At 44.5% G+C, this 245,486-nt stretch overlaps 17 protein-coding genes across 29 annotated transcripts; 10 read left to right on the forward strand and 7 right to left on the reverse strand.

Annotated features, from left to right (window-relative positions):
* Positions 1-13,116: 13,116 nt before the first annotated feature.
* On the reverse strand, positions 13,117-18,212 carry lipg (lipase, endothelial). The gene is made up of 10 exons (XM_037483220.2): positions 17,691-18,212; positions 16,621-16,811; positions 16,229-16,408; positions 15,651-15,762; positions 15,339-15,557; positions 15,001-15,243; positions 14,732-14,852; positions 14,122-14,349; positions 13,931-14,035; positions 13,117-13,816 (listed from the first exon to the last, which is right to left on the reverse strand). The coding sequence occupies exons 1-10, from the start codon at positions 17,779-17,781 to the stop codon at positions 13,804-13,806; spliced, it is 1,503 nt and encodes a 500-aa protein (XP_037339117.1). The 5' UTR covers positions 17,782-18,212; the 3' UTR covers positions 13,117-13,803.
* A 1,498-nt stretch (positions 18,213-19,710) lies between these two features.
* LOC119225499 (E3 ubiquitin-protein ligase KCMF1-like) lies at positions 19,711-29,922 on the forward strand. Its single transcript, XM_037483390.2, has 7 exons — positions 19,711-19,878; positions 21,620-21,787; positions 23,322-23,461; positions 24,313-24,414; positions 26,270-26,450; positions 28,125-28,455; positions 28,531-29,922. The coding sequence occupies exons 1-7, from the start codon at positions 19,863-19,865 to the stop codon at positions 28,856-28,858; spliced, it is 1,266 nt and encodes a 421-aa protein (XP_037339287.2). The 5' UTR covers positions 19,711-19,862; the 3' UTR covers positions 28,859-29,922.
* A 1,410-nt stretch (positions 29,923-31,332) lies between these two features.
* slc20a2 (solute carrier family 20 member 2) lies at positions 31,333-62,436 on the reverse strand. 9 transcript variants are annotated; one of them, XM_037483696.2, is made up of 12 exons: positions 62,106-62,433; positions 50,631-50,719; positions 45,775-46,324; positions 44,412-44,552; positions 44,058-44,143; positions 43,331-43,427; positions 43,105-43,224; positions 41,907-42,131; positions 40,622-41,255; positions 40,247-40,432; positions 37,867-37,951; positions 31,333-35,221 (listed from the first exon to the last, which is right to left on the reverse strand). In XM_037483696.2, the coding sequence occupies exons 3-12, from the start codon at positions 46,061-46,063 to the stop codon at positions 35,057-35,059; spliced, it is 2,028 nt and encodes a 675-aa protein (XP_037339593.2). In that variant the 5' UTR covers positions 46,064-46,324; positions 50,631-50,719; positions 62,106-62,433; the 3' UTR covers positions 31,333-35,056. The 9 variants fall into 9 exon arrangements, with proteins under 9 accessions (XP_037339593.2, XP_037339595.2, XP_037339594.2 ...); XM_037483698.2 differs by lacking the exon at positions 62,106-62,433 and adding an exon at positions 53,354-53,815; XM_037483697.2 differs by lacking the exon at positions 62,106-62,433 and adding an exon at positions 51,493-51,601.
* Positions 62,437-67,947: 5,511 nt separating this feature from the next.
* Positions 67,948-74,828, forward strand: mthfd2l (methylenetetrahydrofolate dehydrogenase (NADP+ dependent) 2 like). Its single transcript, XM_037483580.2, has 8 exons — positions 67,948-68,178; positions 68,740-68,924; positions 69,067-69,189; positions 69,947-70,099; positions 70,982-71,089; positions 73,082-73,174; positions 74,208-74,333; positions 74,684-74,828. Exons 1-8 carry the CDS (start codon positions 68,039-68,041, stop codon positions 74,797-74,799), a joined length of 1,044 nt encoding a protein of 347 aa, XP_037339477.1. The 5' UTR covers positions 67,948-68,038; the 3' UTR covers positions 74,800-74,828.
* A 132-nt stretch (positions 74,829-74,960) lies between these two features.
* epgn (epithelial mitogen homolog (mouse)) lies at positions 74,961-77,555 on the forward strand. The gene is made up of 5 exons (XM_037483581.2): positions 74,961-75,895; positions 76,089-76,205; positions 76,657-76,777; positions 76,951-77,103; positions 77,214-77,555. The coding sequence occupies exons 1-5, from the start codon at positions 75,874-75,876 to the stop codon at positions 77,254-77,256; spliced, it is 456 nt and encodes a 151-aa protein (XP_037339478.2). The 5' UTR covers positions 74,961-75,873; the 3' UTR covers positions 77,257-77,555.
* A 1,037-nt stretch (positions 77,556-78,592) lies between these two features.
* On the forward strand, positions 78,593-91,790 carry LOC119224403 (proepiregulin-like). The gene is made up of 5 exons (XM_037481313.2): positions 78,593-78,741; positions 87,692-87,772; positions 90,136-90,262; positions 90,366-90,512; positions 91,291-91,790. The coding sequence occupies exons 1-5, from the start codon at positions 78,705-78,707 to the stop codon at positions 91,346-91,348; spliced, it is 450 nt and encodes a 149-aa protein (XP_037337210.1). The 5' UTR covers positions 78,593-78,704; the 3' UTR covers positions 91,349-91,790.
* A 3,710-nt stretch (positions 91,791-95,500) lies between these two features.
* areg (amphiregulin) lies at positions 95,501-101,008 on the forward strand. The gene is made up of 6 exons (XM_037481429.2): positions 95,501-95,646; positions 96,542-96,718; positions 97,497-97,731; positions 97,866-98,036; positions 99,057-99,167; positions 100,750-101,008. The coding sequence occupies exons 1-5, from the start codon at positions 95,610-95,612 to the stop codon at positions 99,148-99,150; spliced, it is 714 nt and encodes a 237-aa protein (XP_037337326.2). The 5' UTR covers positions 95,501-95,609; the 3' UTR covers positions 99,151-99,167; positions 100,750-101,008.
* Positions 101,009-110,699: 9,691 nt separating this feature from the next.
* Positions 110,700-112,772, reverse strand: LOC119224448 (granzyme A-like). Its single transcript, XM_037481401.2, has 5 exons — positions 112,424-112,772; positions 112,153-112,288; positions 111,628-111,763; positions 111,220-111,492; positions 110,700-111,120 (listed from the first exon to the last, which is right to left on the reverse strand). Exons 1-5 carry the CDS (start codon positions 112,485-112,487, stop codon positions 110,962-110,964), a joined length of 768 nt encoding a protein of 255 aa, XP_037337298.2. The 5' UTR covers positions 112,488-112,772; the 3' UTR covers positions 110,700-110,961.
* Positions 112,773-113,024: 252 nt separating this feature from the next.
* LOC119225570 (cell division cycle protein 20 homolog B-like) lies at positions 113,025-124,676 on the reverse strand. The gene is made up of 11 exons (XM_062562376.1): positions 123,844-124,676; positions 118,634-118,841; positions 117,761-117,828; positions 117,490-117,526; positions 117,186-117,302; positions 115,943-116,160; positions 115,693-115,787; positions 115,263-115,491; positions 115,062-115,187; positions 114,848-114,974; positions 113,025-114,236 (listed from the first exon to the last, which is right to left on the reverse strand). Exons 1-11 carry the CDS (start codon positions 124,024-124,026, stop codon positions 114,139-114,141), a joined length of 1,506 nt encoding a protein of 501 aa, XP_062418360.1. The 5' UTR covers positions 124,027-124,676; the 3' UTR covers positions 113,025-114,138.
* Positions 119,546-123,589, forward strand: gpx8 (glutathione peroxidase 8 (putative)). 2 transcript variants are annotated; one of them, XM_037483527.2, is made up of 4 exons: positions 119,601-119,863; positions 120,012-120,273; positions 121,078-121,278; positions 122,495-123,589. In XM_037483527.2, the coding sequence occupies exons 1-3, from the start codon at positions 119,660-119,662 to the stop codon at positions 121,239-121,241; spliced, it is 630 nt and encodes a 209-aa protein (XP_037339424.1). In that variant the 5' UTR covers positions 119,601-119,659; the 3' UTR covers positions 121,242-121,278; positions 122,495-123,589. The 2 variants fall into 2 exon arrangements, with proteins under 2 accessions (XP_037339423.1, XP_037339424.1); XM_037483526.2 differs by lacking the exon at positions 122,495-123,589 and having other exon boundaries at positions 119,546-119,863; positions 121,078-121,780.
* Positions 124,677-126,969: 2,293 nt separating the features above from the next.
* On the reverse strand, positions 126,970-129,883 carry mcidas (multiciliate differentiation and DNA synthesis associated cell cycle protein). Its single transcript, XM_037483156.2, has 7 exons — positions 129,613-129,883; positions 129,466-129,535; positions 129,295-129,374; positions 128,761-128,821; positions 128,032-128,255; positions 127,481-127,591; positions 126,970-127,386 (listed from the first exon to the last, which is right to left on the reverse strand). Exons 1-7 carry the CDS (start codon positions 129,661-129,663, stop codon positions 126,970-126,972), a joined length of 1,014 nt encoding a protein of 337 aa, XP_037339053.2. The 5' UTR covers positions 129,664-129,883.
* Positions 129,428-146,802, forward strand: tut7 (terminal uridylyl transferase 7). Of its 2 annotated transcripts, none has more exons than XM_062562276.1 (29): positions 129,428-129,541; positions 134,339-134,748; positions 134,877-135,031; positions 135,693-135,809; positions 135,916-136,093; positions 136,284-136,372; positions 136,530-136,581; positions 136,689-136,758; positions 136,843-136,969; positions 137,064-137,183; positions 137,264-137,392; positions 137,822-137,999; positions 138,416-139,074; positions 139,215-139,365; positions 140,717-140,803; positions 140,950-141,050; positions 141,183-141,240; positions 141,477-141,580; positions 141,663-141,752; positions 141,841-141,954; positions 142,304-142,381; positions 142,473-142,650; positions 142,823-142,870; positions 142,956-143,047; positions 143,412-143,527; positions 144,095-144,285; positions 144,488-144,561; positions 145,188-145,251; positions 145,346-146,802. In XM_062562276.1, exons 2-29 carry the CDS (start codon positions 134,352-134,354, stop codon positions 145,402-145,404), a joined length of 3,876 nt encoding a protein of 1,291 aa, XP_062418260.1. In that variant the 5' UTR covers positions 129,428-129,541; positions 134,339-134,351; the 3' UTR covers positions 145,405-146,802. The 2 variants fall into 2 exon arrangements, with proteins under 2 accessions (XP_062418260.1, XP_037338575.2); XM_037482678.2 differs by lacking the exon at positions 129,428-129,541 and adding an exon at positions 133,167-133,265.
* Positions 130,535-132,622, reverse strand: LOC119225270 (cyclin-O protein B). Its single transcript, XM_037483011.2, has 3 exons — positions 132,059-132,622; positions 131,412-131,597; positions 130,535-131,315 (listed from the first exon to the last, which is right to left on the reverse strand). The coding sequence occupies exons 1-3, from the start codon at positions 132,410-132,412 to the stop codon at positions 130,758-130,760; spliced, it is 1,098 nt and encodes a 365-aa protein (XP_037338908.2). The 5' UTR covers positions 132,413-132,622; the 3' UTR covers positions 130,535-130,757.
* Positions 146,803-147,337: 535 nt separating the features above from the next.
* On the forward strand, positions 147,338-150,445 carry isca1 (iron-sulfur cluster assembly 1). The gene is made up of 4 exons (XM_037483552.2): positions 147,338-147,464; positions 149,233-149,286; positions 149,434-149,539; positions 149,623-150,445. Exons 1-4 carry the CDS (start codon positions 147,384-147,386, stop codon positions 149,769-149,771), a joined length of 390 nt encoding a protein of 129 aa, XP_037339449.1. The 5' UTR covers positions 147,338-147,383; the 3' UTR covers positions 149,772-150,445.
* A 6,824-nt stretch (positions 150,446-157,269) lies between these two features.
* On the forward strand, positions 157,270-168,917 carry psat1 (phosphoserine aminotransferase 1). Its single transcript, XM_062562301.1, has 9 exons — positions 157,270-157,476; positions 163,700-163,760; positions 164,044-164,113; positions 165,184-165,389; positions 166,568-166,740; positions 166,941-167,110; positions 167,639-167,767; positions 168,182-168,319; positions 168,523-168,917. The coding sequence occupies exons 1-9, from the start codon at positions 157,420-157,422 to the stop codon at positions 168,623-168,625; spliced, it is 1,107 nt and encodes a 368-aa protein (XP_062418285.1). The 5' UTR covers positions 157,270-157,419; the 3' UTR covers positions 168,626-168,917.
* A 2,385-nt stretch (positions 168,918-171,302) lies between these two features.
* On the reverse strand, positions 171,303-172,566 carry LOC134129017 (BICD family-like cargo adapter 1). Its single transcript, XM_062562166.1, has one exon. The coding sequence runs from the start codon at positions 172,564-172,566 to the stop codon at positions 171,361-171,363; it is 1,206 nt and encodes a 401-aa protein (XP_062418150.1). The 3' UTR covers positions 171,303-171,360.
* Positions 172,567-206,653: 34,087 nt separating this feature from the next.
* On the forward strand, positions 206,654-236,032 carry LOC119225170 (transducin-like enhancer protein 4). Of its 3 annotated transcripts, none has more exons than XM_037482861.2 (20): positions 206,654-207,324; positions 207,700-207,785; positions 209,246-209,309; positions 209,438-209,482; positions 218,589-218,651; positions 220,969-221,043; positions 223,269-223,473; positions 224,798-224,814; positions 228,792-228,914; positions 229,691-229,744; positions 229,849-230,001; positions 230,199-230,331; positions 230,412-230,599; positions 231,399-231,475; positions 231,567-231,816; positions 231,909-232,156; positions 232,467-232,614; positions 233,906-234,056; positions 234,850-234,926; positions 235,007-236,032. In XM_037482861.2, the coding sequence occupies exons 1-20, from the start codon at positions 207,280-207,282 to the stop codon at positions 235,112-235,114; spliced, it is 2,310 nt and encodes a 769-aa protein (XP_037338758.2). In that variant the 5' UTR covers positions 206,654-207,279; the 3' UTR covers positions 235,115-236,032. The 3 variants fall into 3 exon arrangements, with proteins under 3 accessions (XP_037338758.2, XP_037338759.2, XP_037338761.2); XM_037482862.2 differs by having other exon boundaries at positions 223,272-223,473; XM_037482864.2 differs by lacking the exon at positions 220,969-221,043.
* The last annotated feature ends 9,454 nt before the right edge of the window (positions 236,033-245,486 follow it).

Consider the following 245,486-nt stretch of genomic DNA (forward strand, 5'->3'; position numbering starts at 1 on the left):
CGCAGTGACACACATGAGCTGATAACATTTACACAACATTGCAGCCAAAAATAGAACCGGTTTTCTCTGATGATGACACCTGCTGCATCTCCCTTCCTCCATCTTATTAGTAGCTCCATCAGCTTCTCTTTTCGGCCTTCTATTTATTGGGGACTTTTTAGACTGTGGACGTCTCCACAATCCAACTGTTTTCACACAAGAAAATGCACAATTCCTGCACAAAACTGCACAGGTGATTTGAAATATTGGTCAGATTAGACAAATTGCATTCATAGCCATTATCATAGCTTTGGAAATGCAAGTAGGATGGTGAGTGAATGAAGCACTGCACCTGCAGACACACTTCCCATAGAAGAATAGACATACAAGAAGGCTCTTCATCTCACTATAAACAAGTGCAGCTGTGGCTTGATACAGCCATTAACTACATATCTGTTTGTATGGATATTGTCACAGCGCTGTCAGTCCTACCCCGTCATTTCCCTCTCACTCTACCTAATCAGTTCATACTGTACACCCCGTCAGCCCAATCACACTCCCCACTGTGTACCCCACTCACTCCCTTTAGTATTTAAACTCCAGTCTGCTCTCTGGAATGATTTCCCAGGGTGCCGGCCCTGCCCCGTCTCGGACTAACCCGGTAATCCACCCAGTCTTCTGTCCCGGACCACGTCGTTTCCCAGTGACTCCTTAAACTGTTTGTTGGCATTGAGGAGGATAAAGTACTCTGATTGGAGCTGCTCCTGCTGTCTGTCGTGTTGCATCTGGATCCCTACCTCACCCGTTACAGATATTGTCATGCCTCGACCACTGCTTATGTGATTCAATCATACAATTGGCTAATCTCCCATTTGAACACCAATGGACTCTAAAACATCGCAAAATGTGTGTATATATGTATAAAATAAAAAATAAAATCACTCGCTAAGCTGTGTGAAAATGTAAATGAGCCAAATACACCACAATGTCTTTTCAGTACCTTTATTCATACATTGCCTCAGGCCATGCTTTACCTTTGCAAAAGTATTTTAATCATATTTTGACTCCATATGTCCTGTTTATTTCATTCTAGCAGTTTAAAAAAACGAGAGGAATAAGAGAAAGACACTACAACGCAAACTATGGAACAAAATGTGACCTAAGGGTTTTTGACTGTCCCTCCAGAGCGTCAGCATTGTCTGCAGCCACCCGTCGGCCATGGTGACACTGTTGTCTGTGAATGTGGAGGCAGGCAGAGTCTGCGTGTTAGAGATGGAGACAATGGGAACGGAAAACAATTAGGTTGTCATGGCAGCAATTTGATCAAGTTTAACACAGGGTCAACTCCGATATTGTCTTTTGTGAAACAAAATTGAGATATTTCACAGGATATGGAATAAAAAACTACCTCTAGTCCTCAGCGTACAACAGCTCAAGTGTTGTCCTACATGTACTGTTATAGTACCCACTGCACAAAGAGATGGTAGTGGGCAGTAGGAAACTACAAAGGGGATGATGAATGACAACTAAAGCTCCGGTGCAAGTTCAGACAGGAAGATCATAATCTCACACACTCCGGCCTGTAGCTTATTTCTCCTAAATCTGCTCATCACTCGCCACGCACGCTCACTCATTGTTTCCTGGCTCTCGTTGTTTGGAGCGTGACATCAGCTGTTCTTTTCTACCCAATGAGCACACCGAAGCCGTGACACCGTGGGCCAATCATCTTCTGAACGTTCATGCTGCCGTTGTGTACCACCCCCCCCCCTTCCTCTTGCACCTGGCCTCTTTTTTTATTAGGAACATGAGAGTGAGAAGTGTCTGACGGTACGCCCATGTGGACGCACTAAACACCGGTCACACGAGACTCCCTGGCCCAATTAATGAGAAGTGGTGTGATGCGTATAAGATGTCAGCGATGGGAATCTGTACGAGTGTTTCCTGCGACAGACCAAGCAAGTGTGTGTGTGTGTGTGGGGGGGGGGGGGCGGGGGTTGTCCAAGGCCTTTGCATGGCAAATTATGTGTGTGACAGAATGAGTGGTGTGATATCTCACACACAAACCCCCCCACACACACACACACAAACCCACACATACACGTACTGTGATAAGCCCGGTCTGCTGGGAACTGTCGTCCGTGGCCAAACTTTTTGTCTCAGAGGACAAAGGTGTTAAGCATGCAGATGGTTTCCTCTGAACCATCTGATGCGATGAGCACATTCCTTTCCGCTGCTCATATCGCCGTCATTATGTAACCAAAGATAAAAGGCCAGGTCTTTTTGACGGTGGAAAGATGACTTGGGATGAGTTAGGAGAGAGAGATGGGCCCTAACATGCAACAGAGGTCTCAAACCAGAAAAACACAAAATAAATGACCAGGTAGAAACGAGACGCAGCCACACACCGAAGTGAAAAGCTACTTTGGATTTATTATCCATTTGTTTAAGGTTCCATGTTATCATCTTTCTACCAGTTTTGATCAATGGTTCACTGTCCAGTACGCTGCTACTGCGCCCGCCACTTGCTCTCGTTGTTGCATCATCACGTGGAAGCCTTCCATTCAGGTGTGGCCGTGTGTCCTGTGCTGTTAGGATGTGGTCATTTTCTGTCAGACCAAGCCGGTCCAATCCCACAGCAGTCAGGGGGTCAAGTCCTTCCGTCAGACAGACACCAGTTGTGTTCACCCTGTTATTATTGCTCATTAGAGCGTTGGAGCAAGCCCCCGGTCGCTCGACGTGCAACCATTAGCCTGAAGTAGGAACGTTCTTACTGTTGCCCTGGTTGCACATAACTGTGCATGAAGCAACAGGCAGGAATTCCACATCTCTTCTAGCTCCTCTGAGCCCTCTAATTACGTTGAAATGGGCTGATATACAGTTGCACTCGGATTTCTATGCAACTTGTGTCTTGTTAAAAAGCAAGTGAGAATGTTTTGAAGGGTTCACTTGTTGTTTGTCGATATAAACACGGGTTTAGAAATATTACATTCTTTGTCCACCCTACAGAACCTGTTGAAGCACTCACAGCGCAACTTACCTGCAGATAGTTTTTATTTGAATTATATCTTTCAACATCTTTATGTCAGTAACTTTTGTTTAATAAAAAAAAAACACATTTTCAATACAGTCAGTACTTGGTGTAATGACCGATGATGCATTAACTTCTCTGTGTGGGGGGTCAGAATGGCATCAGATTGTGTTTTGTTCTTGACCTGGATAGTTTTCCCAATGTTCAGATTAAATAAAAAATTCAGGAGAATTTGTGCTGTCAGTTTTCCCACAAATATAAGTGATACAAGCAAATGAAGGTATCAAACAATTTGAGGGGTTTTCTCCCCTTAATTTGGACGTTGACAGAGCTCCTTGTGTATTCCCGGAACCTATTTTTGACTAAATAAGACAAAACTACAAACACTACACTAACGGACAAGTATTTTAAATTTAAATACAGGCTCCGCTTTCTCCAAACCCTAAAAAGGCCACATCAGCCGGTTTGCATTCGACTTCACTTAGGCTGAATACACAGCTGCAGATGATCCGCTGAAGTTAGGAGGCAACAGAAAAAACACTCCAATCCCACCGCATCTTAGTATCTGAGTTTGGACATTTAACAGCAACGGATGAGATCATGACTGTGGGAGAGTAAACCGATCGTTTTTCTGTGATGGTTGGCAGAAAAAAAGACTCAAAGTGGCGTGAGAACTTGCAGCCAAAGGTGTACTTTCAGATTCTCACCAGTGGAGACTGTTCAATATGTGGGTTCCTATGAATGTTAATGGTGCTCCGGGTCTACTATTTGTATGAAAAGGCAACTGATTCAACCAACCCGTTTGGACCCAACAAGTTTATAACAACTGTAAGAGATGAAACATTCAATGATAATATATTATAATCGGAAATAATGACACTTGAAGTGATTTCTCTCAAAAAAATGCAAGCACGTCCATACATTTGGAATCAAACGTGGATTGGGCGGGATGCGACTCGTCACAGCAACTTTCCCACCAAGCACTCGACTTGGATCCGACACAAAGTCCCTTTGTTTGGCCAAGTGGCACACATTCAGTAGCTAACACTCAAAGCGAGCGCAGGGTCACGGTCCAGGGATTAGGGTCAGTTTAGGGGTTTGATGGAGGAAAGTGAGGAAGGGGTCAGGGTGAAGGTTAGAATTGGCGTTGCTCGACCACACAGAGGAGTAATGTGTATACATGACTACAAATGAATTTAGTCTGAATGCTGATTCCATGGTCCCTGTGTTTTCACCATTCAAAAGCCTCAACGAAGAACTTCTTTTTGTTCAATTTTGCTAATGTGATGCAACAAACTTCTATACATCAGTTTAAAATTTTAGTCTGGATCTTCTAAAAAATCTAGGGATTTTTGACAAAGAATAAAAGACATTTAAATATTATGAATTAAAAATCCTTTTCATTAAGTGAAAAAGAATGATCAGGAATTCACGGAGAGATGCTCGTGAAATGCTGCAATGCAATGCTTGGAAAGGCAAGTCCTTTATTGTGAATGCTTGGGGGGGAGGAAGCCTTCACCAACACACGCAACGTACGAATCTCAATGTCATTGAACTGAAGTAACCCTCTTTTAAGGTGAGGCCATACCTCTCGACCAATCACAATTGGTCTAGAATCAGGCACCCTTTCCTTAGCCAATCAACACGTTTTTTCTCCCCCACACGCTCTCACTCTCTCTCTCCCCCCCCCTCTCAGTTCCTGTGCACCCTTTCATCCTTCCAGAAATACTATTCCATGAGTAACAAGCAACTCCCCCCGGAGGCGGAAGTGGTTGGCGGGTGTCAGTTGGCTTTTTTTCCTTCCTGAAGCTCTTGCCCCTACATCTCTTGAGCTTGTCTGTCGTGCCATTGTGTGCCACTCATTCATTCACAAAATACACAATGCCAAGGGGGAAAACCCTTCCACCTCTGAGGCTGATTGCGTTCACCACTATGCGTGTATATGAACAGGAAGAGTGTGTACCCTTTCTGGAAGAGTCGTAGTCAGGGCTAAGAGCCGAGTGTATTTGTGCATGTGTGCAGAAGTCGCACTGAGAGTGTAATTCGAGGTGAGAACACTGTCATCTGCCTGGAGGCAAGTTTGCATGATCTGCGTCAAGCCAAGACACGGCTGTTTCCCACGGAATACCAAAACATACAGTGCAACCGTGGTGGTGAGTTTCTCATACATTGGGGAGGACGGGGAGGCTCTCGAAAAACAAGTCATTGTTGTTTCTAGAGGAAGGAAAGTAACACAAACTCGCCTTGGGAGGATTCGTGCGTTCTGAAAGATGACGATACAAGACAAGTCAAGTTCAGACATTCGCCCCAACACATAACACGTACGTAACACGCACAACACATAACATCCTCCACGCTGACGTTGATACCAGAAACAAAGGAGACAGCTGGTTCATGCTACAAACTGACTGACACTAAAGTGCTTTCCAATGATGCCGGGAAGCATCAATCAATCATTACTTTTTGTTTCACCCTTCTCTCTTGCGTCATGAAAATGGCATTTTGCAATCATATCTAAGCAGCAGCCTTTAAGAAATGTTAATGTTCCAAACTACAAAAGGAGGGTATTAACTAACACATTTGACCATATTGTAGAACCAAATCTTAAAATCTCTGTATCTAGTGTTAACCACAGTCCTTATTCCTAACCAAACTGTATTAGCAGCTGCCCTGACAAGACAATACTTACCTTTCATTAAGTATTAATTAGTTTAATGAAAGCAGTCCATATTTCTACAGGTCTGTCATTTCTAACTAGGATACATTAACATCCTAGACAAATATCCGTCCATTAGTCATTGCATCTTTGGTAATCGCAAAGGTGAGAATTCTACCTGGCTTGTGCACCACATAATGGCATTACTGACATTTTTATTAAATGATAAAATAAATATATTATCATAATTTGTATTCATCATTATTATCCTCATGACCAAAATGTTCTATCCCCCGACTGTTGCCTAGACCTCGCCCAACTTGGAACCTGTCTTGCTTTTGGTTTCAAAGGGCACACCTGTAACGTTTAGACACTGCATCTTCCACGTAAAATCTTGCCATAGACATGAATGCAAACAAAGCCACTCCTCTGTTAGTTCTTGCTGCAGTAGGTGTCTCCCTGTTTTGCCATGACGCATCACACCCAGGGGGAAGACAATACCAGCAATGCGGCCCTTGATGATAGTGACGGAGGCTAAAAAAAGTCATTTTTTTTGGTTTTCTGGTTTCAGACCCGCCTTGCACACACAGTTGACGTTGTTGCAAAGTACAAGTCATGAATATGTTGCGTGATGGTGTCGTTCCTGCCAGCCGAAAATGTGCCAGTATAGACTTAATTATTACCTAATTATTTGACTCAATATATCAACCCTCTAGTAGATGGTTGAGTTGTTTGGGGGGTTACGTTTTTATAGTGCAAAACTTTTGCTATTGGATCTATTACAAATATCTTTAAAATTATTCTGTCACGTTTTGGGACCAGGAATCTTTGCCTCCTAAACAAACTTTTTTTGCATTCTTTCCTTTAAATTTTTTTTTTTGTATGAATACAATTAATATTCTTTGTTCTTTCCAGGAAACTTGTAAGTAGCCCTGTGATGAGAGGATGCCCTGTCCGCACTTTTCAGATGCCTATTTAAGAAAAACCATGTGTCTGGTGTTGGTATTAAAAGATTAACAGTAAATCCTTGCTTCATATCAATGTAGCCCTGATGGAAAGTGAAGTTTCCTTTGAGGTGGGATCTGTCTGCTGCTGCAGAAAGTTTGATCTACCGTGCAACTGACTTACAATCTTCTTGAATCAAAACATGTGACTTCTAAGCCAAATACCTTCGAATGCACATTTGGCTCAGCAGCATTCTCCAACCTGGATCGCATAAAAGACCTTTGTGTCTTTGAAGGCTATTACTTGAACATTCCCATGTTGGTTTTTATAAACACCTGCCAAGATCCCGAACAATATTAAGTTGTTTTGGTCGCTGCTTTCACCATAAAGCTGCTCATAGCATTACAGAAGCAGATAGGTGCCGTAATCATGAGAGCTCAAAGCTGGTGGAGTACAAACCAGCTATTTAAAGTGACTGATCTTTAAATAACTGTAATATGTTTGCAAAGTCCCACTATCCGTAGCTTTGAATGTGAAAAACCAATAGATAGCAGGCTCATACTGCTGATATATATATGTTTCCATACAAAGCCATATCAGTTCGACACAGACTCAGTGAAACATTAAATTGTTCTTGGAAAAAGTGGAAAAACTGAAAATCCACAAAAGACATTCAAAACAAAAGAAAACACTTTAGCTGATTAGCTAAAATTAGACACAATGTAATTATTCTGTAATTTTGCCTTGAGCACATTGAACATCTTCCCAACTATTTGGTGACACCCTTTGTCACGTGGACTGTTGATGACAGTAAAGTTGGCTTCAATCATCAGAGAAATTAAGCCAAATCAACGTGCCTGCCCCATGAAATTCACACTAGACCCCAAACGTATCCTTTTGTAACATGTTCCAGTTACATAAATCCTATTCACAGCAGATTATAGATTTTTTTTATCCTCACTTTCTTTCAGCTAGAAAGGCATTTTGATGCATTCCTCACTTCTCACCCAGCTGGTTCCCATGAGAAAGTCTCAGCCTATGCTTCAGACACCATAAAACCGCCACAGAAGAAACAGCATGAACAGAAACAGAATCTCTGTTTGAGTGTGAGTGTGTGTGTGTGTTGACAAAGGATGAATGGGAAGGAGAATGTGTTTCTGTGAATGTGACTGTGTAATCCAGTACAGTGATGTCCTCTGTGATACTGTGGGAGCCCTTTGGTAAGTTTAATGCTGAGCAAGAAAAAGCAGGATTCATGTCAGAGATTATGTGCGTATGTGGTTTTGTAATGTTTCAATCAAAAACTTTTGTGATTAGAAGTTTTTTAGCTGTTTTACCGCTATTTTAAGGTTAAAGCTTGATTTTTTGCTTTGGTAGATTAATATAAGTGAAACTGTCATTGCCTTGTTTAGGGTACATCACATTAGCTTCTTAATCTGTATCTTTTTAGCATCTTTTCAGTCTCAATGTGATGAATGATACATTGGGGATAACGGTGACATCTTCGCAAACTCCTAAACGTTTCTCGTGGTGTTGCACTCTGCAGTAACAAAAGTATTTGTATGGAGAACTAGCAAGGCACTTAGTGGAGTAGGGCCCTAACCCAGTGAAAAGAGAGTGAAATGACCCGGAAGGAACGTAAGTGGCTGCCATAATAACAGCTGTTTGAATTGTTAAGGAAAAGCGCTTCAATGCTTTAGTTGAAGGTCCTTCGTTTCAACTCAGAAACAAGCTGCAACGTACCAGTGTCATCAATGTACCAAGGTTGTCATATAACACATTTCAGGGCAAAACAGCTATTAGCCAAACACAGCGTCCTAAACAAAAAAAGTCGCAGAGTGAGGCAAGCGGACACTGCAATTCGCTTACTCGCTGTTTTGTAAGCTGTTAACCGTGAGTCAACCACACCACCCGTAACAATAGTAGTGAGTCAAAGAACAGCGGCTAAGAGCTTTGCATCAATGTGTGTGTGTTGGTACTTTCATAAGATGTTAGCAGTTAGCCAATACATCACAAATAACAATTAAAGCGGGCAGTAGCGGGTGTACTGGTAGTAACGTAACCCAAAGTCTGGTGAACAGTGAGCCGTAGAGTAGTGGCCAAAAGGTACCTTGCAGTGTGTGCACGGGTCGTTCCGCCACAACTGGGCTCCCGAAAATTTGTACATAATGTGCTGCTGCGACAGGATGGAGGAACAGCTCACTCCCAGACTCACTAATGTAAGCACATGCGTGACGGAATGTATGATCCTCCTGGCAGTCGTGCTAATGTAAGACAAATAGGTTTTAATTCTGCCTTTTTAAGTCAGTCATTTGTTGACCCACAATTTGGCATTTATTCATTAATTCACAGAATTACTGGTAATGGCAAATGTTTGTGGACATCATATTAAAAACAGGCATGGTGCATAAGTTAGGAATTGTGTTAAAACTTAACTCATGAATCCAGCCTCTCTGACCAGAGGTCCTTAATGCCAAATAAATGGTTCAACTACAAAACTTAAAGACGTAATTCATTGTCATGGGGAAAACACATATTCCCTTCTCTTTTTTGAGTTTGATGACTAATTTTGCATAGATATTCTGTCTGTGCATTTAGCTGGAGCTTCAAATACTATTATAAGTTAGCTTAGCATAAAGAATGGGGCAAGGAGCTGGACTGACTGTCTTCCAAGTCCAACAGTACACAAACAAATTTAGCTAAATTTGGTAATTAATATGTGTCTCATTTGTTTAATCTGCACATGTTTTATGGGATTTGTGCTTTTAAGTCTTTTAAAAGAATAGACTGCTAATATCTTCTATTGATGTAGATGCAACAAATAGCTGACATATGACAAATCTCAGCAAAAAGCCATGGTAAGCACGTGACGTTCACCCTCAGGTAATAATTCTCTTTTAAGACAAAGTGCTGAGAACGGAAGCTGTCAGCTTATTGGGTCAACAGGGTTTACCAGCTCTTCCACCATTGGCTCACCAGCCTCTCCAGTTGTCCTGCTGTTGGCAGTGATACTGAAGGTTGGATATTGTATGATACAGTAACAGCCTGTCTGGGGGGGAACACAGGACAACAGGAAGTGGGCTGCTCAGCCAGGCAGTGTAGGAGAAGCACGTCTGGTCAGCGACCCGTGGCCTAACCCTGTCTCTCGCCTATTGTGTTTGAGAGAATACGTGTATTTTGTGCCAAGGAAATTCTGCTTCATTCAGAGTCAATGTTGGGATCTTTCAAAAATTGTCACATTTGTTGAAATCCTCAAAATATCCCGACAGGTTGAATCATTTTTAAAGTCAAGTATGTTGTAGTTAGTTTCTCTAAATTACCAATATTGACCAGCCTTAGCTTTAATGTTTCATGACAATTATTTTTGTCCCTCTTTTATCTTTATTTGCCTAAATAAAGAAATAAAAAAGCCTGCAATAGGGTTGTTTGTTTCCTTGTCAAATTATCACCAAAATATAGCTAAATATAGCTGAAAAAAACAAAAAACAAAATTTTTTCTATGCTTATGACAAGACTTTAGCCAAAATTAGATCTTAGATATTACTAAGACCTAATATTTCTAATGAATACAATTATTGTTTGTTTGTTACCAGTTGTTTGTTGACGTCTTCCATATTACCAAAGAGCAACCTATGATTATAAACACGACCTCTGGAACTTTCCCTTCGGACATCGTAAAAGATGACGTAACGACAGCTGAGACCCCGAGGGAACCCCTCAGCCAGCCACAACATCAAACAGAACACCACTGGTCCCGAGTTAACACAAAGGAAACAAATGTGACACAATAAAAGTGGTGTCAAGTTCTGACGTGTGCACCAATGGGAGCTTAGGGAACTCGTGGAAAATTGCCCAACCTCACATAAGTACGCAAGTGATCAGTGTAATTTTAGCCCCCTGTAAACAGACATGGGTTCTGATTGGATATCACTTTGGCAGGAGGTTTTATGATTGGCTCAACTTGAGTGTGCACCTTCCCCAATAGAAACAACAGGGTTGTTTTGCATGTGAACACAGTTCTGTCCTTTCTTTTGGACGTCATATCCCCCAAATATATAACAATGTGCATTGTAAAAGGGCACAACAATAAATAATACAGGTAGATATTTGTAAGCTAGGTACAACATGTAATTACAAACATAAAGCTTGCTGCAGCTTGTCAACGTCTTGAAGCTAATTTTGTATTTAAATGCAGATCGCTGTTAGTCAGATGGTTCTAGGTTGAGGTCACTTTGGTTCAAGTTTTAAATATCCTAAGTTCATGGTCCCTAGAGCAGTGTTTTTCAATCTTCCCGAGCTGCATTTTTTTTTACATTAAAAAGATCCCGTTGGCACACCAACAACCTAAAAAGTTTTAAAAAGACTTAATGCAGCATATGAAAGATATAAAAGGTTCCTGTTTCTCAGTTTGTGTATGCATGCAAACAAAAGAATCTGTGTTCTTGTTTGAATTAACTGTTTAGCTTGCTTGGAACGACCACCCTGTTGGATAGCTTCTCCTCACACACCAAGCATAACAAGTCGGTGAAAGTAAATCCAAACGAAAAAAAGATGTAGATGTTTCCAGGACCGTTGTAACCCTCCACAGGTCGGACCTTTGATTATTACAACACGTATTCAGCAAAAACATTGATTCTCAGATCAAATATCCTATGGATTATTTGTTCAAATGACCATAAGTAATAACAAAGACCAGGTCCTCCTCTCAAATACCTGGAAGATTAGTAGGATGTCTTACTTGGAAACACGCAGAGTCCATGTGACTGTAAAACTTACAACTCTGAAGACTCTGGCACGCCACAATCACTCAGCCGGAACCACATGAGCGCCGTACAGGGTTTTCCAGTGTGACCGCTGTGAGGTCATGAAACATTGGAAAAGCATCCTTTGAGTGTTTTTTCTCTCTAAATTGTGTTGTGTCCCCCCCGCCCCCAGCACTCTTTGCTGTGGGGTGGGAACGTTGAGCCAACATTCCAACTTGTGCCACCACCGGCCTTTAATCTGCAAGGCACGTGTCGCCGGGGGTAACCAGCATCACAGGGCTGCACTTGGCGCATTCAACCTGGAAGAAATGATGATGAAGCGGCATGGGGTACCTCGAAATACAAACGTTTAGATCTGCAAATTTATTCAAGCCAATTTTTCTTCTTGAAAAGGTTAACTTTCAATCTCTTTCGATCATGACATTCCAGCCCAGAGGCTTGTTGGTAGCAGGTAATGAAACTGACTGCCAGCTTTAAATGATGTTTTCAGTTCCCCCTGACTTTTGCAAGAGTTGAACAACGATATTTCCCAAAGGAGTTTGAGCCAGGTTATTTTGCAGGCAGTAAAAGACTATACATGTGTCTCATTAACAATCGGAACTGTTCAAGTAGCCAACATAGAGCAGTAAGCCTCTACGGGGTCATATGTTTGATACACCTACGGACAGTGTTATGCATGACAGTTTACCATTTACCCAAATGTCAACCTTGGCTAAAACTACTAAAGTTCATTTGTGAATTAAAAAGAACTTTGGACAAGAGACTGGAAACAGCAGAACACAAGCAAAGCATTGTACAAATACAGAACATTTGCATCAAAAGCCCAACCTTGATATGGGGTTAGATTCAGGAAGGTTCTGGAACAACCAGAGAACATAAAGAATGCATGAGAGAAAAAAATGAGACACAAAGCTGAAGGTGTGAGTAATTTTCGTCTCCAAGTGCCAATACTAACACTCAAACAAGCCCCTGAAGTTTAAACATTCCATCTCTCACTCATCTTGCAGGTATTTCAGTTTTACATGATGGGACAGGATGGCATGACAGGAAAGATCGGCACTTGATGACTCAAAATTCTTCAGGTAGGAAGTTCCGGAGCAATGTGAGGTTATCGCGTACAAACCAGAGATAACTGATGTTTGGTGGAATTCCTGATTCACCGTCCTGGAAGACAGGAAGGGGTTTTGCAACCAAAAGCGCTCCATTTTAGAGGAAGTAGAACATTTACTTCAGTTATACGGAGTTGATAAGGCCTTAGGACGCCGAATTTGATTTCCAAGTTGACTTGTTTATATATAAAAAAAATTTAAAAAAAAGTTGATGCAGGACATAAGCAACAAAAAAAAGCCATCATTGGTTTTAAGTTAGTTTACAGTGGATTATTTAAGGATGTAATCTTTATCAGAGTTGTGTGGAAAGGAAAAGCAAAGGAAGTTTGATTATTGGTCCAAAGGGGTTCTGACATGACTGGTTTACAAGTGTGCCGCTGGATTGGTTGAATCAAAATGGGAAGTAAAGGAAGGCAATGAACACAATATACAGCTCTTGAGAATGTTAACTTTGTTCAAATTGCTGTTTCCTCACGTTTAAGTTGTGCAATAGATTTTCTAAATATATATATATGCACAAGCCTTGCGATTCAGATCAAATACCAATTTTTGAATTTCATTGTTTATCACTGGGATGCATGATGACAACCTATAACCCTTAAATCCTTAATAGGGAAGAATATATTGCACCAGAAATTACTTACAAATCAGTTTATTTTTCAAAAACAAAGTTATTTACATTATGTACACCCCTCCCCATCCCCAAAAGACACAGCAATATTAACACTACGCAAAACTTCAGATAAGGTTGTGTGCAAGAGAGATCAAGTGTGTGTCTGTCAGTTATACAGTGCATCAGTAATCTCTTAGCAGGAAGGCACACTTCTTGGTCACAGACAAACACTCACAACACAGACACTCAATACACACAAAAATACTGCATCTAGGAGAAATGCATGCAACATATGCTTCATTACGAGATGTGCTTGGATAAATAACGTTGGTCTTGCAGTGCTTCCATTTTCCTCATAAATTAAAATTTTTTAAAAATGTACAGTGCCTACATTGCTGGTGTCCACCGACACACATCAGTATTCTACGTCAATAGTCCACACAAGGAACAAAGTCCTCAGGCCCCCTTGACAGATTTGGAGACAGCCCCTCACTTTGCATCCTACGCGTTGTATTTCCTTCCGGACGAGTCGTTGTCGTCCTTAGAAATTGTAAACCTTCCATGTGCCGTTGAGTCCAATCGAGCCCCTAACCCCTCCATCACCGTGTGCTGTTCGATCGTTCTCCTAAGAAAACAAAGTGCTCATAGAGAGGGCGATGCCTTGCCGCGATCCTTGTTGGGTCCCCGTGGGGATGGTGCATTGGAAGTTGTTACATTGGCAGCCTGTCGATCAAACAACATTTTAGACGATTGTGCGCTCCATTCTTTATCTTCCTTAACTTTGTCAAATAAAACTCAGGAGTACTCCGACAAGACATGCAGCATTACGTGTCGTACCGTTTTCTTGGCTTCACTTCCCAGCCATCGCGACACTTCACAAACGTTATGGAGTCCCCTGGGGAAATTTCAATCGTTGCCGGATCTTGGGCACAAAAAGTAAACCTGCGACGTCAGAAAAAAAAAAAGTTAGTGAAAAACAATAAATCCTGGAGGTGGGTGGACAGCTAGCGCCACTACCTCCTACTTACTTCTTCTGCGTTTCCCCAGCCTTCACGCGAATCCGCCGGACTGCCAGCACCGGTTTGGAGGGCTTGGTGTTCCAGGCCCACCAACCCTTCTTGAGGTTCTTCCACACGGAGTTCCAAGTTTCAGAATCTCCTTCCCAGCTCAGACGGATCTTTAGCAGGTCGCCAATGTCCTTCTCCGTGAACACCAAGAAGGTGTTTGTCAGGTTCAGGCCGATGGCATTATAAGGGCTGCGCAAAAAATAAAATAATATTTGGTCTGAGTTACATGCCAAGAAAAAGCAGTTCTAGCAGCAGTGTGAACTAGCAAACTATTTAAAAACATGGCAACAAGGGTCCAACAAGCTGAATAATCGGATGACGGGCTTTGTGCCACGTCATGCTTGTACAAACCAGGTTGAACCAAAGACTCGGCCAGCGAGAGAATCACATGACTGGCACTCTAAAAAGGTCAAGCCAAAAAAGATCCCAGTTCTCAATTTACACCACGGCACACTGTGCGCTTCTAAAGCCCCCAGGCAGTGCAGCTGCCAGTGCATTGGTGGTTTTATGGGTTAAACATGACGTGAGGGAAAAAAAGTTTTGAATGACAGATTTTAGATTTTGAACTTACACATCTACAGACATCTTTTCTGTATCGTTGTGGGCTCCGTACAACTGGACGTGGAAGGTTGGATCTGCGTTGTCAGCCTGTTTTCGGTTGAACACATGCATCTTCATCTGGTAGTGGTAGCCTTTATACAAAAGAAGAAAAAAGAAACCAATATTTGACTGATTATAGTCAGTAGTAATTTACAAGTGCTGCAGTTGTACGATTGTTATTGTAGACTCGACACACGAGGAAGTGAGCATAGTGATGAAAGAACAAACTCCAAGACCCACCTCCGAAGGGCATGTCTGCACGCGTCTTCAGATACATTTTCGTGTTGCGCCTCTTGCGCATCTTGCGGGTGTTGTAGCCAATGTTGTTGCAGCGGTTCTTGCGGCAGCTGAGGCAGATGCCCTTCTTGAAGCGCTCGGGGCCGGTGCACTGGTAGGCAAAGCTCATGTGGTCCTTGGTCATCAAAGAGTCTACGAATAGGTGCACGGCACGCTCATGCTCGCACTTCATCACCTCCATGAAATCTGGAGAAACGCAGAAGGCCGGTCAGATGGGATGAAGTCAACTGAACGCCGCTACATTTGTGTAGCATTTCATTGTGACTTGTCTAAGCACTTACTTCCAGCCACTGCGAGCACATCTCCCAGCGCGCAGCCTGGCTGCACGTCACCACCGTTGGGGTAGATGTCGATGTCCCCGATCGGCTGCTGGATGCCGATGCTCACGCCCAAAGCCTCGCGGGTGTACGTGTGCAGAACGTCCACAAAGTCGGCGTCATCGGGGGAGAGGCGCTTCCGTTCTTCTACACCCTCGAACATTGGTCCTGCTGGGTCTAGACCTATAGAAATAAAAAGGCGGGACAGAGGACAATGAGGCAGCGCAAACCTCTGGGTTTGCATTTGAGTTTATTTTTTTATTTTTTTTTATTTACCAGTGATTCTGCCGATGTTCCCTCGCACAAACATTCCGGCGTAGCCTGCGACGTGGGCACCTAAACTGTAGCCGATCAGGTGCACTTTGTCCAGAGGCAGCTGCTGCTCGTCCTGTGTGGAGGACAAAATAAAGTTAAATGGACACTGAAGAAATCCTGGCTTTGAGCCAGCGAGGAGCAGTTGTGCCTGCAGCAGAGCCCAGCTCAAGTTAAGCAGGAGAGAATCTACAGACAGTCGCTTGCATGCAACAATGCCTCCTCCACCACCTGGAGACGGTTTGTCTCCGAAATATTCCTTGTCCAGGTTTACAACCAAGTGGCAGGTTGCCTTAATTGTGGTTCAATTATGAGACAGCAAGACAGAAAGAGGGCAGATTTTATGACTATGCAGGGAGTCGGCTGCTCCTCCATCTCGTAGCAATTCAGACCAGCCTCAGATGACATTGCAATCAGTCACTTGGGATTGGAGATCCAAATAGGATCCCGCTCTGCATTCTAATAGACACCTCCGAATGAGGCGGTGCTAGTCTTTTTTCAGATTAGATCCAGAGCAAAAACACTAGTATGTCTGTACACACCTGAAGCCAGTTGAGCATGCCGGCGATGTCGAGGCCGACGTCGTGAGTGTGGTTGACTGCGTCTGGGTACAACTGTTGGGCCAACGCTATCCAATCGACAACCACCACGTTGGCGTCTCTTTCGCGCTGCATCAAGGCCGAGACCAGCTTGCTCATCCAGCTTTCGAACATCCCACTCATCTGAGGAATGGGGGGGAAAAAAGAAAAAAAGCTTGTGAACCCTCTCAGATCCTGTGCTTGAGTTAGCTCACATTAAAGTGCCAAATTCCAACAAGCAAAGCCCTGTGGTGTGCCTGAGCGCCCATCTAAGCAGCACACAAGATGCCAGTATCCCACTGTTGACCCCACAGAAGGAGAAGGATCCCAGCAGGATGATCTCCAGTAATACATACCGTCCAGCCGTGGATGATGAAGATGGTCTTGGCTGTGGCGTTGAAGCCACACTCCTCCAGACATTCCTTCTTGCCAGCCTGCAGGTAGCAGCCCTCCTGGTCCAGATCTAAACTCGTCCTCATGTTGTACTTGACGCTGCCAGGGAGAACCCGGCCTTCTGTTGGCAGTTCATCCAATCCACTGTCTGCACCTGAGGGGGAGATTAAGGTTGGATATTTATTTACTTCATTTCCCTTTGTGATGCATGCCATTTCTTTTCTTTAAGAAAAAAATGAAAAGAAATGGGGGCGAGCCCAATAAAAAGTCAGCCAATCAGCTTGCTCCCGCAGCGAACATGCGTTTACAATAATGTGTGAAAGCGAGCCGGACACGCAGGCGCACAATGGACCTTCTCCAATTGTATTCTAGAGCCGGCTCACACAGCTGCAGACAGATTTTGAGATTATTCCTGATTTAAACTCTCGGGCCCGGGGTTTAAGCGGCTCAAATGACGCAGGAGGCCCGTCGGGTGGATGCTGTCACACGATTTCCCACGTGACAAGAACGAAAATGTTGTAATTGAAGCCCAGATTAATTTAAATCAACTAAAGGGCCACAGGGGGGGGGGGGAGAGAAGGGCATCCACAGTTAAACTGGGGTCGTGTCGGCAGGGATCGGTCCGCGGCAAAACGCGGATTCGCTCCCCAAGGAGACGTGGCGCGCGCTAGTGTCCTCCGGAGTTTGCGTCAAGACTCCGACGGGTCCCTACAGAGGACACGTCGCAGTGTTGTAGGAGTCCATCCCGGGTTTTCTCGGGTACGCTTGGCCCCGCCACACTTGTTCGCGTTCCCGATGTCGCGTAACAGTCTTTTAAAAATATGTAGATGAATTGATCGGGAACGTTGGAGAAATGGGACCAAACGCGAGGTTTGGCTGATTTCAAGTATCGTTCCATTCATTGATTCCCCACAAGCGCGTCTCGCTTCTACTTTTTACATCAGGTGCTGGATTTTGGACACATCGATTTGGAGTGTGGCAAACAAATACATGGTACAAATGAATGAACAATGGAGGCAGAGCCGTGTCTCACCTTTAAGAACGGTGTTGTCCCCGGCGGCAGAGGTAAAGAGCGACGCGGCACACTGTAGGAAAATCCACAGCAAAAGGGCTTTGTGACTCATCTCGCAGTTACAGACGCGTGTGGAGGAATTAAAAGCGTCCGGGGGATATGAATGGCCTTTCAGTGGAGCCGGTATTAGCGCGTGTAAGGAAGGAGGACCCAAAATGAAAGAGCGCGTCGGAGCCGATGTGCGCGCCGGTGGAAGCGCAGTCACAGCAATGTAGAAACTTGCATCAAGTGTCTCATTAGAGTTTTAAATAGTTTCCCCCTTCCTAGTCATCTGATCATCGGCTGATCTTTCGTGGATCTCATTGGTCAAGCCCCCATTTGTTTACGTTTAAGGGCGTGGCAAAGCTGAATGAAGTCGTAGTAGGCTTCTCACGTTGCGCGTGCTGTGGGAGCCCTTGTGCGGGGCGTGACGCGAGCGGCCGTTAAACCGATCCTCCTGCTCGGTGTAGGACTGAAGGACGTGGCTCATGTTGCTCACTTGGATCCAAGCCCCGGAATGACCAATAATGATGTTTTCAGTGTTAATCAACAACACCCCTTCCGACAGATGGTAATATTTAAAAGGCTCCGACCCCCCCGTGTGTGTGTGTGTGTGTGTGTGTGTGTGCGCCTGTGTGTGTGTGCGCCTGTGTGTGTGTGTGCGCGCCTGGCGCGCTGGTGACCACCAGCTTATCTCCACGGACCGGCTCCAAGCGATGAGGACAAGAATGGGCGCACTCACGCAAGGGGTCTCTGCTATAATAACGCCCCTCTTTCCTGGGTGGGGACGCACGTCAGCTGCCACTGCAGTACAACAACACAGTGACGTCACACCAGACATGTGTGGTGTGCACATGCTGTACAACCTTGTCTTGTAATATCTAAACTCCAAACAATGGGGTCATTGGTGTTTGTGACAGTGTGAACCTATAATGTCGATTAGGTCAAATTAATCTAATCCCTCATTTGCGTCACCAGGACTGACCTGACTGAAAATCGTCATACGTTTTCAGAAAAACATGATCAAAGGGAAGAGCGTGAGAATGTGGTGTGATACAACAGCCTTGAAAATAACTTGAGCTATTTTCACCCATGTATTAATAGCCCTTCTTAATGTTGTTTCCTTTTTTCTTTTCAAACCAAGAAGAAGGTGCATCACCAAAGGGTACTGGGGTTCAAGTGCTGAGATGAAGTTTAGTAGATCCATCCTGCTGGCTGGCTGTTATAGAAGTGATTGGTTTCATGGAAGACCTCTGGAGGGCGGCAGTCATTGCAATCCCATGATTGTTGTGTGCATTCTGATATCTTAAGCTTAAGTTTCTTATCTTAACCCCGTGTCGAAAAAATAAAGAAAAGAGCAAAACTAAATGACATCCCCGGATTTTTCTATTGGACTGAAACTGATGTCAGACACCGGCAGTGATATTTATTCCAACGTTAATGTTGCTTCTCGTGCGGGTTATTCTTTCCATCCACACGCCTCAGCCAGCCGCCCAGTCAGTGAGACACAGTTTGAGTCTTCACTATGCGGACAGATTTTGTCCCACGACGTCAAGACCCAACAATGAGACACTGTGAGGGAGTGAAACGGATCACCTGCAGGCAGCTCGGTGGGGAGAGCAGAGAGAGCCTCATTTCAATCTTTGTTCTCAGTCATACCTGAAGATATTTCCCCAAAATCTCATGCCTTATGTGACGTGAGCAGTTTAAGCTATTTCAATGACTAAGAACATACATCATTTTTTTAGGTTAACAGACGGTGGGAACTAAGGACATGGCAATTATTGATTTATTCAGAGAACACAAATACCTGTACACAAGTTCAAACCTGTTCAGAGTGATGGGAACGTTAATAAATGATGCCTAAAAGCCTGCCTATACCTGCAAGCCTGTTTTCCACACACACGTACATGCCATAGAACCAGAACTGACCGAACAGCGCCACCGTGTGGTTAAGCGGGCAGTGCACCGCACAGTGACACAGCAGGAGGGGGGCGGAGGGGAGGGGGGCGGAGGCAGTGAGCCAGACCGGATCCTTCATGAGGGAAGAGGCCAGGGACAGCCAACCAACCCCGGCTTCTCTTCTCTTCACTAATATTATTCTGTATTGCAAGCCAAGGAGCCCGAAGAGGGGGCTGCGCTAGTGTTCATAGGATGTCCCGTCACGAAGGTGAGGATACACGTCGGCACGGTGTTGCGAGCCATTGGGGATGTCTGATAATAAGAAACGTTGACAGGGCACCGCTAGCTAACGTTAGCTAGCCTTCAGTTTCTTGTTTTAAAGCCCATCCTAGCTAACGTTCGCTAGTGTTAGCAGCAAGGTTGCGGTGGCGGCGCGTTATTGAGGACACACAACAAGGTGTCAAAACCACCGGACCTTGCCCGTGACATTTACTTTAAGTTTCAGGAAATGTAACGGTACAGCACGCTGACATTTAAGCCGAACAAGTTAGCTACCGGGAGCTAAGCGTGATAGCTAGCCTACAAGCCAGCTAGTAATTGGCTAGTGGGGTTAACGTCAACGAGCTGGGGAGCAAGGGGGAGTGCCGAGAATAGGAAACGCATGAGAGCAGCGAGACCCAGCTGGTGCTACCGGGTCCAGGAATGGTCTTTTCTTTTTGTCTTTGAGGTTCTCTCCTTCCAGCCTCCTTCCCACTGCAAGGTGGCCTTTTAGATTCCAGTTTTGCGAGATAACATTTAGCAACCCGACCACCAATTTCGCCCTTGCGGCCAACCTTGTTGGGCTCAAAGTTCGCTGGTGTCGGCTTAAAGTTAAACGTTAAGTTAGCAACGTTATCAACAAGGCTGAGAGCGTGAGCCCCTCCGCCCGTGAAACCTTCCGTTTGTTAACGTACGATGAAGTCTACCACACCTGTCTTCATCGTGAGCTCACCGTGTAGCTAACTGTAGCTGGCATAGTTGAGCTGAGTCGGGCCAAAGCGGCCTTCAGTTTCCGTGCGCGGGTTGTCAACTTCTCTGTCAGTTGTCATCGAGATATTAATGACTACGAGGAAAGGCGCTTGTGCTCGTACTTGTCATTAATGTTTGTGCGGAGTCAGGCGGGAACTGAGCTCAGACCTCCCGGTGTCATTCAATACACCGGCACCGCACGACTGTCCTAGTCAGTCAAGAACCACCAGAAAGGTCCCGGATGTTGGGACACACAAGGTTAATAAGCCTTTTGGAGAACGCAATCTAAGCATTCACAATGACCCCTTTATGAATGAGCGGGGACTTTTTTAGAGTATTATCATTATTGAAATGTGAAGGGGACAGTCAGTCGTTTAACACTCCTTAGCAAAAGGAACTGTGAATAGCAAAATATTTTTATAACGCATGATGCGATTCAATATCCACGCCATAAACACACACCGGATGTGGTGATTTTACTCCATAGTTATTTTTTTATGATGCTAAAGCTAAAGGGACTTCCTTTTGGATACAATTTTGAATAATATATTGGGTCACAATCAACCACAGAAACGGGAAATCCACCTCACCACACACAAAAAAACAGCAATACTTGAAATAAAATGTTGTGTTACCCACTACTCAACACCACGCTCACCAAAATACTACGAGTTCAGCTTCTCACAGCCTCAAATAAAACATAACATTACTGTACACAGAGGTATTATTTATTGCGGGACTATTTTATTAGATTATGTTTAATTCTAGCAGGTGTTCATGTTTTGATGGTCACATTCCTGATGCCCTTTGTGTGAAGCTTTTATTCATTGTCCGCCATTAATTTATCAGAAAATAAACTGTCCCAGTCTATTGTGATCCGACTGGCTGAAGGAAATCCCAGTTAAAACCTCTGATGTAATGGCTTTTGTATGAACAGGGACTACATGGTAAATAGTTTTTCAGTAACGCTCGCTTGTTGTTTCCTCTCTTGTGTCCTTTAGGCGTGAGCTGCGATGCATGTTTAAAAGGCAACTTCAGAGGACGACGATACAAATGTTTAATCTGCTACGACTACGATCTGTGCGCTTCGTGCTACGAGAGCGGTGCGACCACGACCAGACACACCACAGAGCATCCCATGCAGTGTATATTAACCCGAGTGGACTTTGGTAAGTGGAATTGATGTTCAAAATAGTCTGATTATGATCAGTCTATATATAGGCTGTTGAAAATATGGAGGGTGTGAATTTTAGCCACATAAGCTCGTCATTCAGTATTGTGATATGTGTTGTTGTGATTCTTGCGGACGCGATGGACAGATGTTCTGAGTCAACGTTATCGTAAGCCGATCAATGAGCTATTCACAATGAGCGTCTCTATAACTGCATCTAAAGAGGGAGTGTGTATATGCATGTTTTGTAAAGGGTGATGGACTATTTGCCAGACTGTCATGGCAGAGTCAAACAAAACAAAGAGAAAGCATTGCTTCAATTGCAAACAATCTGTTGTTTTTATACCAGGAATTATTACATTTGAGCATTGATGCACAGATAATCAACAACTGTCATTCCTTGGCTGGTGATTGTTAGGGTAAACTTCTGAGGCTGGCATGTTATGGAAAGTGGTTTTAAGAAATTAAACTGCCACTGTCTACGCCGCCTTCTGCTGCCACTAGCTTTTGTTTTCAGACAGGCTGCTCCCAGACGGCGTAGCCGTGATGGATGTGAAGCAAACAGCTTAAGGAGTTTTTGAGAGAGAGTTATTGGGCTGCTGTTCTGGGTTAACATAAATAAAAGCAGTTGTTGTAGCAATGGGGAAAATTATTCCAATCCAGAGTTAAGGCCAATTGAGTTCATCATGATTTGTCGTACTTGAAATTACACTAGATGTGTTAATGTCTTTTTAAAATGAAGGTTTAATAATTGCATGAACCATTTATTCTGCCATTGGAAGGCTTTGACTTCTAGTTCCTACATTGATGCTGTGAAATATGTTGATGTTCAGCTTTTGTGTTTTAACATAAAAAGGGGTTAGGGGTTTTCCTAAGAAGACAGTTGTATTATAAGCTGCTACTATGCTCTTGGTGTACACACACACACACACACACACACACAACGAAAAGTTCTTAACAAGCTGCTTTCTTTAAAGCCACAACAATCTGTTTTTATATTGTATAACGTGTAATGTGAAATCAGAGTTGAGTGGATTGGAAGGGTTTAGTAATAACTGTGGAGTGATCCTGTTCTGTGTTACCACCTTTCCACCGAATGACTGCCGCACACAGTTGGCAAATAGCTAGGGAACAAAATGGAGCAACAAAAGAATTTGATATTTTCCCTTAAAAATGTGTGGTGGTGGATACGGACTTGCATCTATCAAGTGGTCACCAACAGTACTTAAATGCGGTTTGAGCACAGTCTGCTGGACGCGCTGTTGGCGTTCACCATAACCACTGCAGTGTTTCCTCACTATTATATTAGGAAGACGCCCCCCCCGCCCCCCACCCCCCCCACACTAGAAAGTGTCTGCTCTCAGCTAAATTGAACTCTTATTAATTCCTCTCATCCTTAATCTCAAAGCTTCTGTTGCGTTCTAACCTGTGGTCCTATGTGGGAGAACGAGTGCAGCCACAGCAACTGAAAGGGACTATTTTACAGCTCAAATCATTGACACCACATGTCTGCCTTGATTTCCCCCCCCCAGACCTGTACTACGGTGGAGAAGCGTTCTCGGTGGAGCAGCCCCAGGCCTTCACTTGTCCATACTGTGGCAGGATGGGCTACACGGAAATCTCCCTGCAGGAGCACGTGGCTGCAGAGCACACGGAGACCTCCACAGAGGTGGTGAGTTGTTGCTGTCTTTTTACCCGCAGCCTTCCACCAAACCCTCACTGGATGTTTTAGAGAGATATTAGGACCTGAAAACATGCACACGCATCAGATTTTTTTTTTCTCAATAGAGATTTTCAACTAGCTCAGCTGGAATGAAGTCCGGAGACTTGTTATTAATTTGAACAATTAATGAAATGTTATCAACCAAGCTTTTAAGTAGTGGGTACAGTAAGCTCTTCGGGCCACACAACACTGTTGTGAAGGTCATTATTTATGAGGAGGAAGGCAGAGGAGCGGATGCATATGTTTGGCTCTAAATGCCAACAATCTTCTTTAGAATTGTAGAATCCACCCTTTTAAAATGTTTGTTACATTATTAACATTAAAAAGACTCAAAATATTGTTCTATCTTGTTTTTATAGTTCTTATATATAGTTTATAATTAAGTTATTGAAGCCTTTCTAGTATCAAAGTAAATGGTTCTACTTTTGGATTAACAAAAATTATATTGGGCAAATACTGCCGCTGCCGGTTTTGACTTGGTCAGTACCAGAAGTTAGCTTGGAAAATGTACACGTGAATCCTTTTAAATCCCATAACAAGAAACGAGTATGATGCTTTTCTGTGTTGTTGGTACAATGGAAGCACCGGCGAATGAATTGAAGTGTGTCAAATAGATCCTAGTTGGAACTTTAACAGACTTTAACACCAGGCTGTAGCTCTCCTAATATTGCTTCTTCTCATAATTAAATACTACAAGAGCACAGCAGTTATTTGCTGATCTGCGCATTTGTTCATGAGGACCCAGCACTAGCTGGCGATTGTGAAGTGTGTTGTTATTAACGTGCTTGCTCCCTCTCTAGATTTGCCCCATATGTGCAGCGCTGCCAGGTGGAGACCCCAATCTTGTGACTGATGACTTTGCTGCTCATCTCACACTTGAACATAGAGCACCAAGAGACTTGATATCCTTTTCAATAGCCATGCCCCTGATGCACAGACTCAAACCGGAAGCAGACTGCGGTATCGACTAGCCAAAGTTTAGTGTACAAGGGAGCGGTCTGTTTACTGGAGCTGCTATTTGTTGACGTTGTGCTGATGATGTCAGAGCCTCATTGGGCCGCTTTATAGAACCCCCGCGGTGGGTAAACGTAACTGAGCTATTAACTATTTCATGTCCTTGTTGAAACTAAATTGCCTCCGTGTGTTTGTATGCTTCCTTCAGGTTGGACGCTGTTTGCCTCTGGTTCAATAGCAAAGGCGATGAAAGTAGAGCTGCAACTAACGATTATTTTAATAATCGATTCATCTGTCGATTATTTGTTCGATTAATCGATGAATCGGATAAAAAATGTAAAAACATTAATTTCCAACCCTTTATTGAAAAATAGAACTGACTGTGCACTTTCTAAATATGTTTTGCACTAACAGATTGCTCCTTGAACATCCCTAAGTAAGCAAATAAAATGGACTAACACAAAAAACATACACACATCGCATGATGTATACTTTACAGCCGCCAAATTAAATATATTAGGCACAAAATCATGAATCATCGCCGTGGTGCTCCCGTGCCAGGCCATATCGCTTTTGCATATCTTACAATCAGACATGTCAACCCTCCCGAATTTCAAAGCCCCTCCCGAAAATATCCCGGACCGACCTTTCTCCTGATTTCCACCCGGACATCAATATTGCTGCACCACCCGTCACTGGGCGCGCTGTTTCAGACCGAACAATAATAAAGGTTACACCTTGAAGTCGAGCGCGGCGATTAGAACGTAAAACTACTGGCGCTGCAAAGAAAACCGCAGCACCCACCCCCCGTTGCCCGCTAGGACCCGCACCCCCCATTTCAGTGTGAAATATTTAGATCGCATTGGCTTCTCTTCCTCCGCATGTTTCAGAACAGTAGTACGGGTCTCTCCGATGATCAACTTTTTTTTCCTCAGCTCTGCGCGGCGCGCGCAACTTTCTTTTAATACTCAAAGATAATAGTCGCGCGACACAACGAATCGATAATGAAATTCGTTGCCAACGCTTTTAATAATCGATTCTAATCGATTTCATCGATTCGTTGTTGCAGCCCTAGATGAAAGTCCTCTATACTTCATGTGTTCCTTCAAACCTGCTTGTGTGACTTTGTTAGTTTTCTCCTCTTTAGAGTCTCTCCAAAAGAAGCTTTTTCCACCAGCCTGCACAAAGGGAAATCCAAAGGCGGTAACATTTGGGGGCACGACTTGTAATGGGATCTATTCTGTTATTTCATTACTGTGGCATCTTATTCTGACTTCCTAGACTCTGCTGTAGCTTTGTAGTCAATCATCCTGTATTTCAGAAAAGCATACACATCCCCTTAATTCTTTTTGAAGCTGTCTGACTTACTGCTTACACCGCACAAGTAGTTCAAGAGCGAATTTGTACTCATCAATTCCATGATGGCTTCAAAATGGCAGCATCTGTCAGGAAGCAGCTGAAACACTCCGTGTGACGGGTCTATTCATGCAGTGCTTTCAATGAGTACTGCTGAGGAAACCTAAGATGCAAAAATGTATTTAAATGAGTGTTGCACAGGCTGGTGGTGAGATTGGAGCACCAGGCCAATAGGTTATTTTGTATATATTGGCTTATTAACATAGAACTATAAACAATGACTTGTCGTTAGAAGTTATTTTATATGCAACATGCCGCCTAATGTGTTTTATATATTGTACACTTGGTTGTTGATGATCCACCTGTGGGGCATTTTTCACATTTTGTAATCTTAAAGTGCAATCAGAAGCTTGTCCCTGTGTTGATTTCCTTAACCACTAACCTCACGATGAGTCTAGCGGGGTGCGGCATGTGAGGAGGATGTTCCACCCTGGGCGTGGCCTGGGGGGTCCACGAGCTCGCCGGTCCAACATGCACTTCACCAGCAGCACCACAGGGGGGCTCTCCACCAGCCAGAGTGCCTCACAAAGCTCCAACTACAGCAGAGAGGCCATGGACCCCATAGCAGGTCAGTCACACACACACACACAGTTAGGGAGAAGTCATAGTGACACACAAGACCCTTGTGGACATGTGTCTGCAGGTCTGAGGAACAAAACTGCACAACTTGATGCAGGAATTCTGTTTCCTACCGCTCCAACAGCAGGACGTGTGACACACAGGGCGCTCGTGCTGTGCGCTAAATCAATAAGTCATAGCCTACATAGCGTGTCACGCATTCAGATCCGTTCCCTGCAGTAGCCCTAGTCGGGAGAACACAGTAACGCGTGGGCTGAGTTGTTGCTGTGTTTGAATCCGGTTCACTGCTTGGTATTCGCCGTGTCGACTCCAGCTGTGTCATAATGAGTCAGTGTTCAGTCCGCTTCACTAATGACCCACCGTACCTGGAGCGCCGACCCGCCTGGTGCTGCTCTATTCTGACATCTCCCCACGGAGGGTCTCATCGGGGCGAGCATCTGGCTCTTTAGAGTTCTATTGCTCCAGCTTTATGACCGTGGATCAGAGGCTTCACACTGGTTCCGTTTCTGACCGGACAGCTCAGTTTTTTAGGATGAACAATTTCACGTTCTAGTTACATCTAGTAATAAGAGGGAAAAGGTGCGGGTGTGATGGTCATTTTCATGTGGCATTCAGGGAGCTCCCTCACACAGTCCGCCCCCTGGTGGACCGTCTGCAGATAGCAGCTATTTAAAGTATAGTACCAGCCCTTCTTGTCTTGAGTTTGACATCTGACGCCATTCCACCTTCCGGGAACGAGGCTATTATCTGTTTAAGCCAAGAAGAAGGCAAGGACCGAATGTTTATGCAGCCCTTACAGCCCAATTTTTCCCAGGAGACGGAACTTTTTTTTAAAATTCCTGACCTAGTTAACTGCAATTAAACCGGTTTTGTCCAGGGACGTTAAACTCTAAAAATTATACTAAAAATTATATTAGATGCCTTGTACATTTCATAGAAAATATCTGGAAAACCAAATCAAACGCCCCGTTGATCAGTGTACATTACATGTCATTTAGCTGACGCTTTTATTCAAATCGACTTACAATAAGTGCATTTCCACATAGAGATACAGACTCGGAACAAGTAACAAGAAAGTTTAGATGCAGAAAGAGCTTTTGACCACGACAATTCAGTCAATTTACGCTAATGCTCTGTACTCTGCTGCGACCGCGAGAATCAAGATTTATGGACGTCTTACTAATGGCATAAAGTTGGAAAGATCTACATGTCTTCAATGCTTCATTTCCTCAACCCTTTTTGCATCTTACATGGAACCCCTGGCAAAAGTAATAAGAACGTAGTAATATAAAAGGAATTACGATGAGGAACAAAAACTACCAACTAACATGCTGATGATGTATTCATATTCATTCAAGACCCAGATTTAAACATAACAACAAAAATGAAGGAAGAGGGTGTATGTATTATTTACTTTTCATTTTTATTACCTCTAAAGGTCTGGCAATTTCTTTTTGTTGTTCTATTTGTTTTTTCTATAAAGTATTTTTTCCTTGATAAATCAGACCCTAATAATAATGTTGTAGTTTTAACAACAACAACAACAACAAGAGCTCGGGCTGCTTTTCTTCTTACTGATGGTGTTAATTATTAAATATACCTCTGGCTGCTTGTTCTAGTCTTCTGGCATCACGGCCCGATCTTCTCCGTCTTGTCCCCCCAGAGCTTCTGTCCCAGCTGTCGGGGGTGCGGCGCTCGGCGGGCGGTCAGCTCAGCTCGGGCCCCTCGGCGTCCCAGCTCCAGCAGCTTCAGATGCAACTCCAGCTGGAGCGCCAGCAGGCCCAGGCGGCACGGCAGCAATTGGAGATGGCGCGAAACGCCACCCGGGGCGGAGGCCGAGCCAACGCGATGCTCAACACCAACTCCGGGGGCGCCAACCCCAACCCCAACCCCAACGCCGGCGCTAACCACAATACCAACCCCAGTCCTAACCCAGGTCCCCCGGAGTCCAACACACAGCAAACGGCGCACAGCTCCCAGTTCCTACTCAGCAGGTGGGGCCTCTTTTCTGCACGTGCTCTAAACCGAGAAGTGCTTTGCTTCATCCCTGTTCAATCCCTCCCCCTCAGGCTGAGCGAACCGCGGCTGTCGGAGGCGGAGCGGCAGGCGTGCGAGGCCCAGTGGGCCGACAGGAGCCTGTTTGTGACGGAGCTGCTGCTGTCCACGCTGCTGCCCGACGAGGACGCCTCGGCCTCCTCGGAGGAGGACGAGGACGACTCTCACGGCCCGTTGCGGAACTTCGCCGACTTCGAGTCCATGGGTTGCGTTGAGGTCATGACCTTGGACGTGGCACTGGAGAACCTCAACCTCAAGGAGATGAGACCAGCCCCCAAGACGACTAAAATGACGACTAAAACGGCACCGCCGAAGAAAGAGCCTCCCCCGCCGCCCCTTTGATGACGTGGCCCCTCCCTCCCCTCAAACCACCGTCGGTCCAACTGCCAATGGATGACAAAAAAGACTGCAGTTCTTTTTGGCTTTGTTTTATTATTATTATTTTTTTCTCGGTGATTGTCATTTCAGCTCCGTTGTGCCCCACTCAGCCCCGTGTCTATTACTTTGTGTACAATGAATAAAAGTAGGGAGACGAGAGAATGTGAAAGCAAGTGTGGTGAGTGCGTGAGAGAAGGGGAGGGAAAAAATACTATAGGAAAATATATTATAGATCAAAAATCTTTATGAATGATAATCACATTACCCGTGTTTCCTCTCGCAAATGAGCAATGCAGAGATACACACACACACACACACACGCCTCTCCGGTAAAAACGCTGCTGTGTATTTATAGTTATTAAAGAAGTGCTTGGATGGTTTACTACAACAGAAGCATGAGCTTAAATCACCATGTGCCCAGTTGGAAGTGCACAGTCACCCAGAGGAGCTTTCTCTTTCTGTCCCGACACCAGTCGCGTCTCTCTCTCTCACACACACACACACACACACACAGAGTTGGGCATGTTGGGCTGCCTGTGTGACATCACCTTTTTGGGGTCCTGCGACCCGGCTTTCTATCGACGGCGGGCGCTTTGGTTTTCAAATGCATATCCGGTGTCCATGTGTACACTACAGATGCTCCACCTGAAGGCGTCATGCAGCTGTGCGCTGCATCTCCTCCGAGGGACCTTTTTCAGGCCTTTTTTTTTTTTAAAACACAGAAGAAACCTTGTCTTTGCATCGGTTGTTTCCTCCTCCCACTCCCGCCTCTTTCTCTTTAAAGGACGACCAGGCGCTACCTGCTCAGCTCATGAATGCACAGATTACTCATCATGTGACTTGAAGGAGAGACTCCCGTGTTGCTCTTCCCATTCATTTCTCTCGCTCAGACTAAGATCTCTTAATGCCTCCACTGCTACCTGAACAAATGCAATGTATGTCTTTGGCTCAGAACGAGCCAAACCACAGGGTAAACCTTTCAGTCTGGAGGACAATAAAATGTTTTGGATGGAAATTAACTAACCCAATCCTGCTCTCTGGTTTGTATTTTTTACTTCAGTTTTTTTTTTCTCAGTTGCTAACTTTTTGGTGAGCATGTACAGCATATTGTCTAAAATAAACACCTATCGTACGGGTCAAGTTCTATCTCTGATCAGTCATGTATGCGCTCGATGCGTGTCTTTCACATCAGATTAACAGGCAGGAACAAGTGCATGTACCAAAGGTCCAACAGAAAGTGTATTTTTCAAACTGGTTATTCTTAATGTTTATTAACTGGCCCTTTTGTGTGTAATTCATGTTTTCTAGCTTTGACCCAAAGATTCTTCCATTTTAAAGAGTGCAATTCTCTTGTGGAGAATATAAACTACGACCACCTTGGCCCATGTGGTTCCTCTGATGCTAAACCAAAGCTCCTGTGCATCAAGTCTGGCTTCTACATTGAGGGCAATAATTTACAAGAGAGATCTACGAAGGAGCCCTTTAGCATCCTGCACCCTGTGAAGTGGATGTCTGTCGCTTTGAAACAGAAGGGCTCGATCGCATTTGAAGGAGCCCCAGGTTCTCACGGCGGAAGAGGCCCTCTGTTGTTAATTAAGACCAGCACAAGAACCACAAATAAACAAACGAGTAAAAACAAATGGGCTCTACCTCTGACAAAGCATGAGCAACGCTCCTAAACTGAGGGGCCCCCGAGCCCGCAGCGAGCTAAAGGTTTCCATCGCTCGCCGGTTACTGACTCAACCGACATGACATGGAAACCATTATCCCACCGGGCGGAAATGGTGTCACGCGCTTTGTGCCAGCATCAAACCGGCATTTTTCAGCGTTACTGCAGAGACTTCTTCATTTAAAACGCAGCATGGGACAGCCACAGTGCTGGGAACCTAGAAGTGAAGTCTCTGCCAAGGCGCTGAATTATTTTCAGAGCTCCGAAACCCTAAATAACATCAGCCTGAAAAGATCTGACCCGTCCATTCAGGCTTTAAAGAGGTCGGTTGCTGTAGGGAACCAAATGCATGCAAAGCGTGTGTGTGTGTGTGTGTGTGTGTGTGTGTGTGTTTGGGGGGAAGGAGAGGGAGGGTGGGACAGACAAAACCACAACATCAAATGTTTAAGTGCACTATAAATACACATATAAAAATATACATATAAAAATATAGATGTTTACACATGTCTAAGTCTATCTGTGTGGTTATAAAGTGAGCATTAGTAAAAAAAAAAATAGCGAACAGTGTCTGTCACTAAATACAATACATTGTAAGCAAATAAGATTCATTTGGATCAACAATGTTTTGCGTACGACAATAGAAAGCTAGATTGTATCATCTTGCTGCATGTGTGTGTTTTAAAAGACATTAAAATGGTTAGTGAAAATAACACATATTACATATCACATGCAGAAATAATTATTTCTAATAAAACACACAACTCAGGTATTCAGGTATTCTTTGTAATTTTAATTCCCATAATTTAGTTTAAATGCAGACAGTCTTTTTTACTCACTAAAATCTTAAATAAAACATTTACAGTACAATATATGCAAATCAGAAGAGCTTTAAGATTTTGTAGAAGCAAGCTACAGTTTCTTTCGCTTTTTTATATTCATGTTTATTCATTTATTATTATTTTTTTTACTTTTGAAGGACCGGAGAGCTAAGACAGCAGTAAACAGTAAAAAGACAACACGAAGCTTGTAAAGCCTGCAGGCCAAGGAGCACATTCTATCACGAAACACCAGAGGCAGCACGTCACGTGGGGGTCTGAACTAATGCCCCGCCCACCTCCTCAGAGGCGCAAGCCGGTTCCCTTATGAACACGAGAGGGCGCTGTTACGTCACAGCAGAAGGGGGGCAGGTGAAACTACGCACTGTAGTTGCACCTTTACAAGAAGCTCCTTGTAAAGCACAATTCAGACAGAGATGGCGCCTTCTGTTTCCCTGTGACGAGGCCACGCTAGGGCGTAGCGTGGGAGCCGATGAGGGCGGGTCTCAAGCGGGGAGGGGAAAAGTGTTGGCGCGCGCCACCTATCGGCTGCGGCTGGTTGTACCGTACTGAATATTTTAGCACAAATCTGCAAAACCAATCCAATACGTTACAAATTGTATCTATAATTCATAAGATAATACGTTTTTGGTCTTGTAATTTTCCTTAAGCTTCTTGCTATGAACGATGGCATCCACCATTATATTACACAACGTTTCAGTCAGTAAATATATGGGTTTTGGCGCCCCCCGAACTGGTTTGAAGTGGTGGAAAAGGTCATGTAACATTTTTTGTGGACCAAGCATTTCAATCGGCGCGTGAATCAAACCAGAATAACTAACTTTAAAGACAACACCTACTGATCATATTATTATTTATTGCTATGAAGAAACACGTAATGTTGGAAAACCTGGTTTCCATGAGCTTTAATACACAAATAGGTAATCCTACTAGTTAGCTTTTCACGTAGCATTGGTTACTCCCCTTCAAATTTGACAAGTGACGATCAGATCCGTGAGACGTTGTCACCAGGAGAGATTTTTAACTGTTTCTCCCCCATCTTGAGCACTGCACCCCTTTTGGCCTATCGAGACTGAGAATGCGTGAAAATACACAAAAAAGAGAGAAAGACTACAACAGCGCGGGGGTCAACACAGACCAGCTCAACCCTGATCTGCGAGTCCAGACTTCACCATGCAAGCCGACGAGCAGAACCCTGGACCCCGACCCGCCTGCAGAGAGCCTTCAGCTGCAGGATGGAAGTGAAGAACGCTTTCTACTAGTACTGTTATTGAAAGCAACATATTCTACACACTCCAATACACTACCACTACTATATTTTGGACTAATGGGGTTTGCCGAGCATTTGACGAGTTGTTGTTGCTGTATAAATTTGGAGCCCCCCCCGTGTGCAACGCGTCCCGTGTGAAGAGTGAAAAAGGAATGAGCTTCAGTGGTTTCCTAAACAAGAAAAGAAATGTCCTCATAGTCCAGTTAGCAGTTAGTAAGATTTAAGTGTCTCGACCTCGGAGACCCAAAGCCGAACAGCGCTTGGGAAACAAAATTACAAAGGGTTTTTCTACCTAAAGAATTCCTAAAATAAAAATGGGGATTTAAAAAACCCGATCTATCGGCAACCGACAGGTTGATCCTAGTGTGAGACAAACGCAGTGGGCGCAGGGCCCTAGCGAGACGGAAGGCCTTTCTGCTCACGGAGGTCAAACAGAAACCCCCCCCCCCCCCCCCTTCTCCTGTCCCCTGCCGAGCCCGTGGCTTTCAGCTCCAGAGAGTTCTGGAAGCTCCCCCGGGTTAAAACTAAGATATGGTAGAAAAATATATCGTCCTGATGAGATTTCTCTAGTCATTTTCCATTTGTAGTGTGAACACATCGTAGTAGCAGCGCAGTGACTCATGATTAGAACTACTACTACAACAAAACAACTCTTCTCGCTATTAAGTTTTTACTTTTTACATTTTACAAAAATTCATGGTTAATTGTTCCGTCTTTCATTGGCATCATTAGGCAACGTTTTTTATTCATTCCAAATACTCTACAATATGGTTACGAAGTAAACACCACAGTACTTCATTATTTGACCGTATCTGCACAAAGTAAAACACAATGTTACAAGGCAAGTGGCTACTTAAGCATAGATTTGTTCATCAGAAAGACAAAAACAATTTGAAATTATGAAACACACATGGAAAAAAAAAAAAAAAAAACTTGCAACACCTGGCATTAAGTTATTTTCAACAAAAAAGAATGATTTTGTTCTTCTACAGGTCAGGGGACCTTGTTAAAAAGCTGGTGATGATCAGTACTAACCCTCATGATATATCGCTCACCTTTAGCACTTGGGTTGGACTCTTCTACTCGTCACAAACAACCAACAGCCCATTTTGAGGAGCTACACGCATGGGCCCGGAGTTTGAGCCCCCATCATGTCCACGCCTGCATTACCTGGCTGAGATGTACATCTATATATCACATGCACACATGATACAGCGTTTCATGGGGTGGCGGCACACTGGACCCAGCCGGGAGCTTTTTGTTTCAGGAACCTGACTGCGGTGGCTTCTTAAAAGAGATATGAAATAAAAGGCAAACAGATGAAAGATATGTGACCATTTGAAGGGACCTTGTCGGTGCGTTTTTCTGCATCTGCGGCGCTTTAACCTCGTCCTGCTTTTTCAACGTGGTCATTGGAGACGCACCATAACGTTCTCTTAGCCAAAGAACTCTACGCCTAGACGGGTTTGATTCACTGATCACACGGAAAGGAATATCTCTATTTTCCGGGTTGAGAACGGGTCCTTTGATTTACTTTTTAAATTGTATTAATACACTGGAAGCATGTGTGTGTGTGTGTGTGTGTGTGTGTGTGTGTGTGTGCTCTTCTTAGCATAAAACACAATGTATTTTAATGACATCATGAAGAGCCCCTTCCTTCCTTTCTTCCTACGTTAAAAACAACCCCCCACCCCACCAAATACTCTTCAGAGACAGTATTTACAGTACAAATTACAGTATATTACATTATTTAAAAATATGAGATCCGTCTCTAAAAACCAAGAGGAGCTCTTGACAAAGAAAATCGACTCTTTTAGCAAATCACGTTCCTGTGGTATCATGAACAAAAAGAAATAAAAAAAAATAGCATATAGTGGGAGGCGTCCTCTCCGTTTGGCCCTGGCTGTACCTGGCTAGCATGTTCAAAGTGACAGGGTTGGCTTTACACACAACGTTTCTTCTTCTATTTTGTTTTTTTTTGTTACTTTAAAGCAAGCCGCAATACAGAAAATCACACTGAATCCAATACGATATGTAAAGGGTTTTTTTCCTGGCATTTTGGAACAATAATGAGCACTTGACCGACTATGCTACTTGGGTTTGCTGTTAGAACGATTACAGGTTTACTGCACTTAAGTAGCGCAGTCTTTTTTATTTTTACTTTTTTTTTTTTTTATGATGACACGGAAAAGAGTTACAGAAACTCTCCCCGACATTTGGCACATCCGATTGAATGGTTTGCAGAAACACACACCGAAAGAAGAGAATGAACATCAAGCAATCGGAGACAAAAGAGACGCCTGGACGAGTGAGCCGGTAGCAAAGAACCAACCCCTCCCCTCATCCACGGTACCGAGCACCCAGAGTCTCCCCCAGCCGAGCGCCCCTCAGACGTAGGGCAGGATGCCGTAGACGAACAGGGCCATGACGGCGGCGCTGAACAGGCCGGCCACGGGCACCGTGACGAACCACGCCAGGAAGATGTTCCTGAAGAGGTGCCAGTCCACCGCTTTCTTGGAACGGATCCAACCCACGGCCACGACCGAGCCCACCTAGAGGTGCCGGGGGGGGGGGGGAGAAGACCATCAGCAGCAGCACGGAGCAGAGCGATTTCAAGAGGGCAAAGTCAGTGAAGAGCCGCAGGCCGCTTAACGTTTTTATTATTTCTTTCGAGGCTTTCTTGCTTCTGACTTGTTGTTTATTTCATGTTTAGCCTGTATTTGTGCATCCAGCCTCTGGCTCTGCCGTTTAATATTAAAAGGCACAGTTCTCCCCAAAAATGAAAACAACATACTCTTGCCTGTCCCTAGGATCTAGATACCTTCAGTGGGAGCGGTCTAGTTTTACCAGAACCGTCAAAAGCAACGTGATGGGCCTTGAGCTCTTCGTGACCAGCCCGGATCCAAAATGTCTACGTTAGTCAGAACAAGCCGATTGTGGATGTTACCCCGTCCAGAGTGAAACGTCCATGCGTGGACGTGTGCAATCAGCGGGCCTGCTGTTCCAATTTAAATCGGCGCCGCGCACGTCAGACGTCCACACATGAACTCCTCCCCCCTTTACTCGAGTCTCATGGGCACGTTTCAGTGCATTAGGGGGGGGGGGGGGGGGGGGGAACACGTGCAGTGACTGTGACGCTTCTACGGCCAGAGAAACACAACGTGGAAGGTCAAGAGGTGGGGTCCAGAGGTCGGGGGCACCTAGGCTCGACTTGACCACATTGAGAATACCTCTCCTCATTCAGAAACCCTGTGCGATTTGACACTTGTGGTCCACACATTTACTGGCGGGGCCTTCTCCTGAAACCACGCGTCACCACACGTGCTCCCACTGCGTCTCATCTGCTCATCAGCACAGAGGCCAAATGAAGCGAAGGGGAACGCTCAATCGCCACGGACACGTGAAACTAAGCGTCTCTCTGGGAGGTGTTTACAGGCGTTGTTTCTTACTTTGGGTCCCAGTGAGGAACCTCTGCAGGATTTCCTGTCATTTTGCAGAGGAATCCGGAGCGGTGGCACCGTGGACAACCGGTGGGAGTAACTACACAGACGCAGCTGATCTGCTCGCTGATGGTCTCGTTTATTGACACAGGCCAAATAGAACATTCCACATAAGGTTGTTTAGTTTGAAGTTCCTCACAGTAACGTGAATGAAGACAACGCCTGGCCACCTCCCGATCACCAGCACAACAACGTATACCTCTAGCCATCAGTAGATTTAGCAATTCGACATGGCAGTTGATTATTGAAGGTTTTAGGGGGGGGGGTGAGAATGGGGGGGGGGGCTGTGGAAATAAGGTATGGATGATGATTCTGACATTTAGACAAATTGATCATCATTAATTTAATACCAGTTTTGAATCTTGTGCAGTTTCCCTTTAGCAGGCACTCATTACAAATGTTATCTAAACCATGAGGTGATGCTTTCATGTTTTAATGCTTAAATATAAATAATAAACTGCAAGCATACTAATATTCCCTCTGGCCCATCGCAGCTACAACCTTTTGAACCACTGGCCGTATCAACTATTCTCTTATTTACTCTGTTATTTGAATATATAGCAAGTTAATTTAGCATAAAGATGTGAAACAAAAGGAAACCGATCGCCTGGCTCAGTGCCATGAGATTATATATATATATATATATATAGCATATATATATATATATATATATGCTCGGTTCATATATGTTTTTACATAGTTTTACCATTTCTTTGGTTTGCAAGCAGTAACTTCCACTGGTTGCCTGGCAACTACTCAGAGCCAATAAAGAGGCCGGCACAGAATGGTGTCTGCTCTGTCTAATATGACTAAAGAAAGAGAATGTGAGTAAGTAGTAGATGATGTCAGTGCTTTCAGAAAGAACAGTTTAACAGCTAAACTATACATATATAGTTTAGCTGTTAAACTGTAAGTTCATTACATCCTTGATAAACTTTAGGTGCCGAGGGGAAACTGCAGGAAAAGTCAAAACCGCAACTTCAGGAGTTGAGTGATTGGCGATTGTAAGCTACGGGTGAAGCGGCTTCACTGCCAATGACACCAATACCTTGCAGTGGGTGGAGCTTATTGGGATGCCCACATTGGACGCAACAAGCACTGTTAACGCACTCATTACTTCAATGCAAAATCCGCTGTGAAGACAGATGAGTGGAGAGACACAAAGAGGGGCGGAGGGGAGAGGGAGAGAGGTAAACAAAAAGGCTGGAGAACAAGTACAGCTTGAGGGCAAGGGGAGGTGGGGGGGGGGGCAGTCTGGTTCTCCCGTAGCCGAGCACAGGAGGCGAGGACCCACACACCAAACCATGCGAGTGTTGAGAGGTCAATAAAAACATGGAAGAGAGCTAGTGGAAATGAAACCGACACCATGGAGGGGAGGAGGAGTGGGGGCGGGGGAGGAGGTGGGGTCCACCACGACGTTCGGCCTGGATCCGAGGTTTCCTGGAAATAAACCGGGAGAAGGGTTGCACACTGCTGCCGGGGGGGCGGCTCCGATCGTTTGTGTGCTGAATGCAGAGAAGAGAACCGGAACTTTGCCGTCTCTGATTAAACATGTCATCCTAATCGGGGGAGCTAGGAGAAGGAGACCCGGTGCCCCCGGGAGGCAGTGTGAGCCCCCCGTCCCCTGGAGAAGGAACTGTGTGTGGGTGAGGAGGGGAGTGTTGAGAGGCCGGTTGGAGGGGCCCGCTGGCTCATACCTTGCAGTGCGTGGTACTGACAGGGATTCCGATATTGGAAGCAAACACCACAGTGAGTGCAGAGGCCAGTTCAATAGTGAATCCACTGTGGAGTGAGGGAGGGAAAAGGAGGGAGGGGGGGGGGGGACAAAGAGACATCCTTCATTGTAATGACGAGTGTGTGCTCCTGAGGGAGCGGCCCACATTCATAGTGATACAGTTAGAGTACGGCTCTTTGAAAGCAGGATCAACACGCACACACACACACACACACGCACGCACGCACACACACAGACACACACACAGCCGGGTTGCATGTGGCTCCACAGACAGGGAGGCCTGTGGGAGTGCGTCTCTGCCTGAAGACGTGTCCTCTGTCCAGAACATTATTCACACTTTGACCCCAGACCGGTGGGCGGACTGAAAGAGAAAGGCATTTTAAAAATGTCCTCCCACTGCAATCCTAGCTATCACAGAAAAAAAACATTTAGGCCTTCTTTTGGGGTCAACGGAAAGCTACAGTCTATAAAAGTAAAATAAGAAAAGGCAAGAGAGAGGAAAAAGGAAAAGAAACCAGCTGGGTGAGAAAGCAACTCAGTCTTTGGTCGGGAAGAGAAAAAGGTCAATAACCTCGGGGGACGTATTCTAATGATTTGACCTGAATCTCAAACACCACCGGTAATCAGATGATTAGAACCTGTGTGTAATGTCCCGGTGAGCTGGGGGGGGGGGGGCAGGGTGACCGTGCCACCGAAACGTAGCCCGTTTGAACCCAGCCGGGAACGTCTGCTGCCCGTCATGTCTCCCTCTGTAACCCTTTCCTGTCAGCCCTCTTTAGCCGAGCCAAATCCTGAATGGAGTGTCGCTTGTCATCAGGAAGGTAAGAAAGCAGATGAATGGAATTCAGGCCCCACTTAAGATGTTCCTACTGTGTGGGTCAAAGTATTTCTGAAGACAGTCATGGATCACTCCACCTACAAACATTCCTGTAGCGGTTCTGCGTGTGACTCACAATACGAGGTCATCACAAAGGGCTGATGCACATTTCAGCTTCCGACTGCAGACACACAGTTAGCGACCCGCTCTTTCCCGCCCCAGGGAGAGCCCCTCCGTCAGATTGATTCTTGGAAACAGACAGTGGAGGAAGAGAGGGCATTTGGAACGACAGACCAGAGCAAATGCGTCTTAAAAGTCCTGGCGAAACACCCAGCCGGAGCCGGAAAGAGGGCGATTAGGAAAGAGAAAAGAGGCGCATAGTGAGAGAGGGGCCAGGGAGGAGGAGACAGGCGGAGAAATAATGAGAATGGGAACTCCAGGAAGGATTTAGAGGTGGCACAGCAATAAAAACAAGACATAAAGGTGCACCGCGGAGACGCAACTGGGATTTTAGGACGAAAAGGAAGAGTGGAAGATTTACACGAGTGTAGGAACTGGGGAAAAACAGGGAAAGGACAAGGACCGAGGGGGGGAGAAAACAGCGAGAGACTGAGTCAGACTGGCGTCCTTCCCCTGTGGTTAGAGAAGAGAGGATTCCAAATGTGCCCCTCCCTCACCCTTCCTGCCCTACTTCTCATCTAGAATACCAAGCAACTTCCTGTTACGGCCACACACACAAGAAACCTGGAAATTTAAAATGGACACATTTCATTCACTGCAAGCAGAGGGCCTCACGTTCTTGCACGCATCCACACGCAAGCACACACACACAAGCACTCCCCAGCTAAGGCATGGGAGGCCTAGTGGACAGCAGCAGAGGGACGGAGGCGTCGCAGTGAGGTCCGCTGCTTAGGTTTGTGGGAGGTTTGTGCCTCCTGGAAATAAAGGTTGTGCTCTGAAAGACTATGTATTTATTCAGAATGGTTATGTAGCAAAGTCAAAGGGCAGAAGACAAACAGTAACATTCCAACTTCATTCTTGTCGCTAAAGACTATGAGAGGGACATTTATTACAGCACATTTCTACAATAAACTGTTCTGTTCTTTCGCCAAACATTTTATAATGTTTTCTAAAGTAGAATCTGCTTTCACATTTGTACTGCCTATAATCCCAAAGAAACACAAACACAAAAAGAGAGGCCTTTTTAGGACTGTGCAGTAAAAGGGTGTTACACAGAGCGATGAGTCGTGGCAGGTAACGAGGTTACTGCAGCTTAATGTCATGCTGCCCCAGGTTTGTGCATTCTGCCGCCGGCGTGGTGTCAAATGTTGTTTTAAAGGCCTTATTGAAAGACATCAAATGTGTGTTTCCATGGAAATACTTACCAAGGACGTGGTCGCACCTGCTCATCACAGGGTTGCCGCTCTCGCTCTTATCCACTTGGTTCTTGTTCGCCCTCTTACAACTCTCCACAAACACAGACACCCACCAACCCGGGCGCTCTCCCACGCCGTGGTGTTCTCACCTTGAGGGGGTGATGGGAGTCAGGTCCTTTCCCATGGTCTGGATGACGCGGCGGCCCCACACCCACAGGCCGGCGCAGATGCCGATGCCGCCGTAAAACAGCAGCCAGATGGGGGTGGCGGCGTCCTGCATCACGCCGCCCTGGTCGTAGATCATCCACAGTGCCACCAGGGGCCCGATGGCGTTACTGCGGAGGTGGGGAAATCACGTATGACTTCGGGCGGCCCCGCTGAAATGAATGCTAGACTGAACATCATCAAGGACAAGGCGCTACTTGCACACGGCCCTTTCAGGCATAAAGCTCATGAGATGTGTGATCAGGTGGCAGCGGGAGAGGAAGAGGGGTACGGGATGGGGGCGGGGGCGGGGGCAGCACCTGACATCGTTGCCTCCGTGGGCGAAGGAGCCGAAGCAGGCAGTGAGGATCTGCAGGAAGTGGAATAGCAGGAAGACCTCGGGCGTGTCCTTCTCCTCGTGATCCTCCTCGGCCAAGTCGTTCAGAGGCACGGCAGTCACGCCCCCGTCCTCCCCTTCCAGCTCCGTGGCCAGTTTCATCTCCACCCCGCCCTCCTCCGCCTCGATCTCCGCCTCCGCCACTGCGTTGCAGTACGACGAGTAGCTGTCGTAGCGCACCCTCTTCTTGGAGTAGGACACGCTGTTGCTCCTCACGCCGCCGCCCTCCCCCACCAGCTTCTCGCTGTCGTCGCGGGACTCCGAGCGGACCAGCGGCTGCACGGGCATGCCGCAGATGGCGGCCGTGTAGCAGGTGTAGCTGTTGTTGCGGCGCAGCAGGCGGTAGTTGTTGTCCGGCTGGCCGGAGGTGGAGCCCGAGCGGTCGCTGTCGTCCATGCGGCCCAGGTGGATCTTGTGGAGCAGGTCCTTGTACAGGCCCGAGTCCTTGTGCACGGTGTGGTACACCTGGCCGTCGCTGCGCTGGTGGCCGTCGAAGCTGAAGCTGCCATTGGAGACTGGAGACTTGAGGCAGCCGTTGGTCATCGAGTGGGTTCGGGCTGTGAGAGGAGGAGACTATTATGAGGGCTTGCACAAAAGAGATGGGTCGGGAGCAAGTGGGGTAGAAAAAGCTGGTGAGTCTTTGGGAAATGTATCAGTCCACCTAGCTCAGTGCAGTGTTTCCCCTACCATTGAGCAAAGGGGGCGCCCTGACGCCCCAAGCGCCACCCCCATCTCCCCCAAAGAAAGTTTGGAATTTATGGGGGGGAAAAAACAAACCAAATGTTTTTGTTTTTTTCCTACAACCGTCCATTCCTCGCTGCGCACGGCAGTTCGGTCCCAACACGTACGCGCATACACGGACACACGTGCACCGGCGGACAGAGACCCCCCCACAAGGTTGTAAAGCTAAGGGAAGCACTGCAGTGGTTCCCAAACTGTAAATGTAAACATGTAAATACATCTCAGCTATTACAGTCTGAATTTCTCTGAAGCCACTAGACACATAGTAGTAAATAACCATAACCATAAACAAACCATCTTCTTAAGATTCGTCATGGAATTGCATGTCGATGTAGTTTTGGTTTCTCCTTGACCTCCCTGAATGTCCCATTAATGGAGCAGCATCCTCTCCAGAAGAGATACAATGATCTGCTGCCTCCTCTAGGAAGGGCTTCTTACTAAGGATGGTAACAGTACGCCTCTTTTACCGTACACCCTGCCATTGGGCAGGACGTGGCCTCCGTTAGTCTGGCCAGGGGGGTCCCCGCCGACCTCGCGTTCGCTGCTGCCCCCCGTGAGCGGCAGCACGGCCTCGTCGGTGCCCTTGGCCCCCGGGAGCTCCTTGAAGACCGGGCTCTCCTCCTCCTCTTCAGGGATCTTGTCCAGGCTCTCGTCGGAGATCCTGGAGAGAGCCTGCTCCTTCTTTATGCGACCTGGAGGATGCCAAGCGGACAAAGGGCTCCGTTCAACTCTAATATTTGTAAGAGAGATTTACAGAGTGACAGACAAACATGGAACAGGATCGGATTATTGTTTCAATATACCTTTCCCAAACGTGCTTCTGTTAAAGCCGTATTCTATACAGAAAAAAACTTACCGTAGCATTCCACAAACACAAATATAGCCATCAGCTGATCCAAACTAATCCCAGTGTGGACCAACCTAATGCCCCCCGCCCCCTCTTACCTCAAAACACACGTGTGTAAAAATAGATTAGGACCTGAATCCTAACAGGCATTTAGAGGTCACACACGGTACGGCCGAGCTGACCTGGTGCTCATGTGCTTGTCGCGTGGCGAAGGAAAGTTCCAGAAAACAGTGCTTCCAGCTTAAGCCCCAACGTCAATGTCAGCGCTGCAATAAAAGCTATTTTTCTAAACATGGTAGAAAGTAGCTTCAGATTATCCTCATTGCAGCTGAAACGTTGCTGGCAGCTCAAGAGGTTGCTGCTTTGTCTTTATTTATTGCTGCGATAAACACAAGTTGTTATTGATTATTATTATTTCTAATAGGTCCACTGCTTCCTCAGCTACAACTGTTTTACTCAATGGGTCATGTGGTGGAAAGCAAGCGGAGGTTCGCATGGAAGGAATAATTCCTAATTTCCGTCTGAGAGCTTTCTCCACCGCGGCCTGTGATCTTAACCACTGAGCATGTGGCCCAGTAGCTGTGGGCCTAAAACCACCCGAGTGTCTCAAAGGGAAGGGGAGCAGAGCACCACGCAGAGTTCAACGGGTTCCTTTGGTGGCTTCTTTAGCAGCTCTGGCACAGGCCATCGAGCAAACACATCAGCTGGCATCTTGGAGGCTGGGGCTTTGTTCTCAGGCCCGGGGTCAGAGTGCCAGGCTTTCAGACGGCGTGAGAAAGACTGGACACACAAACACACACACACACACAGATACCTACTTGCTATTTTTCTCCTCATCCAGGGACAGACCAAAAACCAGACCAGAGCTCCAATGATCAGTGACTCCACTAACGTGATGAGGAGGATGGCCCACACCGGTAGCATCTCCAACCCGAGCACTGCAAGGAATGAGAACACACGCAGGTAAATAGAAAAATGACCGCTACGATGGAGGGGATGGTTTGATGGCGCGTCGACGCCACACTAAATGAGCGGGACACCTACGTGGGGCTCCAGTGTACATGATGGAGAAGGTGTTGATCCCAATGGTGGAGGCGTAGAACACCGGCAGCGCTCGCAGGCCGTTGGGGACGGAGTCATCCTGCAAGGACAAAAACAGTTTTTCTCAATCTTTAATGAAGCAAAAAACTATGATGTGATTAACTGGTCACATTAATCAGAAACAACTTTTAATAGGAAATGCTCAACAAGGTCCAGCTCCTCAAAGGTGTATTTCCTGGAAAGCATCTGGAAATGTACCAAATGGTGTACAGATAATAGAACCATGACACAGTTCGATGTGAACAGCGTGCAGTGAGATGAGTTTGACCCAGCTGCGTATTTTCATAAATATGATTCATTCATACGTGATCCTGCAGCCACAAACACTTTTGTCTTCCTGGTCGGCCACAGACGGCCCGTTACGTAACCACAGGTCTGTGACTGTTGCCAGATCAGATGGAGGCTTGTTAAATCTGTGCCGACGTTCTCTGGACAGGTTTTTGTGAGCACACGTGGATGCTTCCGTCAAGATTCTGTTTACACCTGAGGGTCTCTACACCCCCCCCCACCCCCCTGTAAGTCAGTCTTTATGTACCCCAGTCAGTGTTCCAACTGAACTAAACACAATACATGTGTCATAATGTATCTAATGTATGTGCAGCACTAGTATTTCAAAATGGGTGAGATCCTAAGTGCTGTTATACTATAATAATTAATAATGTGAGCCCACCTTGCTGAGGATGAAGTGTCTGATGAGCAGGAAGAGGAGTCCAGACATGATTCCAGAGAGCAGAGGGGAGATGAACCACGAGGACACTAGGGAGAGAAGAACAGTAGACCACAAGCTGCTATTGGTACAGTATTGATCCAGAATCACCCCCCTCTCTGTGTAACAGGGCTCGAGGGAGTCCTCCTCGCTGAAAACCAGCCGGTGATTCCTGTCAATGCGCCGCAGAGCTACAGATAAAGCTTCACTGTACCACAGCAGTGTGGCGACGTTTACAGTATTTTATTCCATATATCTGTCATACGTGTGCACAGTCGGGACAAACAGTCAACCAGTCACCCCCCCACTGGCCATTACCGATCTTGACGAGCTCCATCCAGTGCACGCCCCTGGTGCCAATGGCCACCATGGAGAACCCAATGGTGGCGCCGACGATGCAGTGAGTCCCGGAGATGGGGAGCTTGAGGAAGGAGGCGATCAGCTGCCAGACGGCCGAGCCTGTGGTCCAAACAGACACACACACGCACACACACACACATCTCAGAGACACTTTAATACCCAATCATTGATGACATATAGCTCTGGAACAAGGAATTAAGCCCTATTGCGTAATTTTGCTCAGGAATGTAAAGTAGCTTTTTGCTTCACTGGATTGAGGACTTAAAATAAGAACTGGGTAATGACTGCACGTGACATTCTAAGTGCTGTTATGCTAAATGGTTGCTTTTGTTTTGTACTGTTTGGCTGAAGGAAACCAACACACATATTATCTCCCGCCCACGCGTGTTTACTGTAAACATCATCGTAAAAAGAGCTGGGATCTGAAATTGCTAAATGAGGTGGAGTAATCGCAGTGCTCTGGACACACGGTATTATACAGGGCACAGGGATAGTTTGAGGGACCGTGAAAGCGCCATGGTGGCAAAACAACTTGAACACAGAAAAGAAAGATGGACATTTATTGAGACAATTATGCCTTCTTTTGAACTCTTGTGCAGGTAAATTTATTCTGAACAGTCTATTATTGGATTAATTAAACGTCTATTATTGGATTAATGGGACCTCACGAGTCTCATTGGGGGGCTTTGACTTGGTTTTTCTAAAATCCCCCACCTGATATAATAGGGGATATGGTAGGGGAAACACTGGGATCAGCTTCTCCAACAATCACCCGGCAGCAGCGTGTCACACCAGTTTTAAGGAGGGGAGATGTCTGTGTCTGGGTGGGAGACCCCTGTTGTTTCCTGCTCTGCGTTATTTCTCTGCCGAGGCAATCTGACGTCCACGTGCACAGCCACCGTGCTTCACTGTTAATGTCTTCTAATGCGAGCACAACGGCTGCCAGCCCGACCACAACTTCACTTGACAGGTTGGTCTGGAAATAGATTATTAAGCTTTTGAGAACCTTCAAATGAACCTTATCCAACTAGAGTAAAAACAAACCTACTACAGTTCTGTCATTCAGTGGTTAAGCAAATACAACGTTTGGATGGACATCTTTTGCCATTTGTGGAAAACCTTGAAACTTCAGAGCTGTCCAGTGTACTCGTTATCTGGATACAGTAATGTCTTAATGCACTCTTGACACTCTCCCCATAACGTATTCAAATCATCTTATTTTGTACGACTGCGGCCCAAAGAAAAATCCCCAGGGAAGCCAAAATTGGACAATTAGTCCCTGTTTTGAACGATCGATGGATCAAACTCAACTTCGACTCACCGACCATGGCGCTGACCTCCCCCGCCATGAGCACGGGCACCGTCTCGTTGTACAGGTTGACGTCTATGATGCCCTTCCGGATGGTTTCCCCGACCTTGGCCCCCAGCAGCATGGAGCCCAGAGTCTCGAAGATGGACGCCAGGATGCACGCCTGCTTCAGCGTGACCACGCCGGAGCCCACCGCTGTGCCGAAAGAGTTGGCCACGTCGTTGGCGCCTACCGAGAAGGCGAGCACGAAGGCGATGATGAAGCCCAGGATGACCATCCACAGATACGGCTGCAGATCCATCTTGATGCAATTTTAAAAAAACAAATCCGAGCAGAGAAAAACTAAAACTGCTGAAATAATCAGAAAAATTAAGCTCTCAGCCAACTTAAGCCAAGACCACTCCTATTCTCTTCGTCCCCTGGGTGTAAGAAGTTCGAGGGGAGAAGCACAGTCGCTAACTCAGCGTTTGGAGCTCAGTCCTGAGGTTGGAGACTAGTGACGGCTGCTGCGGGGAGCATTCCATCGCTTAGTGTGAGACGGCCTGTCCGCGAGATCCTTCACCTGCCGGGGAGGAAGACACACAGAGACAGATTAGTGTCATGCGCCATGACGGCTCTTTATCAACAGTGGCCTCCATCTGACAACACCCCCCTTCACACAACCTGCAACAAAGAAGGGGAGGGGCCAAGAGAGAGGGGAGAGAGAAAGAGAGAGAGAGGGGGGGGGGGAATGAAAGATGATGATGCAGAACTGGTTTTGATAAAACCAGAGTAGAGCAGGGGGGAGGATCTGGGGAGGGGAGATTTGAGCACATCTCAGACAGCGACTCCGGCAGCAGAGCGAGCCGCTAAGTGCTTTATCACACAATGCAACAGAGAGTGAGACGTCGCATCTAAAACCTGCTCCTATTTTACAGGTTTTCTTCCCCTTTGCCACACATTCGGGACAGGAACAGAACTTACGATCCGACACAGTGATACCAACAGCTGATAATTACCAATTGGATGAAATGTTTCCATGACGATACCTGGGGAGCCTGATCTGACTACAAAATAAATGTGAAACTCTGTCAAGGCCGACTGCGTTACTCTGTCTAAAATGTGGTATTTTCAAGCCTCGGCAGAAGAGCGCTTTGTATCAAGCTTTGGAATGCAAGTTCAAACAAGAACGAAAGCTTTGCTGCAGCACAAACATAAATGCGTGCATGGATTTGAGACTGCAATGCAGTGAGGACATCAGCAGTAATGTTTGACTGCTGCGAGAGGCGGGAGCTGTTTGGGAAATAAACCGGTGATTGAGAAAGTGCGTCTTTGTCTCAGGCCCAAATCACCACTAAATATAACCTAAAAAATGAAAGATGGATTGCAGATGTTATTTTCGGTAAATTACAGCTATTCGGTCCACATGTAATCAAACAATAAGTGGGATTCTCCTGTGACAAAGGGCGCTGCCCTCGCAGAACGGGCGGCGAGCTCCTCCAATAGAAGTTGGGATCACCAGCAGCTTCCCACGTCCCGGTAAAGTTCCACGCGGTGGTGACGAGCTCTCAGAGGAGATGATGAGGCCACCAACACTGAAGCCCCTGGTGGTCCCTTACAAACCTCCACCACCACAAATGACTCATCCCGGCTTTTCGTTCCTCTTTTGTCACGACCGCATAATCCAAGTTGATCACAGTGGTTGAAGGCGTGTCCATTTTTGGTTAAACCAATCATTAATGGGGCAGCATTAAATGTAAACAGCTTGCAGCGCATTCCTGTAGGCACCAAGCGAGTGCGTGCTCCCCATCGCGGGGAGGCGGGAGGCTCCTTTCTAAACAGCCCTCGGCAGGTCGTGGCTCCGAGAGCTCCATCTGGAGCAGTCGAGGTCACGCACTGTCATGCTTTATCCGTGTTGAACCACAGCATAGAAATATGGGAATAACGCGAGATGAGCATCTTGGAGCTAAAGTGACAGTGAAAAATATTTGTTTAAAATCGTAAATCTTTTTCCCTTACTGCCTATCTTCTTTTTTTAATATTTTTATTTAGCTCCCCAAAAAGAGTAAAAAAGTGTTACTACAGACTTGGTCTGCAGACTGAAAGTTAATAAACTATACATTAAATGCTGTCGTTGGCCCTTACAAGTAGTTTTTTTCAGAACCACCACAATACAATACCATAGATATTATATATATATATATATATATATTTGAATTGAAGTACCACACCATAAGATACTGTATTGTATCTCCTTACCAATAAGATACCATACCATAGATACTATAAAATCCTATTCCCCAAGATACTATACCCACCCAGTAATACTGAAACCAGTCAAATAGAATAGTATAAGAATAAGAGTAAGATAAATATAGGAAAATAGAAAAAGTAAATTACAACACGAGTAAAACTATTAAGTGCGTGAGATGTAATTCCAGTGCCTAATAGAAACAGATAGATACAGAACACCTCACCGCATAGTATGTTCATTTGAATTGTCTTTTTATACCATTTTCTATTGTATAGTCAGTAGAACCACTCAGGCAAGCAGTGCCCTCTACCAAACAAACCCAGAGAATCCCCAGAGGACCAAACACCACACAGCGCCGCCTTGACCGGGTCCATTCCATTGGGTCACCGATCATCTAATTGTGGAGCGTCAGCCAGAAGAGCTCACGCCGCTCACAGTAATTCCTTTGAGACTACATAGTTTAGTGGGAACCTGCAGGGTCCTTTTATTGACTGCTAAGCAACGGAGGGGACTCAGAAGGTCGCCCAGTCCTCGAAGAAGGTAAAAATACGCCAACTACTCAATGGGGGAACGTTTTGGTACCGGACTGAAGCGTCTCCACCTTCACAAGGACGCGACAGAGACAACAGGCTGCTGGACACGGGAGGACAGAACGCTATCAAGACACCTGCCGCAGTAAAATGAGGTTTCTAAAAGGCACTTGGTCCATAGGGACCGTCAACACTAAATAAAGGTTCCTTTTAGTGGCTTCAACTCCATGCCTGCTGCTAAAACAGGCACGACAAGTGGTGTCCATCTTCTGTTCGTCTCGGGCCCTGCTCCCCCATGGCACTACACGTGGGAACGTCCACAGCGTTGTCTCAGCGTGAAGCACAACGCTTTGACCTTGAGCAGTGAATCAACAGCTGCTTCCATCGACCCTCACATTCAGAGAGCGGTACGCCAGGCATCGGTTTCATATTCATGCGTGTGATGCGGGCCGAGCACAGAACACGCACACGTGGATTTCTCAGATCGGCCAAATGATCTTGGGTTCAAATGGGGGCTGCGAAAAAACTGCTCCCATGGATGAATCAGCGCGACCTTGGAAGAGTCTCTTGAAAAGGTCTACATAAAGAAAAGAACTGCGTAAGATGTTATGCAACCATCGTGAAGGTTGCCTTTTCATCTGGGCGAGGATGCACTTGGTGATTATGCTGCTGTTCCTCTGGTGAGGAATGAAATGCAGAATCATACGGCAGAGGGAAAGAATGAATTGCCTGCTCAGAAACATAATTCCAAGTATGTTTTTAATAGTAAAGAGAAAGTTATAATTGACATGCACATTTTTCATGCCAGCTGAAGGGATTTTTATGTTTGCTTTCATTCCTAATAAAAAACATTTTTTAATACGAGGACACCCTGTTGGAATTGAAAACCCTGATGACACATCCAGGTGACGTTTGAGCAACAACGGCCCCGTTGAGTTTGGGTGACACAATGAGAATCACTGCCGCTGTCCAGGGTGCTGAAGTCGAGGCCACCAGGGTAGCGGGGGCTGTCCGAGGGCCACTGCTGTTCTTCCCACTTGATGACACCAGGGGATGTCTGGGACTTTAATTCATTTGTAGCTCCAATTACACCACCTGGTGTGGTCATTTATTAGTTTGCGTTGTGATTATTGTGAATATCCAATCAATCATTCTCACAATTTCTTACTGCAATCTGCTATGAGAGTTTTGCTAATATTTTGCTAATTCCTGGGACTGTTTGTTTTATATGAACTTGTCTTTCTGTGGTTGGCTGTAGCTCAGGACCAAGTAGTGTAGTAATCATTGCTGCTTCAATGCCCCGCTCTGTGTGTCCACATGTCAAAGTGTACTTGGGCAACTCAACACTGACCTCAAAGTGGCTCCCATGGCAGCGGCGAGTGCGTGCGTGTGTGCGAGAGGTAAATCTGCAAATTGATTTTTTTCTGCTCGGGTGGAAAAGCTGTAGCACGTACTGTAAGTGCAGTCTCTTCAGTATGTACCTCACTCTCTGCTGGAAGTAAACCGCCCTTTGAAAAGGCCACTCAAAATGAAAACACCTTCGGAAGGGACAGATTCTCAGAGGCAACCAGCTCGTTCACGTGTTTGGTAGCAAAATATAATGAGAGCACTGACACATAAAAATCCAGAGGACATTCCAAGATTTTAACAAGGTGACTTGTGCAGAGCATGTGGAGAATACCCACATGTTTGTGGACAATTATGTGAAGGGAAACTGTGCAGCTGCATCACCACCTGAGCTGAGCATCATTACCGGGTCACGGCATTGACCTCTGGAAAGCTCGGCCGTGCCGTGCGCTCACTCCACCAATGGTTTGACCGTCGCCGTGCGCTTATTAATCTGCCTTTGGTACCACTGCACCACAGCCGGTGCAAACAACCAGAGTCACGAGCTGCAGTCTGCACTGACTCGCAGCGGACTACTTGGGTGCAGGACCCCCCCCCCCCCTCTCATCAGCTGAGCACAGAGCTAGAACACGCATGCAGCGTCTGACTCAAGGCGCCGACTAATTGTTACACCTGAAGCGTACGCAACTGCAGTGAGTGGCTCCAAGGACACAGGACAGAAAGTTAGTGCAAAAGCCCGAAAAATCAACTCCACTCACCTTCACGTCTCCTCACAGCAGTGCGGGGGGAGAGAGTGGTGGCAGATGAGCGAATGTCAGAGACGAGACAACAAGAAGAAACGAGGGGGCTGAAAGGGAGAGAAAGAAGAAATGGACCGGGGGAAAAAAACAAGAGGGGAGTATGTGACGTAACACAGGGGGTTGGGGAGGGGGGTTCTGAGTGTAAGAGCACAGCTGATGACAGGAGGAGAAAAAGGGAGACGCTTGGTCAGGAAATCCGCAGGTTGTGGCGCTGTTGCGAGAGAGTGAGAGATGAGAGGCGAGAGAAAAGAGTCTGCCTCTTAAAAAGGGAAGTATCCTCATTCTCAGCACGCGCCAACCAATGGGCGAGCGGCAGAGAGAGAGACCGGGTCGCAGCCGACTGGCTCTCCGCCCGGCACAGGGGACGGATGGACGGCAAGGAAGCAGCCAATGGCTGCACGGCTGCGTCGCGCGGCCCGGAGGACAGCGGAACCAGGCATGCCGATGGACCAAGGGCATCGGCCTCGTGGGACGATATCTAATATGAAGACGCACGTCCGGAAAGAGCGCGGGTTACACAAGCGTCTACGGTGCTGCATGTGACGAGATGAGCGCAGACAACTTTTATTTCATTCTCTCGCTCTTTTTTGGTGACACAGAAGGCCCTTTCTCTCTTTCTCACACACAGACACACAAACACAAACACACACAGACACACACACACACACACACACACACTCACACTCACACTCACACTCACACTCACACTCACTCAGGAGCATAAAATTAAATGGTTTCAAAATGTGCCACCAAGAAACCTGCGTGACACGACTTGCTTGAGTTGTTCTTCTTTAGAAAGCATAAACTTGAAATCACTCACGTACACCACTGGAGCTCCGGCAGCTCAGGTCAGTTTCCCCTCCGATCTCGGGCACAGTACAAGGACTTCCAACACTTCATTTGTCCAGTAGTGTCTCTGATTTCTGATCCTCGCACTCATTCTCCCCCCCCCCCCCCCCCCCTACTACCCCAACCCCCACCAGCTGGCCCCTGCCTGCTAAAAAGCCAATCTGCGTCAGCTGCACCTGCTGCCTCTGACTGCCTCGCGGCAGGGAGGCGATGTCTCCTCAGAACCAAAAACACACACACACCACGGTGTCCGGGTTCAGTCAGGCCTCTGAGGGGGGTCGGCAAAGAATGACAACAAAGCCCGTCGCTCTCCTCACGCGTCTTCCAAAGGCTCCTCTCTGTCCGTGCAGCTCTGCATTGCAGCACTGAGTGAGGCCGTCACGCGAGTACTAATGCGAGATATCACTGGTTCCCAGCTTCTCCGCAGAGAGGGTTATCGCCGTCCCGTGGTTTCCTCGCCTGTTTGAAACTAAATTGACCCTAAACGTCACACATTTTCCATCTGTAGCTCACCGAGGGGTTTGACATAACAACTGACAGCAGCTGTGGGTGCTGGACGTGTGCTTACACATGTATGTTTGTTAAATGGACGCCCTGATAACGGCCTCAACATCTGCATCGGGTACTGATGTAGTCAATAATTGTATACTATTTAATAGGATTATACTATTTCAACTTTTTTATGTTTTGATTGTTGTAACGGTATGCACTAAAATGAGAAATTGCTTTTACTAAGTTGCTGCTGTTCAATTTATGATTTTGATGATGAACACCAAAGCAGAACATTTATCATTATTCATGTATGAATTCATGGTACATTTTGTTTTACAGAATGATTACAGTCTGTTCCACACAGCAAGACCACCTGTCAAACCCAAATTGGTCAATATGAGATGTGCACTTGCAGGGCAACACATTAACATTATATTCATTATTGTGAAATGAGACTAAATAGCATCTTAAATTGTGGAAATCATGATACGCAAATGTTACTGTTTTTAAAGGCTGGATTACAGAAGATTGACTTTACCAGATTGCTACCCACTTAGTCATTATTTACATATTACCGATGATTACCAGAAATTGGGTAAATATTTGGTGGGAGCACCCAGGTATTTTGTCACAAATATCCTCTTTTTAGCTTTTCTCCTGCTGCTCAGCCAACAGAGGCCACCGAGTGCATCAACGTGCTGCTGATGGATCGGTTTCGATAGAACTGTCCACATGCATTCATGTCCTGCCAACAGCTTGCGGATTAATGGACCGGTTGCCTCCTCCAATGCAAATTCAAGGTATGACAAAAATCAGAGACAAGTCAGCCTTGCAATGAGTGACCCGAGCCTTTAGCAGCACTAGAGCGGGCCGCGTTACGACAGCAAACAATAGTGTTAAGTAAGCCACGTGTTTAAACACTCTTTTAAGGTCACCGCTCTCTGGTTTCAGCTGGGACAGAGTTGGACTCCGTCGTCCCCAAAAATGGCAAACGGACTTGTTTACGTGTTTCAAAAAGCACACAGCGATACAAAAAGAGCAGAAACAAGAAAACATGAAACAACACACGTTAATGCCAGAACATTTAAAGAGATATTCTTAGGTAAAGTTACCACACACACAACATTAAACATCCTGTGGCTGATATAGCAACAACACAAAGGACACCGTGCCCAAATTAAAGCCTTTAGGTCGGCAGAAACTATGAGTCACCCCTGAGAATAAACCGCACTCACAACTTGGATTTCTAATTGACCAATGGAACTGCGCCTTTAAAGATGGACACACAGCCAACAGTTTGGCCGGCCATGCCATCAGAGGAAGGGCCGCTCGGTACGTACCAACAGTGGCGCCTGTGGTCCGCCTTTCTTCTCTTCCTGCCATCTGCCTCCATGTCCCCGAGAGTAGGAGTCATCTTACCCGTGACCCTCTCCCTATTTTCCTCACCCCTCCTCACTCTCTCCCTCCCTCACTTCAGCCAGACAGTTCCAGTTCTCTTCCACGATTCAGAGCCGGGGCCCGATGGAGAAGCCTGGCCCCCTTTTGGCCCATGTGCTCGCTCCTCTGCTGGGCCCCCCTTTCCCGGTCTCTCCTCATCTCAGTGGAAGCGGTGAAATGTTGACCTGGCTCTGCGCTCCGCCTAACCCCACCTCATTCTAGCTGGGGCCGGTAATCTGCCGTTTGGCAAGCTGCGTGGCATTAGAATGTGTTCCTGGACCAAAGTGGGTGCCTGTATTTGCTAGAGCACAAGACAAGGGACTCTGTGAGAAAGCAGCAGTAGGAACATGAGCAACGAGGGTTCAGACTACATCTGACAGGGATAAGAGCGTCCTGGCCTTTTCCAAAGGGCGGAAAAAGGAACGCCTAAAAGAACGCTGACCCATGACATGGACATGCCTTTGAGTCACCCGATCCGTTTAAAAATGCAGCCATGCTTTTTTTGGTCCTGTCATCTATTGAAAGATATGGCTTTACAGTTGTACTTTTAATAGGAGAAGGGAGCATGAGGGCTCCCTTGCAGCAAAGTGGCCTCCTACCATTCTACACAAGTGGTCCACACACAAGAAATTGAGTGTCCCTGGTCAAATCAATTGACGGAACAAAACTACGGATACACACAAAGGCGCGCACACACACACACACACACACACACTTTTGTACATTGGGTCCATTAAGCCGCTGCTAGGTGGGCAGACATATTGGAGAGTTCAATTTGTGGGGGGGGTTTTCGCAAAAATTGTGTGACGTGTCTTATGCGACCATTTTGAGCCGATTGCCTGCATAAATCTCCGCTTGTTTTGGAGTTTGAATAAAGCGTGTATTACGACGTGTCACAGCCCATTAGCGTCTAGACGTTGGGTTAGCCGATTGTGGCTTGCATTTTTCATAGTAAGAGCATTATGCGAACTTTCTCCACGGTGCTAACACGCTACGTTTTCATAGAGCATGGCGGCCATTTGTGACCTTGGACGGCAGATGTGAGGTTAAAAGATGAGGAAGCGAAGAGAGAGGGAGAGAAAGAGAAAGAGACCCCCTCTAAGCTGGCTCTAGTGCCCTGTGCTCTCCTGCTCTTAATCCTGGCTTCCAGCACATGACCCAGCTAATAGCATTATGGAGTGCTTTGATTAGACCTGCTGCTGTGCGCATGCAGTGGGAGACGTGGCGGCGAGCATTGGGCCCTTCGCTCTGCTGCCACTTTGCAGGAATGCCAGGCCTCTGACACACACACACACACACACACACACACCGTATTGACCACAAGTTCTCATTTAACTTCAGCAGCGGACAGGAGAGGCCGGCCGCATTAGGCCTGCAAGTCACTGAGTCAGTGCAGCGATTCTACGAAAAGTACGAGTAATGCTGAAAAGTAAGTGGTACTTGGAGCGGTCACAACAGCGGGGGGGGGGGGGGGGGGGTCGGGGGTCGGGGGGTTCACGTGGCATGGCCTTAATCACATCAAGGGGTAACTCGGGAGAATCGTTTTAAATGTATGAACGAGCAATTTATTAACCCCCCCAGCGGTGGGTGGTGCATGGCATCGGGGCATGCCAACATTTAAAGCTTGTTTTGAAGATTTTATACTAACTGTAGTTTTGTCCTCACTAAAGTACAGGCAGTAACAGGCAGATGATTGAAAAACACACACACACACGCACACGCATGCACACGCACACACACACACAGTGTTTCCCAGGTCCAAACAAAATCACAACTGTGCAGTGAAAATATTGATATTGATTGATTGAATAAAATGACACAGTACACGCACTGTGTGACCCGTGTTATCTATCACGTGTTGTCTGTTCATGTAATACTTGATAACACCACAACTGAGGCCTTCAAAAGCCAAGCTACATTGAACTCACCAGGAGACCACTCCGAGTTCGCTGGTCGTAGACAGCAGACATGGTCTAGGGATGGTCGTGAGACCGTCCTGCGGCCTGTTGGTTGCGGAGAGCAGCGGCTACTCAGGTGAGATGATCCTTTTTAGCACAACACCCTTTCATTTATTAAATACTTTGGATTTTTAACTGTTCACCCCAAGATGTCTCCCGTCCGTCTGATGTTTCTTCATTATTTGTACACAACATAACGCAAATCAGGTTGCAACAACATGTTTAAATCGTCGTACTCAAAAGATTAACTGGAGAGATGTAGATTAATAAATTCTCTCCACTGACCAAATGTTTTCTTGTTGCTCTCGTTCTCTCGGTCAGACAAATGCTCATCTGCAAAACGCCAGATATGAATGACAATACTTTGGAGCTCCACGCTGAGGAAAACCTGTGGTGACAGGTGGTCTACTACCGGGCCGCCTCTAATCCCGTTGGCATACAAACCACCCATCGCCTCAAATCAGAACATGGTCTTTCCCCTCTCAGGAGGGGGCACGGTGACGCCCCAATCTTGCACGGAAGGATTTTTTTCTATAAACGCGGTTTAGAGTCTGCTGCCTCTTAAAGTCCTGATATGCATGAAAAGTTTAATTTCAGACATGCCAGCTGTCAGTCATTGCAACAGTCTCTGTGGATATGTTTAGCTTTTAAACTGCATTAAAACTATTCCACTACGATCCAAGTGACCCGGAGCAGAGTACGGCAGTAGTCCGAGCTACATTGACGTGTAGCCTGAGACACTGCAGAGTATTTTAGTGACTTTTCCTCCAAACTAAATGCTCTAAGTGAGTTTGACTTTGCTCGGGGAAACACTGGCCATGTCTAGGGCTTTTATTGTGAAAGGTATACAAACCTGTATACCCTGGCTCAGCTTGTGGTGATAGTTTTTTTAGGCTTTGAGTGAGATCTTTCCATGCTAACAGAAGTGTGTGTGTAAAGGTTACGCTGACAGAGTGTGTGTGTGGAGGAGGGGGTGGGGGGGGGTGGGGGTCACTCTCTGTGAAGCCTCAGCAGGGCTGGAATGTGTGAAACGTTATAAAGATGTCATCACCTGTTCTGGGAACATGTTCACTGGGGGGGGGTCAGCGATACTGCCATAGTTTATAAGGCTTACGAAAGAACCTGTTTGACCTCATTTCTCTGCTTGGACTGTCATGGATCTATGTGGGATGTGATCACTGTCAAATGAAATGCCTCTTCATGGGTGACAATGAACAACATCATTTGCTGTAATATCCTGCCGAACATTTAGCGTTTTAACTTTCACACTAGACAGTTAGTGTTCTCATTGGTAAAACGTCCTAGACCAGTTTGGTTAGCAACCGACTAACGGGTCTCAACGGGTCAACTGATCAACAGGTCTTAGATTCGCCCGTTAAGTATTTAAACATTTACTCCACGCGGGGTAAACTTGTGTGCTTACAGGTCAATGGTTCAATGTGACGTCTGATTGGTTCACTGCCACAGCAGTTACCAGCCATGCACCCAAACTAGGGATACACCAGCGCTGATACCCACTCAGAGAGCTAGAGCGGGCATCTGGGACAATTTATATATAAACTGGATTTTAATTCCTGTTCATGCTCAGAAAGGTTTACATTTATATTGTATTTTCTGTGATTTGAAACATTCACTTTTCAGTTGTTAGTCTGTGATAAGTGATGAGTGGTAAATGTATATAATGTATGTGGTTACATTTTTTTTGAGAAAATTTGAAAATCATTGTTTGAATGAAGCCTTTTTTTACACATTAAAGAAGGCTCCAAATCTCTTCCATTCTGGTATCGGACCAATACTCAGTACCTGCTGCCACCAAAAAATGAAATCAGTGCATCCCCAATCACAGTTCCCATAGTAACCCATGGAAAGGTATCAAATTGACAGTAAATTGGATTTGAAAATGACTTGTAAAGTACCTCACTATGGAGCCAAGGCTGTCACGTGCCTTGCCTTCACTTCCATAGAACAGAATAATTTGCATGCCACTGCTCCACCTTGCTTCACCCCCCCCCCCCCCCCCTCACCCCGCAGCTCTCTGAGGTGTCACATATCCACCGCTCGCTGTTGTTGCTAAAGGCGAGCGGGAAGGAGGGATGATTTGGCTTGAAATAGCAGCGTCACATGATCGCACTGAGCAGTCGGCCAGCTGCTCGTCCTTACATGGAGACCTTCCCCATCTGCACCACCCAACGCTAAACAGCCACGGACGTCAGCAACACGGCGGTGTGCCGACAGGTCCGGGTGGTGTCCGTCCCCAGGACCCGTCTGCACCCTTTAGCGCGTCCGGGAGAGCAGAGTGCAGACGCAGACACGTGAGCTCACACCTGCTCAAACATCACAATTTATATAAACCTGTGTTCACAGGGAGAAAAGACCACAAAAACAATGCTCTCTGGATTTTTAGAGGTGAAAGGGCCATGTATTTTGTATCTCCCGGGGACAAAAACACCAATCTATGTCGATGACTGGACGGATCCTCCCGAATGCGTCTAGAAGCTTTTCCCCATGCGCCTGTCAATATTTCCTACGGTGTTTTGCCATCAAAAGGTTTCCAAAGTCTCAAACTGACCCCGGTGCTCTTGAGCAAATGTACTTGAGCGACAAGAACAGGGAAATAATGTCCATCCTACCTCCCGTAAATAAAAAGCACAAAAGCCCCATAGTTGAGCAGTGAGCCCGCCATTAGCATAGTTAACACCGGGCCAGCACCCAAAACAAGAGGCGCTCTGTGTGACGGCGCTTTGATACGGACCCCGCCGCGCACAGAAGGCCAGCCACAAACGCTGCCTCTCGAGGCCAGAGTGGAGGGGACCAACGCAGCCAAAATCGCACAACAGGTCCGAGGGGAGACGGAGCAAAGAACATGCAGCGAGCATAAGCAGTCACACGCTAGCTGGGGGTGATAAACGGCCAATTGTGTTCACGCAAAGCACACTTTTTATGGAGGGAATTTAGAAGGTCTATTTGGGAGGCCTTACTTAAAGCCCCCCCAATTTAAGCGAGGGGTCTCTTGCTTCAAAGCAACCATGGCGGCGGGGGCGTGGGATACCGGGAAGCATATGGCTGGCAGCGTGACTCAACAACGGAGTCAACGGTAAACGCCGATATTTGTCAGAGAGACAGCAGAAACCTCCTAGAACACCGCAGTCGCCCTGTGAGGCCTGTCGGTAAAGAATCGGAGCGAAACGAGCTATTAAGGCTCGCTTTGGTGGGGGGGGTAGAATGCGGGCCGCCCGCCACTACACAGGAGTCCCCTGTAACCAGCAGCATTCCCACACATGTGCGAATACCACAAAAATCTAAATGTTTAAATGCGGAATGAGGCCGGGCGTCTTCGATCCGGTGAAACACTGGGACTGCGGTTGTATAAGTAGTCTGATTAAGAGCCCCGTCCCTGAGGCTGACGCTGGAACCAAGTCGTCAGGAGAAAAACTGCTGTTGTGACGTTTGTTTTCCACGCCGTTCTCCATCATCTTTGAAGAAGACACCTTCTCCTTTAACAAACAACAAGCCTTTCAAGCCAGCCTTCCCTGCTCGTTCTGTCCAGCGTCCCCGTTGGGACCTTTCTGAATTATATATTAAGATTTTAAAAAAAGCTCTTCTTTGAGCTTCATTGATAATAACTTATTGGATTGAGTTTACAAGCAGACACACAGAGACAAACACACAGCATGAAGCATCCCACTCTTCCTGCGCTATCATGTGACGTTGTCATGGAGGATTGCTCAGACATAACAGTGCGATTGTGCCGCTGAGGGCGAGGTGGGCCGTGATCAGAGACAGACTGTTCTCTGACTGTGACATTGTCAGCTCCGCTGCCAACTGCCTCTAACCCTAGAGGACATGCCCACTGGCAGAAGGTAGGGGCCCGCTGTGCAGGTTGGGCCCCTTACCGCCATGGAAACCAAAAAGTGACTTTCCATACAATGCCTTTTCCCACATCTCATGTGCTGTCGAGCGAACAAGGTCACGTCCTCTTAGAACATGTGGGTGTGCTTCTTAACCATGAGAGTGGATATTGATTATGAAAGGTGTTCGATGCTGAAGCATGCTCAAAAAATGCATCCATCGGTTGTGCTACAATTCGCCGTGGGGCAGCAACCATCATTTTTTTTAATTACAGATTAGTAACCCACTGGTTGGGTCTAAATAAGAGGTCTACAGGCCTGCAGCTGGGTCCTTTGAGCTAAATGCTAACGCATCTTAATTTAGCATGCCAACATTCCCCTTTTTACGGGGCCTTAAAACTTTCATTTTTAATGGCCATTTACATTCAGTACATACATCCAATTTGACCTCTGCACCCTAATAAAGTGGCCGGTGAGTGTATATACTGTAGATATAGATATATACACTAACAAATATTTTTTTATTTAGCTTTGGACCTGCATTCATGAATGTGACACTGTGTGTCGTCAGGGAGCGAGGGGCCGACAGGGAATTTCAACACTGATTTGGAACTAAAAAGTTCTCGGAAAGCAAACCCACGGTGCACCGCGAGTACACAGAAAGCACACCTCGGTGAAAACTGGTCCGACTCCACTCTCTGGGTGTCTGGGTGTTGAACATGAAAACACTCGTTACACAACGTGCACATACCTCCCATGACTTCCAGAAACACGAGATTAAGCCGCCAGACGGGAGTGCTGTTTGAAATATGCACCGACTCGCCGTGTCTGTTGGGAAGCGTTTGGGATTCAGCAATAAAAGAAACGGTGTTGACGGTCGGAGCTGCGGCTGCACCCTGTCGCCACGGAACTGACAATTTAGTGTGAATCACTCTGCCTCCGGAGCTTTTTTCCCCCCAGAGGGATTAGACTTTCAAAAGGACAGGTCAAAGTACAGTCAAAATAGGAATGGAATCGTGTCTTTCTGTGAACCTACAACATGTTAGTCACTTTGAAACGGGTATTTTTGTCTCTTTTACAAGTTTAACTGATTGTGTTCTTAGCGAGCGAATGCAAATCAGTAGATTAGACTTAGTAGGAGCAAGAACATCAAATTTGTGTAAATCCTGTTTCAGGAGTTCTGCAAATGCTGCGTTGGAGGCGAGCGAAGGACGTTGAGGTTGCTGCAAATAAGTCCAAATGATTCACACACAACTCAGAACGATTCCAAGCGGTGGACAGGGAGAGGCCCGGCAGCATGGTCCCTGTCACAGGAGGCGGTGGACAAAAAGCCACGCTCAGCTGGAGCCCGAAAATACGGGATGTCATTAATCGGCCTATCTTATCACAATGCGATTTCCTATCCCACGTACAACCTTTATGGCTGGACAAGATACGGCAATCAGTGGATGCGGTTCTTCTCAACTTTACGAGCCCTCGGGCTTTGTTTATGGAAAAAAAGCTTTCATGCGAGAAAAAATACGAGAGGTCGTGGCATACCCACAGCATTCTTCTTGTTGTTTCTTATCGTAATAAGCAGATTAATCATTACCTCGAGTGCAATGTGGCTCAACTGCCTTTGTAGGCTACAGGATAAGACACGTTTAACGATAGGAGGGGGGGTATGAGAAATATGAAAAGAAAAGAGGGAATGGGACCTGCAATCCATGGCAGCAATTAAGAATAAATACTGTATGAACACTGCAGTAAAATAGGGCCGGGTTCCAGCAGTGCTGTACTAAGTACAACCCTGATGTATGGTGCTTTAAATAACCAGTATTCCCACGTCATGCTACTTTAAACTTTTACTGTTATGTTTAGGGGTTACGTTTTTTTTTTACCTCACAGTAGGTTTGGGGCAGTGGTAAATGAGCTACACAGACACATAACAATAACACATGTAAGAGCACTTTCTGGCCTTTTTTAGCAATCGATTGTAACGTCGATACACATTTTGCAGGGTGTGTTCCCCCGCGCTCTCTTATCGGCTCGTATTTCTCTACCGCGGTTGGACAACAAAGGAAGAGAGCCACTGCGGTCTGGCTTCGTACGCCACAGGTAGCGAGCTGCAGGTGCCCTGGCCGTGCTGCGTGAGAATGTGCTATTTTCCCACTGAAGACAAAGAACAACGTGGGAGACAGCGGGATAGATAATGGGCCAAGGACCGCTCGGGACATGCGAGGGGGGGGGGGGGGGCGGGGGTAGGCTAGTCCCAACTTCTTCTTTACTTTTGGGCAAAGGGGCGGTAGTGGCAGCGCGCAGTGCGCATGCGCAGTGTCTTTGACCCGCCTCGTCAAATCTGCTCATCGCGCGGAGAGCTCCAGAGGGGAATAAACTCGCGTGATTAACAGCGAAGTGATTTTAATGCTCGTGCCGGTCGCACCCCCCCCCCCCTTCCCCTCTCCCTATTTCGTCCCTCAGACCCGTGGACGCGTCGCCGTGTCCCTCTATCGTGCTGCTGTACTGGCTGCGGAGTCACGCGAACACGTGTAGCAGGGCTCCAGTCACTCGTGTTAGTTTCACCAGTGGCAACAATGTATCAAGCACGCGAACGCGACAACGCAGCCGCCTGTGGCGACATAACAACATTCACAGCCGTGGTTTAAAACGTGCGGCTCCACACACACACACACACACACACACACACACACACACACACGGTGTTTGCGTGAGAGCGCGGTGCTCACGCTCACCAGGCCCCGCTCCTCACACGCAGACGCGCTCACCACAAAGAAATGCGCGAGCAAAGTAGCTAAACAAGGGAGGGGGGCAGCGGTTGTGTCTTATTTTGCTAGACAAAATCTACTTACCAGCGAAATTGGACACCGCAAACGGGGGAACGTGCCGTCCCTCCACGCCTCTATCGCCGCCTGTGTGTTTTCCCAAATCCGCTCTCCGTGGGTCGCGTCGAGAATGTCACAGATTCCAGCAGTGGCTGCCGCCCCCCCCCCCTCCCAACCCAACCCAACCCCCCCTGTGCGACCTCCAACACGACCAGGCCACTACCACCCGGAATGGAAAGGCTGTCCTCGACTCACGCGACCATGTTGCCCCTGAACGTCGCCTGCTGCTCTCATCCGGGCGCTTAGGGCTCGAGCCGCCGTCTCGGCGCTGCTCGGGATGACAGCTAAAGGGATGAAGGAGGAGGGGAGGGGAGGGGGGTGTAGCGTGAGACGGGGAAGGCGAGAGAGCGAGGGGAGGGCTAGTGGTCAATCTGTTGAGGACACGGTGACACCAATATAGCGAAGAAGAGGGGGTTAAGACGCTCAACGCCATTTGGGTTAATGTTAGGAGATGTCCCTCATTGAACAGATCCAAACGCATTCAGCTCAAATCCGTATTATTTGGCTTGATCGGAGTCTCCATACGTTGCCGCCGTGTTCTTTAACAGCGGGATTAATGGTCACTTTGAATGGCATGATACTCTCTGTTGTCTGAGCACGCCGTGTATGGACCGCGACGTTATTCGTCACTCCTCGGTGCTTAATGCTGTGTCCGTGTAAACGCCGCGATCACCGAAAGAAATGTTTGTAATGTATCTATCATGAATATCGCCAGCTATTACTGCTGGGGCCACGTGGGTAAATCATACACGTGTTACGTAACCGGGCCAGCCAGTCCACACCGGAAAGAGGGAGGGAAGGGGGGGGTGGGGGTCGTTTGGAAAGGGGAATCAAACCAGACTCGAGATGTGATCTAAAGGTAAAACATCATTAGAAAGGCTTTAGATTTCTTTTGAATTCACTACAAGTCAGATAATGCCTCATTAGAATATTTCATAAAAAAATATAACACAACAATAATTGCGGTGTTTTTAATCATATGTAAGTGTTTTTTAAGAGATGTGTTATTGTTTTTTCTATACCTTTAAAGTCAATTTTTGATTCAGAAATCTCCTTTTTAAGTAACACTTATATCCACTAATTGTTCTGGTTTCATTCAGAAGGTTTTCCCACACTATATTTTTTTTCATAAATCATTTATAGCCAATTTGTACAATAACACATTTTTCATTTGGCAGTGATACAAAGAGCTATCCAACATTGTCTCAGTAAAACCCCTTTGACTCTAAACCGCAACAAAATATTTCAAGCAATTGGAAACAGGCTTCTACACAGAAATAACCAGGTAAAAAAAATAACATTCATAACAACATTATACAATACCTTAAATCGAATAATTAACCAGCACACGTGCGCTCCAATCCTCACTGTAAAAGAGACAACTTTGAGAGAAAGGATGAATCCCTCACCGCATGTCAGGAAATAATCTGACGCATTATTTCCCTTTGGACTTGTGTAAATGCTTGTTGGGACATGACTGCTGCCTTCACCCGGTGTTCGGGTGGAGCAACTGACTTTTACTGACTCTCCGGACAGATTTCCACCCACGCCTATCCGGGCCTAGCTCATTTCTATTGTTGTTATTCCATGTCAGACTTTGTGGTCCTACAAGAGCCCACAGCCGCCACGTTTTACAAGACAACACGAAAAAATATTCAACCTGTCACTCTTGCGATCATACCGCCATTTATATGTTCAAATGTAATTACTGTTTATTTAACCCGCTATGACACATGTGTCAAACTCAAGGCCGGCGGGCCAGATGTGGCCCACCACGTCATTTTATGTGGCCCGTGACTGCTTAATTCACATATGTCAAACTTGCTTCCGGTGTGTCCCCCCCGTCAGTGGAACCGGTGGCCCGCGTTCGGTCGAACTGGGCAGTATCTGGCCGAACCTGAAATGCGTTTTGACACCCCTGCTCTATGGTATGATGTTGCCTCTAGGTAACATACCCATGGCGTTCTACATTAACACAATACATCCCCAGTCATGATGCAATACTTTAAAAAAGAGCCAGGACCATAAGGAACCAATAGCAGTGTTTGAATTTGTCACATGACTCTCTGAAGGCCCCTTGGAAAACCTTTTTTGCTGACTGCCCCACAAGGATCAGCTCAACCATTTCTCTCCACAAAAATGAGCTGAAAAGTAAACTTGTTAAAATGCACATGTTGCCTTGAGGCAAACACCGTAGCATTATGGATTCACCATGACATCGTGGTATATATGGATGGCATGCCAGATATTGGGGCAAGTGTCAACATCATTCTGCGAGCATCATTCCAGGCAACCAATCCTACAAGCTGTTCTTTGATAACCGGTTCACCAGTGTGGATCTCCAGACAATTCCAAAACGATCCATTGTGTTGGATCAGTGCAGCAAAATCAACTGGCAGGGTGCAGCTTCTCTGAGGAAAAAACCATAAAGAAGAAAGTCAGGGGAGCATTTGAAGAGAAAGCCACAAGTCATGTTGGAGCCCAACTCAGGGCAGTGAAATAGCACGACAATCGTGCTGTCCATCTCCTGTCAACCTTTGCCTCAGCCAACTCAACGATCTCTGTGCAAAGATGGGATAAGAAAAAAAAAGTGCAGTGCAGGTTACCTGCCCAAGTGCTGTGCAGACATACAATAAGAGTATGGAAGGTGTGGATCTTCTAGACCAGTGGTTCTCAACTGGTCTGGCTACGGGACCAACCATCACCCCTTAATGACAAAGACCCAAATTGAAGAACAAAATCAAGTTCATAAGCTGAATTTTATATTCAGGATGTTTAATTATCCTAAAAACCCAATGTCTCCCCCATATCAGAATGGTTTGAGCCAACCTGGCACACGCTGCTAAAAAAATGAACGGAAGAGCCAGCAAAAAAAACGACACTCCGCTGCATTAAAAAAGTCCCTTCAAAATAAAATCACAGGATGATTTTTTTTTTTTTTTTTAATTCTAATTTTTATTTTCCCAGGTCAAGAAAGTGGTGTCACAAGTTTGTCATCAGTGCCATGAACACCTGTGCATCGGGACAACACTGACCATTGGCCTGTGTGGGTGGAGAAAAAGGGCCGGTGCAAATACCCTGGCTGTGAGGGTATAGTGAAAGTCCAGTGGTCAAAGTGTGTCACCTTACTTATGCTTCACTGCTGAGAAGACATGTATTCTTTTGAAAAGTTATTTTTTAACATTTTAACATTCTAAGTGGCATGCATTTTAACCTGTTCAGGTTATTGAATATTTTCCATGTGTTTTTATATACATTTTGTTCAAATTTGAAACAATAACTCTTTTTTCATTATTTACCATTATTGCCTCAAGGCAAAGCACCCCAAAAAGTACCCCCAAAAAAATATTTCTTGAATTTTTTTTAAATTATGTTTATTTGGTCTATTCTATGATAACAAAAACACTGCAAACATTTTTTTCTCTAATTGACATCATAATGCGTACCATCTCTGAGAGTCATGACACCATAATAATCTTGACATAGAATTTAGATCAGCTGTCGCCGGGACTGGCTGAAAGATTCAGATCTTTTACCTCATTAAGTAAGTCCTGCATTCAAGTTCCACAAGTATCAGCGACAAAGTTACACCTACAAAATGTCTGATAATTTTTGTTTGTCTGAAACAATTTTTTTAACCTATAAGAACCCCCAAAACTAGTCTATTAGAGAGCTGCATCCTCCCCATGAGACATGCAAAGTTAACCTTGATGTATTTGTAACTTAATATCATTGACTGCACTTCAATTGTTATACCCAAACAAGGTTTTCCTTGTTACGCATATTGACGGGCTACCCGATCCGTGTCGTGTAGATGTAATTGACAGTATGTGAATATATTGTTTTTTTCCATCAGTAGCACTCAACCAAACACTGAAAGGCTTTCCATCTTGCTCCGTCAAGCACAACAATTATCAGAGTTTCCTCCGTTCACAGGAAGTGGATCTTTTTGTTTTGAGTCTCCTCATGTTGTGGTGATTCCTGGGTGGCAACAGGACTATTTACTGTACAGTCTGTGTCATCATAACAAACAATTGGATCTAAAAAAGCTCAAATATTGTTTTGCGGCAGGTTGCAGGCAAGAAAAACCATGTTCTCACTGACCGTAAATGTACCTTTTTTTGTTGGAGTTACGCAATGAGCCTATGGATTGGCAAACAGTATGTAAAAGCCATTAATTAGGTAAACTGCAGCTTAGCTTTTGTCCCACAAGAGAACAAGTACATTCTGTGCTAGTCTCGTGTTCGGGCTAGCCTGGTTGGGCGCGGCGTTTACAACGTTGTCTGAATGCACTGCTCAAACAAAACGTTTATTCTCAACTTGTCATGTTGATTAAATCATAAACTTGCTTTTACGTCAATATTGGGAAAGATGTTGACATGGGCGTGTTTTCACAGGTGTATCCCAAGCTTCACACACGCATCCCACGTATTCTTCATTGAAGTGGACTTTCAGCAATATGCATGACCATGTCCTCCGGAAACATAGCTGGTTTGTGTTTGCAAGCCCACACACCCGCCAACAAACATACTTCACAGCTTGTGTTTGGTTAACATGCACCATGCAGGCCTGTAGATGTAGAATAAATGTGGGTTATCATGTGTAAAACAGCATCTGTGATGATTAAAATATTGTGTAGACAAGTGTGGTTTTATGTAAATCTTTTTTCCCCCATGTGAGAAAACCACATCCTACTGCAGGTGAGCTCACTGTTGAACACCATACAATGGGAATATGTTGTGTGATTTTTCATTTTTATCCTTGCTGCAAACCCTCCTGTCTTCTGCCCACCTTCACCAGTTACATTTAGATGGCAAAATACTGTAGTCTTTATTATTATGAGAAAAAGTCGATTCTAGCCATTGAGGTGTGCTCCTTGCACCCAACCCGAAATCCAACAAGCACCTATTTCTAAATGGTGTGTAATCTGAAGGAGACTGACCTGAGTGACTGTTTACCCTGCCCCTATCCTTCCTGATCTTTCCGCTACTTCAGCCTGCTTTGGGCCATAATTCCGCGCCCTTTCCCCTCTATTTCCCACAGCCAACCCACAGTCAGATATTTAATTTACATTAGTGCATTATATCCATCTAATGCTCATTCTTCCATTATGGGATTATAAAGCCTGTCAAATGAAATTTACACAATCTAGTTAATATATTCACCAAATATTTGCTGCCATCTTGTGGAAAACACACAATGTTGCTGTGACACTGACTGCTTTTCATTTGTGCTCATCCAGCATAATGTTTAAATGACCAAACCTGCATTTGCTCTTAAATCAACGGCTACAAAATAGAAACACAAGTGAGGATCCAGTCTAAGCGTCACTTGTAACACACCGTAATTAATATAATATATAATCATTTATACTAATCCTCCATTATAAACCAAGGGATTTGATCATAGCAGACGGAATATTTAAGTTTGTTATTCCTCCAAAAACATACTTAATTATCATTCTCTGTCACCATTTCTTGAATACAATAAAAATCACATGTCATGGTGTTACAGATGTTTGATTTGGGACTATATCGTGGCCTCATAACTGAGCTCTAGGTAACTTTTTGACCACAAACTACTCTTCTTTGACCGTTTTAAGGCCGACATTAACCTGGGTCCATTCATCGCCATCTGCTTTGCATCTCCGGCACAAAATGGTTCGTTCATCTCCTGAGTAAATCAACCTCACTTTATTAATATTTCGAGTGAAATTTAAAACATGTACCTAAATAATTTCCCCGATATTGTATCACATTATTATATAAATGTGCCACATGGTGGCTTGAACCTCTCCCATGAATCGTGGTTCACGTGATTAGCATCTAAAATACTCAGCAGCTCGAGCCGTCATTCATCAGCTCACACGCACGCGCACGCGCTCGCGCGCACGCACAAACATGGCGGCCTCTGTTTCACCGCTACGCTCCTCCTTCAGGATGTGCAGCCCGTTCCCGTTCCCCCATCACTGCAGCCGGGCCGGGCCGCGGACGCGCAGGAAGGAGAGTCAGCGGAGACACGTCCACCAGTCCGCCGCGAGGTGAGTCTCCTGCTTCCGGTCGGGAGTCGGTGTCTCCTGGGGGGGGGGGAGGCTTCTCCGACGGACGGGGCGGCTTTGTTACGTAACTCGCCGCGGTTTCTATGGCAGGACGGAGAGCTTCAGCCAAGCCGCTACATGTGAATTCCCGGTGCTAATAATAACAACCGTGGGCATAACAATGACTGAAGTGAATGAAGTCGTATCACTTAACGTCACTGCTCCAGCTACTATCACCATGAGCTCCTTTTGTTCTTCTATTCCTCCTCCCCTCACCTCCTTCTCATCCTTCCTTCCACATCTCCTTCTTCCCCATCGTTTTACTTCTTCATGCTCTCATTTTTCTGCAGCTTTCTTCTTCTTCTTCTCAGTCTTAAACTAAACTGTAACAGACTGTATATATGAGAGGGTGATTAGAATTGCTGCCAATTCCACACAAACTTACTTCATATAAATAAGAAGCTAACCGTAATACTTCATTTGTATCCTACACTTAAACACATATTCAATTCTACTCATTCAACTGGTGAGTGAAAATAGTTTTACAATGATCTCCCTCTCCAGGCATGCCGCCGTGGTGATCTCAGGGACCGAGTTGGCTCGGCAGCTCCACAGAGAAATCCAGCGTGATGTGGAGGAGCTGGTAGCTCAGGGCAACATGAGACCCCACCTGGGAGTGGTCTTGGTGGGGGACGACCCAGCCAGTCGCACCTACGTGAAGAACAAGACGCGGGCCGCCAGCATCCTGGGTCAGATATGAGCACCGCGGGCTACATTGCGCATTCACGAAACACCTCACATAGGCACACATGGATGAACATATGTTCCTCAGCAAAGGCACGCAAGTGCACGTGGCCTCATTGTGAGCGTGCGTTGGTGCACTCTCTCCAGGTATTTCCAGTGACACGGTGGTGCGGCCGAGATCGGTGTCCCAGAAGGAGCTGCTGGAGCTGATCGACAAGATGAACCGCGACTGGCGGGTCAGCGGCCTGCTGGTGCAGCTGCCGCTTCCCGGTAAACACGGGCAGGTGGGGGGGGGGGGGGGGGGGGAGGGCGGCGTCCTCACGGGCATCAGCACTTAGCAAAGCGAGCCGACCTGTCCGCTTTGCTCGGCCGTGATGCTTTTTTATTGTTGCCTTTCACAACATGAACAATTGCTCCAGGCCAAGGGTCAGTGGGCCTGAAATCAAAGCAGCTATGTGCGTTTTTTTACTGAGACATGTCAAAAGCGGCGACAAGACACTTTTCCTTGTATTTAGTGGGATACCTGCTTTAATGTGCATCTTTTTCTGGAGTACTTCCATGCATGTTGATATAAGTAGTGGAACGCACATTTGTTGTTTTTGAACAGCTGCTTTCGGCCCGGGGCCCCCTGGTGGGCCACAGAGGGAACTGCAGTGAGCAGCCGAGCTACTGAGCAAAAGCTAAAGGATATTTTAAAATGATTACTGTTTTAGTAATATGTAAAGCTAGTTTTGTATTTCTAAATATGTTTGAAACATATAGTTTGAAAGAGCAGTTCACACAAACTTGTTTTAGCCTCAGTTAGCCAGCTAACGTGCATGTGAAGAGATGTTGGACACAACGCATTTCCGTACCTGAATACGTTACATTTGCATCCGTAATGGCAGGCAGTGTATGTAAACAGAATATATGTTGTGCTTATCACAGCCGACAGTTACACAACTCATAGAATTGGGCCTTTTGTTTGAACGTGGTGGGACGTTGCAGTCGGCCATTGACTGTCATGTTCTATCGTGGTCCTCTTCAGAGCACATCAACGAGCGCGCGGTGTGTAATGCCATCGCGCCGGAGAAGGACGTGGACGGCTTCCACATTGTGAACATCGGTAAGCTGTGTCTGGACCAGAGATCCATGGTGCCCGCCACACCCGCAGCTGTCTGGGAGATCATCAAAAGAGCAGGTAAGACACCACACAGACATCTGCAGCTCCGTGACTCATGACCACTTTCTACACTGTGTTTAGGATTTTACAAATGTGTTTTGTTGCAAACTAAAGGGGGCATTGAAGTTCAATATCAAAGTTTATTGTAGTAGTCTGTTATTCTTTTTTTTCATTTTGACTTTTGACAGTCTTTGAGAGAAGCAAATGAGTAGATTACTTAAGTGGTGTCTGTTCAGTAAATTATGAAATACAAGCAAACACTAGCATGTTGTTTAAACTAGAATATTATTAAAGAGTTTCCTGCCTTTTCATGTGTTGCCCACTAGGGGACGCCTTACAATCATTTTTCCTCTACTTGAATCAAGTGTCATAGAAATGCATTCAAGATATTATACATACTGTGTAGATATTGTATTCCAGAGTGTACGCAAAGGGAGTAGCAGTTAAAACTCATCAGAATTGAAAAACGGGGGGGCGTCAGCGTTTATACTCAAGTGGAGGTAACTTTTTAATCAAAACTAATTTAGGCTGCTCAGTTCGGCCATCAAGTGGAAAAAGGCAATGCACAAATGTGTCAGCAAAAGAGTTCCAGAAAGTGGGGCCGATGGGTGCCGTGAGGTAAGGGCCCTCGACCATGGAGGAGCTTTCTATGTGGTTGTGTTTATAATACCGATGAGTGCCCTCAACTCTGTGTAAGAGCGAGAGACCCTGAGCACTTTTTCTTTTGAACTTCCCATAACAGGCAGCTTTGGATGCTTGGGATGCTCTCCGCTTTCCCCTTTAGGAGGATGTATTATGGGGGGTGAGGGGGGGTCTCTCTCTCTCTCTCTCTCTCTCTCTCTTTACACACACTACTTCAATCAGAATTTTTCTTCCCGTCTGAAAAATGTGTTTGTGCAGGCATTGAGACGGTGGGGAAGAATGTAGTGGTCGCCGGCCGCTCCAAAAATGTTGGAATGCCCATCGCAATGCTGCTGCACACCGACCGCAAGCATGAACGCCCCGGGGGTAAGTGTGTGTGTGCGTGTGCGCGCAGGTGTGTCAGAATTGAGTTATGATTTGTGTGCTGTTATTGGTATGCATGTGATATTGCACCATTTTGACTTGACTTGGACCGATGGCTTTAACGACTCCTCACCTTTCTTGAATCAAACAAATGGGAATCGATCCAGGCCAAGAAGGAAGAGCGCAAACAGGGCGAGACTTAAGTGCAGGCGGATGTACTGTCCTTATATGGGTGCAGGAAGAAGCAGAGAGGGTTTGGCTTGCCAAAGTGTAGCCGTACTAGAGGTCAGTGCCAACGAAATGTGCAATATCGGATGTCATAGGTGTCGTTCTAAGCTTTCTGGGAAGCACGTCGGGTAGATGTCGTAACAGGGACGAGACATTTCTCTAATTCTTATTCTGTTTGTTAAATTTAAGAGTCCTATCAGCAGTCCATGTCCATCCCTGAGAGAAGTGTCTCTCCGCAAATGCTGCGTCACTTTGCGTCATTGTGTCCGGTCGCCTTGCAAGTGAAGCAAACTTTCTTGGGGGTGTAAAGCGTCTAACCAGCACAGCACTTTTTAAAGTTACCGTGCATTTGGGGCAGAGCTGGAAAAGGATGAGGTGAACATTAGAGTGCAACACTGATCGGTTTTAATGTTTAAACTCAGGCAGCGACCCCTTTTGAAAAGTGAAGATCGTTAACTTGCTTCCCCTCTCCTGGCCAGCAGGGCTGACTGCTGTGGTTCTAAGATTCATGGGTCATTTCCCCATGGAGGTTTAGGTGGGATTAATTTATTACCTCAGTAAACATTCAACAAACTCATCTCTCTAGTTTCAAGTCTGCTTCAGTACAGTATGATGTTAGTTTAGTACATGATGGTCCACTTACCACAATACAGGGAATGCCTTAGGGCAGGGCTTCCTTGTGATTGACATGTTGCTATCCTATCAGATCTGTTAGTGGTCTCTCGACCACAGCCTCACGCCTCCACACACCAAATATGTTAACTTCTAACCACTGGTTGTTCATCTTTAAACTTTTGGAACATTGCTCTGATCATTTTTAGTGTTCTGTCTGTATTAAAGTAGAGAGGCACAGAGGACATGGAAGCATAACACAGCACCAGTCTCTGATGGAGTTGAACTGGGCAAGATGTCTTATTTTTTAATCTGAACTAAACACCAATATACAGTACAGAAAGTAGAGTTTTGAGGAGATCATTTTATGTCCATTCTCTTTGTCTTCTCCCTCCCTCACAAACACGTCATAAGGAATGCATCCTCGCCAGAGGATACGCTTCGACTTGCCTCTCCTTTGTGTTACTTCCTCTTATCATTGCGGATGACTCTCTCATCTGTGCTGCAAATTCCAGGTCTCAGATCAGTTCAGATTGTGTGGAATGTGGCCACACATTGTCAGATAGAGATTAGGTTCCTTGTCCCTGCCGGTCTGTGAAGTGCCAGATTTATTTGTACACACCTTATCTCTAACCTCTGTTATAGCCTTTCACCCGAGATGTGCAGTTGGTTTGAGTTTCGGGGCCTGGGGGTTCTGAGAAATCCTTCGCTGAAACTCAACACAATGGAGGTGGATGGTCCACTGAAATTACACACCCCAAAAAAGCTGTTTAGTTTTGTGTGGTTTTTACTGGCAGCTTTGATCAATCAGTGTGACGTCATGAGCTGATTCACAAAACTAAACCAATGACTGTTTTTTTATTACTTTCCCTTTCTTACGCAGGTAATAAATGACAAGGCTCTGTAGGTTTAATGTTGTCTACATTTGATATTCATTAACAATAAATATGTGGAAAAAAGCACCAGCTTCCATATTTATAAAAAACCATGTCATGTCTATTGAAATATTCCTTCCCTTTGTCACCTGTATTCCTGCGCCTTTGCACACAGTGTTCGGTCCTTGTTGCTCAGGAGAAGCGTAAGTTGTCCCAATGAGATCTGTCGAGTTTATGAAGCACCGGATGTGACGATGCAAAAACACTCGTGTCCCATCAGGTGACGCCACGGTGACCATCGCCCACAGATGCACGCCCAAGGGACAGCTGAAGGAGCTGACCAGCTTGGCCGACATCATCATTGCAGCTGCAGGTAGTGCCACCATTGTGACACGCGATGGGAACCGATCACGCAGCTGATGCACAGAAAGGACTTTCTTAATTAATTCACCACCAACTGGAGTTGCATGACGTTGGTGCATGATTTCCCTGTAAAGCAGGGGTGTTGAAACCCGTTTGGGGGGGGGGGGGACTTTACAACGGCTGATGAGGGTGGCGTGGACGTTACGGAATCTGTTTCGTAATGCTGCCTGGTAACCCAACCCGCTTGGTTGGGAGAGCGCTCACTTTGTCAAAATGGCATTAATCAACCCTTGAAAGTGTCAGGATGTTCAGGCTCATTCAGCTTCAGCTCTTCTGCAGAAGAAACTCAGGGCGGGAGCCTCTGACACTCACTTAGTAACCACGAAACCCCGAGAAGTCCTTTTTTTTAATCAATAGGACGTTTTCTTGGAAGGGCACCTCCAACTGTTACTTTGTGATGTTTCTCAATATAGGAATCTTACTTCCACGAAGGGGCTTCCACGTTGCGTAGGAATCTCTGTGCGCCTGGGGTCAATGTTTAAACCCAAGTGTCATGAGATTTGGAAAGTTGCCAATAACTGGTGTTTGACACCCACTTAATCCCATTGTTGACGAGCTCCAATTGCCGTCTGTTTCAAATTGACAGCTCTCTGGCAGCCGGCCTCCAGGCGGAGAGGTACACAACGCTTTCACTATTGGGTTAGCCCAGCTGTCGTCTCACTTTTGGTCTGCCGGCTTTTAAGTCTGAGGCGAGGCAAACCTGTGATTAAAAACCAGTGACGGACAGAATGGGAAAGACCATCCGGTCTCTCTGTTTGGTACTTTGATTAACTGCGGCTTTGGGAACGTGCAGCAAAGCGTAACACCAGCAGACACAAGAAGGGCCGAGGGGGGGGCAGGCAGGCAATCTTTATTGTTTCAAATTGTGTTTTGCTTACAAGGTGCATAATAAATAAATTTGTGTTGAATCATATCCTGACTTGACATCCATGACCGAGGACGATCCTTTTTGGAATGAGGATCTTTTGTGCTCCTGTGACCAGGGGTTCCCGGGCTCATCACAGCAGACATGGTGAAAGAGGGCGCCGCCGTCATCGACGTTGGCATAAACCGAATCCAGGACCCGAACACGGGGAAACTGCGGCTCATCGGCGACGTGGACTTCGATGGTGAATAATCCCATTCCTGTTCAGAATATGGTGCAGATTGGAAAAACCACCTTACGGTTGTTCGCCTACACCAATCAGTCAAGATTTAGTTTGTATGTGCAAAATGTCTCATCATTTGATCCTCTTAGAAATAGTTATATTTCTTATAAAGTTTCTTATAAATAATATGTTTTATGTGGTCACCCTGACCTTTGACCACAATACTATTATAAACCATGAGAAGACATTCCCTCAAGCTCTCCCTGAGATACTGTATAACATTTTTTTTTTTCAACCAAAATAAAATGGAGAATGGCATGAATGAAGAAGAAAATAATTAGTTTGATGTCAATTTGTTGGGCTCGTTGCAGGAGTGAAGGAGAAGGCCGCTTTCATCACGCCTGTTCCTGGAGGCGTGGGTCCCATGACCGTCGCCATGCTGATGAAGAACACCGTGACCGCGGCCAGAAACGCACTGATGCATTAAACAAAAAAACACACACACACACACACACAGTCCTTTTGTTGACTGATGAGTACAAAGAGTGCACACACACACACACATTTATCAGTTTGTTAAGTTTTACACACATTTTAGCAGACATACATTCCTTTTTTTTAAAACACAAGTTCAACACTTCATACCTGCTGGGAAACTTACTTGATACGTACTTTGTTTAAACCTCGAATGTTATTATTTATGGATTTAATTTATTGCTCTCACTTTTTAAGAATTTAGATTAATATTTTTTCTACTGTTGTTTTGGTTGAACACTCCAGATTCTCTGGAAAAGGAATATTAAATGAAAAATAATGCTGTGCCAGTACTACATCTGTCTTTTGCCTCCTGATTTATGGATTTATTAGAAAGTTGACGCTTAGTGGCATTAAGTTGTTCATCTTGAATAATTTATTCAGAATCTCCAATGTTACTACACAGTTTTAGTCACGTTTTGATATGAATGCTGTGTGACTGATCCATAAAACAGAAGTACCAACAACTGAATGACCATTAACGAAGCTCCTGATCAGAGCTCATGAACAGTTTATGGAAAGTGATGCTGAGATTTGAAAGAGACTCTATGCCCTAAACTGACTTCCGTTTAGTAAAGAATGCTTTTGTCTTCTCTATGCATCCTCTTCACCTGTTAGAAAAAAAACTTGATTCTGAAGAAACTGGAGCTTTCACAACACCTGCAACCTGCGATGTAGCAACCTCTACTGCCAAATCTGCACATTTTTAGGGAAGCTATCGGTGCCAAATTGTTGCGTAGGTTCAAATTTAACTCATAAAAAATCAAAGCACTCAAAGACCCTCTGGGCAATCCTGCACCCGACCCCCATCATTAGACTGGTCGAGACTCTGTCTCTGCATGCAGAGGAAAAGAAGGAAAACGTTTCCTAATTCAAGGAATGAAGAAGTAGAAAAAAATCCCCTTCTCTTCTGTGACGGGCATTTTGAGTGGTTGGCAGCTCGGTATATAAATCCAGTACAAGTTGTTGGTTTCACAGAGAGAGTTGTGCACAGAACGTTGAGACACCACACCGGAAAGAAGACACTATGTCGGCACGGACGCACAACGGTAAGCTTCTAGTTTCTCCTGCGCTTGGTTGAAATAGCTGAACGGACCTGGCTCATAGAAAGACTATTAAATTGTGGTGTTTTGGTGATGTAGCTCTTTCAAAAAGCCTTTAGGGGAATAATGCCAATTAATTGACAATAAAGAATAGTTCTATGTTCTATATAATGTATTTGTAAAATACTCTGCGTTGCAGCCCTCCTCTCAGCAATGGCTGCACTGCTGCTCCTGACCACAACGGGACAATCTGCCATGCAGACCACAGGAAGTCCCGACCCTCTGACCTCACGCCTGACCACACAGCTCACCAACAGTGAGTCGACCTGGACGTTTTTTTTTTATTTTTAACAGGTTTCAACAGTAATTTGGTCTACGATTACAGAGCTTTTATTTGTATTATTTATATTATTTTACATTTTGGATTAAACATTTGTCCGTGCGTGAATCACTCATTGTAAATGAGGGGCAACGTTGGTTGGTGCAGAGCCTCCTCTTGGGCGAATGTGTTTTTTATTTCCGGGTTCTCCGGCTCCATCCTGATGTCGCATGAATAGGTTACTTGCTAGTTGGCTTATTCTGCTTGCACGAGAGAAAGAAAAAATGTTTATTATTTATAACAATTCATTTTTATGTTGAAAGCTTGTGGTATTCTGTTAATTTATTCATTGTTGTTCAATTGATGGCACAAATGGGCCCCATACATTGTGTTAGGAAGTGATCATCAATAATGGGGCCACTCTCTCTCTCTTGCTCTCCCTCTGCAGGCAGCACAGAGGAACCTCGGGTTCTGCTCTCTTACAGGCCCTGCAGAACTGAACACTTAGACTTCTGCAAAAACGGTGGCAAGTGCATGTACCACCAGGACATCGAGAAGCCCCTTTGCAAGTAAGTGTTTTCTCTCACACACACGTTCAGGCCAGGCTATAGGCTCACGGTGTTCCCTGAAGTAGTTTTTAGGTATGACGAGTGCAAAGACACACAGCCGCACGTCCACCTGCGCATGTTGGGTCGTGTTCACCTTTGGAATGTGCTCACTTGTTTGTCTGTGTAATCCGCAGCTGCCCGTCGTCCTACAGCGGGGAGCGCTGCATGTTCATAGAGGGCCGCACTTACACCGCGCCTGAGTGGGAGCAACTGATCGGGATCGGTTTTGGGGTAGCCGTGCTCATCCTGGTCCTGGCCTTCATCATTTACTGCCTCGCTTCTAAGAGGTGAATAGCAGCTGGATGATCCGCAGTAGCATATGTCATCATAAGTATGATCATATTGTTTTGTTACCAAGAATACGTTCTTATTCTCATGATTGTGTTTTCTTCTACAGGTGTATAAAATTTGCACCGTTCAAGCAAACCAGCCCCGTTTGAGTCGTCGTTGTGCCCCCTGTTCATCATCCTCACCGTCATGAAATCACTTCATTGTCCTTCAAAGAATGATGAACAAATATGACTATTTATTGTATTACAGAAATTAACTTATTAAATTTATTTTATCTTTTGTAATTTATGAAAAATGAATGCATCATTGAATGTTTTGTAGGTTTGAATTGATACCCACACACACTTATTAAATTGTTACTTAAAAAGATTGATATTTTGTCTAAGCATATTCTTTGTTATAGCACTGTTTTGAATTATATAAAATGTAAAACAAAATAAAAATGAAGTATATGGCTGTTAAAAGGGAATTTATTACTGGAATCCTGAGAAAATATATACCCTTCATTTAATCCTAAAAGCTAAAAATGATCTAATTTAGATTAAAACATGTAAAATAGCTGTATTCTAGATCCCAAACAGTAAAGACAGGAAATGGATGTTCAGAGGCAGAATTGTCTATTTTGATTGGCTAATACAACTTGTTAATGATACTTTAAATAAAAACAGAACATAAAACACAGACTTAGTTTTTAACATCCAACAGTTAAAAACCATGATAATAGGAATTGTTTTTATTTTTATTCTATTTAATGTTTTATGCTTTATGGACCTTGAGTCGTGAGATATAAAGCTTTAAAATAAAGAATGTGGGTAAGAAGGCATGGAAATAAATGGCAAAGAGGATATAAACTCACCAATATAACCAGCAGCAGTTTAAACCTGAAGCTCGTACACAAACTCTGGTTCATTTCAATTCTTTATATATATATATTTATTTGAGTATTCGATAAGAATTCCCTTGTGTTATGTACTAATACTAATATCTTTGAACGAAAGAGTTTTGAAGTTAGCCAATAGGTTGGCATTTTGGAAAGTATGCATTTATTGCATACTGCACTCGGATTACATTTTGAAATACTTTTACTGAGACATAACGACAACATCAACACAATCAGAAAAAAGAGCGAGTTTTACATGGCAAAGTGTTTTTTGCTGCTACATCAATGGCTCTAAATCTTGTAGATGGCACCTTTAAGTTGGAAGTTGAAATAGGGACCTTTACGTGTAATGGAACAATCGTTCCATTACACGTACACGATTAAACTGTGAATAAGTCTTCAACCAATACCTGTCTGTTAATGTACATGTGAATTTTAAATTGGAATGAATTTAAAGTAAAAAGGAGAACAAGGGGCAGCTGGTCCTCTATGGTGCCTTCAGGGCCTGTTCGTGCGAAAGAGTATCAATTACAAAAGTGTGCGTGTGTGTCACCACCCAGCAGCCGGCAGGATGGCGCCTATTGGTCCACAGTTCGTCCGCGTGCTCAGAGAGGAGTCGACCGTCCTCCTTATCATCCATTGCTATTATTATTATTGTTATCATTTTAAGAGCACCGTGCCCACCGAGCCTCCTCCAGTCCGTCGCCTCTGAACATCATGACCTGCAGCCCGTCCGCGCGCCTCTCGCTCCTCGGTGAGTTCCGTTTGCTTTCTACCGGTGCGCGTTCACGCGGTTGAGTTTAACGCTACTTCATACTTTAAGTGCACTTTCATGTCGATGTACCCGGCAGTCAAGGAAGTAACGTACGTACAGTAATGCAGCCGTTCGCATGATACGGTTACTTTTCACACGTTCATTTACTTAAATACTAATACTCGAGTACGGTGGCCCCGCTCCTTTTCTTCCAGTGTTGGGCGAAGTATTCAGATCCTTGAAGTATAAAGTAATAATACAGTCTGTATAACTATACTGTGTACCATGTAAAGGCTCCGCATTTATCAGTTTCATCACTACATTTTATTGAACCTGCTGTTACAAGACCGTCCGAACATCAGCTGATCACACGTGAAGCATTGCAAATAATAATATTCTTCTGAGGGTTTAAAGTGGGTATTATATTAAATCATAATAAATGATTGCGCTAATAAAAATCCATCTTCTGACATACGAGACTTTCTCTTTGTGTTGGAGTGTTTTTACTTCAATGATTCCTAACCTGCCAGGTTGAAATGCAGCTAATGTCAAAATAAAAAAGTGTCATCATTTCTTAAAAGCATGAATGTATTCAGCATCATTTATAGACCAATGTTCAAATTAAAACTCATCAAATAAACTCCAATTTAAGGTGCATTTAGTTGTTCTTGAGGAAGGTTCGAATGTGCTCTTCTATCACTTGAGACAACTCCAGGGTTGAGTGGAATCTTTTAGGGAAAAAAACATTCCTGTGATGACGTAGGCGCGGAGGTCAGAGCCCAGGGGGGTGATGCTGCCAATTACACCCAGAGGATTTATTCTTTAGATGCACACACACACGTTTTGATAAAATCCATCATCTGCTTGTTCCTCACCTTCCTTCTTCTCTATAAAGTCACGTAACATTCTGGCCTGTCACAGAGGCACAAGTGCTATTAGGAACTATTAGGGTTGTAATAATGATGCATCAATGCAGGTTGAGCTCATTTAAAATGGTTTACAGTTTGGCGGTTTATTCGCTGAGGGCGTTCCCACCCTAATGGTCGGGCTCTACCAAAGAGTCACAAAATAACACTCTGGTGTCGTAAGATGATTAATAATGAATGAATCTCTGCTGCATACATTTGGACTTTTTTCAATTTCATTTTCTAATGAGAGCAAGCTGGTCTCATGCAGCATTTGTAGCTACACCCACCAAAAAAACAGCACATATGGACCAAATCCACAACTTATGAGCAAGTATATAAGTATACGGATCACGAGGAGGGTGATAAGTACAACATAAACTTGTCACATGACTTGTGTAATGCAGTGGGTATTTCAACCAAGTTACATTACATGTCATTTAGCTGACACTTTTATCTAAAGCGACTTACATTGCATTATAACCCATGCGTTTCATTTGGCCTGGGGAGCAATTTGGGGTCGGGTGTCTTGCTCAGGGACACTTCAACACGGCACATGTAGCAGCCAGGATTCCAACCGACAACCTTGCGGCTCCCAGCGCATCACATTACTCTCCTTTAAGTTAACTTCCATCCTTCCCTCAACCTCACTCAGTATTTCACAATCTATGCTGAAGTTCTTTTGTTGCCTCAACCAAAATATATATATTTGAATATTCTCATTAACTTAAGTATTTTATTTTATGTCATTTAAGCCAACAAAGTACTTTTCAATCTGTTGCTATGACTAACTATGTATTTCACTCTTACTAAGTATTTAATGATATTGGATATATATCGTAGTATTTTGGTTGCCTAATCCTAACTAAATCGTTCACAACCTTTTCTCAACCCTTTCTAAGTATTCAATGATCTTTTTCCTAAACCTATCCAAGTACCGTATTGCCTAAACATGACTGAGTTCCAGTCGGAAGTCCATGTTTTCTCGTGCTTCTGTTCCTTATCTTATTTCTAATGTGCGTGCCCACATGAGTTCTATTTATTAACCAGCCATCCATCACGATAAGTGTGTACCTGCAATGATGACCTTTTCCTTCCTTTTCATGTGGGTCATAGAGGCCTCATCACCTTTCCCCTAGATGTATCGTATCAACCAGTCGGACGAGCGTCCTGTTTACTCCTTAGTGTGGGAATTGTTGGAAAAATACAGACGCAATTCCTGTCCAAATGACAGTGTGTAGATGAGGTGGGGTGAGTATCGGGAAACGTTGAGGGAGTGACTAATGAGCTGATTGGACAGGGATGTAATTAATGAGACAGAAGCGTCTTTGTTCGACACTTGTTTGACACCAGTCAGAGACACCCCCCCCGGCGTAGCCATGACAACAGACCGATGGCCGGGCTTTATAGCGAGTAGAACCAGCTTGGTGACCAGTGGGCGCAGACACGTTTCACATTGAGGTTCCTGTGTTTGTATTCGTCTCTCTCCACTGCAGGAATGTGGGCGTGTGCGACTGAAGCACATCTTAAAGTTGAGCAGGCTGTTACAGGCTCCTCGAGTCACAGGGCGCAGACTTTTCCTGACAAAGTATATTAAACAACTGTTTTCTTCAGTTGTGATTTCTGAATGTTTCCTAAGTGGTGCCTTATCCAAACACTGTCGAACAATCCCTTTTAAATATTCATTGTAATAGTGAAAATAGGTCAAAGTGCCTGTTTGAGGACACACTTTGACTTAGACATGGATTGAAGGTCATTCTCTTCTTGAATAAAAAGCAGGGTACGACTCTGGGTCTGAAAATCTGAGTCAAAGGGGAAACTACCATAATGTTATCTTGTTTAAAAAAAAGTCAGATTCCATAGAAGTCTAAAATGACTACTTGCACTAAATAATTTGCCATTTAGGACCCGGTCATACATACAAGTGCTTACAAATACAGGTGGAACTCGAAAAATTTGAATATTGTGCAAAAGTTCATTTATTTCAGTAATTCAACTTAAAAGGTGAAACTAATATATTGTAACGTCCGGGCGTGGTGGAATACTTAACACGCTGAGACGAATAGTTGCCGGGCAGAGATCCTTTTATTAGCGAAACACCACAGCGTCCGACACAGTAACTCCAGCTCACTCAGTCAACACTCCCAACAACACAACAACCGGAACTACGTCATGCTCCCCCGGACAGACCCTCCCATGTCCCGTCTGATTGGCCGGAGCGCCGAGAGTGACGCTACCTGACCGAGTCCCCAACAGGGTCGCTACATTACCCTCCCCTTACAAAGGTCCTTGCCCCCAAGGAACTGCTGAAAAATGGAACCATGCACCTACAATCGAACACAGGACAGAACAAAACAGAACACCGCTTTTTTTTTTTTTTTTTTTTTTTTTTTTTGCAGAAGAATACAGCCACCTCTAAGACCCAAGGTGTATGCTAGCCCTAATTTCCCCTCCCTAAATTCCGCTGTCTCCGAACCGGACCGGAGGCCTTCTCTGTCTTTGCGGCCTCGCCGCCGGGGGGGTCGTGCCCCCTGAACCCGTGGCGATGTCAGGCCCCACCTCACCCCCCAGGAGTCCGTGTCTATCTGTGGGTGGCGACAGGGCCAAGCCGGCTGGAAACTCGGGCCCAACCGCTTCTCCCGTTGCCCCCGAGGCACCTGGCGGGGGCTGCCCCAGGGGAACACCCCGTGAGGACGTCCCTCGGGCACTTGTTGGCAGCGGGGAGGCGACCCCTCTGTACGGGGCGAGCCGGTCCCTATGCAGCACTACTCTCCTGCCTTTGGGCGGTAGCTGCACCCGGTACACAACCTCACCCACCCGCTCCAACACTGTGCAGGGCCCCGCCCATTGACTGTCCAGCTTCGGGCACCGGCCCTTTTTTCGTTGGGGGTTGTAGACCCAGACCAGCTCTCCAGCGCGAAAATGCTTTCCTCTTGTTCTCATGTCATAGTTGCGTTTCTGTCTCACGCCAGCACTCTGCTGCTGCTTACGGGCAAAAACATGAGCTGAATCGAGCCGGTCTTGTAGCCTCCTGGCATATTCTGAGCCTGAGGGGGGCTCTGAGGATTCCGGGGGGCGCCCAAAAGCCATTTCTGCCGGTGTGCGGAGCTCTCTTCCCAGCATCAGCAGGGCGGGAGTACAGGAGGAGGTCTCTTGGACTGCAGAGCGACAAGCCATGAGCACCAGTGGCAAATGCCTGTCCCAGTCTCGCTGGTGTTGTGACGTGAGGATGGCTAGCTGTTGGCCCATAGTGCGATGGAACCTTTCCACAAGTCCATCACTCTGTGGCCGCAGGGGGGAGGTGCGTGTTTTGTGCATGCCCAGCCGTTCACACATGGTGGCAAACACCCGCGACTCGAAGTTCCTTCCCTGGTCGCTGTGTATGGTCTCCGGCACGCCAAACCGGCTGAACATGCCACCCACAAGGGCCTCAACAACCGTCTCTGCTTCTTGGTCTGGTAAAGCGTACGCCTCTGGCCACTTTGTGAAATAGTCTATTGCGGTGAGCACATACCGGTTTCCTCCGTCTGAGCGTGGCAGCGGACCAACCACATCCACAGCCACCCTCTCCATTGGGCCCCCCACGGGGAACTGCTGCAGCGGGGCGTGGGAGCGACTTGAGGGCCCCTTTCGTGCCGTACAGGGGTCACAGCGGCGACAGAAGTCTTCCACGTCCCTTCGGCACTGTCCCCAGTAGAATCCCTGCCGAAGACGCCGCAGTGTCTTTGAGACTCCAAAATGTCCCGCCCCTGCAGCTCCATGCATGGCTTCCAGCACCGAACCCCGCAGGACCTTGGGAACCACCATCTGCCACCTTTCCTCCCCCGTTGCTGGCTCCTTCCATGCCCGTTGGAGCACGCCCTGGCTCAGGCGTAGAGACTCAAACTGTGACCATAACCCTTTGGTTGCCCTGGAGAACACTGCCACCTCCTCCCAGGGGGGGCGCCGCTGTGCCTCCACCCACTGCACTGCCGGTTGTAGGTCCACGTCATGCCTCTGGTGTCGCCTCCATTCTGACAGTTCCACCGTCTGACGATCCTGGATCACAACCTCCTCCAACCGCCGCACGGACGGACCGACTCCCTCCTCCTCTTGCAGTTCCCGCTCGCGGGTCTCTCTCCGGTCGCAGTAGAGGCACCCTCCTGCGGCACAAGGCCGTCGTGAGAGTGCATCGGCATTAGTGTGACGTGTCCCAGCCCGGTGCACCACCTTGAAATTAAACGCTTGGAGCTCCTCCAACCACCTGGCCACCTGCCCCTCTGGCTCCTTGAATGACATGAGCCATTGTAGGGCAGAGTGGTCTGTCCTCACCGTAAAGTTCAGGCCACTTAGGTAGTACTTGAAATGCCGGATTGACAGCACCACCGCCAAGAGCTCCCTGCGGGTGACGCAGTATCTTCGCTCGGCTTTGTTGAACGCCCGGCTGAAGTAAGCCACCACTCGCTCGCCTTCGGGGAAAGGTTGAGAGAGTACTCCGCCGATGCCTGATCCGCTAGCATCCGTGTCCAGCGTGAAGGGCAAGCTGGGGTCGGCTGGGGCTAGCACCGGGGCCTCTACTAGGGCGTACCGCAGGTTGTTGAATGCCGCATGGCATTTCTCCGTCCAGGAAAACTCTTGGTCCTTTTGCAGCAGATGGAACAGGGGTGCAGCAGTGCCAGCAAACCCCCGCACAAACCTCCTGTAGTATGAGGCCAGGCCAAGAAAGCTCTTCAACTGTTTCTGGTTGGTGGGGGTGGGCCAATCTGCGACGGCCTGCACCTTCTCTCGCATGGTGCCAATGCCTTCGCCACCTACACGGTGCCCCAAAAAAGACACCTCCCTCTGCATGAAATGGCACTTCTCCGGATGCAGTTTCAGGCCTGCCGCTCTTATTTTTTCCAGCACCAACCGCAGCGACGCCAGGGCTTGTTCAAATGTTTTACCATGGACCAGAATGTCATCCAGGTAGACCAGGCACTGCTGCCGGGGGATCCCCGCCAGTACTTTGTCCATCAGTCTTACAAAAGTGGCAGGGGCATTACAAAGTCCAAAACTGAGAACCTTAAACTGCCACAGCCCCCGCCCAGTGCAGAAAGCAGTCTTGGGACGGGCCTCCGGGGCCAGTGGCACCTGGTAATATCCGCTGCGGAGGTCCAAGGACGAAAACCACGACGACCCGGAGACCAGGTCTAGGGACTCGTCAATGCGGGGCAGCGGATAAGAATCCTTCTTGGTCACCCCATTTACTGGCCTGTAGTCCGCACAGAGTCGCCATCCTTTTGTCTTCTTGGGGACCATGACCACTGCTGCTGCCCAGGGACTGTCGGACGGCTCGATGACACCTGCCTGGAGCATGTTGGTGACCGCGTCATCACAAGCCTGTTGACGAGCCATCGGCAGGCGGCGGGGGCGGCACTTGATGGGACGCGCGTCCCCTGTGTCAATCTCATGCTGCACTAGGTGAGTTTGCCCTACTTCATCCTCGCTCTTGGCGAAACTGCCTTGGAAGTCCAGGAGAAGGTGCCACAGCTGCTCCTGCTGCTGCGGCTGCAGGCCGACACAGTTCTTTCTCCACACCTCCTTTATCGCTGCTGGCGCCTCCACTGCACGGCTCATGGTGTGGACGTCCGGGAGAAAGACCCTAGATGACTCGCGTGGGCAGGCGGGGGGGATAGCGTTGCAGGGGACCGTCACCACCGTACTCGCCGCTGGTGTTGGAGGCCCGGGGGGTAGGGACGGGTTGGGGGTGGAGAGCAAGGTGACGGAAGGCCCTCCCTGGAGACTCACTGTGCCTTGCTGTAGATCTAGATGGCAGCCCGTGGCCCTCAAGAAGTCCAAACCCAGAATGCATGGGTCCTGAACTGCAGCTATCCACACCGGGTGGCACACCGTCACCCCTCCCACCGATAAAGACAGCAGACCTCTGCCCTTCATGGGTGCCAGCTCTCCGGTAACAGTGCGAAGTCGCACTGAGGTGGGGTCAAGATGAGTCCAGTCTGTGATCATGTCTGGTCTTACCAGAGTTACTGTCGAACCGGTGTCCACCAGTGCCAAGCAGGGCAGTCCTTCCACGGTAACCGGCACATAGAACGAGTCACCTTCCCCAGTGCGCCCCACCGCCACGACGGGCTCCATGCTGGCGTTGTCATCTTCTGTTGCCGAGGCTCGTGGCGCTGTGGTCGGGGTTACGGCCGGGGTCCGCGTATCCCCTTCTATGCGGACCCCGGGCCGTTTCCCTGGTACTTGTTTGGTTTGGGGCACTCTCTGGCCAAATGCCCTGGTTGCCCGCACCCCCAGCAGACTCTGGGTCGCGGCCGGTGTGATTGTTGTAGTGACACAGCCCTGATCAGTTCAGTCACTTCCGTAACCCACGATGGTTTCTCTGCCTCTGGAGGGACCGCCATCGCCGCCCTGGCCATAGGTGCTCCCTCACTATGGTAGCCTCCAGGCGCTGCACCCCACACATTCTCTCTCTCCGCAGCCAACTCGAAAGCCGCTTGCAATGACTGTGGGTGCTGCAGCTGGACCTGGACACGCAGCTCTGTGGGAACAATTGCCCTGATGAACTGGTCCCGCGCCAGCTCGCTCTGCACTTCAGGGGGCATGTGGGCATAAGCCCTCCGTGACAAACTTTCCACATCGTTTGCCAACGCCCGCAGCGGCTCTCCCGGTCTTCTGCAGCGATTGTTTAGTTCATTCCGCAGGAGTTCGGGTTGCAAACATTGTCCAAAACGCCTCTGGAGCGACCCTACCAGCGCTGGGTAACGACGTCTGTCTTCTGGGCTCAGCAGCAGCAGGCATGACAGCGCATCCCCCGTGAGACACAACGCCAGCTGAAGTGCCTTAGTCTCATTGGACCATTCCCCTGCATGCGACAGCAATTCAAATTGAGCCAGGAAAGCCTCCCATGGCGTCCTACCGTCGTATTTCGGTGTTTTTACCGTAGGGACTGCCGAGCGATGGGCGCCGCCATTGTAGTTTGACGCTACATTCCCCGGAGAAACCGCGGGAAAATCCGCCGCGGGACTAATGCCAGCGTCCCTAGCCATCCTCACTGCAGACTCTCTCAAACGAGCCCTCGCGCCCCTAGTAGCTCCGTCGAAACTTCTGGCCATGTCTTTCGACCACCCGCTAGCTCCCTCCTCCGCTTCTTTCCTCTCTTCCTTTACCGTAACGTAGCCGCTCGTCCCGCCGACACGATCCATGCCCACAGCAGGCTAACCGCTAGCTTTCCACCGGGTTCAACGATATCGTCCGTACGAAGACACTTCTGACACCAATGTAACGTCCGGGCGTGGTGGAATACTTAACACGCTGAGACGAATAGTTGCCGGGCAGAGATCCTTTTATTAGCGAAACACCACAGCGTCCGACACAGTAACTCCAGCTCACTCAGTCAACACTCCCAACAACACAACAACCGGAACTACGTCATGCTCCCCCGGACAGACCCTCCCATGTCCCGTCTGATTGGCCGGAGCGCCGAGAGTGACGCTACCTGACCGAGTCCCCAACAGGGTCGCTACAATATTATATAGACTCATTACAAGCAAAGTAAGAAATTTCCAGCCTTTATTTGATATAATTTTGGATGATTATGGCATACAGCTTATGAAAACCCCAAATTCAAAATCTCAAAACATTTTTGGCAGTGTGGGCAGGTGCCAAGTCCTGCTGGAAAATGAAGTGAGTATCTCCATAAAGCTTCTCTGCTGAAAGAAGCATGAAGTGCTCTAAAATGTCCTGATAGACGGTTAAGTTGAATTACTGAAATAAATGAACTTTTGCACGATATTCTAATTTTTCGAGTCTCACCTGTAGCATTTGACCCAGTCAAGAGAAATGACATTATGATTTTTCTTTGGTTCAATCAACGGGATGTGATTAGAGGAAGTGAGGTGTGAGACCTCTCTTCATTCTTCATTAAAATTACATGTCACCTTAACCAAGATGTACAAAAAGCGTTGAAGGATCTGTCGGTTCAACTGTGGTAATTACAGCCATAACAGCCAATATAATGACCTTGAAACCAGTGTAACCAATAAGACTGATGTTGTCTTCAACAGGTGTGATGCTGCTTTGGCCGTACGTTCTCACGAGGAGCGTCTCATCCACCCTGCAGGCTGCAGACAGTAGCTCTCTAGCAGGTAGTCTGCTACACATGCCTGCATTCCTCAACTATGATACATGGGTTCCAAGTATCTGAGAGAAAACACATTATTCCAAGTATTGTATTGCATTTAGACAACTGGAAGTGATCTCAGACAGTATGTCATAATATTCTCCTCATAACGAAAGAAACTTGCAACTGCACTTTGGATTGAAAACATCATTACACTTGAAAATATAAAAGTAATCCTTAAAGAGGAAGAATATTTGTACTTAATATTTGTCACAAGAGAATAACTGAAACAATTTACTGAACAACAGAACATTAAACATCTCTCTTATTAATTGTTTGACACCTTTCAAGTTAAATTACATTTGCTGAGCTAACCCTAATAAAACCTCCTGAATTTCCTTAAATGGCTCATCCTGTGTTCTGAATTCAAGACACAAAACAATCAACAATATATTGACTCTGACAGGCTCAAATGACATTACATTACATGTCATTTAGCGGATGCTTTTATCCAAAGCATTCCAACAACAAGTGGGATACAAACTCAAAAGAACAAGAAAGTGCAATTTCATTAAATAAGCCGATTCACAACTTGTTATAGAAAAGAGCCATTATAAGTACAAATTAAGTGCTACATTTTGTTAGTCTTTTTAGTGAAGGTATAGTCTGAAGAGGTGTGTCTTTAGTTTTGCGGCGGACGGTTCTCTGCGAGGTCATTCCACCGTTTAGGAGCCACAACAGCAACGAGTCGTGATCTTCTCTAGTGCTTTTCTCTCAGTGAGGGAGGAACAAGCAGCTTGGCAGATGCAGAGCGGAGTGAACGGGTTGGGATGTAGGGTTTCACCATATCCTGGATGTAGACTGGACCCGACGTGGTACGTGAGAACCAATGTTTTAAACTGGTAGCCAGTGAAGAGAGCGGAGGAGTAGGGTAGTGTGGGAGAATTTCGGAAGGTTAAAGACCAGTCGAGCTTCTGCATTCTGGATGAGCTGCAGTGGTCAAATGGCGGCAGCAGGGAGACCTGCCAGGAGAGAGTTACAGTAGTCAAGGCGGGAGATGACAAGAGCCTGAATCAGTACCTGCGCCTCCTTCTAAATGTGAGAAGGGGTTATATTCTCCTAATGTTGTAGACATTGTATCTACAGGATCATATTGTTGCTGTAATGTTGGGAATCAGGGAGAGTTGGCTGTCAAGTGTCACAGCGAGGTTCCTGGCAGGCAAAGTGGGCGTTAACACAGAGTTGCCAAAGTTAACAGTCAGGTCCTGCGTAGGAGAATCTTTTCCCAGAAAGAGAAGTACTTCCAACTTGTCAGGGCTGATTTTCAGATGGTTAGCGGTCATCCACTAAGAGATGTCAGTCAGACACCTGCTCCCACCCGAGTGCCCGAGTGAGGGCAGTTGTTGGGTGTCATCAGCATAGCTGTGGCAGGAGAAACCATGTGAGCAAATGATAGAGCTGAGAGAGTTGGTGTAGATTGAGAAAAGGAGGGGACCCCGGACGGATCCCTGAGGAACTCCAGTAGTTAGAGGACATGTTTCCCACACAGATCCTCACCAGGTTATAGGTGCGGCCCTTAAGGTAGAATAAGAGAAGGAAGAGAGCAGAGCCTGAGACACCATGTTCCTGAAAGGAGGATATAAGGATCTGGTGGTTTACTGTGTCAAATGCAGCAGTAGGTCCAGAAGGATGGAACCAGGGGAGAGAGAGGCGGCTCTAGCAGTGTGGAGTTGCTCTGAAACAGCAAGGAGTGCAGTCTCTGTGGAATGGCCCGCCTTGAAGCCTGACTGGTGGGGGTCAAGGGGGTTGTTACGGTGGAAATAGATTGACCGGTCTGTAGTTGTTTTCTTCAGAAGGGTTGAGGGTGGGTTTCTTCAGGAGTGGGTTAACTCTTACCTCCTTCAGAGAGTTGGGGTAACAACAGGGGGTGAAAGAGCGGAGCAAGGGGGATAGAGGTGAACTCGGTGGGACACAAATAATAGGAGTATGTCAGCTTTTTTTTGGTAAAATAGTTGACAAAGTCTCCCGGGAGAAGGGGGGAGGGGGGAGAAGGACTGGGGGGTTTGAGGTTGGAGAAGATAGAAAATGTTTGAAATCCAATAGAACATATGTTTTTGCAAATTTTATTTATTCATGACCTTTCAAAACAAAGTTACAAAGTGCTTTACCATGGAAAAAATTTAAAACCCTCTAAGAGAAGACATAAGAGTAAAATGAACCCATGTACGGTGGTTTCATTAAGAGTTCTTTTTCATTATAGATTTACTCGCTATTTCCGTGATTAATACAAATGCTTTGCACTTCTTCTAGTAAGTATGTATACTTCTGATTCTGTAAGTCTCCGGTTTCCTGTGAGAAGCTTTCCCATCTGCTGTCCTGCTCTTTCAGGACCGGCGGGAGAGCGCCCTCATCTGGTGAAGAGGGACACACAGATGTGCGACAGCACGTTGGACAGCTACTGCATGAACTCGGGCCAGTGCATGCTGCTGGTGGACATCAACGAATACCACTGCAAGTAAGACCATGTGTCTGTGTGTGTGTATGTGTGTGTTTGTGTGTGTGTGTGTGCACGCTGGTTTTACTCATCGTGTGTGTGTGCGTGACTCTTTGTGTTACAGGTGTGAGAGGGGCTTCTATGGCTCCCGGTGTAGCCAAATGGAACTGGTGGCTCAGCCGATGGGAGAAAAGCAGATCATTGTCACCATTTTCTGTGTGGTTCTCATGATTGTGGGTCTGGCCGGACTTCTGTACTTCTGCTGCAAATGGTAAGGCTTAAATTTGCGAATAAATTCATGTTTTCTGATGAAGGGTAATAACCAATTAGGGCAGTTTTTAAAATACAGGCTGACTGAAAGTCCTTTTCCTAAAATATACCTATATAGAGATTAGGGCTGTCAATAGATATAATAGATGTATTATTTAATCAGACATTTTGAAATTAATCACAATTAAAAGTTTGTTTTTCTTCTAAAGACTAAATCACGCAAGTAATTAGTAATCACTTTAGAAAGCATCTATTTTAATGGTATTTTAAACACCAAACTAGGCACATTTGATCACCTTGGAGGCAGAACATGTTGAACTAGCGACTTTTCCTGCTGTTCTTGTGAAATTGGCACTAAAATCTCCATCATTTGACGGCTGTACTCAAAGTGCCAGCAATCTCCCCACACGCAGTGGCAGTCCTCTGCAGACTGTGTGCCCCGCAGACTGGATGTTGAGATGGAAGTAGCCTAGCAGCTAGCTTAGCCTATCAGTGCGTAAAATGATCTGTTCAACCCCCACCCCCCCCCTTCTGTTTGACACGTGGAGGGATTCCTCTGCACAGTTTTCCACTGTATGTTGCACCTCCGTTTTTTACTTCAAAAGCAGTGTACTGGAAGTAAACAAAGTTGCGTTAACGGTGTTAAAATATTTGATCGCATTAATCTCGGCCACATTAATCGCATAGATTAACGTGTTCATTTTGACACCCTTAATAGAGATATATATGCAATACCCCCCTTGGTGCACCTCTCATCTTCTATTGTTTTTATTTTTCAGGTATGGGAAAAACAAATTCCAGAAGCAGCAAGGTTACAAAGGAGTCCAGATAGCTTAGACCCCCTCCCCCCCCCCCCCGCTGCTCTCCCACACACTCACCCAAACCTTTCCTAAAAGAGAAACACACACACAGCACCGGCCACCGAGCTTTACACACGACACTCAGCTGCACAGATGAAAAGAAATACTCAAAGAGAAAGAGCTTTGTGTGCTGTTGTTGTTCGGCGAGATGAATGGTGACACACACAAAGGCAGTTTCTGTGGGGAACAAAGATGACAGGTCATGGAAAATTCATGGAACAATGTAAAAGCTGAAAGCAATGTTAGGGTTAAGCGGGTGTTGAACACGCATGGCAGTCACCCATGCTTTCAGACACTGTAGAACAAGAGGTACACCTGCTCGTGTGCTTTTTAAACTTCTAAGGCAACAAGCCACAACTCGGCCAACTGTAACAATCTTTATCAATGCTATTTACCCAAAACTAAGCCCCACCCCCTCTCTAAAACCATGCCAACATGAGTTTGCAGGATACATCCAGGATTGATTCTGCAGTGGAAACAGAAGCTAAAGTAGAGTATCACTAGTACACAACCTATAACTACAACTACTCCTAAATCCACAGAAATTGAGGAAATCTGAAAACCAATGCACAATATGCACAATGTATTGAGCGAAGCCGGATAGCTGTCACTCTGGTCTCTGATGATGCTATGATTGGCCAGTCTCCATGTATGGGCGGGACGGGTAAGGGTCAAGTGTGCCGTAGAAAATACCCATCAGGCTTTTTGAATGTGAGATTGACATCAAGAAGCTCGTTCTTGAGGTTCTGCAAGGCTTCAGCCCTTGATAGATCTTTTAAATCAACCAAAACATTTTACATATTGATGACAAAGTCTTAACCATCATCTCCTTTCATACAGGTCCTACGGTCCTACACTGGTTAAACTTGTATTTAAACTTGTTTCCCTTTTGTAGTTATAATGAGAATATAAAATAGACATTGTTGCCATTTATAGGCCGCTGAGTGTAAAAATTATGTATTTTATTATTTGAAATGTGTTGTCAGAAAGTATTGTTTTTTTATAATTTATTTGAAAGTATTTAAGTATACCCTGGAATTATGTCTTGTTTTGGAAGCTCTGTTACTGCTACAGAAATAAACTTGAATGTTTCTTTAATCTGTTTTATTGACTCTATTGGTTTGTCTTAATGTGACGTTGTTGTCTGAAGGGCACGGAGGAAAACCTTCACATACTTCCTGCAATGTTGACATTTTTCTTTTACTCAATGTTAACAATAGTAAGAGGGAATATGTCTCTTATCTTTTTGTTTTGGGAGAAAACCTCTATTCATTAGGTTTTCTGTAGTGTTTAATCACCTGAAAGTAAAATGTTAAATTACATTGAGTGGTTCATATAAAAATGTACACAGAAAAGAAAAGTAATTTGACACAAATCAATGAATTACATTTTAGAAGTGTTTCAGCAGGCTGGAGGAAACATTTTCTTTCAGGAGTTCATTTGATTCACTAACCTGTTCATCCTTGAGACATAATAATACGTGTTGAATTTATTATTCCTCGACCTGAGGAAATATGACAGAAACTTGTATTTTATTTTACTGATCCACAGCTGGGTCACAGGTATGAGTCCTTAGATCCAATTACATTGCAAGTATTATTATTGAGAGGTTGTATTTTAACGAGTCAGACTGAAATGTAATGCCCTTGAAAAACACGCCACCTTCTCGAGTGAACCTTGACTAAGAACTGCGTAACCAAATATTTCGTTTATCTAATTTGTGAAAGTTATTTCCAAGGACTTTGACATTTTTTTTCTACAATTAAAAACATGACAAATATTCGATCGAAAGGTAAAAAAACTCACTGGTATTAAGCAAAGCAGAAGTTATGTTGGTGCAGGGAGTCATTGTCTGACCTAATAAATGCATTGTCTGTTTTCCTGTTAATCGACAACGCCGTTCTACTCTCTGACCCCTCATTAGAGCTTCAATGGGTCATTCTCAACACCTGTTGGTGGTCTCCAGGCTAAATGTGTCGCACATAAACGTTAACGCTTAACGCGAGCCATACTTAAAAACACATCAGCATGCGCTTACACACACTAAGACCCACAAATACACCCACTTAGTGGCTTAGATACGGAACCTGTGGATTTAGGAAACGGTGCACTAATCTCCATATCCTGCTTTCTGTGTAACTGTTATTACCTAAGTATTGCATAATTTATTGTAGGTCTCTCGTGCCCTGAGTAGCGTGGTTGTAAGAAGCCCTGTTTAGCTGCATCCTCGTGTGTCATTTAAGAAAACATGGTCTCCACTTATCTAGTTAAATATGCCACGTTTGAAACATACAATTTCACCAAAATTAGTACAGAAAACCTATCCGATTTTTACTCCAACTTCATGTGAAAATGGTATTTGGTCCTGTATTTTGGGTTTGACAGTCCCATAAGCCCAAACTATACTTTGTGTTAAAAGGGACAATGTGCAACATGGTGATCTACTGACAAGAATTTTACATAATAATCATGAATTCACAAGTTTATTCAGTTCTTTATTTAGGTCACAACTAGGAATGCAACAGAAACTGTAATGTGAAAGCGATTTCCAGTGTTGGGAAAGTTCACTTTCTAGATTAATTAGTTCAAAGTTCAGTTCACAAATTTTAAAATGAACTAGTTCAGTTCATAGTTCAAACTTCTAAATATTTGAACAAGTTTAAAGTTCCAACTAGTTCAGTTCTTTTTTTCCATATGTTGCTACAAGCTATTATTTTTCAAAATGATTGCCACAGCCCAGAACCACAGACAGCAATTATTTTATCAGTTTTAACACTGAAGCTATGCATCAGATTTCATCTTCATATCCAATTTTGAATCCTTATCCAACCAGGGTTTACATCAGCATTGAGGGGACAGCATTTCCCCTTTGTTGCTTTAATGTTGCTGTCCATTCACTCCACACTAGCAGCAGCTGCAGCGTTCGCGTTCTATGAACTATCCTTCAATGAACGCGTTCAGTCACAACACTGGCGATTTCTATCATTAGATGATACCACCCATAAGGGCCTATGTGAGGAAGGCCTGAGATACAACACAAGAGGCTCAGTGCTGTTCTAATCCTGACAGCTACTGAGCTTGAGCCAATTCGTCACATGTATAGAGCTCAGTACAAGTGCAGCGTTGTGTTTACTCGGCGCGGTTGTGTTGAGGCGCTTCTCTCCCGTGTCAGACTTTCCACACGTTCATGTCGCACATCCCCAACGACATTACACATAATCCAATCCATTCTATTTCACAGCCGCTGTGAACTAAAAAAACGTGTCCAGGAGCTTCGGGGACGTTGTTGAGGCCATTTAACAAATTACAGAAGTTCTCTGGATTCCACACAGATTCTTATCGGGATTCCACTGGAGCGATGAGCCAACCGTAGTGCAGACACAACAACACAAGCCGACACACCTTCCCCGTCCGAGCCCCGGGTCTCCTCTCGGCTTCTTGTGCACTGAAGGAGCGGCACGTCCGACACTAAAAGAAACATGGAGCAGACATGCAGACATGATAGTGACTAGTGACTAGGGTTACCAACCATTTTTTTGATGCTTTGTTGTCATATTGTCTGTTTTCAGTTTATCACCTTTTGACAATTGCCGCCGTGACTCCTAATAGGTGTGACTTATCAAGTCATTCATTTTTTAAATAGCTTGTTTAAAACGTTCAAAAACACACTGAAAATAAAACACACTAAATAAAATGGACCATGAAATCAGCCTTTTTTTAGTGAAATGGTTCTTACCTCATAGCGGTGTGTGTGTGTGTGTGTGTGTGTGAGTGTGAGTGTGCGTGTCACTAATGGAGTGACTCACATAGTTATGGCTTAATTCGTGACCATAGAGGGAGACTAGCGGAAGCAATAAACCATTAAAGAAGCAGTGTGGCTTTAAATGGCAATGAGATACATTTCAAAATAAATCAGACTGTTTGGGGTCTTGATTTTGTTTAGTCTGATAATTCCATGACAAAAGCCTTGTCATGTGTAAGAACGTGAGGTTCATAATGTGTGAGGTTCAAAATGTGTCGGAAATGTATCATTAGAAGCCAACACACACACACAGACACACACACACACACCCACTTCCTCCTTGGAGTGGAGAGGCAGGCGTAGCTTTATAAAAGCTGCACCCAGGAGGTAAAGAGAGCAAAGCACCGTCGCTATCAGCACACACACACTCTCAAACACACACCTGCACACACAGATCAGCACAGGACCGGCGTGCACACAACACTCTTCCTGGGATATGAACCCTCTTGCCATCACCTGTCTCCTGTGCTTCGGTAAGTCTGGACTCGTTCTTGTATTGTGCGTGCAGAGAGTGTGAATCAACGAATGAATGTGAAGCGGTGTGAGGAGGAGCAGGACGGCTGAAGGAACAAATGTCTCTGCATGCGAGGACGGGAGAGAGATCGCCAGGTGTTTGTTTTTTCATTTGCGTCCGAAACAAATGCCAAAGGTCAACATATTTCAAATAGTTCATTGGACCTTTGGTGGAGTCTTGTTCCTCATTGTTCTGGGCTGGTGGGAACGATGCATTCAAGTACAGCACAATATGGTTCAATTACATTGCAGCAACAAACAGAAAAGTCTTCAATCTGGATTTAAAGGAGCTGAGGGACTTTCTGGGACTTTGAAACCGAACGCTGCTTCTCCATGTTTAGTTCTGACTCTGGCAGCAGAAAGTAGACCTGTCCCAGATGACCTAAGGGATTCTGGCGGTTCATAACGTATCAGCAGATCAGAAATGTACTTTGGCCCCTGAACCATTTAGTGCTTTATAAACCAACAGCACGATTTTGAAGTCAAGACTTTGTGTGATAGGAAGCCAGCTGCAGTGCGAGTGTCTAATTCTGAGCTCTCCATATTTAAAGATGAATTTAGTCAGATGTGAACCTCCACTAGAATGCCAATTATAAGTAAATAAGCAAGTTGATGGTCCAAGTCACCACAGGGTGAAAAGTTCACTTGTTTAATTGATGTTCTCCTATTTATTATAATCCCTCTTTCCATTCTCCCAAAAACTGTGCATAGACATATAAACCCACAATAAACTGCCTCAGGTGATGTAAACTTTGGCCCTAATTGCTCCTCTCCGCTCATCACGTTCATATCTCAAAGGTTTGATGTGATGTCACTCATTATTCTCCTTATCTTTGTGTTCTGTTGGCTTTTCAGTCGTCTCCGGTGCGATAGGTGCTCAGGGATCTGAGGCCACGTTCTCCGGTGAAGTGACCCGAGTGACCGGGAGTCCCGCCTCTGGGGAGGGCCTCCAGAATCCGCTGGGCGACGATGACGAGCTGGAGGTAGACGAGAACGTCTCAGGAGGGGACAACGAAGAGTTCAGCCTTCTTGGTAGGACCAACATAACTCTTAACTAACTTTTTAGCTTAACCTTATGAGTTAATGAGTTAACATGGGTTGAAGCTCATTTGATTGCTGATAATAACTATTTGGGTAAATCCATATATGCCATTGGACCTTATTTCAGACAAAATTATGTAAATAATGTTGTACACCCTATTGGGGGAGACAATTGTCATGTTTTAATTGTCCAATGGAATCATACATGTTTTTAGTATTAAAGATCATTTTGCAAGTTGTGAAAATCCCTGTAGTAAAAGAGGGGAAAAACAGGACAAGGGAAAGTAGAGTTAGTTTCTCAAGTGAGTGAATATATCCCAAAGACATCGTAGCTTTAGCAAGAAGGAAAGTCATGACGTCGTTTACGCATCTAATAATTTTCAGATTCTTACACTTCAAAAGTTCGACAACAAAATTTAAATTTCTTTAATTATTTTTACATGTCATTTAATTGACGCTTTTATCCAAAGCGACTTTCATTGTATTATAACTCACGTGTTACATTTTGCCTGGGGAGCAATAAATCTTCCAAATATCCCATGGTGGTCGACAGGACCTCGCCTTTCTATTCTTTGGCAAAAAAACAGACCCTTTAGGTAGTTACAGAGATGTATGATGATGATTTGTTTCTCTCGACTCATGTGTGGCTCTCTGCTATCGATAACATAATGACAACGACTAAAAGAAATTCAACTTTAGCCTCACGCAAGAAAGTTGTCTTGAATTTAGACCAAAACGATTCCATCACCTGACGCTTCTCCTGCCACAGACTCACATCCCAGCAAGGATGAGAAGAAGAAAAGGAAAGGCAAAGGCAAGAAGCGGAACAAGCAAAAGAACAGAAGCACAACGCCTCTCATCCCCGAGCACTCCTTCTACACCAGCGGGCACACGTCGACCTCGACCCTCAGCACCACACAGGATCCCTGCACCTCCACCCACCTCAGCTTCTGTATTCACGGTTACTGCAAGTACATCGAGGGCCTGCAGGAGCCAGTGTGCATGTGAGTACAGGGTTCAGGTGTCCGTTCCCTAAAACAGAGTCAAAGGAAGTAGTGTGAACAGGTGTAAACCCGCTTCGATCATCTTCCAGTTCTATGTCTTACGTCAAATCTCTTCACCCGTTGACACTGTGCAGATGTATGAAGGGCTACGACGGGGCACGCTGTGGGATCCAGTCTCTCGAGACCATTAAGACAAAGCCGGGCCCGATCAACAACAGCGAGCTGGTGCAGACGGTCTTAGTGATCATCGCCGTGGTCCTGTCAATCATCAGCTGCACCACCATCCTGCTCATGACCTGCGCTCAGTGAGTATTCAGGTGGCTCAGAGCCTTTGTGCACCCACGTGGACACACACGTTCATAGTTTAAACCTTAGCTATCTTAAAGGTTCAAAAACACTTCCAAAAAGACTCCAAAAAAAACCAGTTTACCAAATTCATACTGTCAATGTCCATAAATGTATATACCGTACGTGTCCTAACTAAAAGTTGTATACACCAACATCATCAAGTGATTTTTGAAAAAGCATCATGAACCCAGGGGTTGAATAGCACACTGTGCTCAGTTAGTGATCACTGTGTACAACATTTCAAATTTGGCATATGAACCAGATGACAATTTAATCTGGGCAAGTGTTCCCTGCTTTTCTCTCTTGCTTTGAAGTGACAACACTCCTGACAATAGAACAGTGGCTCGGGACGAATCCTCTCATTTTAAATATTTTTTTCAGATTACTGAAGCTTAAGCAAAAATGCATTAGGACAGCCCACAAATCTCTACATAATGTGAACCACCCATCCTGCCCACTCAACACATTGACACATCAAAGAACTACGCGCCCTAACACGCCTAGACTGTACGGATGTTGCTCACCACCGTCTCAAACTGGACTCAAAGACTTCTACGGCCCACAGGTCTCATTTTTACTTTTTTATTGTAGACTTTTCATTTTCCTCCTACACACCCATGCGGAAGGATGTGTTACTCATTCAACTGCCTTGCCTTGCTTGGTGTCATGGAGTTCCTAGTTGCTTACTTAAGTTCCTTATCTATATGCTATCAAATTACATTTATTGAGTCAGAGTCCACTGGTCCACCAGAAAGACTTGAGTGGGGAAGCTGAGAGAAAGTAAATCATAATTCTCGTGAAGTGAAACTGCCTCCAATAGAACTTCTGACATAAACGTCTGAGCATCGATAGCTCTTAGAAAGTCTGCCTAAACTAAAAACACCCCAACAGACGTCCAAAGCCCTGGAATACTGATTGTTTGATACTCACATGAATGACAATAGGCTTTTTTTGCTCACATTGAATATCTTTTGTAGTTACAGGTCACATAAAAACTTAATGGCGTCCTACCTGGGAACCGGGACGGAGCAGGAGAAGCTAAAGAAACCCACAGGGGACGTTGGTGTGTGAGGACGCCAAGTTACGAGGTAGGTTTACCTTTATTCTTCTAATGTACTACTTTACAGCTCAATAATTAATATTGCATCAAATCAATTCTGGCAACATGCCATTCATAAATAAGTCAATATCCCTAAATTTGAAATCTTAAATTAACAGCACATGTCAAGTGTCCTTGACAGCTATATGCAGCTTTAGTGTTTGCCTTTTACCACAACATCATGATTATAACCATCAAGTGTATACTCAAAACCCTTTTACACAGAATTATTCTCAAAAACTAGTCAGGTCTAAACATCTGAACCTTTGATTTCAGTCAGATCCCAACTATGTGCCTAACTAACTAGTTAGTCAGCAATTTAATCATTCAGTTATCAACTATAATCCAGAAGCAATTCTTTTGAAATTGACTACATCTAAATCATTGTTAATCAATTAATTAATCAATAAATTGTTAATAATAAAATAATACTGTAAAACTGGGAATGAATAATAATTAAAGTCCAAATGATCACCAATGAATTGAGATAATGCTGTGTTAATGCCTTTTCTGCTGTCACATGGTGACGCTGTAAGAAGGTCATGCAATCAGGCGCTCCTCTGTTTCCGGTGGTGCAAAGTTCGGTGATTTATTTCTTCTTTAAGTCTGGCTTGAGTCCTCACAGGGCGGTGTAAGGCCTCTCTGCTCACGAGAGCCTTAAGCCAAACAGGAAAGAGTGGGCTCAGAGAGTGACAGAAGATCCCTGTTGTTGTCATTCAACACCGCAGGTCGCACCCGCAAGCAGGGATCCCCACTGGAGGGATTAGCCGCGATTAGCTCGGGGGATGTCCCGGCCTGTCCCATCGTAAAGAGAAACCACACGCGTGCCAATGTTGCCTCAGCCCTATGTTCCCCGAGAGGAGCCATGCCTGCCCTGAAAGGCCCATTAGTCTGAATCCCCGTCTGAAAATGTCTCACTGGAGCAAAATCCTTTAAGTCCGACAACCCTGTGGTTCTAAAAAACAAAGGCCCATTGCTCAAAAGACACACACGCATAGCACATGGCTAATTATTATTCAGAATGATGTCGTCAGAGCTTCCCAGTCATGATCTTTTTCTCCTATCACGGCCACAGTATGACCCACCCTACTCTGCGTCTGATTGGCTTACCTAGATATTCTTATCCTAACCCTCACCAATGTACCTTCTCATGCCTAAAAGAAACAAGTCTGCCTAACACAAACAATGAAGAATTACAGCGGTAGCCAGTGCGTTACATTCTCACATACGAACGCACCCACTTCATGACCATAAACTCAATCTACCTATTTTATCAGTGTGGTAAATATGAACTTATAATAAAGCCAGAAATATTGCTACAACGAAGTCAAACGGGATTATGACAAAAATTGGACAGATGGTAAACAGTTTACCTTGATTGTTATAACTTACTCATTCAGGTACTTTTAGTTTACACCAAAAGTGCATACAGCCAAAATGTAACCAAACCATGGCGAGGGAAGACGTTCAAGGTAGAACTGGCCATGTAGTCGTCATTTGAAAGATGCTTTCTTGATTGTTGTTGCTGTCACACTCTTATTGACCTTTGCTTGTCCTCCATCTTTCACCAGCTGGAGCCCGAGGACCAGAGAAAGCAGTGTGAATAGACTGCTTCATTAGATGCTGTGCAAAAAACATAACTTGTTAGAATGTAATTTATTTAGTGTTATTATTTATTGTTAACGACTGTGTAAGTATGTTTGGATATTTGACTATTGCTACAATGTATTTTTTAGTTTTATTTATATTACTGCTGTTTGTTATAGGTCAGAAAAACACCGTTCAAAGGAATGGAATTTGATCACCATTAAATTGTCTTGGTGTTACATGCAAGAGTTATTTATTGTTGTGTCGCTGACTGAGTTTTTCTGCTCACATACCCATCTGTGGACGTGTTCCATACCTCTGCCACGCGCTAACGCAAACACTTCGGCCATTTAACCAAACACAGACTCAGCAGACGAGAATAACCCTGAAGCTCACTCTGACATTAGCGAGGAATTCAATCATCTGTGTGTGTGTGTGTGTGTGTGAGTGAGACAAGCAGAATTTACACTCACCGGCCACTTTATTAGGTACCCCATGCTAGTAACGGGTTGGACCCCCTTTTGCCTTCAGAACTGCCTCAATTCTTCGTGGCATAGATTCAACAAGGTGCTGGAAGCATTCCTCAGGGAGTTTGGTCCATATTGACATGATGGCATCACACAGTTGCCGCAGATTTGTCGGCTGCACATCCATGATGCGAATCTCCCGTTCCACCACATCCCAAAGATGCTCTATTGGATTGAGATCTGGTGATTGTGGAGGCCATTTGAGTACAGCGAACTCATTGTCATGTTCAAGAAACCAGTCTGAGATGATTCCAGCTTTATGACATGGCGCATTATCCTGCTGAAAGTAGCCATCAGAAGTTGGGTACATTGTGGTCATAAAGGGATGGACATGGTCAGCAACAATACTCAGGTAGGCTGTGGCGTTGCAACGATGCTCAATTGGTACCAAGGGGCCCAAAGAGTGCCAAGAAAATATTCCCCACACCATGACACCACCACCACCAGCCTGAACCGTTGATACAAGGCAGGATGGATCCATGCTTTCATGTTGTAGACGCCAAATTCTGACCCTACCATCCGAATGTCGCAGCAGAAATCGAGACTCATCAGACCAGGCAACGTTTTTCCAATCTTCTATTGTCCAATTTCGATGAGCTTGTGCAAATTGTAGCCTCAGTTTCCTGTTCTTAGCTGAAAGGAGTGGCACCCGGTGTGGTCTTCTGCTGCTGTAGCCCATCTGCCTCAAAGTTCGACGTACTGTGCGTTCAGAGATGCTCTTATGCCCACCTTGGTTGTAACGGGTGGTTATTTGAGTCACTGTTGCCCTTCTATCAGCTCGAACCAGTCTGGCCATTCTCCTCTGACCTCTGGCATCAACAAGGCATTTCCGCCCACAGAACTGCCGCTCACTGGATGTTTTTTCTTTTTCGGACCATTCTCTGTAAACCCTAGAGATGGTTGTGCGTGAAAATCCCAGTAGATTAGCAGTTTCTGAAATACTCAGGCCAGCCCTTCTGGCACCAACAATCATGCCACGTTCAAAGTCACTCAAATCACCTTTCTTCCCCATACTGATGCTCGGTTTGAACTGCAGGAGATTGTCTTGACAATGTCTACATGCATAAATGCACTGAGTTGCCGCCATGTGATTGGCTGCTTAGAAATTAAGTGTTAACGAGCAGTTGGACAGGTGTACCTAATAAAGTGGCCGGTGAGTGTATATTGCATCACCGGTTGACTCTTGGAAGGGGCATCAGTGAGAAGAATTGGAAAACTGACATTCATTGTGCCTACAATGACTGAAATCGGTTTTCATAGTACCGTATTTTCGCGACTATAAGGCGCACTGGATTATAAGGCGCACCTTCAATGAGTCGCCTCTTTTAGAACTATTTTCCTATATAGTGCGCACCGGATTATAAGGCGCATAGAATAGAAGATACTGCAGTAAAACGTTTGACTGGGGTTGCGTTATGCATCCACTAGATCGGGCTGTGCTAAATCAAACTTTATTAAGCGTTCACTCCCATGGTAACATTGTTCAAACGTTAATGCGGATATTAACAATATCTCTGAACCTCCAACTTTCTTGATTAATGAACAGGACGGAATAGATGGTGGCGCCTCGCTGCGGACCGTCAGCTCGATCCCGACATCCAACTACGAGTTTTTTAACTACAGCAGCTTAAAATACGCTGTTGGAGCTGGAATTACCACGGCTGCTGGCACCAGACTTTCCCTCCAATGGATCCTCGTTAAACAGTATGGATCAACCAATTGATTCATATATATGGCGCTCCGGATTATAAGGCGCACTGTCGTTTTTTTGAGAAAAAAAGGATTTTAAGTATAATTTAAGTAAAATACGCTACTCAAAAGACACATCAAAATCTTCATCTCAGCTACCTTTACTGGTTACCAGTCCTCTCCCTTAACTGGTTACCAGTCCTCACCTTTCACTGGTTAGCAGTCCTCTCCTTTCACGGGTTACCAGTCCTCTCCCTGCACGGTTTACATTACATTACATTACATATCATTTAGCTGACACTTTTATCCAAAGCGACTTACAATAAGTGCACCTCCACATTGAGATACAAACTCAGAGGAACAAGTAACAAGAAAGTACAATTTCGTCAAATAAGCAGTTTCAAAACATGTTATAGAAAAGTGCCATTATAAGTACAATTTAAGTGCGACGATTTGTTAGTGCTTTGGTTTTAGTGTTTTTAGTCAAGCTAGAGTCTAAAGAGGTGTGTCTTGAGTTTTCGGCAGAAGATGTAGAGGCTCTCTGTGGTCCTGTTGTCATCAGAGAGCTCATTCAACCATTAAGAAGCAGGACAGCAAAGAGTCTCGATCTTGCCGAGTGCTTTTCTCTCAGTGAGGGAGGAACAAGCAGCTTGGCAGATGCAGAGCAAAGTGTGTGGGTTAGCAGTGGCTGGCAGCCTTTCAAAAGATGGGTACTTTGGTCCTGTGTGGCCAGCAGATCAGGTCCAGTCTACATCCAGGACATTGTCCAACCTTACGTTCCTGCCTGCTCACTCTGCTTGTTGCTTCCTGACAGAGAGCAAAACACTTGACTATTTGATGCCAAAAAGACATCACAAATTAATTAGAAAGAATATTACTGCCATCACAGACCAATATCAGCGACGATCATATGCTTTATTGAGCTCAAGTTGAGTGCGAACTGTCGTACGTACTGGTCTCAGGTATACAGGGCTGGATCCAAACAGTCAAAGAAATGACCTCCTAATGTCTATTTCCAACTACTATTCCTTGACCTCTGTGGAAAACGTCATTGGGTCAAGGAAAGAGGTTTAGGTGAATTCATGAGGAGTTAGGAAAAGACACGTACAGAATCCAATTTAAATATTGCCACCGCAAGGAATTGTGGGACGGAGTGATGTCCTTCCTTTCGTCAAGGACAGTCCAGTGGTTCCTAGGCTTAAGGAGTAAGTAAGGAAGCGGCCCTTTCCTTAGCATTTGGAGAGCTCTTACCTTGGGTACGAGCTGTTTGAATTCTCCATCCAACCAATTCAAATCCAGCCCATGTGTATCCCTTGTCTTCTTGTCGGCTCGTCTGCTATTTCGTGTGTTTCCTGTCTATTAGTGTATCTCTTGTGATTTTCCCTATATATTCCCAGAGTGCTTCCTGAAGGAAATACAGTAGCTCATAGTTCTAAACTGGGCTCCTTCTTCAGTCTTCATTCTCAGAAGTATGATGTAATATCGTAACTACAACTCGCTCACAGCGAGCACACCCTAACTTGTGATTGTAGCTCCCAAGTTTTCCGCTTTCGGTCTAACAAACGGGATGGCTGCACTTCAATTTGAAAACAATTTGAAATCCAGAACATATGTGTACAGTACCAGTCAACAGTTTCGACACACTTTCTCACTGAATAAACATTTATTCTGGTGTGTGCGCATCAGACAGGAATCTCCAATACAGAAATGGCTATATAAAACTCATAAACAGTCGTGCAGTGGATATGGGTGTGGTGAGCTTCGGCAGTTTCGCCAATACAGAGGTGGGCCCCTGAGCTTTTGTGCGTGACCATGGAAACACAGTAAACAAACTGGCATATCCTTGGTCAGTGATAATTCACTTACAGCAAATAAAGGACATGCAGGAATTTCCTTGGTGTGGCAACATTTACAGGTGAAACTGGAAAAATTAGAATATCGTGCAAAAGCTCATTACTTTCAGTAATTCAACTTAAAAGGTGAAAGTAATATTTTATATAGACTCATTACATACAAAGTGAGATATTTCAAGCCTTTATTTGATATAATTTTGATGATTATGGCTATATTATATATATATATATATATATATATAATTTTTCCAGTTTCACCTGTATATTTACCGTTACAAGAGAGCGCAAAGGTAACTACTTTTATTTTTTTTGTATTTAATTGTAACTTTAATGTAACTTCAATGTAACTGTTCGCGGATTGCCGGCCCTCCACTGTGCGTCAGGCCTAACAACACCCTGGAGTACAGCCTCTCGTACCTTATTGATTTAATATAAGCTGCAATGACCTTTGCTTGTTAGTTAAAAATATTGGTCTATGAACCAATTTCAGCCAAACTCAATCTTACCATTATACAGTTTGTGTAGTGTGCTATTTACACTCTTTTACCATCACACTCCATTTTAAATGTGGCCCCGGGAAAAATATGGTTATGCATTTTGCTTAATGGGTGGTTTGTGTCAATGGGGATCAAAATTCTATGCAAAAACATTTTATCTTTCTATCTTATTAGACAGACTTATTTTGAGTTTTGTAAAGTGATACAGGGCTCTAAGTACTTACAGTAATACTCGCTAGATTGGAGAGCTCCACCTGGTGATACAGCATGGAAACGTACCACCAGCGGCAGATGCTGGGTCATGAAGAGGGTGTACGTGGTGTGGTACATCAAACGGCTCAACCGACGTGTGTGACAAACCCACAAGACTTTAAAGTGCAGAGCAAATATTGCAGAGTGACAAACGGGCTCGTTCAACCTCACAGGAGTAAAAGTGAACAAAGACAGACAAAGAAGCTGGTGAATAATTCCTCCCAAAAATAACACTGTGTTCACTTTGATTACATGGGCCAACCTGTTCTTTTACTGGATGTGGACATGTTTAATGTGTACTTTCTGCTAAGGTCTTGTCTGGGTCTTTCTGCTAACACTTTGCTGTAGGGGGGGTCTTCAGAGACACTGTGAGAATGTTTGTCTTATGGTCTGGTCTGAGTAAACATATGATCTGGGAACGCCTCTGCGTGACCGCGTCATGAAGCACGTGTGAAATGTAACCAATGGTGAGCTGGTACGTCATAGGCGGGCAACGCCAGGACCAGGAAGCTATAAAGGGACCCGAAGGGCAGGACCATTCATCTCTGTGCCTTCATCTAGTGCGTGTGGAAGCGACTGATATGGCTGAGCGGTTTGTCCAGTGTGCCCCCCCTTGCACCCGTTTTATTACGGGCAGGGACTCGCACACCTTCTGTGTCGTCTGCTTGGGCGTGGAGCACGCTTAGTTAGCCCTCGAGGGGGCAAGCTGTGGGGACTGCGAGCGCCTGTCCTGGCGCTCCCGTCTCTCTCGTCGAGCCCTCTTTGAGGAGGACGGCTCGATGAGTCGCGCTCCCCGCGGCGCCGGTTGGGCTCGTGCCGAGGCAGAGGGCCGGATGTCTTCGTGGGGATCGCAGGTGGATCTTGCGGAGGGTTGCGGGACGGCCAAGGCACTTTCCCGTCCCTTTACCCTTTACTCAGGCTCTCGTACCTGGCGTCCTTCGTCCACCCCGGACGAGACGCCGCTCTCACAATCCTCCAGCTCCAAGGAGCTGGACGTGGTGACATCGAGGCGCCTCATTCCCCCGCCGCCACCCAAGAACTGCTGGAGGTCCTCACTCGAACCGCTGATAAACTCAGTATCAGTTGGCCGGCGGATAGGCAGCAGCCTACTATGAGTGGTAAGCTGCATGAACGGTTTCTGCCTTCCCGTAGAGTACCTCCGTGCCGGTGCTTGCCTTTCTTCCCGGACGTCCAAGCTGAGGTGTTGGCGTCCTGGGGGAAGCCGGTGTCCACTCGCGTGTACAACCCGCATACGGCTTTGTACTCGTCACTAGCTGAGGCTAGGCAACATGGCTATGCTAGCATGCCGGCCGCGGAGGGGGCCCTGGCGGGTCACGAATCCCCCGCGGCCGTGTCGCTTAGGACACCGGTGGTGCCCACCAAGCCCCTGAGGACCACCTCGGCGCTGGTGGGCAAAGCTTATTCGGCGGCAGGGCAGGCGGCTTCCTGTCTGCATACATTGGCACTCGTCCAGGCGTATCAGGCAGAGCTGCTTGCCGAGGGGAAGGAGCTAACGCCGGAGGTAGTTCGTGAGCTGCGGCACACGGCTGACCTCGCGTTAAGAGCCACCAAGGAGATGGCCAAGTCTGTTGGCCGCTCCATGGGAGCCCTGGTGGCCACGGAGAGGCACCTGTGGCTGAGCCAGTCCAGCCTCAAGGAGAAGGACAAATCCTTCCTCCTTGATGCCCCTCTTTCCCCGGCAACCCTCTTTGGGGGCGCCATTGGGGCAGTCGCGGAGAAGCTCCACGCTGAGAGGCGGCAGACTGAGGCGCTCAATGCCTTCCTTCCCCGACGACGCCACGTCCGCGGGGCTGCAGGAGAGCGTCGCGCTACGTGCACCCCTTTGCCGAGGCTGGGCCGTAGCACGGCACACTCAGACGGGGCCTTCTCGCGGCAGAGCTTGTCTGAGGACGGCCGCCTAGATGAAGGCTTCGTCCAAGCGGCCCTGACATTACAACTACCAGGGCTCGGGGGGTGATCCCCACCGGGGGGGTCAGGGTGTCACTGCACTACTCGGTGTTCCCATCCCCCCGGTACTCTCCAGGAGTCAGGCCGCTGTCCCCGCCGTTGTTTCCGGCAGAGGAGGGTTCCGGCTCTACTAGACCAGCGCTTCCCTGCCAGTGCGCTGTTACAGGGCGCTGTGTCTGTTGACCCAAGACTTCCAGAGACCAGCCTCGAGGGGCCGGTTCCCCTGAGAGAGTTTTGGGGAGAGTGGCTTGCCCTCCCCAATGTATCTCAATCGGTCCTGCATACAATCGACAGGGGTTACACCATCCAGTTCAGGTGGTGGCCGCCTCGATTTGGGGGGGGGGGGGGGGGGGGGTACTACCCACAGTGGTGGACCCCCAGCAGGCTCTGGTACTGGAACAGGAAGTACAGGCTCTGCTGCAGAAAGGAGCCATAGAACGAGTTCTACCTCCAGGCAGAGAGTCAGGCTATTACAGCCGCTACTTCATCGTTCCAAAGAAGGATGGGGGTTTGCGTCCAATACTAGAGCTACACCGTTTGAACCGCGCTGTCGCGAAGTTGAGCTTCGAGATGTTCACTCTCAAACAAATCGCGTCACAGATCAGGTGTGGTATATCACGATAGATCTTCAGGGCGCCTACTTTCATATACCCATCCTCCCACAACACAGGAAGTTCCTGAGGTTGCTTTTGGGGACAAAGCTTACCAGTACTGGGTTCCTCTGTTTGGCCTAGCCCTCTCACCCCATACTTTTACTAAGTGCGTGGATGCAGCTCTGGCACCATTACGTCTCCGCAGCATCCGCATCTTGAACTACATAGACGACTGATGGATTTTAGGGCCATTCGAGCGGCTAGCGGCCCAACATCGAGATGTTGTGCTCGCCTGCATCAACAGTCTGGGGCTGAGACTCAACGCCAGGAAAAGTGTGTTGTACCCAGTGCAGAGGACCACCTTCCTGGGCGTGATTTGGGATTCGACCACGATGCGGGCACATCTGTCTCCCGCTCGAGTCGACTTGATTAGTAGCGCTGGGCAATACTAAATGGGGAAACCAAAAATTGCTCTGAATAAACAAAGAGCGGAAACGTTCAAAAAAGTCAAAATGCAAAAATCAAAATCTCTCTTACCGAGGATATAAGGGAATACTCAAAAAAGAAAACACAACAAAAGGACTCCGTGGTAATTTGGTAGTAAGGCCCTCGAGGGTTCAGGACAGACTCCACTATGTGCAGGACGAACTGACATGACACACTGGCAGGTGTGACAGTTTTCTGTGCTTTGAATTAATTAATTTATTTTTATTCACACAATACCACTTGAAACATAATATAGCTGGGGGGGGGTACAAGATTAATTGGGTAAGGTGAATGGGTCTGCCAAAGAAGCTAAAGAAAAGCTTATTCTTGGGGGCCCATGATTCAATTTAAATTTAAAGTGGTAGCACAAAACTGTACTTTCTCGCCTAGCAGGTCTCTGTAGATCGTTACATTACATTACATATCATTTAGCTGACACTTTTATGCAAAGCGACTTACAATATGTGCATTTCCACATAAAGATACAAACTCAGAAGAACAAGTAACAAGAAAGTACAATTTTCATCAAATAAGCAGTTTCAAAACATGTTATAGAAAAGTGCCATTATAAGTACAATTTAAGTGCTACGATTTGTTAGTGCTACGGTTTGTTAGTGTTTGGTTACCAGTGGCTGCCCGCATCCAGTTCAAAACGTTGGTACTCATGTACCATGCTGTGAATGGATGGGGTCCAGTCTACATACAGGACATGGTGAAACCCTACATCCCAACCCGCACACTCTGCTCTGCATCTGCCAAGCTGCTTGTTCCTCCCTCACTGAGAGAAAAGCACTTGGCGAGATCGCGACTCTTTGCTGTCCTGCTCCCAGATGGTGGAATGAGCTCTCTGATGACATCAGGACTGCAGAGAGCCTCTACATCTTCCGCCAAAAACTCAAGACACACCTCTTTAGACTCTACCTTGACTAAAAACACTAAAACCATAGCACTAACAAATTGTAGCACTTAAATTGTACTTATAATGGCATGTTTTGAACCTGCTTATTTGATGAAAATGGTACTTTCTTGTTACTTGTTATTCTGAGTTTGTATCTCTATGTGGAAATGCACTTATTGTAGGTCGCTTTGGATAAAAGCGTCAGCTAAATGACATGTAATGAAGGATTCTCTTTTTCTTTGTTCATGTCAGTCTTTTTCATTTTGTGGCTTGAATTGTCATTTTGTATATTTAACAATTAAAATAGCAACAATAAAATCTAGCTGTTCTTTTGGGCTGTGTGGAGATGGGATAGTGGTAACAGCTGATGTTTAGTAGGTTTAAGGCTCACCATCTTAGTCCAGCATCCTAACGTCAACAAAAGCAGAGCATTATTGTTTTTATAATACTAAATACTGGACAAACTGAGATTTTGGCCTGATGGTAGGATGGTGGAGTCTTCAATAATGACATGTTGGCAGTGACAGACCTCACACAATGCAGCGTCTCTTCGACATGTGCCTGTCTCTGTCTGAACATTTTAACCAAAATACTTACTGCATTGAACTGGGGTCTTATTTCTTTAAAAGGAAATCTTCACCACAGGTACTTTTGCACAACATCTCTGAAGTCTTTTGTGGCTGCAAACTTAATAGCGAGTTTGCATCGTATGACACACACTCACCATGGGAAGTGAAACCTGAAACATGAGAGAATCAAGCCCCCCATTTTTATGTTGATGTTATCGAACAGTAATAAGAAGTATAATTTGGTTTGGTTAACTTTTCATTGTGATAAGCTCAGAGCAGGAGATAGGAATTTTGAATCTTCCACACAATATATGTAAAGATGCATCAAGCGTTTGTAAATCTTTCACATTGCAGGACAATAGACAAACACATCTTTTCTGTATGAATCCTGATGTCACCATTACCATGAGAAGTTAAGAGCTAAACTTTTGTCCAAAGCCCAAGAGTCAATTTAGGCTTCTGATGCAGAAAGTGGTGAATTTCTAGGGTTGACGGGTTGACGGGTTGCATGTTGCCACTTTTGTGTTTTTCTCTCATTTTAAAAGAGATAATTCTTTGGTTCTTTTGTTATTGGTTCTTGAGCGGAAGCATAGACAGTAGTGGACTGTTTATTGTAAAGGCTCAGCCTCTGCATCACAACTTCTGATTTTTATTAAAACCACTTCAACGCATCGTGAAGTCATTTATTCCAGCCTTAAGGTTTTTTTTAACATAACAACAGCTTTGGAAAAAAAAAAACATGTGAATTCCTTTTGAGTAGGCAAGAGTAGGATAGTAAGGTGGATGTGAAATAAGAACAAAGATAGACATTAAGTCTTTAACTTGGTCAAGGAATACAGAACTACAGTTATTAAAGAGGGCTTCCTATATTTCAGACTTTTTCATGGTGTTTTTGATCCAGTCAAACATGGTTTCGGACAGGAAAGAGTACACTCCGGGACGCTTGAGCATGCCACACCCCCTTCCAAATGACGTGACACCGACAAGAGCTCCATCGCACAAAAGTGGGCCTCCTGAATCCCCCTGGAGAGTTTGGATACAAGACATGTCCTTTGTTATTCACATACATGGAAGTCCCACCAGTGGTTTCTACCTGCACAACAATTCTCCTAACACACTCACCTGACAGGTGTCGACCCTGTTGTTACCATTAGAGCCGGCACATATCATGCCTCGGGTGATGACAGGATTCAGGCCGTAGTAGTCTGCGGCGTTGCACTTCTGCCGGTCGATCACGGTCACGTTGGCGGCCATCAAGACGTCCGACGCCGTACCACGGTTTTTGGTCGCCCCCCATCCAGCCACCCGGCAGATGGTGTTAGCCTCGGGGTCTTTGGCAGCTTTGTCCAACGGGAGAGATTTGACCGTCTTGGTTTGCTTCACTGGTTTTTTGAGCTGAAATTTGAAAAAACGAAATGTTAATTCTTACCTTCGGTTCTTTGCCTTTTGCTCTAGTCACAGCCCGATGGAGGGGGAGTTTGTTGCATATTTGCTTCTTATATAGTGAAAATAGTGTAAATGCTTCCTTACCTTGAGCAGCATGACGTCATTGACCTTATCTGTTGCATCATAGCAAGGATGAGCAAAACTTTTCTTAACCGTGCGGACCTGCCTGGAGTCCTTTTCCTTTTTTTTGGAGTGCACCCCAAGAAGCACCTCCTTAGCCCTGCAGGAAACAGAGTTTTATTAGTTAGTTTAATACTCAGAGGGCATACATCTATGATCAAATGAACTTATATATATATATATATATATATAATTCTTCTAACACATTAATAACAAAATGTATGAAACCGAACTTCACTGAAAAAACACCATTTAGATCATAAACTTTTTTTGCGTGTTTCTCACTATATTTTTACTGACTTAAATTTGAATTTTCTTTCCTGTAATCCACGAAATGCAAATAAATCAATGTGTAAATGTGCAAAACTGAAAATATCAGGGAAAACTAATGAGTAATATTTACTTTTAAGCTTTTACTCGTAAGCTTTTATAAGTTCAAATAAACAGTGTCATAATGTCATCAGTAAGAAACCAAAGATGTGTTCTTACCCCTTGCAGTGGGCCGCAGTGAGGACCCATGATAGGTCGATCAGTATCCCCCCACAGTCCGGTTTCTGTGTCAGAGCCATGAAAGGCATGGAGTGGGGCTCCACTTCTGTCCCACCGATGATCTCAGAAGCATCACCTAACATAGAACGAGGATGCAAATCAGGGAGTCGACAAACCAAGACCAAAACGAATGAGCCAATTACAGCTGCGCTCTAATATTGAATGTACAGCATTGCTTTGCATTGTGTGATGTGAGCAATGTGTAACTTACCTGGCCAGACGACGAGGACAACCACACCAGAGATCAAAACAATGAGATCCTTTGGACGAAACATTTCTTCTTCTCCTTCTCTTTGATAAACGCTGGAGGCTCTGAAACTCGCCTCGAATCACACACTTGTCTTTATACGCTTGTCTGGAAGGATGTGGTCTGACTGGGGGAAAGGCATTAGTCAGCAGAACGGTCGCAGATGCAACATGAGGACCCCTCGTCTCTGTTTAGAAGCCTTGTGGTAACTGTCATTTCCGAGGTATTCGTTGTGATTCTGATAAGCCCCTCGGTGGACTAACAAGTTGATGACATCATTTCATGATTCACAGGAAATCTTGAGAGAAGTGGAACATATTGGACTCCGATTGGCATTTTTTTTTAACCTTTAAAGTTACATTAACCCAGTTTGGACCTACTATGGAGGAAGAAAAGATTATCACGAGCCACCGTCCCTACATAATTGTAATAAAGGTTGATTTTTTATTAAAAGTATTGATAGTAAACCAGATTGCTCCATCGTAAAAAAGCAAATAAGACGACAAGCACCTTTTTCGAACAATGGAAATAAGGTCTTTTATTGCAAAAAATAACAAATACTTGGCAGAAAATAGTTCATTGCAGCTGTAATTGTTTTAATGTTTTGAGCAAACCAAACCAATCAATAATTTCCCAAATTTTACCAGATTGTACGTTTCTGCAATTGAGTCGATTATCAGCTGTTATTCTTAAAATCAGAATTTGACTCTTCAATGTGGTCTCAACATACACACAGTACATACAAATGAGAAATACAAGAAAATATAAAGAAATAAAGTCTACGAACAACAATGATCATTTTTTATTTCATTCATTTTAACTTAAGGATTCTAAACTTATAGAATAGTAGAGGGTATAGTCCCTTAAGTAAAGCCACAACTATTAATGCCACATCAAGAACCACCACATTAGTGTAGCACTCTCATTAGCAGGGAGTGAGCACAGAATCATTATATTCCATTGGCCTTTTAGGTGGGGGTTTAGATTTAGTGTTAAATGTTGCATGAATGAAAATGCAATGGCCCTTAACTGCCAATCAAATGGTCCTTTTAAATATACTGGAAACAAAAGACAGGTTTTTCCAACATTTCAACTTCCATAAAGACCTGGGACTGATTTGGAGCATAAAGTCACTGTTTAATTTGAGATATACAGTGCACAGTGCTGCTGCAGGGATAATGTATCATTGACTCCTGTGTTGCGCTTTTTGTGTTGTTGAACTTTAGTGTTGTGGTGGAGTCTTCAATAATGACATGTTGGCGGTGACAGACCTCACACGTTGCAGCGTCTCTTCGACATGTGCCTGTCTGTGTCTGAACATTTTGACCAAAATACTCACTGCACTGGGGTCTTATTTCTTTTAAACGGAGGTCTTCACCACAGGTACTTTTGCACGACATCTCTGAAGTCCTTTGTGGCTGCAAACTTAATAGCGAGTTTGCATCGTATGACACACACTCACCGTGGGAAGTGAAACCTGAAACAAATAGAATCAAGTCCCCAGAATTCTGTATTTTTATGTTGATGTTATCGAACAGTAATAAGAAGTTGAATTTAGGTTTGGGTTTGTTAACTTTTCATTGTGATAAGCTCGGAGCCGGAGATTGGAGACACGGGTCAGACACAAGTTTCACACAGGTCTCCAGAATTCACCGTCCATGTTCAGTGATGTTGTGAAATTACACGTCCCAGATGTGAAACTGCTGGTCTGCTCCAGCAGAGAAAATCTGAGAGCCGTCAGGGCTTACGGCCAAATGCAGAACTCTTTGAGAATGACCTGAAAAATATCCAACACAATTTATTATGAACTTTAAATACCTTCTTTGAGTTGTCTCAACGTGGATAAAAAAGATCGACAGAAGACCACTCTCATTGTCACAAAGTCAAAGCACTGTGGGGAAGGTTTCACTTTCATGTCATCATTCAGTGTGAAGTAGAAACACAAAAGGCTTTGTCATCTGCACATTAACGCAACAGTAAGTCAAGAAAGAAACAGACAACGTTTAGCACATTGCCGATTAAAGGAACTCCTCAAAGAGTGTCACATTGCTTCAGTGATATCAAAATCACCAACATGAAAGTAAATAAGTTCAGAAAGATATTTTAAAAGATCATCTCAGGCTTTTTACCTTGTAAGTCTCTCTCTCTCCCTAGACAATACCTTGAGGTATTGTGAATGCACGGGAAACTCATGTCATAGCACACCCAGTGACTTTCGATGCGTTCACTTCACAGTAAAGCATTGTCTGGAAGCTTGTGACACAAATGACTCAGCACAAAATCACTATTGAATAACTCAGTGATAGATGACGCAGCTGCAGATTGAAACTATCACGCTGACACTGCTCTTGGAATACTCGACGTTGCAGGTGCATGGCGCTCTCTGACCTGACATCCGGTAGACCGGGCCGAGGACGGGGAGCAGGGGGCACGACCAGCAGCTGACTTGGTAATGAGGAAGGCCGTGACCTGTGACCAGGCACTTCTTCTTCTCGGCCCATCGCAGAGAACAGATCTGGAGCCGGAGTCATAAAGAACAGTCACTCTGATATGTGTACACACAAGACTCTGTAGGTCTGTGCTGAACTGTCCCTTGTATCACCTGAGAATCTGTGTTTGCAGAAGTCACGCAAGTCCCCGAATCTGTGTCCCAGACTCTGAGCTCTCCATCGGTCCATCCGCCTCCTGTGGCGATCATTCTTCTCTGCCACGGACACCAAGCCATTGCCTGAACACAAAAATAGACGTAAAAGAAGAAAACAGCTTTGTTTTCATTTTAGAGCCCCCCCGTACACATACTGACCTTAACAGCGCTGGGCTGTCTCATCGTGGAGATCGGCTGACGTGACCATGTGACCCCCGCCATGTCCCCACCCCAAATACAGAGGAGGCCCTCTGTGGAGCCGCTGGCCAGCCGGTCGCCTCCTGGGGACCACTGGAGGCCGCAAACCGCCTCGGCCTGGACAATAGCACCCACCAAAGGCTCAGGAGCCCGGGGGTCCAGGTGATGGATGCGTCCGAGAGCAGAGCCGCTGTAGTCAAGAGGGTCAACGGTCATTCCTGCACAAGGACTTTCACGCTTCATATTGATGCCAATTGTGATGGCCTTTATTTTTCTAAAGCTATGTTTCCATTTGATTGCAGAGATCATTCCGGCTCTAATGGCGTTTGGAGAGTTCAGAATGATGCTGGATTTTTGTGTAACTTTTGCTTTGCGTTCTGACAACACGGACCTGCTGAGTAAGTGCTGGTTCCAGGAAAGCCCTCTAACCACGGAGAGGTGTGACGGCAGACACCTCATGTTTCGCTTGTGTTCGACATCCCACAGCTACCAAAGTCAGAGTGAGAGAGAGAGAGAGAGAGAGAGACCACAAACCAGTCATTCTGCTGACATATACCCCCCCTCCCCCCTTCCAGCCCCATACAACACGCTTGCATCAATCCGTCCCCGCCCGCCCCCGTCTTTTCGCTCCATCACGCCACCTGTATCTCTCCTCGCCGGGTCCCGATGCTGAGGGTGCCGCCGTCCCTGCTCCAGCTCAGGCAGGAGATGGACGGCGTCGGATGGCGCGCCAGTCCTGGGTGTGGACTCGGGTCCAAATATCCCACCAGAGAGCCAGTTTGTGAATTCCACAGGTAGACCGAAGAGCCCAGTGCTAACGCGATCACACCCTTACAACTGCAGTCGAGAAGGTGAGTGTCTGAAAAGGAGAGGAATGGAAAAGAGATTGAGAGTCCTGAGTCAAGCCCGGACAAACTGTGCTGTCATGTTTGTCCCAATCCAAAGATCTAAAAACATTAAGAGCAGGGGTTATATGACTAAGAGGGTTGAGGAAAACGACAATAGTCCCCAACAGAAAACAACGTTTTTGTTTATTTGGGTAGTTGTTTTGTTAAAGCTGGAAGCTCTAAATCCTTTTTGCCATTAAAGCGTTAATCTATGCGATTAATGTGCACTAAAATGATTTATCTCCGCCATTCTTTCAAATTGATGCTCCGCAAAGAGACCCGTCCTCCCATGACTGTGATTGGTTTGTTTCAGGGTCACGGTCGATCAAACCAACGATGGCAGCGAGTATTACCCAATCAGGGGTTTAATAGGACGCTTCTTCACAGAATTTGGGTGGGATTATTTGCATGGGATGCTGCATTGAAGACAGTTCGGAAAATACGGGACAAACCCTGTTCCGTATTGATTCAAAACGAGAAGCGCTATTTCATGCTCAAATACAGGACAATTCAGTATTTTAAGGGACGGGTCGCAGCTCTAATTCCATCACGTGTCAAACAGAAGGGAAGTGAGTGGCAAACGGACCACTTTACACACCGCTAGGCTAAGCTAGCTGCTAGTCTACTTCCATCTCAACGTCTACCCTGCAAAGGACCACCACTGTGTCACAAAAAATAAATATTTGAATTTGCAATAAATGTATTTCAAAATGTGTAATTGATTGGTCAATGTTTTATCTATTGACCGCCCTAATTACAATATTCTTTATTGTCTTGTTGACCTATGAGAAATACCTTGAGTTCTTAAATGCCCCAACAAATGCACTATTACCTCCAATTTACATTACATTGGTCTCTTTTGTCCAGCTGTTTTGGAAAAAGATGTAGTCTTAAATGAAAGTTAAGCTGTATATTTGAGACACAGACGAGTTAGGCGGACTAACAGCTGTTGGTTTGGTCTCTTTTCATATATGAGGGATTTGTTTCTTCCTCTTACAGTAGTCATTCAGCAGCGACGGTGCCGCCAACTTCACCACTGACTTTCCCAGCTGACTGGTGGAAGTTTTGTCCAAGAGAGCAAAGGGCTGCATAGCACGTCTTCTCTCATCAGAACCTGTAATGCAAAACACAGTTACAACGCATGAAGACATAAAGACTCATAAAGCTCGACCCAGGCGTTGTCCCGGTGTGACAGAATGTGGTATCACTCAACGACACATTACACATTTTGGGGGGTTAGGGTTACCGTGACACTGAAGGCAATGTGAGATTGGAGGGAAAGAAGAAAAAATGATATGCACCTTGATGTTCTGGAACTGCAGCTTCCCACACCCATCCCTGTAAAAAAATAAGATTTCTTATCATTTCAATTGAAGAATTTTTTTTATTTCATAACGATGTTTTGGTCTCAAAAGGTTAAGAGTGTCGTCTTTAAAAACTTAACCGCCCATACAAAAAAAAACATAATGAAAAACCAGATCTGTTGTTTTTGCGTTTGTCCAAACACTGAATTTAGTTATTAATCGATCATGTGATAAATAAGAGACAGAGGTACGAGTTCCTAAACCAAACCTGTTGTGGGGTATTGTCTGGTGCGGGCCGTCCCCTGGCAGGAAAGGAGCGTGGTGTGTGTGCTGTCTCTGATGATCATAGGAAACACTTCATCACAAAGTGACAAGGAATGGACACCTGGGTGTGTGTGGAACTGTTATGTTTTTTCACATGGCTCTATTCAGACAACAAAACTGAAATAAATCCCTGTCCCACTTTGACTGATTTTGGATTCATGAAGTCATTTATTCCAAATTAAAAAGGGATATTTTTCAGATACCAGGAAAGTATTTAACAGTTCAACCTTAAATGTTAATTTGCAAAACTTTGGGGTAACATTTGAAGTAATTTACTAATATGTCCATAAACCGTAGCACTAGCAAATCGTAGCACTTAAATTGTACTTATAATGGCACTTTTCTATAAAATGTTTTGAAACTGCTTACTTGATAAAAATTTACTTTCTTGTTACATGTTCTTCTGAGTTTGTATCTCTATGTGGAAATGCACTTATTGTAAGTCGCTTTGGATAAAAGCGTCAGCTAAATGACATGTAATGTAATAAGATAAGCATTCCTGTAGCAGTTTTGCCCTGTCATGTGATTTTATATTCTGAAAATTGTAATATTATGCGGTAAATATATATATCATTTTAAATGTAATTTCCAAAACCTGGAAGTGGAAAAATCCAACCAATAGTTTTCAATAGACACCCAAATTCTTCTGAGAAGAGTAAAATATGATATTTGAAAACTATAGCATGTATTCGTAGCCTACATCGAAATTGTGGCCATTGGCTGCTTCATTCATTAGTATTTTTAGCGAAAACAAAAAACAAATTTAAAGTGAGATCGCTTTATGTTTAATGACGTCACACAGGGGTCCGAACAGTACCGCGGGGCGGGCCTCTTGCCGCCGGTTCGCGGAGCCTCGGCGGAGAATCCAGCTCCAGTCTCTGGCGGACCGTGTGGAGCTCAAAGCTGGGCTCGCGCTGCCGCCAAGTGGCCAGCGGGGTGCTGGCAGCTGGACCCCCGCTGGCGCTCTTCTGGATGATCCGCCTCCTGAACCGCTTGTATGAGACACGATGGGCGTCGATTCGTCCCTGAGACAAAAACCGAATGCAGGAAACACAAAGAAAGGCTCAAAAGTCACAGAAAACAACTGACACAAACTTTACGCCTCTACGGGTTTCAAAAAGCACAACTACACTAGTTATCGAGATAAATAGCAAAACCTCCGGTTAAGAATTTCAAAGCAAAAGCATTGTGAGGATGTTTTTTCTTTTCTTTAAGATGCTAGTGCAAAGGCCAGATCTTGAAGGTGCAGTATTTGGCAATATCCAGTGGTGAGGTTGCAGATCAGTTAAAACCTCGAATTGTATTTCACCAGAATTTCTTTTAATTCATCCAACTGCATTAACTAATTGGTTTGATTTATGTAAATAAAGGAACATTGTGTGTTAACCGGCGAGTTGAAGCAGATTACATATATTCCACTTTTAAATTTCAGCTAATTGAAGAGTAAACAATATAGATTAAGACAGTACAGTCCCGAAAACGAGGTTGTCACACGGGGCCGGGTCTAGACAGGCATGTATGAGGGGGCAGCCACAAATCTTGAGGGGGCATTGTGCTCCAGCACCTAGCTCCAGCACCTAGTTTGAGGGGGCACAACATTTATTTGAGGGGGCCAGGCCCCCTCTTGCCCCTGCCTAGACCCGGCCCTGTTGTCACATGCCTTCAACGTACAGCAGCACACATCATGTACCCATTTTCATTTGAACTCTACTCTTATTTTGTAGAACGTATCACGCGCAGCTTCCGGTGTGGCCGTAGTGTTCTCGCTAACTTCAGCCTGTCTCCGGGACTTTGTGCAGGAGCCTCCCGTCTCTCTCCGCGGTTCACCCCCCTCGCCTCCAACATGGAGGCCTTAGGGGGCTACCCTACCAAGTCCACCAACCCCAAAGCTCGCACTCTGACGGTCGTGGTGAGCATGACGGTCGGCGTCGGGTGTTTGCTCCTCCTGCAGAGTCAGCTGAAGCCGAGGAAACCCGCGGACTTCTACGCGTTCACGGTGAGGGACGCGAAGGGGAGGCCGGTGTCTCTGGAGAAGTACCGAGGAAAAGTGAGTCCGCGACCCCGGTTTGCTGAGGAAATGCGTGCAAACTGTTTGTTTTCGACTCCTCGTGTTTTTATGACGCGCGTTTCGTGTGGCGGCGAACGCGCACTGACCTCCCCCCTTCCCCGCTTCTCGTCTCCCCCTCTTTTGCCAGGCGTCTTTGGTTGTAAACGTGGCGAGCCGCAGTGAGCAGACGGAGGCGAACTACGTGTCGCTGCAGGAGCTGCACCGGCAGCTGGGGCCCTCTCATTTCAACGTCCTTGCCTTCCCGTGCGGCCAGTTCGGGGACACGGAGACCGGCACGAGCCGGGACATCGAGGCCTTCGCCAGGTCCACCTACGGTGTCACCTTCCCGTTCTTCAGCAAGATCAAAATAATGGGCTCGGAGGCTGACCCGGCCTTCAAGTTCCTCACAGGTCAGTATCGAACCCTGAACACAGAGGCGCAGTACGCCATCACGTGGATGAAGGTCCCCAATATATAACCCAAAGACATGAGGGATTCTTTGAGGAGGGAACTTGAACATCTGTCTGGACCAAACTTCTGCTGCCACCAACAAATGTTAGTCTCTCTGAGTCTCTGTACATTTGTAATATTACATCATAAAACAGTATTTTACTCACTCCTGTTTTCTTATCACTTATCATCCCCCAAACAAGTCGTAGGATGTTAAACGTCCGTCCCTAACCTCCTGAGCTTATCGAAATGACAAGATTGTTCAGAAAATAGAATGCACCTTTTATTTGAATGTAGTCTTGTAACTGTAAACCTATACCTAAATTTGGTGAAACACCTCAATTAGTCACCTATCTCTCTGTTAAAATATTAATATTTCCATCTCTGTAGCATAGCTGCTCGTTGTACCTAACCCTTCAGAAGTCTAAGTTTCCTGTCATCTGCTGTAAACTGTGGTGGCCTCAGGGTGGGAAAGTAATACCCTTTTTTCCCCTACAATTTGTATTGTGACAGATTTCAGATGTTGCACTAATTTGATAAATAAATTGTTCTGGCTTAAAATAGGCTGCAACATCTGGTGATTTCATCCGATAGTTTCCAAATACATTATACCTTAGCGTGGATATGAGTTTAATCAATTTTACACTCTTATTAATAAACCTCAAATGAATTAAAATGCAACTCAGTCATGCAATAACCCGTCATTAATAGTTTTAGGTTGTTAAATGCACTGTTAATGAGTTCTTGATGTGTTATTTTTCCAGATTCGGTGCAGAAAACCCCCAAGTGGAACTTCTGGAAGTTCCTGGTGAACCCAGAGGGGAGAGTGGTCCGCTTCTGGCGGACAGAAGATCCCGCGGACAGCGTTCGGCAAGAGGTCACAGCCTTGGTGCGAGAAATCATCCTGAAGAAGCGGGTGGAGCTATGAGAATCCGACAACATATCGGACACACACCTGTTTAAGTGTGAGTGTGTGTATGGCGGTACATCGGCCCCTTTCCTTCTCGTTTTAGCGGCAAAGCAAACAACTGAACTCTGAAGTGTTGCAGCCGGGCCAGTGGGTTTGGAACATGCCAGAGGAAAAGATTCCACTTCAAGCCATTGAAGCATGCGTGCGTGCGTGCGTGCGTGCGTGCGTGCGTGCGTGCGTGCGTGTGTGTGTGTGTGTGTGTGTGTGTGTGTGCGTGCTCGCGCTTGTGCGTGTGTGTGACCTTCCTGCGGTTAATAGTGACAATCACAAAAGATATTCCTCATCATGACCACTGCTGCAGCTGAAGGATTGTTTAGCTGTTTGAGGTGTATTATTCACTACAAATGTTTAGTTTAGTGGGTTATCTGTACCATCTCTCTCTCTGGTGTTTACACTAAAATCTCTTATGGAGGAGCATAAACTTTTTTTTGCCATTTTGACTGATTTGAGCCCAGCATATTGTTAATCATGGATCCAAAAATAAAATTAAGTCATGACATAGGAGTAGTTTGTTCAAGTTTTAAAACTTAGAAAAAAAAGCTTAGAGCCAAATCATTAATCTCTTTAGTGCAATTAAATGTTTTTTCTACATTGTATAACAAAGTCAGTAAAATCGAGGGTTAAAAACTGTCAAATCCCGACAGTAACAGACTGTTAAATTGAAATCGGTTAAATAACCATCAATCATTTGACAGTGAACACCGTAAATATGTCAGCAGTTATTTTGCCATTCATATATTGTAAAAATACATTTAATCCCTGTTAATTGTACTAGAAGTTTTACTGACGACAGAAATGCACCGTAATATGGAAATCCTTCAGTATTGTGATTTTTACATTAAAAATGTAACTTACGTTAGATATAAAGACCATACGGTGAAATACTGGCAGCTGTGGTTGCAAAAACTCCACCCTAAAAATAACAGTGTCAACGAATTAGACATTACAGAAATTTTTTTCTAACAGAACCGGTATTTGTTCACGGTAATTTGTTCGTTGACGTTGCAGTTTTTACCGTGGAGTTCTGACAACCACAGCTGCCGGTATTTGACCGTATATTATTATATTATTATTATATAAGTAAATTACCGTAAAATAATGGTTCTGAACTCAGACATTACGAGCTGTTTTTTAACTGTAAATTTCAAATACGTTGACGCTGTCATTTTTACGGTGGAGTTCTGGCAACCACAACTGCCAGTATTTCACAGATGTACAACCATGGACTGCATATGAGAAGTCGACATTGTCACGGTGACGTGGACCTATGTTATGAACACTTGACGTTTCCTCATGCCATATTGAGATGTTTCCATTTCTGGAATGTAGAGGAGGGACAAAGCAGCAGCGACCTGTCAATCACAGTTCACTCTAAAGAACATGGTGAGGAGGTCTCCTGGCTTGTGGGTTTAGATGGACAGCCGGAGGGCAGCAGCAGGTAAGCTGGGGCGCAGAATTGACCAGCTAACAAGACACTGCCTACCAGCCACCCACGTGGGGAGAGCTGAAGAACATCTTGTTAATGCTCCTTATTGTCCCAGAAGCCCATACATTTGAAAATATTACCAATTGCCTAAAATGAACCACTTAAAGAATCAAGCTCCTGTGCAAAATCCTGCTTGTATTTCCTGATGTAAATCAAAGCATCTGGAGGAATGAGTAATAAACAAAAAGGTAAATGTAATAACTGTTTGGGTAGCAGAGTAGAGTGAGCTGACAAAAGGAACTTCAGCTAACATTACACTGCCTCCCAACCAGCTACAGCACAGAGGCCCATGCACATCAATGGAATGAACAACGTTTGGCTGAATATCCAATTTAAAAGGGACAGTTAACCGCCAAAATATAAACAAGCTATTTTATTCTATATTTCTTATCTGTCGTAGTATGGATCTGTGAGTTGCCACAGCAACGCCTCTCAAGACATGTAACACAACAATATTGATTACGAGCGCCAAAGTAATATATTTATAGTTTTTAATTTGGGGTAAACTGTCTTTTTTTTATACCTCATTTACTATTTCCTCTCCCAAATGTATTTATCAGGTGAATGATAGGCAGAGAGGTGTTTGAGTTCAGTAGCAGCAGGGAGGAGTGCAGCTGATAGCTGTCAATCAGATAGCACAGCCAGCATCAGTACTGCCACACTGTCACCACCATCAGAGGCCTGAGGAGGAGGATGCAGCCACCACAACTAACCCTAAAATACAGACTTTTTCCCCGTCTTTCCTTGAAAGGGTCAAATCTTTCTGCATTCTCCTTAAATTGTCCTGGTTTTATAAAACAATCAAAGATCCGCTCATTATTAAAAAAAATTGTTTAATGAAAGACCTGTAATTTGAAAATACTTTTTATTCAACCAAGCTCATTTAAATGGTCTTATTTCAATAAATTCTGGTTAAGGAAGCTCAGTTTTTTGCCACCACGCAACAAAGCCATGTGTTTAGAGATTGAAGTGGTCGCCTTGGTAGCAACGATAAACAGCTCATAACGATGAATAAAAAGCAAAATAGCTTTTTCTTTTCATGTTTTTCTCAATATCAATTGATAAATGTCTTACCCAGTCGTTTGATGGTGCACCTGTCAGTTTCATCTCCACCTTCCATAACTTGGTCGTGCCCGGTGCACCTGTCGTCTGCTCTCCCGGACGGACTCGGCTCCCTAAATACTCCATCGGGCGGACGGTGGAGCGGGAAGTCCCGTTATCTGCTCTGCTATTGGTGCTTTGTCTCTTTTTTTTCATTAACTAGTCCTTCACTGGGATTCTCTCCGCGTCCTGGTTTCTAAGGGAAACAAATAGATACAAACAAGGAAAAAGCAAGAGCACCGCGGTAATGTTTTAAAGGTGGAGGCGGCAACATGTTGTCAGCGGATGATTTAGACACGGACCACACAGTTCATTATCGAAATGACAGACTTTGCCTGTTTGAACAATTAAACAAAAACAGGAATTAACATCTACAGCAGATGATTGTTTTTGTCTTTTAATAATAGTCAAATAACTACTATGATAATGATAGACAAAACATAATGGATTGCAATAGATCATAAAATAACAATATGCCTATATTATGTGTACAACATTTTTGTGGTTAGAAGGGATAGTTTTTAATTTGAGTTGTTAGATACAATATTTGTATTAACAACTAAACAGAAATCATACTAACATCAATTGCGATGGTGGCGGATGGAGTAGCGTGGTGCGGTGGTTGTAGATTTTAATATTTTTGTATTTATTTAACTCAAGTAAAATATGTGAATTAACAACTAAACTGGCTTTAGAATGTTAAGAAAATATTATATGTAAATAGCGCTTACACTATAAATAAACACCAACACAAAAGACACATTGCTGTGTTTTGAATATTTTTGGATAACCTCGTCCTCGTCTTATGGAGAGCTCTGGCGCTAAGTGGGCCGAATGGCGCGGGCGCCACCTGCCACGTCCATATGTGCTCGCTCACCACGTGCTCGAGCCCGGTGCTGGGCGACAGGTGCGCGCTCTGAGCAGCTGGATTGGTATTAATAAAGGGCCAGAATGCACCTGTGACGGGATATCGTGAACGTGGTGCTCGGCTCACAGTTGTGACGTTATTCCTGTATCAAACGGGACGCACTCGTAAACAGCTTATTCCTGTGAACCGTTTGTGGCCGTACGATGGTTTCCTCATTCATCCCTTTAAAACAGTGCTTTATTTCTTAAATGATTGTGGCTTTCCTTAAAATATAAGGTATTCCCTTCTTACTTCTCACTTGTAAAAGAAAACGTCTCAAATAAAATCAGAACTAAGTGTAAGTGATATTTACCCAGAGGTCTTTGCGCATCCACTACAGCAGCACAGTAGGCTACTAATGATTGCTTTTTTCCTCTCTTTTCCCGCGGGGCTCAGTCTGGTTTTCAGGCTCCCTGCAGGTTTGGCTTTCGTCACCTTAGTAACTCATTGTGTCTGGGCCCTCCGCCCCCTCCCCATTTCCCGCATTGTCCCCCCCCCCGCAGTTTGGCGGTACCTTAACCGGTCAAATGTGTCACGAGCAGCCTAGGATTTATCTGCAGTAAAGGAGTCTGTGGAGGTTTGTGCGATGGACAAAGCGCCCTGTTGGATTCATACGTTGGCAGCAGGAAGTTAAGGGTCCAAACCGCAATGCCAGTTGTTCTGTTCAGTAAAATGAACAACGTAGTTACTTTGCAATGTAAAAATACAATAGTCTAAATTAATTGTGTTATATATTATAATAACTATAATAAAATACAAACGAAATCAATGTCATAGGTATTAAAGATATTTTTAAATGCTTTGTATTTTTACATGCAGTTTCAGGGATCAAAGCTCTGAATGTTTAGTTTATTGTTCATAACAGATTTAGAATTTATCATTCGTTTTAGCAAACCTATTCTGCTGATCAAAAGATGATCTTTGTTGTCTCTGAAAATTTCCTCAGAAATGAGCAATCACATTTAAAATGATCGGAATATGTCCAATTTACATGTCAATGTGTTGAGAAGAAAGAGTTTTTTTTAGTATGGATGTTATTTTGAGACAAATTTTACTTTAATTATTTCAGACTTTTGCTTACTTATTGCTCCACTAATATTACCTATATATATATATATATATATAAATGTGCATATCATTATTTCTGTGTACAAGTATCTTTTCCCTACTTTGACATATTGTTGAAGTGGAAATCTAACAAGCTCATTGCAATAAACATCACAACTAAAATGCTTGTACAGTACAGTCAGTGACGTAAAGAAGGCTGAGGAAAACATAGATATAGAAACATAAACAGGATTGACTCTTGAAAAAACACTTTCTGAGTAACACTCCCATGAGGACAAACTTTTAATTTTGGTGGCTCATTTCCCGACTCAGTAACATTTTTCCATACATGCAATGTATGTGACGTCCCATCAAATGATGATGGGATGGAGGGAAAGATGTATTGATGGACGGATGATCCAAGGATGAAGGGACCAGTGGAAGGATCGATGGTGGATGACGGATTGACAGATAAATAGATTATTTGACTGAGAAATGATTGGTGGGTGGATAGATATGTATCCTTATCCTTATACGACAAAACTGTAGAAAAATATGACACATTTTGGGGGAAATACTTTTTTTCATCTTATTTGTGTTTTGGTTGAATGAACAATGAACATTTCATTTTCCAAAACCAAGGATCAGAATCATGACACATTGACATTTCAGCCCACATGGTCACTCAGAGACAAAAGGGAATGAAATCCCTGTTTTCTTAAAGTGGGGTCACAGGGTCACATTTGTTTTGCTGCTGCAAACAATACAACTTTCTTTCCATTTGCTTTGACAACACCTCTTAACAAAAAGCACTCCAACACAGCTTTATAAAACATAACTTTTATTTTCCCCCAAGACAAATCATATCGTCCGGATTAAACCTGATGGGTTCTCCATTGTTTGGCTGGGTCATTACATTTCGAGGCCTGTAAACAGAAACACAATGAAAAGTGGCAGTATAATTTCCTTTTGTCAGGCGCCACCTTTGACTGATCATCTCACGGGCTACCTGGAAAAGATCACTGAATCATTTACAGATCTCCCTATTGATTTGTTTGTTAAGCATCAACACCCGGTGCCCACCCACACCTCCTCCCAAATAGCCGAGCCGCCAGCCAAGCCCCCCCCCCCCCCCCCCCCCGCTTTCAGCTGTGGTCAGGAACCCAGCGGAAGCGGTACCCTCCTTGGTGAGTCGCGGACGTGAAGGCCCGCCCGTGAGGGAACACTCGAGTCCTCATGGTGCAGTGCTCTCGGACCGAAGTCCTGAAGGACGATACGCTCTGATTGGGCTCTGCTCCGGAGAAGGAGGTCTGCAGGCCTGAGAATGCGCCGTGCATGCGTATGGTCTCTGCTTCCTGCGAGGGTCTCGTCCCAGCATCAGCGCCGTGCAGGACGGCGTTGCAGCGCGTGCTGATGTCCCTCAGCATGTCCTCCACTGAGTCGGAGGGCTCCGTTTCGTATCCTTCATCCAGTCGCTGCCGCTTACAGGGACTGAGGGAAGTTCTGTCGCTGCACGGCATCGCTGGCTCGCTCACACGTGGGTCTCCGACTGTCAGCAGTTTCTGAAGACCAGCAGACATACATGTTGATTTGTAGAGTTTGGATCATACGTGAGTGTGTATATTCGGCTGAGAGCTTGCTCGGTGGTGGACTCACGTCGAGCACAGAGGCCAGATGCTTCGCGCGGCTGGCCAGCTGCCTGAGGGGAAGGCTTCTCTCCTGGAGGGAGTGGACCTCTTCCTGTCGGCGACACGGAGTCCCATGGAGCTGCAGACGCACAGAAACACCAGTTCTCACGCACAATCACAAAGGTGATCCCTCATATTACAAACTCCACCTAAATTGGAACCGTAACCACAATTTCACATTTTACCGGTTGATACCCAAGTGAGAACATCTTTCAATCAAACTGGGTTAGAGGGGATATATCGTGCTAATTTCCAGGTTCGTACTTTTTTTGGTGCTTACTATATTGATAATGACTTCATGTTAGAACAATACATTCTTTTAAAATTAATTGTTTTGAAAGATTTAATCAGAATGTAGTTGTCAGGTGACAGCATCAATGTTTACTTTCTGTCGACTGATGCCATTCACATACAATCTGTCCTCGTCCAACCAATAATGAGTAGCTGTCAATAGTCCAGATGAATAAATAACAAATGAAAACGCTGAATATTTTGTTCATAAGCGCAGTGAGGATTTACCCGATTGTTTACTTTGTCATTTCCCAGCATGCTGCCCTGGTACTGAGCGATGCCCTGCCATGGAGCTCCGTCTTGGGCAAATGGAAGGCCTGCTCCTGTGGAAAAGTGAGACAGACCGGGCCCTGAAGAGAAGCATCGCTCAGTGGTGATGAGGGGAAGGACGCCTCCCTGGAAAGGTACAAGCTCAGCTGGAGACAGATTGCTCTCCAGCGTGGCAGGAGAATCTGACAGAGGAGACAAGAACTCCAGGGTTTAGTCTTATTTTAAGTTCTAATAACAATTATTTATATTATAATATTTAGATTTACATGTTTGCATCTCCACTATGGAATGCCGTTTTAGTCAAAATTAAATAAATGAACAAATACACGGTAATGCATAATGACACTGCATTTCATAATAAATAAATGAATAAAAACACGGTAATGCATAATGACACTGCATTTCATAATAAATAAATGAATAAAAACACGGTAATACATAATGACACTGCATTTCATAATAAATAAATGAATAAAAACACGGTAATGCATAATGGCACCGTAATGCATAATGACACAGTATTTCATTTCACGTTCTTATATGCAAATCAGGGGGCGTGGCTATCTATTACATTCAGAACAGACGACAGAGTCATTATGCATTACCGTGTATTTGTTCATTTATTTAATTTTGACTAAAACGGCATTCCATACTCCACAGCAGACGGGCTTGCTTTGCGTCGCTTACCTGCCATGAAATCCAGCGCATAATCTCCAAAATCTTGGTCATCTCCATCAGAATCGTTCACCTGAGGGCGAGTGATAAGATTAAAGGAAATCCATATGCATCAACGCATCTATAAGCCAAAATGGAAAGCACAACTCCCCCGGACCTGGTAGTCCCACCACGACCAATCGGCGCGATGTGGCTGTGTGGCAGATAACGTCTGGGTGCTCATTTTGAGTGAAGTGCGCCGTCGCGTGACTGTGTGTTTTTGTAGGCCAGGGACGTGGCTCGTTGACCGAAACGTGGGCGGTCCCGCCAATTAGCCGGAGCCCTGGCGTGTCACGAGCTGACCGCGGTCTCATTCGTACTGAATTCCAGCACATCGCGTCAAACATTAACTCTGTGTGCCGCAGTATCATCTCTCTCTCTCTCTCTTAATTGTTATCAATCGTGATTGGCAATATCTGGCACCACGTAGACAAAACACGTCTTATTAACACATATACATGTCTTACTGGCACTGATTCGTTTTTTTCGTCTTCTTTTTAAACTGACCTGAGAGTTAAGTGAGTCGCTCTCCCGTCTTACCAAAGACGCGCAGTCCTCCAAATCATCCCACGCGATTGTGGAAAAAGCTGTAACCCAAGTGAAGCGCATGCGTCTGAATGATTCAAGTGTGCAGCTCTAGAATAGTGCATGAAAGACAATACCAGAGCTCGTGCATACCTTGCTCAATGACGCACGGGAGGTCAACGTACACACTGACCGGGCTGCTGCTCCTTGGCACCAGCGTGTCCTGCAGGTAAGGAAGGATCTGTTAACGCCGCTTCACGGAGCTGCATCGTGTGCATCACAAGAGAAAGGATGTTATACCTTTGCGTTTCCCGCAGTTCTCCTCCCCTGTTGGCGCCTGTCTCTTTGCATCTCTGTCGGCTCCGTTCTGACAGGAAGGCCAGAATGGACCACTGTTTGATCCAGAGCTGATTTATAGACGGAATTCTCCCGGTCTGTGCCTCTCCATGCCGCGGTCCCGGCACCAATCAAATGCACTTAAACGGTCTCCAGGGAGCGACAAGCGTCCTCGGAGACTCAAATTGGTGCAGACAAACGTTTTTTCGTCGTTTGACGTGTGAAGTGGTACCGCGCACAACGGCGCCATTACAGCAGGTGCTCTCTGTGTCAGACGTGCCCCCCCTTCCTCCCTCCCGCCTGCGGGCAAATTCCCCCTTTGCGCGCCACTAGAAGCAGATAAGAAGACGATGTCCTTTATAATAAATCTTTATAATTTGTGTCCTCATAGCGAAGATGGGCAGCTGTGCGTAAAAGACTTTAAATAGACGGTCTGTCGCTAAGTGGAAGCAGAGGAAAAGTACAGCAGTCAGCTCAGTAAACACTTGTGACAAATGCCTTTATTAGTAAACAAACAAGAGTGAACCTGGTTGACCCTTAACGCTGAATGCATCTGTGTGTTCGACATTGTGTCAGCAGGCCAACACGCCACGCGATTGGTCAACTTCTGTTGGCACAGGTCAGTTGCAAATGACGGTGTAAACATGTCAGTGCAACACAACAGGCCACAAATGTCACTTCGAAGGTGAGAAACGCGATTATTTCTGTTTTAATTCAATGTCGGTTTTGTATTTATTTTCCAATCAGTGGGCATTCCACAACAATTTAGTCAAAACGTGTGATTTGTCATTCATGTCATCCGACATATTTAAAATATAATCTTTAAATAATAAATCACAAAATAAAATAAATAAAGACCACAACACGAAATAATTTTCTGATCCTTTATTTTATTTTACAATAGACAGACAATGACAAATGACAATACGTGCACAGGTCCTTCATTAACAGTTAGACATCACGTAAACAAATTAAACTGAATACATTACTTAATTAATAAACAAAACATTTCAGTTCATTTTGAGGTATGGAGAATGCAAAAACACCAAACTTCACTTAACATCACCTCTAAGAGTAAAACGTTTAGGAAGGGATTTGGCCATTTGGAGTCACACGGTAGACATCACTCCCAGCGACTCCTGGTTTAATGAAACTAGCAGCCTCAGGTTGTCCCTGCACTCCTGGGCCGGATCGTGAATGCAGCTCCCTTGACATAACCGAGACAGGAAGTGCCCCTTCGCTTCCTGAGAGTCCACCGCGCCGACCTCGGGGCGCTCGGGCGGCGGGGTGCCCGGCTGTTCACGCTCCAGAAGCTCACGGGCTATGCTGAGCGCGCACCGAGCGGTCAGGGACGGTGGGTATTTGTTGAAAGCGTAGTCCGCCAGACTCAACTCGCACACCTTGCGCGCCATGCTGCCGCACCGCTCGGGCTTTCTTGCGTCTGGATTTGTGCGCGCAGACCTGCTGCTGCACGGGGTCTCGTCCTTAAACGGCGCTGCTTCGGAGCTGTTGGCGTAATAGTCCAGGAAAAAGGCCAGCGTGGGCGCGGCCAGACGGAAGTTCAGGCGCACGAGGACGAGACACTCCAGGTTGCAGAGCTGCTGCTTGGTGAACGCGTCGCAGCACAGCTCCAGGAGGTGTCCGATCCGCGGCGAGCCCACCTCCACCTTCGCGACCAAACAGAGAGGCAGACAGAGAGAGTCGCAATGGATGAACGGATGAGATCCAAACGGTCGATCTGGTCGCCGGGGCTCGACACGCACCTGTTTGCTGGCCAGGAGGAGCGCAGTGACGCCCAGCAGCTGGAAACAGTCCGCAGCCACCGGCGTGGCCGCCATGAACCTGTCCACGATGTTCACCGCCAGGCAGCAGCACTCGAAGGACAGGCGGAAGTGTTTGTGGACGGGGATGAGCCAACTGACGAGCTTACAGCGGGCCTCCGCGGTCAGCTGCGAGTACAAAGCGCACACCACACGTGAGATAAGGGAGGATTTTTGGAGCAAGGTGGCACAAGTGGATCCATCTTAGCAGTTATGTTCATCTCATTCTTTATGCATTCGTTTCTTTAGCTCCAATACGGATCTGTTGGATCTTCTTGACAAAAAAGTGCAGTTTTTGAGAGTTGGAAACTGTATCATTTCGATAGTCATCTCAATTGGAAAGAATTAGCGCTACAAATGATAAATGTAAGCAATGCATGCTTTCTCTTGGTATTCTGACCAAAGTAATTGATTTTATGAAACAACAAATTGTTCTTTTTAATAACATGAAGTTAAATACATCATTTAATGTTTTTTAAAAGGCAAACAATAGTCTGACCAAACATATATAAAAGGGTTGCATGAATTTCACATTGGTCCTGTTCGTAATTCACCTGACCTAACACAACATGAGGTGCGTCATTGCCTACCTGGGGCTGGTGTGCCAAGCTTTTGCAGGAATAAAACAGCGCCTCGTTGTCCCTCTGGATCTGGAAACCGACGTCGCCGTACTGGAGGTACCAGTTGGACACCCGTCCAGAGGGACGCTCGTCCGAACGCAGCGGGGACACGTCTACCCGAGCCGGGGAGGAAATCGGGGTGGACCCCAATTCTTCCTCGAATCCGGAATCATTTAACTTGAACACGAGGGTCTGCTTTCTGTGCCGGGCGGACTGAGGCCGCCGCAGCGTGGCGTGCGCTTCTGTTGGAGGGGACGGGCCTTCCGTCCGTCTCCGTTTATGAACGGCCTCGGAACCACGCACTCCCTTGACAGAGGACACCATGTCTCCGGTAGGTAGCTGCGTATAACTTAGGCCAGCACCGACAGCCGCCTCCGGGATTTTGGCAGCGGGATGGTGAAGGGAGTTCCATCTGGTTGCCTCAGCTTTCCCGGGGTCTTCCCCGCGCTCACGTAGCGCACCTTTTCCCCCGTCGCCTGAGCAACCAAGGCTAAACAATCACTTGGCCGATGTAGGAATTAATTACCCTAAACCTTGAACCATATGTCAGGTAATTGCTTTCTACCGGCACGTGGGCGGCACGGTGGTGGTTAGCACTGTCCCCTCACAGCAAGTGGGTTCGATCCGAGCCTGTGGGCTTTCTGTGCGGGCTCTCTCCCGCTTCCTCATCCTCTGGGGATTAGGTTAATTTGTGACTCTAAATTGCCTGGTGTGTGGATGTGATAGTGAATGGTTGCGATTCACTGGCTACTGATTGTGGATGTTGGATGGTGGATTGATAGATGAATGTTTTGCCATGACAAATGTTGCTTACAATGTACACTGTGAATTCACAAACAGCCCTTACTAGTGGGACTTTCTTTTACAGAAATAACTGCATGGGTGAAGATGGGGCTATTACGTCATTGTTTATCCATATCAATAACGTAACAATAACACTCCATAATTTGTACTTGTCTCTACTGACTTTGTTTCAAAACACTACCCAGATGCGGATGCAAAATATTGAATAATTAATATTGACTCACTTTGCGGGGGGGGGGCGGAACTTGAACGATGACGTCTACAAAACAGACTACCCCGTACGTCGTCTTTCAAACTCCTGTGCAGGACGGGCGATCATGCCAAGTCAGACCTGAACAAGGCTTCCAGTGTGCCCTCTGCACACGTACAAACGGTATTTCATTGACCTTAATATTCTCTAGGGATATGTATTGCTTATATTTAGTGATGGCTGCATTTGACACAGCTGAAGCTTGAGCAGCCCGACAAAAAACTATGATATGGGCAGTATCCGTAGCCGTTGCTAGCGGGTAGCTAACGGTAGCTGTCCTAGCTAATAGGCTAAATTGTATTAGCTAACTGTAACGTTAACTGTTTTAGAATGTAACGTTAGGTTGTGAGTTAGCTAAATCCACATTTGAGGGCTAACGCCAACGTTTTTTCGTTGACGTCGGGTTAGTTCCACGCACGAGAAAGTTATTTGACGTTTATTCGCGGAAGAGGACACGTTGAGTTTAGAGGCAAATCTGACTGCCGAAGCTAACGTTACCTAGCTAACGTTAGCTTACGCAAGCGCCGTGCAATAACAAGCTGCCGAGGGAAGCTAACGTTCAGTTAGCCCGGTATGCCGAGTCGCAGGGTAACTTTATATTTCACAGACATGAATAATGTACATTTTAGAGGGTATATTTGCAACTACGATAAGCACCGATTAAAACCGTCAATCTTATAACGCTCCCTATGAAATGTAACGTTATGTAACGTCAATTAGACGTTGGTCGTATAGCCCCTAACGTTCAACAAGATTTGCTTTCGCTTCCATAGAATGAAAACTTAATACGGGATCAATATAATTAAAAGGTACCGTTAATATATAAGGTGAACAGATACAACTAACGTTAACTTAGTTTGTCACACAAACGAGCAGACTTTCACTTGGAGGGTAGAGGCAATGTTCTAGAAGTTAAGTTACTGAAGCAGGTGTAAAATAAATCCATAATCGGCAACCTGCTCCAACTCGGCACGATAAATAACGTTTCTTAACGGAGAAAGGCAGTCCCCAAACACTTTTTAATGAATGAAATTCTTTAGGTTTTACCTGGTCATGAATGTAATGTTGGTGACTTTGGAACAATTAATCAGGAAACATTTATTGCCATAATATGTCTGACCATACCATACGGTTTGTGTCCAGTATGTTTTTAATCAAGGACTTTATCTATATTAACTGAATATTTCTTCTTGCAGTTTTGAGTGAACCATGGACAACTCTGGCAGGCCTTACCGGGGGAGGCAAGGTGGCAGGGAGAGGGGAGCGGGGACGGAGAGGGCAGAAGGCTGGAGGGACCAGGGCAGAGGACAGGGCTACAGATCAGAAGGAGGCCAGCAGGGCAAGAACCAGGGGGGGCCCTACCGGGCCAGTCCCAAGAAGGGTGGGCTGAGTTACTCCCCCGGTGGATTCCGAGGTGGCCACAGCCCCTCGCAGAATGATGATCCCCGGTGGTTCCCAGGCTCTGAGAACATTGGTGGGGGTCGAGAAGAGGGCTGGAGAGAGCGCTCGCAGCAGCCCTGGAGGAGGAGCGCACCGGGAGAAGGTCCAATGGAGGACCGGGAGCAGGGGGGGAAAGAGGATACTGATGACAATGCCCATAATTCAGGTGAGGATTGGGGGAAGTGAGGGGAACCCTTTTTAAGGATTATATCCAATAACAAAAAAAGTCTGAACGTTAAAACTGGCTGGTTACTTACTCCACTCAAGTATATTGACACCTTCTTACTTTAAAAGGGAGAAGACGGAGAAACCGAAACAAGAATCGAGGTTATGCTGAGGAGAACAGGGGCCCCATCATTGAAGAGTCTACACTGTCACCCAAAGAGCTGCAAAGCCTTCGGCAAGCAGAGCAGCAGCTTAACAGAGAGGAGATCTACCCACTGAAGAAGGTGTGTGTGGAAAATAATACAGCTATATGTAGACATTGGCTTGGCTTCAATGATTTGTCCGCTAATTTGAATGATTAATCATCAAATATTGAAATCAATATATTTTGTTGTACGAGCAAAATACATTTTTATTCTTGCTGCTTTGTCTTGATCACACATTATGGTACAATAAATATTTGTGGGTGGAAGAAACATGCATGTTTAATGCAGTATGACATTGTGTTGGAAAACTGTTGCAAGTGTTTTCACTGTCACTAATCTAGCTATGATTTTCATGGTCAACATGTTAGCGGTTTGGGGCTTTTAAAATGGAAACTGGAATTCTGACTCATTGACTCAATCTATTATTAGAATATTTTCAGATTAATTCAATTTAATAGTTTACAACTAATTGATAAATCACTGGAGCTATAGACTTGGGCATCCTTCACTGTTTCCTCATGCTTTTAAAGACCAATTGAATATGGTAAAACAATATTTCAATGAATTGATTATAAAGATGGGTAGTTAGTTGCAGCCTTAATTTGCTCTTACTGACAAATCCTTTTTTCCTTGATAATGAGCCCTCTCAATGATATGATATTTGAATTTTTTTAGTTAAAAAGTTCCAAAACCACTTAATTAATGGATTTGTCTGCACTTCCCTCTGTTTCTGGTTCAGAGGTCCCACAGCAACCCTGGAGCCCTGTATACCTGCTCCCTGTGTGACGTCCTGCTGGAGTCTGTGTCGGACGCTTACAGGCACACCCGAGACAAACGGCACAAGAAGAGGGCCAGGGTGAGGAAACGGCCGTGTCATAACCCTCGTTGGGATGACTCTGTCATTACAGTCTTCCGTCTATCGGGTAGCGCCCTGAACACGTGTCTCCTGTTTGCGTCCATAGGAGATGCAGGAGCAGGCGATGCTGACGGAGATCCTGCCCCCCGGTCCGGAGCAGGTGGCCGCAGTGAGCGCTGCGCTAGAGGCCGTTGTCCGGGAACACGGGATGAGCGACCAGGATGTCGAAATGAGAGAATGCGTCGTCAACATGTTGCAAGACCTCCTCCTGTCCGTCCTGCCTGGTAAGCCACTCCCCCACGCCACTGGGGCCAAAATATGTGCTTGGTGATGGATTGATCCAGATGTGGCATCAATTATCTCTATGTAGAAATGCACTTATTGTAAGACCCTTTGGATAAAAGCGTCAGCTAAATGACATGTAATGTAATGTAATGTAATTGACCATGATGTGTTCTTGAATCTTGTTTGTAGAGATCAGGCTCAGGATTTATGGATCATCTTGCACTAAGTTTGGATTTAAGGATTCTGATGTCAACATTGACATTCAGTATCCATCCCACGTGAGTGATCCACGTGATACTCTTAACACTTCCATTGCAATTTTATGTAGCCTAGTTTCTAACATCTTTAACCATGACTCTTTGATAAGACACAACACATTTATGTCTTTTGATATTGTCTCTGTGTTTCATAACGACTTTGAGTATTTATTCACAGATGCACCAGCCGGACGTCTTGTTGTTGGTGAAGGAGAGTCTCTCCGTGAGCAGTGAGTCACCTCTTAGTCATGTGTCCTTGTCGAAAACAATTCTAAAACCGGAAAGTCGAGTCATGTGCCACGGTACTTTTAATCTTAACACATGTTTTTCCCTGCAGCTATTTTTGTGGAAATGGAAGCTGATTTTCATGCCAGGGTGCCTGTGGTCATCTGCAAAGAGAAACAGAGGTGGGTGTTATAACTGTGAATAAAACAGTGATCAGGGATAGAAACTCCGAGTTGATCATTGAAGAGCGTCTCTTTTTTCCCCAGTGGGCTGCTGTGCAAAGTGAGCGCCGGGAATGACAACGCATTCCAAACCACCTCCTACCTCTCTGCTCTGTCCCGTCGGGAGACTCTCCTCCTCCCGCTGGTTTTGGGTCTGAGACACTGGGCCCGGGTATGTTTCCAGTTCAGACAGTTTGCATTACACAATTAGCCAGGCACCCTCGTATCTCTTGATTTAATTTATTTCGCTCTTGTTTACACTTTAGATCAGCGAGATCGACCGCGCAGAGGAAGGTGGACTACCTCCGTATGTCTTCGCCCTCATGGTTATCTTCTTCTTACAGCAGCGCAAAGAGTCTCTCTTGCCTGCCTACCTGAAACCAGAGGTGTGCCAAACATGAAGAACACGGCACTCATTACAGCTATGATCCGAGGACAACACTGACCCAATCCTCTGTCCTTCTAGATCAAGGTGTTTTCACTCGGCAGGCTGTCTGACTTCAATCTCACGCATGTAGAGGACGGACATGTCCACTGGGCCTACACTCCCCCCTCCAAAGAACCGCAAGCAGAGGGCTCCTGTTTAAAGGGAAAGGTAGTCATGAACACCCCGATGTTGTCTCAGTATCCAAGAAGAGTGTATTTGTTACTCTGTTTTGACTTTATGCATTGGCTTTTTCTAGATTTGATGCTTTAATGTATATTTTTTTGCATCATTAGTAAATTCAAGCTTGCAGCGACTTGAAGCCTTCAGTCAGAATACATCATATAGTCATCGTAGTGAACAGGCTTTTGTCAGGGTTCATCTTGTTATCCAGCACCATAATTACATTGGGAGACAACCAAAAGTTTGTTCAGGAACAATAAATATTAATTTGGTAAGAAATCATAAAATTAGTATGTCACTCTGTATGATTTTTGGAAACTGTTTATAGGTTAGTAGGAGAGTTCAGGGATATAGAATTTCTTTTTAATCCAATTTTCTAGCAGCTGAATGTTTGTGCCGTCTGTTTCCCCTCTACAGGTCGAACTAGTCTTCCAGAACCCGCGCCCTCCCATGGAAGTTGGCCTCATCTGGGTGGAGATGCTGCGGTTCTACTCGCTGGAGTTCAACTTGGCTGACAACGTCATCAGCGTACGGACCAGTGCCGTCCTCTCCCGGGATATGAAGGACTGGCCAAAGAAACGCATCGCTGTGGAGGGTCAGAAGCTCTCAATTTCTGCTCTGAATTTTAAGGTTTATGCTCTTGGTGTCCTGGAATGACATCTGTAGCAGAGCAATTCTAATGGCTTTGTTGACTTTAACAAGCTGCACTGAAATGGAAGGCCATTTATGCCATTTCACATTTTAGAGTTCAAGTCCATCCCAGGTAGAGGTGTGAATCTTTACCGGCCTCTTGATGACCATTTGAATGCAAACCATTTCTCGACTCATTCTCCCTGTTTCATGTGCAGCATAACATTCTTAAGTATCACTTAATACAAGCAGGCCAGTGCGACAAATCTGAGCTCCTTTTTTAAATTTTGATAATGACATAACATTTTTTTATCTACATTCATAATAAACGCGTAGAGATTTACTCACGTGATTTAATTCCAAGTAATGCCTCTCTTTCAGACCCCTTTGCCGTCAAGAGAAATGTGGCTCGCACCCTAAATAGCCAGCAGATGTACGAGTACATCCTCCACTGTCTCAAAACCACGTTCAAGTACTTTGCACTGCCACTCAACGCGGCAGCCGGTGATAAGAACAACAAAGACAAGAAGGTTCCACAGGCGGATGCCGAGGGGCCCGAGGAAGAGGTCACAGCTGCTTTAGGTCGCCTCGGCGTCCGGCCACAGCAAGCGGGGCGAACTCAAGCGGCCGAGAACGGCCCTGAAGACTCCGATTGCATCATCGAGGAAGAAGAAGTTGAAGAGTACAGCGACTCGGATGAGGAGCGTGAGAAGGAAAAAGCAGATCCGGGTAAAAGCAGCCTTTCTGAGGACGAGGACGCTCTGAACATCAGGCAACACTTGGACAGCTTCACCACGGAGGACGAGGACATTTTTCCGGTGGATGAGATCTCTGGCGAGGAGCTCCTGTCTGACGAGGAGTGTCATGGTTTGGACACGCCCGGTTCAATGGATGATGAAGAAGAGGGGGACCTGGCCCCGGCGAGTCTCTCGTCTTCACATTTAGAGGAAACCGTCAATGAGAAGAGCCCAGAAAATAAAAGCCAGCAACCGAAGAGACAGTTTTATGAGTTCACGAAGCAAGCGTTCACCAGGGGCAAGGTAAGTGTGGCCTCTCTTTGTAATGTTTTTATTCTTTTTCAACAATTTGGGACAACTGGATTTTAAATTGAACTTGACACTTTTTTGCAAAGTCTGTGTGCATCGATAGTGTTTTTTAAACCTCTTTCGCTCTCTCCTAGTCACACATGGTCGTGTGTAGCCTGTGCAAGCGAGATGGGCATCTGAAGAAAGCCTGTCCAGAAGATTTCAAGAAGGTGCAGCTGGATCCTCTGCCCCCCATAACGCCAGAGTTCCTTGGTGTACTTGACAAAGTCTGCGAGCAGTGTTACAGTGAGTATTATGTAGTGTTCTAAATTATAAAAAAAGTGTATTTGTAATCTTCTTAAACAAAAATGTTTAAAATTGATGAATAAACAGTCATGGTGTTTGAGTATATTTTTAAGCCTCCCAGTAAAAACCGGAATTTCTTTTTGCTGATTTGGTTGAGGAGTAGCACCCCATTGTGGGGCTAAGTTATCTTTTCAGATTTTTTTTTGCCTTGGCTTTTTAGAAACCTGTTGCATGCTATAATTATTTTACAAATTAATAGATTTACCTTTTTAAAAACAAAACTGTTTGGGTTGTTCCTGCATGAGTCGCAGCGTGCTTTTAAAGGGCTTGAGATGATGACCTCACTAAACCATCAGTAGCATTAATTTAATTATAGGGGACCTTCTGCCAGTTTTCAGTGACTTATTTTATGGCAATATTGGTTATTAATCGCATTGTATCTGTGGCTGGTAAGCTTGAGCAGTGTACAGCAGAGAGGAAGAGGAGAAATACTATCCCTGAAACCTACCTAGCCACTTTGGCAAGTGCAATTCTATGGAAATAATTCATTTGGGCGTTGAAAGAAAAAGGTCATTGAATTTCTAGCACTGAATGTTTATGCATTGAAATTATGTGTCTGAATGTTTATAATTCAACCACAAAAAATTCAACTGCAAATAATTCAGTTATTCCCAGCAGAGATCCCCATGCTGACCTGCCCGCTGTTTTCTAAAATAATAATCTCATTGCACGGTTCTCAAGCCTCTCGGGCACCGTACGCTCATTACTAAGCAACGCACAAACACTCGTGACTGGTGGAAGCTTTTTATAAAACCTGAGAAGACCTGCTCAGGGCAAGGCGAGGATGTTGGGCACATAGTAATAGAAACCAAAAAATGAAGAGGAGAAAAAGATTGTTCGACGTAAAAAAAAAGCAACTTCATGGTAGAAACAAAGAACCACAGTATCTTCGTTGGCCAGGTCAAAAGCATTGTGCCTAAATGAACTGCACATATGCAACAAGCTACTCTTTTTGTCTCAATCAGTTGCATATGTTTTCATGCAAAAGGAGCTTTACACACTCTGTAAATATCTAATTGTAAATCTAGTTCTTCAAGTAAATTATTGCAGACTGTAGTCAACTTAACTTGGTCAAATTAAACTCCATTTCCCAACAACAAAATGTTGGCTAATGAAACTGCTGGGTGGCTACCAACTTGGAAAATCACTAGCCAGTGCCTGGTGAACAAAATGTCAAGGCCTGACCACTACTGTGGTGTAATTAGATTATGCTCTTGATGGATAGGTAAGATAATTTACAATAGGCTGTGTGACTATGGGTCAGGTCTGATGGTGGTTGTTTCCTTTTCAGCTGACTTCGCCCCAGATGAACTGGAAATGGGTGTAAGAGAGCACATCCTTCAAGACCTGGAGGTCTTCGTCAGACGACAGTTTGCTGGTAAAGTTTAGCATCTTTTAGTTTTTCAAACATGGACTAGTTTGAGTGACACTGCATTTTATTGACTTGCATGCAAATCCATGTAGATGTTTGAATATTGGCATATTAGTAGATCGTATTTCTGTTTTTCTTTTGGGATTGAAAAGGAGCTCGGCTGCAACTGTTTGGATCATCCAAAAATGGCTTTGGGTTCAGACAGAGTGACCTAGACATCTGTATGGTGCTGGAGGGGCAGGAGACCATTGAGGTAGGTTATCGCTTCTCAGCTGCTGCAAATCATTTTGGATTAGTGCAGTGAGGAGGCATTTTTATTTGTAGCTTGTCTGTGCAATATGATGTTAATCTCATGAAATGCAACTGTTTTTAATTTCTTCTTCAGGATGTTGATTGCATCAGTATTATTGAAAGCTTGGCAAGAATGCTGAGAAAACACCCAGGTTAGTAAGAAATGAGGCAGTTCAATGCTTTAGATAAGGAAATCCTTTCACATAAACCTCAGGCTGATTGTACGAAAGTGACTCACAGGCGGTTTCTAATGTTTATGAATAACAGTTTCTTTTAACTATTGAATTTCTTTCTGATTATCAAGCATCCCTTAATTCCTTGTAAAGTACAGCTTTTGAAAACAGAAAAATGCCAATGCATCCATTTGATGTTTCCAAATCTTCATCAGGTCTGAAGAACATCCTGCCCATAACTACAGCTAAAGTACCTATTGTGAAGTTCTACCACGTTCACACCGGTCTGGAGGCCGACATCAGCCTCTACAACACTTTGGTAGGGCTCTTCCTCTCTTTCTAAGTTATGTTTGGTTTTCTTGCTCCAGACTAACTAATCAGTTGTCCCGACTGTTCTTTAGGCCCTGCACAACACACATCTGCTCGCTTCGTATGCCGCCATCGACAGGAGAGTAAAGATCCTCTGTTACGTCATGAAGGTTTTTGCCAAGGTGAGCGGCCTTTAGACACTGTCGTTTGTGTTGTTGTTGTTATTATTATTATATGCTGTATTGCCAACATGTTTATGTCCCGATACAGATGTGTGACATTGGGGATGCTTCCCGTGGCAGCCTCTCGTCCTACGCCTACACCCTCATGGTGCTGTTCTTCCTCCAGCAGAGAGACCCTCCAGTTATCCCTGTGCTGCAAGAGGTACCAATTACGTGTTTGTAAGGTTAAAGTGTACCAATAGTAGAAAGGTATCCCAATACACTGCTTATTAAAAACACTCTGGGTCATTAATGGGTAACCCACCTGTAATTTGGAAAACACTTAATCAAGAGTGTCTGTTCAATTGAACAAGATATCACATCAGCTTGGCTATTATTCCATTATGCATGTTGGTTTTGCCACGGTATTGCTTCGTTATAGGTATTGACATATTCAGACTGGGTGCAGTATGCCAGTCTTAATGTTTTATTTATTATCAGCAGCAGATTGTGGGTCTTTTTAAGGGCTAAAAAAGTTATTTTTTTGCTAAAAACGTGTGGTTTTGTTCCAGATTTATGATGGAAAGAAGAAGCCGGAGGTGCTGGTTGATGGCTGGAACGTGTACTTCTTTGATGATTTAAAAGCACTTGTGAGTAATGTATATATTAGTATTTTTTCTTGACATAACACTTCTGACAAACCTTATCAATGTCACTGTCTGTGTTACATATTTTCTGCAGCCCAGTCGCTGGTCGCAGCACGGGAAGAACTCTGAGAGCGTGGGCGAGCTGTGGCTCGGCCTGCTTCGCTTTTACACCGAGGACTTTGACTTCAGAGAGCACGTCATCTGTCTCCGTCAGCACGGCCGCCTCACCACCTTCAACAAGCAGTGGACGTCCAAATACATTGTTATTGAAGGTGAGCTTGTGGAACAGTCTGGTGGATGGCCCCTATGTCCTGCAGCACTACTGGCAAAATTGTTTCTTGCTGCTGTCCTTTATATTTAAATATATTCATATTGTTAATCATTAGAATAGTTGCAGATTGTTTACTGATTATATTTTTCCTCTTTTCTTCGTACGCATTCCAGATCCTTTCGACCTGAATCATAATCTGGGTGCTGGTCTGTCCAGGAAAAGTAAGATGTGTCCGTTTGTTGTTGTTGTTTTTTTTTGTCTGGTCTTTTTTTGCCTTTTCAAATGTATGTTCTTGTTTCAAAACAGTGACGAACTTCATCATGAAGGCTTTCATCAACGGCAGAACCGTGTTTGGCACACCAGTGAAAACCTTTCCTCCAGTGTTCCCTTCTCAGATGGTGAGAGAAGTGACCTAAAAACCAATAACTTGAATCGGCTCTCTTCAAGTCTCTTAACGTCTTTATTCGCCATCACAACTGGATTCAACCTTTTTTTTTTTTAAATTATAAATTATACCTACGTGTTGATTGGACAGTTATTCTTCGTTATTGTTTAAACATAGTCAATTCGCAGCTACTTATCATTTCTGGTTGCCAAAAAATAAAGATGGTGGCAAACCAAAGGGTTACATGACACTGGCCGTCAGTACCACAGAACCCATCTCCATTCTTGAAGCTTGTCTTTCATTTATCCCACAAAACAGAAAACACAAATCGATGATTTGAATGATCTCTGCATTGAAGATTTGTCTTTGTGCCCCAGGAGTACTTCTTTGATCCTGAAGTTCTCACCGAGGGAGAAGTGGCGCCCAATGACCGCTGCTGCCGCATCTGTGGCAAGATTGGCCACTTCATGAAGGATTGCCCCATGCGTAAGAAGTAGGTACTTTAGCGTCTCGGTGTAGAGGCTCACTCAGTTAGAAAACACCCGCACGCTATCGGTAAGCTGTAACTAGGGCTCGGCGGTATGGCCAAAAATCTGTATCACAGCATTATGAAAGACTGTATCCTGGTATGTGACAGTAATGCTTTTTTAAGTAAACACATTACTTCATTGACCCCGAAAAAGGGCCGCTGCCGGCTACCCGAACAGCTGTTTGCTGCTCGCTGGCTAACTTGGCCGGCGAGTTAGCTTGTTAGCTTGTTGTGGCTGCTAGTGTTGCCACCAGAGGCAATACCAGCAGCTCAACAGACTTTGCAATAAATCTTTTTCTGAACTAACTTGCGTTTATAACCATGACTCAATCTCAACACCCGTAAGACAAGTAGCTCCGACAGCTGCGCGCCCAGTGCCTCCCTACGATTGGCCGGTGTGAGGGGGATGACGTGACACAAAGAACAAACACTCCTGAACAGGGTCGCTACACTACAATTCCAGTGGGAGTGGTCTTTTACTGGGTGTGGAGCCACGTGTCCGTATCATACTGTGGATGTCTGTTGTACCAGATCCAGGCACCGGAGGGACGCGGAGAAAAGGCCGGAGCACCTGCGAGAGGCGGTGGAGGAGGGCAGGGACCAGGGCAGACACAGGGGCGAGCACTGGAGGAAAAGGGACTCAGCGGAGTTGCGCTGCTGCTACGTGTGTGGATCCAGTTCCCACATCAAGAGGGACTGTCAAGTGTACCGGAGCCAACCAGGTACGCTGCATTTCATTTTATTTTTGCACGTTAAACTTCTCTAAAAAGAGATTTACCAGTAGAACTGATAGTTTTGTAAATCAGTTTCCAACAAGCTCGCTTTTTCATGAACACAGAAGTTCAAGAAGTTATTACACTTGCTGCTCATAAAGATTAGAAGTAGCAAACTGACTATTTCTCTCTTTTTAATTGGTTATTTTAGGTAACATCAGGATGGAAGGCTTTGCTTCCCCTTCATCAGCTAGCATGAGGAATTTCAGAGAAAAAGAGCGACCGGTAAGTTCTTAATTTAGAAACATCTAAACATAAACAACATGCATTTTCAGGCAGTTACTTTCTTGGTCCATTTTCCAGTTGTATGTAATCTCTGCGCTGCTCTATTTGAAGGGAATAATGTAGATTCATAGATAGAAAGCCGTTATATAAGTCATTTCAGGGGGGCGCTCCCCCCGTCTATAACGGTAGGGGAAACACTGAGCACTTTTGTTGCCTCGGTCGACGATGCGATAGTTTTAGATTCTAATGCATGGTGGTATGGCCTTGCCCAAAGCGGTAATTAAATATCCTTGACAGTTTAATATTCATTAATATATCCATCTGGCCCTGGGCTTTTTATTATGGAGAAAACCTGATTGATCTCCCTTTCCTAGTTCCTGAGCTGCTGATTCTGTCAGTTCAGTTAGTCAATTTAGTTTTGCATCATCAGAGCATGTATCAGTGTTTTTGTATAAAGATTTATAGAACTGTAGGATTCTGCTGTTTTATCTGGTTTTGTAACTAAAGTTTCTCTTTTTTTTCTATGTATCTTACTGGATTACTGCAGTTTACTTGATCTGAATGCTGAATTTATTTATTTTGAATTGGTCGACAGCTTGCTTAGAAAAAGTTCTTTTGTTCCTCAGGTTTCACCTACACGAGAAGAGAAGAAGAGAAAGCAACAAAATGTGGCATTGGGTCCCAAAGGAGGTATGTCAATTTACATTTGAAGTTCTCATTGTCATTGTAAAACAAATAGTGGTGTTAGAATAAGTTTGACAATGACGTTCTGGTTTTGTTTCAGGAAATTTAGCCTGCCGAAACGTGGGTCGTTCTGGTCACAGGAAGAGCCCAGTAGAATGAGCATCGGCAGCTGAGGCTACGCAAACCATGTGGTTCTACTCTTGTCCAGGCAGACAGTGACCCAAAATCCAGAAACCATTAAGTCTGAATGGGACTGTTGGGCCAATGGGAGCCTGTTAAAAGCCAAAGCCAGGACGCCTTGACTTGAAGCCAAATAGGGCCTTTTTATGTGTGTGGTTGTTTGTTTTTGTTTGTTTTTTGTGTGTGTGTGTATGTGTGTGTGCGCGCGTTTGCCCCCTTTTAAAGCTCTCCTCACAGGAGCTTTTTAAAATGTTTGTTTTAAAAGAGAAGGCATTTTTTATGCACCTCGTGTCTTTTGTTTACTTACACTGCCATTCAAGGTCTCTTTTATTAATTTAAAACCATAGGATTGCAGAGTCAGTGTAAAATCTCTTACATTTAAAAATGCAAGTAATGGTAAGGTTCTCCCATGTGACTAACACTTTATAGCACAAGTGTTTGCTACTTTTTAATTGATTACAGGTCAGCCGGACTAAGATGAAAGCTCTCTGAAATTAAACTGACATCTTATCGTTTTATGGATCAATTTTCCCGTTGTGTTCCCTTTTTAAGAATTAACACGAAAAAATGTATATTAGAAGTTGTTCAAAAATGTTTGAGTGGCAGTGTATGTAATGGCAAGGAACTTTTTTTTTCTCGATTAATGTTTTATTTGTCCTCTACAAAGATGTCCGTCTGTCTTCAGCCCCAAAAGCAGCTCGACCCACAGTCAGTCACTGTTTGAGAAACGGATTTGTAGATACATTTTTTTTTTCCAGGATTGAGGATTTCTGTTTTTAAGAAAGCTTGTCCTCCCCCACTTACTAAACAACAAGCCCCTCGACTGCCTGTATGTTACCATGGCAGTGAGCCCGTATTTCCTGCCTCCATCACCACGCACGTTAGGAAGTGCTGGGACTCTAGTGGGAGAACATGCAGTCAAAAGCTTACTCCGTTTTAACTGAACACAAAACAATTAGCTAACAGTGTACTCTGCTGCGACACTGCTCACCTTCTCCCAAACTAGAGGTATCTCAGTTCGTTCGGTGAAGAGGTATTTATATTTATTTGCCACAAAGAAAGCTTAATTGTGTTGTCATGGCGCCACAGACTTGGTAGCTGCACTGTGCGAGGGGACACGCTCTTTGATTACGTCGCTGCTAGTTAACGTTGTCCTAAAATGGCTTATTTTCTTTTTTCAAAGAATTGTGTTGTTGACGGTATTGTAATCAAATTTGTCATGTAAAAAGTTTATTTCGTCAGACTCACAAGGGAGGTACAGTTTGTTATTGAGGACCACCGCCCCCACATGCTTCCCACACCCTAATCCGGCCAGGCAAGGTTGGCTTGCAATCCATTTTGTCTCAAATAATTAAACAGATCAAACCCAAAGTGCCATCAGTTCTGTTTTTCTTCAGAACAGTGTTCATTCATATCATGCATGTGCATTTATGAAACAGGAATGCATCACTCCAATGATGAAACTGGAACAAGCTGATCCAATGTGCGTGGTTGCACTATTCACTAAGCCTAACTAATATAGAATTGATAATAAGATGGTTTTGCTTTGTGTATATTTGTTTCACATAGATAGGTGTATCCATCCCTGGTCATCTTGTGTTTTGATGCTATTTCTAAAAACATTTATGCTACAAACACTTGCACTGTGTGAATATTGAATTAACGTTAAGTGCAGTGCTGGGGGAAAAAGTGTACTTTTTTCATTTTAATTCAATGCAAAAAGTTGATCGAGAGGCCGAAATATACGAATTCTCGCTAGTATTTTTGGAAGCATAAACTGACAAGTTCTAGAGCAAGTTACACAACAATTTATCTTCGTGGTTTTATCCCGGAGAACATTAGCTGACGCGCCCGTACGTCACGAAATGAACCAATCAACGAAGCGGCTTGTTATCTGGGGCGGATGCTTACTACCTGACGCGCTTGCGCAGTTCAATGTTGTGATTATAACCGCAGCAATGTCTGCCTCCATGGTGCGGGCGACCGTCCGAGCGGTCAGCAAAAGAAAGCTATTATCTACGAGAGCCGCACTGACTCTGGTAAGTCATAAACTTTACTTGTATAACGTCACCATGTTTGCCTCTGTTCATACATCGTAATACACAACGTGTGTCGTTTATCCCCCGACGGCGCTACGTTGCGTTTAAGTTAAGCTATAAGTTAGCTAAGCAGGCCAAGTACACTAAGCACAGTCCTGATTATTTTACGTTTACAGAGCTTTTCTCTAATATCACAACGCCATTTTCATCGTACCGAGGAGCTTAAATCGGCGGCGGCGGGGGCAACGTAACAACAACCCCCCCCCCCCCCCCCCTGTTCTGAACAACAGCTGCTAACGGGACTTCTCTGCTGGGCTCATCTGTTTTGTAACGTGCGTTCTGCTCTTCTGTTCCGTAACAGCGACAAATAGCTCACTGCATCGCAACAGGCGGTGCAACGTGAACCCACTTTAGTCTTCTGTTATGAAGAAATAAGCTTACTTTTGCTGTCCAGCCAACTCTAATATCACAAGACTCCGTCTCCCAGAATGCAATGGTCAGCCTAACGTCTAGTGTCCCTCAAATAACATGACAAGCTAGCGTGGAAATGTCATTTCAGTTTTTGCCCTTGGTGGCATTACCTCTTCATACTGGATACTGTTGCTATAGTATTTATTAGTTACATGTTTGCTAAAAATGTATCCGCTAGTTTCACACTAAAATGTATGATGCCAAGTTGCGTAAGGAAACCTAAATGCAAAAGAAATTGGGCTTTCTTATGTAACATTAGGACGCTTTTTTATTCTAAATCAGAAAGTTCTAACGTTCATGAGATAAATTTGTCACCCATCTTTCTGAGGCCTTTTGCCGTCCAGATCAATTTGTTGCATCCCACTCAAACATAGTTTCTCTTTCCCGTTGGCTAGAGGAAAACGATTGAGGAATAGTAATTGATGCGTTCATGTAAATGGGTTGAGTGACATCACTAGAAGGATGGGCGGGATAAGAAAAACAAACGGTTGAACATCGTACAAAGATAGTGCGAGCCCTTGGTGGTCCGAGCTGATAAAACCAGTGCGCTGAACGTGGCTTAAATGTTAAGTGGCGGGAAGTCTGAACGCTGTGGCAGAGGCCGATGATTCTGCAAAATTTGGAAGAACCATCCCCAAAAATAATAACAATCCAGAGGAATACACAAGTAGCAAAATGTTTTTTTTGACCATGAGACTTGTTTGACGGTAAAGTCTGAGACGTCTTCAGTCGGTGACCCTTTTAGATTCGTTCCGTCCTGCAGCAGCACCGCACATACAGATGAACATGCTGGCTTTAAAGGATTCGCACCGAGCTTCATCTCAGGGCCTCAACGGGGGAACGCTGTGATGCCTCCTGCCTCATTTACCATGCATCTGTCCAGAGAGTCATGATGCTTGCTTAAGGTCTAATGTTTTTTTTCTGACTACATTTGATAATTGCAGACTAAATATGTAGTAGACATGTTTTTGTCGTCGGAAAAGTGGATTTATTTCCTTTTGAATGCATTCCTTGAAACCAACATGTGTCCGTTGTTCCTTAGGATGCAGGGAGAACAGGTGATACAAAAACTCTGCTCATATTGCTGGTGCATAAAATGTTTTTTGGTTTGGTCCGACCATTCTCCGTCGTTCACATCTCCGTAACGCTTGGAGGGAATTTACCCGCTCATCTCCGATATCCCCTTAAACAGCATCGGCCCACAGGTGGAGGGAAGAGTATTAAACAGCCAAAGAAAGCAACAAACTGCTTCCATGTCAATCCTGTGGGCTTGGTTGACCTTCTGTCTTTTCTCTAGACTCCAGCAGCTGTGAACAAGATCAGGTTTTTGCTGCAGAACAAGCCAGAATATGTGAGTAACCAGCGAGGATGACGCTCGGTGCATGTGCTCATTCGACCATTCCTGTGACTTGACTAAAAAGTCTGTCAATCCACTTTTGTGCGTGCAGCGCTGCGTGTCCTCCACTCCCTTACTGTGCGGTTTTGCGCCTCTTTATAGATCGGTTTGAAGGTCGGGGTGAGAACTCGCGGCTGTAACGGAATGACTTACACACTGGACTACACCAAGGAGAAAGGGAAGTCTGACGAGGAGGTGCTGCAGGACGGTGAGTCTCACCCCCATCCTTTCATGGGCACACACAGGAACGGGTGGAGTAGTGATGTCTCTGCTTCCGCTCTCCCCTCCCAGGTGTGCGGGTGTTCATAGAGAAGAAGGCCCAGCTCACCTTGCTGGGAACAGAGATGGACTTTGTGGAGTCGAAGCTGGCCAGCGAATTCATCTTCAACAATCCCAACATTAAGGGCACTTGCGGCTGCGGAGAAAGCTTCAACATCTGAGAATCTCCTGCCCCCCCCCCCCCCTCCCGGCTGCACCTTGCCATTGTTTCGAACCACGTCCCTTCGATGAGGAGCGAGAGACTGAATAGTGATGAGGGCGTCGGGCTCCTGAGGCGCGGCCGCGTTTCCTACTGATGCTCTTACTGCAGACCACTTGCACGCACACACACACACACACACACAGCTCATGTATGCATACACATGCCTCGAGGAAGCTTTGGAATTGGTTCTGTGTCGTCGAACCTCTCAGCCAGTTGGTTTTAGGCTCAGTTACCCCTGATGATAACAATATACGCACACATTATTTTCAGAAAGTCAAATTAGTCGGTAAAGCTTGAATCCATCGGCCCACAGCCAACCTCAGCTGTTTGATGAACACTGTAAGACGGTGTGCTATCATAAGCCCAGCAGTATGCAACATTGAAATAGTTTGTGTCTTGAAACTGCTTTTTTCATTTGTAAACTGTATATTTATCTGAGTGTAAATATAAAGATTGTATACCTCCATTGAACCACGCAAGCGCACAAAATAACATCCCTCACACAAGAATACATGAGGATTGTTAGATTTTCTCTTTTTTTCTTTTAGTTTGATCAAAGCCAAGATGCTGTTCGCACTCTGCAATATGTCATAAATGTACATATGAAATAATAAATGGCTAAATCCAGTAAAACATTGTGGCTGCTGTTTTTAATGATCACTAGTTTAACGGTAAGATTTGTGCCATCATCGCTACATCGTAACTGAAATGGAAAAACCTAGAGTGGTTGTCATGGCGATGGCCCTGGCTGATGATAGAATCTTCATCCCAGCTGTTCCGATGACTGCTGAGTCATCAGAACCTGGTGGATTCTGGCTCACTGTTCAGCTTATAGCCCGGAAACATATTTGTTTCTTTTCTGTCTCCTTTGTGCTCAGGCAGAAGCAGAATGAGGTACGGCCAGATTGAAAGATTACCTTCAGTCATCACTGCAACACAACGTTTTACATTCTACTGGTGTATTATTTTAAGGTGACGAGGTCATGGACAGTCAAAGCAAGGAAGGAGATTCAGACAGCGGGGACTGTTATGGGTTAAAGGTAATTATTTATCATAATGTTCTTAATCAGTTGCCATATATTGCCATAAAATACCGACCAATCCTGTTCACAACAATGTTTGCCTGGTGATTGGTAGTCCAGCATGAATCCATGATCCATAAATCCGTTTTCCAGTCGACACCAACTGTTAAGGAAAACAACAATACAGAAGCCCACCACACGGTAGTGTGAAAATAGCATGTGATACTGAACGGAGCCAAATAACCCAAAACACAGAGCGACACAATGCTAAAAATCCTAGTTGGGTTGAACTGCAGTGATAATTTACCATCACACATCATTTGATCCATGTCAAAAGGCTTTATTTTAGTGTCGTTGGGTGAAGTTTGGGTAAAGTAGCGGCTCGCCTGCTAGTGTAATGGTACAATTCTCTTCTCCCGAACTTCTGTTGAAATGTTCCACAACAGATTTCAACTAAATAAAGGTACAAATGTATAAGGCTAAAATCAGTTGTGTTGGTTCAATTATAGTGAGTAGTATTTAGTAATACTTCTTAAACACTAAGGAAAGTACAAGAAAGAACAAAATTATTAACAAATCAAATAACACAATCATCAGTAGAGAAAATTCCACACTTTCAGCCTGCACTGTTGAAAAGTGAATTCATTAATGATTTACAAAAAGGCTAAACATGAAACCATTTAGATGATTCAGTTTATAAACTTAAAAGGGACTTTTGGGGGGAGAGGAGATAGTGTAGTCTGTAGTGTTTCATAGGTCAGTTATATTAACAGCATCTTATTATGTAGATTCATTTTTAGTGGAGGAAAAAAAAATTAAATCCACACACAGGATGGAGTCAAACTTTATTTTAGTAGTGGGGGACATACCAGGGTCTGAATGATGGTCTTTTTCTACATAGGCAGTGTTGTGTCCAGTCCTAAAAAAAATAAGTTATCCGCATCTCTCTGAACTACTGCTGTTAAAAAAAAATTCCTTCTTGAGACAGTTTATCCGCAGAATACGAGTGGGTCCGACTGCAATCCACTTCTGAAAACAGGTTGGAGATACAGTTAATATTAAAAAGCAAGTTTTTTTTCCCCCACAAAGTTTGAAATAAAAATCTCTTAAGCAAAAGAGGACTTAAAGCCCATCTATATGTGCTAAAAAAATTAAAGGCAAAAATTGTCTGGTTATCATGTTGCTACTCTTTTGGTGTCTTTAGTGTCCATTGTGAATTGTCAGAGCAGTGTTGTCTCTTGAAATACTGGTTGGTGTATTTTCCAGCATTTAGCAGGTGGTCTTGTGGCTGACCCAGCAGACAGCAAACAGTTTTCATTACGTCGTATGTTGATTCTCTATTGAAGATATCCTGGCCAAAAAACAGAGATGCCAAAACACATCCCAGTGCCCACATGTCAATGGCTTCTGATATGGGGAGGCCCAAGGTCACTTCTGGTGCTCGGTATGCAGAAGGTTGAATAATCATTCCATCCCATACTCTCCAGGCTGGCATGGCCAAACCAAAATCTATTAATTTAACTCTGAAGGGCTCATCTTGGTGGTTGACGAGCATAATGTTGTTAAGTTTCATGTCTATGTAAAGGAGGCCGATACTCTTCAGGGCGTTAAATGCTTCAAGTAGCTGATTAGTTATGGGGCGGATTTCATTAAGAGTCAATGGTCCTTCTCTCTCTACCATCAAATCGTAAAGACTCCTGTCTAGCAACTCAAAAGCGATGCAAGACATGTCATCAACTATGAAACTGTCCATGAATGTCACCAAGTTGTTTTTCTCTGGGTCAAGGGTGCTGAGCTTTTTCAGGATCTTTACTTCTTCGGCGTAATCATTAACGTCTTTGAGAAACTTTATGGCCAAATTCTCGTTTGTTTTCAAATTGACACACTTGACTACTTGTCCAAAATCTCCTTCTCTAACAGTCTCCAATACTTTGTATTGTACAGACTTGTTACACTCATTTTCCTGTGATGGTTCCAGTGAGGTTGGAGTTACACAGTTGGGTTCTGTGCAGGGTGAATCCAAGGTCTCTTTTCTTGTCTTGCTGGACCTCAGTGCTGCATTTGACACCATCGATCATTGTATTCTGCTGCAGAGACTAGAACATTTGATTGGTATCAAAGGAACTGCACTCAGCTGGTTTAAATCCTATTTATCGGATCGATCCCAGTTTGTGTTTGTAAACAGTGAATCCAAGAGGACCACCAATGTTGGTCAGAAATTTTTGGGCAAAATTTCGATTTCAGTCTGCCCCTTTAATTTGTAGACGAAAACCCAACTTGTATTCGGCTTCACTTCTTTTAGGAATTTGCCTTCCCACATTTTTCTGTTGATTATTTGTCACCTCTTTTCATTTTTTTTCCAACTGTGCCTTTTGGCAAACCCCCTTTAGTTCAAGACCAACACTGCCACCTAGCGGCAGGAGGCCCTCATTTTGCGGGACAAAATCAACATTGATGCATTGTGAGAGATGAAGTTTAGGATACCATGCAGAGGAGACTTGTCTTTTTAGATAATCGTATGCCTTTCATGCCCTCGGGGGCCACACACAGTGACTTGTCGGGCCGGATTCTTGCAGAAAGGTCACTGAAGCAGGATATGTTTGGGCAGAATCTTAAATAAATGTGTGAGATTTCCATATAACTCCCCATCTGCTATATCTCTCAGATTTCAGAGTTATTAAAGACTTTGGCCGAGTGGGAATCGCCACCCATCGGCCACAGACACGTCAGCCCCAACTTCTCCACCCCGAGGAACCTGGGTGCAGGCACTTCCAGCGTCCTTGGAACCTTTAGATCAAGAGCCGTCCCCCCTGAAAACATCAGCCGGTTGTCCAGTTGTTTGTTTAAAAGGCGGGATCACATAGAAGAGAGCGTGGCGGTGTCACTACCAGTTCCCTCCCCCATTGCTGTACCCTCCTCAAATCCTGTTATATCTGCAGTCCTGGCAGGGAAGGCCAACATGATGCATCCACACATCCTGGGCGTGCAGGCTTGGAGCAAACAGCCGTCATGTGGAGCGCCGTTGACACGCGGACTGCCTCCCCAAACTGGTCATTACGCAATTGGTCACGTATCACATAAAAATGGATTTGTCCTCCTTCCATACAACTAGCAATATCACCATTAGGAAGACTGTCCTTCACACATACTAACGACTTTGCAGTTGTGGATTCATGTTTTGGAACCGGACACTTTAGTTCTTTTACACTCTTTTTTGATTCATTTTCTGTTAGTTGCAATATAGAAAATCCACCACTAGGGGGCCCTCAATCTGGAACACTGCACCTTTAACTTTGTTCTCAAACAAGTCAAGGTTATTTCACGAGGTCATAGTTAACATGTACCACAGTAATCAATCATATAATAATTACTTCATTATTGCAAACAAAACTACTTTAACATATGGGGAATTGTGTTGTGTCCTCGCTATGCAGAACAAACATAGACAAAATCATTTTTTGGTTGTGCAACAGATCAACAGCGGCTGTTGCGCTAACTCTTGAAATGTTTGATCCTGACACAGTGCCAAACAACAAATGGTTCTTTGAAGATTTGACGGATCTCCAGAGGAAGCTCTTTTTAGGTGCCTCAAAGAAGTCTGGAGTCCTGAGGAACTCTCAGACGGGCTTAGGAAAGTGATCACTCATCAGAAGCCTGCAAGACAAGACGCAGAAGCAATTAAATCTGTAGATACTTGAGATAGTTGCTGTTTTTCCACATGAACACAGACTCTTTAGCCAGAGATATCCTATCAATGGAAGGAGGATGCCGTTCAAGCATTAGAATCCCTGCATGCAGAAGATGACAAAAACATATTTCTGTATATATTTTAAACAACCATAGAACAAAATAGCACATTCAGCAAACACCTTTTACATCGCCTGAATGCGCTTTGTCTGTTGCACAGTGAAAAGACACAAAGATTACACATTAGTCATTGAGACTCCTGTTTCTATAATGCGTCAACTGCATATTTGATGAAGGTGTTCCTGCCAGCTGTGGGTGTGGTTTGAGTAGGTTGACACGATGTTAAACTACATTCAATGAGCTCATCACGTAACAAGTTCTACCCAACATAACGCATGAAATACCTTTTATACTTTGTAATAAGGACTTTGTGGCGAGACATTACTGGTCAATTTTGCTTCCTTAATGTGTCTAGAGACTAGTGGATACAACAACTAACATCTAAAAACACATATTTGGGTATTATTTTACTACTTTGTCTATTTGTATCTGTAGAAATTCTATTAAATGCCTCATTTGCATATTTAAATACCAGAATGTATGAATAAAAAACAATTGTCTCAATGTGAGCTATTAACTTAGTAAGTTCTGGGGTGATGTCTTAAACCGCAACTTCTGGATGTCAACAAGATGAATAAATTAAAGAACTTTATTAGCGAGCATATACTCGGTGTTCTTTATGGCTCAGGCCATGTGCGTTAATCTGTCCACCATGAGCGTGGACCGTTGCTATGTGATCGTCTACCTTCTGCAGTCACTGGGACACCGCACATGGCCCTGGCCGTCTCTGTGTCCGTCTCATTGAACACACCACACACGCACACACACTTACGGCCTTACACACGCATTAGCAAATGACAACAGTGCAAACGGCTGCATTATTTATCCCTAAATAATGGTGGCACACATGTGCTCCCATCACTTTAGCGGGCAGAACAGTGACAAACATTCATTAATTCCTAGAGACTGTCACTATAAGGATCAAATGTGTAATCAGAAATATTTCCCCCCATGATGAACAAAAAACACACCAGTGAAGAGCAATTTCTACCCTGCGACCCCTTAAAAGGAATAAACCCATTAAGAAAAACTTTCACAAGCTGCTGAATCACAGTTCTCTTTGTCACGTTTTTCTAACTCAGCTGCACTGATGCATTCAGCTCAATGGCATTGAGCTCCTGGTTTTATCTCATCTTTAACTTCTTAACTTCCTAACTGATTTTTATTTTCTGAGCTCCTTTCTTAAATTGGGTAGGAAATGGGCTGTTCTAGAAACATAATTATAGAATCCAGCATCCTTGAGTTGACCGGTTTCAAAATGTAACCGTTTCTTGCCAAATGCTTTACTAATTTGTGTATTTAGCCCTTATGTGCATGTTGTGAAAGATAACATGCACAAAACAATACATTCCATTTCCTCCTAAAACATGCTTAATTTGTGTGTGAATCAATGTGCACTTAAGCAAGTTATCTGTTGTTCATGCACAAGACTATAACTGGAATAAAATATCTTAAACATCTAGCAGTATGTTTGTGTTTGTATGTTAAACATATTGATACCGTTGCATGCAGTTGGTGTAGTACGATGTCATATTGTACTGCGGTCAACTCAGCAGACGATTAAATTTGAGTGCACGTAAATGCTGACATTTACGGTATTAAACAGTAACCGGAATGAATATTTTTTAAATAGTTCATTCTGGACAATGATCGAAGTATGTGTGTACAGGACTACTCTGGTACAAGAAATGAAATTTTGAGATGTCTCCAAAGCCCAGAATTTAACATTTATAAAATACCAATTCTCCACATTTGAACTGCAATAAAAACACATTTCTCAATAGTTCCAGACAAAGACCAATGCATATGTGTTAAGGACCTCTCTGACTACTAGGACGCTAAATTTTATTCATTATTCGTATTTTTTCTGTACAAATGTAGAGATTTCTCCAAAGTAAAAGTATTTTTGCATTTTTAAAAAGAAGTAAATGTAAAAGTAAACTACTTTTCTCAATAATTCCAGACAAAGACCAAACTTTTGAAATATAGGGCTTTTACTTTGAATAATTATCTAACTAGAGTAAAAGTATTCCTTTTTAAAGCACATAATCCATTCATTGTCCAGAATCTAAATAGCTTTTATTCCGTTTACTTGTTCAATACCGTAAATGTCAGCATGCACGTGCACTAAAATTCAGTCGACCACGGAAATCGGAGTGTCTTACTGAGTTGACCGCAGTTAAATTCTGATGTTAGTTTCAAAATAGCACTGGCGTTTTTTTTTAAGTTCGTCTCGTGCGTATCAGGCGCACCAGTTTTTTGGGGTGGGGTGACCGCGGAACCAATCAGTGCGGACCTTAAACGATATTCACCAATGAAAGTCGTTTATCAGACACCTCGTGTGCCACCAGATAATTGGGAGCCCTGTTTGGCTCTTTAGAATTCTCGTGCTGCCTTCAGGGAACACAAAAAATAATCATGTTTCCAGACGTGAAAGAAATTAACACAGCAATATGTGAAGACAATATATTGCTGTGCTATTTTCAATTTTAAATACAAGCTTGTATAACATATATGACATTGTTTAGTTAAAATCGCTTCATCGGGTACAGCAAATGAGATCAAGTTGGGAAAGAAGAAACATTGGTGGCCTTTGTAGTGGAGCACACAAGTTTACGAGGAGGATGTGAAGGCAACACTTCACACATCGATGGATAATTTGCATCCAGGCCGACGAGCTGCGCAGGAGACACAAGGGGGGCGTGAAAATCATTCACATCGCCGGAGCAAAGCAGAACAAGCATCCACCGGGAATCTTACTCTTCTATTTGATCCATCATGGAACAGAAACAAACCATCAACTTTGGCGCTGGACCTGCAAAACTCCCGCAATCCGTAAGTTTAGACCCGGACGTCGCTTGTTCAATGTTTACAATGTGAAGGAGGACAGAAGGAAAAGGTGTGATATTCGAGCCAACAACTCGTCTTTTAGCCCACACGTGCACGGGCATTCCGCGCGGCCCTACGTCCTAACGACGGAAACGTGCACGCGGCGGGTCGAGCGCCGCTGTCCTCCTGGCGTCTGCAAACTGCCAGACGAGTTGCATCATCCGTTAGCACACGCCTGTGGATGGAGAGAAGCTGCCAGGAGGACAAATCCCAATCACTTCCTCTTGCTGTCATCTGTATGTTTGAGAGGATAAATGCACATGTGTACTTGTGAGGTTGTGTAGGTTCCTATAAAACTGCAGTCGTGTGGACCGCATTTTTTTAATGCACCTCTATTGGGGGCGTTACGGTAACCGGGTGTCATATACCAAATTTCTGAACTGTCTTTAAACTAGATCCCCCAAAAGGTAACACTCTACTTTCCCTTGATTCTAGTTCTCAAAGACCCCCTCTATGCACATGTTTACTATCAAGAAATATTACTGTACATATTTTGAGAAAATTGAAGGTAATGTCCGTAAAAAGTACATCGTCAATTCTTAATTTTTGGAATGTCTTTAAACCAGATCCAAGCACTCTACTGTCACTTGATCCTTGTTTAAGTTGACCTCATTTATGATCGGACCAGGCAACCCTCTCAATTTAAGCATCTCACTAAGTGGAGGAAAAGAAACTAACAAAGATGCCCACAGTAGCGGCAAGCGAAGAGTAGAGAGCCCAGTGACCCAGAGTGCAAAAAGTGGTGGAAGGTTCCTATTTCAGAACGTCAGGTTGGGCGCACTCAAAGACATTTAGAAGCAGTGTTTTTTTAGGGTTAAATGTTCTCCCCCTGCTGGCTCCTGTGGGCGTTGGAGTTGTGGCAGTTGTAGTCACCGTAGCCGGTTGGCTAAGGTTGTTCTCAGCTTCCAGTATCTCTACATCTTGTGAAGAAACCTCTTTCATGTTGGTTGAATCCTCCAAAAAAACCTCACCTGATTCCTCTTTTCTTCATTTCCTTTTCACTTCAAATAAAATTTGATGTTCTTCATTTTGATGTAACTTGACTTGGCTCACTTAAAATTCCCCCACTACTTCAGTGATTGACCCATTGCAGAGCCATAGAAAAAGAGAATTGTGATACTTCCACACTTTCTTATATGGCTCTGGCCCATTGGTTGCGAATCGCCACTCTCATTTAGATAAAGTTAAGTGAGTCATCATGCTATGCTCACATCGTGCAGTCCCCGTCACTTGCTTTCCATGTGAAATCAATGGTACGCTTCCCTTCATTGCGTGTTTTTCCATGTAGTCACAATATCACATTTTTGTTGTGCGATGATTGCACCAACATTTATTGCGACGTTCAGACCATTTTGTGCCACTGATAACACAATGACAATATAATATATAATAAGAACAACAAACGTTTCAGCCACTTTGAGCCCAAAATAGTTGGCGCCACCAAACCTTTTGTATCGCTTTTCAGTAATCTAGAAAAAAAATAGTCCCCGTATGTGCATGTAAACAGCATAAGTCATTTTATCGCATATTGCGACCGGCTTAGTTCCGTGTATTGACAACAGCCCATCACTTGCACACTGTGCTCCTAAATTATTATTATTATTATTACGTTTGCACATACCTATTTTTAGGCGCAAATGCGAGTGAAATATTCTCACTATAGAGCCCTGTTGGGTGGTCGGTGGTACCTTTTTTTAGAAGGGCACAAGCCAATCTCAGTTGGGTATTTAGCGGCATGCAAATTCCACTTTAACTGTAACTTTAAATGAGTATCTTCATGACCACGGGTTTGCCGTAAATGTTTTTTTCTAATTTTTTTGAGAATCTGGCACAACACAGCGTCTTAAATAAAGTGATGTAATGCAAGGCTTTAGAAATGAACACAAAGGGATTCTGTATTTGCTCAGTCTGAAATTGGCCGCAGAACTTTTGTCAAAAGAAATCCGTAAAATTTGACTATTTGTACAACCCGTCATTGGCGGACTATATGGAGGCGCAGATGGCCTCCAATCAATGGAGGGAGGTCTCTGCAAATGTCGGCTTGCTGGTCGAGGGGTGCACACAGTCGAGAGAGAAAAATACGGCACAAAAGCAGCAGCGGCGATCGAGGGGGCAAAAAAGTATCTTCTTTTTATGTGTCCCTATCGTGGTTGGACCCACGCATAAGACACCGGACAACTACGACAAGGTAAATATAAAGTTCTTCATTTCTGAACAGCCTTTGTGTGTTCAGGCTAATACGCTAGCAGTGTAATCCCAGTGGGAGAGTTCAGTTGGAGAATGCTTCAACATATTGCAAACGAGATAAATGGTGTTAAAGAGCTGTATAATTGTGGATGTAATGCAATTGCCTGTAACGTTTGCCATTGTAGCTACAGGCTGTTTCCGAATCACTGAAGAACGGTGTGCGAGTATTGCCTACACACGTTTTCTATCATCATCATTGTCGTGGGTAATCCATTCCATAAAATAATGCTGGTCATAGACTCCAAATGCATGGACAAAGAGCGGTCTGTTCTTAAAGTTATGTTACTTTCAGCATTGTAGGCATATGTGATTTTAATATTGTTAACAGACCAACTATATGCTTTTATTATTATGAACAGCCCTCAACTGCCAGCATGGCCATTGGCAAAGGACCATCGCCATCCACCTCCTCATCACCTGAGGCCAGGGCTGGACTGGTAATCTGGCATATCGGGCAAATGCCCGGTGGGCCGACGCACTTGGGGGCCGGTCGATAGGACTATACAATTTTTTATTTTTTATCTTTTTGCTTTCGACCGGCCCATAAAGCAGGGACAGCGGCCCATTGGTTCATTTTCCATACTGACACTGGGCTGGCCCAATCATCTCTTAGCAGGCTCCACGCCTCCCTCTCCGTGTGTCAGTCAGATGTGTCAGTGGCTCAGAGCCAGAAAGAAATGTGTGGATTAGGATGGAGAAACAATAAATGTAAGAGCAAGGGGGGTGCGAAGAAATTGCGGGCCAAAAAAAAATAATCTAGAGGTTGATCCCTCAACAAAAATATCCGACATGTTTAGTGCTGTGGCTTCAGTTGTCAAAACTACTACAGTACCTGACGACAGAAACGGCAGGTGACCATAGCACATGGAGGAGGAGAGGTGACTAGCCACAGCGATAGCTCTGCTTGCGGCTCGCAGGCAGCAGAGGAGAAGGTGCAGCAGGTGTCAGTGTGACAGTGAAGTCCAGGAGGGACAGAGTGAGCAGGAGAGTGTCATTGAAACGGTAAGCAAGCAGGTAGCTACATGAACAGGGCGGGAGTGTTAATCAGGGCGGGTGCATGAGGATAGTGTGTGTGGGCTAGGGTTGCCAACCGCCCCGTATTACCCGGGACATCCCGAATTATGGGCAATTTTGATTTGTCGGGAACGGGACAGCTCCAGTCCCGATTTCCAATCCAAAAACTCCCGCTTGTTGTGAAGTTGTGCGCTGCTCATTGTGCCGCCGACCGCTAGCACCACCCCCCCCCCCCCCCCCCCCCCACTGGCCAACCGTTAGCACCCCCCCACCTGTCAGCCTGCGAAAGTGTCCCTGATTTGGGGTTGGGAGAGTTGGCAACCCTAATGTGGGCCTGGCTGGGCCACAACGAAGATGATGATGATTTAACAGTTACCTAAATTAATGAATATTATAATAAAGCAACAAACATAATCGTTGTCGGTTGTTGCTATTATAAAGTCTGAGTGTCAGGTTGTCATTCGTCAAAATTTTCACTTAAAAGCAGAGTTCCTTGGTTGTCATGCATTTCTAAGCCGCTATTGAGCTGCAGACACATTAAATTCCTTTTCTTGACCCGAATAACAGGAGATCTTGAGTTTATTTACGCATTAAAAACGTTGACTAAATACACAAAATAAACCATTTTGTCACACTGTATAAAAACTGCACAAGTGCCTTATCGGCTCATCTCGAGAATCACCTGTTGGAAACATGACGTCAATATAAGCAGGAAAATAAAGGGGGCGTCACACGTCCTCAGCATAAGGAGGTCCAATTAAACAACATACACACTTTTGGCTCTTACAGCAGCTCTATAGCTGTCATCATTTTTTTGCCCTTTGTCAATAGTTTTCTAGTATTTTTAAAATTGGTTTCTGCACCTTGTTTGTGTGCAAAGTAAAGACAGAATAAATCAGCAAAAAGGGTTTTGAAAGCGATTTTATTAACACTTCTATTCGCATAGCTGAAAGACCGATCATCCGCCTCTCGCACAAGCTCCTACCCCCCCCCCCCCCCCCCCCGGAGAGGTTAAGTTCCACGTCTTGGCCTCCTGCAAAGGCAAAGGTCACTACTGCGACTGGGGATAACGATCCAGGGAAATTCTTACACAGCCTTTTGACCTCGGCTTTTAATTTTCTCAGAAACTGTACAGTAATATACCACCAACTTGGGAACATTGCACGGCTCAAACCCTCCCTCTCCTCTCCCCCAAGCCCTCATAACCTCCAGACTCCACGGCTCTCCAAACAAACTCCAACATGTTCAGAACTCTGCCGCACGACTGCTCACATCCACCCGCCGCTATGAACACATCTCCCCGGTCTTATGCAACCTCCACTGGCTCCCGGTAAAATACAGTATACTTCAAAATATTACTCATCACCTACAACGCCCTAAACAACTCCCTACCTACCTCTCAAACCTCCTCCCCCTCCGCGCCCCATTTTTTGGATCTGTTTATAGACCGGTCATAAATTGCCATTTTAACTGATTAAATATTTATGTTTGTCCAAAACCGTACAGTAATATTTCATGGAAATGTACATGGGCATAGAGGAGGCCAACTTAAACAAGTAACATGTGACAGAGTGTTACTTTTTTATTGATTGGGTTTGAAGACGGTTTAAACATTGGAGTATGACACTTCAAAGACATTTAGTGCCTTTTGAGCGGTACAAGGCCATTTACCGTAACGCCTTTAATATTGGTGCATATTATTTTGAAATGCACTCCACTGGACCTTCTGGACAGAGGGTTTGTACCACCACGAGATGTTAAGGAGTGATCGCAGATCATATCTCAATAGTACACGTTATGTGACGGTTATTATGACATGGCTGGGTGATAAGGAGAACATCATGTATCACGATATTTTCAACTTTTTATTATCTTTTGATGTATAAGCTAATTTTTTTAAATTAATAATAAATAGTCATCGGCGAGATAGATTTGATGACGTTGGTAGGTCTTAAGTCTTGCTAACTGCTTTACTGCTGTTGTTAGCGAGCTAACGCTAGCTTGATCAGCTGGATGACGAGGCTCCGTACGTCCTCTGTAATAACGGGACCACGTGGTGCTCCCGCCACGTCTTTGCCTCCGTCATGTGACTCAACAACTGCCGGCGCTGCAGGCTGCTGTTTCCTCAACGTCGGCTCGACTCTTTTCCTTTTTTTTGTTGTTGCTCCGCGCACACCTCCGCAACTCTGAGTGATGTAATAATCACGCAACACAATGAATCGATAATGAAATTTGTTGCCAACACTTCTAATATTCGATTCGTTGCTGCAGCCCTGTATGTTGGTAAAGGTACCAAAGAACAGCTTCACTCGGGTTAGTTCAGAAAACATCACTTGACTGTAATGAAGTCAAATAATCAGTTGTACACATTTGCTGTGCAGCCTTTTTTGGGCTAATTCTATCAGTGAAGACACATGTCATCGATTAAAACATTTTTTGCTGTGTTCAGTACTGCATTGAGCCACTGTTTCTAATCTCGAAACACATTCATATCTGCTGGTGTGATTGTATAGAAGTCTATGAGAAAATGACTGTACTTCACTTTTGATTTATTCCCTCAGTAAACCACATTTAATGGTCTCAATCTCTAGTTTAAATATTCAATACATTGATGTTCAGTAAATAATGGTCTATTTAGATTCCTCTTCGTCATGATGTTTTGAAGCAGTAGTTTTAGAGGGAGGCCTGAAGGGGCGGCCGTCAGAGTGTTGCTGATTTGGCAACTTTTTTTTACCAGATTTAGCAACTTGGAAGCTAATCCTGCTAGCTGGATAATAGGAAAATAGTTGGCAGCACTGGGCTGTTTTTTTTTTTTTTTTTAAGTGGATCTTTTAAGAAAAGTGAACTTTATCCAAGTAGTTTCTAAAATGACCAACCATGTTTTTTTAATATATGGCTTATATTTCAGGTGCTGCTACAAGCACAGAAGGAGCTCCTCAGCTACAATGACATCGGTGTTAGCGTTCTTGGTGAGTGGAACTACGTACTGACTGTGTTACTCAGTCAAGGCATTATGTGGAAGATCTAAACTAATCCATGGATAAGTTCACAATGTTTCACTCCTTACAACAGTAGCAGCCCATATGAACACTGGAACTTCACTTCACTCACCCTGCTGCTACTTTCCATTAAGCAATTCCCCTCATGTTGGGCTTTCATTTTCTGTTCTTTCTTTATCCTGCCAGTAGAAATGTAACGGTAATAAATAACAACAACGTTGAGATTAGCGTTTTCTGATTGTGTTCCAACCAGAGATGAGTCACCGATCAGCTGACTTCAACAAGATCCTCAACAAAACGGAAAGTCTGATGAGAGAGTTGCTGTAAGTGCTGCTTTTGTTGGAGTTACACCTACCCTTTTTTTTAAATCCCTGTTACCTTGTGAAAATATCCCACTTTACCGGCACCAAAGAGGCCTCAGACCATCGCATTACCTCCCCCATGCTTGACCGATGGCGTCAGGCACCATTCCAGCATATTTTCACCTGTTCTGCAAACTTTGATTTGTCTGTCCATAACCCTTTTTTCCAATCTTCCTCTTTTAAATGTCTGTGTTCTTTTGCCCTATCAATCTTTTCTTTTCATTAGCCATTCTCAGATGTGGCTTTTTCTTTGCCCCTTCCTAGAAGGCCAGCATCCCGGAGTCCCCTCTTCACTGTAGACACTGTGGACACTGGCCTTTTGCGGGTACCATTTAAAGAAGCTGCTAGTTGAGGACCTGTCAAACTAGAGAACGTAATATACTTGTGTTCTTGCTGATTTCTGCCTCCCACTTCTCTTTCTACTCTGGATAGAGCCCGTTTGTGCTGTTCTCTGAATGGAGCAGTTCACACCATTGTAGGAAACAACGTTCTTCACAATTTCTAGTTTGGAGCAGCCTTCATTTCTAAGAACAAGAAGTAGAACTAGACTGGCGAGTTTCAAATGATAGTTCTCTTTTTCTGGCCATTTTGAGAGTATAGTCAAAGCCACAAAGATGATGCTCCGGATACTTAACTAGCTCAAACAAGGCCAGTTTTATAGCTGTGCTAACATAATGCACTAGGGTTTTCTCATCATGCATTAGTCTTCTAAGGCGTTAAGGAAACACCGTTAGAACACTGGAGTGATAGTTGCCGGAAATGGGCCTCTGTACACCTATGTCGACATTTCATTAAAAACCAGACGTTTCCACCTGGAATAGTCATTTATGTGTAGTGTATTTCTGATTATTTGAATGAAAAAAAACAGTGCTTTAAAAAAAGAAAAAAGAAAACCGTTGGACCCCAAACGGTAGTGTGTGTGTGTGTGTGTGTGTGTGTGTGTGTGTATATATAAATATATATAGTATTAGGTGAGATGAGAGTTCGGTCCATCAACATTTAACACAAGGACCCTTTTCTTCTTAACACAGGAACATCCCCGAAAACTACAAGGTGATGTTCCTGCAGGGCGGCGGGTCGGGACAGTTCAGCGCTGTTCCCCTCAACCTTATCGGCCTCAAAGAGGACCGATGCACCGATTACCTGGTGACCGGAACGTGGTCAGAAAAGGCTGCGAAGGAGGCAGGGAAGTACGGCAAAGTCAACATTGTCCACCCGAAGCTGGATAGTTACACGAGTAAGTCTGTGTACATTGTAACATTTCTCCTTTATAGGAACTTACTTGTAATACTTTTTTTAGGGCCAGAATGGAGGTCTTGTCACTCAAATCAATTCTAGAAGGATTTTATGAATTTTTGACTTTTTATTAGACGTTATGTCTTTGAGTAGTCTGTCTGGATTTGCATTTCTGTGAAGGAAATGAATATCTCGCCTAAAGCGAAGGATTTTTTCCACCTGACCTAAAGACTAAGAAGTGGGCGTAGTCATTATGACGTCACCCAATGGTCTGTGGCCTTCCGTTTTGAGGCTTTGAGTTTGATTTCACGGCGTCTTGTCGCCATGTTTTTTTATATGGACAATAATTGACTTAATGAACATCATGCTATATTGGAGATGACTTGAACTTGAGATTATAAACTGTTTAGACTTTTATACAATCTTCTTTTTGCAGTTGCCCCCTAATGGCCATTAGAGAGAATGCAGTTTCTGTCACACTGCTCGATTGTCCTTTTACTTTTATTACGACAATCTCCCACACGTCGAACAGAATGAAAGGATTGGGTGTAAACTGTGACCTCACTTAGAGCCGTACAGACGTTTGGTAGTAATTCTGTTTTTGCTTCTTTACGCTTTAACTGTAATATTATTGCATCAATGAATTATTTCCAATCGCTTCTCCTATTCATGGCCTTGAGGGGCGGATTCAAACCTGACTTTGGACTAAGGACAGGTAGCCAGGCTATCGCAGGGCCGACACATCGAGACAAACAGCCCCCCCCCTGCTACGATGTGTTCAGCGTTCTCAATTCAGCTAAACTGCAATTGAGTAACCGTAGCGAAGTGGCTGTGCGTCCGCGCTGTTCCACAGAGGTACTTCTCTGCATGGTTGTGTCTGACTGGAACTCAGCAGAGCTTTGTTTGTCATCGTGTATGGAGGCAGTTTCACAGATAGATGTATATTGTCCAGGCTGCCTTCACCAGATAAGGGTATCCATCATTTTTCTGAGCATCTGGCCCTGCAAATAGAAAGTCTACTGGCACATCTGGTTCTTTATTACTTTTGCCAAATTTTCACTGTGGAAAAATAAAATACTAAGCAAGTAAGTTTTTTTGATCCTCCCATTTAAGGCATGTTTTTAACAGGCTTGATTTAAAGGGAGCGGTTTAGCGATGTTCTGTCGTTGCCTCCTCCAGAAATCCCCGACCCCAGCAGCTGGACCTTGAACCCGTCGGCCTCCTACGTGTACTACTGCTGCAACGAGACGGTCCACGGCGTGGAGTACAACTTCACACCAGAAACCAACGGGGTGGTCCTCGTCAGCGACATGTCCTCCAACTTCCTGTCCCGACCCGTGGACGTGTCAAAGGTTTGATACTGAATAGAATCTGTTGTTGTTTTGTGGGCTCCTTATCCCCCAAAGTTCCATATGGAATGTGTGAACCGTCAGGAAAACCTGTGAGGGAAAATCTGCACTGAAGAATGGGGGATCTTTTTCAAATCTGTTTAAAAGATGAAATGGTTTGAGTTCTAATGCGATTACGCAATGTCTCCTCTTGCCTGGTCTAGTTTGGGCTGATTTTTGCCGGAGCTCAGAAGAACGTCGGCTGCGCCGGGGTAACCGTTGTCATTGTGCGAGAGGACTTGTTGGGGCACGCCCTGAAAGAGTGTCCCATTGTTCTGGACTACAAGGTGCAGGCTGAAATGAACTCCCTCTACAACACGCCCCCATGTTTCAGGTACAGTTAGCTTAGCTTAGCATAGAGACAGTAAACTGATGTAACAGCTGGCTTTGCCCTACCAAATGTGAAACAATCATTAGCACCTTTTTAAATTCAACATTTATGTTTTTTTGGTGGATAATTTACTTGACTATATAGTGCTATTTTGCTCTTTTGGTTCTTCTTGTAAGGAATCGGGAAACGTTTATTGCCATCATATGTCAGACATACATGGAATTTGACTTTGTGCATGACGGAAGACAATGTAGTGCAGCAATAAGATAAAAGTAAAAATATAATAAAATATATGCTATGGGTTAGTATGTTGAGAAATAAAGATAAAATTAAAGATAAAGTACACCAGCTAAACAGAAAGTGACAAGTGACAAAGTGAATGAACATGGGAGTGAGAGTCAGTCGGGGGGGGCCGGGCTCTGTTGATGAGCCCGACTGCCGAAGGGAAGAAACTGTTGGTGTGGCGGGAGGTCTCAGTCCAGTGAAATGTTGCTCTAAGGATATTCAAAAAAATGAATTTTGTTGGTTCAGCATCTACATCATGGGTCTGGTTCTGGAGTGGATTAAGAACAACGGGGGCAGCGCTGCCATGGAGACGCTCAACAAGCAGAAGTCGTCCATGATCTATGACATCATCAACGCCTCCAATGGGTTCTATAAGTATGACAAAACTTCAGCAGCTGATATTCAAATATGAAATTCAGTGAAGTTTAAAACCTTGTCTCATCGAAACTTTGAATTCCTTTTCTTCTGTTTGAAAAACGGACTCCTTCTTCGGGTTATTAAGGGGACCTGTATACCTGCAGTATACCATCGGTTTCTTTTATTGTTATTTAGTGTTTTTCTCACAAAATAATCAAAAGATCCAACGATCAATAATATTTCTAGTTACAATTAAACCAGTATACCTGTAAAACGATACACATCACTACTTAAATTGTGTTTATAAGTCTCCTCCAAAATAAGAGCTCTCCTCGTGTGTGTGTGTGTGTGTGTGTGTGTGGCAACAGTGAAGAACACTGGATGAGCCACGTAGGGAAGACTTTAACTCAAACACCATAATCCTGTGTCCAGGTGTCCCGTGGACGTGACTTGTCGTAGCCGCATGAACGTACCGTTCCGTGTGGGGAAGAAGGAGGGAGACGAAGCCTTGGAGAAGGAGTTTCTGGCTGGCACATCCAAACGTGGAATGATATCGCTGAAAGGACACAGGTTGGTCAAACCTACGTGCACACCTACTTTATTGCCGTATTAAATGGTCACTAGAGAAAATATCCTGACGTTTTAACGCAAGTACGCTTATTTAAAGTTGGACATGAACACCACCAGCATTCAATCCACAATGGATGCCTTTGCTTGCAGTGTTTAGTTAGAATTTTGTGCGCCTAAAAGTGTCTCTTTGTCTGCCCCTGCAGGTCAACTGGAGGGATTCGTGCATCTCTGTACAATGCTGTAACGGTGGAGGACACTCGAGCCCTGGCCAGCTTTATGGAAGAATTCATGAAGGAGCACCAATAAGACACTCTGTCGGTATCTCACTTCTGCATCTCATCGCTCCAGTTAAAGACCTCCAGCCTCTCTATCCATGTTGGATTTGGGAGCGGCACCTTTAGAAGCACGTTTTGTAAAACCCCTTCCTTGTCCTTTATGAGCTTTAACCACTACTGTTACCAATATTGTCTTAATTAAATCTGTGTTATAGAAGTACTATTTTAATGTTGACTAGCAGTGCTTTAATATACATACTGTATGTATTGCTTGTAGTTTTCTCAAAATATGTTCACATTCCAGTAAATCTGATTTGGCATTATCTACATGTTGCTGCGTAATTTCTTATCTTCAGTGCCGTTTCGATCCAAGACGTATCAATCAATTGTTCGTATCTCCCTTGAATATGAGGTAGTTATTTAACCAATTCAAGATGTGTTGCTGACCTGGTTTCTTTTTAATATTCACATAAGCACATTTAGTAATATCCACTTTTTAAAGGTTTTTTAAAATAAGCCACGCACAACTTTGAGCAGCTTCTTACATATCAATCTGAGATTTCTGCCCCCAACTAAAATACAACATAGCATCTATGTGCTTTAAAAAGGATTTCAAATTCTCAACTACTAATTAATGCTGAGCCTTAAAACAGTTCAAGAAGTGATCTTTTTGATACATTTAAGGCCTGTATATAAGGTAACTATCACCAGACAATAAAGACTTTAAAGGCACTCTGGGCCTAATAAAATAACCTCTGTCTGAATTTAACATCAGAAGGTTTCAGGATTTGATGTCCTCAGGACGTTCTTGAAGTGGTCTAGTCTGCTTTGATCAATGGATACAATTGAGTATCGTCTACATAACAATAAAAGCGTTGCTGCGTTTCCTGATGACATTGCCTGTAAGAAGCATGTAAAAGGTAAATATAATCGGTCCAAGCTCAGAACCTTGTGCAACTCCGTGACCAACATTGATGGTCATCAAGGTTTCCCATGTAGAGTCAAACGTTTTTTACGGGCAAAACTCTATAAACCTTTTATAACTCCATTATCAGAATACACTTTTTCATCCTGTTTTATGAAGTATGAACAAATCCCTTGGTTAATAAAGATGTTTGATGTACATAAGTGGCATAGATGTGCAGATTTCTGGATAGTCAGAAAACTAATTTTATCTTTTAAATCCATACATTGTAAAATAACAGACATATTGAAGACACTTCAGCTAAATGGGGCAAAAACATGAACTGATAAACGTTCCACAGTTGATTTCTCGCATTAAAACAACTGATTTTAGGAGAAATCTCCATTGACTCAAAAGACAAAGTAGTAAAATAAACACCTAAATGTATATTTAGGATTTCCTCTACACTAGTCTGAAGGAAGACATATGGACACAAAAGCTGATGAAACAGACGACTGTGACCTTTATCAGTTCATTGAGTCCATTAAAAAGTGACATTTATCCAGACGTAATCTTCCTCATGCACATTATTCATCATAATATGTGTCAATTTGCAGTCTAATGAGACTGATTATGCTCGTGAGCAGTTCAGCGTGAGGGATTTGAATGTTTGGATGAGGCCACTAAAGATACAAACAAATTGGACGTAGGTGTGTGTCGTATCATGGTTCTAATTAAAGGAATAAAAACAGGGTTGATTGGAACATGTTAAACAAGTTCCCATGTTTTTTTTGTGCTCATGTTGCTGCTGAAGGCTGTTATCAGTGAGTTATAAATATTAGCATTATTTGCGTGTCCTTATTTGTTGCATCTACGTCCTTGACATTCAGAGACATTCTTCTGCTTTTTAATAGTTACTGTAGGAGCCATACATCGTTTTGATTATTCTTTTGTATTATTCTTTCCTTCTACGTTGTTTGTATGTGTGCGTGTGGTGTGACGTCATTTGTATCCACGACACCGTAAGGGGGTGTGGTGTGTGTGTGTGGGTGTATATTAGTGTGTGTCTGTTCACCTGTGGGGGGTGGTTGTTTGGAGCATGGCTGCAGGGTGAGCATGGGGAAAAACCTTCTTTTGACCGTCAGCGTCAGCGTCATTGTCATTGTAATCGTCACCAGAAATGTTACTATCGACTGTCATGTAGCGACGATTTGCCATCTTGTCACTAGTAGAGGTGTTTTGTGGGGTTATCTGACGCGTGGTTCCAAATGATTCCAGTTCCAGTCCAATACTGCATTTTATCTTCTTTATTTTTTGCTCAGTTCTGATGCTCAAACATGTTACAATCCATAGTTCTGATGCACCATGACTCTTGATCCTCACCCTTGATCCTCACGGTCAAAAACTGTTTGCTTCCCCAACACCCCCATTCCCTTGCTCTCTGATTATCTATATACACCTTAAAACCCAACACCTGGCTTCCCTTGCTCCCTGATTATCTACATACACCTTAAACCCATACTCCACCCAGTGTTCTCCAGGGGAACTACAACAGTCAAAAAGAGAGCATAATGGCTCTTACACTCCGGCCCCTAATTGTACATGACAAGTAGACATTACAATTCAATACAATATTTATACAAAGAGCCATTAAAGTCCAAAGCGACACTGTACAACATTGCATTTAAACAATCTTCCATTTTTAGAACATAAGTCTTTGCAATCAGTCCTTTAATTTTCCAAGTTGTCATACAATAGACAAAGCTTTGTCACAGGTCTCTCAAGTATATTGGTTTTAGTTTGTACTCGCACAGAACGTACAAGTCCATTTTTATCAGGAAAAACTTCCAAGACTCGTCCCATCAACCAGGATCCACGTCTGAACTCCAGGTGGAGGAGGTGGAGGCGGCTCTGCCCCCCCTGCGGAAGAAGGACGTGCCGTTGGAGGTGGACTTCTTCTGAGGATGCTCCATCGTCTGCTGGGACCTGAGCTGCTGGTTGATAACGATCTGGATATCGTCCTGCCAGGCTTCCAGTTCCTGTGACAACTCCAGCTTACGTTGGATGGCTTCTAACTGGTTGTTGAGAGATATCATGTCACTTTTACTTCTCACCAACTCTGCCTCCATCAGGGTTTTCTTGGCTATGGCTTCATCTCGATCTCTGATGGTGTGTTGGACGACGTCGGCCTCCTCCTCCACGTCCTGCAGCTTACGTTTCAACTCAGCGTTTTCCTGCTGCAGATGGACGTTCTGATCTCTCAGCTCATGCGCTGCACTCGGATTCCCACACTGATCGCCCGTCCTGTCGACAAAAGCTCGATTCAGCTCCTGAGAGCCCCACGTCAGTGCCAGAGTCTGGGCCACTCCCTTCAACTGACGCAGTATTGTGTGCAGGTCTTCCTTTTGATCCACGACCTCTGACCTCCCCGAGTTGTTCAGTTTCGGTGTCAGTGGGAGCAGCAACTGAAGACTGGACCACATTTCTTGTGTAATCTCTTCTTTGCTGACCCCGAGGCTCGTCGTCTCCATGCTGCTCTCCAGCTCGGACAGCAGGGGTGCGTCTCCGTGGCTCCTGCCTTCCTGCAGGGACACCTCCTCCTGAAGCTCCTCCACCTGGGTCTGCAGCTGCCGTGAGCGACCCTGTGCAGCCTCCGCCTCTTGCATCGCCCCAGCTAGCTGCTGGCTGTGCTGCTGGTTGAGTTGGTCTTGTAGAGCCAGGCGTGTGTGCAAAGAGGCCAAACTGGCCCTCAGCTCGGTGTTTTCTTGACACACACTCTCCAAACGCTCCTCCAGCACCTGCTCCTTCTGGGTGAGACGCAGAACCTGCTCTCTCATCGCACTGATAAGCTCCTCCTCCTGCAGCCTGTTGTGGCTTCCTTTTTGTTGGAGCTCCTGTTTCAGCTCCTCCAGCTTGTCTGCGTATCTATTAACAGTAACATCCGGACATTCAATTGTGTTCCCATTGTCCTTGCTTCCTTGTAATGGTCCATTCACGACCCATCCCAGTAGGGTTCTAACTGCATAAGGTCCTTCTCCATCACTGTTTTTAACCTCCCAGGGCTCCATTACCTTGGAAGCATTTGCTCCAATTAGCAAATCCACATCAGCAGGAATTTGAGGGATCTTAACACCTTTCAGGTATGGCCATTTATCCAAATCCTCTTCGGTAACCATGTTATCTTTGGACACAGGCATTTTCTCCTGAGTGAAAACTTCCGGAAGACTGTAAAAGATGTCATTATAAAGGCCAGACACTTCCAATCCAGTCAGAATAGAACTACTAACAGACCTTTGATTGCCCATTGTTTTCAAAAGAATATTAGTTTTCTTTCCTTTTAATTTCAAACGGTGCATTAAGTGTTCTGAACAAAATGTGGCAGAACTACCAGGATCCAAGAATGCATATGTTTGAATTACCTTTTGTCCTTTACAGGATTTGACTTGAACTGGTACAATTGATAATGCACATTCTCCATTACCGGCCCCTGTTTGACCACATGCTTGAAGGGCAACAAGCGCACTACTTAGTGATGGACGATTTTGTTCTTGAGTGTATGTTCTCTCCTTCTGTTGAATGTGCAGAATGCTGGGATGCATTTGGCCACATACTGTGCAATTCAAGCGCTTTTCACAATCTCCGCTCATGTGTCCGACACAAAGACAGCCAAAGCAGATACCTTTCTCCTTTAGAAAGTTCAGTTTTTCCTTGTGCATCTTGTTTTGCATTTGTGTACACTGCTCCAATAAGTGATCACGTTTGCAACACAAACATACAACTTGAGATTTTGATCTGAAATCAGACATACAACACTGAATTGACTTGCTGTTAGTAACAACCGTTGTTGCAAAGCTGTTTCTAATTGTATTCCTATGTTGAGGTTTCTGTTGTACAATTTGAGTACTCTGGATATCACCAAAAAGTGGATCAGATGACATTTTAACTTGACGTTCCACAAATGTTACGATATCTCTGAACTTTGCCCTTCGATTGTGCCTTTCCAATAGCTCACAAGCAACAGTTCTCCAGTTCTCCCTTAATTTGTAAGGCAGCTTCGTGATGACTGTTTTCAAATTGCTTGGCATCTCCAGCTCCTCCATGTACTCAATTTCTTCCATTGCATTACAGCATCCACGCAAAAAGAGAGCATAACTCTGCAGTGAACTTACATCCTCGGATTTTACTGAAGGCCATCCAAGTACTTTCTCTATACATGCAGCAGCTATTTTGAACTCATTGCCAAAATGTTCCTTCAACAATGCTTTAGCTTGCACATATCCTCTTTGTGCATCCATGTGCTGACAACTGCGCACAAGTTCCTTAGGTTGACCTTGTGTGTACTGTTCCAGAAAGTACAAACGATCTCGATAATTGTTGGTTTTGTCCTCTATTCCATGTTCAAATGCTCTGATGAAAGCTCTATATTGCAAAGGATTACCATCAAACACATGAATATCTCTTTGAGGCAGTGTGCTGGATTGTTGTTGTTGTACAAGAAGAGCAGTAATCTCATTTTGTTTTTGCATAATACTGCAGATGTTTGAAGTTGATGTTCCATTGCTGTTCGGCATTACATTTGAAGTTTGCATTTGTGACACAGAATGAAGATCAGATTGCAGTGCACTGTGAGTTTGCTGAACCACATTCCTTTGGTTTGCTTGCTGGAAACAATTCCTTGGCCTATATTCCTCAACATGAGGGTTAAGAATGACTTCTTTGCCGCCCATTGTAGTTCCTTTATCATAATATGCATTCATACCATCAGAAAAGGTTTTACGATGCTGGCCGTCAGAACTGTTTAAAACCGCAATTTTAGCAGTAGCAGCAGCAATATCTGCATCAATATCCATTTGCTCTTGTCTTTGCCTCAGTTGTTCCTGTTGTACCTCCAAGGCATGTTTCTCCTTTAAAGCAGTTGCACGTGCAATTAATGCAGCCTTTTCTGCCTCTGCTATAATTCGTGCTGACGAAGCAGAAGATCTCCCAGTACGCACACTGCTAGAACTTTTCCTACTGGATGGTTTAGTTGACACTCGTGAGGAAATGTTTGAAACGCTATCATTTGGTTCAATGTCATCTTGACAAGCATTGTCATCAACACCAGAACATGAAACTTGACTTTCAGTACTCAACCATTTGTTAACATCATCTTTAAACCCATTATAAATTAACATCTTTCCATTGAACCATGTTTGTTGTCTTTCCTTTTCTTCATTGGGCAAAATAACCATCACAGAATTGTGCATTTCTTTTGCTTCATCACACAGCTTTATGAATTTCTCAAAAGAACATTGCACTTCCTTTTCATACTCTCGGTTACACATAAAATCTCTTATGATAACCATCAAGTTGTTTGCTTTATTTAATTTAGTCTTTCTTGTTTTCTGCAACGTTTCCAATTTTTCCAGTAATGCCCTTGGAGTAAGTTTGATGCCCCGTTTTTCTTTCACCGACTCCATTTCAACTCTCTCAACCGGCACATTAGTCTCTGGTGGTTTACCAGCAGCCATAAAGTCTTCACCACAATTACTCACACTCATTTTCACAGAGTGTTGATTTCATTCAACTTGTCAGTAACTGTAAATTTAAGCAACCAATGCCTTGGATTTATGCTATTAAAGGTGTGCACACAAGAGCCATTCATAGGTAGCAGTACACATACCTTGAATTAATTCGCTCGCTTCGTCGCGACTGGTCCTTGATTCATACATCCAATTATATCCAAATCCACAGCGGAATCCAGTGCTTAGTTCAAAAAAAGTTCCAAAGCGATGCGTGATAATCCACAAAGAAGTAGTTTTTGACAAAGTGTAGCGACGATTTGCCATCTTGTCACTAGTAGAGGTGTTTTGTGGGGTTATCTGACGCGTGGTTCCAAATGATTCCAGTTCCAGTCCAATACTGCATTTTATCTTCTTTATTTTTTGCTCAGTTCTGATGCTCAAACATGTTACAATCCATAGTTCTGATGCACCATGACTCTTGATCCTCACCCTTGATCCTCACGGTCAAAAACTGTTTGCTTCCCCAACACCCCCATTCCCTTGCTCTCTGATTATCTATATACACCTTAAAACCCAACACCTGGCTTCCCTTGCTCCCTGATTATCTACATACACCTTAAACCCATACTCCACCCAGTGTTCTCCAGGGGAACTACAACAGTCAAAAAGAGAGCATAATGGCTCTTACAGTCAAATAAAATTCTTGTTCTTTAGTCACTGTGCCTTACTGTTGGTGAAATGTTCACGTTGGAGGGCGACGCGTCATTAGTATGATCCCCTCATGTCTTAGCCTGCTGCGGCTTTTCGGATATTGTTTGTTGTGTAAAAGCCGCTATAATTTTGTCAAAAGAAGGTTTGTTGAAGCGCGGAAATGTATTGTCGTGATAACGCTGGATGTCGGAGATCGCTTTCAAAGTTGTAAACGATAGACGTGAACGCTCATTAGACTCGCGTAAAGCGCATTGATTCACAAATTTGCTGTTACTATGCCTTTTGTGATCACAGCGCTTCTATTTTGAAAGGTACACGTCTATAAATATTGTGCATTGTTTGTATTCCCCGCTAGGCTTAGTAGTACTTTCGCATAAGGTGATTGTACTGGTTTGTTTGTTTTGGGACCTTTTGTAGGGTTTTTGTTCGTGCGTCAAGCGGGTGAAGCATTGCGCTTGGGAGTGCCGCCGTAGTTCTCGTTCTAAGACGGTTAGTCTGGTTTGAGGCTATCGGTATTTAGGTACATAAATACCCACCGCTAGTACGCACAGAAGACTAGGGTGAGTCTAGTTTAGCCTCGGTGGAAGTTAGGGGGAATCAAAACGATGCACTGTAGCTGTACTATTTTCAGGTGGAAATACAAATTATAAAAGAGCGCTATGTCTTAACGTCATTAGCAGATATTTTTTGTGATTTATTGGATTTTTTGTAAATGGAAAATGGAGTTGAATGACACCAGCCAAGTTGAGAAAAGACAAATAACACTTACACCCAAAGCCTTTGAGCACAAATTGGAAAAGCTCCAAGAAGAACGTCAAGTAAAAATAAGGAAGATTAAAGGTGCAATAAGAGAAATTAAAAGCCTAATGCAAAGGGCGGATAATGCTGAAAAAATACGGTCATGCCTTGATAAGGTATCGAGCTTGTTTAAAGTAGCAAGTCATCTTCATGGTGTTGTGGCTTCTATGCTCCCACCTGAAGAACAAGAAAAACAAAATTCTTGGTTTGTCAGTATTGAAGAACATACAATTGCTTTTGTGGAGGAGACCAATAAATGGCTGCTTGAGGTGCCAGACACAGCAGAAGAGTGTGTTGTCGCACCATGTTTAGGATCTGTTCCCAACAATGAGGCAGGTATTGTGGAAAATGTAGTGGATGACATTAGACCGATTGATAGTGTTTCTAATGTATCAGTGAAGTCAAGGAGGCACAGTTCAGTAGTAAGTAAATCTATGTCCACTACTTCATCAGCTAGATTAAGGGCTGAAGCTGAGACAGCTGCTCTTATGGCTCGTCAAAGAATGCTGAGTCAGAAACATGCCCTGGAAGAACAGCAGGAAGTATTGAGGAAGAGAAAGGAGGAGCTGGACCTGGACACGGAGCTGGCGGCATCTATGGCTAAAGTGAGTGTGTTCAAGGGTTCAGAAGGATCCTGTGTGTCTAATGTTTCCGTAAAATCAGATGGGATGAACTCTTATTTGGAAAGAGGAAAAGGAACACAGTTAAGACCTGATGCTGTCAAATTCGTGCCTGAGTTCAACACCCAACCATGGGATGCAGAGGCTGGCGGTGAAGCTTTGCTTTCAGGTTATTCTGCTGTAAGGCCTAAGACACACAACAGAAGGGAGCCGCCTGCTGCTGTGACCTGGCCCGGTCCGTCTGCTTTGCCTTCTCTGCCCGCTGCTGCGACTGGGGTTGGTATGTCCACTCTTCCAGAAGGTTCTTCTTATCCACCAGTTACTCACATTCAATCTGGAGATACATCTGTGACAGCGAATTATTCTGATCAGCGTTTTCTCACAGTTTTGGAAAGACAAAATCAAATTACATCTTTATTGGTTGAACAACAGTCACTTTTTCTCTTACCTAAGCGAGACCTACAGGTTTTTGATGGAGATCCTCTGGAGTATCAAACCTTCATAAGAGGATTTGAACACAACATTGAAGCTAGAACACAAAGCCAAAAGGATTGTTTGTATTACCTCGAGCAGTATACGAGAGGGCAGCCCAGGGATTTGGTCCGTAGCTGTCAACATCTGCCTCTGTCTCGTGGATACACTAAGGCAAGGTCACTGCTTCAAGAACATTTTGGCGATCCATTCAAAGTAGCCTCCGCTTATATGGATAAGGTGCTTTCATGGCCTATGGTTAAAGCTGAAGATATCGACGCTTTGCAGGCGTATAGTCTAATGTTACAGGAATGTTGCAATTCCATGGGGACTGCCGCAAAAGATCTGGATGTACCTACGAATATGCAAAGCATTGTGAAAAAGCTGCCTTATAAGTTGCGGGATCATTGGAGAAGTGTGGCTGGTGATATTCAGGAGAAGTTTCGCCGTAGAGCTACATTTTCAGACATTGTGGAGTTTGTTGAGAGGCAAGTCAAGATAGCAAGTGACCCTCTTTTTGGAAATATACAAGATACACATGTGACAGGAAGAAAGGAATTAAAAATAGTCAAGTTGCACTCTCAAACTGGTTCAAAGGCTAGAGGCAGTAGTTTTGCCACTACCGTGACACCTGCTGAGAGGAAAGTGGAGTCTGGAAACAAAATAGAGAAGAACTCTCTTGTGAAAGTTTGTCTGTTCTGTGGAGCTGGACATTCGTTGGATGTTTGTCTTTCTTTAGGTAAAAGGACACAAGATGAGAAATTGTCTTTTTTGAAGGAGAACCGTATGTGCTTTGGATGTCTGTGCGTTGGGCACATGAGTAAAGATTGCAGGAAACGTTTAATATGTAGAGTATGCAATTATAGACACCCCACGTTGTTGCATTTCCACCCCAAAGCAAAACAAAAGAGTTTGACTCAGGCCAATGCTGGCTTTGAACCAGTCAGAGAAGGCGCTGTGGTGTCTGTTCAGTCCAGTGGCTTAACTGGGGCCGGTAAGCAGGACTGTACACTTTCTATCTTGCCTGTTCAGGTGAAATCCAAAAGTGGGCAAGAGACCGTGGTCACGTATGCGTTTCTGGATCCGGGGAGTACTGCCTCGTTTTGTACAGAGCGACTCATGAATCGGCTCAATCTTACAGGGAAGAAGCTCGGAATACTCCTTAGAACTATGGGGCAGGAGAAGGTGGTGGAAAGTTACAGGTTGTCAGACTTGGAAGTCTCCAAGTTGGATTCTGACAGCTTTTGTGACCTGCCTGAGATTTTTACTCAAAGAAGCATGCCTGTTCATAGAGGTAACATTCCACGCTCAAAAGACCTCCAAAGATGGCCGCACCTGAGACACATACAAATACCAGAGATTGACGCTGATGTGGACCTTTTGATCGGCACTAACGTCCCTCAAGCTCTGGAGCCGTGGGAGGTAGTTCGAGCCGTGAACGGCGGCCCTTATGCAATTAAAACCATTCTGGGTTGGACCGTCAATGGTCCGCTGCGAGGAGATAATCAGATCCGTGATCAGTGTTCACAGCCCGACATCTCAGTTAATCGCATCTCCGTGGCGAGACTTGATGAGCTTTGGGAAAAACAACTGAAGGTGGATTTTCCCGAAAATCTGCATGATGACCAACCTGGTCTGTCGAGAGAGGATAAGCGCTTCATTGAGTCAGTTTCTGAATCTGCTAAGCTCATTGATGGTCATTATAATATCGGTTTGCCGGTAAGACAAAGATCCCTCAAAATGCCAAACAATAAGGCAATCGTAGAGCAGCGTACATTGAGTCTAAAAAGGCGTATGAACAAAGATCTATCTTTTCGCTCCGACTACATTACATTCATGTCTGGCATGCTGACTAATGGCTACGCAGAGAGAGTTCCTACTGAGCAGCTGGCCCGTTGTGATGGAAGGTATTAAGTCTCAAATACCAAAGGAGGGTTTATCCGTGGAGGACATGGTCATGGCAGAGTTAAATATTGTCCGTTTCTGTCAAGGGGTGAAGTTTTCGGAGGAACTGTCCCATTTGAAGAAAGGAGAGTGTGTAAGAAGGACAAGTCATCTTTACAAGCTAAACCCGATCCTGGATGGTGATCTCATCAGGGTTGGGGGACGGCTCAGTAGAGCAGCAATGCCACTTGAAGCGAAACATCCAGTTATACTGGCTAAAGATCAACACGTTTCTAATCTCATCCTTGCTCATGTACATCAAGAAACAGGCCATGGTGGACGAAATCATATGCTTTCTCATTTGCGACAGAAGTATTGGATTCCTGGTGCCTGCGTTGCCATCAGAAGGGTTCTGAGTAAATGTGTTATCTGCCGTAAACTGTCTGCTTCTCCTGGACATCAGAAAATGGCTGATCTTCCTCACAACCGAATTACTCCTGATGAGCCTCCTTTCAGTCGTGTTGGGTTGGACTGTTTTGGACCATTTGAAGTTAAGCGTGGAAGATCTGTGATCAAGAGGTATGGGCTAATTTTTACATGCCTGGCAATACGAGCCATACACCTTGAAGTTCTTTCGTCTTTAGACACAGACTCTTTCATCAATGGTTTCAGAAGGTTCATGGCGAGACGTGGTCAAGTCCTAGAAATTTGTTCAGATAACGGCACTAACTTTGTGGGCGCTGAACGTGAATTGAGGCATGCCTTTGAAAATCTGAATCATGACCTTATAAAGGATGTACTGTTGCGAAAGGGTGTTAAATGGGTTTTCAATCCTCCAGCAGCATCACACCATGGAGGCGTTTGGGAAAGATTAATTCGGTCAGTTCGTAGAGTGCTGAACTCTGTCTTTAAAAGTCAGATGCTTGACGAAGAAAGCTTGGCGACGGTATTTTGTGAGGCTGAAGCGATTGTTAACAGTCGTCCAATAACAAAAGCATCTACAGATCCCCAAGATTTGGAGGCATTGACTCCTAATCATCTGCTTCTGCTTAAATCACGGCCGTTATTGCCTCCAGGAGTGTTCAGGGAGGAGGATGTTTATTCCCGTCGTCGCTGGAGACAGGTTCAGTACCTGTCGGACTTATTTTGGAAGCGCTGGGTAAAGGAGTACCTTCCCGGACTTCAGGAGCGCCAGAAGTGGAATTCCGTAAAAAGAAATTTTGTTTCAGGAGATCTGGTGGTGCTAGTGGATGATATGGCTCCTCGCAATACTTGGATTATAGGAAGAATTGTGGATACTATTCCGGACAAAAATGGACTGGTGCGACGTGTACAGATAAAAACTAAAACCAGTTATCTGAACCGACCAATAACTAAAGTCTGCCTTCTGCAGGAAGCAGAGGGGCAGTGAAGATCTTTGGATACCTCGTACATGAACATCGACATCAAGGGACTTTAAGAGGACCGAATTTTCACTTTGTATTTTGATTGATGTCTGTCTCCCACTAGGTGAATTGGCTGGTCAATTATTACTATGAAATAATTTGGGGCCGGAATGTAGGAGCCATACATCGTTTTGATTATTCTTTTGTATTATTCTTTCCTTCTACGTTGTTTGTATGTGTGCGTGTGGTGTGACGTCATTTGTATCCACGACACCGTAAGGGGGTGTGGTGTGTGTGTTTGGGTGTATATTAGTGTGTGTCTGTTCACCTGTGGGGGGTGGTTGTTTGGAGCATGGCTGCAGGGTGAGCATGGGGAAAAACCTTCTTTTGACCGTCAGCGTCAGCGTCAGCGTCATTGTCATTGTAATCGTCACCAGAAATGTTACTATCGACTGTCAAATAAAATTCTTGTTCTTTAGTCACTGTGCCTTACTGTTGGTGAAATGTTCACGTTGGAGGGCGACGCGTCATTAGTATGATCCCCTCATGTCTTAGCCTGCTGCGGCTTTTCGGATATTGTTTGTTGTGTAAAAGCCGCTATAGTTACATTTAAACATGATAAAATCCTGGTTATAAAGTGTTATCACAAAGTGCCCCAAAAAAATCCAAATATATAATTACATTGTGAGGATTGGTGCGATGAAAAGAAACTGCATCCCATTATTAAGACGTCGCATATCCTAATTATGATTAGTAAGTCATTGTCTCGAGAGAGTTTCTCACAGACTTAAAGGATCTTTATTTTTTCATCACGGTGGTGGAAACGGTCTTTTTATACTAATCCCAACACTAAGAGAGTGAGAAAAAACAGGACCAAGAATAAATGGATTAATCCAAACAACAGGAATAAAGACAAAACCGAAGTCAAATCAAAAGAATCAATGAAAGCTCAATTAAAATAAAGATACACTCTTAAAAAAAGAACCAACTTGACCACTGACTCTTCAACCTTTAAGATATCATTATTATTATATTTCAATTCTCAAACACAAGCTTGAACAATAGTGGAGCCAGGAGATGTTTTTCCTTCAAATTACCACAAGGTGGAAGTACTGGTCCAGAAACGCCTCGGAGGGGATCAAATACTCAACTGACTCATCTCTGAGGGATTTTGCTCGCCACCTGGAGTCAGACTTTATTGGCATTAAATGTTAAATTAAATCCTGTTTCCAGCGCATGGACATAGTTAATATATAATAATTCTGTTCCATAATAGATAATGTGGCAATTAATGCATATAAAGAATAAAGAAGACGTAGTGAAACAAGTGATTACTGAGAAAGAGACACGCAGTCGTGTTTCCTCTTTTACCCCTTTCTTTTATTATCCCAGAATATAAGTAATGGACTAACCGCAACCTACATTTACCCTAATCCCCAATTTCACCATCCAATGTTAAAACTTAAATGATGGCGGGAAAGATAATTAATGCGTTACATCATCTGATAAAGTCAACTCATCACCACAGAGTCTCACACTATCAAATACTATCAAAATGTGTATCCGGATCCTGTAAAAAAAAAAAATACACATCTGTACCTCATAATGTCTGGAATGAGCTCAGCATCGTTGTATTTCTCCCTCTATCAACCGTCACCATTTGTTCCTTACTAAAACATAGTGTTTTCAAGCTCGGGAACGATAAGTCCTCGACACAGAAAGGTGTCACCGAGGCACATGCAGGAGCTGTAGTACGTTGGAGGTGATCTCCTGCTGCACACTGGTGTGAGAGGTGTGTTAGCATGCGGCAGGCATGCTGTCAATAGAACATCAGTCGCACCGCTTCTCTTTCATGTTTTCAAAATGTATCAAGGCATTAATGGTTGGATGGGAATTGAACCACCAACCTTGCAGCCTCTCACAATATTTTCAGGCTAAGGGCGTGTGTATTGCGTCACTGCCTACTTCGTTACATAATCAAGATGCTTTAAGTGATGATTCCCATTGAGTTAGATTTAATAAACTCATCGAGAAGGCAGGTGACCGCGAAGTGTCGCCTTTGAAACCGGATCTTTTGGACCCCCCCTTCGTTCCCTCCTCCCCAAAAAACGACTGGCTATTTTCTTACTTTCATTTTGAAAAGTAATGAAACATAAAGTTAAGTTGATCCAAGAGTTATTATTTTATATAACATCCCAGGTGATTCTTCCCAAAAAGTAATTTTGACAGTTAGCAAATATCAATACCAAGAACAGGGGAGAAAGTATGAATGCTGGTGTTGACTGTGGATCCCTGGAGCGGGAGATGTTGAGCCTGCTAAGAAGGTGTGTGTGTGTGTGTGTGCTGAAATGTAGAAAATGGTTCTGCCCGACTGAAGTATTGCTTTAAGCCAGATGAGTTCTCTGTCAGTACAATAAGAGAACTTCAAGGAGCAACCTTCAGTGGTCGCATTGAAAACCCTCTCTATACTTGAGCATGATGTGCATATTTAGTCACCATATCTCTACTGATACTACTCTAGCTTTCAGCTCAGCTTCTATCTTATCACGGTGTCCCAAAACATAGATACGGCGCCTATTTTATTTTGTTGACGTTTTGATTCTGTGTTTGGATCGAGATTGTGTCCAACTTTAATGTGGTACGCAGAGCCGCTGTAGCTGAGGAGCTCCTCCTGGGCGTAAAACATCACCTGAAATATAAACCAAACATTAAAAAGACAGGATTGGTAATCTTTAGAAACTACCTGGAGTGCAGGATTTTGTTCAATTATCCACTTATGCGTCTAGCAGCATTGGCTTCAAAAGTTGTTTAATCTGGCAAAAAAACACTGACCTCCCCCCTTCAGGCCTCCCTCATGATGAACCATAGACTGTATACAAAGAGTGCACATATTCATCATGAAATCAGCCAATTTCGCCGGCACCATGTTGGAATACAATCGTGTTCAAAAAAAGAAAAAACAAGTTACAATATTTGAAACGCGGAGGAGTGGCGCAGAGATGCCAGATATGTGTCTAGTGTCAGCAACCTGTCAATCATACTAAGCCCCCTTTTCTACAAGCACACTTATTTTTGTAAGCGAAGACGTTTCCCCCTGATGACCAGGAAGATGTTCACAGCACACAAACATGCAGTTGTCCTTCATCAGTGGGCTTTTATTTTGACACATTGGTATGTAGTCACATTATCAGTATTATCACATTATTCATTCATGACTGGAGGAAGAACTAATCAGAAGATATAAATACTGTGCATGAGGAAGAAATGTTGATGACGTAAAATTCCTAAATCTGCTGCTCCAACTGATGTCCGTCCTGAATGAATGGGAACAAGCATTTGTGCATGTTTGCGAGTGCATGACTGGGTCGAACAAAGCTTGCTGTTTGTTGCTGTGAAATGGACCGTGTTCAGTGGGATTTTACAGAAGTGATGAAAAAAAACATGGGAAAGAGTCCCCCGTTAGATTAATACTCTTGGGAAATCAAGCTAATTTTCCAAAACTCACCTACATGTGTGACGGAGAAATGAGGAAACTGCATGCTTTTTCATTCCAACCTTTCTAAAAGAGATTTTGCTCTTGTGTCTCAAGTTCTTTATACTCTGCTCTCCGCCTAAATGCAATTATGATTCCGACAAACTGCCTCACCTCTCGGCAATCCCCCCCCCCCCCTAAAAATACTGTCCACGACCCTGCTGCAGATCCACCTCAAAGCAGAAAAAAAGCCAATTGAGAAATAAGAAGAGGCAGAGGGGCTTTGAAATGCGAGTGGGGTTACAGCGGAGACGGGAGGTTGTGACAGGATTGTGTGGGGATCCTCGCCCTGTCGAGCCCACTAATGTCGAGGTAATGCCAGCGGCGCGCTGCCGTAAGACGGTGATAATGAAAAACACCGGGGAAGACAATATCAAATGGCTCCTCTACATCCTGCAGTGGAGATTAGTGGACACAAAAGTAGGGTGGCAGCGGCAGAGGAGGCGGAGGCCGGCTTTAGTGCTGCTGATTGAGTCTCTTGTCAAGAGCTCCATGCTTGCGGCGTGAAAAGTTACTGTGACTGACATCCTTTATTTCACACACAGAGACACACACAGTATGCACGGCCTCCGTCTGTTTCCTATAGATACTGTATACACTGTCTGCTCAGAGAAGATCACTCAGGTTATCCTTGAACCAGTTTATTCCCTTGCTGTCGGTGTGCATTAGAGAGCATTTAGTGCACTTTCCCACAAACTGGAGAAAAATAATGATCGTGATCCTGCTGTGCTGCCCGGTACAGAAGCTACAAAGGACAATCCTAGTGGATCAATCATTGGACCCACATCAATGGAATTGAATGCACAAAAAATAATAATTAAATCAGCTTAAACTCCGTGGAACAACCACCAAGAGACCAATAAATCAGTTTGCCGTGGACTTCATAAAAACCTCTTTGTGTTGTATCTTTGGTTGCGAGGCGCGTGAGTCATTGACACACTGCTCTGACTGGTGTATTTTCAGAATAAGGTGCTTTCGTAACAGGAAATTACTTTCGGGCAACAAAACCACTTTGTTAAGTTTAGGAAAAGAGCTTGGTTAAAGTGAACTTGACTGACGTGTCACTGACTTGTTAGCGACTCGTGAGTCATGGGAGAGACTGGGAGCAATTGTAACAATTTTTTCAAAGAGCACCTACAGTATAACTCACCCAATCGTTGTATCAGAGCTCTACAATTTTGACCCAAAGTACCCTTATTTGTATTACTATTCTTTTTTTTTATATATTCCATATTCCAGACAGAAAGTGAGAACACAGCTACCTCAATGGGGTGAGGATTAACAGGATATTACATTCAGTGGTATATCGCTCAGGTAACTGTGACGACCTGCCACTGAATACAGACATTACAAATATACATAAGCAAACACACATCGCTCTGCGTAGTGTGAGGTCCTCAAAATGGGAGGTACGTTCCAACCAGGTGGTTGCAGCAGAACTTCAACTCCCACAGTCGGCAAGGCAGCCGGGCCCAAGGCGGCTGTCCAGATGAAGAGAATGATGCTGATTGCCCTGACGGGGGCTGGGGGTGGTTGGAAAAGAGAAAAGGACAGGGGTCGGGGAGTTGAGGAGGTGACGTGACCGAGGAGGGACATGGAAGAAAGAAAAGAGTTTATGTTGATAGCGGTGTTTAAGTTTACCCTGTTTTGGACTGAACAGAAGACTAAGTTTTCAAATCATTGCTTTTCGTCATTTTTTGTGCACCCACGGCTCACCTCATGGTCCCGACCTCTCGAGACATCACAGGAGATACGAGTTGTAGGCTGGATTAGATGAAGGCAGAAGATCCCCAAAACAGCCACAATACCAACACAACAAATAAAAAATACAAACGGAAAACACTATAAATTAAAGGAAATATATGTATGTATGCACACACACACACACACACACACACACACACACACACACACACACACACACACACACACACACACACACACACACAACCATCCCAAAAAACAATAATTACAAATAAAAATAAATAAATAAAAAAAAGTCAAAAAGTTATTTGTCTTATTATCAAGTCACTATTCTCTAATCTTAGACAATTTCAACATCAGCAGTAGGTATTTAAAATATAGACTTAATTTTACAGCCCAGGAGTTCCTTTCAAATCTGTATTTTGAGAAATGGCAAAACATGGTTAAAATAAAGTAAAAGCTAGGAAAAACATAGGGGAAATAAGAAACTTAAAAGATTAAAAAATGCCTTTCTGAATAAGTTTTCAGTCAGTGAGTCCAGTGACCACGCTGCCCTCAGGTGGCTCAGAGAGACTGCTCCATTTGCGTGGCGCTGCAGAGCAAAAGGCCCGGGCGCCCTTGGGGCGGAGCTTGGTGTTGGGGACCCGGAGGAGCGAGCTGCTTGCAGATCTCAGGGTGCGGGTGGAGGTTTGGGGAGGCGGAAGCTCTGGGACCATGACGTGGGACTATGACGTGGGACTATGACGTGGGACCCTGACGTGGGACTATGACGTGGGACCATGACGTGGGACCATGATGTGGGACCATGACGTGGGACTATGACGTGGGACTATGACGTGGGACTATGAAGTGGGATTATTACATGGGACCATGACGTGGGACCATGACGTGGGACCATGACGTGGGACCATGACGTGGGACCATGAAGTGGGACTATTACATGGGACTATGACGTGGGACTATGACGTGGGACTATGACGTGGGACTATGACGTGGGACTATGAAGTGGGACTATTACATGGGACCATGACGTGGGACCATGACGTGACTATGACGTGGGACCATGACGTGGGACTATGACGTAGGACCATGACGTGGGACTATGACGTGGGACTATTACATGGGACCATGACGTGGGACTATTACGTGGGACCATGACGTGGGACTATAACGTGGGACCATGACGTAGGACTATGACGTGGGACTATGACGTGGGACTATGACGTGGGACTATGAAGTGGGACTATTACATGGGACCATGACGTGGGACCATGACGTGGGACCATGACGTGGGACCATGACGTGGGACTATGAAGTGGGACTATTACATGGGACTATGAAGTGGGACTATTACATGGGACCATGACGTGGGACCATGACGTGGGACCATGACGTGGGACCATGACGTGGGACTATAACGTGGGACCATGACGTAGGACTATGACGTGGGACTATGACGTGGGACTATGACGTGGGACTATGAAGTGGGACTATTACATGGGACCATGACGTGGGACCATGACGTGGGACCATGACGTGGGACTATTACATGGGACTATTACATGGGACTATTACGTGGGACTATGACGTGGGACTATGACGTGGGACTATGAAGTGGGACTATTACATGGGACCATGACGTGGGACCATGACGTGGGACCATGACGTGACTATGACGTGGGACCATGACGTGGGACTATGACGTAGGACCATGACGTGGGACTATGACGTGGGACTATTACATGGGACCATGACGTGGGACTATTACGTGGGACCATGACGTGGGACTATGACGTGGGACCATGACGTGGGACTATAACGTGGGACCATGACGTAGGACTATGACGTGGGACTATGACGTGGGACTATGACGTGGGACCATGACGTGGGACCATGACATGGGACCATGACGTGGGACCATGACGTGTGACCATGACGTAGGACCATGACGTGTGACCATGACGTAGGACCATGACGTAGGACTATTACGTGGGACCATGACGTAGGACTATGACGTGGGACTTTGAAGTGGGACTATTACATCGGACCATGACGTGGGACTATTACGTGGGACCATGACGTGGGACCATGACGTGGGACTATTACGTGGGACCATGACGTGGGACTATTACGTGGTACCATGACGTGTGACCATGACGTAGGACCATGACGTAGGACCATGACGTAGGACTATGACGTGGGACTATGACGTGGGACCATGACGTAGGACTATGACGTGGGACTATGACGTGGGACCATGACGTAGGACTATGACGTGGGACTATGACGTGGGACCATGACGTGGGACCATGACGTGGGACCATGACGTGGGACTATTACGTGGGACCATGACGTGGGACCATGACGTGGGACTATTACGTAGGACTATGACGTGGGACTTTGAAGTGGGACTATTACATCGGACCATGACGTGGGACTATTACGTGGGACCATGACGTGGGACCATGACGTGGGACTATTACGTGGGACCATGACGTGGGACTATTACGTGGTACCATGACGTGTGACCATGACGTAGGACCATGACGTAGGACCATGACGTAGGACTATGACGTGGGACTATGACGTGGGACCATGACGTAGGACTATGACGTGGGACTATGACGTGGGACCATGACGTAGGACTATGACGTGGGACTATGACGTGGGACCATGACGTGGGACCATGACGTGGGACCATGACGTGGGACTATTACGTGGGACCATGACGTGGGACCATGACGTGGGACTATGACGTGTGACCATGACGTAGGACCATGACGTAGGACCATGACGTGGGACTATGACGTGGGACTATGAAGTGGGACCATGACGTAGGACTATGACGTGGGACTATGACGTGGGACTATGACGTGGGACTATGACGTGGGACTATGACGTGGCTAGGACGGACGGATGGACGGACCACCCTGGAATGGGTGACCGATGGACACAATCAGGAATCAGGGAAGACAATCAGACTGGTGACACATGAGGAAGGGTAAGTGACCTGAAACGAGAGGAGGGTTACTATTTCAAAATAACACAGGAAATGACGAGACAAAAAGGCCCGACAGAATAAAACAAACCCGACAACTTCACCGCGGTGTATCACATTACTGTTACTATTAGTCACATTACTGTCTATCGTAAGTCATTATGTGGCTTAGTACTCTCAATGTTGTATGTATTGAACATATTGTTCATCTTTTTCGTTGTTCATTTTGCAGACATCCGTTGCATTCTGTCCATCCCGAGAGAAGGATCATCCTGTGCTGCTCTCCCTCAATGTTTCTTCTTCATTTTCTTTCTTTGGAGAAGTTTTTTTTATTTTTTTTTTAGGGTTTTGGGACAGAGGAGGTCACATGTGTAGACTGTAAAGCCCTCTGAGGCCAATTGGTGATTTTTGGCTATTCAAAATGAATTGGATTGAGTTGGAACAGTTCTGCACACATATTTAAAATGTTATATGCAAAGTCCGTAAATAAGTATAAATGATAAAAGGGCATTAAATGCTAATTCTTTGGTAACAAACAATTTCATTCTATTTCTGTCCATCATATATGAGCGACCTAATGTAGTTGTAACTGCCTTCGACTGACCATCGCATACAAACAACTGCCAATTCTCAGGCTCCTTCCTCCTCCATAATGTGTGCGGCTCTCAACCTTTCTTGCAGTCAGCTGATCAGATAAAAATGCAAATATGCCGAGAGGACTATTGTTTTAAGGACTATCCTTGTGATGAGGATGCGTTTAACTTATTTCCTATCTTCTCTCTGTGCCTTTGTGTGTCAGCTAAAATGTTACCTTACAATTACTTGCAACAAAAATATAAATTGATACCACAAATTGCCATCAAAATGTAAATGTAAATATTTGCCCTCCTTTATCTCCATCAGCGTGATGCTGTTATGTCCAATATTCTTAACTAAGGATTGAGATCAGTACTAACGTTTGAATTGTTTCAATCAACAGCAAGGTTTTATACAAAGACACTTGATCACCAACATTATTCAACAACATAACACAATTGATAGTGTGTATGAGTACCACAAACACACTCACATACTGGAGCTGATCAGATGTCCATTACCCCCACATTACATCATTTCAACACCTTGCTCTTCTCAGAGCTGATGTCGGGGCAGCTGTCACAATGGACTGACATCTTCACAAGTATGGGTCACAGGTCTTCTCTAAAAACCTTCCATCTGACTAAAGTCAATTATAATTTTTCCCCAGGAATAGATTTGACCTGAGGAACAGACACAGGGGAAGGTGGAGGGCACATCAGCATTCCTCGCATAAGGTTCTTCTGAATGTTTCTCTTGCGGACACGAGTTGTCCCTGAGAAGGTAAGTGACCTCACAACCTTTGTCACAGTTGCTTGCAGGGTTTCGTGTACAGTTGTAAGGTGCAAAAGGCAGTATTCCTCCCCATTGTTCAATGGTAAAGGCTCTTAGACAAGCCTTTTGAGCGAGAGCTCCTGGAGGATTTCATTGACGTGGCTATTACATCGCCCTATGCAGTCCAACCAGAGGCAGCTTGCTCTAATACGACGAGGCGCGATCTTCACAGGGAGTTTTTTCTTGCTTGCCCAACCAAAAGCAATTATTCAACACCGTTCCACTGCTGCCGCCCAAAATCGTGCCTTAGAAACGGCATTTAAGAGCATTTCCCGTTGCACATTAGTTACAGAATTCACTCCAGACTTCTAATAGACAATCTCTCATGACACCTCCATCTTCACACCCCATCTCAAGTGTTCCATCTGGCAGTGCAAGCTGGGTTTTGATCTCAACATCTTGAAGGCCATCTTCAGCGAAATGTGCCATGAGCTCCGGCAGGACATGTGAACAACCAATATTGTCTTCAGTCTCTCCCTGGACGACATGTCTTGAGATGAAACCGGCAGCAAATCTTCCAAATTCTGCAGCTCATTCCCAGATGAGTCTCCTACATTATCAACGTGGCTAGAAAAGAATCCTCACTCCTATCTTTTGTGGAATATAGTGCAACATCAAAATTGTTTGCTTATAGTACTTCCATGAAATATCGATTGAGGGTTGACTGTTTCAAATGTAGCAGATATCGAGGCTGTAGCCAGATTGAGGCGGACAAAGTGGAGGACCGGTTCTGGGAGCTCTTTTGTCTCTACCAAGAACCTGCACTGTGACTCAATGGACTGTCCATGTTGTTTTTTCAAATAAAACACAAGAAGATGGAGTTTTATGTCAGTGCACAATTGTCCAACTGTCATAACATTGTCTGTCACCTCTTAATAATCTTTGAGATCTAACAAAAAAATCTATTAAGGGCCCCAAACTATTCTTCCTGTCTGGAATGAGCAGGCCAATCGCTTCCTGAATCCCTCTCCGTTGCCTTTTCTTGTTAGACCTCCTCGTCCTGCTCTCACTTACTTGCTTGAAAGCCTCTTTTTTATTGTCAGAATGCTTCCATCCTATTTCGATATTGTCTCCATAACATGTCTTGCTCCCGTTGTTCTGTGCTGCTGATCCCTCTATCACAGCGTTCTCTTTAGGCCAATTTTGATTTCATGCGCTCAAAAGATTTGATTTTTAAGTGTTTCTGCAGATGCTTCTGTGTTCCCGATAACTTATCATGTTGTATCATATTAGGTTGTCAACAGTTTAACAAAACTAAGTAACAATAATTTAATAGCAATACAAGGTATCTATGAAAAGTCTAGTTTTTTGACTCAAATATTCTGCTTCAGCAGTGAAGTAACTTCTCATGCTTCAAGGTCTCTGTTGTCTGCACAGGAACATGTCTCTGTCTCAAGAGACATCCTATGAGCTTATTGGAGGATATCATCATACAACTGCAGTAAAGTAAAAATCAATCTTGGTATGATCTACTGAAGAACCCTTTTTATGGTGTAAGTGTAGTTTTATGATAATACGTTTTACCTCGCAATAAAGAAAACACACATAATGCATGTTTCCAAATGTAATGTCTACAACAAGAACAATCCCCCATAAGTAAGGAATTGCCTTTTATTGAAGCTATATTGATTTAAACAGGATGACCTGATCAAGTCTATATAATAGTAATATAGGAATATAATACCGGACACAAATCTAAAATGTTAGTAAAATCAAAAAGAAATATTTATAAATGAACATAGTAAGTTGTAATTGGATTTACCTGCAAAATGTGTGAGAAATAAGATGCTGATGTTTCAAAAAATACCTTTTTACTCTTGGAGGAACAGGTTATTTAGCTTTTGCCCATTTCCCAACAGTTAGCTGTAAGCTTAAACAGCACCTTTGGTTGAGTAAAACCTAGCGTGAGACTGTCAATAAATGTTAAATTGTTTTTACACTGACGAACGTACTTGTCGTTAAAAACTTATCACAGCTATAAAGTAAGTACTAAGTCTATTCAGCTAGTTAGCGACCTGTCGGCTGCAGTTCGCTGGTTGTTGATTAACCAGCAACAATCAACAGTTTTATCCTGCTAAAATTCTAATTTAGCTTATTAAACAGCGGGTGAAACAAGTATTGAACACGTCACCATTTTTCTCAGTAAATATATTTCCAAAGGAGCTATTGACATGAAAACTGCTAGAATGGCCCAGTCAATCACATTCAAAATCTATGGAAAGAACGGAAGATCAAGATTCATAGAAGAGGTTACTGAGAAAAATGGTGACGTGTTCAATACTTATTTCACCTGGTGAATTAGTTCATTTAGTTTTGACAGAATCCCAGTCTGCTTTCACAGCGAACCAGAGCCAGGCTACGCACCGTAGGGGTGATCTAATTCCCCAGGATAATGTTCGGATTGTTTCCCCACGTGTAATTAACTGCTGCCTGAGTGCAAACATAACCAACACACCGCATTTTTGTCACATCCTGAATTTGTTTATTACCTCCTTAATCTCTGTCACACAGGCGCAGGTATATTTTTGGTAATTAAACGCTGTCATCGGTGCACAGTCTCGTCCGTGCCTCAGTTATTATTCGGCGAGCCCACCAAACTGAACGTCCTTTATGCATCAGCTCATTTAAAGGCCAGTCGGGAGATTCATGCAGGGAAATGAAGAAAAAAACATAGGTTGTTTGAATCTGCAGCACACAATTTAACACAGGGCGGTCCTGCCTCTCTCTTCCTCCCTCACTTCCTTGTCCTTTTCCCTCTTATTTGACTTCATTTATCTTGCTCAAACCTTCTCTGTCTCTCAGATCCTTACATTCGTACTATTTCTCTCCTTCCTTTCAACACTGCGTGCTACTATCTTTCTCCCTCAATTGATTCTTTCCCCCAGCTTCACCATTCTCTTTCAGTATCTGCCTGCCCCCCCCCCCCCCCCTAAACTCATTGCTGCATGAGGCTAATCTTGTTAGCACCAAACGCACCATGTTCCGCTAGCTCCTCTTAATTGCTGTAGTGTTATTAATGAGTGGGGAGCAGGGAGAATCACTCTTAATTAGCTTGTCTCATTCGGCAGGCATCTCGAGTGCAGCGGTGGCGCCGGCGCTCAGCCACTAACACACTGGGGATAATTAAAGCACTTCACTTGTCGGAGTATTTATCTAAACCAAAGAGCAACAAGCCGTTCCCGCAATTAGCCCTGTCATTCATTAGCGGCAGAGTGCCATTGGTTTTAGTGTTACGTTGTTATTCTGCCACTGGTGACAATTATTCATTCAGGGCCCGCTGTGGTGCAAGTGTGCTTAAGTCACACATATGGCATGGAATCACAGCACATCTGCTCTTCTTATGGTTTTGTATCGCTGGCTACATTTGCAAACCTGATCATGGATGAATCAGGTAATGGAAGTAATGAGCTGATGCATTTTTTCTAGATTTCTAGGAAACATTCTGCACTGGGCTTTGTCAAATGCAAATGCACAACTGGTTAATATGAGTTATCCTCTGATGAAGATTCTTTTTATACGGCCTACTCCCTCTACCAGCAGCCGCTGCTGTATTATGTGATTGAACAAATACAACCCACAGTTGTCAAGTGTTTAGACACAAGAAGGCTTTAAGTCGTGGGAAAAAAAACACTCAAAAACAAGAAGCTACGCATGAACGTCGTTCGTCCAAAGTTGTCGTACTAATCCTTTCACACAATCTTACCAAAAACGAAATGAATCTCACCGAGCTGTCTGCCTGCATAGCAGTGTTTGAACTGGTGGTTCTTTTAGCTGTTAGCTGTTGCAACCAAATTGAAATCAGCTGACGCATCCTATCTCACCTTCAAATTTATTTAAGTACTTTAAATTTCCTGGAAATAACTATGTCAATAGTTTTTGCAAGGTGGGTTGGTGACAGTGTTCGAAATGTATTATTATTAATTCAATTCACTTACTTTGGGTGTCATTTAAGCCAGTGCACAGCAGGTTATAGCTAAATGTGTAAAAATGTTTTTAAATTTAACTGGATAAATTTCAGATTCAATTATAATTGCGTATTAAAATGTATTAAGGGACACAGTTAATAACAAAGAAAGCCAACACCGTTCCATGAAGTGATTCTACACCGCAGAAGTCGTTCTTATAACAGTCTGCGTAACCTAATACTTGACAAAGAAGTTGAACATCTGTCATTGTGGCCTTCACAGTTTGTGGATTCCGTGTTTGCTCAGTTGTGTGATGAATCTGCTTACAAAACGCACGAAATGAATCTCTTCTTGAGGGAACCTTGACACGTTCATGTGATGAAAGAACAGCGTCAGTGCATTCAGACACATTTCATTTGCACCTGCAGCTCATTGAAATGGGGCGGGGACTCTTATGGGGTGGGACTAATTGCTGCCTGGGGATCTGTGTTCATGTGTGTGTGTGTGTGTGTGTGTGTGTTTGCCCGCCTTTCTTTCTGCAAAAATAAACACTTCAGTGAATATTTAATGCACGTGTTTATCTGTGTGTGTCTGTCAGCGTGTGATAACAGAATGTCAATAAAGGCACATGAGTTAATGAGGCCTTCCCTTTACCACACAAGTGAATTGAGCGTGGCGCACACATGCTCTGGGCATTATTTCCGTGTGTAATCACAACTGTCATGGGTAATCTGTGCAGCAGATACTCATCAGTACGGCAAACTGTAACAGGACAGACTGATCATTCATCAGATCACAATGCTATCAGCCTCATTTTGTTGTGATTAGACAATCATCACAATCTGGATTTCTTCTTGCTTTGTAAAGGAGAATAATAGAGAGTCATTTAACCATTTTGTTAATAATATTGTTATGATCTGCTTTGAAAATGCCTTGTTGTATTAAACGGCCCTCCGCTGCTGAACTGCGGTGCTGAGTAAAGTTTATTCTAGAATAACAAAATGCAGATGGGCACGGAGTTTCAAAGCAAATTAAAATGGAAATCTGTGTCTGAAGAAATAACTTTTACATCACTTATTATTAGTAAATTAAATAGAGTCCAATTATGATCGATAGCCGATTCAATTAGAATGATTTGGCTGTGAACAACATTCATTAAAATATAATTATCCTCAATTTACAAAGTGTTACTAACTCATAACAGCACTGAATGGTCATGTCTGTGGTTGGAAGTGGACATTTTGTCCACTCGCCACTGGTCCCGCTCGATTCCAAAATCTACAATTCCTAAATCGTGTGCCATTGTTTGGCTGCTGAGTGAAGTAAATCTAGCAGCCACGTGCATATTTTACCATGATTTGGCCCATGGCTGGTGCTATGTTCCAACCCTGGTTGTGTCCCTGAGGATGAAACCAACATGATCTTGCGTTTACTTTTTCGTTATGGATGGCTGTGTAATTAGAAACGTAAAAAAATAAAAAGGTTTTGTTTTTTGTCTCTCGGGATTTAAAGAGAAGTTGACAAAAAAAGGTGTCTGAAATACATTAACCCTTGCTTTAATGTAATTTTGTCTCATGCTTCTTTTTTTTTTTTTAGCTACAAGCTAATTAAAATGCTTTAAAATGAAGCCTGGACTTTCAGAATTTCCAAAAACTGCAACATGATAGCAACGCCTTTTATTTAGCGTGTCAGTGCCATGCCTTCACCTCCCCTACAAGCAATCCGACTCAAGGTCTCGTGTTTGCATATGGGAATGAAGCCAAAGAAAAAGTACTGTCAGGGGTAAAACTTTTTTGTTCCACGTAATCCCATCTGATGCCGCGCTGCAGTGTTTCTCCCCGTCCCTGCACACTCATGTCCTCAGCAGGCAGGCTCATAAATTGGACCGCTAAGCCTTTGATAAAGTTTAATAAAGCGCTGTTTTTCGCGGCTCACGGGAGCTGGTATTAGTGACGAGAGCCACTGCTGCCATTCCGCCAAATCACATCACCATAATGAGGCTGTACTATGGTAGTAAGACACCTCCATCACCAGCCACCCACGCTGCCACCCACCGCTTCCACGGGCTTTGTTTTCTTTATCATTCCTCTGACACAATGCGATGTCTTCACTCCACCACATTTCCCCGCTGTGAATTCGGGGACAGCGCTGTTTAAGCGTTGCGGGGCCGGCTCGGACAGGCTAGGGTTATTTCTCATTTAGTGAAGATCACAGGCGCTGTAAAATGCTCCCGGGCACGCCGTGAATGCCAAAAGCGCCGTGATTGGCAGCTCGACGGCAGCGGCAGCATTTGCATGGCATTTAGCTGGGCGGGCGACGGTCACCCCCTAACACCAAGGTGGGTAAATAAGATGACTTTCTCTGTTCACACACAAATGTACACACGGGCTGCTTGTGCACTCACGCGCGCAATCTCGCTCCTCAACAACCCCCCAACTGTCTTGGTCTGCCAAACCTGGAGCCACTCATAATTGTGTGGCATTTAGGGAGAGGAAAGGGACTGCTAGCTGCGTGGGCGAGAGAGGCCCCCTGAAATGTCTAAGCCTCCCAGGTTTTACATTTAAGGCTGTTATTTCAAAATAATTAGGCACAGTCACAGTTGTATTCAATTTTTAACAAAGTAGTCTAACCTTATTGCTAACCTGGGTGGTGCATGTATATTTCATTATTGTAAAAAAACATTTTTTTGCAACATGGAAAACAGCAACCTAAAGCCTCGGTCATATAAGACACAGTTTAAATAATATGTGTCTTATCTGTGTCAGCCCCTCGTTTTAGTTTTGCAGACTGCAGCATGACGTTTGTCTGTAAACATAAAAAAAATATTTAACATCATAAACAGTTAAGGTGGTGGAGTAATGTCTACGTTCAAATGATATCTATTAAATTCTCAGCGATAGTGAAGCACTACAGCGCCCAGAGGACGAAGACGCACTGGGTACTGGATCTTGTCTCTTCAATAGATGGATACTTTAATCCGCAAGAAGTCCATTTGCAAATGTGTGAATTATATTTCCAACCTGCTTCACTAACAGATTAAGAAATAAAAAATACATAAATATATATATATATAAAAATTCAAATTGTACAATAACCAAATGCGGCTTTTCAAACTAGCTACTGAAATTTGTCATCTTGAGTGCTAGTGTCTTCTTCCAATAAGCTTAACCATTGTCCATTTGTATTATCAGGCTCTGATAACAACCTCTATGGCCCAATAATACGAGTGCTGTTTACACAGTTGCTTTCCCTGGACAGGACGAACCAAGCAGACAAACAGCTGGTTGCATAAGCACAGAGCTGGCTGAGGGCAGAGGGAACTGAGCCTCTATACTCTGTGGAGGCAAAAGTATGGATGGGAAAAAAGCTCCTCAGTCAGGGGACGGGTACCAGATTAGGCGTATGCTACAATAAGAATGATCTCAAATAGTGTAAGTGCAGAATGGGAGGGATGAACTAACACTGCGTGTATACTGCCTATACAATCAGACATTTCTACATGAATCATTATTGTTATTTCAATTGTTGTAATTTAGACTTTTAGTTTCACAGATCCACAGTTTGAGAGACCTATTTGTTGTGAAATGTCATGCGTTGATTGGATTTCCTGTTCAGTGTCTTTGCAACATCAGCACCGACTCTTTCAAGACAAAGTCCTTATGTAATTATGAATTTACAAGATAAATGGCTTAGGCCGTTGCCATCTCAATTTTCTGGAACCAGAAGTGACACAAGTTTAAAATGCTGAGCTTAAACTTGAACTAACTAAGAAAACTGCATGAATGAAGATTTGAAACTAACGATCGAATCAATAAAGTAACGTTTACAATATTTATTTATTTGTAATAAATCAAGTGAGAAGTAGAGTCTATACAACCTATAAAAACATACAACCAAAGTTCTTTTTGCAACCCCTGGTGACCATTAAAAGTTTTTTATTTATTACTATTATCCTTAATCCTATAATACTCTTCTTTAAGGGCCTTTTCACTCATTTTTAAATAGTTTTTACTTGTGATCAATCTTAGTAAGCGGTGAATACACCTTAAACCTCCATACTTGTGTATTGGTGTTGGTATAAGAAGTGGCAGCAGCAGAACTAGTAGCAGCGATTTCTTTTGGTGGCAATAATCAATCCATTTAATTTCTTAAAAAACATTTGCACATTTGCCCCCCCCCCCCCCCCCTCCCTCCCCTCTCCCATTCCCCAGAGCGGTAGATGTGTTTACGTGTCACAAAGCCACTTCGACGTCTCACAGTCATCCTATTTTCTCATATTCCATCCTCCTCACATTTACACACGCCGTCCCTCAACTTTTATTCACCTGAAAGATGATTGTGAAACGACATTACAAGTGACAGCCAGGCAATAACGAAAGTACTGAAACTCCCTCCGAAAAACAATAAATCAATAAGCCAGGCCAAGTCACCCTGTTATATTCGCGACTCCTTGACACCTGGAGCTCATTAAACGCAGCCTAACGTCAACTTAGAAGGAGGAGAGCACACACAGCGCACCTTTCTCCAAAGCCTATCACAATAAGAGCTGCTGAGCAACCTTGATATATTGTATATACTCAAAATAAATATGATTGTCCTTTAATCTGATTTTATTATACTGGGGACTCCCGCTGGCAAACCTAGTGGGGGATGATGGCCTGTAATGTTATTGCAGAGAGCGTGCCGTGTTTCATATCCCCTTCCTGATGGTGTTTTATCATGTCAGGACTATTATTGTTCCGATTGGTATATGTGTGTTTCTGCATTTATATGCGCCGGCGTATAGAACCTCATAAATTGAGTTATTGCGCGCTTCTCAAGGGTCCGTCTCTGTTTGCATATGCGTGCATTTGCGTGCCTGCGCCCCCGCCAGTCTGCGCAGGTCGGATGTGGATGTGGGTGCTAATTCCCCCCCCTTGGGGCGTGTCGTTGGCGCATCGAGGGCCGTGCTCTGTTTGTGACCGATATTGACCCAGTTTGTGGCCGCTCTCTCTCTCTCTCTCTCTCTCTCTCTCTCTCTCTCTCTAGTCCGTCTGCCTAGGCAGATACGCAAGCCCTGTGTGCGGGGCGCACTCAGACTGAACTAAACGCCGCCCGCATCATTGAGCGGCATTACCAGCCTCTCACCCTGCTCATCATCACTCACTGGATGCTGCAGGTGTGTGTGTGTGTGTGTGTGTGTGTGTGTGGAGGGCTCCGTTGACTAGAAGGTCCAATACATCAACATGTCTGTCCACAAGCCCCGACCCCACCCACCGTCTTCCTTCGCTCTTCACCCGTTCCCTCCACACCCTGTGAGGCTTTACCCATTGCTCCCGATGTACCAGTGTCTGGGACACATCAGTGACATCAGTAACATGGTCATCTGTGGACCAAGTTACAGACGCATCCTCCGTGGTGTCCAAGTGACTGCATGCTTCTTACAACAGTGTGTATTTGTGTGCACACACGCCTCAGGTATTTCTAACAGTGAATCATGTGCAGCGCGTGCGCGCACGGGCAACACAGAAAAAGTGAGTGCAGCTTTCACTGGCCGGTACTGATCTCCCCTGTCCCGCTGAATGGTGGCTGATTGAGACACATGGACTGCCTTTGTGCCCTGATCTAGTTGCCATTGATTACCTATCAGGGTTTTTGATTGCATCCTGGAGGTAATTCTTTTAAATAGGCCCTAATGGCCTCCAATCTGGGCTGATGACGACCTCGAAGAGTCCAATCGCCGATCCATTTAGGCTCTTTCAGACCCCTCCACGTACACTGGAGCTGCTGCTCATTGCTCCCCCCTCCCCCTCCCCCTCCACCTCCGCCACCACTGCCGCTACCTCTTTGCCTCGTGTGGCCTCTGCTCCACATTTCTTGGCTCTGATACTCGAGGGGGAAAAACACAATGGCGATGGAAAATGGGTCTTAAACTGGCATTCAGCACTCTCGATACCAGGCAGTGGGTCTTGGTGGAGATTAAGGGGGCCGGTGCTGCGGTGCGAGGGAGCAAAGTAATTCCTGAAAGAAGAGGCAAAAAGTAAGAGGGAGCAGGATCGGGTTTTAGACAAAGTAAGGCATGACAGATCAGGTAAGGATAACATGGGAAGGTTGAGGGGGGGTGGTGGGGGGGGGGGGGCTTTTCGTCTGTATGTCATGCTGTGTTATTGGTGTCTGAAGGTTGGATGGAGGTATGAGAAGGAGGAAGAGTTGGGGGGTGGAGTGGGAGGAGGAGGGGGGGGGATGCTGCAGACAGGAAGAGGGCTCGCCGTCTAATCCTCCAATTTTCTTACATTACTGCTCCCGCCCCTCCCTGCTCCTTCTCTGCACCCCACCCGCACCATCCCGTCCCCACTTGCCTCCCCACCCCGCCGCCAGAGCTGTCGACAAACGAAACAGGAGACGGGCGGCAGCCTCGCAGAGATTGACTCGACGGAGTAAAACACACACAGAGAAGAGAGAGAGAGAGAGAGAGAGACATCGTGCCTCCCCTAACGACGCACATGTACCTCCACAACCCAAGCCGACAACTAATAGACGAAACAACAGAGTCCTCCATGCTTCCTTGCAGAATTCCATTAAAATACGTAGCTGTCTCGTTGAGAAAGCAACGTGATCGATAGAATGCTGTTGATGAAGAGGCAAAAGAAACCCACCCTGATGGCAGACTGTGAAATGACTAAAATGAGGTTTCACTAAGCAGAATTGCGAGGGTCGCTTGTTTGATAGGCTGAGCCGTGTTTATTTCCTGACGTATGGATGTATTGTCTCACGTTATTATGTCACCATACCTGATGTGGCCTTGCACTAATTTGATAAATAGCCCCTGTTGATTAAATCTGAGCTTTTAGGGGAATTAAACAAATTGAGCGATCAGCTAGTACCAATGACGTGCAAGGCCGTGTCCTTGAATGTGTTTATTTCTACTCAAGCTAGTGACAAACCCGTCCCAGATTGGCTCAATCTTGGGCCAATCTTTAAAATGTACCCAATATTCTCACCCTTCCCCTCTCCACCACAATTTAGCAATTTCCCATATTCCCCAGGCTTCGCGATTGATTTGCATTCCGCTCACCTCTCATTGGGCGAGACAGAGCACCGACTGAGGGGGGGGTGGGGGGGCTAATTTGCCATGCTAATGAGATGCCTCCGACAAACAGAGCCAGCTGGAGACCAGAGTAAATGATCCTGTCATCAGTCAAGAACACAAACACGGCTAACAGCTAATTAGCTCGCGGAAGTTTGCCGAGGTGACATTCTGTGTGATCTGCTACGGGCGGAAGTGAAGAAGAAGGTGAAGAAGAAAAGGAGGACAATAAAGGAGGGTGGAAAGGACAGGAGGGAGCGTGCTGAGGATTTTGTATTTTCGTGTTTTTCTTTGTCACACGCAATGTAAGACACGCAGCGCTGAGACGGATGGCTGCAAGAGGATAAGGGCGAGCATGTGGCATCCAAGTGAAGGAGAGAAAATATGCTAAGCAGAAAATCAGAGGTGCCCCCACCGCCCCCCCCAGTGCTAAACAGCCAATCACGTGCCGCCCCAGTGTGTGTCACCAGCCAGCAGGAGGCAGAATTAGTCCTGGTTAGCTGCCAGAGCCCCGCCGAGTGGCTGATTAGTCTTTTAGGCTGAAGAGGAGACAGAATGTAAAAAAAAGTGCCACAGCATATCTGAGACTCTTCTGCACAGCGGACAAAGGAAACGACTTTGCGTGCAAAGAGGTGAAGTTATTCTCGCCTCGTGAAGGAGGAGCACTACACTCAACAACAAGTACATTTACCAGCGTTACGTTTATAAAAAAAAAAAAAATCATGCATTTACAAACTGATTGAGGAGGACTAATGCCTTTTGGTGCAGGTATAAAGGGTGTAAAAGTATTTGACTATTTAAATTTTACTTTGACCTTTGAAGCGTACTCGAGCAATACCAACAAACACAGTTCATGACACAATCTGATTAGCAAATCAATGTGTCTGTTGGTGTAATGTAAACCTACCAAAAGGTTGAGGCCTGTATATAAACATATACATATATATTTATATGTATATATAATATCAATATTATCTCAAAGATTACAAGAACAACGCTACAACGCTATCAATAAGCTGATGTCATGATTAGCTCGCTGCACTATTTGGGCCCTGTGGATTCCCTGGATCCATCTTTCCTCAATCGTTCTCAATGTCATCACATCCCTGTTAATTCATTTTGCCACATCTCGCTCCGTTTCCCGTATCTTTGCCTGCTTGTAATCTGTTTCTGTCTCTTTCTTTCTTCTTTTTTTTTTTTTACCAGCACAAACATTTGCGTTTATCTATTTGTAGTCTAATAGAAAGAAATGGCAGCACATCTGTATGTTCCTTTTGGGGGACTAGATGACTTTGAGCACCAGATGCCGATGTTCCTCCCGAGTCACTGCTGTGATCGAGCCGATCCTTAACTGTCTCCAATAAAGAGGCACACACACACACACACACACACACACACACACACACACACAGTGGGGAGGCGGGATTAACCTGCTGGTAGCGCAGCAAATCCAGCCGCCTCTGACTCGCCCGTATCTGAGTCTGAGGAGGCCTGGTTATCCCTTCTCACAAGCTCCCTGTTCAAAGGGGCTGCCGCCGGGGATTAATGACGTGTTAGAGGGGCGAGCATGAGGGATTTGGACGCAGCCTGCATTCAGGACAGGAGATTATCCAGACCTGTGCTCAATGAAGTGTGATTAGTTAGACATTTAACCCCCGACACACACAGACACCGACAGACAGGATATTGTTCCACATGCAGAGGACGGGCATGTGTCTGTCACCCGTCTATTGGGCTCCAGGATTAAGGCGCCTGTTTTTATCTTGTCTTTCCTTTCGAATTTTAGACACATATATTTCTCCTTTTACCTTTGCATCTACCAAAGGGTTCGTATGAGAACCCTATGATATATTACAAAAGCCAGCAACACATGTCAATTTCCACCCGCTACATGCATAAAGTCTTTTCAATACAAGCTTTAACCTCAGAGGAAAGAGCTCAGTTAGGTTTAACTGAGTTTGTGAAATACTTAGTTAGATTTAGCAAAGGATTATGAAGTACTTAGTTAGGCTTAGGCAACAAAGCCATTTAGTCAGATTTAGGAAGCGTTCATTAAATTAGGTTTAGGTAACAAAACCATTGAGTTAGGTTTAAGAAAAGAGTATTGTTTGGGTAAAAATAACAGCACTTCTAGAAATTGAAATGGCGGTTTTACAGAATAACGCAACCATTCAGTAAGGAAGTGGAAAGTAAGGGTGGGCTGCGACTGGGGCTCATCCCACTTTCCTGCAGGAGAAAGCGTTTCAATTGCAGTCGGGTTTAATCAAACACAACCATGATCTCCCCATGACTTTTAACATCATACAGTTGGCATTGACCATTCATTGATTTGGGTTCGGGGTGAAATAACTACTGTAAATGTCTTCCCTCCTCCAGTCAGAGCTTCTCACTTCAAGACGTTAAGCAGCACCCACTGGAGTTTTCTTGTGAACCCGTTGTGTGCAAAATCCAACCTGGTGGCTCCAGTGACCAGAATTAAGAGTGAACTCGTCTCACTGGTGGCCTTGTTTTCTCATGTCAGATCTTAGAGAAACGTCTGTGTTGGACAGCGACCGCTTCATAACCAGTTTCAAGTTCCGCCAAGTACGAAGGTTTAAATGACAACTAAAACCACAACGACCTTTGGTTTCATCCAGGACAAGAACGGCAGTCCTCCTGGGAGCAAGTCCTGCATGTTCTCTTTGGGAAAACAACACTCAGTAGACTTCTCTTTCAAAGCCCAGCAGAGGGTAAATACTATGCCACTGCATGGATGTCAAAGTTAGTAATATAGGGAGGTAGTATGATATGAAAGCTCAGCTGATATGATATTAGAGATCAGCAGATATGTGTGTGTTCATATATATATATATGTGTGTGAGAGGGGATGCAGGACTGGAACCAGAGATGGCTGCAGCAAGATTAAGAGACACGTGTACAGGAGCTGATGTTAAGGCCGGGGTTTTCTTCTTATAACCCTTACCCACCTCAGCCCGCGTCAAACCCACCTGCTCCCCCCTTAATCCCCTTCCGCCCCGATAAGCCACTCACCCAGCCTTCCATGCTATACACACACACACACACACACACACACATCTAGCTTGCGTTACCCTCAAAATCGGCCCCTGTGCAATCTTCCCAGGGCATCAGCTGCCAAATGAAGTTCCTCTTTAGAAAAAAAAAAAAAAAGAAATACCAAGTTGGCCGCCGCGTCGCCTGAGGCTGGCAGTGGAGACGGCCGGCCCTCATGTTGAAGCCAATAATCCGGCGTCGGGGCTTCAGGTGCGCGAAGGGATGTGATTGACAGGCCTCGATATGAAGCCCCTCGCCTCACTTGACATTTGGGTTTCATAAGGTCTGGAACAAAAGGCAGGGGCAAAATAATCAGAGAGGGGCGCAGGCAAATAAATCTGTTTATTCCTCCCCCTGTCCTCCTCCCCGCGCCTCCACATCATAGCTCAAGCCTTTGGAGGGGGCGAATAAGAAGGGGGGGGGGGGGGGGGGGGCTTGATATTACCTTTTCAGAGCCTTAGTGGATTCACGCAGACGACAGCAGGTCACTTTAGGCCCCTGTGCTTACCTGAGATATTAGTTTGTATGTGCGGTAGATGGAGGTGTGTATTTGAATGGCTGAGGCGCCGGCTATGTGTGCACACGCCACGTGTATGTATGTGGGGGGAGAGGCAGGGACAACATGGAGGACAGGTGGACAGAAGAGGACGGACGGGCTGAGATGGATCGGGGTGTCATATCGTATATATACCCGTTTGTACGCCCGCGGGTGTTTGAATGAATGAAAGGTGAAGCGACGACTGAAGTCCTGCCCTTTTAGGCACACGGGCAGGAAACGTCAGCCGCAAGAGGAGATCAGAGCAGATCAGAGGAGGACAGAGGAGATCAGAGGAGGACAGAGGGAATGTAAGGCTTGATGCAGCAGAGGAGGATTGAGATTTCAAGACGCAGTTGGTTAGTGTAGCGTACAGATTTACGGTGTGTTAAGCCAAGCAGCTGACCCCAGCAGTCATTTCATCCACCCACATGGGTGTGTGTGTGTGTGTGTGTGTGTGTGTGTGTGTGTGAGAGAGAGAGAGAGAGAGAGAGAGAGAGAGAGAGAGAGAGTCTGAATTATCCACCAATATGTTTTCCTTTTCTGCCATATACTCGACAATCAGACAACTTTTTCTCAGTCATTTAGCAGTTTTGTTGTTATCAATAAATAATACATTAAACAAATACATTTGGGTATTTGGGTACTTCATTACTTTAGAAGATTAGACTTAACTGATGGGATGGATGGGGCTTCCAGAGCCAACCAGCTGAATAGAAAATAAATAAACTCGGCCAGCTGCAACATTGAAGTGATGCATCAATCAATACAAACTGATAATGAATATAGGACATATTCTCAATTTTGCATCATAATGTATTCTGGTACTCTAAGTAAATATGAATAATAATGTTTTGAACCTAATGAATTCACATTTGAATTGTGTGTGTGTGTGTGTGTGTGTGTGTGTCTACACTGTAGAAGAACTTTTTACTGACAGTACACCTAAAAATAACCAAGTCATGGTTTCTGGATAGATGTCATTTTGTGGAGTTTATTGAACAAATGATTTAATGACTTTTGTAACTTTGAGGAGCACAAAGCGAGCGCCATAGTCCCGTTATAGAAAGGAATCTCCCCAAACTCACACTGAAACTATTTAGACCGTAAAATAGGCTTTAGCTAAGAGGGGGATGGACTGCACCTCTAAGTATTGATCTATCTGACTTTTGTACTAATCATGATTCTAATTAAAATTTTTGTAAATCAGATTTTATATCATCTACAGGCATGAAACCCGTATAACTGATGTTAAACTGTTAATTTGCGATTCTATTAAAAAAGAAGAACATTAGACCCTTCTATCTTCAGCCTTTGTGTAAAAAAGAACAAGTCAACACTCGGATCAACAGATAGTTGGCAGATTAATCCCCGTGACATCCAGACTGAGGGCCCCACGTGGGGAGTCTGCCTGGATTGCACCCAGTTGGTGGTGATTGGACCACACATTGATGATTGGCGCGAGGATGGAGCTCAGTGCGCACTCATCCGTCGCCATTGGTCGTCTGTAATGGTCGCTCCTCCCTCAGACAGTATGCCATTGGCTTTTGGGGGGGGGGGGGGGGGGTTAGGGAACTTGTAGTTCTTCGCAGCGGACGCACATCTGTAGCGCTCGTCATTGACTTATAAGAATTCAACTACACGTCCCGACGTTGCGCCACGGCCTCCCGTAATTGTTGTGAATATGTAATTTGCGCTCGCGCGACCGGTCGCTTCTGGATTGGACTGCGCAGCTCCAGAGGACAGAGCCGCGCTCCAGAGGACGGAGCCGCTCTCCAGAGGACGGAGCGGTCGGGCCGTGATGTGGAACATGAACGCAGTTTCTGCGGAGCTATGAACAGATGCGCCGCGTGACGACGGCACGCCGTGGATGAAGCCCACGTCACGATGAGTCAAAAGTCGGTGCTTTATAGATACAATCACAGGAAATAGAGGATTTGGTGGTAGTTTAGGTGGAAACCGTTCAGCTTTGGGCGCGCAGAATCGCGTGCTGGAGATTTTGGAAAGGACTGACACAACTCTACTCTGAATTAACTTTTGCTCCACTGTCGGAACAGAATGAGTGCCGGCCAGAGGTCGGAGGATATTTCCACTCTCACGCAAACCGGCCACTGACAGATCCTTTGTTTACGCACGGGCAGAGAGGGAGCCGTGCGCACACGTTTTGGTTTCGCGTGTTTATGTGGATCCACTTTTTCTGCTTTTAAATGATACGCGATCTGAGCAAGATGTACCCCCCGGCCCGGCATCCGGTAAGTACAGTGGGGGGCATCGGCCGAAGCGGTGTATCCAAATCTGCGCGCATTAGCAGCTGCGCGCTTGGCGCGTAATCAGTTATGATCCAAGTTTTAACCCGTGCCACTGCGCGCTCGCACGGACAATTTCACTCATTGTCAACCGCTGCAGCTGTGTGTGAGCGTGTTTGTTGTGTGAATGCGCGCGCGCGTGTGTATATGCGTACGCGTGTGCGTGGGCGAACGTGTAAGGAGACCCATTGTCCATTACAGTCTTGTCTGTGTGTTGTGACACTGAACTCTGGTGGCTCAGTTCTTCCTCTCTCTCCTCCCCTCCCCTCCCCCTCCCCCCCTACACGCGCCCTTTGCCTTTGGGGTGAGGTTCCCCACCAGCCGGGACAGCCGCTAAAGTTCACTGTCACCGAGTCCTGCGACCGGATCAAAGAGGAGTTCCACTTCCTGCAAGCCCAGTACCACAGGTGAGAGGTCTGCGTGGAGCATGAAGGAAACACCTGCACCACCCGCACATCAGCAAAACACTGATACAGATGTTACCAAAAGGGTCCAGCGAGTGACAGTAGATCTGATCTATGATTTATTCGAATATTTGAGAACAATGAGTCCATTTATTCATTTTTTGTGATGGTAGATGATTAATGAGAAAATAATCAGTAGGTTAATTCATAATGAAAACCAGACCTAGATCATATTATTAACCAAGAGGTGCTGGCTCGAGATTTGATTGAGACCAATACAAAGAGTTGCGACTTGAATGAAACTTTAATGTGTTCTGACTGAAATGACTTAATGCTTTTTCCCTAAAGCCCAAAGGTTACAAAGTATGTCACAAATCAATTAACGCTAACAGTACACATCCCATGCTATTTGGTGGAGAACATATAGCATATATAACATATAGCTTGTTTACCTCTGAACTCCAAATGAAGGACTTCAGTCTGGACTCAGGCCTTGGCTTTGTATTTGGATTCATTTTGTGGGATTTCTTGATTTGAATCCATTTTCTTGACTTTGGTTTGGATCTTGGGACGTGACTCGAGGACATGAGTGTGAAAACCTGAGCCTCATTTGTGACATGCCAAACAATGACATGGTCCCAGTTCATGGGAGGGACGCCTCCAGATTATGAGGAAAGGGGTCATCTCTGTGATGCTGACCTCCCTTGCACCAGTCGTGTATAAGTCAAACTGTAAGACCAAACAATTCCCCTGAAAAGTCAGGACGCGACGGCATGAAAAACATTCTCTGTTCCAAGTAGACACCCAACAGGAGATCAACATCCAAACCCGCCTCCCACTCTCTCTATAAGTTACGAAACCTTTGTGAAGGTTGTCCAATCCGCCGCAGTTCAAGCCCGACCTGCCGGGCAGTGGTCACTGTCGGAAACGCAGGCCCATCAGGCTCCAACGGAGGTTCGCCTCGAAGTAATCAAGAATCAACATTGGAATCTCTTCCGTGAAGTTTCTGCATGCAGCGCCACGGCGTCCTGACTCAACACCGAGTGCCACGTGTGTAACAATTAGGTGTAAAAGCTTGCTGTTGCGATTTTGTTTTTCCATTAACAGAAACAGTTAAGCCTCTGTCTAACCACCGTTGTAAAATGCATCCTGACTACATGGTCACCTTTTTGTCGACGGTGCAGTTTGGGCATCCGCTCACACTGTAAAGAATATATGATGAGGTTGGTGTGGTCGTTAATTGATCCATTAACTACTGCACTGCACCCTGCTGAGTAAGTGTCTCTGCCTGTTTGGAGTGTTTTTCCTGCACTCCCTAAGTTTCAAAATGTGAATTTAAAGCCACAGGATGTAGTCACTTTCCGGCTCATATTTTGTCAATTTGTTTTCGGATGAGGTATCGTTTTTGTGTGAGTGTCTTCATCTGATTCACACAAACGTTCCATTCTCCCTCTGCCCGACAGTCTGAAATTGGAGTGTGAGAAACTGGCCAGTGAGAAAACGGAGATGCAGAGACACTATGTCATGGTGAGTTTCAGTGTGTGTGTGTGTGTGTGTGTGTGGACCCATCAGTATTTTTAGTTTTGTTCTAAAAAAGCAACACGTTTGTGTTTCACCTTTCAACTCAACCTTCCTTTCATCTTTTTTTTTTTCAGTACTACGAAATGTCGTACGGACTTAACATTGAGATGCACAAGCAGGTAAGAAAGCTTCTTTTATTTCTTAGCTTTTACAAAACCGAGTTAAACCTCTGTTTCAGAGGAATGGCTAAAAGATACCTTTTATTTTTCTAAATTTGATCTGATCTGTAAAATATTTATACTGGTCTGTGAAGTTGAAGATGATTTATTCATTGCTGCCGGGGCTACTAGGTTCTTTGCTAGAAAGGCCAATCTGCAGTCATTGATGGCAGTTTGGAATAAAAACAAACCTGAAGTTTTTCCGGTTTCAAATGTCCCACCAGGTTTTAAACCTACTGCACAGAATGATTGCTTTGTTAATCTTTATTTTTGTATCTTCCCATAGTGGTCTCTTTGCCTTTCTTTGGTCTGAAAAAGTCCTTTTAGTTAACCCTTGTTCTCCCTTGTGATGTGTCACAGGCTACAGAGCTGATCATCTGATTTTCCTAAAAGTACCCGACTGGTGATCTTTGAAAAACCCCAAAGGATTTATGAAACACTTTTTAGAAAGGCCTTAGCAGAACCCCTAAAGACCGTCTCTTAACATTTGATGAAAAGAGATCCTTTGTCCTTCATGTGGAGCCGATTCGTTGTGGACAAAGAGCCCGTCTTCTCTCAGGCAAAAAACAACATATTCAAGTGTTTATTCAACTTCTTTGTCTATTTGCAAAATATTGCAAAATAAGATAAGGCTTCTTTTACATATTTTATATTTCAGAAAAAAGTTATTGTCTTAATGTAACCATTAAACGGGGAAGTTTCTTGGTGTAATCTGTTAGTTACTTTATCAAACTGCTCTGTTCCCTTCTCCAAACACGCACACTGTAGCCAGAATGGACCCTTTGTATTAACATGAATAACAAATATCAGTTTTGGTAATAAATCTGTTATGCTTTTCATACACAATATTGTATTCTTATTTGGCATATTGTGAGTGATTCCTGGCTGCCTAAACCATCCTGGAATAACATGGTCAAAAGAGCAACCCACAGCATTTTTTTTCCTTTGTATCCAGAGGGTTAAAAGCATTTGGGAAGATTCTGGCGGCCAGATTTATCCAACAAGCTTCTTTTTTCGACAAAAATGGTTTGCTCTGCTGTGACTTAAATGCGGGGAAAAGAAATGCACACCCCAAAAAATATACAATACAGGTGTTTCATTACATGACGGTGTAACCCCCCCCCCCCCCCTTGCCCCCGAAAAAGCAGTAAAAGTAATTCCAAGTGTAATGATTTCATCAGCTAAATTGAATGAGAAATACGGGCTGAAAATATGAGCGTGGTGAACAAGGGTTTGGCCTTTAACGAGCCTTCACTTTACCTCTCGCCTGGTTTTTTTTTTTTTTTTAACCGCCGTGGGTCATTAGCATAAACGTCTGTGTTAACTGCACATGAGCTGCCAGGCTACACGGCTGGCTAAACGAGCTACGTGCTCATATCCCCAGAACGGGTGCCTGTGTGTGTGTGTGTGTGTGTGTGTGATAAATGCTCTGCCTTTGCTCCTGTGGGTCTGTGTATCTATACTGTATGTTCACTGTGTTTCAGGGAATCTGTAAACCAGCCTGTATGTACATCATATCCAACATGTTTGCTGACTGTAGCGTGTGCGTGCATTTGTGTGCACGCTCACTATGATTGTTTATTTAGTTGTGTGTGTGTGTGTGTGTGTGTCTGCCTTTGTGTAATCGTGCCCGTACTGTGTGCTAATTTGTCGGCAACCTTTTTCTCGTGTGTGTTTTCGTCTTTGTGGGATCTTCTGCTGTAGTGTGTGTGAATGTCGCGCACACATGCAACCTTTTAGCGGCTCACTAATCAGACTTGTGTGAGGATGTATGGGGAGTGTCCTCTATGAATCCTTCCGTGTGTTTGTGTGCGTGTAGGTGTTGGGGGAGGGTGTTATTGGGGGAAAGGGAACAAACATAAAAGAGGTGAAATGTGGCGGTGGCTCCTTGTGGTGCCCGAGGATTTCTGTCAGGGAGCCGTTTTGGACAGCGGATCCCTTATTTCTCCTAGCGACGTGTGTGTGTGTGTGTGTGTGTGTGGGAGAGAGAGGTTTGTGGACAGGATGTGTTTTGTGGACCCTTACACCAGCAGTAATGTGAGTCTCTTCTACCCGCTTCGCAGATGCAACGCGCCTGGCTCGTTGAGTGGAGGACGAGGCGGCCGAGGCGGGTTGTTAATATTGCTTGCTTAGCATTTTTCCGAGGCTAATAGGCCACAGTGATGTGTTTTTTTTTATTGTTCGGCTCTTCCCCGTGGTATTTACACAGGAGGGCCCCGCTGCCCCTCGTTAAAGACAAATTGACTCCTAGATGGAGGAGAGGACGGGGAGGCGGGGGGGGGGGGGGGGGGTCCGAGAGTTCCAAGAGGACAGCTAATCAATTGCAAATTAGCGGGGCTGAATAAGAAATAAAACAAGCGAGGGGACAGGGAGGGAGGGGGGCGAGAGGAGGGAGTAATGAGGCGTTTTGATGCAGAAGACTGGCAGCGTTTTCAACCAGGACTGACAACTTGTTAAAAAGCAATGGAGAGGGACATTGTTTTTTTTTGATGAGGATTTTGGTCACGTAATGTCTCAGAATGTGCATTCAGAAGAACATAACAGGTGTCAACTTTTGTAAATGACAGAAAATACCATTTAAAAAATGATTATTTATATATTTTCTGATGGTTTACAAATACAAATCCATCACATAGAGCATTTTTGATAATCTTCAGATCAGGTTATCCTTTCTGTGTGTAACAGCTGAGTTGGGAGCGTTTTTCAGGGTCAAAAATGGTCCGAATGAACGAAGCAGGGTCCCCAGGGGATGGACTGTAGTTTGATGAGAGTTAGATAAGAAGACCACAACCACTTTCTGTATCCCTCTGCTAAATATGTTAATAGGATGTAGCACATTGCTGATAGCATGTAGCACATTATCTGCTACGCCCGCAACTGCGTCCTTTACACGCCGGACTAACTCTGCATGGCGCCCTTTGTCCAATCCTCCCTGTCTGACCCACCTATCCGGCTGTGTCTTTAACTAACACACACGTCACAAGGGAATACAGCCTTTATATGGTGGGCTCCATTAGGTGTATTAGCTGGTGGTGGAAAGTGGTGCTGATGTGGTGCTTACAATGCTCCAAAGGGGAGATGGACATCTGATCTTCTTTCTGACCCAATCTGACTCCGGGGCTCCTGCCTAATCTAATTTCTTTGCTATTAGGAGTATTTTAGGTTGTTTTATTATTTTCTCTGATGGGTTTTGTGCAATATCTCTGGGAATAAGTGATTATTGCTAAGGTCTTATTTTGTGCTGTGCTAGCTACAATATGGCAAGTAGGTGCTCTCAAGTAGGTAATGAAAGCATATCCAGGAGCAAATACAGCCCTTGTCACTGTCCATATAAGTCAGGCAGTTGGTGCATGTTTTTGATCCGATCACCAGGGGCCAAATGAGTTTGATGTAACCCACACGCTGCCCGCTGATTCACCCCCCTTCCTCTTTTAGCCGGAGGAACGTTCCTCTGGGCGACTCACACGGAGAGGTTCAAAGATAAATTCAGCGCAAATGATCTTGCCCCCGAGGTTTCTCCGCTTTATGTGACCGCCGAGTCTTCTAATCTGGCAATAAGCTCCCTGGATCGACCCGAGTTTGAGTCCTCACCTTAGAGGACTCTCTGCCAAGTTGTTTCTCGTTATTTATCCGCTGTCGAGGCGTTTGACAGGTTCGGGTCAGAGTCGAGGCCTGCTAGCTGCAGAACAACAACAACAACAACAACAACAACAAAAACAACAAAATCTCCAGGTTTACACAATCCACAGGACACTTAAAAAAAAAGAAAAAGTGGCCGGGCTTTTGCCTCTGTATGAACAGACGTGGTTGGCCAAACCGGATGACTTCCCCTGCACTCTGGCCGACAGTCACACCGGTCTGCCATTGATGTAAAATGTCACCTGGAATTGGTTGTGTTGCCTGGCGGGGGAAAAAGTATTTCCATTTCCTTTTTCTGCTCCACCACTTTTGTTTCCTTTTCTGTGCCAACATCTCAGGTTCACCTCTTCAACAAGAATCGATTGGTGGTTCAGGCTGTTGGTTGTAGTTGTTAGTGGAGATCTGCAGCTTTACTTTTGTCAACTTTAGAGCCTATTTGCTACCACGGTGTTGCATTACAAACAAAGCACAAGTCTGCTCTCCTTTCTGTGGATTTTAAGCACTGGGATCTGTATTCACCGTCCGGTGAATCATTGTTAATGGTATATAATCTTGAGAAAGAAAGCAATTTACTTCCCTACCCTGGGACAAGAGTGTGTAGATTACTCATGTAGCTACTACCTGGTTAGCTGGCCAACAGTAGCTTGTTAAATCGGTGTTGTTAAGTACTTTTATGCTGAAGTTACTGTGGTTACAGAAAAGGCAGAACATCCAACTACAGCCGAGAGGAGAGCCGGCCGCTGCCCCGGAGGCACTAGGGTTTGCGTGTTTCAGCGCTCCCTCTCTGGAGACGATGGCCTCCTCTTGGCAAAGTAATTCTTGTCTCATCTGTGGTCTGATGGACAGTAAATCCATCAAATGCCGTGACCCATATCGCTAGTTTCCACGCTAACGCAGCTGTCACGTTCTGCCGTTTTTCAAAATGATGCAGCAGGTGGACTCGCTCAAACCTCTCCAACCCCCTCAAATACTTCAAAATCAATAGTGATAATGGTGCCATCCATTCACTGTGTCCTTGAACATCTAATTCTTCATGCTAGATGCTTCCTTCAGTCATTCACTTCAGGAGCAAATGTTTTGTTCATGGCCTCCATTTGCTCTCCACACACCTAACTAAGGTACCCTTGAGCAATGCACTAACCAACAACTGCGGTGGAGTCCTGGCCGCTGGGGAGCCAGTGTGCATTACACCCAACCAAGCTGTAAAAGGGCATGTGTGCACAGCAAGTCTTCCCTGGATAAACGTTAAATATTAAAAGAAAATGTCAGTGTTTTAGGTTTGCATGGGGGAGAAGCTGCAGTACTTCACAGGTAAATTGATGGCTCCCTACTTCCTGTGTCTTGCAAAATGTCAATTGCCTTGGATGTCTTTAAAAATCTCAAAATGTCCTGGCAAATAGTTGAATTGTGAAGCTTGAATATTGAAAGAATGAATGGTGTTGGTGGAACTATTGAGGGAATTCCCCCTCAAATCTTTGGGAATGCCAGAAGAGGCTTCTGCTATTATATTTGGTTTGGCTGTCACTAATCTTCTAGTCTAAATGGTAAAAACTTAATCAGTGCTGAGCACAGGACTTTTGTCTCTGCAAAGAGAAACAAATCAGACTTTCTGCTGATCTATACCAAGTACTAATCCAAAATTACACTAATACACTGCAGCTGGAATCACTTTGTAAACTTCTTAACTTCAGGTACTTATAAATGTTCTACCTGAAAGCTGGTGTCATGGAGATCTCCAGTGTACTCCCAGGAATGATTTATTGATTAGTCGAGTGACAGAACATTGATGGAGCTTAATGTAGTGCTGGCCGAAGGAGGTCCCCGAGGTGCAGAATTACTTTGAGTCTGATCCCTTCAAGGCTCGGAGATTTCCTCTCAACAATCCACTCAACGCAGTCTTTAGTTCCTGTAGAAACAGCCCACACCTATTGCTTCCAGTTCTTGCAGATCCATACCTTTCAAAATAACATACTTAACAGAAGTAGCAGTACACACACTGTACCTCTCGACCGCTTTCTGTCGATTGCCTAGGTACAATGGGGACATTAAACCTTTTGCAGACTCAGTGTTTCAACGCTTGATGCGTCTAGCAGTGCGCACGCGGCTGAGCACCTTGCCGCCATTCAGCCGCTGCTACGCAGGCAGACGCTCTGGTTTGGTTCGATGTCTTATTCAAAACCTGCATACGTCTCGGTTTGGAGTTGAATGGAGTTTATTTTACTACACCTTTCGTTCCATTAGTGTCTAAAGTGTTTCCCCTTGGTTTGCAGCTTTGGGGGGGGGGCGGGCGAACGGACTGTCGGCTGGTGGAAGTGTGCTAAGTTAAAAGTTCAAACTTTTTAAAGTTAAAAGAAAGAGATATAGACCTATAGGGAAAGTAACCGTAAAATGAGGTTCAATTACTTCTGTTGTGTCATGTGATGTGTAAAACATAAAACCTTCAAGACTTTTTGGGGGGGCGGGGGTGCCGCTTGGTATAATGTTAGGGGAAACACTGGTCTGGATTGTGGGTTGCATTAATTCAAATAGACAACGTATGACCCAATACAACAGTGGTTGTTGCAGACACAACTGGTGGGTCTGTCCCGTATCTCGTCTTGTGGTGTCTTCCTCAGAAGTTTCTACTTTCCCATTTGGCCTCTCTTTCCTTCAAGCTTCATTCCTGTCTCCTCTGGCCCACTTACCATCACCCTTTCTGTACCCATTTCCCATCCCTGTCACCTTACCTCCACTTCCAGCCACTCCCTCTTGCCCCACAATAATACCCCCCCCCCCCCCCGCCCACCTCCTCCCCTGTCTCCACTTTGCCTCATCAGCTCTGCAGTATCCTGCAACCTGACAACTTGGAACATGCCAATTTCCACTCACTCCCCGTGAGATTGTCAATGGTGCTTACAGCTTTCCTGGCCCTCCAAACCTGATCTGTTCCTGCTGCTTCTTTGTTGCTTTTCCTGACCGGCTCCCTGTTTTGGACTTGTTTGTTCAGACTTTCATCCTGTGGCTAGCGGTAGTTGCAGCACTGTTTGCATCCTGTTGTTTTGGCTTTGCCGATGGATTTTCAATAGTCAAGTCAGAGTGTTCACTATCACTATAGTGAAAATGCTGCTATCCGCTTTTGGAAGTAAAATGATTTGTAAAATCTGGAGCGCGGGAGAGTTCTCTGAGCATGCTTGCAGGTCACCTTATCTTGACTTTCTGTTATATATACGTCGTACATATTTATTCTAACAAATCAAACACTCCTCTCTTTGTGCCGTTTAGTATGTGGTTCTTTTTTCCCTGTGTTTGTGTTTGGATTTGAGTTGCACTGCTATCACTCCCGTTGGGACAGTAGATCAGGCAATTTCCTGTAAAAAAATAAATCTCACCTGATGTGGAGAGAGAGAGAGAGAGAGAGAGCTGTATAATCTTTAAAAGCTGCCCCTCGGGTTGCGTAAAACCATCTGATGAATACAGAGCATGTGTGTTGCTGCTCGTGAGCGCGCTGGTGTTTATGTGCGCCTCGCTGCCATAACCTTCCTCGCACAGATTATCACGGGCTTGTATCGGTGTGTGTGCGTGTCTGAAGGTTTGCTCTTGTGGCCTCCAGGGTGGCTTCTGTTTCTACCGATACCTGAGATCGCCACTGTCAAGGTCGTAGACGTGGAACAAGGCCTTGACATCGTGTTTGAATTAGAGGGACTTTTTCAGCAGTAATTCTTTCTTATTCTGATTAAAATGACGAAAATGTCATATTTCAAGGACATCATTTTCCTCCAAAATCTCTCAAGGTGACGAAATCCTGTGTTTTTATTTTCAAATTTGAAAATTGTCTCATTACAGTGATTTTTTTGCCCCCCTTGCTGAATAGAAAGACATTTTATTGAAACGTATTCATCCAGAGGGAGTCTGATAAATGTCCTCAAGTGATTTCAGTTGAGTCAGACTTGGTTGGGTTTGAAGATTCCAATTATGGAAATGAAAGAAATCTGTCTCTGTGAAGTTAGAAAAGGAGATGACCGCTGGTCTTGAGGCTAGCTCTAGCCGCTACGAGCATAACACACAATAGTCTGAAAATAAGAAGTGGTCTTAGTCATCATGGTTGGTGGTTGAGTTTGCAATCAAATTATTTAAAATATCTGAAAAAATCAGTCACAATATCTGATCTGATTGAGAAAGCCACAGATGTGGTTGGCCAAACCACTATTTGGCATTTGTGTTTGGTTAATAATGAATAAAAAAAAATCATTGACTTGTTAAAGCAATAAATGAAGTATTTATTCAGGTTTTTTTGCCTTCAACCTGAATTGTGTGACTAACTCACTCGCTGGTCAACACGTAACCAACCAGGTTTAGAGCAGTTCACTGTGGTCAGACCTCTCTGCTTTACTTCTACCATTCAATAATAAGGTCTTAGGGCGCTCTGTCTCTCTTTGTGACATTTGTTTCTTGGGTTTTTGGTGACATTGGTACAGAAGCGTCTCATTACTGTGCTGCCTGGGCACCGACTGCACTTGTCAGAGATCATCTTTAAAAAAAGGCACAGTGTGGGTGGCACTTTGATCTTTCTTATCTTGTATTCCTCTGCAGATGAAGTTTGTTTCTAGCGGTTTTGCTTTTTTCATGGCCATCGCTCATAGTATCAGTTCCCGTTTTGTCATTGAAATAGCCAGTTAACTGTTCATTAGAGTGCCTTTAGCTTCTTCAACGTGAGTAGCCTGGAAAATGGGCACAATGAAGCCACCATGGAATGTTATTTCATTATAATAATATTATTATGAATAGTAAGAATGGAAGGAGAGGATCCGGTCTTTGTTGTCTCTGTTGAGGTTGAAAAGATGAATAAAGTTTTCTGCCTTGAAGGTGAATGGTTGATGCTAAAATCGTTTTTGCCTCAAATATTTCAGTTTAATGTGCAAGTTGTAGACGAAGACAACAGATAAGCCCATACATTAATTCATGTTTGAACTCATTTTTCTGTTAATTGAATGATTAATTGATGATTGTCATGACATTAATTGTTGGAACCGGTCGCTACATGGTATTATATTTTGGGGGAATATATTCTTAAAAAGGAGCATGTGATCTATAAGTGTTTTAAAAGCCTTTTTCTTAATCATAACCTTTAAAAGGGACCCCATGGAGTTTTTTCAACTAACATGCAGAGACAAGTCCACATTGAATGTTAATCATTAAAGTCATTGTGCGCATGCTTGAGGTCTTACAAACATATCAAGAACATTTCCGTTTCTTACAGCTCAACAACTGAGAATGCATCCAATGACTCATGTTCCACGGGTGGGCGTCACTTTAATTTAACATGCGCTGCACTTGTCTTGAATTGAGCATATTTTTTAGGTCGTCTGAGGAGGAAGCCTCCAACTCTTCGGCCCTTCTGTGAATTTTAAAGACTTTGTGCGTTATCTGCGCCCACCTCTCTGTCTTGCAGGCGGAGATTGTCAAGCGGCTGAATGCGATCTGTGCCCAAGTCATCCCCTTCCTCTCTCAGGAGGTAAGACCGAATAAAAAAAACACACCCATTGCTGTGATGTAAGACGTGGTGGGTGAGAGGCAGAGCAACTGGAAACAGATAGGACCGAAAAGTGTGCGGTGAATTGGGAGGACAAACAGACAGATATGGACACACACACACTCACACTCACACACAGATTATCCTCGGCTAATCCCTTCTGCTCGGGATAGGCAGATATGCTCTGAATTTATTAAATGTCTCCCACTAACATATGCAGGAGCCTGCGTGTGTGTGTTTAGTGTGTGTGTGTCTGTGTGAGTCCACCTGCATGCACATCAAATAAACAGGTGGTGGGAGTAGGAGTTGTGTTTCACACAGTGTGTTTATTATGGAACCTTTAGGCGTGTTTGTTTAGCTGGTAAATCCTGTCTCTGGAGGAGTTGAAAGTGTGTGTGTGTGTGTGTGTGTTGAGGGGTGGGAACCGTAGGAAGAAGCAAATGTGGACTCCAAAAACCTCTCCTCCAGATTAGCTATGGTTTAGGAGGGTTTAGGGTGGATTAGGAATAATGGCATTAGACGGCGGTGCGGCTCCACGGCCCGAGGCCCACGAGGGGAGGCTTTTTACCGCTTTGTTTCTTTCAAACGTGCACAACTCGTCTGCAGAATCGTTATTATTGATCAGTCAATATGACCGATGTTGTTCCTTGATGCAAAATGTATCCTTATTTCCTTGAAGCAAAATATGTTTAGAATAAATTATTAGATAGGTATGAATGTACTGAGTTGTTATTTATTGCAATAATAGTTTTCAGTTTCCCAGATTGGCCCAATCAAGCTACTATAGTCAGCCATAGACAATATAGGTGTCAGTGCAACTCTATTTCCTTTTACTAGACAGTAATTGAGTCATTTATTTGTAAAAAAGCAGTGTTTTAGTATTTTATTTAGAACGACCCCAGCTTTGATATTCAACACAATTTAGCAGTACTGATGTGATGACTTTGATTCCTTTATTAGATGTGACAGTTACTAGCCAATTCCTGAAGGGATCTAATTCATATTTCACTGTGTATCTTGATCACAGAGAACCGCTGATGTTTAGCGTCAGGTGATCTTCATCTTTGCCTCGAGCGAACTTCTGTAAATTCGGCACAAATCCGAATACGGTCATCAAAGGGCAAGGTCAAAACGCAATATTTCAGGAGCAGTTCGAGGGAATTTCTTCAATTTTGGCACAAACCGTCCACTTGGACGAGTAAATGATGAGTAGAATTGGATAGTCAAAGGTGACAGGTGATTTGCAAAACCACTTGCTGGGCCATAACTAGAAGTCACATGCTAGTGATGACATTTTCACACACAGCAGTGAGTCAGACATGAATGTAAAGTGTGAATTCTAGATTTGCTTTTTGCATCATCTCCCTCAACTGTTGCAAATAGCCGGTCGCTCCATCGAGTATCGCGTCTCGCCGTAACATGAATAATTGGATTAAATCTTAAGCATCTGATCTGGTTGAAATGCCAAAGTAAATTGTTTGTTATTGAATAGCAGGTGTCTGTAATTATAAGGATCATTGATCATTTTGCTTTAGAGCCCAATATCCACCAGAGCAGTGGGTCTTTTCATGTGTGCGAGGCGCGTTCAGAGGGTCAGACTGCTCGTGCTGAGGTGAAGCTGAACCCGGCGGTCGGCTTCATTTCCACGGCGGATAAGCTCTTTCTTCTCTGCCCTGCTTTGATGTTTAGCACTTCCCCCGACTGAATCTTGGCTTCCCTCCCTCACCGTCTGGATCCGTACCCTTTGGATGACTTTGCCCTCATAGCCCGTCTGTCTCCGCTTGTGGGGATGTGTCTGCGTCTCCACAAGTGTGGCTGTTTTCTCCCCATGAGGTTTTTTAAATGAACCACGCCGCTCAGACAACCTCCAGGCGAGCTGCATGGAACGTGTAGTTATGGCGTTTGCTTTTGAAGGAACTGACGGATGTCAAGCTACCCGGCGCGTCAATTCTGACACATGCGTTGTTGAACGCTCACGCATTTGGTTTCTATGTGGGATGTCATGAGAGTTTGTATCCGAATGTTCGTATCAGTTCGTCTTGGACTTTTTCAGATTCTGCTCCCTGAAGACGGAAAATGACCTGGAAAAGTCACACTTGACCAGCTAATAAACAAAAACATTTTATTCGTCAGTTCATCGAACACACAGTAAGGTTGTTTTTAACCTTGTTGCTCGTAGAGGTCGTAATCATCAGAACCGTCCCCTTGAGGACCTCAGAGTCCGAATACAGCAGCCAGTCTTCTTCTCCGTCTCAGTGCGATGTCTCACTCGGATCTTCCCTGTCTGTCTCTCTCGCAGCATCAGCAACAGGTGGTGCAGGCGGTGGAGCGGGCCAAGCAGGTCACCATGGCTGAACTCAACGCCATCATAGGAGTGGGTGTATTGCGCACACACACACACACACACACACACACACACACACACACACACACACACACACACACACACACACACACACACATGCACACGCTGTAATAGGAAAAGCTGTACGGATCAGACGGATCTAACAGAGATACAGGTTCTACAGAGATGAGTCTTAAGATGAGAACAAACTAAGTGCTGACTGCACCACTTATTTGTAACAATAGTGATGAGGAAGCTTTTTTTCCTCCTATTTTACATATTTCTACTTTATTTGGTCACCAAATATTTGTCAGCTTCATCGAGATTTAGATATATTCCTGGATCAGCTTTTACAAACTGTCCTCACTGGCAATGCGTAATTTACCGCATTGTCACAGGAAGGAGGAGTAAAAGGGTCTTAATGATTGTATTCTCTCTATTGACAGTCAGGGGGCGACACCTTGCTGTTTGTATTAAAGTCTGTGAGGAAATGCCTCTACTACTCTCTTGATTTACTTCCCTTTCAATACAACATTATGCCCATTTAGGGAATTATGTTCCATTTAGAGTCAAACCGACCACAAAGCAATGGATGCTTTAGGGCGGGCTTCCTGTCATTGCCGCTACCAGAGACATACTGTATATGTCATTTCTGTCACTCCTCCATGTTCCAAAAATAGTAATCTGTTAATTGGTCCCAAAAAAGACAAGACGGCCGAAAACTTCCAAAACTACATTGCACAATCGAGTGGGTGACGTCATGGTGACCACGTCCATGTCTTACACACATACAAATTATCCACAGTCCACAGGATGGGAGGATTAATCAAACAAAGAACCTCTGTTTGTGTTTGACGATTCGACACAATACTCATCACAAACAAATATAATAACGCTTCACACTGTTCAAAACATTAGAGTCTTGGCTAAGATCTCAACTCATCCGTTTGAAAATGCTATAAACACAACCCCAACAAGTTCTAACACAGTTAGATTATATCTTATTGAAATGGACCATAAATGATGCATAAAGGATGCATATGTACACCTAATGGTGACAACAAAAGAAACGGGGCAGCAAATCGCATTAAACGCTGAATATGGCGACATCCGTAACATTGATCTCAGAAAAACCTTGCCGAAGTGACTACTGGAATCATATTAATCATAAATGCGTTGGGGGGGGGGGTCACTGTCGAGTGGTTGGATCTGAGTAGCTCAGGGATCCAAAAGGCTCTGACGATTAAAAATAAACGTGCAAATCGGACCAGAGCCGAAAGCCAGAAGATCCAGTAATGCCTTTTTGGAGGAGTTCGGCTTCACTCTATTATAGTAAAACTTTCCAGGATTACTGTGGACACACTGGGCTATGACTCGGATGTGTGTTTTGCCTGGTATCTCCATGTTTTATAAGGCTTGGTACCCTGTTAGGGATGGATTTTTCAGGCCATTCTGGAAATTGAAAATAATATTTGTGTGCCATATTCATTTATTTCTTAACCCTGACCTATATCCTGATATTTCACATCAGTACACACTCACAGGTATACTCCCCTTTTTCAGACCAGAGGCCCCAAAACAGGCGAGTGGTAAAGCAGTTGAGTTAAACCAGGCTTTTTTCCTAAACCCTTAACCCTGCCTTTCCCTGAGATAAAAGTTTATTTGGAAAAACTACTGTATAGTATTGGTGTATAACCCTGTGAAAATAGAACAAGTACCAAAACCACGAAGCGAGAAGCCTAAAAAGATTTCTGTGGTTATTACCAGTCAAAGAGAATTTAATGCTTCAAATTCTCTGGAGTTTTTCAGCAAAAGGTGATTATTGACAAGTTCACAAGTTCGTTCACCAGAGCACTGAGAAGTTATGTAATATTCCTCTTGCACCAATCCTGTGTTGTTTTAATAAATTAAAGGGATTCTCACTGTTTCCATGTTTTCATGTAACAACAGAGTTACTTCTTGTTGCCTGTACCCAGCATGCAGTTCGGCGGGATAGTTTTTTTATAAATGTACAATTATTAGTGTTACAAATTGTTTATGTGTCACAAGTTGTTGTGTCGTGGTGTTTTACCCTGTGAGAGATTGTTGTGGGTTATTCATTGTCATAAAGTTATAAGCATGACTGAATGTAAAATGTAAAAATTAATTCTGCCACCGATTTGAGAGAGGTGTGTTTCCTCCAACGCTACATACCTTCTTTCTTCTTCTGGCACGCAAATTGTCACACTAACCCATCGCTTCTGTGTGCGGTTCAGCAGCAGCAGCTCCAGGCTCAGCACCTCTCCCACGGCCACGCCATCCCCGTCCCACTCACGCCTCACCCGGCGGGCCTCCAGCCCCCCCTGGTCCCCGGGGCCGGCACCACCGCCAGCCTCCTGGCCCTGTCCTCCGCCCTGAGCCACCAACTGCCGCTCAAAGACGAGAGGAAGCTCCTTGACAACGGCGGCGAACACCCGAGAGGTAAGGCCCGCCCTGCTGTGTGTGTGTGTGTGTGTCCTTTTTATGTCGGCTGCAAGTTCAAGCAAAACGGTTCAGGCTTCTTTATGTGTCAAAGTTTATATTTGGTTACTTCCTCTTCCATTTTACAATTAAAATATTACATTTAATTTTGCTTTACCGTTGTAACTGGGAAGGAAGGAGAATATCTAATCGAATTTAATCTAATTGAATTATTATTCAAATAATTCAATTAGATTGCTGTAAATCTTACAGTGTCTCTCTTACACACACACTCTGACTGATTACACATCTTCATATAAGTCCATATAGTAGACTAAAGTTCTATTTAGTTTTGGTTTATCTGTTTGTTTTTTTAAATATAACGTGTTCATATTAAAAAAAAAATATTGCATCAACTTGTGCAGATACTGAATGCGTTTTGATAAACAGAAACACTGAAGCTTTTAGCTTTTGTTTCATTAAACTAATTGACATGTCTGGAGTATTCAATGTTATGGATTTATACCACTGGCTTAATTGTTAGTAATCTAAATGAAGAGAGGAACTGATTAGTCATTGCGGCATTCTAATTGGTCCAATAAGGAGCGCTACACAAGCAGCCGTGATGCCTCTTTCTCCTCGGTACACGCAGAACCCCGCTGAATCCTCTGCGAGCCGACTTTGAGCTTGAGCATTGCAATTACAGCGCTCAGAAAGCATGTGTGTGTGTGTGTGTGTGTGTGTGTGCGCGCACGATGGAGACAATGTGGGCCGGCTCTTAATTACTTTGCAGCAGCATGAGCATGAGTTTATTTATTTATTTAGTTTGTTTTATCCTTGCCTTGTAGCGGCAGGGCATTCTTACCTCAATCATAAGCACACTCAATAATAATAATAATAATAATAATAATACAACCCCTCCACTGTGACAATCATTAAAAAGCTAGAGCAGCATGTGTAGACATTCCAACCTCTCTGTTCCAACCACCGCCACGACGAGCTCCAGATCCAAATCCACATGATCATGGGGACCATCTGAAGCGATGGCCTGAGGCTCCATGGAGGAGAGGCGGGTGAAGGGTCGACCCCTCTAGCTGAGTTCCAGTGAATATAGAGAATGGAACCGCCGCCAGCCTCCTGGAATTGTTCTATTTCATGCTGAAACCCCCTTTTTGTTGTGACAAGCGTTAGTCATTTTGGCAAATCATGCTGCAGACAGGAATAGTATTGTGCTTCTACCTCTTAACTGGCATTATTGATGCCCGTCATCATTGCGCTCCTCACTAAAACATGAAATGCCTTAATTAGTCTTTATTCTTCTGTCTCCTGTCATCCGCCTCCTCAGACAGAGACTCGCTCAAGGTAAGTCCTTCCTTTCACTCTCTCTTACAAACTGACTTTTCAGATTTCTTTTTTGTTGATGGTTTTGTTGTTAGTTTTATTTTTGTTTTTTTTAATCAGGAGACACCGTTTCTTGTCCCCAGCATCAACATTCCCCACCAGACTGCTTCATTTATCTGCATTTGTAACATGCCTGTCAGTAGTTGAGGACTAATATTTGATATCAAAGAACATGAAGAGAGGCTGATACATGATACAGCTTTGTAACAAAAGGGATCGGTGTTGTTTGAATTTCATCAAAACTTCTACTCAATTACTGGATTAATATAAGCTAGACTCTGAATTCCATATTGGTTCGTTTCTTTATCGACTTTTATAGTTTGTTTTTTTTTGCTTTATAATTTAGTAATTTAAAAATAACATTGAGAACAGGATTATAATACCTTTATATTTCAAACAAATATAGATATGATTACATATAACATATAAAACATATAAACACAGTAACATATAAAAGTCATCTCAATTGTCAATTGTGAGTCAATCTCACTGGAAAGTTTCTATGAATGAAGAACATCAGTAATACTCCTCCTGCTGATAACCGCCTGCAGGAGGAGGAGGGAGGAGGAATGTATTCTATTGAAAACATTGAAACGTGGCTCACCACAAATATTATTGAACGGGAATCCACTAGCATTAATTGATTGCGATTCGGATGTCATAATTCAAATTTGAGAATTAGCTCCCTTTCATGCAGTGGTCCTTTATGTATTCCACATTCACTGTGAAATGAATCAGAAAAAAAGAGCTAAACTGTTTTAAAATATTTGATTTCTGGAGCAAAGGAAGGAGGCCATTCAACAGAGCAACATTACATCCTGCACTTGTCATAATTAGTCCCTTAAGCTCAGCTTTATTTCCCCAAGGCAAACATTTGGTTCGTTGAATACCCAATGAACAGATTAGCGTTTTTTAGTCCGGCAGCCTGAGCTCTATCTCAAACACACACACACACACACACACACACACACACACACACACACACACACACACACACACACACACACACACACACACACACACACACACACACACACACAAACACGTGAATGAGTTTAGCAGACTGGCTCGCTGTTGTTTTGGAGGAGGTGGAGACGAGAGGAATGTTCAATATGTTATCTCCTGCCCCCCAGTTGGTGTATCACACACACACGCGCACACACACAGCTGTGGGCGCCACAGTAGGAGCGATTAGCAGGGTGTGTGTGTGTGTGTGTGTGTGTGTGTGAGACAGAGAGGTCGTCAGATATCCGTGGTAAAGATAGATGGACCAACATGATGAATGCCTTTCATTAGCGCCCTGTGAGAACACACGCAGCCAACAGTCACTCCATGAAACCAATAAGCCCCTAGTCAGTGGCCTTCGGTTGCCCTGGCAACCTTCCACGGGGTACACTTTGTGTGTGTGAGAATTGCATGAACATCTGTGGCTCAACGTCCTTGTCGTTAGCACCTTGCGTGTCGATGAATAGGACGTAAACGCATGTGTGTGTGTGTGTGCGTGTGTGTGTGTGTGTGTGTGCGTGTGTGTGTGTGTGTGTGTGTTTGTGTGTGTGTGTGTGTGTGTGCCAAACGCAGAAAGTCTGTGTGGTTGTGGTGCGTTCAAGGACAGCAACGCCTTTCCATCGCCCTTATGTAATGAAGCTGATTTGCTTCAGGGGCCAACATCACAGATTTCTTGCTTTTTCTTTTGTGTGTATTCGCCATTTTCCCTTTTTAGCCCCCTGTGGGATGAATGGAGGTGTCCGTTTTTTTACGCAGTTGCAATTTAAACATGGTTTGTTTCAACGTGATGACTCAAAGACCCTCAAAAGAAAAATCCTTTCCTCAACAAGTCCTTGATTATGTGCGTTTACAAAGAAAAGGTGCAGAACGGGTTCCTAATGAGGCCTGCTTTCACAGTTCCTCTTCAATGAGCCGCTTGTTGTTAAACATACAGCTTTTTCTTATTTTGCTCAGTGCTCTGCTTCAGGTCTTTTTTCTGATAATGTTGCGATGCTCTTTTAAAAAAGAGACTAAAAGCCAGCATCCGTGCACAGTCCTGCCTCCCATGCTGCGTTGGCGGCAGACGAAGAGACTAATTGAGTCGGACACAGAGGATCAGAGGTGACACAACCAGCTGTCTTGAGCCCAGAGTTTTGGTGAGAACAAAGCCGCTGTTTCTTTTTTTTTGTGGGATGGTTAGCAAAATAAGGCGGGAGACAAAGCAAAGGAGGTGACTCGTGACATTTTGGTATTTTAAGGTAGGGAAAAGAAAACCATTTATATACAGTACATGTTAGTAATTGAGAGTGATTGACATTTTTGGGGCAGTAGTAGCTAAGTGGGTGGAGCTTGTGGGATGAGAGATGGCCCTTTGCACCCCGGAAGTGAAATCTTCTTATTTTTAACTCTTGGTTGAAGTTTAATCACACAGAAATAAATGACGTTGCTGAAAAATGCAGATGAATTTTTCTTCTGAACGAGGTCGACATCATGCTGTTTTGAAAAAAATGTAACAACTGAGACCCTAAACTGACCAACAAGGCAGAAGTTTAGAGACACTTCCGCATCCGCTTCACAGTTTTCCCCTGAAAGCATTACGGAGGCTTTTACCTTTGCTCCTTGTAAGATTCTCCTACGCTGCGCATATCAGAGCATCACCGTTTTTACCTTTCATAATAAAAGCCCTCGACATATGTACAGTTTCCCAAAGAGAACTCAGTCTGAGCATTGAAGGACACATTACACTTGGTGCTAGTATCAATAGCTGTGATTCCTTCTACAAATTGGGGAGCGTTTTTGTGTCACTCATTTGTCTTAAGAACCTGAAAAAAGTAGTGTTAAATTTAGTCATACTTCCCTGTGAAATTTAAAGCACAATCACACAGTAAAAGTACAGAATGTTGTACTGAAAATGTCTTTTTTTTGGCTTTTGTCTGAGTTCACCCTCAAATATCCTTTAGAATGTGTGAAGCCCGAGCATCCATCTTTGAGGACTGCAGGCCCTGGCCTTGATGGCCCCTAACAGCACCAATTCATTTCTTGCTCATTGTGGGCCTCTCATTAGAGGCGGAGTCACCGACGTTTTAATGCAAAACCGTAATTGAGCAAAACAGTGAAGGTTACAGGTATCGTTATCGGGGCTGTGCAGAATCAATTTGAATGTATAATATAATTATGATGTGCCGGTAACCGAATCGCTGTTCACCTCCACACTAGCGGCGCTGGTACTGCTGGCGAGGAGGCCTCCGCTTGTCTCCACAGCGAAATGAATTCGCCTTGATCGTTTTTTCAAAAAGAGCTCATTTGCAAGCTAATTATTCTAATCAGTCAGGAGAGTAGGGCGGGGGGGGGGTGTAGAGGAGAGACACCTATGTACACCCATACACACTGACATGTCAACTCTGTTTGCACACAGAGCAATGTAAACCGGTGCAAGTGGCAGCAGACTGCCAAAGTGCCCCACCCCAACCCCTCCCCCCCCCGCACACAGAATCTTCGCCATTGACACTTGCAGAACAGCAAAGGGCAGCGGGAAAGGTTGCGAGCGTGAGTTAGTGGAAAGGTCGAGTTAAAGGTCTTGATTTTTTTTTTCCTCTCTGCGTTGGCCGTGTGGCGGGTGGGGAGAGCCTCCCAATGGGGGGGAGGGGGAGAGAGAGATCAGCAGGGAGGGGGCCTGGCCCACAGAGAGAGAGAGAGAGAGAGAGAGAGAGGGGAGGAGGTCTCTTTGCCTCTGAGATAGGATTAATTCTTCAGCAATGTTGTTTCAATTTGATTAAGAGAGGAGAGAGACATCTATGGATGGAGATTTACCCACAATTCATAGCAATTTAGGTCCAGCACAAGGCTACCAGTTAAAGCCCAGAGGTGCAAATGAAAAATAAAGCAAGGGTTTAAGATGGAAGTAAATCAGAGTAATGGAAGCATATTACACACCTGGTTCTCGTCTCTTCCAGAGCTCATCCGTTTCTCCCTCGGCCAGTTTTCGGAACCGCGAGAAGCACAGAAGTTTGAGCGATTACTCCTCCGACAGCAAGAAACAGAAGACAGAAGAGAAGGAGTTGGCCTCCACGCGCTATGTGAGTCCACACCAAGGACTGCATGAACTGTATAAGATGTTGTCACAGTGACGTGTTGTCAGTCTCCATCCTGGTAATTACAACCAGAAGTGTCATGACAGGCTGCATTCGGGACCATTACCATTATTTACTAAATTGCCATCGTGCATGTTGAATTAGACTTTGAATCCATAAACTCATGTTTACAATGTTCACTGAGGGAATAAATCGTGAGTACAGTCATTTTCTATAAGACACGATCAATTCACATTTCATATGGTATATTGTGGCAATTTCAACCGGATAAAAGAAGTGCCGACATTATGGACAGCATTATGGATGCAAACTGAAACTTGACTGGTTAACAGAGGCGAACCAAAGCGAGTGGCCGGTCTAGTTTATTTCAACGTATTATTTCTAAAGGGAAACTTCTGGAGGATACGCACTGGAACCATTTGGACCACTGATAATTAAAAAAGGAACAATTAACAAATTAAAATAGTCTAAGTGGTCTTCTATTAGAGCATTAATTAAATCCTTGATTTAATGATCACCCCTGAATGTATGTGGAATTTTTATTTCATGTACTACCAAATAAATTGAATGAAACTGAAAAAAACTGTGATTATCTGTATTTTTACTGTTGTAGAATTGAGCAATTAGACATCCAGTGAAAGTTTTTATCCATTGTGAACCCAGAATGCTACACACAAGAAAAGCATGGGTTTTCACTGTATTTGTGTGAATCTAGTTCCACGGAGTGATAGTCACACTTGTGTTCTTTACGTGTTCGTCAGGAAAGTGACGGCGAGAAGAGCGACGACAACTTGGTGGTGGACGTCTCCAACGAGGTACGATGCGCTCCTTTGTTTTAGCTAAGAGAGAAACAAAGAAAACGAGAAAGATAAGATCAACCTTTCTGCTCTCGTCTGGGCTTCTGCTCGCCCCGCCGCAGGATCCGGCGTCTCCCAGAGGGAGTCCTGCCCACTCGCCTCGGGAGAACGGATTGGACAAGAGCCGCCTGACGAAGAAGGACGCTCCGCTGAGTCCGTCCTCCGTCGCCTCTTCCAGCAGCACGCCTACTTCCAAATCCAAAGAGATTAGTTCGGTGAGTCATTGGGGGAAGTTCTAGCCACGGATCATCCAGATCCTCATTTCTCTGGGTAGTTCTCTATTTTCAGTGAGTAGGCAACAACCCTGTTGGTAAAGAAGACGATACACCCTGCATTATAGACGGTGCAGGACGGTCCTATTGAACTTGTAACTTGAACAATGATGTGTGGCCTGGTGTCTCTTGTGCTGTAGAATGAGAAGTCCACAACGCCTGTGTCCAAGTCCAGCACCCCCACCTCCCGCTCCGACGGCCCGGCGGCGAGCAGCACCTCCACCCTGGGCCTGAGGTCCGCACCTGGCAAACCCCCGGGAGTCGAGGCCCTGGGTGAGTGTTTCAAACGCGAGTACGCAACACTCCTGTCCTGTCGACACAAGCGCATGAGACGGTGTCTTTTGTCCTCGTAGCTCCTGGTCTCCGTACGCCCCTGGCGGTGCCCTGCCCATACCCCAGTCCCTTTGGACTGGTTCCCCACCCGGCTATGAACGGAGAGCTGAGCGGAGCCGGGGCGGCCTACGCCGGCCTGCACGGCATTTCTCCTCAGATGAGCGCGGTGGCCGCCGCTGCGGTGGCAGCTTACGGACGCACGCAAGTGGTACCTAAAATGCACAAAGTACTGATAAACAAAAGACAAGAAATAAATACAAATATCGGAGCTAGGCTCTCGACATGGGGACGGCTAAGAGTGCTAACAGTGCAAGCTAGCAGTGCTGTCACAACTAACAGTGTCAGTCAGGCATTACCCCACTGTATCTTAATATAGCCAATAGCTGGTATATTAATAATGCTTAGCGAATAATAAAGAGAACCCTTTTAAGCTGTTGTGAAGAAACTGAAACTTCTTCTCCAAGTTTCATTGTTATTTCAACACTAAAGAAAACATTCATTTAATGAATATTTTATTCAAATTCTGGCAATAGATTCCCTTTTTGTGCAACACACTGTTCCTTTTTAAAACCGGAAAAAAATCATATATCGTGTTGTTTTGATTCTCGTTCTAAATATAACTATGACATTTTCTTGGCTGAATGTACACCAGATGTTTGATTAGAAGAGATGAAGAAGAAGAAGAACCTGGGGGAAATGTGCCACGAGCGAGGGTTTTATTTTATTGGGTGCAGTTATTTATTTGGATAAATGCTCAGCCAGTACTAGTTGGGTGATTTGCAGGACAAAAACATCAACATTAAACGAAGGGCATGGGTTGTCTGGGTTACCTAATAATGACAGCATTGACCATGTAGCTGTCAAAACCTTCAATCAGATTGGCTTCTCTGCTCAGTCCGTTTCATTCAGAAACACAGATAGTTATGATACGAGCTACAACCGCTCCAGTTAGGGTGTCATTGCTCCGTTTATGGTTTGTATTTTAATCTCTTTCTCATATTCTCTAGGTGGGATTTGATCCTCACCACCACATACGTGTCCCTGTCCTTCCCCCTAACTTGTCAGGCATTCCTGGGGGAAAACCGTATGTGGATAATAAATAAAAATAACAATGTTTTTCCTCCGTTGTTGTCACACATTACCCATACTCACATTTTCCTTTTTCCCACCGCCAGAGCCTACTCCTTTCACGTGAGCGCCGACGGACAAATGCAGCCGGTGCCCTTCCCCCCGGACGCGCTCATCGGGCCCGGCATCCCGCGCCACGCGCGCCAGATCAACTCCCTCGGCCACGGAGACGTCGTGTGCGCCGTGACCATCAGCAACCCCACGCGGCACGTCTACACCGGCGGCAAGGGATGCGTCAAGGTGTGGGACATCAGTCACCCGGGGAACAAGACCCCCGTGTCCCAGCTGGACTGCCTGGTGAGCGTGGTTTCCCCCTCATGCGCTTCTTCATACATGGGAGTGTCGCTGCTTTAATGACCAAAGTGCCCTTTGTGCGTCGCTCACATCAGAACAGAGACAACTACATCCGCTCCTGTCGGCTACTCCCCGACGGGCGGACTCTCATCGTCGGGGGCGAGGCGAGCACCCTGTCAATCTGGGATTTGGCCACGCCGACTCCACGGATCAAGGCCGAGCTGACTTCGTCGGCGCCAGCGTGCTACGCTCTGGCCATCAGCCCCGACTCCAAGGTCTGCTTCTCCTGCTGCTCCGACGGAAACATAGCTGTGTGGGATCTGCACAACCAGACGTTGGTTAGGTATGGAGCTGTGGAGAGGGGGGAAGAAACCCTCGTTTTGAAATGTCTTCTTGTCTTGACTTCATACAATTAATCTGGAAATAGCTACAACACACAATGGCACCAACTTCACAGTCCACACTTTACCCTGAAAGCGAAAAGGATACTGACGGTTTTACAATAAAACAGTTGATTTGTTGATTCAGGTCGTTTGCGATGTTGGTTGACAAAGTGGGCCGGACTAAATGCTGGACTAGAATGAATTATTCTCTTCCCTCTAAGATATGGCACATGCACCCACGTCCCTTTTCCTTTTGATGCCGTTTGGCAGGCAGTTCCAGGGCCACACCGACGGAGCCAGTTGCATAGACATCTCTAATGATGGCACCAAGCTGTGGACCGGAGGCCTGGACAACACCGTGCGGTCCTGGGACTTGAGAGAGGGACGGCAGCTGCAGCAGCACGACTTCACTTCACAGGTAAAAGAGACACACAATCTCATTGTGTTAGTGCCGCGACCACACCTACCACTGTTTTAAGATCCAGTAAACCCTGCTGCATGCCCACTAGATGTGTACAGTGGTAGTCATTTTTACTTTAGGTGTATTTTGCATATAGGTTTGCATTTTGCATCGTTATTATTTTTGTGATTTACAAGTCACTCTCTGGTTTGTGCTTCATTGCGGTAATTCACAAGCTGGGTTCAGAACGTTTAACCCCACCTTAAAGGCCACACTGAGCTCTGGTTTTCTGCACTCTACTAAAATACCTTTAACGCTAATAACACTGGCAGTTAGATATTTAGTTATTTTTTTCGGGTCAGAAGAAGAGTAGCTATAATGGGCCATTGCAATTTTCTTTAAAAAAGACCCATTTTACAATGTGCTCAGGGAGGAGGTGGTTGTGCTCAAAGGCAGACCAGCAGAGACATGGCCAATAGATTGCTAACGCTATCCAAAATCTGTAAAAACTCTGCAACCCCCCCCCCCCTGACTCACCCTCCAAAAAAAAAACACTGTTCCAGCAATTTGCCAATGTAGGGAAATGCAATTTTGTTTACTGTGTGCCCTCGGTCATCTTCATCACCTGGAAAAAATATTGTTGTGATTTGTATTTTCACTCAAATCAGTCACACACCTCGTTTCATGATGCGTAATTGCCGTTGGGGATAGGTTGCATAGCTTTTTATGATTTTTGAGACTGAAGAAAAATCCATCTGTTTTGACCGATTAGTATGAAAGGCTGATGATTGGGTAGAAAAGTACAACAGCGGATGTTCGATACCAGCGGCCACCCCCGCAAACAGTCTTTTTTAAAGCACTGAATTATTTTTTCTCATATTCTTCAGTTTTTATTTTTTTTCAGGTTTTAAATCTTTTAGACTTTTAGTGTCTAGCAATATAAACAGAAACATCTAAACACATAAAAATGTTATTTTTCAACTGATCAAAACGTTGCAAATTCCACCATGCTTTAATACTACATTGGTTACAGAAGATGAGCTGAACAAGGATGTTGTCGTTGGTCTATTTTGGTCACGTGGAACAGTGGCAATGGCAACGGTTCACATGAAAAATGAATAAATGAAATCTTACTAAGTACTCATGAGCTCCTCTCTGACACCTCCTGCTGTGTCTCCAGGGCCATGATGACAAACACACACACATACTCACAAGGCGATAACAACAGTCGCAGTAATGAGCGATTATGTTTTATATTCACACACACTATAATAGTTGTAACTACCATAACTCTTGGCTTTTGCTGCAGATCTTCTCACTGGGATACTGTCCTACGGGCGAGTGGCTGGCAGTCGGGATGGAGAACAATAACGTGGAGGTTCTGCACGTCACCAAACCCGACAAGTACCAGCTCCACCTGCACGAGAGCTGTGTGCTCTCACTGCGATTTGCTCACTGCGGTAAGAGTCACAAACATGTTCACATCAGTGTTTTTTTGAAAAGGGCTCAAGGGACGGGGAAATTGATTCAGCTGCGTACCGAGTGTCGTAGAAATTGACTCAATCAAATTCTGTTTGGACTGATGGCAACATTAAATTAAACATATGTGGTGTGATATCATGCAGTGCAAGTAATTACAATTTATTAAAAAAAAGGTGTATAGGGTTATGTAGTAAGTAAAGAACAGGAGAATGGGATTAAATGTGTCAGCTTCAGGTAGGAAACGTGATCACAAAATGTAAATTATAAACGACATGGCATACTAATGGACCAAGAAAATAAGAGCCAATAATTACTTTTATGTTGTGAAGACTCGTGGTTAAGCTTGAATGAGACAGCAAGCATCAGTATTTACAGGAACGAATGTCATCAAAATACATAAAGTTCGTCTACATTGTGATCACTTCCTGGTTAAATGTACCAACATATTCCTCATTTGGAAGGGAATCAGTTTGTCTGTCAGTACAGTATTGTGGATAACAAATGTAGAATGTGTAAAAAAACAAAGAAGATTACTAGGTTATAACAGATGGATAATGATATATATTCAGCTTTAATATCTAAGTGTCCATTCCATAACCTCTCATTAGAGAAAAATACATTTCCAGCAATTTTTTTTGAACCTCTGTTAACTTAAAGAACCATCTACGTTTCCTCAACCACCACATGTCTGAAGCCCTCGTTTCACTGAGGCCAATTCGGAGCAAACGTAATTCCTCGATGTTGCCTAATGCGGTTTGTTGTCCTCTGCAGGCAAGTGGTTTGTGAGCACGGGAAAAGACAATCTACTCAACGCCTGGAGAACCCCGTACGGAGCCAGCATATTCCAAGTAAGCGCGCGGAAGGATGTGCCGCCTTCGTCCTGCCGCCCTTTTCGGTTTGTTCACGCCTCTTCTGTTCCCCTCAACAGTCGAAGGAGTCGTCCTCGGTGCTGAGCTGCGACATCTCCGCCGACGACAAGTACATCGTGACGGGGTCGGGGGACAAGAAGGCCACCGTCTACGAGGTCAACTACTAGGAGCAGCCGCCCGTGTACAGTTTTTAACGTGTAGAAAATGGATTTGAGTGGAACCAAACTTGAGTCTTTCTTGGACCTGTCCGGCTAATCGTGGATCAAAGCTAGCGAGCAGAACACAAGCACAAATGGATTTCTGTTCATACTGAGTGGCTTTCTTTGTTGTTGTGAGGATGAGTGAATGTCTGGAGGCGCTGCTGTTGCTTCCGTGTTACACCTTTAGCTGTAATTGCTGTAATTTGTTAAGTGGAACGTTCCTTTACACTCCTTTTTACGGGCCTTCTCTGTTGTCTTGCGCGGACGAGCTGCTGTCCGTTCACGAGAGTCGGCATTCCCATGCCTGCCTTTAGCTTTTCACAAGGCACCAAGGCCCAACACCTGCTTATTTTTCTCTTACCATTTGGCACACGATGAAGAATACGATGTAAATATCTGTTTTCTTTCCTCACATGATGGCTCTGATATGCTTCCCCTCACACACGTAGACGCACTCCACAAAGAGAGCGCCCTGTGGGTCTTTGTGTGCTTTAATACCACAGCTTTATTAACGTTGGATCTAAATGCAGTACTGACATTCTTCCCGAGGCCCTGAGCTTCAAACTGTGGCGCTCTACGCGCAGTCTAACAACCAATCCCACTGCTCGGCATGCGGGACCTGCCCCGTGTTGGTGGTTGAGACAGCGCCGATCGTAGTTAGGATCGGGACAGCCCATTGGTCACCCCATCGGATCCCAACAAACCAGGTCAGTACCTCGGGGATAACGGACACAGTCTTGACGAGATCACCAGTGGCTACACTCCCCCTGGAGTGCCTGTTGTGGACGGCATGTCAGTTTCCACTCAGAACATGCGCGGGTTCTTTCCAAAAAAAAACGTCCCTCTACACAGGAACCACTGAGTCATCGGGTCCAACGGACTTTACTGTTTTAGGTTCGTTCAGGACACAAACAACGGTCTCCTGGATGAAAGTCCTGTGTTTGTTTGCCCCATCCACCTCCCACTCCCCTTTCGGCCTAAATAAGCTCTTCATATTTCTAAATCATAATCACTGCATGCTGAATATAGTGACTAAACACACGCTGTGTTAATTAGTGAGCTGGAAAGGTACTGCTACGTTACCTTTTGGGTGAGCCATGCTAGCTGTTTTCCTTCTGCCGGGTTAATTGAATCGTGATTCACACGAAACGCAGCTTCCTACATTCTACAACTTTTTCCTTTACTCCTTGAGTTGTATGTGTGCGCTCACGTGTGAGTGTGTGTTGACCGTGTGAGTGTTGCACGAACAAACCAGATTGCCCTCAGAGAACTCGCTCACCACTGCGTGACCTTTGCTCCTGGTTCTGCCCCTTCAGTTGAGACGCCCCCCCCCCCCCGGATGCTCGCTGGATTCTCTGTGTTTTCAGTGAAACTGCCTGGATCGGTTGTTGTTTTTTTAATTTGGACAAATGAAAAAGCTCATCCACACGCCTGTAATTTCTCTTGGATTTCCTTCTGTTGGCTTGTAGAAACAACACAGTGCCTTTAAGCTTCTGACTTGTTCACGCTGAGCTGAGTGTTCAACTGCACCCACAGGAAACGGGATGGAGGATGGATTTGAACAAAAGGACATTTAAGGATGGATTTTATTTTAAATATACAGATGGTCCAGTTGGGTTTGTATCAATTGTCTATCATCCACTCTGAAGTCAATAGGACCACAGTCTTTGTGTCACACCCAAAATACACGTTTCAGGGCAGCTGCTGCTTCGGCCTGATTGTTTGAAGGATGGTGACGATATGCTTTACTTTGCTTTTTCCCTCCGCTTTTCAAGCTTCGTTGTCGTTGTATATTGTAGAAATCTGCGCGTCAGAAGCTTGCGGCAGGGATTTGATTCCCTGCTAAATCCTGTCATCTAACAACGGGGGCCCCATAGCGCGTTTTCATCAGAGAGCTGATTTGACTCGATTAAAGCGTGCGAGAGCTACTCATGGTTCTACATGTTCAACGGCACACATCTGTCTAACTTTTCAGCCATCGCAGTCATTCCCTTCCGCATGGTCAGCAGCTCTTTTGTGTTTCGTTTGGATGTTGGACACTAAATCAAGTCCCCGTGGTCACGTGGGCCTTATTAGTTGCTTTAGTAGACACAAACTCCACTGTTATTCACGCCTTCTTGTTTTCGGCTCCTTCACATTCTGTTTGTATACGGCGGCCAGTCCCTTGGACAACGTTGCTCTTATCACGTGACGCCCTTTGCTAAAACGCTCGTTGCTTAAATCATACGCATATGTTAGTTTACGAGAACAATAACATTCCATCGTCTAATTTGGTGTGATCTTGCTCGTGAGCTAACATCAACTTTCAGTGTCGCTGCAGAGAAACTTGTTCAACTTTTAGCTGATTGCTAAGTATTTACACATCAAATGGGAGCAGGGTGTAATATCTTGAATAAATGACACTGACATATTCTTTGAACCGGCTACTTGTTGGAGACCTCTGCGTCCTGATCAAAATGACCAGTTTAAACTTTAAACAGGTTATTGTAACTATACTTCACACAAATATAATCAGTGTACATCCTGGTGTTATTTTGAGACCGATGCATGTAGACAATATCCATCTTAGTTTCAGACGTCAACGTGTCAGAGCTTTAGCTTCCTAAGTTTTGAGTGCAGAAAGACATTAAATCAAGAAGAAAAGGGAGGCAGCAGTGAACATAGAGGTTTCCACATTGTGGGGAAAGTGGTTTTACTCATATTTAACTCATGAAACTCCAACAATTATGACAAATATTTGACTAAACCATCGTTTTAGAACAACATGAAAATGAATATTGGGGGCCCCTTTCTTAGTTAAATGGAAAGAAGAGGCCTATCTAAAGATGACGTCTTTACATCATTAACATGTTTGTTGCGTTTGTGGCTGACAGCTCTGTATCTCAGCAGAAGAAACTAGTGATTATAGCCGCACCGCTAAAAATGCAAAGGGGCCTTTTTTTGAAGCAAAGCCAACTGTTAAGAGAAAACTCCAATGTGTTTGGTACCTGAAGGACTGTATGTAAAATATTACACTGTACTGACTGAGATATTTGTAATTTATTTCACATTGTACTTTTTGCAGGACTGCGCATGATGTCGATTTGTTTTTTCAAAGTGTTCACCTTATTCCGTGCTTTCAAATTAAATGACAATTTGTTGCTCATCTGCGTATTTTCTTGCCTCTTGAATAAATTATATAATATACTGAATAATTGTTGTGCAACCTAAGCCCTCAAAATATGCAGTATGTCAAGAGTCAAACCAAAGTATTGGCATCAATTTATACTTAAAATGCTCCCATTTCAGAAATATATATTCAATTCAATTGTTAAAGAAAGGTCTATTTTTTATTCCTACAGGGTTCAATAAAGTGTCTTCTTAAACCAGTAGTTCCCAAACCTTTTCTGTCAAGCCCTTTATAGGAACATTGCCCTCCTACCAAACACCGAATGGGTTCTACCTTCTTTGTTTTGAAAAAAGTTACAAAAATGGTAAAAAGTGGATTATCAAATATTATAAAATATTGTCTCCAAAAAAAGAAAGTCAGCCCTGCAAATAAACCGCTTCTGGCCCAAAGTCAGCTGGGATTAACTGGGATTGGCAGTGCATTTATATCACAGATATGCACTGCCATTTCTTAACCCTACGGAAGTTGTACAGATTGGTTTCAAGGAGATTTGATGTTTCTCCAGCACAAACTCCACAACATGGAGGAGATTCCAGGAGACAGGCAGGTTACTCTGGGAGAGATGGACGGGGCTGTAGGCCCTCAACCCATCAGCAGGGCTGATATCTGCTGCTTTGTGCAAGGAGGAACAGGTTGAGCCCTACAGAATGACCTCCAGCAGACCACTGGTGTGAATTTCACTGCCCCAACAATCACAAACAGACCGTCTGACTGCTATTAGGTATCAGGATGCACGGTCGGACTCTATTAAAGTGCAATAGGTCCTGATTTCCTTACTGATGCATGACAATGGCTGGCCTCGACTTGTAAGAGTACCTGGGGGATGAAGGAATTGATACAATTGAATGTCCCTCACAATCACCTGACCTAAACCCGATAGAAGACCTCTGGGACATTATGTTTCTGTACATTAGAGCCACCAGGTTTCTCCTCAGACTTTACAGGAGCTCATTTATGCCCTTAGACACATCTGGGAGGACATCCCACAAGACACATCATTTTTTCGCTTCTATTTTCGGAAACTTTTATTCCCATCATGTGGCATTCTTTCGTTCATAAAAAATTAAACTGTCCATATTAGTATATATATATATATATATATATATATATATATATATATATATGTATCATTTCATTTAGTGATACTATGAATCAGAATCTGGAAGTGTTAATCAGAATAAAGTCATTAAAGACCAAGTATACTTATTACCACTGAATATATCTGCAGCTATGTTGGACAAATTAAGTACATGAGTTCTCTCTACTTGGCTTGTTTTTCCTCTGTGGTGCTACAATGTGCATCAATGTTTTTCTCAAAATATCCCTTATATTCCATTATACACCAGAAATGAAAAGTAGATTGCAGGTGTAATGGACTTATGACTTATAACTTATGATTGCTACCTTTCTGCAAGAAATAGCAAATGTTCATAACAACACTTTGCTTGGTTTCCAATTATTTCGTCCCTCAGTTCACACATTTATGCATTGCAAACTGGTAATAAACTAGTTAACAACCTGCCTCTTTCCTGGTCACTCCCAGGCCATTATAATTCCAATGCTTTACTTGACACAACTACCGTACAATTATACCGCTAGAGCCTTCGGATAGATTGTTCGGATTGTTGTGTGCATACCAAGCAGCAATTTGAACCAAAACAGTACATTTAGGCCATGGCATAGTGGAAGCCATAAAACGCTACCGCAACGCAACCCTACCCCTCCCTCACAGCCTGTGGTCCTGGCAGCATTAAATGCACCGCCACTGAGCAGAACCACAATTCAGGTGATTCTGCCCCTTACCTGTGAAAACAATCGCCTCAGCCATGGGGAAAATGTTATCAAAATTACAAATATACTATCAATCATACATATTATCTACAGTATATTGTAGTTATGCATCTCAATAGATATAATATCCAGCTTAAACCAGCAATTCAAGTATCGTTGCACCCCTCTTTTAATTAGTCCTTGGTATCTCCCGAACATAAAGTGGTGCCCCGATGACTCTTCATGGATAAATACCCTGAGTGCCCAAAGGTAAGTGATTTTAAAATATTACAGTTTATACAAAGATATATGAGCCAAAATAATACTGTCTTTGAATATATAGGCCGGGCCTTTAACCATTATAACCAAAGAACACTTTAATAAAGTATTCAATCCCCTGAGTGTGTGTGTGTGTGTGAATTGAGGTTCATCATTATAGGTGACATATCCACCGCACTTACAAAGTATTTTCCCAACATTTATTGTTTTGTTTTTCTATATTTGGAAACTAATAAGCTGCCTCAAAAGGTTTCTACTACACTAAAGTGCTAACCATAACCATGTTGGCTTCTTTGGCTTGTCCCCACAAAAGAACCAAGGAGATCTTTTGTATAAAGGTTCTATTTTGAACACTTTCTACTGAGACTGCCCCCAAGGGCATCATCACTCTCATCTAGATTCTAACCAATTCAATTCATTTTATTTTGTATAGCCCAAAATCGCAAATTACAAATTTGCCTCAGAGGGCCTTACAACATCCTCTGCCCCGAAACCCTAACATCGGCACAGGAAAAACTCCCCAAAAAATGAAAAAACCCTTCAATGGGGAAAAAAAGGGAAGAAACCTTAGGGAGAACCAGGGGGGTAGTATCTCTTTTCATCACAAAAAGCATTTATATTCCTGGGACAGGGGCTTATTTGGTAAAACAATCATGTTTTTTTTAGGTTGCCTCAGCCAGGTTAGGGGGTGTGGCCTTTTTATACCTATGATTTCAAGTAAGACTTTTGTCTATAATCAGACCTCTAATAGAGGATGTTCCATTTAAAACTAATATCACAATAGTCATTTACAATGAATGGTCTGTCATATTTAAAGTAAATTGTGACAAACTCGTTTTGCTGAAAAGAATCTGTGGATTTTCACTGTGCAGCAGGCATACTCCATATGAATATGAAGGTAGCTGAGAAACGAGTGTTTCAATGTGGCATTTTAGTGCAAGCTGACAGGTCAACGCAGTCTCTGTCTAACCTCCCATTGTGAACGTGCTGCGCTCACATGAAGCGCAGCGCCGCACCGTTGAAGTGGATTAAGTGATGTAAGTGAGGTCTGTGGAGGAGGACGCTCCACCATTACAGTGAATGATACTCCTGTTACAGCTCTCCAACCGCCACTTCAAACAGCCAAGAGTGGGAGAGAAGGAGGAAAGGTGGGGATGCAACCTGGGAATGAGCCAACCCTACTTCAACATTTCATATCAAGAGCACTTGCAGATTGTAAATTGCCCACTTTGCTGACAGACATAGGAGTTGGATTAAACTAACAGGCCAAACAATAGACAGGTACATTTAGAATGTGTCGCATCACTTTGCTGGTAGAGTTGGTTCGCAACACTAAAATATAGACCGTCTCACAAAAACGTCTTCGTTGGATGTTTAAAGTATACGTTTCAGACCACCGCCGTCCAAAAACCTACGTGGCCATGTTAGAAAGCTCACCGTGTGCTCGGAAAATACTTGCAAAGTGCCACTTTGCAGAACCCTTACAGTACTGTACCGAACTTCAGAGCACTGTGAGAATCCCTCTTAGTGAATTCACTCACAGAGCTCTGACAACCCACTTTGGAGTCTCCTGAAGAGGATTGTAGGTGCAACAGAGTTAATATTTACTGCATATTTAGTGCATTTAGTTCATAGCACAGCTCAGAACAAAAGCACTGAGCAAAGAGTTCACAGCACGTAGCCTTGGTCAGCAGGCTTTCGTCCTCTACAAATCACAAGTGTCGGTCCATGTGATGGCAGCCATCAGTTTTTCAGTTTTTTTAGTCCGGACCACGGTGGTGGACCAACGTGATCTTATTCCCAATTCGTTGCATACTATCATGGCGTCGCTTTCTAACGCACTGGCTACTATTGCAGTAAACATGTTGTTAACCTAGTGATTTGACTAAAGCGCTAGCTTAAGACCACTAGCACTAGCTCCAAAACCTTTCAACAACATTTCAAACAACACTTCTAAGTTTGGTTAAGGGTACAAACCCCACACCATGCAGCCAGAGCCCCCGACGCCTGACCGCCGTCCCGGCCGACCCTCCGGAGGGAAGAGTCCTCAGTTTTTTCCCCTTGGTGTTTTTTTGTTGTTGAGTTTTTAGGCAATTTCACCCACCAGTCCTGACATATGAAATGGGAGTCTCTCTCACATGGCCTTGACCCCCCCCCCCCCCCCCCCCCCCATATCATCCCCCCACTCCCCCTACACTACGATATTTGCCAAAGCACTTCACTTCGTCGTTGCAAACTGCGGATACACTTGTAATAGCTATCATGGAGCAAATGTCATTTTTGATTACTGACAGAGCTTTACTCATGTAGCAATAATACCTTTATGGCGTCCCGTTACTTGCAGAATGACAACATCAAAATCTTTTAAAAAGATAATGTATTCAGTCCAACTTTAATGATAATCTTAGCCATCTCCAGTGGCTAAAATCAGCTAACGTGGAATCAAAATCGTTGAACTCAGTAACACAATCTAGTTGTCTTTTTTACTTATTATGGTTACTTATTATGGTCTTTTTCCAAGACCGGCGAGGCTATGTTGTGTGAAGATATGATTGTATAGGGACTAACTAAGTTAACGTTGCCAACATGCATTACATTGCAAAACGCTTGGATTAAAAAGCCGCAAAATACATCCATGATACAACATATTTAACGTAGCAATAATTTACAACTCAAACGTAATTAACGTTAATCATGCACGCCATGAAACTTTAAACTTGAAAGGCTTCAGCTCCACCAAACATGTTGATTGGATATGGTGATGAATTGGAGGTGGGAATTGTGATCATTGTGGGGTTTTTTTTGTGTGTCCTGGATATGATTTAGTTTCAGACAGTCACATGGTATTTAAGCTATTCATTATGCTTTATAACCTGAGAGGTTGGGAAGTTAAGAGATGTTAAATGAGAGAAGCCACATGTTTGCCTGCCTTATTACGTATGACATATAGCAGCATTAACAGCTCACTCCAAGACGTTGCCAAGTGTGCCAAGACGGCACAGAATAATTTAATTGAAAGCAAAGTTTACATATCGTTATCCAAGCAAATGGGCCGAATGCAGTGTCAGTGGATTTCATCGGTAAAATAAACCTCAAATTGCAGCAGCATTCAAAATACATGTCTCAAATACTGATTCTGTACCAGGCCCAATCAGCAGACTTGTCTTGCCCTCTATGGACTGATTACAGCTGGTTCTAAAAATGCACTTTTTTCCTAGCACAGTATGGTTATGGTTGCCAGGAGATTTATATATATTTTTTTTTACCTGATTACAGGAATGGGGAGGTTGGTGAATAATACCGTTCATTTCCAGTACTGTTCTTTGATCATAAAAACTTCTGCTGATCTTATGATCATTGGTCATTCTTTGGATGCGATATACAAGACAGCAGTGGATGTGCTGCTGGGGACCCTTACTCTGATATTCCCTTTAGAAGGCACATTCTGCAAAAGAGGGACATTTTTTTCAACTGATTGAGGAATATATTGCAATAACATCTGAATGTCGGTAGCGTGTGGCTTTTATACTATCTTATATTATCTTAGTACATGGCAGAAACTGAAAACTTCTGCCAAGTACAAGGCTTTACCTCGGAATCGGAGAAACTAGTTCTAGTAAAAGATATCAAAGGCTAATATGCATGTGACTTTTTTCCCCCCGTGGAGGAGAAGCGAAACAAAGTCAGCGTGGTTGTTTTACAGGAGTTTAAAGATAAAGTTCTGCCCGGCGCTCAAGCATTTCTGCCCACGTTTTCATAACAGTGGAAAAATAGTTTGTGAAATGAAAATTAATTTCTCTCTGACATAGCAAAAATATAAAGGATGTAAAAAATAATGCTCTGTATTCTGCTGCAAAAAAAAGGTCTCTTGCCACACTGGGGGGATGAGACCTGTGAAAGGGACTTTCATGTGAATAGAGATTTGTTCCTTTGATGCAGGAAAGGAACAGTTTATGCTGTCTTCAGGGTGTACCTCAGTGTGCGTTTGATGGGATTATATCTCTGCTATAAGTCTCATAGTATCCTCTTTTTCACGGCCTTGTATTGTGTCTGAACTCCCATCAGTCCTTGTTGTGTGTGACTTCCTAATATCTCCTTTCATTCCTCACCTATGGTTTAATCACATTTGTGAGAGAGTACATATAGGAAGAAGCACGTCCAGCAGCTTATGCGATGGAGCCAATTGGCCTGTGATCTTGTAGTGAGATGAAAGGGGAGCTTTGTACTTTGGAAGCGATTCAAAGGGACATTTCTCACACCCAGTGCTGCTAACAAATTCCTGCCCTATTACAGGCTGGACTAATGATTAATTCATGTCCCCGCCGTCTTAACGGGGTTCTGCCTGTTAGTGGTTTGTGGACTGCCGCGCTTTGACATCCTCCCTTTTAGGCTGTGTCACACATTAATGACTTCTTTGAGCTGTGAAACAAGCATCATTATGTCCTTTCAAAAAATGGGACGGGTGAGCGATTTCACCTCAGCTTGTAGAAAGACAGGGGCGAAAGTGGTCAGCGTGTATTGTGCATGTATGTGCAAGTGACACAGTGACACTTGAGCGTTGGCTTAATATTAAAATCTTTTTTTTCATGGTCAATTGTTGTCTGTCGTTATGGAGACAACACACGTCAGTGTGTGCGACGGATGACTAGCTAGTTGCTTGGTGGCTTGTTCTTCTCCAGAGGGGAGCGAAGCTGGCCAACAGCTTGCTATTTGGCACATTTTCTGTCACAATTTTCCCTCATTAATTGGTCTCATAAACCAAGTCAGAGGCTCCCACTGACCCAGACACTATACATCCGCAGGACACTGTCATCATCATATCATTTGTTTCAACGTACTTGCTAAAAATGATAATAAAATCATTTTCGCTTGTATATTTATTTATCTTATCTGTTTACATTGTTCATTTTTTCTGCTTATATTGTAATTTATTGTATGTGTACGTTACAATAAACAGCTTCGGATTCTGAAAAAAAGGAAAAGAAAACACCATATTTCGACACCTTACAGAAAATAGGCCAACCAATGCACTTTCCCAAGCTCTGATTTTAAGTGTGTAACACACTGCAAAGGAAGATATATTTTACATGTATGGGTGATGTCAAATTGACAACTAAATTA

This window comes from Pungitius pungitius, chromosome 5 (genome assembly GCF_949316345.1).
Source record: "Pungitius pungitius chromosome 5, fPunPun2.1, whole genome shotgun sequence".
Taxonomy (NCBI): Eukaryota; Metazoa; Chordata; class Actinopteri; order Perciformes; family Gasterosteidae; genus Pungitius; species Pungitius pungitius.

Excerpts from the sequence above, each read along its gene's own strand:
- lipg (XM_037483220.2), bottom strand. The coding sequence starts at position 17,781 with ATGAGTCACAAAGCCCTTTTGCTGTGGATTTTCCTACAGTGTGCCGCG. Across the intron at positions 16,409-16,620 it reads TCATCATCCACGGCTGGACG|ATGAGTGGGATGTTCGAAAG; the intron begins GTATGTATTACT and ends CCCATTCCTCAG. Across the intron at positions 15,244-15,338 it reads TGTGCTCGCAGTGGCTGGAA|ATTTCATGGAGGTGATGAAG; the intron begins GTAAGTGCTTAG and ends GCGTTTCTCCAG.
- LOC119225499 (XM_037483390.2), top strand. Across the intron at positions 23,462-24,312 it reads CGGAGACCTCCACAGAGGTG|ATTTGCCCCATATGTGCAGC; the intron begins GTGAGTTGTTGC and ends CTCCCTCTCTAG. Across the intron at positions 26,451-28,124 it reads GGCCATGGACCCCATAGCAG|AGCTTCTGTCCCAGCTGTCG; the intron begins GTCAGTCACACA and ends TTGTCCCCCCAG.
- slc20a2 (XM_037483703.2), bottom strand. The coding sequence starts at position 46,063 with ATGGATCTGCAGCCGTATCTGTGGATGGTCATCCTGGGCTTCATCATC. Across the intron at positions 44,553-45,774 it reads GGAGGTCAGCGCCATGGTCG|GCTCGGCCGTCTGGCAGCTG; the intron begins GTGAGTCGAAGT and ends TTTGGACCACAG. Across the intron at positions 43,428-44,057 it reads GACACTTCATCCTCAGCAAG|GATGACTCCGTCCCCAACGG; the intron begins GTGGGCTCACAT and ends TTGTCCTTGCAG.
- mthfd2l (XM_037483580.2), top strand. The coding sequence starts at position 68,039 with ATGGCGGCCTCTGTTTCACCGCTACGCTCCTCCTTCAGGATGTGCAGC. Across the intron at positions 71,090-73,081 it reads CAAGCATGAACGCCCCGGGG|GTGACGCCACGGTGACCATC; the intron begins GTAAGTGTGTGT and ends GTGTCCCATCAG. Across the intron at positions 73,175-74,207 it reads CATCATCATTGCAGCTGCAG|GGGTTCCCGGGCTCATCACA; the intron begins GTAGTGCCACCA and ends TCCTGTGACCAG.
- epgn (XM_037483581.2), top strand. The coding sequence starts at position 75,874 with ATGTCGGCACGGACGCACAACG. Across the intron at positions 75,896-76,088 it reads GTCGGCACGGACGCACAACG|CCCTCCTCTCAGCAATGGCT; the intron begins GTAAGCTTCTAG and ends TCTGCGTTGCAG. Across the intron at positions 76,206-76,656 it reads GACCACACAGCTCACCAACA|GCAGCACAGAGGAACCTCGG; the intron begins GTGAGTCGACCT and ends CTCCCTCTGCAG.
- LOC119224403 (XM_037481313.2), top strand. The coding sequence starts at position 78,705 with ATGACCTGCAGCCCGTCCGCGCGCCTCTCGCTCCTCG. Across the intron at positions 78,742-87,691 it reads CGCGCGCCTCTCGCTCCTCG|GTGTGATGCTGCTTTGGCCG; the intron begins GTGAGTTCCGTT and ends TGTCTTCAACAG. Across the intron at positions 90,263-90,365 it reads ATCAACGAATACCACTGCAA|GTGTGAGAGGGGCTTCTATG; the intron begins GTAAGACCATGT and ends TTTGTGTTACAG.
- areg (XM_037481429.2), top strand. The coding sequence starts at position 95,610 with ATGAACCCTCTTGCCATCACCTGTCTCCTGTGCTTCG. Across the intron at positions 97,732-97,865 it reads CTGCAGGAGCCAGTGTGCAT|ATGTATGAAGGGCTACGACG; the intron begins GTGAGTACAGGG and ends GACACTGTGCAG. Across the intron at positions 98,037-99,056 it reads CTGCTCATGACCTGCGCTCA|TTACAGGTCACATAAAAACT; the intron begins GTGAGTATTCAG and ends TATCTTTTGTAG.
- LOC119224448 (XM_037481401.2), bottom strand. The coding sequence starts at position 112,487 with ATGTTTCGTCCAAAGGATCTCATTGTTTTGATCTCTGGTGTGGTTGTC. Across the intron at positions 111,764-112,152 it reads ACTGCGGCCCACTGCAAGGG|GGCTAAGGAGGTGCTTCTTG; the intron begins GTAAGAACACAT and ends TGTTTCCTGCAG. Across the intron at positions 111,121-111,219 it reads ACAGGGTCGACACCTGTCAG|GGGGATTCAGGAGGCCCACT; the intron begins GTGAGTGTGTTA and ends CAAACTCTCCAG.
- gpx8 (XM_037483526.2), top strand. The coding sequence starts at position 119,660 with ATGGAGGCCTTAGGGGGCTACCCTACCAAGTCCACCAACCCCAAAGCT. Across the intron at positions 119,864-120,011 it reads TGGAGAAGTACCGAGGAAAA|GCGTCTTTGGTTGTAAACGT; the intron begins GTGAGTCCGCGA and ends CTCTTTTGCCAG. Across the intron at positions 120,274-121,077 it reads GGCCTTCAAGTTCCTCACAG|ATTCGGTGCAGAAAACCCCC; the intron begins GTCAGTATCGAA and ends TTATTTTTCCAG.
- LOC119225570 (XM_062562376.1), bottom strand. The coding sequence starts at position 124,026 with ATGAAAAAAAAGAGACAAAGCACCAATAGCAGAGCAGATAACGGGACT. Across the intron at positions 117,527-117,760 it reads CAGACAATACCCCACAACAG|GGATGGGTGTGGGAAGCTGC; the intron begins GTTTGGTTTAGG and ends ATTTTTTTACAG. Across the intron at positions 116,161-117,185 it reads GTCGCTGCTGAATGACTACT|ACACTCACCTTCTCGACTGC; the intron begins GTAAGAGGAAGA and ends TCTCCTTTTCAG.
- mcidas (XM_037483156.2), bottom strand. The coding sequence starts at position 129,663 with ATGCAAAGAGACAGGCGCCAACAGGGGAGGAGAACTGCGGGAAACGCA. Across the intron at positions 128,822-129,294 it reads GCGACTCACTTAACTCTCAG|GTGAACGATTCTGATGGAGA; the intron begins GTCAGTTTAAAA and ends ACTCGCCCTCAG. Across the intron at positions 128,256-128,760 it reads TGCGCTGGATTTCATGGCAG|ATTCTCCTGCCACGCTGGAG; the intron begins GTAAGCGACGCA and ends CTCCTCTGTCAG.
- LOC119225270 (XM_037483011.2), bottom strand. The coding sequence starts at position 132,412 with ATGGTGTCCTCTGTCAAGGGAGTGCGTGGTTCCGAGGCCGTTCATAAA. Across the intron at positions 131,598-132,058 it reads GCTTGGCACACCAGCCCCAG|CTGACCGCGGAGGCCCGCTG; the intron begins GTAGGCAATGAC and ends TTGTACTCGCAG. Across the intron at positions 131,316-131,411 it reads TCCTCCTGGCCAGCAAACAG|GTGGAGGTGGGCTCGCCGCG; the intron begins GTGCGTGTCGAG and ends TTGGTCGCGAAG.
- tut7 (XM_062562276.1), top strand. The coding sequence starts at position 134,352 with ATGGACAACTCTGGCAGGCCTTACCGGGGGAGGCAAGGTGGCAGGGAG. Across the intron at positions 136,373-136,529 it reads ACATTCAGTATCCATCCCAC|ATGCACCAGCCGGACGTCTT; the intron begins GTGAGTGATCCA and ends ATTTATTCACAG. Across the intron at positions 141,955-142,303 it reads TTATCCCTGTGCTGCAAGAG|ATTTATGATGGAAAGAAGAA; the intron begins GTACCAATTACG and ends GTTTTGTTCCAG.
- isca1 (XM_037483552.2), top strand. The coding sequence starts at position 147,384 with ATGTCTGCCTCCATGGTGCGGGCGACCGTCCGAGCGGTCAGCAAAAGA. Across the intron at positions 149,287-149,433 it reads TGCAGAACAAGCCAGAATAT|ATCGGTTTGAAGGTCGGGGT; the intron begins GTGAGTAACCAG and ends GCCTCTTTATAG. Across the intron at positions 149,540-149,622 it reads CGAGGAGGTGCTGCAGGACG|GTGTGCGGGTGTTCATAGAG; the intron begins GTGAGTCTCACC and ends CTCCCCTCCCAG.
- psat1 (XM_062562301.1), top strand. The coding sequence starts at position 157,420 with ATGGAACAGAAACAAACCATCAACTTTGGCGCTGGACCTGCAAAACTC. Across the intron at positions 166,741-166,940 it reads GACCCGTGGACGTGTCAAAG|TTTGGGCTGATTTTTGCCGG; the intron begins GTTTGATACTGA and ends TGCCTGGTCTAG. Across the intron at positions 168,320-168,522 it reads ATATCGCTGAAAGGACACAG|GTCAACTGGAGGGATTCGTG; the intron begins GTTGGTCAAACC and ends CTGCCCCTGCAG.
- LOC134129017 (XM_062562166.1), bottom strand. The coding sequence starts at position 172,566 with ATGGAGCCCTGGGAGGTTAAAAACAGTGATGGAGAAGGACCTTATGCA.
- LOC119225170 (XM_037482861.2), top strand. The coding sequence starts at position 207,280 with ATGATACGCGATCTGAGCAAGATGTACCCCCCGGCCCGGCATCCG. Across the intron at positions 209,310-209,437 it reads TGCAGAGACACTATGTCATG|TACTACGAAATGTCGTACGG; the intron begins GTGAGTTTCAGT and ends TTTTTTTTTCAG. Across the intron at positions 230,332-230,411 it reads CCCGGGAGTCGAGGCCCTGG|CTCCTGGTCTCCGTACGCCC; the intron begins GTGAGTGTTTCA and ends TTGTCCTCGTAG.